Source organism: Vulpes vulpes, chromosome 16 (assembly GCF_048418805.1).
Source record: "Vulpes vulpes isolate BD-2025 chromosome 16, VulVul3, whole genome shotgun sequence".
NCBI classification, from domain to species: domain Eukaryota; kingdom Metazoa; phylum Chordata; class Mammalia; order Carnivora; family Canidae; genus Vulpes; species Vulpes vulpes.
Genome location: NC_132795.1, coordinates 15,789,060 through 16,075,034, shown reverse-complemented (window position 1 = coordinate 16,075,034; position 285,975 = coordinate 15,789,060). Strand labels below are relative to the sequence as shown.

At 39.5% G+C, this 285,975-nt stretch overlaps 1 protein-coding gene and 1 pseudogene across 6 annotated transcripts; both read left to right on the top strand.

Moving 5' to 3' along the window:
• The first annotated feature begins 19,034 nt into the window (after positions 1 to 19,034).
• LOC112922824 (tetraspanin-6 pseudogene) lies at positions 19,035 to 19,780 on the top strand (annotated as a pseudogene).
• An 82,625-nt stretch (positions 19,781 to 102,405) lies between these two features.
• Positions 102,406 to 271,811, top strand: ADAM23 (ADAM metallopeptidase domain 23). Of its 6 annotated transcripts, none has more exons than XM_072742145.1 (27): positions 102,406 to 102,737; positions 103,940 to 104,154; positions 146,151 to 146,227; positions 188,911 to 188,974; positions 199,340 to 199,422; positions 200,430 to 200,493; positions 204,704 to 204,776; positions 208,486 to 208,562; positions 210,386 to 210,451; positions 217,603 to 217,674; positions 219,682 to 219,845; positions 220,771 to 220,855; positions 221,806 to 221,896; positions 224,294 to 224,342; positions 226,466 to 226,565; positions 230,415 to 230,489; positions 231,204 to 231,293; positions 232,556 to 232,636; positions 238,794 to 238,844; positions 239,554 to 239,617; positions 241,297 to 241,402; positions 244,104 to 244,223; positions 246,467 to 246,635; positions 248,672 to 248,783; positions 256,624 to 256,714; positions 268,109 to 268,171; positions 268,584 to 271,811. In XM_072742145.1, the coding sequence occupies exons 1-26, from the start codon at positions 102,536 to 102,538 to the stop codon at positions 268,155 to 268,157; spliced, it is 2,490 nt and encodes an 829-aa protein (XP_072598246.1). In that variant the 5' UTR covers positions 102,406 to 102,535; the 3' UTR covers positions 268,158 to 268,171; positions 268,584 to 271,811. The 6 variants fall into 6 exon arrangements, with proteins under 6 accessions (XP_072598246.1, XP_072598247.1, XP_072598245.1 ...); XM_072742142.1 differs by lacking the exon at positions 256,624 to 256,714 and adding an exon at positions 261,012 to 261,102 and having other exon boundaries at positions 102,407 to 102,737; XM_072742146.1 differs by lacking the exon at positions 256,624 to 256,714.
• Positions 271,812 to 285,975: the final 14,164 nt, after the last annotated feature.

The following is a 285,975-nucleotide window of genomic DNA, read 5'->3' as shown; positions in this document are numbered from 1 at the left end:
ATCATACAATATGTGGTGTTTGTATCTGGCTTCTTTCATTTACTATAGTGTGTTTGAGGGTCATTCATGTTGTAGCATGTATCAGTATTTTGTTCCTTTTTATTGCTGAATAGTATTTATAATTAGTTTTTAATGAAGCTGGTAACAGAATGCTGGTCTCCTGATAAATATGATAAAAAGCTGTTAGGCTCGAGGCTAGCTGTTCCTTTATTACTCTCATACCTGTTACCCTTGATTATTATTACCCCATTTCCAAAACCAACTGGATATCTGCCTTTTTAAGTGCCCTTATCCCATACTTGAATGCTTTATACTTCCTCTGTCTTTGACTCTTAACTCCCTTTACTGCTCATCTTAGCATTCTTTTCACTGTGCTTTGTGAATTCTCATTTTCAGTATCAACACATTACCCTGTGTTCTCCATCTCTGCACAGTGGATTGCTTGAATGTAACCGAACTGAGAATCACATCCAAGTTAGCCGTTATCCTAATCTCCATGTGCTGTAGAGCCAGGAAGTGTTGGTGATGGTACTGGTCATGGTGAACATTTTTCTTTAAAGTTACTCTTCTCCATAACCCCAGTACACATCATCAAAGTCAACATTGATTGGTATGGTAGAACTCTCTACTCCACAGACCTCATTTGGATTTTGCAGATTGTTCCAAAATTTCCTCTAAAGGTCCGGGATTTGACCCAGGATCACACACTGTCATGACTGTTCAGTTTCCTTCTGTATGGAGCAGTTCCTCAGCCTTTCTTTGTATTTAATAACTTGACATTTTGAAGTGTACAAACCAGTTTCTTTGTGGAATGTCCCTCAGTTTGAGTTTGTCTGGTGTTTCTTTATAGTTAATGCTTTGGGGTGGGGTGGGGCAGAAATTCTGTGGACTTTTCAATGTATCATAACCGCAGCCATGTGATGTCAGTTTGAATAAAAGTGGTGATTGAAAATATCCAGTCTTTGTCTTTATCTTAGAGGAAAAAATGTTAACAATCTGAGATGGGGGCTGTCATAGTGAGTAAGTTATCAGCAGTTATATTTTTTCACGACTGAATTTGAGACAATTGTGACTGAAAATTTGGTTATATCTATCATCTAACTCATAGATTAGACAGTAGCTAATGTGTACACTAAACAAATATTAATTAAGCCCCTACTATGTGCTTGGTCCTCTGATGGGTGCTGAGGATCCAAGCATCAACCACACAAGCCTCTAGTTGCTCACTTTCATTAGCTGATATGAGTGAAAGAGAATTTCAGTAGTGATAAGATAATGAACATGCAGCATAATTCTTACACTTTCAAAAGATTGTCAATAAACCTCTATAGATAACACAGGATACTGCTATTTGGCATGGAAAAATTTCTCAGTTTTCTGCACTGAGGCCATTTGCAAGGCATTATCTGGAAAGATTGCTTTCCTGTGTTTGCATTACTATGAATAGTCTCCCCTCTGTTGGTTTGTTGCATCAAGATGAATTGTTACATAGGCTCCCTTAGTTATTTGTTTATCAGGGTACAGAAAAGACTTCCTAAGGACAAGTTGGCATATTCATCATACATTTAGTTTTTGAGTTGAGATATTGTCAGCTCTTTTGAACTGGAAAAACAGAGGGTTAATTAATTTTTTTTGGAGAGTTGTTATTACTGGTCACAGATAATGAATAAATGATACTATACCCATTGAGCTGAAATTATGAGGTGAATGACCACTTGAAAATTCAATCATTATCCACCATGATTATTTCACTGCACCAAATGGTGGTATCCTAGTAACTGACTATTACTGTAGTTTCACACAGGGTCCTTACATCTAGAATATATTTATTTAAGTGAGTGTTTGAGGTAGTATTGATGGCTCTATAGTCAGAGAAACCACTTGACCTTGATAGGTGATAATTTTTAGGTTTTCAAACTGGGTATACTACTTCACATATCTATAACCCAGCAGAACTACAAAGTTCCATTTTTCCTACAGAGAAAGAATCTCAAGTCAAATATGAAAAGTTGCATCATAGTGTTTGACAGTCTATTGAGAACGAAGTTACCCCAAATTGCCCAGCACAGTCAGTAGCAACTGCCAGGTAGCATTTGGAGCTAGGATATTTCTTCAGCTATGCTGAATGATTGTGTGAGACAGCAGAGCATGAGGATAGTTTTAAGGGGCAGGATAGAGGGACTGTGTGTGTGGGGAAGGTGGTAAAAAAAGTGGCAGAATGAAAACAAAGCTAAATTTTCGTATTACCTATAACCAAGTGGTCCCTTTAAACGTTGATGATAGTGGGCACCTGGGTGGCACAGTCGGTAAGGGGTCTGATTCTTGATTTTGGCTCAGGTCATGATCTCAGGGTTGTGAGATGGAGCCCCGTGTCTGGCTCTGTGCTCAGCATGGAGTTTGCTTGAGGTTCCCTCTCCTCTCCACCACTCTTCTGTCCCTTTAAAACAAAAAAATCTTCAAAGGAAAAAAAAAGCTGATGAAAGCATGGCCATTTTTAATATCTTTAAATCACCTTATTAAATGACCTAACGTTCATTTATTTATTAAAGATTTTATTTGTTTATTCATGAGAGCCACACAGAGAGGGGCAGAGATACAGGCAAAGGGAGAAGCAGGCTCCATGCAGGGAGCCCCATGTGGGACTCGATCCTGGAACTCCAGGATCAGGCCCTGGGCCAAAGGCAGGCGCTCAAACACTGAGTCACCCAGGGATTCCCCCTAACATTTTTTTTTTTTAAGATTGAATTTATTTATTAGAGAGCACGAGCTAGGCAGGAAGGAGCGGAAGGAGAGAGAGAAGCAGACTCCCTGCTGAGCAGGGAGCCAGACTCTAGGCTCGATCCCAGAACCCTGAGATCATGATCTGAGCCAAAGCCAGATGCTTAACTGATTGAGTCAGCCAGGCTCCCCTAAATGACTTAACATTTATTTATTTTTATTATATTTTATGTGACTTTTATTGAAATAGAATTCATATACCATAGAATTGACTCATTTAGAGTACAATTCAGTGGTTTTTAGGATATTTACAGTTGTGTAGCCATCACCACAATCCAATTTAGAACATTTTCATCAATGAAACCCCATGCACACCAGCAGTCAGTAAATTGCATTTGAAACCAGAAAGAAACTCCATACTTAACAGTTGCCCTCCACTCCTGCAACCTCCCTTTATCCCAGCCTCCCCGCAGTCACTAATCTACCTAATGTCTCTATGGATTTGCCTATTCTGGCCATTTTATAAAAACAGGATCAAAAGAAAAAAAAACAGGATCATATAGTATGTGGCCTATTTGTGACTGGCTTTTTTCATCTATGTTGTAGCATGACTTGGTACTTCGTTTCTTTTTATTGCCAAATAACGTCTCATTGTATGGATATATCCCATTTATTCATTCCTTCATCTGTTGATGGGTGCCAACCCTGATTCTTTTCTTTTTTTAAAAAGATTTTATTTATTTATTCATGAGAGACAGAGAGAGAGAGAGAGAGAGAGTGAGGGAGAGAGAGAGAGGTATAGCCAGAGGGAGAAGCAAGCTCCCTGCGGGGACTCTGATGCGGCACTCAATCCTATGACCCCGAGATCACGCCCTGAGCCAAAGGCAGACGCTTTAACCACTGAGCCACCCAGGCGTCCCCCAACCCTGATTCTTTTTTTTTTTTTAAAGAACACTGCTTTATTTATTTATGATAGTCACACACAGAGAGAGAGAGAGAGAGGCAGAGACACAGGCAGAGGGAGAAGCAGGCTCCACGCACCGGGAGCCTGACGTGGGATTCGATCCCGGGTCTCCAGGATGGCCCCTGGGCCAAAGGCAGGTGCCAAACCGCTGCGCCACCCACGGATCCCCCCCAACCCTGATTCTTAATGGCCGCTCTGGTGTCACCAACTCCAGGAGGCCTTCCTTACCTTGTCACAGAACAGTGAACATGTCTTTTCTCGACCATAACACTGTGAGGGCACTGTTATCCCTGCAACTTGGCAACTGGCCTAGCTTGGTGTCACCCCCCTCACACGCCCTCTTCAGCCGTCCCTTCTGGGTGAATTTTGCACATCTGTATGCCATCTATGTTATTATTTATATTGAGAGATTTTAAAATAAAGGAGAAAGTAAGAATACTTTATTATGTATTCTTAATAAAGCAACATCCATGTTGCTTTCATTAGATTACTAACATAGTGTTATATTTTCTTCAAGTTACTTTCTTTTTTACAAAAAAGAAATTGGAATTTTTATAATTTTTATTTCCTTTGATCATCAATTTTGGCCACATTCCTTCCTCTCTTCCCCTTTCTGGGGGAGAAAATTTTTAAGGAAAAGTGGCAAGAGGGGCACCAAGGTGTTTCAGTTGGTTAAGCGTCTGCCTTCGGCTCAGATCAGGATCCCAGAGACCTGGGATGGAGCCCCACATTGGGTTCCCTGCTCAGCAGGGTGCCTCCTTCTCCTTCTCCCTCTGTCCCTCCCCCCAGCTCATGTTCTCTTTTTCACTCTGCTCTCTCTCTCTCAAATAAATAAGAAAAAAAAAAAGTGGCAAGAATACTCCAAGTGATTACAGCAGTTGGCCTCATCTGCAGTTTCAGTTCCCCAAGTCAACCTGGGTCTGGAAGCCGGTGACCCACCTGCTGGTGAATCACCACAAGGTCAATAGTAGCCTAACTCAACTTGGCTACACTTCCGCCATTCACCACACTTCATCTCCTTAGGTAGGTGTTTTATCATCTCATATCAACTCAAGGGTGAGAACATTACAATAAGATATTTTGAAGAGACTACATTCACATAACTTTTATTACCGTCTTGTTAAATTGTTCTATTTTAGGGACACCTGGGTGGCTCAGGGGTTGAGCCTTTGGCTCAGGTTGTGATCCCAGGGTCCTGGGATTGAGTCCCCTGCACCAGGGTCCCCGCAGGGAGCTTGCTTCTCCCTCTGCCAGTCTCTCTCTCTCTCTCTTTCTCTCATTAATAAATAAATAAAATCTAAAAAAATCGTTCTATTTTATTACTAGTTACTGTTGTTAATTTCTTACTGTGCCTAATTTATAAATTAGACTTTATTATTGGTGTGTACGCAGAGGAAAAAACATAGTATATGTAGAGTTCAGTACTATCCATGGTTTCAGGCATCCTTGAGGGGTCTTGGAATGTATGCCCTGCAGATAAGGGGCAACTACTATATTTCAAGAAAACCATCTCTGAAGGCTTTTGAGCAAAAGCACAAAGCCCACACATAGGATGCCACAGAAGGGTCCCTTCAGAGCCCTTACTCTAATTCAGACAAACATGCCTCTATTTGGAGATAATTTCTTTCAGAGATAAAAAATGTATGGAATTCCTGTTAAATGAAAGATGTGGATGAGGATTATTTTGAAGAAAAATGGCCACTTCATTTTAGGTCTTAATCAGGATGACTAGCTTCTTCTCAGATAATGTTGATTATACTGTTTCCAAATGCTGTGGCTTAAATTACATGAATTTAAGCTCTCTAGAATAGGTAGGCATATTCTTTTTTCTACATCCTTTCCAATTATGAAGCAGCTAATTTTGCTTGCCATCGGTGAGACGATGGGCAAAAATTTCTTATGTGCAGGTATATTGTGGCAACAGATCTTTTGTTTAGCAGTCTAAGTCCTTAAACTACTTTTCGTACAGATTCAGTGAGTTAAATTACTCTACGGAAGAGCCATGAAGCCTGATACTCTTCCTCAACCCCTGTCCAATGGAAAAGCTTGTGACTGAGTTTTCAATATGTGACCTTTCTCTCAGACATACAGAAGGGTTTACATTATATAGTAGTTTGGGCTTAGCATTCATACCAAAGTGATTTTCCTTTCCTTCTGAACCCCAACAGAACTGGGTGGAACTTGTTCAGGAAATATTTGCTTGAGATGCAAGTGCATGATGATAACTGGAGGCACTGAGTGCTCGTCTGGGGGAAGGGAAGAGGGCTCAGTGTTTAAGCAGAGGCCACTCTGCCTGTGAATCACCCCAGCCTCTGAGTGAACATAATGACCCTGTGGTTGGGCTGGGGAGAATAACACAGCTGGTCCGGCTTCATCTCTGTCTCCTCACTTTCTTGGCCACCACATCCTAATACAACGTTGTATCAAATATTTACTCACAGCTTTTCCCACATTGGTTATCTCCACTCCTGTGGCCACTAACCTAGTCTTGAACTTCTTCATCTTATGCCTAATGTAGTCTAGAAGAGACCAGGGCCTCTGGAATAATAGCATGAAGACCTCTATAAATCTTCCCTTCCATAAAAACAGGGGAAATACTGAGAAAATATGTCAAAAATCAGCTTTTTCAGAACTCTGGAAATTAACCAAAGACTTGCATTAATATCAGGAATGTTCATGCAGGGAAAACTGCTGAACAGTGGGTTTCATGACATTTTAACTTATCCTGCTCCCATTACCCTTTTCCCAGCTGAACTGTGGTCTCATGAGACCAGGATGTGGCATAGTATATACTGAGCTCCTCAAAGGTCCTATCTCCAGAACATTGACCTTATTTGACCTGTCCTGCAGCTCCCTTGAAGAAAACCCATGAGGGAAGTGTGGGGTTTTTTGGTCCTAATTCAAGTTTAATCTGCAGAAGATCTCCTTCCTCTGGACTCTTGTTGAAAACAACCAGTGGCAATTGTTTAACATCCTAGCTAGGACATGAGTTGGGGCAAACAAGAGCCCGGCCCAAACTTAAAAGGCAGATCAGGGGAACAGGTATGTGTGGGAGGATTTGAAAAGCTCTGATATATTGCTGGGGTTCCAAAAGACCCTGCAAATGTACAGGCTGTGTGCATGCCTGGAAAAGTCCCCAAAGGGCCCCTAGTCTCTCACCTCTGGCTGGCTAGAGCTGGCTGGAGGCCCTGTGCAAGCAGAAGGTGACGGATAAAGGCCAAATTATAAACAGCCTGAGTGTCGAGGTCACGCCCCAACATACCTACACACAGAGCTTCTCACGAAAGGTTGCAGTTCTTACTGGTTCAAGGCATTTGAGGAAATCTCTAGCCAATCATTAGCTGGCCACTAAGCTAATCAGAGAATTCAGTGGCTGCACACTATAGAGAATATTTATAAAATTAGTCTCTACAGGAAGGTCATTAAAGGAACAAACAGCAGCTCCAACAACAATAAAACAGCAACAACAGACACTGGGGTGGGGGAAATCTGATTTCCAGAGTTGTCGTATTGTATTATCTAAAATGTCGACTTAAAAAAAAATTTTATGTAAGTAATCTCTACATCCGATATGGACCTTGAAGTTCCCCTCTCATTGAACCAGCCAGGCACCCCTAAAAATGTCCATTTTCAATAAAAAATTTTTATATAGTTGCAAAGAAACAGGAAAGCATGGCCCATACCCTGAAAAAAGAAAAAACACTCTTAGAAAACTATTCCTGAAGGGTCTGAATTTTGGACTTATATTTATAAGATAAATATAAACATGAATACATAGTATAAATACATAAATGTAAATAACTAAAGAAAACCATGTCTAAAGAACTAAAGTGTGAGAACAAGGCTTCACCACATAGAGAGTATCAATAAAGAGAAATTGGAAAAAAAACCCCAGAAGTTCTGGAGTTGAAAAGTTTTTTCAGAAAAATTTGTCTATAAAAAACATAAACATGTCCTCCTTACGAGGTAGGCTCCTTCAAGAAGGAATGGTTATCATGCACATTACATTTTTGTGTCTCTCAGTAGGTCTAGTATAATACCTGGTTTTCCTGCTTAGCACACATTATTTTTGACTATATTTATTGTGTGCCTGTCTTCCCATCAGCTTGGAGACTTCATGAGAATTGGGCCTTGTCTACTTTATTCTCTAGTATCTATCCCATATCTGATCTAATATCTGGCTTTTAGTAAGTTTTTAAAAAGTATATGTTAAATAAATAAATGACAAGGAGGGTGCCTGGGTGACTCACTCGATAAAGCGTCTGACTTCGGCTCAGGTCATGATCCCAGGGTCCTGGGATCCAGTCCCGTCTCAGGCTCCCTGCTCATCAGGGAGTCTGCTTCTTCCTCCTCCCTCCCTCTCCCTGTGCTCTCTCTCTCAAATAAATAAAATACATATTTTTAAAGATTTTATTTATTTATTTAACAGAGAGAGTGAGCGAGCACAACCAGGCAGAGCAGCAGGCAGAGGGAGAGAGAGAGAAACAGGCTCCCCACTGGGCAGAGCCCCTTGTGGGGCTGGATCCCAGGACCCTGGGATCAGCACCTGAGCTGAAGGCAGATGCTTAACTGACTGAGCCACTCAGGTGCTCCTAAATAAATAAAATCTTTTTTAAAAAAAGTTTAAAAATCAATTACAAGCAAACTAATGGATGGAAGGAGCTATCATTTGATGAGCATCTGCTACATGCTATGTACTGTGCTCGCTTTTTATATCTATGATCCAAATTAGTCTTTACAACCACTCCAGCATGGATGTCATTATGTCTACAATCCAGATTAATTTCCTTGTCTTCGAGGTAGTAAAGACCATTAGTAAAATTGGTTTGGTTTGCATATTATTTGCAGGCTAACCATCAGATGATCTCGAAGCCAGGAATTTCTGGGCCTCCCTGGTTCTCCCTACTGAGTATTGTTGGTTGGGTGTTTGGGTTCCTCCTACCCTTTGCAAATAAGCATCCACATAATTCCAGATGTTTGAGTCTTTACATACGATTCACAGTGATAGAATTCATGTGGGGCCTGTAGAGGAAGGATCCACATGGCACTCGGGCAACCTTGCACATACCAACGTAGGTCATGTCTGCAAAAGTTGGAGCTACAGCTCATCTGAATCTTAGTAGAATGCCTTATTATTCTCCCACAACATGAGAGGATGGAGGTCTGTGATGAGGTGGTCCAAGGCCATCAACCCTGAGTTCCTCATCGCCTTGGGGGCGCTGGTAAGGTATGGAGCTCTCTATTATGCTCCTTTGGAATACAGCTGCAGACTATACAACCACCTAGCCACAGTCTAGAATTAGCTCTGCAGCAATGGGACACCGCACGGTGTATTGCTGCAATCTTCTGTCTCCTATTATTTGGGGGTCATCTTCTTTGTTGTGTGGGACAAGGATGACAGGGAGCTGGAGTTTTGGCTACTCTTTGGCTGTCTGTGTAAGTTATAAGCCACCTAACTCTAAAAGGGGCTGGTGTGTTTTTAGCAGTTGAATCCGTCAGCTGGTGGTGGCCCTGGCCTTGCTTGCTACTGTGTTCTTGACAGGGCCCTGATCCCAGAGTGGCAGTCCTCTCGATGCAGACCTGTGGGCGCCTCTCCCTCATCTGGCTATGCCTTTCCCCCTCTGTGGAACTTAGCCGATAGGCTTTGAAGTCCAGATCCTGGTTGTTTCTCCTAGATTCCTTTTAATTTTTAAGACTTTGTGGGGTGGGGTCTGCGTCATTGTGTTTCGTTTTGTTTTCAATTTTGAAACTTGAGTAGAAGGAGATCCTAAGAACTGGAGAGGGGAAAATTTACTGAGACATATACACTTGGAGTGGCAGCCTGCTTTTTTTCCCCCTTATGACTGGCCTTGAAAAAAGATATAAATATACATATATATGTATCTATAATTAATAGCTTTAATTATTTATAAAGCATTTATTAAAATTCAAACACCTAGCATTGAGATTCTGGAAGGGTTAATCTCTTTGCAATTCCCACACAGCTTTAGACTTCTTATTATGCAGAAGAGGTTTTTTTTTTCCCCTTCCTTCCTTGAATTTCATTAAAAAATCCTTTCAAAAAAATCCTCTCTAATAACTTGATATTGTAGAATGCCAAGTGTGTGTGTGTGTGTGTGTGTGTGTGTGTGTGTGTGTGTAGTGTTCATACGTATGTTTTTTCTTAGGAGAGGTAGGGAAGAGAAAAAGACCTCCTAAATGAGAGAAAACTGAGACATAGAGAGGTGAGACCAATTATAATCAATCAATAAATGTTACAGGAACATTGTGTTCTTGAGCAGCTTTTCTGATGTGCCTATTTGGCATGTGTGCCTCCTGGTCAGAGGCTTCTGAGGACACCGGTGTCTGGGACTAGTTTTCCTTCAGGCTAGTGGCTAGAAAATACGAGGTACTTTAACCCCTTTCTCAGATGGAGGGCAGAGAGGGGGAGGGCTGTGGCCATTAAAAATATTCAGTTCTAGCGCTAACGACCTGAAAGTCATTTGAAAGATTTACTTACGGCTCTTCAAGTCAGAGAGGTTGACTGACTTTTCTTTACCAAAAATGAAAACAAAAACACAAGCGTAAGAAATTTAAGGTAGCAGATTAGATAAACTTATCTGTTTATTGTAGAACATTTTGAAGCTGAGAATAAGCAAACTGGGGAAATTAAAATGATTCATGATCCCATCATCCAGAAATAACACAGTTGGTATTTTGGTGTATGTGCTTGCAGATGCACATTTTATGGGATGATCCTATAACTAGTGCATGGAGTATTGTTTTGTAACCCGCTTTCTCTGACTACAGTATATGTTGTGAACATCTTTCCTTGCCCTATTTTCTTTTCTTTTTTTTTTTTTTTAATTAACTTTTATTGGTGTTCAATTTACCAACATACAGAAAAACACCCAGTGCTCATCCCGTCAAGTGTCCACCTCAGTGCCCGTCACCCATTCCCCTCCAACACCCGCCCTCCTCCCCTTCCACCACCCCTAGTTCGTTTCCCCGAGTTAGGAGTCTTTATGTTCTGTCTCCCTTCCTGATATTTCCCAACATTTCTTTTCCCTTCCTTTATATTCCCTTTCACTATTATTCATATTCCCCAAATGAATGAGAACATACACTGTTTGTCCTTCTCCGATTGACTTATTTCACTCAGCATAATACCCTCCAGTTCCATCCACGTTGAAGCAAATGGTGGGTATTTGTCGTTTCTAATCGCTGAGTAATATTCCATTGTATACATAAACCACATCTTCTTTATCCATTCATCTTTCGATGGACACCGAGGCTCCTTCCACAGTTTGGCTATTGTGGCCATTGCTGATAGAAACATCGGGGTGCAGGTGTCCCGACGTTTCATTGCATCTGAATCTTTGGGGTAAATCCCCAACAGTGCAATTGCTGGGTCGTAGGGCAGGTCTATTTTTAACTCTTTGAGGAACCTCCACACAGTTTTCCAGAGTGGCTGCACCAGTTCACATTCCCACCAACAGTGTAAGAGGGTTCCCTTTTCTCCGCATCCTCTCCAACATTTGTTGTTTCCTGCCTTGTTAATTTTCCCCATTCTCACTGGTGTGAGGTGGTATCTCATTGTGGTTTTGATTTGTATTTCCCTGATGGCAAGTGATGCGGAGCATTTTCTCATGTGCATGTTGGCCATGTCCATGTCTTCCTCTGTGAGATTTCTGTTCATGTCTTTTGCCCATTTCATGATTGGATTGTTTGTTTCTTTGGTGTTGAGTTTAATAAGTTCTTTATAGATTTTGGAAACTAGCCCTTTATCTGATATGTCATTTGCAAATATCTTCTCCCATTCTGTAGGTTGTCTTTTAGTTTTGTTGACTGTATCCTTTGCTGTGCAAAAGCTTCTTATCTTGATGAAGTCCCAATAGTTCATTTTTGCTTTTGTTTCTTTTGCCTTTGTGGATGTATCTTGCAAGAAGTTACTGTGGCCGAGTTCAAAAAGGGTGTGGCCTGTGTTCTCCTCTAGGATTTTGATGGAATCTTGTCTCACATTTAGATCTCTCATCCATTTTGAGTTTATCTTTGTGTATGGTGAAAGAGAGTGGTCCAGTTTCATTCTTCTGCATGTGGATGTCCAATTTTCCCAGCACCTATTTTCTATGACATCTTTCTTTTTCTTTTTTTTAAAAGATCTTATTTATTTATTCATGAGAATACACAGAGAGGAGAGAGAGAGAGGCAGAGACACAGGCAGAGGGAGAAACAGGCTCCATGCAGGGAGCCCGATGTGGGACTTGATCCCAGGTCTCCAGGATCACGCCCTGAGCTGTAGGCAGCCCGCTAGACCGCTGAGCCACCGGGGCTGCCTATGACATCTTTCTTAATGGCTATGCAGTATTCCATTGCATGGATAGCCAAATGTTTATGTAAATCGTTCTAGATTGTTATATATTAGGTTGTTTTCATTTTCATTTTATTTTTTAAAAATATTTTATTTATTTATTCATGAGACACACACACACACACACACACACACACACACACAGAGGCAGAGACACAGGCAGAGGGAGAAGCAGGCTCCATGCAGGGAGCCTGATGTGAGACTCGATCTTGGGACTCCAGGATCATGTCCTGGGCCCAAGGCAGATGCTCAACTGCTGAGCCACCCAGGCATCGCTATTAGGTTGTTTTCAGTTTATTTTTGCAAGTATAAAAACTGCAACTAATACTCCTGTGAAGAAAGCTTTTTGAATAGCCAAGATAATTTATTTGGGATAAACTCTTAAAAGTAGAAGTTGGAACAAAGCCTATGTGCATTTTTAATAAGTACTTTTTCTAATATAGACCAAATTAGATTTAAAATTAGTTTTTTGTTTTATTTTGTTTTTTTTTTACCAAAAAATGCAGCAGAGATTTTATATCTGATTCTTTCTTATATTGGTCCATAATAAAAAGCTCAGACTAACTTTTGGCTGTCATATTGTGAAGGGCAATTTCATTGGGGAAAAAAAACCAATATAGTATAGGTGTACATTTTTCTTTTTCTTTCTTTCTTCTTCTTTTTTTTTTTTTTTTTTGGTGTACAATTTTCCGGTGGTCTTTTTTTATTGTCTGTTTGCTCCATTCGAACATAAGTTCCAGGGGTGCCTGGGTGGCTCAGTTGGTTAAGCATCTGCCTTCAGCTCAGGTCATGACCTCAGGGACCTGGGATGGGGCCCATGTGAGACTCTCTGCTCAACAGGGAGTCTGCTTCTCCCTTTCCCTCTGCCCCTCCCCCGCCTTGTGCATTCTCTCTCTCTCTCTCTCTCTCTTTCTCGTTCTTTACCTCTCTCAAATAAATAAAATCTTAAAAAAAAAAAAAGAATGTAAGTTCCATGAAGAGAAGGAATCCTTTTTTCTGGTTTATTACTGCATTTCTAGGGCTTGTATCTAGCACAGAGTAGGTACTAAATAAATAATTGTTGAATGAATACATTAATGACTCAGGGCTTCTTATAGGAGTTGGGGCTAACAATAAAAATTGAAGTCATTAGTAAGTGTTTGAACTGCATGTGTTAAGAGGGGGCCCATTGGTGAGGCAGGAAATGTAAGTTAATTTTATTGTATTGACTGGTCAGAAAAACGTGATTAGTGATTATTATAAGTGTCAGCTCAGGTCCTCCAGGAAGAAACACTGGGATAGAGTTACAAATGCAAGAGACGTACAGTGAAACATCACTGTCAGGTCAAGAGCGCTGTGAAACACAAAGAGCAGGGAAGCCAGATTAGGCACAGAAAGCCTTCAGATCCAATGTATGTCTGATGCCTCTGAGAGGAGAGAGGGTGCAAAAGAGGATTGAGTGGGAGGAGCCCGAAGGTGCTGCAGATAGGGGCTGTCAGCCGGCTGCACCCCCAGCTGCGGGCCAGCAAGCTCGTCCTAAGGGGGTCCAGGTGATGCAGCTCCATGGTTACCCTGGGCCTCTCCTGAGCCGCGCAGGCCACTTCTCTACACACGCTGGGGGAGTGCTTCTCCAGGTGCATTGCACTTGCACCTTGACGGGCCATTTCACTGCTCCTGGAGGTTGGCTGCTTTTTGGATAGGATTGTATATGATACAACCATTGGATCCATGGTCATCGGCCCATTTCTCTCTTTGCAGTGAAGCAGTTTGGATGTGATGTCATGTGTGATTTCATGGCTGCAGGGGAGTCACACTAAGCCTTCAGATCATGGTTTTGGCAGGAACGAGGCAGGAAAAATACAACCTTTTACTTTATTTTTAATTTAATTTTTTAAGATTTTATTTATTTGTGTGTGTGACAGAGAGAGCACAAACGGGGGGAGGGTTAGAGGGAGAGGGAGACTCCCCGCTGAGCAGGAACCCCCCCCCCCCCCCGCCCCAATGTGGGGCTCAATCCCAGAATCCTGAGATCATGACTTGAGCCAAAGGCAGACTCTCAACTGACTGAGTCACCTGGGCACCCCTAACCTTTTAAGTGTCTTTTCCTGAGAGAATGAGTCACATTGGTCCTTTCAGGACATCAGAGGTCCGGAGTATCAACGTGCCACCGAGTGGCTAGCTGGTCCTCTCAAGAAACAGTGCCATATCATGGGGCCGGCATTGGTCTTTATTATTGGCAGGTTACAGTACCTAAATCAGCCTTGGTAAGTAGAAGGCCATGCTGCTAGGCCCCGTATGGCCGCCATCTCCGACATGCCCATCTTTCCAGTTCTCAAGTAACTGATGATGGAGGCTGGCTAACATCACCTGGCTTATCCATTTTATCTACCCCGTTGTTTATTGCCTCTCTGTGGTGGATGTTTCCTGATAGGTGTTAACGTGCAATGCAAACATCTTTACGCTTTGTGCCCCTCCTCATATATCCATTCACTGGCCTTTACTCCAGAACTCCTTGCTCCAAGCTTCCAGAATTTTCCTTGTAGGTCCTTAACTGGTCTCTCAGGCCATTTGTTACTGTCCACGATGGTCTCACTATATACTTCCCTTGGACCCTTTCTCCTTCTGCACAAAGTGAATGATCGGGTGGGTGTACAGTCAAAGCTCCAGCCACTGTAAAGATTTTTCTCTCACCACTGTCTTTCAAAGTCACCCCTGAATGGCACTGTACTGCAGCCTCCATTTATTTCCAGCTTTCACTCACATCCATTTTCAAACCAAGTGCAGGCTCCATCCTCCTGCTTCAGCTGGTCCTGGGAGGCTCTCCATATGACCAGAAGGTACAGACTAAAGGAGGAGCATTGGTGCAAATGGGGAAGGTAAGTGGGAACCCAGACTACTCCCTCATGCAGCTTCCACACACGCTGGTCCTGCTTCAACTTGATCCTGGCGTCCCTTTTTTCTCTTAAAAGGGCTTCTGCTGGGCAGTTGTGTGCCACTACCTGGCCTCTACTATTTCGGGGACCCATATCACCATTACCATTAAGGAACCGCTCTCTGTGACAGCCTGTCCCATAGTTAGGACTAATCTGCAGAGGAGGACTGGCATGGAATTTTGAGTGGTGTCAGTGCCCCTCTTACCACTGCATTTCTGATGGCCTTTGAGAGTGGCAGCCTTTGGTCTTCCCGTGGAATATGATCCTCTGATTGGTCTTTTGACCCTACATAATATATGCATCCCAGCAAGTCCAATTCCCTGAGCCTCTTAATTATTTTCTCCACTGTCTGCCATGGCAACTCATGCATTTCAAATTCACTTAGCACGGGCCATTACTTTCTTCGGAATTTTAAAGCTACCCTACCAGTGAGCTTGTCCTAGCCCTTCCAGTCCTTACCAGAGTGTGAACTCTTGTGTTCTGAGAGAGTGCCGCTACGTGAACTCCCGCTTGTACAGGAGTTGGTCAAGCGTACTCAAAATCCAATCCTCTAGTGTCTATGAACACATCCTAGCTAATCCTTGCAGATCATTTAGGGTGCAATCTCTTCTTCCCTTGTCATTTCCAGCATGTGCTCGGTTGTGTTATGCTGGCATTTTGCCCTTGTTATTGATTCGGCAGCCTGGTGAGGAGGAGGGGTGACCAGTTGTCTTGCAGGGGAGAGGTCTCTGTGCAATGTCTTTCTGCATAGAAGCAATGCTAACTCCAAATAGGGTCTCACAGAGGAAACGCTAACTCTAAATAGGAAACGCTAACTCTAAATAGTTTCTGCAGTCTCTGCAGGTTCAGGGAGTACACAGACCTCAAGTCTTTTGGAGGATACATCCCCATTCAATGTTTCAGCATTCCATATTTTCTGGCCAGAGCCTCAAACTTAGCATAACAGACTGACCTTGGCTCGGTATTCAATAGTCTTTGATGTTTGACTACCCTGATTTCGTTCCACAAGCTGTGTCTATTCTCTTACTACAGGAGATAAGACTCTTGGGATGCCTGGGTGGCTCAGTGGTCGAGTGTCTGCCTTCGGCTCAGGGCGCAATCCTGGGTACAGGGATCCAGTCCCACATCAGGCTCCCAGAGGGGAGCCTGCAACTGCCTTCAGTTTTTCATTATCTTTTCATGTCTCTTCATAATAACCATTCAATTCCATTTTCCTTGTATGCATTGTTCACTTCCAAGTTGCTATATCGCTGCACTGGCCAGAAAAGTCTTCACCACAACCATTTCCTGAATTACTACTGGCAAAAGTTTAGTGCCTAGACTGCCATCTTGTGCCATCTTGTGCCATCTTATACTATCAATGACACTAGGGCACGAGGTCATCATTTACAGCTGGGCGGTGAGTAACCTACTCCCGAAAGTCCATCTTGCTATCGGCTGCCTTGGACCACTCCTAGTATTAACTGAGTTTGGATCCTCTGGGAAGATAATTATCAAGCCTAAGCTGGCAATGCAACAGATTCATGGGAGTAACCTTGTGAAATAGAAAAAGGAGAGAAAACAGGAATAGGCAGGAAAGGAGAGAAAGAAGGAAGATGGATTAAGTAGGCAGAGCTAAATCTCAGCCAGCTCCATGAAGAGCTCTGGCATAAAGACAGCTAGTAGAGAGGTTCTATGTTGTGCAGATTACCAGCCCCTCGTATACCTGCCATGCTCAGTTATTGGCTTGGGGTGCTAGGAGAGTATGGCACATTCTGGAGGTGCTGTTGGCTAGTGGCACTCCTTATGCTGACTGGCAAGTTCTTTCTCAAAGGCAGATCCAGGTGGTGCACACCTATGGCTGCCATCCCACATCAACTATTTACATATAAACCAGGTGTGGTAGGTTGATAATTTTCCTCAAAGCTCTATCTACCACCCAATCCCTGGAACTTGTGAAACGCCTAATTCATAAAAAGGGTCTTTGCAGATTTGATTAAGGATCTTGAGATAAGATTATCAGGGTGGATCCTAAATGCCATCACTAGTGTCCTTATTAAAAGGAGTCAGAGGGAGACCACACATAGGCATGCATGCAAACACACACAGAGAAAGCAGTGTGTGAAGACAGAAATTGGGGTAATGTGGCCAAGGAGTGCCAGTAACCACCAGAGCTGGAGAAGAGGAGGGGCAGATTCTTTCCCAGAAGTTCCAGAGGGAGTGCAGCCCTCCTGACACCTTGATTTCAGACTTTTGGCCTCCAGCACCGTAAGAAAATAAATTTCTATTGTTTTAAGCCACAAGTTTGTGTTTGGTTGTTATAGCAGCCCTAGGATACAAATACATCAGGTTTATACTTTCTTTTAATGGTTTTAAAAATTGAGATATAATTCACATGCCATAAGATTCTCCCTTTAAAAATGTATAGTTGGGGCTCCTGGGTGGCTCAGTTGTTTAAACAGTCTGCCTTCAGCTCAAGTTATGGTCCCGGGGTCCTGGGATCGAGCCTCTCATTGGGCTCCCTGCTCAGTGGGAAGTCCACCTCTCTCTCTGCCCTTGCTTGTGCTCTCTCACTCACTCTGTCAAATAAATAAATCTTTAAAAAATGTATAACTGATTTTCTAGAATGGTAACAAAACTGTGCAAGCTTTACCACTAATTCCAGAATGTTTCATTGCCCCCAAAAGGAACCCATACCCGTTAGCAGCAACTCCTCATTTCCCCTTACCCCAGTCCTTGACAATCATCAATCTACTTTCTATCTCTGTGGATTTGCCTGTTTTGAACCTTGCAAATCGTTGCAATCATACAAATGTGGCCTTTTGGTCTTTCACTTATCAAAATGCTTTCAAGTTTCATCTATATTATAGCATGAATCAGTACCTTATTCCTTTTTTTTTTTTTAAGATTTTATTTATTTATTCATGAGAGACACACACAGAGAGAGGCACAGACACAGGCAGAGGGAGAAGCAGGCTCCATGCAGGGAGCCTGATGTGGGACTCGATCCCAGGTCTCCAGGATCAGGCCCTCGGCTGAAGGCGGTGCTAAACTGCTGAGCCACCTGGGCTGTCCCCTCATGCCTTTTTATGGCCAAATAACATTCCATTTGTTTTGAGATTTTAAAATTTTATTTGAGAGAGAGAGAGAGAGGAAGAGAAAGAGAAATAGAGAAAGAGAAGGGGAGAGAGAGAGAGAGAGACCGAGAATGAGCAGGAATGGGGAGGGGCAGAGGGAGAAGAAGCGGACTCCCCACTGAGCATGGAGTCAAAGGCGGGGGCTCGATTCCAGGACCCCAGGATCATGACCTGTGCCAAAATCAGACACTTAACCAATTGAGCCACCCAGGGTGTCCCAACACTCCATTCTCTGGCTCTACCCCATTTTATTTTCTATTCATCAGTGATGGACATGTGAGCATTATTTTTTGAAATAAAATTTCAATAGAATTTTTCCTATTATAACTTATGTTACCTAGATGTAAGTTTATTTTATTTTTTAAATTTTTATTTATTCATGAGAGACACAGAGAGAGAGGCAGAGACATTGGCAGAGGGACAAACAGGCTCCCCACAGGGAGCCCGATGTGGCTCTTGATCTTGGGACTCAGGGATCATGCTCTGGGCTGGAGGCAGATGCTCAACCACTGAGCCACCCCTAAATGTCAGTTTAAATCATCCTTCTTCTTAATATTTTGAGTAAATCCCAATTCTGGATTTGAGAATCTACACTATTTCTACAGATCCAGAAGCAAGGAGAGTGAGAAAGACTTATATTCTCAGTCACCTCTGGCTCCTGTGTCCTGCATTGATTGGATTCTTTCTCTTTGTCCTGAATACTGAGTTGGATGCTTCGTTGTCTGTATTAATGCGATGCCGGTGTTGGATTTGCCTTTTCCTCACTATCAGTTCTAACTTAGTTCCAAGCGACAAAAAGCAGACTTCAGCCTAAGCAAAATAGGACTTCAGCATCTTGAGCAGTGATTCTCAAACTTTTTGGACTCAGGACCTCTTTATACTCTTAAAAATTATTGAGGATCCCAAAGAGCTTTAGTTTACATAGGTTATATTGATTGAGATTTACTGCATTAGAAATTAAAACTGAGGCGGTGGGGCAGGGTCGTGGGCTAGTCATGGTGTCCCCATCTGGGAGGCTGCAGACCAAACCAGTCATTACTTGTTTCAAGAGCGCCCTCTTGATCTACACTTTCATCTTCTGGATCACTGGTGTAATCCTTCTGGCCGTTGGCATTTGGGACAAGATGAGCCTGGAGAATTATTTTTCCTTTTAAATAAGAAGGCCACCAATGTCCCCTTTGTGCTCATTGGCACTGGCACTGTCATCATGCTTTTGGGCACCTTTGGCTGTTTTGCTACCTGCCGAGCTTCTGCATGGATGCTAAAACTGTATGCCATGTTTCTGACTCTCATTTTTTTGGTTGAATTAGTCGCTGCCATTGTAGGATTTGTTTTCAGGCATGAGATTAGGAACAGCTTTAAGAATAATTATGAGAAAACTTTAAAGCAGTATAACTTATAGAAGCGATGCAGTAGACAAGATTCAAAATACGTTACATCGTGTGGTGTCACCGACTATTGAGATTGGAGGGATACTAATTATTACTCAGAAAAAGGATTTCCCAAGAGTTGCTGTAAACTTGAAAATTGTTCTCCACAGAGAGATGCAGATAAAGTAAACAATGAAAGTTGTTTTATAAAGGTGATGACCATTAAAGAGTCAGAAATGGGAATGGTTGTGGGAATTTCTTTTGGAGTTGCTTGCTTTCAGCTGGTTGGAATCCTTCTAGCCTACTGCCTCTCTCGCGCCATAACAAATAACCAGTATGAGATAGTGTAACCATCAAACCACAGGCTTACTATTGTCCAGCTTTAAGGACATTTACATTCCCCCCTGTAAGCTATGAAATTGCCTGGATGGAAGACTACCTAATACTACTTAGGATAGAGTAAAAAATTCCATCAATAATAGTCTGATTCAATCAAGACATTTGTGTAGGTCCACCTTTTGTCCTATTGATGTTAATCATTGAAACCCCTGTATGACTGTGAAACACTGGAAGAGCTAATAAATTATAAATGCAACAACAACAAAAAAGAAGTTAAAGCTAAGAAAATTTTAAAAATTTACATATAAATCCAATTTACATATATATCATATATACATATATATACATATATACATATACATGTATACATATATGTATACATATATACATAAATAAAATTTACATATAAATCCAACATATAAATCAAATTACTACCAGTTAAAATTAGCAAAGAATGATCTACCTGCTAACATAAACATGTTTTTGATGAAATATAACTGTATTTTCCCACATAAAAAAATAGTGATAAGAGTGGCATTGTTTTACAATTTTTCAAATCTTTTTTAGTGTTTGATTTAATAGAACACACTTAAATTTTCATGTCTCTGTCTGCATTCCATCTATGGCTCTGGTTGAATTATGAAGAAAATTTGCTCTCAGATATATAAATTGAAACAAAGAGGACTGTTTTACAGGACATTGTCCTGTAATCGTGAATATTTGTCTTTGAAATTACACTGACACATGACAAGTGGTAGTTTCTTAAAGATAGCTGCAGTGTGGAATCTAAAACCATCCCAATGATTTTCTTATGGTTTGCTACATTAAAATCCATTGATCGGTCTTGCACTTTGAATGGATCTTTTACCCATGTGTCATTTTGTAACATCAAGTGGAAAATACCATTTCACTGAGTTATGCAGATCTTCCAAATGTTGACACATTTCATTATGCAGTATCGAAAAATCACATTTGTTTATATTACTACCAGTTTCATCAGAAAGTCTTTAAATATTGGTAAGCTGTTAAGCTCACGGTGTTGGATACAGATTTCTAAAATTCTAATTTTCACTTGAAAGCTTGCATTTTATCACTGGCAACAATATTGTCAGTTGTTTTCCTTGAAGTTAAAGGCTCAGTTTATTTTCAGTAAAATGTCTGCCAAATACCCAAGTCTGAATAAGCATACTTTGCCTGTCAGTTGTTTTTTCAAATAAAATGGTAGCACATGAAAAAGCAGCCAGTCCAGTCTGCAAATTATCTGCTACAAATGCTCTTCCTGGAGAAAATTATTTCACTTTAATATACAGTAGTTCTTCTTTTTTTTAAAGAGTATTTTATTATTAAAATTTATTAGAGTATTTTATTATTAAAATTTTTTATAATGAAAAAATCTTTTTATTGAAGTAGAGTTGACAGTGTTAGTTTCAGGAATACAACATAGTGACTCCACATTTCTATACATTGTGTAATGCTCAGGATCCTAACTCTAGTTACCCTCTGTCACTAGGGAGAGTTGTTACAATATTATTGACTATGTTCCTTATGTTGTATTTTTCATCCCCATGACTTATTTATTTTATGCCTGGAATTTTGTACCCCTTAATTCCCTTCGCCTACTTCGTTGTCCATCCCCCACCCCAACCACCAGTTTGTTCTCAGCATCCTATAGTTCTTTATGTGTACTTCTCATTTCATTTTACAGAATATTTAAAAGACGTGTTCTCAACCATCCAGATTTAATAAAAATAATAATAATTCATCAAGAGCCCTCTGAAGAGAAATTGTCTGTTTTATTTTGTTTTGCTTTTTATTATTATTTTTTTTTCAGTAAGTGCATTTTGGTAAAAATAAAGTGGCTGCTAGCACAGTTTGGTACCACTATCATGATATGTATTTAGGTGCCAGTGGTTTCCTTCCCCTCCCCCGTTTTGTGTTATCAACAGAAATGTTAGCAAGGTGAGTCAAAATCCTCAGAGAATATCTTAATAATATTGTCAAATAGATTTTTTATCTCATCAGCCCCTGAAAATGTCTCCCAGATTTCCAGTGGTCCTCCAGTTGTGCTGCTGTTGCCCTAGCATAGCCTTCTCCCATATTCAACTCCTAGAGGTTTGAAGTGCTCATCGTCTTAGCCAAGGAGCCTGACAGTGGAGGTGAAAAGACTGTAAATCTCACAATTGTACATTAAGTTTGGGCAGAGACAAAGGAGTTTTGAAGTTTTGACCTGTTTAGTCAACCAACTATCTATTTATCATCTGGCTCATTTGGTTATATATTTCTATCATGTGGTTCCTATGGTTTATATTATAAGCTACTGCAGTGAAATTATTGATAAATTTTTAATAAATATTTTGTAGATGGTATGAAATAGATTGATGAGATAAAGGTAATTTTTTGCTTGGCAAATGAAGCTGTTCACTTCTATAGGCTCTAGAATAAAAAGTCTCTTATAAGAGGGGCCCTGGGTGGCTCAGTCGGTTAAACATCTCACTGTTGATTTCAGCTCAGGTCATGATCTCAGGGTGGTGAGCTCAAGCCCTGCATTGCACTCCATGGAGTGTGCAGCCTGCTTAAGATTCTCTCTCTCTCCCTCTGCCCCTCCCCTGCTTGGACATGCTCTCTCTCTCAAAAAAAAAAAAAAAAAGAAATGAAACAAAACAACTTGATTAAAAAAATCTCTTATAAGAACAAAAACAAGGGCAAAATCAACTTTGGTGTCTCATGTTTGCAAAATCCATTTTCATGTTCCAAATCTAATTATCATTACACCAGAATCTAAAAGCATGGCATTTCAATAGGAATTGTTTTTGTGAATTGCTGTTCAAAATGGATAACATTTACTGATAAGTAACTTCACAGAAGTTCCTGTATTTTTTTTAAGCATATGTTTCAATTTAGGCCAGTTTCAGTTTAAGCATCAACAAGATCAAAAAGCTGTTATGTGGGTGGGGAGTTCCACATAAAGATTTTTATTATGGTCATGAGAAGATATGAAAAGAGAATTTCAGTGTGTCTTCAAATGATATGAAAGGATGTGCTTTATTCTGGTAGTAGACAGTGGGGAAAAAAAAAAAGAAATTCACAGAAAATACTACCTTAAGGGAATTAAGATGTGATACGCAGTTGCCTTGAGAGAGAAATTGGAAGGTCTGACCAAAAACTGATAGACTCTCTTCTAGATAAAGGATTCTGTTCCTAAGAATTTAAAATCTCCTTGTCAGGGTGCTTGTCTGAAACAGTGACCTTCAAAATGTGATGCAGCTCATTCATTCCAACAACACTTTTTTTTTTTTTTAATTGAGGGCCTGTTGTATTTCAGTGTACTTGATCTGATGGAAAATTATGAATATGTGTTAAATCTGAGTGTTGGCATTAACCAAATGCTTCCCAATAGTTCAGCAATATAATAATCTGAGACAGAAAAATGGAAACATGGCATAAGGTTGAATGCATGTATCTAGTCCTCCACCCCCTATTTGTTTATTTTCATTCCGACTATCCTGCACTTTATCCTTTTGTTAGTTTTTCACCTCTAGAGTGGGTCTCAGGTGTAACCCATCTCCCTCCTTCCTGCTTCATTTATTTATTCAGCAAATATTTATTGGTCATTGCTTGTGTGCTAGGCTCTCTGCCAAGCCCTAAGGATACAACCATGGGCAAGGCAAACAGGTTCATTTGGCACTCGCAATCTAGTTGAGGACACAAAAATTAGACAAATAATTGCATAACTAATGACAGTTATGGTAAGCGTTACAAAGGAAAAATAAAAGGGCCATGAAAAAGGAAAAGTACAGCAGTAGAGATGACCTGGTCTTATACTCTGCATCGTGTGCAGTTCAGGCAGCCAGAGTCACCAGGATGATGACTAATTGTGCAAGCCGGAGGACATAAGTTAGGGTGACCAATGGCCTAGGTTTGCCTGGAACTGAGGGGTTTCCTGGGACATGGGACTGTTAGCGCTGGAACTAGGGAAGTCTGGATGACGAGATCACTGGAAGCTACCCCCGTCCCGGACATTTTCTATCCAGAGAAAGGCCATAGCCTCCCTTGGAACTGATGAACCTTAAGAAGTGCCTGGTAGTGATACAGAATTTCTCCTCCTTGCCATCTATAGGGGGTAAAATATAAAGGGACGGGTTGTAAAATGTATGAACCTGGTCACAGCAGGTGAGTCCTGAGGGCAGGTCTCTGCCACTGCAGAAGATTGTTCTGTGTGGCACTGGGGATTTTCAGTGGCCCCGAGCTCAGTAAGACTTCAATTACAGGGGGAGTTGTGGTTAAGTGGCTTTACTATGGTTACAGAGCTAGTTGAGAGAATAGGTGATGCGGGTCTGGTTTCCATGGAAACAGACTCTGAGCTGAAGATTCTGTTGCCGATGATTCATTAGAGCTTGCTCTTGGGAATGAGGAAGGCAGGGCAGAGAGAGGTGGAACAGTGATGCAGCTGGATCACAGGCGAGCCTTAGCCAGGAAAGTGGAAAGCTGGGGTGGACCTTGGGAGATGTATGGACTGGGGCAAGAGGTCTGGGCCCACCAGTCATTATATGTAGCTTGACTCTGGGAAGAAGCATAACCTTTTAGCTGAGGGCACTCCTCTTCATTCAACGGAGGCAGTGAGTGCTTAGTCCAGAAGCAGGAATCTGGGTGGCACACGGACAAGCATACCAGCCAGGCCTTTGGGTTTCAGTTCAGTGTTTCCATGATACCATGTGTCACCGCTTGTCAAGAATTGCCTGTAGACATCTTTAGGCTCTTGATTTACCATGTAATTAAATAAATTTCTTGGCTCCAGAAAGATGCTGATCAATAATGTAAAATCATACAGTTGTAAATAATGAATGAATCTGCAGATGCAAATGGGATATAATTATTGCATAGTGCTTTCACTGAAGAGATACTGATTATTTCAGGTGGAAGCTGATTTTGTTTGTTTGTTTGTGGTGGTCGTTTTTTTAAGTAGGCTTCATGCCCAGTTGTGGAGCCCAACACTGGGTTTGAACTCACAACCCTGAAATTAAGACCTGAGCTGATATCAAGAGTCGGACACTCAACTAACTGAGCCACCCAGGTACCCTGGTTTTTATTTTATTTTTAAAGATTTTGTTTATTTATTTGAGAGAGCACAACAGAGAGCAGAGAGCACAAGCAGAGAGGGGTGAGAGAAGAGGGGTGAGAGAAGAGGGGAGAAGAAGAGGGAGAGGGAGAAATAGGCTCCCTCCTGAGCAGGGAGCCCACCATGGGGTGCAATCCCTGGATCCGAGGTCATGACCTAAGCAGAAGGCAGTTGCTTACCTGACTGAGCCACCTAGGCGCCCCACCGTAGCTGATTTTTAAAATATAAACATGCCCATGAGCAAAGAGCCAGATGCCAGCATTTGACAAGACAAGATGTGGGGTGACAGTTCCTTCTGACCTGGCAAGTATTTTGTGGCCATCTAAGAAATTTCAACACAAAGCTAACAGGGGGAGTTGAGAAAATGTGTCTAAAAACATAATTTTTAATTATTCACATCAGTTCTTTTTTTGAGTAACATCTGTGAAGTCAAGGTTTACGATTTCAGTTGATTCAATTTGGGGCTTTTCTTAAATATCGATCTGGCCTTAAGTTAAAAAATAGTATATTTCATTATATAAGATTAGAACATTTAGAGTTGAGCCTATGATAAACAAAAGGTAGATAATTACTTCTCTGCCTCTAAACTGGATATGAGGAAATTGCAGAAGAGCCGCCATCAAACATAGCTGCACATTAGAATCGCTGGGGACGCATAAAATAAAACTTGAAGCGGGATCCCTGGGTGGCGCAGCGGTTTGGCGCCTGCCTTTGGCCCAGGGCGCGATCCTGGAGACCCGGGATCGAATCCCACGTCGGGCTCCCGGTGCATGGAGCCTGCTTCTCCCTCTGCCTATGTCTCTGCCCCTCTCTCTCACTGTGTGCCTATCATAAATAAAGAAAAATTAAAAAAAAATAAATAAAACTTGAAGCCTCACCCTGGATATTATGAATTAGAATCTTGATGCGGGCCGTATAGCTTGTGATTGGGCCAAGCTCTGAAAGTAATTCCTATGCAGCTTGCCAGGCACCAGGCTAGTGTTCTGATTTAGTTTTGGAAAGTGCTGGTGCAAAATACAGCTTCAGTTATAGGCCAGGTTTCGTTGGTGAAATGAAACTCTCTCTTGTGGTAAAATTTGCCATCGGAACCAGTTTTAAGTGTAGAGTTCAGGAGCATCAAGTATATTCATCCTGCACGGACACCAGCATCCCTCTCCAGGACTTTCTCATCCTCCCCAACCGAAATTTTGTACCCATTAAACGATGACTCTCCATTCTCTCCCACTAAAATGGCAACCACAATTTTATTTTCTGTCTCTGTGAATTTGGCTATTCTAGGTACTTCATATAACTGGAGGCAAATATTTGTCTTCTTGTGATTGGCTTGTTTCACTCAGTGTAATGCCTTCAAGCTTCATCCGTGCTGTAGCCGATGTCAGAATTTCTTCTCTTTAGAAGACTAAATAACTTTCCATCATATGTGTTTGCCACATTTTATTATTATTATTTTTTAAATGTTTATTTATTTTTGATAGTCACACACAGAGAGAGAGAGGCAGAGACACAGGCAGAGGGAGAAGCAGGCTCCATGCACCGGGAGCCCGACGTGGGATTCGATCCCGGGTCTCCAGGATCGTGCCCTGGGCCAAAGGCAGGCGCCAAACCGCTGCGCCACCCAGGGATCCCGCCACATTTTATTTTTATTTTAAGATATTTAACATTTATTTGAGAGAGAGAGAGCACGAATGAGGGGAGGAGCAGAGGGAGAGGGAGAAGTAGACTCCTTGCTGTGCAGGGAGCCTGATGCGGACCTGGATCCTAGGGCCCCGAGATCATGACCTGAGCTGAAATCAAGAGTCGGTCACTTAACTGACTATGCCACCCAGGCACTCCTAGCACATTTCAGATGGACGCTTCCATTTTTTGGCTCCTGTGAATAATGTTGCTTGAAAATGTACAAATATCTGTTTGAGTCCCTGCCTTCAGTTCTTTTGGGTCTGTACCCAGAGGTGGCATTGCTGTTTCACATGGTAATCCTATATTTAATTTTTTGAGGAACCACTGTAACATTTTTCACAGCAGTTGCATCATTTTACCTTCATACCCGCAATGGGCCAGGGTTCAGATTTTTCCCCATTCTCACTAGCGTGTTATTTTCTGTTGTTGCTTTTTGATAATAACCATCCTAATGGGTGTGAAGTGGTATCTCACTGTGTTTTGGTTTCTATTTTCCTAATGATTTGTGATGTAGGGCCTCTTTTTGTGTGCTTATTAGCCATTTGTATATCTTCTTTGGAGAAACATCTATTCAGGTCCTTTGCCCATCTTTTTCTAGCTTTATTGAAGTATGATTGACATATTAAAAATGTATCTAAGATCTACAACATGATGTTTTGAACTACATACTATTGTGAAATGCTCACCACAATCAAGTTGATGAACACATTTATCATTTGACATAGTGAACACTTTTTCCTTTTTGTGGTAAGAACACTCAAGATCTGCTCCACAGCAAATTTCAAGTATACATTACATTAACTCTATAGTCATCATGCTATAAATTCAATTCCTAGAACATTCCTCTTATAATTGAAACTTTGTACCCTTTGACCATTATCTCTCAATTACCTCCATCCCCCAGTCCCTGGCAACCACCATTTCACTCTCTGTTACTATGAGTCTGACTCTTTTGGATTCCACATATCAGTAAGATCATGCAGCATTTGTCTTTCTGTGTCTGGCTTATTTTACTTAACACAATGTCCTTGAGGCTCATCCATGTTGTAGCAAATGGCAGGTTCTTTCTTTTGCTTGGTTGAGTCTGTTATTGAAGTAACTCCTGAATTCTTCATTTCAGTCATTGTATTCTTCAGTTCTAAAATTTCTGGGTTTTTCTTTTGATGGTTCTGTTTCTTTGTCACACCTCCTTGTTCATGCATTCTTTCTTTTTTTTAAAAAAAGATTTTATTTATCTATTCATGAGAGACACAGAGAGAGTGGCAGAGAGATTAGCAGGCTCCCTGCAGGGGGTTCCCTGATGTGGGATTCAATCCCAGGACCCCAGAATCACAACCTGAGCCAAAGGCAGATGCTCAACCACTGAGCCACCCAGGCACCCTCCTGCATTGTTTCTTAATTTCATTCATTGTTTTTGTACACCAAGTTCGTTAAACATTTTTAAGATTATTCTGAATTCTATGTCGGTTCATAGATCTCGGCTTCTTCACAGCTAGTTATTTGAGCTTTGTTAATTCCTTTGATGGTGGTATGTTCACCTGATTTTTCGTGATCCTGGTAGCCATGCATTTGAGTAAGCAGTCCCCTCTCCCAGACTTTACAGGTTAGCTTTGGTAGAGATAGTCCTTCAGCAGTCTGCTTAGCTTGTGGTTTTGGACAGGTCAGCTGGGAGCATCCTTGGGCAGGTGGGGTCTATTTTTGGGTGAGGCCACTGCCCGAACTCTGAGGTGGAGGGTATGCTGCTGGCTGGGAATAGTTGGATAGGACTGCTGGCTTGGTTCCCTGCCCAAGTGCAACTGTAGGATGGGCTCTGAAGTTTCCTGGATTCTCTGATCAGGCTTTGTTGGGAGGAACTGGGCACTGGGTATAGGCGGGAATATGAATTAGCTCCATTGCCTCGATAGGGCAGCAGAATGGGCCCAACGCTGGTACAATTTGTTTTGGGATGGGAATATGCAGAACTGTGCACTGAGTGCCCTGACTAGACAAGGCCATTGGCTTTGCTCTGCAGATTGCCAGAGCTAGTTGCTGGGCTCTCTGCTCACGTGCCAGTATAAGTGGAGCTGTGGGATGGGTTACACAGCTTCTCCAGTGCTCTGGTTAGGTTTCCTGGTCAGATGGGGCTGAAGATGTATTCAGCAGCGGCAAGGCTATGAGTCAGTGTCCTTGCCTGGGCAAGGCCGCAGTACAGGTCCCCAGGCTGGCAGGGCTCATTGTTTGGGTTCAAATGGGGGTTGAACTATGCCCCAAGTCCCCTCTCCAGACAAGGCTAACAGCTTGGCCTGCAGAAGGGCAAACCCATTGGCTGGGCTCTCTGCTGAAATGCGGCTGGGCTGTCCAGCTTCCCAAGTGCTCTGGTCAGGCTTTCTGATATGCCAGGGCTGGGGGGAAGGTACCATCAACACTAGGGAGGGCTTAGAATGAGCTTCTCCACCTGAGCAGGGCAGCAGAACAGGATGTGAGAGGCCAGCAAGGTTTGCTGTTTGGGGGTATCAAATGAGGAACTACACACTGAGTACCCTGTCCAGGCGGGTTCTACTGACTTTCCTCTGCAGATGGGCCAAGCCACTGGTTGGGATTTCTATTTGGGTACTACCATGAGTAGGGACTCACTCTGCTAAGATCTGAGAGCTCGTTGCTGTAAGCCCTGTCCTACATCTCCATCACAACCTGATCTCCAGTAGTCAAGCCCTACAGATTTCCCCTCCTAAAGATCCACAGGAGGCAAGACTCAAGTGGGCCCCCTGGGGAGAAACCCACAATGCTGGGAGCTAGATACTCACTTCGGACTCTCTTTTTCCTACTGGGGAAACTGTAGGGCCAGGGGGCCTCTTGGTGTGGTGCTATGCCAGCCTGAGACAGGGGTAGTGTGGTCAGTGTTTAGCCACTCTTCTTACACCTTTGAGGCAATTCTCATGGTTTCTGCAGCCCAGGTGTGTGTCAGGCTCACCCCCAGTTCCTGGTATTTTCACAATGGTGTCTTGTCAATGGATAGTTGCTAGGTAGACTTCTTAGGGGACTGAAATCAGGAATGACCAATCTTGGTGACTGCATTTTTCATTGAATTCATAGGATTCTTTAGCCCCCAAATTCCTCTTGGGTACTTTTTCATGATTTCCATATCTGCTGAACTTTTCAGTTTGTTTATATATTATCTTCCTGTTTTTATTGAGTTCGTTATCTGTGTTTTCTTGTAGCTCACTGAGCTGCCTTAAAACAATTATTTTGAAATATTTGACAGGTGATTTGTAGATTTCCATTTTTTTAGAGTGAGTGACTGGAAAATTATTGTATTTCTTTGGTGGTGTCATGTGTCCTCAATGTTTTATGTTCCTTAAAATCTTGTGGTGCTGTCTTCATATTTGAAGAAGCATTACTGACTGGCTTGGCTTTGGGAGAGACAAATACCCTCACCAGTCAGCTTGCTTAGGGAATCTAAGGCTCTCTGAGACCTTTACTATGGCTGTGTCCACTCCATGTTTCTTGTTCCCTCTTTGGAGAGAATTCCTTTTTTTTTTTTTTTTAACTGTTTTTTTTTTTTTTAATTGGAGTTCAATTGCCAACATATAGCATAACACCCAGTGCTCAACCCATCAAGTGCCCCCCCTCAATGCCCGTCACCCAGTCACCCCAACCCCCCGCCCACCTCCTTTTCCAACACTCCTGTTCGTTTCCCAGAGTGAGGTGTCTCTCATGTTGTTACCCTCACTGATATTTCTTTGGGGAGAATTCCTAAGATTGTATGCTTTCTCTTACTCCCCCAGATCCTGGGGTTAGCCTGGGTGCTGAGAGCTTCTCATTTGTTTTCCATAGAGCAGTGCCCTTTACTGAAGTTTGTTTGCCTTCTCTTAACCCTGCAGGTTTGGCTGGTTTTCTGCATACGCTCACATGCCATCTATAAAAGCTCATTCTTGCTGTATCTGGGGGTGCACATGAGGAGCCAACCATGGCAGAGGGTGTGGGTGAGGTACTTGGAGTATGGAGAGTCTCCATGGGCCAGTTGAAAGGGTCTACAGGCAAAGCATTTCAAGTGGTTCATAGGCAGTCTTCTTGATGGAATCTATGAAGTGGTTTGTAGAATCCACATTCCTTTGATGAATTCGGAGCCCTGGTTGCTAGGCAACCAGCTTCTCCCATCCTTTCAGTTATGCTGATCACCTCAGTATTCTGGGTGGAGCAAGACAGAAGTGGGCCTTTTGGGTAGCATGCTGCATGGCTGGGAAGCTGGGTGCTTACTCACTTTTCCCTTTAGGAGAAATTGCAGATTGAGGGGGACTCCCTTGATATAAAGCTGTACTGCTTTGCAAGAGTGGTGACATGGTTAAGTGAACCTATTTTTCTTACCCTCTTTAACACATCCATTATTGGACTTTTTGCTCCAGTGGGGTGCTAAACTTCTCTGCTGGACTCCTAGATTCCCACAAAGGTACTCATATCTATGGGTGGTTGTCAAAATGAATGTTTTGTGGGGAGGTGATGATGGTAGAAAACTCCTATTCCACCTCTTGCTGATGTTACTTGATCCTTTGCCCATCTTAAAAATCAGTTATCTGTATGTTGGGTTGTAGGGGTTCTTTCTATGTTCTGGATATCAATCCTTTATCAGATATGAGATTTGTGATTTGTGAAGTTTTCTCTCATCTTGTGAGTTGCCTTCACTCTTTTGATAATGTCTTTTGATGTACAGAAGTTTGTAGTTTTTAAAAAGATTTCATTTATTTATTCATATGAGAGAGAGAGAGAGAGAGAGAGAGAGAGAGAGAGATCGGCAGAGGGAGAAGCAGGCTCCCTACAAGGAACCTGATGCAGGGCTTGATCCCAGGACTCTGGGGATCACAACTTGAGCCAAAGGCAGACGCTCAACCACCGAGCCACCCAGGCATCCCTGATGTACAGGGCTTTTATTTATTTTTATTTTTTAAAGGTTTTATTTATTTATTCATGAGAGACAGAGAGAGAGAGAAAGAGGCAGAGACACAGGCAGAGGGAGAAGCAGGCTCCATGCAGGGAGTCTGACGTGGGACTCGATTCCCGGTCACCAGGATCACACCCTGGGCTGCAGGCGGCGCTAAACCGCTGCGCCACCAGGGCTGCCCTCTACAGAACTTTTATTTATTTATTTTTTTTTTTTAAATTTTTTTTTTTATTTTTATTTATTTATGATAGTCACAGAGGGAGAGAGAGAGGCAGAGACACAGGCAGAGGGAGAAACAGGCTCCATGCACCGGGAGCCTGACGTGGGATTCGATCCCGGGTCTCCAGGATCGCGCCCCGGGCCAAAGGCAGGCGCCAAACCGCTGCGCCACCCAGGGATCCCTCTACAGAACTTTTAAAAGACGGAGTCCAACTGTCTGTTTTTTCTTTTGTTGCCTGTGCTTTTGGTATTATATCAAAAAAATAATTTCCAAGTCCAATGTCTTGAAGCTTTTCTTATGTGCTTTCTTCTAAGAGGTTTATAGTTTTAGTTCTTATGCATAATTAGGTCTTTAATTCATTTTGAGTTAGTCTTTTTATATGGTTTAAAGTAGGACTCCAACTTCACCTCTTTGTATGTAGGTATCCAGTTCTCCCAACATCATGCTGTTGAGAAGACGGTCTTTTCCCATTGAATGGTCTTAGCACCTTTTTTGAAAATCCTTTGATGAGATATGTTAAGGATTTATGTCTGAGCTTTATTTTATTCCATTGGTCTGTATGTCTGTTCTAATGCCAGTACCACACTGTTCTGATTACTGTAGTCTTGTAGTAAGTTTTGAAATCAGGAAATTTAAGATTTCCACCTCTGTTTTCTTTTCAAGATTGGTTTTGCTATTTGGAGCCCTTTGAGATTCCACATATGTCATTGAGTTTTAAACTTTTGCTTTTAAATATTTTTTAAAACTGGGGGCACCTAGCTGGCTCAGTTGGTAGAGCATGTGACTCTTGATCTTGGGATTAGAGCCCCATGTTAGGCATGGAGCCTACTTAAAAACAATAAATAAAAATAGAAATAACTTATAATCGAAGTATACTACATATAGAAAGTACATGAAATACAGATGAATTATCAAATTATCACAAAATAAACACCCAGGTAACAATCACTCGGTTCAAGAAATATAGCACGTTGCCAGCACACCGGAAACCTCCTTTTTGTCTCCATCCCCCACAACTGCCATTTCTTTTCTTTTCCGAAGGTAATGACTATCTTCTTGTCTTCTAATACTACAGTTTAGTTTTGTCTGTTTTGAACTTCATATTGGCGGAAATGTACAATAGGTACTCTTTATGTTTGACTACTTTTGCTCATCATTTGTGAGAGTTATCCATGTTTTTGCATGTAGTCATAGTTCCTTCATCTTCATTGCTATAAGACTTGATTATTCACAAGCACTTTTTAATCTCTAACTTTTAAGGGGACTCGGAATTTGTTGTACTTATATCTCTGAAAGAGCCACATGTTTGACAAGATGCATACTTTCTTGGCTTTGTAATTTGTAGATTAGCTAAATTCTGTAGACCTCACACATTTATAGAATTATCCCAGGCAGCTGGAAAGGCCTTAGCCATGCTCAAAGGAAGGATATCTAGGCAGGAAAGTTACAAAATGATCTTGTATGAACCAGATATAAGTACCAATGTTTGCATTTCTCCAGACACTGTCCAGAGTATGTTGCAATTTAACAGCAGAGTTGTAATAGTGAGGACTTAATTTAATGGCAGAGTTGTAATAGTGAGGATTTCATGTCAAGCTGTAATTTGAAAATTTGGAGGCAGATAGACCTTTCAGTATCTCTTAAATCACACCCATCATATGGGTAGGTGACTGCTAGTTTTGAATTTATGGAATGATTGGCTCCAAACCCGAAGAAGCAATGTCTTACTGAGCAAGTGCTTCTTATGAGGTACATCAAATTGAGCTCATATTGAAGAGTTCGTTGTCCTGAAGCAAAGCCAGTGAACTGGCATGTGAATAAAATTCTGCTCCACAGCCAGGGCCCACCAATCTCTGAACTAATCTCTCCTCCCCTCTCCTTTCTCTGTCCTCTCTCTTCCACTTGCTCCCACATCTGCTGGAACTATTTTCAGAATTCATTTTACAGGCCAACTCCTTTTGACATAACTGGCAGGTTGATTCATGTGACTGGTTAAATTAATCATGGGTTAGAAGTCTGTCATTATGGTATCACATTAGCACTATCATAACTCATATGTTGCCTTTTGAACTAATTTTCTTCCCCTTGTCCTCTGTTTAACATCTCATCTCCATTTTAAGTAAGAGGTCCTTGAAACTGTCTTTTCTGTCTTGTTCACTATGCTGGCTTAATTCGGTATCTTCATTGCTGAGCTAATTGGAGTTAGAATGTTATTTCTTCTACTTTGGAAGAGATATAAAGTGGCTGGAAAATGATTCAGAATTAAATAACATAAAAAAAGAGTTAAATAACATAGGTTCTACGGGAAACTACCTTATAGCAAACACAATTCTCATAATCATCTATTGGTCATATAAACTTTTCAGATCATGATAAGGTCATAGGTCTTTGGTGATCAAAGGAGCTGTTATAATTTATTTAAAGAGACCAACCTATTTCAGAGCATAGTAATATGGTCACATAGGAGAGGTTTTATAGTAGCTATTTAGCAGCTATCGTGCTTGTGGGAATAAAACACAATGAAAATATGATGAATATATAATGAGATTCTTCAAAGTGGGGCCTATGTTTGTTCACCTTTGAATACTTCGTACATTAGGATGTTTGCTAAATATATGGCTGATCTAATGGCATTTCCCTTATCTATCCTCTTTCATTTATCAGTTACCTGCATAGATTTAAGAGATATTGAAAAGTCTATTTGTCCCCAAAGTTGTGCCACCCCAGTTTGGCATGGTACCTGAAATTTTCACAGAAATAACCATTCAATTCCATTAAGTCATTTTCTGGAAGGTCTCTGGGAATATGCAGATGTTAGTACTTCTGCTTGGAAACTACTGCCTTTATCTGCCTAGTAAAATTGCACATTCTTCTTCGCACTCTCTCTCAAATAAATTAAAAATAAATAAATAAATAAATAAATAAATAAATAAATAAATAAAATCCTTTTTTAAATAAAGGGGGCTCCTGGGTGGCTCCGTTGGTTGGGCGTCTGACTCCTGATTTCCACTCAGGTCATGATCTTGGGGTTGTGAGATTGAGCACTGTGCCAGGCTCCATGCTCATCCAGGAGTCTGCTTGTGCCTCTTCTTCTGCTTCCCTTCCCCCTCAAATAAATAATTAAATAAAAATCTTTTAAAAATTACTCATTATTCTTGATGCTGCTCTCACTTTACCCCTTAAAAACGTCCCTATCTCCTTCCTCAGAAGGGGATATAGTACATTGTATATTTAACCAGATGGTGGCTGTTGCTGCCCCTGGTATGGCCTCCACCAACCTTGAAGCAGGATTTAATTATTCTTCACATATCCCCAAAGGATATCTATTCCATACAGACAAGAGATCTAACTCAGGATTTCATGGGTAGACTGAGGAACAGATTTACATATTTTAATTGTATTTCACATTTAACCGTCCACTAGGCATCTCTCTACAAGGTTCTCTTCTTGACTTCAACTAATGTGTCCTTCTGTCTCTATATTGGTTCATTCTTTTCTCTCCTGTTCTTCTTGCCCTCTTCTTTCTTCGTCTTTCTTTTAATCCTTCTCCCAGATCTAGTTGCCTATGGTTCTACTTTCTACTCTCTAGGTCTTTATTTCCTTCCAGAATACAGAGCATATTTGTTTGTTTCAGTTGCTCTAAAACTTTCAGAAATGTTCTCACTTTTTGCTCCAATTAACAAGTAACAGACTCTTAGTTACCCAATTGCACTGTCCTTAGAAGTCAAGGCATGATTTTAAATAAGTTTTTTCCCTGTTGCATTTGCAATATGTTAGAGCCCATATTGTAGTGAATTATTGTTGGTTATGTGTTTCTTCTTCCTCGCTGCTCAGGACTGTGGGAAGGAAGCATGCTTTCATTTGTAGTTTTAAGTCATCACAGTCTTACAATTTATCTTGTACATTGTGCAACCATTTATTGACTGTGGTCAGCTACAAATGCCCTGAATCAGTTTGGATTCAGCCGTGTGTAACTGATAAGCTCCAAATATCAGTGGCTTAAAAATACTCAAGAGTTTTATTCTTCCTTCATGTAGAAGTCTGGAGTAGGCATGCTAGGGCTAGTGCAGGGAAGTCTTAGACTTCAGGGTCCTAGGCTGCTTCCACCTTTCTACTTCATCATCCTAGTGCATGGCTTCTATCTTTCAGGTCACCTCATGAACAAGATGGCTGTCAGAGCTCCAGTCACCCTATTTTAGTTGCAAAGCCAAAGAGGGAAGCAAAGTGAAAAAGTAAATCAGAGGTTTATTTAAAGGAGTCTTCTACGACTCAGATTCTTTTGAAGTATTTTCCTAATAAACCCACTTACTTTTTGTATCTCATTGGTTGGAAATTAGTTATATGGCCATCCTATCTTCACGGAAGGCTGAGAAACGTGGTCTTTATTTTAGGCAGCTATGTGCTTAGCTGAAGATTGGAGTCTCTGCCAAAGAAGAAGCTAAGAATAGCTGTTCAGAATGCTACTAGCTGTCCCTGCCCCATCCTTCTGTACTGTCTTTTTGGTATTCCCTCTCACATGACCTGTCTGGGAAACATAGTGCTTGGGATAGCTTGGTGAGTAGAAAACCATATAATACACATAAGTCTTCAGATGCCACATGGAAACCAAAAACCAACTGAAGTCTGAGTCTTTTAAATAATGCTCCATCTCCTTCATGGGGACTTTTCTTGTCCTGTTCCTTCCTGCCTGTGATCACCCCATATGCCCCTGGTGCTTGATCTCTCCCCCTTTCTCAGTCTTACACTTGGCTTCTTGCTCTTCAAAGATATGCTTTGTTCTTCCACTGTTGGCCTGTCCTCAGCTCTCACTGTCTTACGTTCCCCACAGTTACTTTGAAATTAGCTCCTTGAAATCTTAGTTTTGGTGGTAGGGTTGAAGATGGGACACAGTGAGCAGAGTCATAACTGGGAATATTTTGTCTTTTCTTTCTGAGTTACTTCTACCATCGTTTCTGTCCTTGTTTTAATTTTTTTTTCCATGTTGTGTTTTCCTTAAGAGTCCCTCTTTATTCACTGAACTTGTCTTGAACTCTGCCCAAAAGCAGACTCAAGCATTTCCCTTGTCTTTTGTTATACTCAAATGAATGAATGATCTTCCTTTTACTTTCTAGCAGAAATTATTTATTTCAGACTGGTTGGTATTTTTTGCTTTCTCTTCCCTCATTTCTTTCTTTCTTTTTAAAAAATTTTTTTACTTATTTATTCATGAGATACAGAGAGAGAGAGAGAGAGAGAGAGAGAGAGAGAGAGGCAGAGACACAGGCAGAGGGAGAAGCAGGCTCCATGCAGGGAGCCCACCATGGGAGTTGATCCCGGGTCTCCAGATCAGGCCCTGGGCCAAAGGGGGCGCTAAACCACTGAGCCACCCAGGCTGCCCTTCCCTCATTTCTGATTCTCAAATAATCCCCCTAGCTTTTGGAATTTTTCCTACTTTTGTGGGCTCTTCCTACTTCCCCTTCCATTTGTGTCTATTCTTTCAATCAAATTCTTATCCAGCCCCTCAATTATAGCTCAGTAACAACTGAGCATTCTCTGCTGCTTCCCGGACTATGTCTTCCCACTTTGATCTCTTCCATCTTTGAATACTTATAGCATTCTGTTTCACATACTCATACAGTGTACCATTTTGTATTATTTTATAATATTTTTTGTATTGTTTTCATGAGCATAAGTCAGTTCCCCAACTATATTGTAAGATTTTAAAGAGTAGGCACTGTGTCATTCATTTATTCATTCATCTAAATTCTGTTTAGTATCTAAGGCAGTATTGGGAAGGTAGTTGGCATTATATGTTACCATGACAAATGAAGAGTGAATAACTGATATGAACACATCGAGTAGAGAGCAGAGAAACATTTCTGCTGTAGTGTCCTGTTGAGTTTCTGAAACAGTTGAAAAAGTTCATATGGAAACTCACTTGTCAGTAGCAGAACTTTTGAGACATAAGTGAACTGTATTCAGGATGCTAAGAAGTGGAAACTATAACTCCATTTACAATAGTGTTTTATATTCAATAACCAGACTAATTTTCAACTGTGCTTTTCAGAATTTAGTATATCCTTAGTGTTTTAAAAGGGAGATTCACAAGTTTTGAGAAGAATCCTCCCACTAACTTTAGATGTCGATCAGAGAGGTAAAAATTGTATACTTTCTCATAAAATATCCACTATTGTCAGACTATGATTTTCATGAGATAACTTAAATGAGCTTTAAGATATAGAACTATCAAATCTTAAATGAAAATTAAGACTCCTCACATTCACCTCAAGGTTGCCTCTGTCATGTTTCTGAATGCTCAGAAGTGCCATTGTTTGAAAAAAAAAATTAGTCAGAGTCTCACTTTCCCATCACAGAATACTCATAGAAAGTTCAAAATGTTTCAATGGGAATGGAAGAATGAGGAATAGTCTAGTAGAGAGTGATAATTGAAGAGGCTGGGTTAGAATTAAAAGATTCTTATTGAGTATAGCTCTATCCCAAGAATGAGCTATTAGCGACTTCTCAGAATGTTCCTGGATTCTTAAAAATTATCATTTCTCTTTGTTTTACATTTATTTTACATTTACCTCCACCAATCTGTTATCCTTAAAAAAAATGCCAGCTGCCTATTTCAAAAGTATGCTTTCATTTGTCACACTATCACTTTTTCCCTGCTCATAATATAAGACAACCAGTGAGTTTCCTGCTCAGATATCTTGGGCACTTTGATTATAAACAGGTTGGGAATGCAGTGAAGTATTCCTGAGAATAAGGGAGAAATGGAATCTGCATAATAATGGAAGAAATGTTATCATAACAAGCCACCAGCACTCTTCTATTCTCATAAAGATTCATTAGGGGTTTGGGGATTAATTGTCAAGATTGAGGGTTGGTGGGGAGGGAGGCACCACACAATGTCAAATAAAAGTCTTCCGATCCAACTCTTCAGGACATATGTTTTTGGTTCTTTAGTCAGATGATGCTTGAATGAATCATAAAGAAGGGCTATAATCCTGGTGATGAGATCACCCTTAGCCATCTTGTTAGGAATGGCAAAGGCAGTATCAGTAGCAATGGAAGAGAGTGGAGATGGTTGTAGAAGTTGTACCTGCTAGTTATGACTACACTGTGGTGGAGCAGAGAGCTGGTGGTACTGATGTTATAGAAGCAAGAGAGCTGCAATAGCCTCTCATTAGACAACACACTCCACCAGATTCCATCTTGCCAATGGGGAAGGTTAAGGACACATAAGAACCCTGTACATCTATTTGAGATGAGACACTCTGGGATCTCCTCTATTGGCCCAGAACTTCCAGAATGTTCCAGAATATTAAGAAATAAGACATCCATTATTTCCTCAGAATAACAAGACCAACAACAATGATCCTGATGATGAGAGTAGCCAATACACTGCTTATTGCTAATACACTCTGCTGGGCACCACATATGTATTGACTCATCCCTGCTGCTATTTCCCTTTCCTCTCAGCCCCCTGCCAAAGGCTCTTGTTGACCACTGCCTGTCCCTCAAGACCTGGGAGTAGGGGAGGACTGAGGATTGTGTGGAAAGTAGAGACCCATGATGGAGAACAAGCCTGTGGATTAGGTCTTTCTTCCTTTGAATCCATATTTTCTGCTAAATTTTGAAAATTGCTACAAAAACTATTTTATTCAATTTTTCTCTATGCTAAATTAGAAAGTAATTTTCATTTGGAATGGCATTTTTAGGTCCCAGTGGGGGGCAAGTAGGATAACAAAGCGGTGCTGGGCAGTTAAAGCTTGTATGACACATGATTTATGCATTGCTAGTTTTCCAGAAGAGCAACAGGGTTAGATGAAGTCCATAAAAGGAAGCAGACAAATTATGCTTCTAGGGCTATAGGTAGAGTTCTCAACAGTAGCTGACCATTTCTGCTTTTATTTCTGTCTCAGAAAAAACTTTTTTTTTTTTAAAGTGAAATTTTCCCCACAGGCTACTGGGTGATTATTCATTGCTATTTGGTTAAGTGTGACCCTTAGTATACTTTGGTAAGAAAAGTGATTTTTGTATTTCACAATTTTGACACAGTATAGGTCATTGCCTCCCTGGTATTTGATAGTCAGAATAATGGTCAAAAACCCTTATTTGTCAATGTAATAAAAATTCGATTTGGTATTAGAGGAAAGCCAGTTATGCTCTGTGGAAAATTAACTGAAGAAATTGATTGCTTTTTAAAAAAGATTTTATTTATTTATTTGTGAGGGGGAGAGAGTGTGTGTGAGCACGAGGGAGAGGAGGAGCAGAGGGAGAGGGAGAGGGACAAGCAAACTTCCCACTGAGCGGGGAGCCTGTGGTCCTGGGGCTCAATCCTAGGACCCTAAGATCATGACCTGAGCCAAAGTCAGATGCTTAACTGACTGAGCCACCCAGGTGCCCTAAAATTGATTATTTTCTTGAAGGTGTCTAACTCTCCATAGCTCTGATATATCCTTAAGTGAAACTGACAATTCTAAGGAGGTAGAGCAGATTCTGTAGCCGTAGGGGCAGAGCAAAAACAAGGTAGCTAGTTGTAAAAATAATTTCCAATTTTTATGAAAAGCATCACGTATACCAGAATCGATTTAGGCAGATACATAATAGATGGATAGATAGAGCAACATCTAAGATTTATCCTGAAGAAATGTTGCATGTTTTCCCCATAGACAGGCTTGATTTTTAAAAAAATCTTTAGGCAAAATTTTAGATGGGAAGGATAAGCCAAATTAGGTAAAGCTACATGAAATAAACATTCTTTCTTTTTGATGATCGCCATTGTTTTGATGATTTTTTTTATGATGATGATTATCCTTTTTGGTTGAAATTATTGCTGTAGTGGATAATCCACATGAAATAAACATTCTTTTTTTTTTGATGATCACTATTGTTTTGATGATTTTTTTTAATGATGATGATTATCCTTTTTGGTTGAAATTATTGCCAGAGTGGATAATTAGAGTTAATACACCCAAGATTCAAGGTTTAGATTATTAGTATACTTTGTGCATTTGAATTTAAAACACAAGTTTTAGTCACTTTAAAATAGAGATTTAAATTCTGGTTATTCGTAAGTGACAATTTAAAAAGATTCATAAATATTGCATTTCTTATTAAGTGAAAGGGAACTCTAGTGCTATAGCTACTATTTTTAGGTTCTAAAACGGTCTTCACGGAAATTTGTTCTAAGGCTGTAACGGACTATCGGAAAGATATTAAAGCTCTCTAGAGCAGGTGAAACAGCATGAAAATCAGAAGTCAGAGAGAGAGCATGGTTGATTTTTGCAATCAGAAACAAAATAAGGAACATTGAAACAAAATAAGGAACATTTGGTTTTTTTTTTTTTAAAGACAAAGGCTTGACTTTGAAAAAATACCTATTTGTATGCTTCTGGCTATTCTGATATCCATGGACATGATGTTTCTGCATAATGTGACTTTATGTGGACAAAAAACAGCCTCAAGGGGCCTCAGATGCTGCAGTTATTTCCAACCAAATATAGCAGACACTGTGTGATGCCTTGATTGTGGCACAGAGGGAGATATCCCTCCACGTTCCCTTCAACTGTGATGTATTCAAGGTGTTTTTAAGGTGACAAGGGACCTTGCTTCGTTCCTCGTTGTCTGGTGGGATGAGTCTCCTAATGAAACCTTCCCTCTAGTTTTTACCAGGCTCTTGTCATTTACTCTTGGGCTGCCAGTAGACCACCTAACTAGGTCTAGACATGAGCCTGACTTACCTTTATAAAATGGAGATCTGTCATTATAAAATGTCATTTCTGCATTGAAAAACCAGCCACATCCAGTCATACATTCCTGGTAAAGGTGTAAATTGGTGCACATCTTTTGGAAAAGTGTTTGCCAATATTTATTAAGAATTTTAAAACTAGGTACACTTAGGGGGCTCAGTCGGTGAAGCATCTGCCTTCAGCTCAGCTCAGGTCATGATCTCAGGGTCTTGGGATCAAGCCCCACATTATCATCATCATCATCATCATCATCATCATCATCATCATCATCAATCATCAGGATCCCTGCCAAGCCTGCTTCTCGTTCTCCCATTCCCCCTGCTTGTGTTCTCTGTCTGTCAAATAAATAAATAAATAAATTTTAAAAAGAATTTTATTTTTTTAAAAGATTTTATTTATTCATAAGAGACACAGAGAGAGGTAGAGACATAGGCAGAGGGAGAAGCAGGCTCCCTGCAGGGAGCCCGATGCGGGACTCAATCCCAGGACCCAGGGATCACGACCTGAGCCAAAGGAAGACACTGAACCACTGAGCCACCCAGGTGCCCCTAAAAAAGAATTTTAAAACTATATCTGTCTTTTTACTCAACAGTTTTGTTTCTTAGCATCCAACCTGCGCAAGATGCTTCACAAACAGAGATGTTTAATGCAGCATTTTTAAAAGATAATAGAAATTGGAAACAAACAATGTACGAATACATCAGGAAGGAGTTAAGTGGTCCAGCCAAGGAAATATTTTTTAGCAACTAAAAACACTTAATTGCATTATTTTATAGTATGGGAAAGTGCTCATGCAGTAATGCTCAGTAAACATATTAAAATCCCAAAACGTAAAATGCAGAGAAAATGTTGAAAGCTTCCCTTCCCTCCTCCCATCTCCACCATCCCGCCCTGAGGTGAGGTTCAGAAGTGGTCTCCCTGGGAGGGTAATAAACCTCATGCTGCCTTCGACTACTGCCAGAAGCTAGTCTTGGAAACGTGCTAAGAAAATGATTTGGTATAATAGAAAAGAAAGCAGCATTTCAATGCTTTGCTATTTCTTTGTGGAGCCAGATTGTGGCCATCAGGAGGCAAGTGGCTGAGATGCTTGAAAAACATGCAGAAGGGTTCCAGTGAAGCACCATCAGTCCTCTGGGAAGGGGTCGTATGCAGGGATGTAAGAAATTGGGTGAGAAGATTGATATCGCTTTGCATAATAAGGTAAAATATTATCTTCAATATATGTGAGGACCACGTTAACTCACAGTTAGGAAAATGTTTCTCTAAATCCCTAGTGCGAACTGAGACTGTATTCCATCTGAGAATTTTTCTTTGTCTCCGTGGGAGTGTATGTGTGTGTGTGTGTGTGTGTGTGTGTGTGTGTGTGTTTGCATTTGACTCATTTGGTTACCTGCTGAATCTATCAGGAAGGGAGAAGACATATTTTTACCTCACAATGGTAGAAGGACTCTTTCTAGCTTTTATGGACAATTATTCTAGCCCCAGAAACTCAGGCTAGTCACAGCCTAATGCAGGAAGGGGGTGGAAGGCAGGGGTGTGGTTCTGCACACAGATCCTTCGGTGGTGATGGCTCCCTGTCCTTGGACTATTGGAGCACTCACATCTGGTGCATGCTTCGCATTTTTTCTTTTGCTCTGCATTCCCTTCCATTACCTCTCATCTTCTGGAAAGCCTGGTATTCTCTTCCAGCCTTGTGTGGTACTATTGAGGGGAGATTAAGGGCACTCTGGGGCCCTTTCTACCTCACCCTTCTAATGAGGTCAGTGGCACAAATAGCACAGTCGTGGGAAAGATGCTAGGTGTGAGTTCCAGGCACTGGCAGGCAGAGGAACGGGCCATGGCCAGAGCAGAGCTGAGAATGGGGAAGTCGTACTCCCCACTAGGGACAGGGGGCTACCAAATACGTGCTCCAAAGAGCACTGAGACCATAAGCTTCTCCTCCACATAAACACAAGTTCCCCCTCGTCCACTGGAACCACCTGGGAGCTTTTGAAAGTCACCGCTACCTGGGCCCCACCTGAATTTCTGAGGGTGGGGTCCACGCATCAGTATTTTGTAAGAGCATTCTAGGTGACTGTGATGTGCAGCCAGGTTGAAACCACAACCTCATAGAAGGTGATCTGGAATGGGAGAGGTTGACCTTGTAGTAAATATACCCTATAAATCTCAACAGCAACATTAAAAAAAAAAAAACAAAACCTTGAGAGCATTAAGAAGCCTGGAAGGAAATACAGTCAATTGCCACGATGGTGATTATGTCCTTACAGTCCGCAAGCCCTGAATTAGCATACATTGAATTGTTGCTCCCAGGAGAAATACGTACTTCTATATACATCTCTCACCTAGATTATAATCTTAAATGCTAAAAGCAAGGGATCCCGGCCGATTGCATTTTATTTTACAAAAGAGAAAAGGCAAAGTTCAGAGGTGTCAAGTGACTTGCCTGAGACGGGTCCAGCAAGGGCGCCGGAGCCGAGTGAGATTCAAACCCGGTCCAGCGGACCCGAGCCGAGGCTCCTTGCACTGCACTATACTGCCCCCTACCGACCCCAGCCTCCGGTCCTCTCAGCACGAGAGCTGAAACCAGCAGAGCGCGGCTTTGTTCATCCTCGGTTGGAAACAAGTGCAGGTCCCGTGGGCCACTCAAAATGTCCACTGCTGTCTGTATTTCCACAAGTACTGATTTTGGAGCTACAAATAAATTTTAGGAAGTAGGTGAATATGCGAATAAGAATCTGCTAATGATGAAGATCAGCTATATAAATATTGACAGCAATTGTATTTAGATAGAATTTGGTGACATTTTCTTCCTCATTTCTCTATTTTTCTTTTCTTTTTTTATTGATTTATTTGTTTTTCATTTCTCTATTTTTCTAAAATTCCTTTAAGGTGTGTGTATTACTTTGATACGAAAAGAAAGTAATGATTTTTTTTAAAAATGTAAATGTATATGTAAAAAATATACTTTTATATGAAAAAATGTAAAAGTTTCATACTGTTATATGAAAAAAAAATGTAAGAAACAAACTAAAAATCTTTTCCATGGCATCAATCTGCTCATAGCCCCATTTCTTCTCAAAGGATGCCTTTGACACATTTACATCAGAATCACTGTACGTGCTAATTGAAAAGGTATGTTTCTGTTCCATCCCTTTCAAAACTACTAAAAGAGAATCTCCGAGGAACCCAAGAATCTACAACTGGCAAATTCCTCCAGATTACTCTTATGTATAACGATGTCAAAAAACATTTGCTATTTGCAGTCTCCAGAGAGTGAGGATGAAATAAAGGCATTTCAGATAAAGTGGCTGAAAGAAGTCACCACTCACAAACTGTTGCTGGAAGAACCACAGAAGGATACGCTTCATTGTAAGAAAGGAATTAAACCTAGAAGAAAGGATTGGGGTGCAAGATGCAATGGTGAGCAAAACAATTAGTAAGCATATGGTAAGTCTGAATTATTGTCTGTAGCAAACAAAACAAAATAAAAGGGGAGTGATTAGAATGAGGGGAAATTAAATTAAAATAAAAACCACAAAAATAAAATAAAATAAAAACCACCATAACATGGAAAAAGAGAATGTATGATTGGTGTTAAGCCATTCTGAAATCTTTGTAGAGTCTGAGAAAAGAAAGGAGATACTGATTAAACTTTTGCTGGAGGCAGATAATCACGACTTAAAGATAACTAATAAGAGAATAAAACTATATAATTTTGAAATCAGCAGGAAAAAAATTTAAACTGTGATAACCATATAAGAAAGGAAATAAAAAGAAACAAAGAAGCAAAGACAGGAGGAGAGAATGTTTCTAACAAAGAGAATGTGGGGGCAATGGAACAGAAGTGAAGACATTCTATTGTCAGATCTGAAATTTGATTTTACTCTACTTAAATGCTAATAGCTTAGTCTATTATGGATTCATGGATGTTGGCAGAAGACACAGATTCTTGGATAAGATACAAAAGACTCTATTACTCACAGCCTGGCAAGTAGCATAAGCGTCAATCAGCATGTTTGTGTCAGTTCCCTGGTTTCCCAAGCCCCGTGACAGTGACACAGGGCGCCCACATAGATGTTTGCATGCACAATAGGTTGTTACAGGAGAGGAACACTGAGCTGGGGAGCCTGTTCTTTTATAGCAAGCAGTAAGCAAGCCTGCTCTTTGTCCATGAGGGAAACATTGCCTCATCTCCAAAGGTTACTTGCTGCAGACACAACTCTGAGAAATGCTCCTGGTAAAGATTAGTCAGGGCTTTGCATTCTTGGTACACCCAGAAAGATATTTAGGAGCACAAGTGACCCATGGAGGAGGAGCTCTCAACACATATAAGTGAGAATCTGGGAGTGTATTGGTTTGTAGGACCATATGGTGTACTGGGTTGGAGGGGAGGAAGAGGAGTGGGGAAGGAGTGGGGGAGAAGTAAAATAATTAAAAGTGTCACTACTAGGGGCCTTTGTATGACCGCTGTAGCAAAAATGCTGAAGACTAGGTGGCTGAAATAGCAAACATTTACTTCTCAGAGTTCTGGAGGCTGGGAAGTCCAGGATCAAGGCACCAGCTGCACTTACATAGCATCTTAATAAAGAACATACATTTGTGGGAAAGTGTCAAGAAAAAGGAAAAGGATTGTGACATTTTCTAGTGGGTGGTAAATTGTAGGACGGTGAATATATGGAGAAAACTAATGGAAGATAAGCGTTATTTCAGCAAGGTTTTAGCAAGGTATGTAAGTTTCTCTGGTGCCATCTTTGGGCTGATAAAGAGTATAGAGTGGTCTCCAATGATTAGAAGAATGGTACTGCCCTCATGGTAGAGAGGGGGAGAACAGAGGGTTTTTTTTCTTTTTAAGACTTAAAAAATTTTTTTTAAAAGTATTCTCTATACCCAATGTGGTGCTCAAACTTATAATCCCAAGATTAAGAGACACATGCTCCTCCAACGGAGCACCCCCGGCAGACACCCCAAAGAAATTTTCTTGTGTTTGTTTCTTCTCAGTTGCTTTCAGCTCAAAATAATCCTTATGCCAGAGTGGCATATTTTGGGGGGTGTACTCTGAATCCCTTCAACCACTGTGTTCATGGATTATGTACATTTATTTATTTTGTAAAGATTTTTTTATTTTTGAGTAATCTCTACACCCAGTGGGGAGCTCAAACTGACAGCCCTGAAATCAAGAGTTGCTTGCTCTACCCACTGAGCCAGCCAGGCACCCCGTATTATGTACATTTAAAAACATACAGGAAAATAGACTGAAGAAAGATAAGATAAAACATTTAAATATATATTCAATATTAGTTGTGATATTTTCTTCCCATCTTGCACTGGATTGCTTTATGTACCTTTGGTACATATAACTCAATTCAGAGGCTACTGCAGTTTAGCACAGATACCTTTGGAAATGTATCCATGATATCATAATTTATTTTATATGATCTGCTTACCAGCAATTGGGCTTTCTTATCAAAAAATGCTGCAGTGAATATTCTTGGATACAAATCCTGGTTTAATTGTTTGACTATGTTTGTAAAGTGAATTTTTTGAAGTAGTAATGTTGAATCAAATGGTATATGCATTTTACATTTTGGTAGATGTCTTCAAATTGCCCTGCAAATAAGTACACTGATTCACACTCCAAATGATAGTCTATAAAAGTCTGCTTTAGCACACTATCTATAAAACTAGGTACCAATCTTTAAAATTTTGTCCAATTTGGGCACCTGAGTGGCTCAGTCAGTTAAGTATCTAGCCCTTGATCTCAGCTCAGATCTTGATCTCAGGGCGGTGAGTGCAAGCCCCACATTGGGCTCCATCCTGGGTGTGGAGCCTACTTAAAAAACAAAAAATAAAATTTTTGTCTGGTATAATAGGGTGAGGAATAATATAATGTAGTATATTAAAATAGCATTTAAAAATTGTAATTAAGTTCTAACACTTTAAATTGGATTTAAGCCACTGAATTGTGTGTTTATATCTTATGTTATCCCCCCCCCCCACTTTTGGGGACACACCTCTAGAAGCTCTGTGTAAACTAAGAAAATTAGCCCTTTGCCATGTATGCTATAAATATTTTCCCAAATTGTTTTTTGTTTGTTGAATTGTTTGTGACCATGCAGAAATGTTAAATTTTTTAAAATGTGATTAAATTAGTAACTTTTCTCTAGGATCTAGGATGGGAAGGTAAGACCTAGGGTCAATGGTGGTGGGGAGTTGGGGTTTAGAAATACCAGCAAAAGTGGGGCAAGTTAGTATAACCCTTGGGATAGTGAGGTCACATGTGGAATGTAAGGGCTCTGGAGCCAGCCTTTGTGGGTTCAAATCCCAGAACTAATATTTATAGAATGACTTGAGTCGGGCGGGGGGGGGGAGGTGATGAAATTTCCTGTGCCTTAGTTTCTTCATGTAGAAATTATTAGTATTTTATCTGAGGCTTAAATGAGCTGAGGCATTGGTACAGTGCCTGGCACACAGAGAGTGCTTCATAGAGAAGAAAGAAAGAGAATTTGGGGTGGGGTGTAGGAGAAATGGAAAGGAATAGACATGTTGAGAGACTTGTAGAATGTTGGTGAGGAGGATCAAGAGGAATGAATGGCCCTCTTTTCTGTGGTTAAAATCATGACCATATTAACGAAAACAGCAGTGGAACACAGTGCTGCTGTGACATGGAGGTGGAACAGAAGGACCCCAGAACCAGACAAATTGTTCCAAATTCCAGCTCTACCCTTCACTAGCTTTGTAACATTAAGCAAATCACCAAAGTGTGGAATAATTATTTTATCTATCTTCTAGACGAAGAAATGAAAAGTGAGCTAATATAAGTAAAGCATCTAGAATACTATTTGGCACAGAGTGTGTACTTAAAAATATTGGCCGTTATTATTATTATTAATATTTTTCTGCATTCACCAGGTGCTTTTTTAAAGCTGTCACCTTATTTGAGTTTTCTGAGATCCTTGTTCCTTTCAATAGGCATCCACCAATTGCTGAGATGTTTCTGATCTCATCAGGTCCTAAATATTGGGGCGGACTTAAGTGTACCCTTCCATATTCTGGATCTCGCTTATTCCTTGCTAAGCTAATAATATTCTGTGTTATTAATAGGCATTGATAACTTCATGTTATCCCTCTCAGATGACATTTGCATTTTAACAAGAATTTTCAAGGCCTTGACTCAAAGGAGTGAGTAATGTGGTTATTTTAGGTATCCTGGCAGAGAGAAACGGTCCTTGGGCTGGGAGAGCTCTCCTAAACTCTAAATTTATATCAAGCCAACAGCTGCCTACTCTGCACTCAGAATATGGTGTGGGGGTTGTATTGGTGATTGAGGAGTGATTTAAATCAATTAGCCAATATTTTTGCCAGGAACTGTGTTAGGTAATGTGGGGAAGAATATAAAGATAAATAATCCTTGTTTCAAGGAATTTATAATCTCGTTGAAGAGATCAAGATGTAGAAAAATGAAAAAGGCAGTTATTCTCATTGCCAAGGTCATACCACATATGAGAGTGTTGTCTACTGGTCATTATACTGGTATGAGGTCTTCAGGGCCACGTCAGACCAGGAGGAAGATTATTTGTAAAGCTGCTCATACGATTGTTTTATCAGAGCCAAAGCAAGAACAAGTGCTTAGAAATGGAGTTGGCTCTGCAGTCAGAATCACTGAAGGGGCAGATACTGCACTAAGTTATGCATCAGATGGAACATCAGGATGAACCATCGACAGAGACTGAGCCAGAGGCCAGGACTGGGGTGTAGGGCAGCCCTGGTGGCTTAGTGGTTTAGCACCACCTTCAGCCCAGGGCGTGATCCTGGAGACCGGGGATCGAGTCCCACGTCAGGCTCCCTGCATGGAGCCTGCTTCTCCCTCTGCCTGTGTCTCTGCCTCTCTCGGTGTGTCTGTCATGGATAAATAAATAAAATGTTAAAAAAAAAAGATCTTGTGCAGAAGTAGTGGTTTGGTGGAGGTTTCTCTGTTAAGACACTTAATCTGAGAAGGGTGAGAGGTAGCCAACCATGTGAAGATGGGAAGATGACCCAGACATAATGAACAGCAAGTGCAAAGGCCCTAGATGGTGAAGAGCCTCAAGATGGGTTGGAAAATGATCCATGGATGTAAGATGTTCCTTCCATTCTTATAGACAAGTGACATAATTTCAAGTATGATTAAGATTACTTATTAGAAATTTGCTGCATATTAACCAAGGCCCGGTCTAGGGAGAGGTAAGTGGGACATTCACCTCAGGTAAAAAGGGGGAAGCATCAAAAAACTCAGTGAATCAAAAGAAATCACATTTTAAAAATAAAAACTAATGTAAAAATCAACGATGAACAAAATATGAAAATTTTAAAGAAAGACAGAATCAGTATTACTGAGTTTTCTTTTTGCCGTATGCTCCAATGTGACTTGAACAGCCCTGGTATTAAGGATTGCTATTATCTGTGAACAGAGATAGTTTTACTCCTTCCTTTCTAATTTGGATACCTTTTCTTTTTCTTTCCTAATTGCTCTGGTCAGAGTTTTCAATACTATGTTGAATAGAAGTGGTGAAAGTAGGCATCCTTCCCTTGTTCCTGATCTTAGAGGAATAGGTTTTGGTATTTCACTATTGAGTATGATGTTTGCTGTGGATTTTCATATATAACTTTTATTACATTGAGGTAGTAGTCATCTTTTCCTAGTTTGTTTAATTTTATCATGAAAGCATGTTGAATTTTGTCAAATGCTTTTTTGTACCTGTTGAGATGATTCTGTGGTTTTTATTTCATTCTTTTAGTATGATGTATTACATTGACTGTTTTTTAAAAAGATTTTATTTATTTATTCATAAGAGACACACACACACAGAGAGGCAGAGACACAGGCAGAGAGAGAAGCAGGCTCCACACAGGGAGCCCGATATGGGACTTGATCCTGGGACTCCAGGACCACACCCTGGGCTGAAGGCAGGTGTTAAACCGCTGAGCCACCCAGGGATCCCTGGCATTAACAGGTTTTTATGTATTGAACTATCCTTGCATTCCAGCAATAAATCTCACTTGCATAATCATTTTAATATGCAGCTGAATTCAGTTTGCTAGTATTTTGTGGAAGATTTTTGCATAGATGTTCATAAGGGACATTTGTTCATAGTTTTCTTTTCTTACAGTGTCTTTGTCTGACTTTGGTACCAGGGTAATGCTAGCCTCATAGAATGAGTTAGAAATTATTCTTTCCTCTTCAACTTTTTGGTAATAGTTTGAGAATAATTGGTATTAGTTCTTTTTTTTAAAGATTTTATTTAGTAATTCATGAGAGATGCCCAGAGAGAGAAACAGAGACACAGGCAGAGGGAGAAGCAGGCTCCATGCAAGGAGCCTGATGTGGAACTAGATCCCTGAACTGGGATCACGCCCTGAGCTGAAGGCAGATCCTCAACTGCTGAGCCACCCAGGTGTCCTGGGATTAATTCTTTAATGTTTGGTAGAATTCATCAGTGAAATCATCTAGTCTTGGGCTTTTCTGGCTCAGGGATTTTCTTTGTCAGGAGATATTTTATTATTGATTCAGTCTCCTTACTAGATATAGATCTATCCAGATTTTCTGTTTCTTCATGATGTAGTCTTGGTATATTTGGTGTTTCCATTTCATTTAGGTTATCCAATTTGTTGGCTTACAATTGTTCATAATACTGTTTTAAAATCCTGTTTATGGGACACCTGGGTGGCTCAGTGGTTGAGTGTCTGCCTTCAGCCCAGGGTGTGATCCTGGAGTCCCGGGATCGAGTCCCACATTGGGCTCCCTGCATGGAGCCTGCTTCTCCCTCTGCCTGTGTCTCTGCCCCTCTCTGTGTGTCTCTCATGAATAAATAAATAAAATCTTAAAAAAAATAAAATCCTGTTTATTTCTATAGAATTGATAGTAATGTCTTCACTTTGATTTACATATTTAGTAATTTGGGTCTATTGTTTTCCTTCTTAGTGTCTCTAAAAGTTTGTGAATTTTGTTGACCTTTTTGAAGAGCCATCTTTGATTTAATTGATTTTGCCTATTATGTGCTTCCTATGCTGCTATCTTCCCAGAGTCCTCTATCCTTTTAAGGTTTACTAAAATTTATAATTCATTAAAGGAGATTATTGGAATGTCTGTAAAGTTTGGGAGGACTGATCTTTATGTTATTTTGAGTTGATAGTGGCTGTCTATTGTTATATTCATTTAATAAATATTTATCAAATATATGAAAAATCACCATTATTTTTTCCCTTTGTTAGATTTTGTATCTTGTATCATCATCTTGACTATTCTCAAATTCTTCTTCCCCTGGAAATGACGAATGGTTGGAGTAAATGGACTGTCATAAAGAATGCGAAGTGATTGAGAAGTGTCAGTATAGCATAATGACTGGATTGGTTTGGACGGGCCTTATGGTGGTTTAGTGTATAAAGATGGCATAGAGACTTACACTGCTGTTCAACTCATTTACCACTTGGGAGAAGGTGACGGGTCAGGGATCTGGCCAATAGGGCTGAGAGGTGGAGTGGAAACTCCCAGCCCAATTCTGTGGTGAATCTGAAGTCAGAGATGTAAATCAAGCTGAAAATATTTGTATAGGAGTTCTGAGACTCAGGGGGTCATTAGGCAAGCTCTGGGAAGAACCAGAGCTGAAAAGAGCTGGAGGGTTGCTAGGACAGCCAGTATTTGAAACAAGAATCATTATTTCTGTGATTTTACATCCTCTGGGTAGCAGTCAGAAGCTTTGATTAGGATGGGCGCTGTGACTATATTAAGAATAGATTCAGGGGTGCCTCAGTGGTTCAGTCAGTTGAATGTCCAACTCTTGGTTTTGGCTCAGGTCATGATCTCAGGTTTGTGAGATCAAGCCCTACATCAGGCTCTGTGTTCAGAGGAGAGTCTGTTGAGATTCTCCTTCTCCCTCTGCCCTTCCTTTCTCTCTCTCTCTCTCTCTCTCTCTCTCTCTCAAATAAATACATTTTAAAAAAGAGTAAAATCAGACAGTATCACTCAATCTCCTTCAAAACCATCTGAGCTATCATCTTCCCTCAGTATGTCTCTATGCCTTTGATCAATTGCACTTTGGAAGCCAAATTATTGCAATCAAGTTAGAAAAGGCAGGTAGAAAGGGCAGGTATATCTCTTTTCATTACCAATCTTACCACCTGATGGTTTGCTGCTGACTTTCTATTTTGTGGACTTCTGAACTACTTCCACTGGGTAATCAGAAATTCTAAGATATTCCCATAGAGGAAGACCTTGGATATTAGTTGTTCAACTTCCATGAGAAACAAGAGTGAGGAAAGACCATCCGTAACTCTGGTTAGCCTAGAAAGCCTGGGAGTTTGTTAGTTTTCTCCTGGAAACACAGCTGCAGTCCCTGTTCCCTTGATTCTGAACATTGTGCTGAGAGTGAGGCCACCTGTCCCTATATCTATATTTTTTTCTCAAAGAGCTGAGTGATTGCCTAGAACAGCTGTGGGTATTTGTGTTTTATTTTTATAAGCCCTAAGCAACTGAGTGAAAAGCAAAGCCAATTATGTCATTGAGCCTTTTAATATGTATGAACAGGATAGCAGAAAACTGAGTTAGCCATGGCAAATATAAGGTTTATATAGAAGAAGAAACACTGAATTTTAGTGAGGAATCAGTGAACAAAGAGACAAAATGTTTGCTTTTTGGGGGGAAAGACTATTTCTATTTTGTTTATGTTCATTTAGATAAATTATTTTTACATAAAGTTTCTTTAAATCCTGCAAACACTGAATTTATCAATGCAAGACTGCAGAGGAAGGGGTGGAGGACATGCTACATACCAGGCTAGCAAAGAGAGTTAGGTTTTTTATGTCCAGTAACCCCTACAGATTTGTCTGTTCTTTGGGCTGTTTAAAATAACTTTCTCTTTTTTTCTTTGAAGTCTATGGAGTTTAAATGTTACTGTAAAGTTCAACATCCACGCTGAAAACTTACTTGTGGCATCATAGCATTAAGTCAAGAATTTAGATAGCTGGAGCCAAATTTCTGGCATTCATATCAAATGCCAGAGAGCCTTTGGCCACTGGTTATCATCAGTCTTCAGGTCAGTGTAAGTGAGAAGGCAGTTTTATTTAGTATTGTGTAGCATCTTACTTGGAATTAAAAGTATCTTGGATCCTTGGATACACCATTACATTTTTAGTGGTAGTGGTGATGGTGAGTAGTGACATTTTGGGAAGTTAAATAAATAGAATTTCTAATCTTAATATGAAGACTCATAGATTCTTTCCACCCAACAAAATTGTCACAAAATTTGGGGCATTTTGCTCCCTTTTTTTTTCCTTCTTATTTTAAGGTGAACCCAGTTTCTGTCCCCAATTTGTTATGCTTTTCTCCTTTATTATGGAAATGCTGCTTAATTATTATCTTTAAAGTTTTGGAAAATACAGAAAAACTAAGAATAAGAAAAATCCTGTTCTGAAGGGCAAGGGTTGTTAGTATCTGTCTTAATCTTGGCCCAGGTGTGTGTATGCGTGTGTGTTTTCATACTTGAGACCATATTGTATGTACAATTTTGTATTCTTATAAAAGTTAACACTTTCATAAGTTTTCTCCAATTAAATAAATGTCCCTCCAATGATTAAATGTCCTGTAAAAAGTTCTACCCTTCCTCTTCTTCCCTTCCTTTCTCTTCTTTTAAAAATTTATTTATTTATTTATTTTTAAACATTTCAAAAAAGATTTTATTTATTTTTTTGAGAGAGAGACCAGATGAGAGAACACAAGCAGGGTGAGGGGCAGAGGGAGAGAGAGAGAGAGAGAGGAATAAGCACATTCTCCACTGAGCAGGGAGCCCGGCTGGGACTTGATTCCACGGCCCTGGGATCATGACCTTAGCCAAAGGCAGACACTTAACTGACTGAGCCACCCAGGCACCCCTCTTCCATTCTCTTCTTTAAAAAGTATTTGTTGGTTCACTTTTTTCTTTATTCTTTTTTCCTTTGCGAAAATGCTAAGGAAGTGTTTGCTTTTGGACAAGACAACATAATAGGGACTGACTTTTCCCTACAGCCTGCGGGGAGATGGCTATGTCAGTCTGAGGAGGCAGCAGCTAGTTTGTGGGCACAGTACCAAAGAAGATGAGCCTCATGGAAATAAAGCTCTAAACATCTGAAGAGCATCCCCTTTGAGTTTCATCTGAGGACTTAATAATATATACCTGTGAGGAAATGATTCAAGTTTTGGGAAAGAACTGCCTAGAAGGATTAGAAAGAAAATCACCTGGGTTTTGGTAGGGCTTGCAGGAGTTTCCATTCCCTATCAGCCACAGTGGATAGATCTCATGGCTTATGGAGTCAAATAGTGCACTTAGAAGGATATGCTGTGTGGCAGTGGAACAAAATTTGCCCTGAGTTAAAAGGTGTTTTGGTTTTACATAAAAAAGAGTAAAAGCAAGCCTCAATAGGATCAACCTGTTTTCAAGTTTATTCCAAGAACAAAGCTCAAGATTATTTGTGGAAATATGGAAAAAAGAAATCTAGCCCCTAACAAGGTCAAATTAACAAATGCAAGGCCCAATAAAAGTTACTAGATATTTGAAGAAGCACGAAAATATGAACTGTAATGGGAAAAAAACAATCAATAGATTCAGATCACACGAATTGTAGAATCAGTAGACAAGAACATAAGAACAGATATGGTAATTATATTTCATATGTTTAAAAAGGTAGATTAAAATATGAGTACATTAAGGAGAGACTTGAGAGATATTTTTAAAAACTCAGAGCAAAATTTTAAACATTAAGAATACAATATCTGAAATAAATATACTGGATGGAATTAACAGTATATGAATCACCAAAGAAGAAAAGATTTGTGAACTTAAAGAGCAATAAAGGTGCCTGGGTGGCTCAGTCAGTTAAGTGCCTGCCTTCAGCTTGCGTCATGGTCCCAGGGTCCTGAGATTGAGCCCCATGTCAGGTTCCCAACTTGGCAGGGAGCCTGTTTCTCCCTCTCCCCTCCACTTGTTCTCTCTCACTGTATCTTTCTCTTTTTCTCATAAATAAATAAATAAAATAAATAAATAAATAAATAAATTTTTTAAAAAGAAAAAGCATCAATAAAAACTATTTTTTTTAAAAGATTTTATTTATTTATTCATGATAGTCACACACACACACACACAGAGAGAGAGAGACAGGCAGAGGGAAAAGCAGGCTCCATGCAGGGAGCCCGACGTGGGACTCGATCCCCAGTCTCCAGGATCGCGCCCCAGGCCAAAGGCAGGCGCCAAACCGCTGCGCCACCCAGGGATCCCTAAAACCTACTTTAAAGATTGATATAGTCACAATGGAAAACAGTATGAACTTTCCTGAAAGTTAAAATTGGAGTTGCCACATGATTTAGCAATTCCACTTCTAGATATATATCTGAAGGAAATGAAATTATCTTGACATATCTGCACCCCCATGTCCATTGCAGCATTATTCACAATAACCATGATATAGAATCAACTTATGTATCCATTGACATATAAATGGAGGAAGAAGATGTGGCATAGGGGCACATGGTGTCTCAGTTGGTTGAGCATCTGACTCTTGGCTTTAGCTCAGGTCATGATATCAAGCCCCAAGTGGGGCTCTGCTCTCAGCAAGGAGTCTGTTTGTCCCATTCTCTCTCCCTCTGCCCCTCCCCCTGCATGCATGCATGCACGCATCCTCTCTCAAATAAATAGATAAATAAAATCTTAAAAAAAGAACATGTGGCATATATACACAGTGGAATATTATTTAACCATAAGAAGGAATCCTGCTAGTCACAACAACATGGATGGGCCTTGAGGACATTCTGCTATGTGAAATAAGTCAGACAGAAATACAAATACTGCATGATTTTGCTTATACATGGAACCCAAAAATGTTGAATTCATAGAAACAGAGAGTAAGATGGTGGTTGCCAGGGGTTGGGAGTTGGGAGAAATAGGGAGATGTTGGTCAAGGTATACAAACTTCCAGTTATAAGATGACTAAGTTCTGGGGATCCAATATTCAGCCCGGTGATGATGGTTAACAATGCTGTAATATATACTTGAAGGTTGCTGAGAGAGTTGACCTTAAATGTTTTCACCACGCATACAAAATTGGAATTATGTGAAGTGATGGAAGTATTAACTAACCTTATCGTAGTAATCATTGCAAGATGATAGAGGCTTCTGGGGGAGGGCAGGGCAGGATCTCAGGCAGGTCTGAAAATATCTTGAGAGGGCAAATGTCTTGCGAGGGCATTTTGCACATTTGTATTTATATAAAATCATCACCTTGTACACCTTAAGCTTTAAAAATATTATATGCCAATTATATCTTAATAAAATTAGATAAATACATGGGAAGACTAAAGGAGTCCCTTAGAGTAGAAAACCAATTACTAAATGTAGAAGAATAAATGGTATTAGAAAATCTTCATCTGGCAAAAATCAGTGTAACAATAAAATTAATGGTTTCAAAGCTAGTGGGTGAAAGTGAGGTGAAGACTTTGATTTTACATAGTGAAATGATCTTTCTGCCAAATATTATTGATTATGAAAAGGGGAAAGACATAGCTTTACAGTTTTAGAGACCTGATAAATACCGTCTTAACCAAGTGAAGTTAACACCCCTAGCAACAGGACTTTTGTAGAGATGGGATGGACCACCTACCCAAAATTGGTTCAGACATCGAGACTGTTGATCAAACACACACACACACACACACACACACACACACATACACACTCACACATACACACACCCTCCAAGATGATAGAGGCTTTTTGGGAAGAATAGGGCAGGACCCCAAGCATGTCTGAAAATGTCTTGAGAGAGCAAGGAGGGTGACTGATTTTGGCTTTTATTTTGTTTAATGGATGGGGTTCCTAGACATGGGCCAGGGATTGTGTGGTTTAAATTTCTCACCTGCACCAAAAGAGGGAGCATCTGAGCTATCATATGAGCGTGCTCAGCTGCGGGGCAGAAGAGAGAGGGATAGGACTTGAAAGCTGTGAGCAGTCAAACACGTAAAATGGAATTACATTTTTAAAGAAGACTTTATTTATTTATTTTATTGGTGGGAGGGAGATGCAAAGGGGGACGGGGCAGAGGGAGAGGGAGAGAATCTCAAGGAGCATGGTGCCCTACATGGGGCTCAGTCTCATGACCCTGAGATCAAGACCTGAGGTGAAATCAAGGGCTGGGTGCTTAACCGACTAAGACACCCAGATGCCCTTGAGTCACATTTTTTTATTCCAACCACCAGTAGATGCCATGTTCCACACAGGAAGTATAATGATAAGAATACCACATCTGTGATAATCTAGCAAAAATACACTGCCTGGGTCTAAACATGAGAAACATCAGACAAATCTGTAGAAAAGAGTTCATATAGAAGGCTTTAGAAAAGGCCTTTTCTTAGAAAGCCCTGCTTGTAAGATTGGCCCTTGGTTGGCCTCTGGGAACTTGGATTTCAGGAGTGTTCCCCCCACACTAACTGACAAGAGTAGCTCATTGTGCCTGAACTGTTTGTACAAAGAATGTGGTTTATGCTGAATACCTGCTCTCCTTCTAGGAGTCTGGGAATTTGTTAGGCAGAGGTGCCTGATGTGACCAGCATCCAGTAAAAACTTTCGGCACTGAGTTCCTAATAAGCTTCACATGTGTTATCACAAGTCATTGCTGGGGGAGTTAAATGTGTCCTATATATCTCCACTGGGAGAGGATTCTTGGAAGCTTGCACATGGCTTTCTCTGGACCTTGCCCATTTTGTGTTTTCTCTTCACTGATTTTGCTTTGTACCCTTCGGCTGTAATAAATCATAGGTGCAAGGAAGACGATATGCTGTGTCCTGTGATTTCTCCTAGCAAATCATCAAAACAGAGGGTGATCTTGGGGGACTCTGACACACACTTGCAAGAGATGCTATAAAATGATTGTCCTATAATCTTAAAAAGTGTCAGAGTAGAAAAAAAAATGTCAGAGTGATAGAAGTCAAGAAAGGCTTACCAATTGGGAACAATATGAGATCCTGGACTGGATCCTTCACTGGAAAGGGGTATTTCTGGGATAATTGGCCAAACCTGAATGGGGTCCCTGGGTAACGGGTATATAAGAGTTCTTTGTGTCAACCTTGAAACGTTTTGTTAAGTTTAGAACTGTTTTGAAATAATTTTTTTCAAAATTCTGAAAGCATATTTTTATTGGCTGCCTAATATACTACTTAATGACACTACCATAGTTTCCTTAGCCTGTTGGGTCCCAACCCTGAATGCAGGTGAGAATCACTTACAGGGCCTTAAAAAATATGCAAGCCCAGTTACATAAAAAATATACACCCCCAGAGATTTTGAATCAGTTGTTCTGATATGAGGCCTATGCATTGTAAAAATAGTTTCCCAAGTGATTCTCATGTGCAGCCAGAACTGACAACTACTAGACTAAGAAAACTAGGGTAGTAACCAGTCCCTTAAAATTGACCATGTAGTGGTTTCTATCCATTACTATTTCAGTATGAATCTTTAATTTTAAAAGATTTTATTTATGTATTTGTCAGAGACAGCACAAGCAGGGAGAGCAGCAGAGGGAGAAGGAGAAGTAGGCTCCACTGTTGAGCAGGGAGCCCAGCTCATGACCTGAGCCAAAGGCAGACAGATGCTCAACCGACTGAGCCACCCAGGTGCCCCCAGTGTGAATCTTTCTACATAAAGCTTTCTCCTAGCCACTTTTAAAAAAAAGATTTCATTTATTTATTCATGAGAGACACACAGAGAGAGGAAGAGACAGGCAGAGGGAGAAGAGGCTCCCTGTGGGGACCTGATGCAGGACTCAATCCTAAGACCCCGAGATGATGCTCTGAGCCAAGATGATGCTCAGGCTCCTCTGAGATCCATCCAGGTAGTCACCTATGCAGTTCCCTGCTGCCCTCCTCATGATTGGTCTCTTGAGTTGTTTTTCCTTCTTTCTTTCCACATACTTTACATTCTATGATCATAAAACCAAAAGCCAACCTGGACTCTGGGCTTCACCCTAGCACCTGCAACTCTCCGTCAGGTGATGCCTGACGGTGTAGCCCCTTTGGGCCTCTCTTTATTTCACGATACTGGATTCTGAGTAATTATTTCATCTCTCATCAGAGCGCACCATGCGGCAGCTTTATTTATTTGAGAGAGAACACGTGCAAGAGAACAAGTGTGGAGGGGTTGGGGGCAGAGGGAGAGGGAGAAACAGACTTCCCACTGAGCAGAGAGCCCTATGCCATGCGGGGTTCCACGTGGGGCTCCACCCCAGAGACACTGAGATCATGACCTGAGTCAAAGGCCGACACTTACCTGAAGGAGCATCTTAAACGTCTTTGTTAATATGAGAGGCAAAATGTTATCTTGTTTTAAATTTTATTTATTTGATTTCTTTAGAAGGTGAGGTATTTACGATTTTCTTGCCCTCTAGTGTTTCCTCCTTTAGAAATATTCTTCATAGAGTTTTATCTATTGGGGTAGTAGACTTTCTCTGATGGTTTTATGTAAGTGCTTTATCATAGTCATTGCAGTCTTCCCCTAGTTTGCCAGCTTGCCTTTTAATTTTGGGCATTCTACTCTTTCTGAAAGAACATTTTCTTGGGAATGAGAAAATATGCTGTCGCAGCAAGAAGAATTGCCAAATTCAAGGCTTGTTCTATATCTGGAAGGAGTTCCTAAGACAGAGGAGGAAGGAAACACTGCAAGCTTTGGCTAAGGGGCTCTGTGATTTTTGTTCTTGAGGTATTTTGGGGTGAGGAGCATGTATCAAGCCCTGTATGGTATATTTTGTTTTTAATCATAGGTGGGGACTACATTAGAGTAAAATGACATACACTAGATTTATTTTTCTCCTTGGTTGTAGAATATTCGGTAAGTCAGATACTAAATTAATTGCAGCACAGCCCTGAAAATAACAACTTGCTCAAAAAATGAGTTCACGTAAGAAGAGCTGAGTGGGTTGGCAAAAAAGAAATAGGAGTAAGCATATCGTACTGTTTATTACTGAGAAGAATATTCTGGGCTAACCCCAGCCATAATCACTGCAGTATTCAATGTTTCAGGACAAGAACTCATCACAAAGTGATGTTATTTCGGAAAATGCTATAAAAACACATCAAAAGAAGATAAATGGATTGCACACAGACCTGGGAAATCTGGGATTGCGTGCAAAAACATTCACCCCATCCAGGTTAGTGGACAGCTTCAGCCACGTGGGGGAGCTCCCATCTCACCTCCTTCACTCCTTACCCCACCCCCAAAGAGGTTGACCACAGACTTTGCGTTGGCCAGGCCCAAGAACACAGCTTAGGACGCCCAGCTAGGGCCTAGAAGTTTCTCTGCGCTGAAGGAAAAGTTACATGCAGCTCCTGCTGGTAGAATTTCTTCTCGGCTCCTCGTTTTGTAGGGTCTTGTCTCTTTGAATGGCTTTTTAGGAAAACCGGTTTCCCCACACAGCTGTGGTGACAAAGAGGGCTCTACTTAGGTGGGGGTGCCTGCTGACCCTGGAAGGTCTTGGGGGCAGTGGATGGTTTCTAGAAACTAGGAAAAATCTTTTCTTTCCTTCTTTGCTTTAATTGTGGTTGACTAGAATTGTCTTTCTCCGTTCGGAGCCAGACAGTGAGGATGACTGCAGGCCAAGCCACGTCCTCTGGTAATGGGACAGAACTGATGGCAGCAGGTTAGGAATTCATTTCAAGGGCGAAGAAATGCTCTTCTCACAACAGAGCTTCTCTGTAGAGAGCCTTGGTCTGATGGTGTCGGCATCTGTGGACAGGAGAGTGTATGCACAATCTAAACATTTTGTTTTCCTTTTTATGTTCCTATTCTCAGCTTGGTCTGAGATAAATCTTGGTAATGGCATGGAGATTGGAGCACTAGAAGTGTCTGATAAACCAGAGCTAAGAAATTCATCATTGAACAGATGAAGAGGGAAGAGGGCTTCTCTCTCTGTTACCTCCTCCCTCAGCCCCTCCTTCCCATCCTCTCTCCCTCTCTCCTTCTTTCCCTCCTTCCCTCCTTCCTGCCTTCCCTCTTTCCTTCCTTCCCTTTCTCCTTTTTGTTCATTCAACCTTCTTTTTCTTTTGGTGATGGTTCCATCTAAGATATACCAATAATTCCTTTTCCTACTTAAAATTAATTTTTAACTATATAAGTAATCCCTGAATGCTATATTCTCCTTCTAAAAACCCAGAAACCTACAGTGGAAGGTGCGGAGAAGGCCTCTTGTGGCACTGCTCCACTACCGGCTCCCACATCCACTCCCCTGTCCCCCCATGGTTGCAGACTACCAAAGGAAGGGCTGGCACCAGATTGCCTAGGCTCAAATTGAACTCTACCAATTAACCGACTGTGCCACTGTAGGCAAGTTACTTAGCCTGTCTGTGCCTAAGTTTCCTTATGTGGAAAGTGAAAATATTATTACTACTTACTCCATAGGGCAGTTTTAAGGGTTAAATGTAATAATATATGCAATACACTTAAATGGCATATCACACTTAGTAAATGTTTGCTGCTGTTATGCTGCTTCCAACTTCTCCCCAATTTCCAGTGATAACCACTATTATGAACTTTCCGAAAATCCTTTTAGTATCATTTGTGTTTGTGTGACAAAACGATATCATAGTATGTGTGATATTTTGCAACTTGCCTTTATCAATTAGCAATGATGTTTTGCGATTTATCCATGGTGACACAAATAGATCTAGTGTATTCTTTTTCTAAAAAAATTTTTTATATTTATTTTTTTGAAGTTTTTATTTCCATTCCAGTTAACATATGATACTATCTTAGCTCTAGTATATTCCTTTTGACTGCTACACAATGTGCTATTACGTATATATGATTTTTTTAGCTATTTTCTCATTGATGGACAGTTAAAATGTTTCTAATTTTTGTCTATGACAAATAGTGCTGCATGGAACCTTCACATAAGTGTCTGTGCCGTACTGTGCATATGTGCCAGAGTTTCTTCCAGCTAGAAATCTATATGTGGAACTGCTGGGGTGTAGGGTGGAATTAATTTACACTTCCTCTAGCAGTATTTGAGAGTACTCACTTCCTCAAAACCTTGCAAAAGCTCATTAATAAAATGAAACATTTCTGCCAATCTAATGGAGAGAAATAATATTTAAATGTTATTTAAATGTTCCATTTTATTAATGACATATTATTGTTTAAATTTGTATTTCTATGATTTCCAGTGAGACTGAGACTCTTCTCATACATATATTGGCCATTTGTATTTTTTCTTCTGTAAATCTTCTGTTCGTAATCTTATTTGCATTTCTGTCATATTGTTAGTCTTTTTCTTATTACTCCATAAAATAATCTTTTTAAAACTTTTTATTTTTTAAAAGATTTTATTTATTCATTTTTGAGAGAGAGAGAGAGAGAGCACAAGCACGAGTGAGGGGAAGGGCAGAGGGAGAAAACCTCTGAGCGGACTCCCTGCTGTTCATGGAGCCCTACACAGATTCAATCTCACAATTCGTGAGGTCATGACCTGAGCTGAAACTAAGGGGTGGGTGCCCAACCAACTGAACCACCCTGTAAAATAATCTTTTGTTAAGTATGTCAAAATACTTTTTCCTAATGAGTTTTGTTTATTTTTTAGCTTTGTTCATAGTCTTGGATCATTCAAACCTAATTTTGGGTGTAATCAAGTTGACCAGTCTTTTTTCATGTTTTTGTTTGTTAGTTTTTTTTATCATTTTACTTTATTTATTTATTTATTTATTTATTTATTTATTTATTTATTTATAAAGATTTTATTTATTTATTCATGAGAGACACACAGAGAGAGAGAGGCAGAGACACAGGGAGAGAGAGAAGCAGGCTCCATGCGGGGAGCCTGATGTGGGACTCGATCCCGGGTCTCCAGGATCATGCCTGGGGCTGAAGGTGGCGCTAAACCACTGAGCTGTCTGGGCTGCCCTCATTTTACTTTTAGCATCTTATTTAAGAAAGCCTCTGCCATAAATTTGTAAGGATGTCTGTGTATCTATGTATTTGTATCTGTATATACATATGTACATATATATATATTTTTTTCTTCACCCCAGTGGACTCTTTCTCTGCGGGATTATGTCATCTCCTGTGGCAGAGCATTTTGGTTCTAGAAACATGTTTGCTCAGAGGAAACACTGCCGACCAAGAAGGAGAAGGACTCAAACTCCAATGTTGGATCGGTAAAGGATTGCTTGAGCTTTGGAAGCAGCAGATCTGGAATGCGGAAAGGAACAGCACTAGCTTTAAAAATACATTTTTTGTCTTGAGATCAAGTGAAAAGAGAACATAACAGGAAGGATGCCATCGGTGGGACAAACAGTGTGAGCCCACATGTTGTAGAGGAGGAATGAGACCGATCTGGGAACAGTGCAAGTTTGGAAAGAAACATCTGACTCTACCTGAAGAAATATGGGTTGAGGGAAATGGAAACAGAACACAAGAGTAAAAAATTAGGTTGTGTTGCCACAGAAAAAGTGGTAGAGAAAGCAGTATTTCTGCTGGCCTGAAAGAAAGCTAGAAAACACATCAGAGGAGACACGTTGCTATTTTCTGCACCTCTGAAAGCTTGAGAAACGTCACCCATGGTAACTCCAGCTCAGTTACACACTGATGGAGGATTCTCTTGCTGGTACAAATATGGAGGCAGAAGGGAATCTAACCCAGGCTGTAGGGATGTTAAGACTCAAAACCCCATAGTCTAAATTAGTCATGTCTTTTTTTTTTTTTTCCATGTCTTTGGCATAGATGACATCATGGCTTCAACAAACCAACTGACCGACCAACCAACCAAACACATGGTATCTGGTGGGGGGAAAAGAAATAGAGATGAGCAAGAAATTGAGACTATGAGGAATATAAGCCCAGGAACACTCGTGCTTAGAGATGTCTCTTGTAAATGCACAAGCACCAGGATAAGAGAGCAGAAGCTGCACTCTTAGATTGGGTTCAAACTTAGTTCAGTATTTGAGCACTAGGTATATGGAAACAAGTGTGAAAACAAATTAAGGAATTTTTAAAATGCAGAATGAACACCAATGATAAAGAAAGGAACTTAGAGAGCTCTGGGAATTGGGGAGACTCTCAATGCAAATATCTAAATCATGCAAGAAGAGGGACAGTTTACAAGAGTGGTGAATTTTTCAATAAAATTTGGAGTTAGTATCACTATTAATCTCTTGATTGCTTTTTTAAAAGATTTTTATTTATTTATAATAGACATAGAGAGAGAGAGGCAGAGACACAGGAGGAGGGAGAAGCAGGCTCCATGCAGGGAGCCTGACGTGGCTCCAGGATAGCACCCTGGACCAAAGGCAGGTGCTAAACCGCTGAGCCACCCAGCGATGCCCTGATTGCTTTTTTTCTGAGTTTAAGGTCAGGGGGGTTGATGCAGATGAACTCTGAAAACCTGCATGGATTATCCTGGCAATGCTTCATTCTCTTTTTCTTTATACTGTTTTCCAGAGTGGCTACACCCGCTTGCATTCCCACCAACAGTGCAAGAGTGTTCCCCTTTCTCCACATCCTCACCAACATTTGTGATTTCCTGTCTTGTGAATTTTAGCTATTCTCACCGGTGTAAAGCAGTATCTCATTGTGGTTTTGATTTGTATTTCCCTGATGACAAGCGCTGTGGAGCATTTCTTTCTTTCTTTCTTTCTTTCTTTCTTTCTTTCTTTCTTTCTTTCTTTCTTTCTTTCTTTCTTCTTTCTTTCTTCTTTCTTTCTTTTTATGTGGAGCATTTTTTTCATGTGCTTGTTAGCCATGTGTAGATCTTCTTTAGAGAAATATCTGTTCATGTCTTCTGCCCATTTCTTGACTGGATTGTTTTGAGTCTTGAATTTGATAAGTTCTTTATAGATCTTGGATACTAGCCTTTATCTGATATATGTTTCATTTGCAAATATCTTCTCCCATTGTGTTCGTTGCCTTTTAGTTTTGTTGACTGTTTCCTTTGCTTTTTATCTTGATGAAGTCCCAATAGTTTATTATTGCTTTTGTTCCCTTGCCTTTATAGATGTGTCTTGCAAAAAGTTGCTGTGGCCAAGGTAAAAAAGTTTACTGCCTGTGTTCTCCTCTAGGATTTTGATGGATTCCTGTCTCACATTTAGATCTTTCATCCATTTAAAGTTTATCTTTGTGTGTGGTGTAAGAGAACGGCCCAGTTTCATTCTTCTGCACGTGGCTGTTCAATTTTCCCAACACCATTTGTTGAAGAGACTGTCTTTTTTCCATTGGATATTCTTTCCTGCTTTGTCAAAGATTAGTTGACCATAGAGTTGAGGGGCCATTTCTGAGTTCTCTCTTCCGTTCCATGGATCTATGTATCTGTTTTTGTGCCAGCACCATACTGTCTTGGTGATCATTATTCATTCCTCAGCTGACATGCCAATTGCCTTTGGTCAGACAATTTCTGTATGTATGTAAGCAGGGCTATCCTTAAGCAAAACTATGATGTTCTTTAATTTCTGACTCCTCATGCGCTGATTTATCTATACCTGTCTTTATTTTCTTTCCAGACTCCCCCATCAAGTGGTGCTCTAAGTGTATCCTTACAAATTTCCACCTCTGCTCCAAACTTAAAAGACATAGCAATGGGGAAAAAACCAGAAACTAAAACTGACACCCCAAATATCAAAACAAACAATAACTAAACATTTTCATGGGCCAGAAATGGAAACACTCACAGTAAGCTGGGATTGCAGCATCAGCCTGCTGGTCTAGAAATAGGCAGAGTTAGAAGTGCCTCTCCTGCAGGGGAATGAAAACCAAAGTGATCCACATGTGGTGGGGCATCAGGGCAAGTATCACTGTGTAAAAGCAAAGGCTAGGTGGGCCTTCCCTGACCAGGAAAGGAAGTTGAGACAGCTCTGATCACTGCTTGAAGCTGTGGTTTTATAAAGCTGAATCCCTGCAGGGGACAGGAGGAAGTAGAGCAAGCCCAGCAGCAGGACTTGTTTGGCTTAGTAACTAGATCTAAAATAGCCCCATCATTCTGTGTTTGGAGCTGTTCCTCTAGTGTAAGATCTGGGTGGTAGATCTCCCTAGGGCTGAGTGAAAGCAACTGCAAAGCTTATAGATAGACAGCAATGATCACAGAAAGAGGAAACAAGGCTAAACACCAGCAATAACAATAAAGACCAACCCTACCTAACATTAGCCTACCAACCCCAAGTATAAATTCACTTTTAGAAAAGCTACTGCTGAAAAAGAGTCAACAAAATAATAAATCAGATGGATTCATTTCTAATGAAATGCAAAATAATAGAAACATACCAAATGATTTAAAAAATTATGCTCCAAATCTTCAAAGGGATAAAGAACATGAAATTACAAAATGGATGTAGGCAGATATGAGTAAAGAACTGATGGACTACAGACAAAAAAACAATAGGAAGAGTGAGGGGTGCCTGGCTGGCTCAATGGGTAAAGCATGCAATTCCTGATCTTGGAGTTGTGAGTTCAAGCCCCATGTTGGGTATAGAACTTACTTAAAAAAAATTGTGAGAGTGAAAATAAATTAATGAAGTAAAAACACTTAGTAAACACCATATTGGACACAGTAAAAGGGCACTTTAGTGGCTGGAGCTGAGTAATATTCCAAGTAATATTACGTTTTCCCTTTTCTGCTGACCATCTTGTCCAGGAAAGTACTTGTTAGACTGATCTCTGTTTCTTAGCTTTCTCACTCTGTGTTTTTTTCTACATAACTTGTTTTCTTCTATGACTTCAATTTTCTCCTATAGCTGAAAGACATGAAAATAGTCGCAAGAATAATTGTACAATTATGTGTAACTGCAAACACAGCAGATGACACACGGACCACTATAACTTTCATTATTGAATAGTTTGCTAGAATAGTAAAGCTGTTATTTAGCCAATATAAATGTTCCACTTGCCACAAATTGGCTTCTGAAGTCTCCCCAGCCTTTCTGCAACAGGCATTATGATGAATAAATGGCAGAGGTTCCATGTGTTCATATGACATATGAGTCATATAGAATTATTCTGATAAGCTTACCTTCTCTTTACCAGTATGTTCCCTTCATAAAATTGATTTTGATTTTGAAAATTGCCTATAAGATTTAGGTCTTAACTGACAGGAAGGTTTTATATACATTTACTTTGAGGACACTTGATTTTCAGATTTAAGTTAAGGAAGCAGACTCAACTTCAAAGGGTTAAATTTACTGAACAATCCAGGAAGCAACTTCAAGTAGGACAGGTCTTAGCTATTTATGGAACCATGAATATGCTTGGAGTTAAAAAGGAATTTGGTTAGGGGATAGAGTTTTATATCAGATGGAATGAATAGCAGTTCTTGGAACTACTAGACTGTAACCAATAGTCTGAGGACTAGAACTGGGAATGTTTGGGAGATGCTTCTTGTTGCCTTCCCAATCTCTCTAAAATTCCTCCTTATTTTCTAGCAGAACCCTGATTTTGTTCAGGGTGGCAATGTGCTCAGCCTTAAGCAAGAAGGATTCCCAGGTGAGATCCATGGTCTAGGAAGCCAGTTGTGACAATTTTATTCTCTACTTTCCCAGCTTCCCCTACCCCTCCTTAAAGTGGCCATGTGACCCAGTTCTAGCAAAAAAGATGTAGACAGAAGTCTACTAGGAAGAAGAGAGATATAATTAGTGCTGCTCTTACCTCTTTCCTCCTGCCTTAAAATTGATGTTTGAGAATGGGGCAACTAGCTTATGACCATAAAGGAAAGACCAAGAGAATTGTAGAAAGACTAGCCCTGACATCATGAAGCTGGATAAATGCCAGCACTAGCTTTACCATTTTGTTAAGTCAGAAAAATAAGTTTTTACCAATGTACTTTAAACCATATATAGTTCTCACTAATATATGAGGAAATAAAATAGGTAGTTCTTTGAATCTGTATTTTGGAAGACTAAAATGACTAGATCGATTCTAGGCTGGAATACAAAAAGTACGTATTAACTCACCTGCTCTAGATAAGAACACATGCTCATAGAAAAGAGAATAGGAAACATTTCCCTCATAACTATGAGTGGATGTGTCAATAAGTATAAACACTGAACCCTGATGGGAAGTAGATTGATTTAAGTGATTTTTTAAAATGTTCAAACCACTATATTCTACAGAAAAGGGTTTTTCAGGGTGGGAGGTGTATATCACCATTAGAGGGTTAGACTGAGTGTGAGGGTCTTGGTGCCATCTACCTAGCCATGTACTACTATTGTCTACTGGTTTACTTATTATTTTTATTTTGAAATAATTCAAGCTTACGGAAATGTTGCAAGATTAGTACAAAGAACTCCAATATACCCTTTTCATGGGCTCATTAATTGCTTTATCATTCTTTTTATATTGAAAGATAGATACACATGTAAATTTTTCTCTAAACTATTTGAGAATAAATTGTGGACCTGATGTTCCTTTACCCCTAAATTGTTCAGTTTGTATTTCAAAAGAATATGGAGAATATGGTTCTCTTATATAACCATAGTACAGTTATCAAAATCAAGAGATAACACTGATAAAATATTATTATCTAATCTACAGACTTTATTCTCATTTTGGCAATTGTTCCAATAATGTGATAGATGGACAGACAAATAGATATATAGATCTTTCTTTTGGTCCACAATCAATTCAAGATTGCATATTGTATTTAGTTGTCATGAACTTGCTAATTTTATAATTAAACATGTCATGTGCCCATTTTCTTCACTATACGTAGCAACTATAAAATAAGAAATGCCATGTTGAATCATACACACTGTCTGTGTAGTTCATTATGTTGGGACTTAATGGAGATGATTTTAAGAGTATGGATATTATCTTTAATGTAAGTTTTTAAGCTGCACTGAAGTTTTAGACATATGTAGTTGAAAGAGTCGAATAATTCCCCAGGTTTCCTATGAAAGAATAGCAGCCCCTACCCCAACTTTATCTTCTCCATTTCTTCTTCCTCAGAAGCAAATATGTTAAACTATTTCATGTGATTCTTTTGATATTTACCTTCATATATACAAATAACATGCTTATATTACTACTTTTTAAAAGGAAGTTATACATAATCTATTGTTTTCCTGCTATAGAAGACACTATAGCAGATGAGAACACATCCTTATATCTGACTTTCCAATATAGTCATATTGTAATTTTGGTTAGGTGAATATTTAGAGTTTATTATTATTTATATTATTATTTTATATGATTATATTGTTATAAAATATTATTGATAGCTGGTGTCATATGATGACTTTTCCTTTCCTACCCAAATTTTCTTTCTTTGGAGTTTTTACTTTTTTATCTGTGCTTATATATATATATGTATGTATTTTATTATATATAAATAGTATATAATAAATATATAATTAGAGAGATATATGTATATATATCTCACTAATTCAAGGCCAAGTTTCTCCAGTTGTCTAAGTATCTTTTTAGTGTATTCAGATGTTTAGGTCTTTTATCAATTCACCTTCTTGACAAAAATCTCTCCTGGAGCTCCCTGACCTTCTTGTATCTGGACTGGTTGCTCCTCTCCATCTGGGAACCATTGTCATTCAGGCATCTTTCTTTATCCTCATTCTGAGCATTCTCATACCTTTTCTTCTTTGTTGCACCCCCCACTTCCTATATTCTGTGTCTTTCTCTTTCTTTTTCACTCTAACAGTTTTCTTATACTGTCAATTTTTGAGCCTTTTGGCAGTTCAAGTGTTTAGATTGAATCATGCCTTTGCTGTTTCCACTGCTGCCTTTTGACTCAGGTTTCCTGGTTCTCATTTTCAAAGACAAGAGCTATGACACATGCTGCATCATGGATGCACTTTAAGGACATCTTTCTGAGGGAAATTAGCTGGTCACAAAGGACGAATACCATATGATTCTATTTATATGAGATACCCAGAGTAATCAACTTCATAGATAATTTACAGAAAGTAAAATTGTGGTTGCCAAGGACTAAAAGTAGGGTAATGGGAAGTCGTTGTTTAATAGGCCCAGAGTTTCAGTTCTACAAGAAGAGTTCTCGATTGTAGTGAAGCAGTGGAGCAATGTGAATGTTCTTTTTGCCTCTGAATTGTACACTTAAAAACAGTTAAGGTGGAGTAAGATAACAGAATAGGAAGTCCTTTATCCTCTTTCCCACCATGGACACACCAGTTCAAAAACAAAACATGGATCAGTTTCCTTTGTGAGAGGTTCCAGAAACCAGTTGAGAAGATCCTACCACCAAGGTGAGAGCAAAACCAGCTGCATGAAAGCTGGCAGGAGAACTTGCAGTTCTGTTTTGCTTTTATCCTCTCTGGTACAGTGCCACAGAATAGGGAGGAAACACCCAGATCCCAGCTTCTTTCTGAGGAGGGAAAGAAAGGATCAAATTCATGTCCAGTGTTTGACTTTATTGACCATGTTCTAGTTTATTCTTTGCCTAAATCTGAATGGTGATAGGAAAAGATCCCAGGTTGGGAGTTGTTAAAAACAAAGGCAGTGGTTTGGACTAACACATAAGCACTTGCCATAGCCTTTCTTCTTGTCTCAGTGCTGCATTAATGGGTCAGAAATCCCCAATGCCAGCTTCTCCCTGGGGAGGGAAAGGGTTGGATTGCACATCCAAGGTTTCAGTTTTTCTGGAGGCTTAAATAGAAGACTTATGTCTGTCTCATCTGTTTCAGAACATTGATAGGCCTGGCATATGCTTGACTCCTGTGACACATAAGGAATAAAGACAAAGGCTTGGATTAGCTCACAGTCACCCACTAGAGCTCTTCCCCAGGCACAAAGCAGAGTAATCAGAAGAAAAATTCCAAATACCAGCTTCTCTCTGGGGAAAGAGTGAACAAATGGCCAATAATAAGTCTTAACCCATTGATAATTACTTTAAATGTAAATGGACTAAATTCCATCACCAAAAGCATATTAGTAGCTGAATGGATAAAAAAATGAGGTCTAATGCGGATGGTCCCTGACTTACAATTGTTCAACTTATGATTTTTTTTTTTGCTTTATGATGGTGTAAAGCAATACACATTTAGTAGAAACTATACTTTGAATTTTAAATTGATCTTTTCCCAGGCTAATGATATATGATATGATATGCTCTCATAATGCTGGGCAGTGGCAGTAAGCTGCAGCTCCTAGTCAGCACAAGATCACAAGGGTAAATAACTGATATACTTACAATCATTCTGTATCTATAAAAACATAATGTTTTTCATTTTTGGTACAGTATTCAATAAATTACATGGGATATTCAATACTTTGTTATAAAATAGGCTTTGTGTTAGATGATTTTGCCCAACTATAGGCTAATTCAAGTGTTTTGGGCATGTTTAAGGTAGGAAAGGCGAAGCTATCATGTTCAGTAGGTTAGGTGTATTAAATGCATTTTTGATTTATGTTAATGGTAATCAAAAAAGAGCAAGAGTGGTCATATTTATATCAGACAAAATAGATTTTAAGTCAAAACTGTCACAAGAGTGAAGGACATTATGTAATAATAAAAGGGTCAATTCACCAAGAAGATGCAACAACTATACACACACCACCTACCCAACATCAGACCACCTAAATTCGAGGGTATAGCCACTCCTATGTTTATTGCAGCATTATTTACAAGAGCCGGATTACAGAAGTAACCCAAGTGTCTATTGATAGATGAATGGATAAAGATGTGGGAGATATATATATATGATATATATATGAATATTATTCAGCCATAAAAAAGAATGAAATCTTGCCATTTGTAACAACATGGATGGACCTAGAGGGTATAATGCTAAATGAAATAAGTCAGTCAGAGAGAGACAAACACTATATGATTTCACTCAAATGTGGAATTTAAGAAACAAATCAAACAAAGAAAAAAAAAGAGACAAAAAAACCTTTGGACTCTTAAGTATAAAGAACAAACTGGTATTTATCAGAGGGGAGGTGGGAGGGGGGATGAGTGAATTAGATGACTTATGACAAGACTGAGTAGTGTGTAGAATTGTCGAATCACTATATTTTTGACCTGAAACTAATATAACACTGTATGATATATATATATATAATATTTATGTAAATAATATATAATCTTCTAAACAAAACTAAGTTAAATCTGCAACAGAAGTGGAAAATGTGTTTGCACAGGGGCAGTGGGGGTAGAAAGAAGAGCTTGAAAGTAATACAATTATAAAGTAAATTTAAAATAAATTTAAAATTTAAATAAATTTTAAAATACAACAAAATGACAAGTTACATAGATTAATTATGTAAATGAATACATTTTTATTTCACATTGTTCTGAAGATTCTGGCTAATGTAATTAAACAAGAGAAATAAATCAGAAAGGAAAATAAAGCCAAAAATTAATGGCTTAAAATAGCAACCATTTTATTATCTCTCATTGCTCTGTGTTGACTAGGAATACCCGATGGTGTTTGCAGTCTTCTTTCATGGCTGCAGTCAGATGCTTACTGGAGTCCTTGGACAGCAAGGCCTCTCTCTCTGTCCATGTAGTTTCAGAATTCTCATCTCCACATCACCTCCATTTAGTCTTTCCAGTAGGGTAGCTTAGACTTCTGATATTGTGGGGTTCTGGACTCCCCAAACTAAAGAAGTTTCAAGAAGGAGGAAGCATACGCAGCTGATCTTCAAGAAGATGTAGGGTTCTGGACTCCCCAAACTAAAGAAGTTTCAAGAAGGAGGAAGCATACGCAGCTGATCTTCCTAAAGGCTTGAAGTGGTTCTGGGACACTCCTGGCACATTTTGTTGGAAATCTGGAGTCAGTGTAGAAGGAGACAATGCAAAGGCGTGAATACCATGAGGTATGCACTTTGGGAGCCTAGCTACCACACAGTATGTGTGGCTAGATATTTGCTTTTGGAAGACAAGCAAAAGTGAGGTAATATTCCTTAAGGATAGACATGGTTGCATTAGAGATTTCATTCTAGTTTAGGTGGAAACCTCCCTGTGTGTGAGTGTGTGTGTGTGTGTGTGTGTGTAGACATTTGAATATTTGAAAATGCATTCACTTATTGCCTAAAGACAAATTATTCAGAGAATATATATACTTTGCTAAGTGAAGTGATATGGGGGATAATGTGACATACTAGGTTAGAAGCCAAGGAATTCCTCACCTGAACCAGGTATTGTTGCAATACAATAGTGTGACTTTGGACAAGTCCAAATTTCTCTGGCTCTTCCTTTCCTCATCTGTAAGAACCCAACAGTGTTTGAAATGCTAGGACTCTAAACACCTATTCTAGAACATTTTTAAAAAGATTTTATTTATTTATTCATGAGAGACACACAGAGAGAGGCAGAGACATAGGCAGGGAGAGGCAGGCTCCATGCAAGGGGCCCAATGTGGGACTCGATCCTGGGACTCTGGGATCACACCCCAAGATGAAGGCAGATGCTCAACTGCTGAGCCACCCAGGTGTCCCTGATTCTAGAACTTTAATCATCTGATCACTCTAATACTACTCTCAAGACTAAGCTGAAATATTTGTCATGCTCTCTCAAAACCTAAGTCATGACCTATGTAGAATGATATAAAGTTTTCAGATTTTTTTTTAAACATTTTATTTATTTATACATGAGACACACACACACACACACACACACACACACACACAGAGGCAGAGACATAGGCAGAGAGAGAAGCAGGCTCCATGCAGGGAGCCCAACGTGGGACTCAATCCCTGGGTCTCCAGGATCACACCCAAGGTTGAAGGCGGCGCTAAACTGCTGAGCTACCCGGGCTTCCCTAAAGTTCTCAGATTTATAGCAGACGGATTATGCAAAAAGTCTTAAATGTTTAACCACATTTATCGAAAAAGTAAATTGCTAAATTAGACCATAATTCAAATTATTTAGCAATGAGCTGAAAACATCAAATTTGTCATTTTTTAGTTTCTGGATATAAAACATAGGTGAATGTCTCTAAATATATATGCCTATTTCAATAATTATGTAAATATATGTAACCATGTCTGTTTTAGTTGGGATAGGCTAACTGTTAAATAATCCTAGCATTTTTGTGGCTTAATATAATACAAATGTAGTTTTTGCTGATCCAATATGGATGTTCAATATGGCCACATAATCCTGGGAAGCTCTTTTCTTTCAGTTCTTTTCTATCTTGTTTCTTCACTTTTCTTTATGTCCTTAAGAACTTCTCCATTCACTTGAGAAGTGAGATGAAAGAGGGAAAGTTGTATGTGGGAGGATTTTATGGTCCAGCTCCAGGAGTGTTCATTGCTTCTGAGTGCATCTGATTGGCTAGAACTCAATCACATGGCTGCCCATTGCTGTAGGGGAGGCTGGGAAGTGTAAATTAGCTGTGTGCCCAGAAAGGAGAGCCATTAGATATTGGTGAGCAACTAGTATGCTATGCCACCATGTCCTTTTTCCTATTTGTGTTTTACTTCACAGGCCTTTGACATTCATTTATCTTTATTTATGTCCCCCTTTTCACTTTATTATTAGAGATACATAAGTAGAAGGAATAGAGAGGATTGGATAGGTTTCTGAGGATTCCTTTCCCTATCAATGAACCCTTGTGTATATGGTAAAGAGGGTGGGGTTTTGGCCTAAGGGTTAGATGCTGGGAAGGAGGCTTCTTGGTAAATACTTTCTCTGATGCACAAAATGCTCCACTAGAAAAAAGAAGTTTTGGATTAAAACAGATAATTCATTATCACCTGAAGTCCTGCTTTATAGTAATTCCTTTAATTCCCAGCACATTAAAATCCAAAGTGATTGTGATTGGCAAGTTATAGTTTGAAGAACAGAAGAAATAAATTTCATTTTTCAAATAATTTTGCATCTTGCTAGCTCCCTCAGCTCCTTTCTGTTTTCACCCCCAAATAACCAGTCATTAGAACCATGGAACTGCTCATTTCCTAGCCCACTAGAGATAGTATTGGCTAGTACATTGAGAACTAAACTTCCCAGTGCTCACACTGTCAGATTTATGAAAGATTTATGAAGAAAGACATTCTAGTAACGGGGCAAAATTCACTTCCAAGGAGGAAATCTCAGCCGTATTGCTAGTTCATGTCAACACAGATCAGTGGAAAGATAGACTCCCTCACCATATGCTAAGGCCATGTCTTTTTTTGGTTAACACTCCACATCTGTCACTAGGATAAGTGAATCTTAGTAACGACGTGTTGAAGGTGAAAAAAAACAATAAAAAAACATTGTATTTCAATTGTGTTTCCATCTGTTATACAGTAACTTGGTTCTAAAAATGCTTTACTTTTTTTTTTTTAATGCTTTAAATTTAAAATTGACTTAGCTGGAGTTGTTTGGGATGGAGAGAGAAGTCACTATCTGTAATAGTGCAGAAAATGTCAAAGTTTAACGCTGTTCTCAAGTCTAACAATGACTGCAGACTAGATTATGAAAATGGAATTGAATAGGGTCTTTTTCAACCTTACAATGAGTCTGTTTTAGTCTCACTGATGTTTTTGCCAAAGATTTTTTTCCTTGCATGCTAATTAGATCCTCCTCCTAAGTTATACTTAATCTTCTACTTTGAAAATTCTACCAACTATCACCTAATGGTTAAATTTAGAATAAAAATTAAGGAATTATATTGCTGTTATCAACATAAAGTTAATATATTTCCATTGTGCAAAACTGGAAAATGCAAAAAAGTAGAAAGGAGAATAATTGCCCTAATCTTATTACTCAGAGACAACCACATTTATTATCTTGGAGTTTTCTTTTCTAAGTATAGATACACTTTTTACAAATTTAAGCAGTTGTAATCATACTGTTCGTCTTGATTTTTTGCTTAGTATTATAAGCATTTTTCATCTCACTATAGATTCCAAAAACTCGATTTTTACCAAAATACTTTTGATTATAAAAATATATCAGTATTATTATAGAATATACATAAAGAGAATAAAACAAAAATTTCCCATAATTCCATCCACCAGTAGTTATTTGGCCCTCTCTTTTTGAATATTGATTTGTATATATATTTAAAATGATTGAAATTTTAAGTCATATGGTACAGTATTCTGTTTCTATTACCTAATAATGCAATATAAGCATTTTCCTATGTCATTAAAACTCTTTGTAGATTGTTTTAAGTTTTATAAAATTCCACAATATGGTAATTTATTTAATCAGTGCCTTGTACAAAAAAAATGCTATGATGAGTAACTTTGAATATAAAATTTTGTTTGTATTTTTGAAATTTCTTTAGGAGAGATTTATAAAAGTCCAGGATTTGAAAATATTAAGACAAATAGTTCACATTTCCACACCTCTTTGCATTTCTATTAGCAATGAATGTGTGCTTGCCTCAAACTGTTGCCTGCATTTTCTATCTATCATCTATCTATCTATCTATCTATCTATCTATCTATCTATCATCTATCTATCTATCTCTAAGAGACAGAAAGAGAGAGCGTGGGTAGGGAAGGGCAGAGAGAGAGGGAGAGACAGAGAATTCCAAACAGGCTTCATGCTCAGTGTGGAGCCTGATGTGGGGCTCAATCTCACAACCCTGATGTTATGACCTGAGTTGAAATCAAGAGTTGAATGCTTAACCAACTGAGCCACTCAGGCACCCCTGTTGCCTGCATTTTAATACTAAAAAAAGGATGTCAGTGATAGATGAGAACCAATTCCAGGTCCCTCTGATCAAGCTAATTCTGAATGGTCAGTACAGTATCCTGGGGGCCATTTGAATCTTGCACCCTCCATTCTATGGTGTTAGGAGGAGTCTCCATGCTCATGTATATCATTCTGTAACATTTTTGAGTGCTGTGGCCCTCTGCTAGATTCTGAGGATATAGAGATAAATAAGCCACAATCTCTGAACTTAAGGGAGGACTTCCCAACTGATATTTTAAAATATATAGTGCTAAGATACTGAGCCTCTTAGCCTTTGAGATACCTAGGTGGTGTCTGAGGTGACTAAAACCATTGGAATGGTCACTAGCAAACATCAGATTTTTCTCTTTATTTCTGTGTGTGATACAAGTATTATTAAATATTGTTTTTAATGTAGGCCTGAATGTGACTAACGTTGGGAAACACTGCCTCCCAGTTGCCTTGATCTTTCTAGATCTTTGTCTTCCTTAGAACTTCAGAGTCATGGGCAGGAGCAAATATTTTGTGAGTCAACCAGTCTTTCTTCATTGACCCCATCATACATACACTCCATGATGCTGATGGTGGGGCATGCTCACATTCTCTGTGACCTACAATATAATTGGTAAAATTCAATATTCCCTATTGGGGGCTGAACCAAGCTCTTTGCAAGATCTCTCTTTCTTGAAAGTTTAGGCAGAATTTAGGTGAGACTCTTCATGACAGTGGAAAAATCACATTTTCAGAGATCTTTAAGAACTTTCCTTTAATCACATGTGTTTCTGATATCACCATGTAATAGCAGTAAATATTTTCTAATAAATTTCCACAACATGCAGGCAAAGCATCTGGGTAGAAGCAGCTTCACAGTTCCCGGGTGCTCCTAGATTTAACAAGCACCCAATAAAAACAAAGGAGCAGACTGCTGAGATATGTACAGTTTAGTCTTGGTTAAATTCAATGGAAAATTCTCAGTCCTAATCTTCCTTTTTCTATCAAGCATTGGCACAATTGAGCATCCCTTCCTTCTTGAAACATGACTTTTACTTGACTTCCAGGCACCACACTTCTCTTGTATCTCACAAGCTGATCCTCTTAGCCTTCTTGCACATCTTTCCCTACTCTTATGGTTGAGGTGCTCCCAAGGTCAGTCCTCGGTTTCTCTATCTCCACTCATTTCCTTGGTGATCTCATGTAGTGAGATGATCTCACAGCTGTAATACCACCTGCATTACAACTCCTAACTTTATCTTTCCTCCATGAATTCCACTGTCATATATCCACTGTTGCTTATTATAGTGGGAAAGGCTACGTGGAAGGCATTAGAGCTTTTATCTAGGAAATTAGTAAACCAAAACCAATATTACATTCCTGAAGGGAATGTGGAGATTAGTGTCACTATCAAGGACCTGAAAGATGTAGGGGTGATGATTCCCATCAAATACTCATTCAACTCTCCTATTTGACCTGTTCGGAGGACAGAGGGATCCTGGAGCAAAACAGTGGATCATCATAAGCTTAACCAAGTGGTGGCTCCAACTGCAACTGCTGTACCCGCTATGATTTCATGGCTTGGGCAAATGAACACATCACCTCTTACCTGGTATGTAGCTATTGACCTGGCAAATGACTTTTCTCCATCCCTATCCATAAGGTCCATAATTTGCACTAAAGAAATGAAATGAAATGAAATGAAATGAAATGAAATGAAAGCCACAGTGTATTTTTCTATGCATCTACCAGAACATCTAAAATAAAAAAAAATTGCTCTAAGAGTTGCAATCATGGGATGGGATGAAGCCTCATATTTGCATAACAAGCTTCCTAGGAAGGACCACTTTGCTTTCAGTTGGCAAGACCAGCAATATACCTTCACTATCCTACCTCAAGGGTATATCAACTCTCCAGCCCTGTGCCATAATTTAGTTTGTAGGGATCTTGAACTCACCTTTCCCTCCCACAGAATATCATACTGGTGCATTACATTGATGACATTATACTCGTTGGACCTGGTGAGCAGGACGTAGCAACTACTTTAGACTTATTGCTAGGATGTGTGCATATCAGAGGTTGGGAAATAAATCCAGCTAAAATCCAGGGGCCTCTACCTCAGTGAAATTTGTAAGGGGTCCAGAGATATGGGGTGTGTATTCATTATTCTTTTACAGTGAAGGATTTGTTGTTGGCCTTTTCTTTAACCAAAAAAGAGGCACAGCACCCAGTTGACCTTTTTGGCTTTTGGAGGCAACATATTCCTCACTTGAATATGCTACTCTGGCCCATTTACTTAGTGGCTCAAAAAGCTGCTAATTTTTGAGTGGGGTCCAGAACAAGGTAAAACTCTCCAAATCCAGGCTGCTGTGCAAGCTGCTCTGGCACTTGGGCCATATGATCCTATATGTCCAATGGTACTAGAGGTGTCACAAGTAGATAAGGATGCTTTCTGGAGTCTTTGTTGTTCCCCTATAGGTGAATTGCACAGGCACTTAAAATTTTGGAGCAAAATCCTATTATCTTCTGCAGGTAATTACTTCTCTTTTGAGACAACCTGCTACTGAGCCTTAGCAGAGACTGAAGACTTAACTATGGGAAACTAAGTTTACTTGCATACTGGCCTACCCATCATGAACTAGGTGTTATTTCCCACTAAGCTATAAAATTGGGTTTGCATAGCAATACTCCATTACCAAATGAGAGTAGTATATATGTGATTGGGCTTGAGTAGGCCCCAAAGGCACAGGTAAGTTACATGAAGAATGTGGCCTAAATGCCCACGATCTTTCTGGAGTGGACCCTCATTCTGGATATGGATTTGCCTTCCCGTATGCAATGCTTCTGTCAAAACCACCATCCGTGGACTTGCAGAATGCCTACCCGGTAGCATGATATTCCACACACATTGTTTAGATTAGGAAACTCACTTTATGGCAGAAGAAGTGTGGCAATGGTCTATGCTCATGCGATTCATTGGTCTTACAGAGTTCCCCACCATTCTGTAGCAGTTGGTTTGATAGAATGGTGGAATGGCCTTATGAAGACTTTGTTACAGTGCCAGCTAGGTTGCAATATCTTGCAACCTGGGGCAAGGTTCTGCAGGAGGCTCTATATGCTCTGAATCAGTATCTAATATACGGTGCTGTTTCTTCCAAAGCCAGAAATAGTGGGTCCAGGAAACAAGGGATGGAAATAGGAGTGACATCAGTCACTATTATCCATAGAAAATTACTGGCAAAAGTTTGCTTCCTGTTCCCATGACCTTATTGTCTGCTTACCTAGAGGTCTTAGTTCCAAAGTGAGAAAAGCTACAATCATGAGACATACCAGTAACTCCATTGAATTGGAAGTTAAGATTGTTGTTCAGCACTTTGAACTACTCATGCCTCTGAATCAACAGGCAAAGAAGGGAGTTAATGTGCTGGCTGGGATAAATGACCCTGACTACCAAAGGAAAATTGGACTACTACTCCACAATGAAGGTAAGGAGTATGTCTGGAATGCAGGAGATCCCTTAGAGTGTGTCTCTTTTTTTCTTTCCAGCTTTATTGAGATAATTGACATATAACATTGTGTAAGTTCAAGTTGTACAATGTGATAATTTGATATATGTATATATTGTGAATTGACTAGCACAGTAAGATTAGTTAATACCTCCATCACCTCACAGTTATTTTTTATGATTTACTCTTAGGAACTTTCAAATATATAGTACAGTATTGTTAACCACAGTCACTGTGATGTACATTAGATCCCTGAACTTAATCATCTTACAACCAGAGCTTTGTACCCTTTGACCAACACCTCTCCATTTCCTCCAACCTCAGCCCTTGGCAATTACCATTCTACTTTCTATTTCTGAGTTCAATATTTTTAGGTTCCAGATAAGTGAAATTATACAATATTTGTCTTTCTCTGCCTGACTTCTTTCTCTTAGCATAACATCCTCAAGGTCCATCCATGTTGTGAATGGCAGGGTCTCCTTCTTCATTATGGTTGAATAGTATTCTATACCATGTTTTCTTTATCCATTTATGTGTCAGTGGATAGTTAGGTTGCTTTAATGGCTTGGCTACTTTGAATAATGCTACAATGAATATGGAGGTGCAGGTATCTCTTCAAGATAGTGATTTCATTTCCTTCAGATATATACGTGGAAGTAGGGTTGCTGGTCATATGGTAAATCCAACTTTAGTTTTTTTTGGAAACCCCATACTGTTTTTCATTGTAGCTGTATCAGTTTACATTCTTTCTAAGAGTGTACAAGGGTTCCAATTTTTCCACATCTTCACCGACACTTGTTATTGTTTGTTGGTTTATTAGGTTCTTTATGCTGGGCATGGAGTGGGACTTGAACCCGTGGCTTGAGTTCAAGACCTGAACTGAGACCACGAGTTGGACACTCAACTGAGCTACTCAGGAGCCCCTTCTTGTTTTTTGTTTTCCTGTTTTTTTTTTTTTTTTGTAATAGACATTCTAATAGGTGTGAAGCAATATCTTATTTATTTGCATTTTCCTGATGATGAGCATTAGTGATGTGGATTAGTGAACACAACAAAGATGTGTTGAACATCTTTTTATGTACCTCTTGGTCATCATGACCTGAGTTGAAATCAAGAGTCAGATGCTTAACTGACCTGAGCCATTCAGGCGCCCCCAAATCCTGTTTTAAAAATCTTGTTTAGGGTCTACTATTAACTAGTGAGTTTGGGGCAAGTTACTTAAATATTCTGGGACTCACATTTCCTATTCCTAATACATGATGATATTGAACCAAAATGTTCTCCTCCAATGTTTTTTTTGGTTGCAGTGATCTGTGGCATTTCAGAATCTTCTGCGGTGAGAAAGAACTTGGTATATTGTATTTTTCAGAGTCCCCAATAAATAGCTCTCCAGTTCTCTAAACAGGTTCTGTACAAATTGAAAGAAAGTTGGAGGGCAAAACATCTCTCTATTACTGATGGAGGGCTTCTATTCTCTGTCAGTAGCTCAATCCCAGTAGAAGAAAGACGAGTTAATCTGAGCATACCAAATTTAGTCTTTTCGAATTTGCTTACCAGATAGATCTCTCTGTACCTCAAGGGTAGAGACAGTAAAGGGATAGGGAGAAGCTAGGAGTAGAATGCAATAGACTTCCATTCCCTTAGAAAGTAGCATCAGAAAGAAAAAAAAAAGAAAGTAGCATCAGGAATGGAAAAATAATTTCTCACTAACAATATGTTAGAGCAGAAGGTGCAAACTGGGAAATTAAAATAGGTAACCATGTGTCAGATCACAGAGGTACTTGAAACCAAAGACTATAGGGAGTCTGTGCAGGTACTTGAGAAGGAGTAAGATGAAAACAAAACAAAATCTAAAGAAAAACATAGCAGTGATAAATTTAAAAAAAGATAATTTGGAGAACAAACAGGGGTTGGATGGATAAGAAAAAGAAAGAGGTAATAAAGGCTTAGGCATTTTGGTTTTGAAGGACATATTTCAAGAACAGAAAGGAGATACAAGGAGCAGGGTTATTCTGTCTTGATCCAGAGGACAGAGTTAGTATAATCTGGGTAAGAAGTCTTGCCAAGATGGTCTTTGGTTGAGTTTAAGAAAGAGCTGAGCTTCCAATTCCCCTTGAAAAATTGGAAGATCTAGGAGCAATGGGCCCATTTACCTTAAAACCACAGTTAGAGCTGTGCAGGAGTTGTTCCATGTAGACAAGGCATGTGTTTTTCTTTCTGCCACGGTCCCCACCACTTCTAATTGCACAGTACCCCCACTTTTTCCATTGCCTGCCTGGTCTCTACATGCGTTTGGCTTTTTTTTAACCCTTGTTTTTACCTTGTTGAAATCTCTGTGAAGGAGGATGAATTTAATGACTTTTGACCCCACCTGATTCAATAATTTTGACCATTTTTGTCTAACTTTATCTCATTTTAAATATGACCAGCTTCTGTCGGTGGTGTGCTATTTTCATTATCTAAATTTTCATTATTCCGGTAATATTTCTTTTTGCTTTGGGACAACCATGAGAGCTTTTCATCTGCAATAAGCAAAAAATGGCCAACAGAATCTGCAGATTCCCAGGCAAAATGGGCATGGGGCATTGCTTCTTCTCCTTCCCAGTACTCTCTCACTGAGAATAAGGCTCCCTTGTTCTGGGTGCATTCTTTCTAGTCATTGCTTAACAAAATCTCATAGTACCCTACATGGTTCTGGTTGGCCTATTGGACTGTATAGCATGGTTTAATTTCTGAGAAGTGATTCCAAGGCCAAGACAGAAGGCTTATATACTTCACTGTCTGCCTAAGGAGTACTGATCCCAAATGAGTAGATAAGTGAGGACATGATTATAGAGAAGCTGGGAAGAGATGCAAAGTTAGTGAGGGGACAGAAGCAATGGGAAGCAGGATGGCCAAAGAGGTGGTGACAGGGCAGGGACAGAGCAAAGTGTGGGCACATGGCAGAGTGGATGAACTTTCTCAGGTAGAGATTATAATGATTGTTGTTACTTTTATGTATCATTGGTACTGGACTGGAGGTGGGTTCCTTTTGTGTTTACCTCACCTGGTTGGTTGAGCATGGCTTGTATTTCATTTCTTTATAGTGATTGACAACCAATAAAATAGATTAACATTTGATATGATGATGAAGGGAAAGGAAACCCTGGTTACTAAGGAATGTGTATATTTATAATAATAAAACCACTATAATATGACATGTATACGCAGTCCTTTACCCCATAGGGTGGCTGTTCACTCACAAACATTGCCCAGTTTTTGGGAATAATTCCAGAAAATGAAATAGAATACATGTTTTTGGATATCACCAAACTACAACTCATGATTTTTCCTAAGGTTCATGCAACAATAAAGCATCATTTTCTTCCATAAGTATTAAATATCAGAAGCATAAGCCAAATCTGTTACTTTGCTATAATAATTAATATAAATCATCATTTAATTTTTTTTAAATTAATTAATTAATTAATTAATTTTTTTTAAAATTAATTTTTATTGGTGTTCAATTTACCAACATACAGAAAAACACCCAGTGCTCATCCCGTCAAGTCTCCACCTCAGTGCCCGTCACCCATTCCCCTCCAACACCCGCCCTCCTCCCCTTCCACCACCCTTAGTTCGTTTCCCTGAGTTAGGAGTCTTTATGTTCTGTCTCCCTTCCTGATATTTCCCAACATTTCTTTTCCCTTCCTTTATATTCCCTTTCACTATTATTTATATTCCCCAAATGAATGAGAACATACACTGTTTGTCCTTCTCCGATTGACTTATTTCACTCAGCATAATACCCTCCAGTTCCATCCACGTAGAAGCAAATGGTGGGTATTTGTTGTTTCTAATTGCTGAGTAATATTCCATTGTATACATAAACCACATATTCTTTATCCATTCATCTTTCGATGGACATCGAGGCTCCTTCCACAGTTTGGCTATTGCGGCCATTGCTGATAGAAACATCGGGGTGCAGGTGTTCCGACGTTTCATTGCATCAATGGAACAGAATAGAGAACCCAGAAGTGGACCCTGAAATGTATGGTCAACTAATATTTGATAAAGGAGGAAAGACTATCCATTGGAAGAAAGTCAGTCTCTTCAATAAATGGTGCTGGGAAAATTGGACATCCACATGCAGAAGAATGAAACTGGACCACTCTCTGTCACCATACATAAAGATAAACTCAAAATGGATGAGAGATCTAAATGTGAGACAAGAGTCCATCAAAATCATAGAAGAGAACACAGGCAACACCCTTTTTGAGCTCGGCCACAGTAACTTCTTGCAAGATACATCCACAAAGGCAAAATAAACAAAAGCAAAAATGAACTATTGGGACTTCATCAAGATAAGAAGCTTTTGCACAGCAAAGGATACAGTCAACAAAACTAAAAGACAACCTACAGAATGGGAGAAGAGATTTGCAAATGACATATCAGATAAAGGGCTAGTTTCCAAAATCTATAAAGAACTTATTAAACTCAACACCAAAGAAGCAAACAATCCAATCATGAAATGGGCAAAAGACATGAAGAGAAATCTCACAGAGGAAGACATAGACATGGCCAACATGCACATGAGAAAATGCTCTGCATCACTTGCCATCAGGGAAATACAAATCAAAACCACAATGAGATACCACCTCACACCAGTGAGAATGGGGAAAATTAACAAGACAGGAAACCACAAATGTTGGAGAGGATGTGGAGAAAGGGGAACCCTCTTACACTGTTGGTGGGAATGTGAACTGGTGCAGCCACTCTGGAAAACTGTGTGGAGGTTCCTCAAAGAGTTAAAAATAGACCTGCCCTACGACCCAGGAATTGCACTGTTGGGGATTTACCCCAAAGATTCAGATGCAAATCATCATTTAATTAAGTGTAAATTCCAAAATATGATAATTGACAAGTTTGCAGTACGTTAGAGCCTACAAGTGTTTTCACATATACTACTTTTGAAATTCCTCATAAGGCTGAGATATGACCTTTGATCCTTCAGTGTTGAATAATATGTTCTGCCACTGCACAGTACTGCCATTTGCTGTTCTCAGCAGCTCCTGATTTTTGCTAAAGTGCATATTCTAGTAACCCTTCAGCAAGGCAAATCACAACCAAATGGAATGTGTATCCCCAAAAGAATAATGAGGGTTGCCTTCTTGAATTAGACCATGAAATATCTTGGTCAACAAATCAAAGATTAACTACCAGTATTTATCTTTAAAAAATAATAAAAATGAAAAAAAATAAATAAAAAAATAAAAAATAATAAAAATGGAAATGAACGTGTATGCATTTTGATTATACAGGGCTGAGATACACCGTAGAGTTGATTTAAAGACCAGAACAATCCTAGTTCTACTGTATTATAGATATGCCCCATCTAAAGCAAACACATTGGGTAAAGTAGCCATCAGTAACGTGCAAGATAGCCCTACGTATTTCATGTAACAGAGTACAAAATATTCAGTGATAGGGTTTTAAATTCTACATTGCAACCAACCTTTAAGAAACTACCACTTGTGTAGTTTTAGTTTATCTTTGACACATCTTTGATACAAAGATGAATGAGGCATACTTATACTAAAAAATTATTCATTATTTATCTGACATTCACATTTACTGGGTGTCTTGTATTTTCTCTTTGCTACATCTGACAATGCAAGCCAGAATGGCCAGGCATTTATTTATTTATTTCTTTGCTTATTATTAAGTTCTTATTTTAATTCCAGCATAGTCAACATACAATGTTATTATAGTTTCAGGTGTATAATATGGTCATTCTAACAATTCTATACCTTACTCAATGCTCATCATAAATGTATTCTTAATCCCCATCACCTATTTCACCCATTTCCTCCACCCTCCTCCCTCTGGTAACCATCAATTTGTCCCCTATCGTTAAAAGTCTGTTTATTGATTTCTCTCTCTTTTTTTACTTTGCTCCTTTGTTTTGTTTCTTAAATTCCACATATGAGTGAAATCATATGGTATTTGCCTTTCTGTGACTGATTTATTTCATTTAGTATTACATTCTCTAGCTCCATCCATGTTGTTGCAAATGACAAGATTTCATTCTTTTTGATGGTTGAATAATATTCCATTGTGTACATATACCATATCTTCTTTATCCATTCATCTGTTGATGGACTCTTGAGCTGCTTTCATAGTTTGGCTATTTTAAATAATACTACAATAAACAGGGGTGCATGTATCCCTTTGAATTAATGATTTTATATTTTTGGGGTAAATACACAGTAGTGTGATTGCTGGATTGTAGGGTATTTCTATTTTTAGATTTTTGAGAGACTTCCATACTCTTTTCCACAATGGCTGCACCAGTTTACATTCCTGCTAACAGTGCATGAGCATTCCTTTCTCTCCACATCCTCGCCAACACTTACTGTTTTTTGTGTTTTTGATTTTAGCTGTTCTGACAAGTGTGAGGTTATGTCATTGTGGTTTTGATTTGCATTTCCCTGATGATGAGTGATGTTTTCTTTTTTTTTTTTTAAGTTTTTATTTATTTATTTATGAGAGACACAGGCAGAGGGAGAAGCAGGCTTCATGCAGGGAGCCTGACATGGGACTCGATCCTGGTTCTCCAGAATCAGGCCCTGGGCTAAAGGCGGCACTAAACTGTTGAGCCACCCGGGCTGCCCGATGATGAGTGATGTTGTGCATCTTTTTTATGTGTCTGTTGGTCATATGTATGTCTTCTATGGAGAAATGTCTGTTCATGTCTTCTGCCCATTTTTTAATTGGATTATTTGGTTTTTGGGTGTTGAGTTGCATCAGTTCTTTATATTTTGGATACTAGCCCTTTATCAGTTATGTCATTTGAAATATCTTCTCCCATTCAGTAGGTTGCCTTTTAGTTTTGTTGGCTACCTTTTTCACTGTGTAGAAGCTTTTTATTTTGATAGTTTATTTTTCCTTTTATTATCCTTGCCTCAGGAGACATATCCAGAAAGAAGTTTCTATGGCTAATGTCAGAAAAATTGCTGCCTGTGCTCTCTTATAGGATTTTTATTGTTTAAGGTCTCAATACATTTTGAATTTATTTTTGTAATTGTGTAAGAAAGTGGTCCAGTTTCATTCTTTTACATGTAGCTGTCCAGTTTTCCCAACATCATTTTTTGAAGAGACTCCTTTTTTTCCAATTGTATTTTCTTGCCTCCTTGTTGAAATTAATTGGCCATGTAATTGTGGGTTTATTTCTGAGTTTTCTATTCTGTTCTATTGATCTATGTGTTTATTTTTGTGTCAGTATCATACTGTTTTGCTTACTACAGCTTTTTTTTTAAAATACAACTTTATAATATAACTTGAAGTCTTGAAGTCTGGAATTGTGATGCTTCGAGTTTTGTTTTTCTCTTTGGATTGCTTTCACTATTTAGGGTCTTTTGTGGTTCCATACAAATTTAGGATTGTTTGTTCTAGTTCTGTGAAAAACAGTGTTGGTATTTTGATATGGATTGCATTGAATGTGTGGATTACTTTGGGTAGTATAGACATTTTTACAATATTTTTTCTTCCAATCCATGAGCATGGAATGCCTTCCCATTTCTTTGTGTTGTCTTCAATTTCTTTCATCAATGTTTTTTAGTTTTCAGAGTACAGATCTTTCATCTCTTTGGTTAAGCTTATTCCTTTATTTTATTATTTTTGGTGCAATTATAAATGGGATTGTTTTCTCAACTCCTCTTTCTGTTGCTTCATTATTAGTATATAGAAATGCCACAGGGGATCCCTGGGTGGCGCAGCGGTTTAGCGCCTGCCTTTGGCCCAGGGCGCGATCCTGGAGACCCGGGATGGAGTCCCACATCGGGCTCCCGGTGCATGCAGCCTGCTTCTCCCTCTGCCTGTGTCTCTGCCTCTCTCTCTCTCTGTGTGACTATCATAAATAAATAAAAATTAAAAAAAAAAAGAAATGCCACAGATTTCTGTAGGGTTGATTTTGTATCCTGTGACTTTACTGAATTTCTGTACCAGTTCTTGTAGTTTTTTGGTGGAGTCTTTAGGGTTTTCTATATATAATATTATATTTGCAAATAGTGAAAGTTTTACTTCTTTTTTACCAATTTGGATACCTTTTATTTCTTTTTGTTTTCTGATTGCTGTTGCTAGGACTTACAGTACTATATTGAATAAAAGTGGTAAGAGTGGGCATCCTTGTCTTGTTCCTGACCTTGGGGGAGAAGTTCTGTTTCCCTATTAGGTATGATGTTGGCTGTGGGTTTTTCATATAAAACTTTTTTTATGTTAAGGTATATTCCCTCTAATCCTATTTTGTTGAGGGTTTTTATCATGAGTGGATGTTGTATTTTGTCTGATGTTTTTTCTGAATCTATTGAAATGATCATATGGTTTTTATCCTTTCTCTTATTGGTGTGATGTATCACACTGATTGATTTGTGAGTATCCAACCACCCTTGCATCCTGAAAATAATCCTATTTGATTGTGGTGAATGATTTTTTAAAGTATTATTGGATTTGGTTTGCTGGTATTCTGTTGAGAATTTTTGCCTCTATGTTCATCAGGAATATTGGCCTGTAGTATTCATTTTTGTGGTGTCTTTATCTGGTTTTGGTATCAGGGTAATCCTGGTCTCATGGAATGAATTTGGAATGTTTTCCTCCTCATCTACTTTTTTGGAATAGTTTGAGAAGAATAAGTATTAACTCTTCTTTAAATGTTTAGTAGAGTTTGCCTGTAAAGACATCTGATCCTGCACTTTTATTTGTTGAGAGTTTTTGATTATGGATTTAATTTCATTGTGATAATTTTCTTTTTCCTCATGTTTTAGTTTTGGTAGGTTGTATGTTTCTAGGAATGTATCCATTTCTTATAGGTTGTCTAATTTGTTTGTATATAATTTGTCATAATATTCTTTTATAATTGTTTGTATTTCTGTAATGTTGGTTGTTATTCCTCCTCTTTCATAGTGATTTTGTTTATTTGAGTCCTTCTTATTTTCGAAATGGTCAGGCCTTTCCAGCTCTCCCTCAACCAATCAAATGTTGATCACTCATGGAATAGTGTGATTGTGGACGCCCTTGGGAGTGATAAAACTCTCTGCCACTGAAGCAATCCCTAAATGTACTGACATCTGAGGGTATTTTCTGACACCACTTGCAACAGGTAGGGCAACAAGTGGCAAGCAAGAATTAAGAGGAATTTTGGGCATCCCAGTTTCATATCAATTATACAATCTTTTTGCTATTTTTGTTTTTTGTTTTTAAAGTAAGTTATAGGGATGCCTGGATGGCTCAGCAGTTAAACATCTGCCTTTGGCTTAGGGCATGATCCTGGAGTCCTGGGATCAAGTGCCACATTGGACTTCCTGCATGGAGCCTGCTTCTCCCTCTGCTTATGTTTCTGCCTCTCTCTTTCTGTGTCTCTCATGAATAAATAAATAAAATCTTTACAAAAAATAAAGTAAATTATATGCTTAACAAGGGCCTTGAACTCATGACCCTAAGGTCAAGAATTGCACACGCTACCAATCGAGCCAACCAGGTGCTCCTATTTTTGTTGTTTTTAGTATTTCCCTATAGTAGCCAGATATAATAGAAAATCATTTAGTACTACAATTAAAGTGGAAATTATTTTTTTTCCAGAACCAGCCTCTGTAATATTCAAATTCTGCATACAAAAGTGAACACATAAGAATGGGCAATGCTCATTTCCTTCATTGTTGTCTGTTTATCAGTAAGGACCAGGGGGACTGCACATCTGTTTTTTTCCAAGATATTTCTGGTTTATGCCTCCTCTCTTGGCTTAAATATTAATAGCACCTGTTTCACTTTCAAAAATTTCTCAGTTTGGAAAATAAATTTTCTTTTCTCCTTAAGATTTTCATAGTGCTTCTCACTGCAAATGGGCACTATCCTCAACTTCATTACAATGGGAAACAAAAATAGCTGACCTTTATATCCCCCATAGAGGGACTCACTTTCTTTTTCTAGTTCCAATTTAAGAGAAGTACCTACAAGGCAAGGAAGTACCCTCTCTCCACTCCTTTTCAACATTGTACTGGAAGTTGTAGCTAATGCAATAACACAAGAAAAGGAAATAAAAGGTATACAGATAGGAAAGGAAGAAGTTAAATAGTATTTGTTCACAAATGATATGATCATCTATGTAGAAAATAAAAAAGCATCAACAAAACATCCTGGAAATAATAAGCAGATACAGCAAAGATGCAGGACACAAGGTTAATATACAAAAGTCAACTGCTTTCCTACAGACTAGTAATAAAGAAGTAGAATTTGAAATTAAATCACAATACCATTTAAAAAATTTTTAAAACATATTCTTTATTTATTCATAAGAGACACACAGAGAGAGAGAGAGAGAGGCAGAGACACAGGCAGAGGGAGAAGCAGTCTCCATGCAAGGAGCCTGATGCAGAACTCGATCCCCGGACTCCAGGATCATGCCCTGGGCTGAAGGCAGGCGCTAAACCGCTGAGCCACCCAGGGATCCCCACACAATACTATTTATATTAACACCTCTGAAAGTAAAATACTTACATATAAATCTAACAAAATATACAAGATCTATATGAGGGAAACTACAAAACCCTGATGAACAAAAAAGAAAAAAAGAGATATTTCTTGTTTATGGATAGGAAGACTTAATATTGGCAAGATGTTAATTCTTTCCAACTTGATCTATAGATTCAGTGTAATCCCAATCAAAATCTCAGCAGGTTATTATGTGGATATTGACAAAGGTACAATCCAAGAAAGAAATAATTGATAAGCTGGACTTCATTAAAATTAAAAATGTATGTCCTGCAGAAAATAATATCTAGAGGAGAAAAAGACAAGGCACAGATGGAAGAAAATATTTTTAAAAGACACATTTGATAAAGGACTGTTATCCCAAATATACAAAGAATGCTTAAAACTCAACAATAAGAAAACAAGCAACTGAAATTAAAAATGGACCAAAGACCTGAACAAACATCTCACCAAAGGGGATATACAGATGGAGATAAGTGTATGAAAAGTGAGATACCACTACACACCCATTAGAATGGCCAAAATCTACAACACTGATAGCACCAAATGTTGTTGAGGATGTGGCACAGGAGCTCTCATACTGCTGGTGGGAATGCAAAATGGAACATTCACTTTGGAAGACATTTTGGTGGTTTCTTACAAAACGAAACATATTTTTACTATATGATCCAGCAAACATGCTTCCTGATATTTATCTAAAGGAATTGAAAACTTATGTTTACACAAAAACCTGCACACAGATGTTTATAGCAGCTTTATTCATAATTGCCAGAACCTAGAAGCAACTTAGATGTACTTCAGTAGGATAAATAAACTGTGGTTTATTAATAAACTGTATGTTTTAGACAATGGAATATTACACAACGCTAAAAGTAAATGAGTTAGCAAGCTATGAAAAAACATGAAGGAACTATAAAATGCATACTAATAAGTGAAAGAAGCCCATCTGAAAAGGATACATAATATAGGAGTTTAACTATATGTCATTTTGGAAAAGGAAAAAGTATGGAGATAGTAAAAAGTTCAGTAGTTTCCCAGAGTTGGGGCAAGAAGGGGTCAATAGGAAAAGCACAGAGGATTTTTAGGGCAGTGAAAAAACTCTGTATGATACCATAATGATAGATATATGTCACACATTTGTCCATAGCCATAGAATGTACAACAACCAAGAGTGATAGTTATGTAGATTATGGACTTTTGGTGATTATGTGTCTATATAGGTTCATCAATTGTAACAAATGTACCTCTGGAAAGGGATGTGATATTGGAGGAGGCTATGCATATGTAGGGACAGGGAGTATATGGGAAATTTCTGTACCTTTCCCTCAATTTTGCTACAAACCTTAAGCTACTGTAAAAAGTCTTAATAAAAAAAGTCTCAAGTAAGGACTTGATTGGCCATAGTGAGCCAATCAAGTGTACCTAGAAGGTGAAACACTGTGAGTGGTCTATCTGAGGTCATGTACCTGATTCTAAATGAACAAGATATGGCTGGATTGGGAGAGGAACTTGGGGAGCAAGTTTGTGAAGTGTAAACAGAATCATGGGGACCAGTTTCTCTGAAAAATTTCAGAAGTAGGGAGATATTTGAGCAAGGAACATTCCCTAAGAGAGGCCCACTACAAATTAATTTAACACTGTATGGTGCTATTTCTTATTCGCACAAATTTATTTCTCAAATTTCAGATGCTACCCCTTCATGAAAATATTTTAGGATTTGGATGGTTATGTTCACCTTATCTACACTGCTCATGATTTTAAAGTCTTTGAAAATATCCTCTCTCCTTCTTTATCTTGCCAGATGGTATGGTTCTTACCTTTTTTTAGGTGTTTTCACCTAGCAGCAGCTTGGTCACTTAAAATGCTTTTGTCTAGATCACATTTAATTCCTTTTTAGGGTTCGTACATCATAGTTTGCTGTAATTTTGATCATCAATATACTGTTGTTATTTTTAGATAGAATTGTTTTATTCAGGGGACAGTCAACAAGCCCCTCACATGCATTAAGTTTTTACATGCACAAAGATGAAGGCTTTGGTACCGAAACCGAAGACCCTTGTGTACTCAAGAATCTTCACAGCTTATATTGGACAGATTTTCTTTTTAGGAATGAGGGAAAATTCTCCCATTTTTGAGCCATTCTTTTATGTCAATTCTACAAAATTGCATGTAACTTTATAAATATTTTTAAAAGGTATAGTTTTGTAAATATTTAATATTCTGCTAATTTGATTTTGAATTGTAAATGTCTGTTTCCCACATTGGAGTTGAAGGAGTTTGTGTGAGTGTGTGTGTGCGTGCATGTGGGTGTTATTGCCAGCTATAATTTGGATAGTATTTCATGTGTGTAGTGATGTTTGAAGATGGGATGTATAGCTATTTAGATATATAAATAGTTTAGATTACTTATTCCAAAACTTACTTGTTGATAATAAAATTCTTTTATTAGTTTTTTGGCCATGTCACACAACCTCAGGAAATTTGTTTATAGTTTATCTCGGTTTGCCCAAATATTTTCTTACATGGAAGAGCTTAATGTTTTCTGCAGGATAGGGCATTTCAGTGTGCAATCTACCTCTCACATAATTTATCAGAATAGCAAACAAAAAATCTTAAAATTTGTCTCTGGAGAGTCCTTGAGTTTCTCTTTTCCTTCTGGAGAAGTGACTCTGCCTATCATTTGTTCTCTGTCTTTAACCATGTCTGTATCCATGACATGAATAGTCTAATGCCATGATAAACTAACAGATAATCCAGTTAGCTTGCTTTTAATTTACTTGCTGCAGTATAGTAAACGACAAAAGGTGAGCAAAAGCATGTTATATGATCTAAGGAGCTCTATAAATGTTAGCTGCTCCTTTTTGCCTTAGAATAACAGAATAAAAATATATAATGACTACTGATCAAGGTTTAAGCTTTCATAGTATGTCTTTAGAAATATTAACATGTTAATATATGGGCAAATTCTAATATGTTTCATAGGGAAGATTAATAAATATTGCTAATTATAATATTGATCAGATTAAACTAAATCTAATGGGTGGTTATGTGGTTAATTTAAAATTTGGAAAAAATTAAATCCTCTAATAAGTGAGGATCTTGGCCCTCTCTTGTGAAGTGGTAATTGGGTTTTGTTTTGGAATTTGCAGATAATTGTATGGAATGTCTATATTCAGAAATCTCTAATGTGGAGTTAGGAACATAATTCAGAACAGTTTCATTGTTGGATCAATATGTCAGCGGTATTAAACAGACAAAATAAAGTTTAAAATTGTATTTATAGTCAAGTCAAGATTTAAAAATATTATAGATCCTTTTAAGAAGTTGTTTCAGGTTTTTTGTTTTTGGTCAGTGGTCAAATAGATTATGTGGTATCGAATTTCTCAGCTCCAGTTTTAAGCAAATTAATTGTTAATTAAATGCAGAATAGGTAGAGGATTGAATTTTAGTAACATTTTTGGTGAAATTTTTTTGGTGAATTTTAGTAATTCAGTAATAATTTTGGTGAATTGATAGATTGATAGTGTTGGTGGATCACTATGGTGTGTGGTTGGCAGTTTCTGCTTTGGAGTCAGGCAAACAGGACTCCTGACCCAGCTCTGCTTCCTAATAGTCACATGACTGCAGACAAGGGAGTCTCAGTTTTCTCATCAATCAAAATGGGGGTAATAATTGTACTTCCTTCACAGAATTGCATGAAATTAAATGAGATCATCCAGATAAAGCTCTTAACTCAGTATCTGGCACATAGTAGGTGCTGTAGAAATAATTCTTGTTCTTCCTCCTTCTCCTTATTTTGTTTTTATTCTTTCCTTTGTCCTTTTCTGTTTTTCACCAAATTTCGGACTATCTAAAACAGGATTAAAGAAGCTGCAGTTATTGAATTCTGAAGGTATACTGCAGGTAGTTCAAGAAATACACTAGATGAGAAAATTACCCTTTGGAAATATTTAAGACATGAAAGACAGGAGAAGTAAGAGAACAATAGATACTTTATTTGGATGGATTACCTCCAGGGATGAGTGGGACTGCCCCCCCCCCCCCCCCCCCCCAGTATTTTTCGTTCACATTGGGCTACTTCCATGCTGCAGCATGAGGGTCTTTTATGCAGCCAAACTATGGAACTGGGTTTAGAGGGACTGATCATATTGGAATCCTGACATCATAGCTACAACCTTTTGTCTTTACAAAGCAATGCCATGTGGGACATCAGAAATGGATTACATTATAGAGTGACCAGGATTTTTGCAAGTCAATTTTTTTTTTAAAACAAACCATGTACAAAGCATGACGGAAAGTACTGGAAAACCTGAAGAAAGGAAAACTGAATCCAGTCCCAACTCTGCCACAGATTGATGTGGCCTTGGACAAAAGTTTATTTTTTATTTTTATTTATTTATTTTTTAAATGTTTTTACGTTTATTTTTATTTTTTTTTAAGATTTATTTATGATAGACACAGAGAGAGAGAGGCAGAGACACAGGCAGAGGGAGAAGCAGGCTCCATGCCGGGAGCCCGACGTGGGACTCGATCCCGGGACTCCAGGATCGTGCCCTGGGCCAAAGGCAGGTGCCAAACCGCTGAGCCACCCAGGGATCCCTGGACAAAAAGTTTAAACTCTGCTCCTTTACTTCTAAAATTATACAATCATAATGTTGAATTCCTAGATGATCTCAAGGGTAAATTCTGGCTCAAATATTTTCTAATTCTATATTAGATCCTGTGGCAATTACACTAATTTTTTGTATCTCTCCTGGTTCAAGGTTACCTTGTGAAAAGAGCAGACATAGGGAAAAAGATCTTGGGTATAGAACAAGACTTGATATTAGGGTTCTGATTCCAGGTCTGATGTGATTTTGGGAAATCCCTTGACCTGGTGCATTTTAACCCTGGCTGCATATTCAACCAATCTGGGAAGATTTTAAAGACACTGATGCTGGATCCCACTCTTGAAGATTCTAAATAGTCAGGCAATGATAAGTCGTTAAAACTCTCTGGGTAACTTGGATGTGCAGCCAGGATGGAGAATCATGGCAAAACCAGTAAGTCTTAGTGTCCTCACATCTAAGATGGAGCTTCTAAAAAAATAATAGTAATTGCCCTCTCTGTGTCACAGAATTGAGGATCAAATAAAATAAAACAGATAAAAGCACTTTGTGATGTGTAAATGCACAGTAATTATTAAAGCAGACATTATTAAAGGACTTAGGTATTGTTATTATGCAAATGTTAGGGATTATCATTGGTGTATTAATTCTGCTGCTGGAGTTCTAACCTTTTCAGATAAAATTCGCTTGCTGTCTCTAAAAGTAGTTGAGGTTTCCGCCCACCTGCCCAATTAGTATGTGGCAATTTCCTTCTAGTGTTGCTCTGTGCCACAGTGAGGGTTTAATGATTATGTGTTGACTCAGATTATTCTTAATAAACACAATTCTTCCAGGTTTCGCATAGCGTATCTCAACACCACAGATCATGGGGACATGCTTGTTTATCCCTTTGTGCTGCAGCTTGTAAATGCTCCAAACTGTGGGGTAAACTAGCCTAGTGTTTCCGTGGTGGGAAAAAAATGAAACTGTTTTTCAAATGCATCCTACTCTGCCAGCAAGTCCTGATTATCCTTCATTTAGCATCATATCTGTTAGGAACTTAATTTTCGGTTTTAACAGTGGTTACCTGTCTTTAGATTTGTTCATGCATTGACAGTTTGATACATTTTTGTCTGGTCAAATATTCCACTAGAAATGCCTGTGGCCATTGCAGTTTTGGTAATACTTTCTTCCCCTCTCCCCCCAGGACTGTTGGAACAAGTCACATCTTGACTTCTGAGATTGTCCCACTGTGGCCTCTCCTTCAGAATGACCACAGGTATATTTAACATAGACTTGCAGACTTATTTTTCATGAATTTGAAGGTCGCCTGAGGCGTTGGGCGTGGCCCTGTGTCTGGAGAACCTACATGCTGCTTCATAGCCTCCTTGGGACTTGGGGAATCCAGGCAGATCACTGATGGTGACAGGCTCCGGGAAAGGCTGCCACTGCGTGTGTTACTCCGTCTTCTGACCTGTCATGGCTGTAGCATTTATTCAGCATCTCCTTGCTCCCCAGAAAATACAGCTTGGCAAAACAAGAGAACAATCTGGGATCTTTCGGTATCTGTAATTTTTTTGGAAAATGATTTCTGGCATTCGCCTCCATTGTGTAAGTCTAGGAATCATCTCTAAACAGAGGCATGCTCCTTTCCTTAGGAACCCCTTCAAACAATGCATGTGTATTAAGAATTAAACAACTGCATTGTTAATGAAATGAAGAGCTAAATTTCAATGAAGAGGTGGCTTTTTGGGAGTTAGAACCATGTCTGTTATTGCACATGTTTTTCTGCTCACAAGCGTACAAGATAATGCAGTTGATGAAAAATGTTAAGCTTAAGATAGATATTTATACACACATGTAGTTAAAAATGGTAGGTTGACAAACCGGGGCTGCATGCTTTTTACATTTTTAAAGGGTTGTAAAAAAAAAGAGAGAATATGCGTCAGAGACCATATGGCACACAGGGCCTAAAATATTTACTATCTGGCCCTTTATAGAAAATGTTTGCTGACCCTTGAACCATGTGGAAAGCACCAGTAATAGATCTCACTCTTTTTTTTTTCACTTTCCCCAAGAAGCACATTGTCTTCTTTCCTTGGTGATATTCATTTCTACTTGTAAAGTCAGTGTTCACAGCCATTCTAAAAAGAGAAGGAGAAACCTTCCAGAGCCGAATCTGTCCCAGGATCTGCCCGCAGCCAGCTCTGTGGAGTCAGAGCCCTTCCACCCCCAGCCCGTGTTCGCGCTGTTGCTTCACCCGCAGATGGCCCCTCAGCGTCTGCTTCCACCAGTCTGCTGCGTGCCTTCTTCGACCTTGGCTTTTTGGCCACATGATTATTCCATTTTAATTGCTCTTGTGAATCTGCTCTATTACATTGCCCCCCCCCAACAGTTTTCGCCCTCCAAAGCCCCTCTTCTGTGACCCCTTTGTCTGCCTTCTCCCCTAGAGTCTCAGGCCTTTAAAGACAGATGCTTTCCAAATCTAATATTTCTACCCCTATCTTTTTTTTTTCTTTAAGATTTTATTTATCTATTTGAGAGAGAGAAAGAAAGAGAGAGAGCTAGCACTGGGGAGAGGAAGAAGCAGCCTCCTACCTGGCAGGGAACCAGGGGTGGGGCTTGATCTCAGGACCCAGGGATCATGACCTGAGCCAGGCAGATGGTTAACCTGCTGAGCCCCTAAGTGCCCCCTACCCTGTGCAGGTCAGTTTTCTCACTGGTTACAAAATGGGTCCAGTTCTCCCTGCAACAGACTGTAGCAGAGAGGACTTCTGGTGTCTTCCAGAACCAGACCAGCAGAACCATGTTAGTGAGCAGTATGGCTACTCTGTTGGGGCACTGGTCACACGCACCCTTATTTGTGTTCACTTGGTGTCCACGTCACCTAGTGTAATTTCTTTCCCATGGACCTTCTGGCCTCTTGCCTTCACTTAAAACTGTGACAATTTCTCATGTCTGCCATGTTGACCAGGCCACTCCAATGGTCCCTGATGCCTGTGGGATCCAGCACACATATCTAACCAGAGCTATCACAGCCCTCAAGCATCGGGTACATACTTTTCGATATCCTAGTCCAGCTTGCTGAATCCTTCCCTCTCCTGCCTGTGGCTATCCTTCTACTCAAAACACATTGATCAAATGTTGATTCCATTCCAGGTACTATATCGTAGGCACTGGGAATCAGGGATGACCAAGATGCAGCCTAGTTCAGTAATTTTTTTTTTTTTGACAGGGGAAAGATGGTATGCACAAACATGAATATAGAGCAAAGCAGCAGGTGGTGATTGACAAAGTTATTAAATATCAGGAGAGCACAGAAAATATTTGGAACTAAGCTGTATAACCATAAATATTCCAAATTACTTAATAGACTATTACAAAATCTGACAAATCATCCACTTAAAGAACATTAAATTCTGTTTTTAACTTTCCCTTAAAAATATGGTTTAAGGTTCAAACTTCTGGTAAATTTTTCTGAGTGATTTACTCCTTCTCTAACTCATGATCTCATTTGCTGATACACTATCTTGCCTCCAGCCATGTCTGTAAACATTAAAGTTCTACAAATAAATGCAGTCTTTTGATTATAGTGCAAAAGACAACATTCTGCTTTGTAAACACTCCTGCTTCTTATTGGAAACTGGAAGGAGTCCTCATGCTATTCCCCAAGTGCACAGAATGCATGGTGGCTTAAACTGAAGCGTGTTAGTTGGTCCAGGTTGATAAATAGCTTTATTCATTAGAATAGGCTTTGAGACGGGATCACTCAATTACAATAGGGTCTTTTCAAATAACTGCATCTCAGCATCTTTCCCCCTTTCATTTCCTTCTTTCTTCTCATTCCTTGTACACCTCCCTTTCTCCAGCCCTTTTTCAAGATTATATCATTATATCAGATATAAGTTGGGAAAACCTAACCAGGGCATGCTTGTCTTGAGACACCCCCAAGAATGCTGACCTACAAGTAGGAACTACAGGGGGATGGGAGTGTTTACCAGCTTGCTCCAGTGGGACTCCTGCTATAGCGCATCACAGACTTTTTGTTTATTCATTCATGCTATGCTTTCTGAGAGCCTTCTCTGGGCCACAAACACTATGCTAAGGACACAACATTGAGTCAAAGAGAACATTATTGCTTCCCCTGCTTGGGGGAAGTAGCATCAGTTACAAGTTTACATTAATAAATGTATGATAATTAATATTGTAGCTCTGATACAGAGAGGAGGAGCTAATGTTAGTGTTTAACCCCCTATCAGCTCTGTGATCTTTGATTTCTGTATGTGTGTCTGCCTTTCTTCCTCTCTCCTGCTATCTCTCTTCCCCTCTCCTTCTGTCTTCCTTCTTTGTTAAGTCGGGATTGTTGGGGTGGAAAAAATTTTCTGTATGCTTTAAAGGTTCTTCTGGCTGGTCAAAAGTTAAATTGACATGAGACATTAAAAGAGAAAAATTAATTTCATACATACAAGAACTCCACATACATGAAAATTCTTTTTTTTTAAAATATTTATTTATTTATTTATGATAGTCACAGAGAGAGAGAGGGGGGCAGAGACATAGGCAGAGGGAGAAGCAGGCTCCATGCACCGGGAGCCCCACGTGGGATTCGATCCCGGGTCTCCAGGATCGCACCCTGGGCCAAAGGCAGGCGCCAAACCGCTGAGCCACCCAGGGATCCCCCATACATGAATATTCTAAAGACCGAAAGGTAAAATGAGATATATCTGCTCTCCTGAGCTAAGGAACGGGATAGGTGCTGGGGGCTTCGGAGGGGAGGACGGCAATTCACAGGGCAGTAAGAATAAGAGCTGATGATTGGTAATTAGATATTTGCACTGCCCTACAGAGGGTCATTCAGAAAAAAGTTATCCCTGGTAATAACTCATTCTGGGAAAGACCACCAATTTAAATTCTTTTAGGTAGTTAAGGGAGGGGCAAAGTTTTCTCTTGAGTCCACAGGGTTTCCAACATAGTCACATGGCACATTTTGGGAAGAATTGTACTGAACGTCTTTGGGGCAGAGAATAAGGCTAACATCACTGAGCCCTGTCATCACTGTGGTGCTTTATACTCTTATTTTTCCTTTTAATTGAGGAATTCTGGATCTCCCACAGTAGGTGTTATAATCTCCATTTTATTTATTTATTTATTTATTTATTTATTTTAATTTTATTTATTTATGATAGGCACACAGTGAGAGAGAGAGAGAAGCAGAGGCATAGGCAGAGGGAGAGGGAGAAGCAGGCTCCATGCACCGGGAGCCCGATGTGGGATTCGATCCCGGGTCTCCAGGATCACGCCCCGGGCCAAAGGCAGGCGCCAAACCGCTGCGCCACCCAGGGATCCCTATAATCTCCATTTTAAATACAAATAACGGAGTAAGATAACGGTGTTATTACTTGTTCTCATTGGATGGGTGAATAAACGAATGCTTGCATTGTGGGAACTTGGGAACAGAAATATGTCACAGGCCCTAATTTGAAACCAGCCGTCGGATTTAGTGGCTGCTAACCTACCTAACTCAGGGATTCTCCATTTACTTTTTTTTATTTTTATTTTATTTTTTATTAAAGAGCAGCAAGAGAAAAATCTCCCCCTTTCTTTTCAGAAGTCAGGACTAGATCTCAAAATTTCAAATGTGTCCCCTCCAGTGCATGCCCGCCCACGTGGTTGAAAAACGATGGTTTTGCCCAACTAGATGCCACACGCTTAGCTTCTAATCTCGCATTTCTTGCTCCCAGATTTCCCAGATCTTCCCCAATACACCCAGTTATGCTTTCTGAAGTGTCGAGCCAACATTTTCTGGTTTCTTCGGCTTTCCGCAAAGCCCCGGGGCCTGGGCACTGGGGCCAGAGGCCGGGGTGGAGCCCCCCAGCTCCGGGGCTCCCCGCGCCCGCCTGCAGCCCCCGCTCCCCTCGCGGGGAGGGAGGGCGCCAAGCAGGAGGAGCCGCGCTATTTTTACCTCCTTGGCCGCAATCCTTTACATTTATTTGGAGAGAGGAAATAAACAGAGGATTAGGGAGGAAATGCTTGGCCTCGGTGTCTCCCGGGGAAAGAGGGGGTCGGAATAGGACGAAGGGAAATTTGGAAGATTTGGGCTGGAGGACGAGGCAGGTGCATCTCTCTGGGTGCTTCTTTTCTCCCGGTAACCGTGGTCTCTGGCCTGGAGACCCCGTCACGATTCTTTCCTCCCCTCCGGCTAACGATCCCCGGCTGCCGGCCTTCGCGCTCTCTGCGCCCCCCGAAGGCGCCGCCGTCACCCCCGAGGCCGCCCGGGGATGCTGCATCACTCCGCGGCCCCCCGCCCCCCGCCCCCTGCCTCCGCGGCGACGCATGCGCAGTGCGCCCCGCGCCGGGCACCAGCCACAGCGTCGGGATCGGCGTCGGCGGCAGCATCAGGACCCGCGGGCGCGCTCTCGAGGGCGGGCCCCCCCGCCGCGCGCCCCCGCGCCCCGCGCCCCGCGCCCCGCGCCCCGCGCCCCGCGCCCCGCGCCCCGCACCCCCGCGCCGCGCGCTCGCCCGCGCCGTCTCAGCAGCCTCAGCCCCGGCGGCAGCCCCCGCAGCTGCTGGAGCGGCCGCGCCCGCCGCAGGGAGGGAGGAGCATCTGGGGCGGCTCCAAGTTGGCGGAGCCGCCGGGACCCCCGGACTCCTCCGCGGCCGCCCGGGAGGGGCGGAGAGGCGAGCCGGGGAGGGGGAGCCGCCCGGCCGCGGTGCCGCGCCCCGAGCCCCGGCCCCTGCCCGGCCCCTGCCCTGCCCGGCCCGGCCCCTGCCCCTGCCCGCGGCCGCACCATGCGCGCCCCGCCGGCGTGATCGGCCCCGCCCGCAGCCTCCCCGCAGCCTCCCCGGCGCTCTCGCCGGCCACACCGAGCGGCGCCCGGGAGCTATGAGCCATGAAGCCGCCCGGCAGCAGCTCCCGGCGGCCGCCCCGCGCGGGCTCCAGCCGTCCCCGCGCCTCCCGCGGCCCCCGCGGCGGCCCCGCCGGCCCGGTGCCCGCCCGCGCGCCGCGCTGCCGCCTGCTCCTCGTCCTTCTCCTGCTGCCTCCACTCGCCACCTCGTCGCGGCCCCGCGCCTGGCGGGCGGCTGCGCCCAGCGGTGGGTATGGCCCCGGTGCCCTTCGCGTTGCCTGCCCGCCGGGCCCGGGAGGAGAGCGAAGGGCGCGCGGGTCCGTGCGCCCCGGACACGTCCCGGGCTCGGCCTCTGCCGGCCGCCCCGCCGCCTCTCCAGCTCTCCCTCCCGAGCCCCCGTGCGCCCCCGTTCACTTTCTGAAGTCCATTTCTGTTGCATTCACGAAAAACCCCATCCCAGCGACTCGGTTCCACTGGGAGGTATTTAGTGGATGCGGGGACCCTCAGCCATCCCTGCAACTTGGCGGAGGGGAAACCGGCGGCCGGTAAATGCAGACAGGAGCAAGTTGCTTCTTGGGTGGAGAGGCTGAATGCGAATGCGGGAGGGTGTAATAATAATAATAATAATAATTAATAATAATAATAATAATAGGGGTAACGTGTTGTTTCCTCAAAGCGCCTACTGGGTTTATTCGGTGCTGTTGGAATTAGGATGGGGGAGGGCAACTCGGGAGGTAGAAACCTTGGGTTCGTGATTCTCAAAATGCCAGTCATGATAACGAACAATTAAGATAATACGATATTCAATACATAGATGATGGGAAATCGGTGGAAAGGGAAAGCTGGCCCTGGCAGAAAAATAAAAGGAATTGGAAAGCTGCCAGCATCTGCTTGCCTCTATGGCAAAGGATTTTTGCTCATCTCAAAAGTTTAAAGCAAAAGGAATTGCCTGTTTTGTTTAATGAATCAATTAACAGCCCCTGTCCATGCATTCAGCACTCAAGTTCTCTTCGGAGCGTTCTTAGCTCTCAGCTGGGATACTCCTAGTCAGAGTCCCATTGAGCTTCTGCAGACTCAAGAGAAGGGGTGGACATGAGGGTCGGAACCTCTGAGCATGTTCCCTGAATGTCTTCCCTCAAGTCCATGCCGCCCCCCCCCCACCCCTACTCCCCATCCTTAGAAGTATGTATTTGAGACTGGTTAGAAATGTTCATGTAAAGCACAAATAATAATAAATAGTACATTATTGTATAAGCCTCATGGGCTGTTAACCAACTCAGGCCGTTTCGTTGTTGCGATAACTTGCTTTGCTGTGTCTCTACTTCTTACTTGCTTACGAATAGAAAACTTTGTTTTTGCAATTAATGGGAACACACATAGTACTTTTGTATTTATGGGGTATATGTGTGTATTTGTGTATCTTTGTGCACCCCTCTCCCCCACCCCCAGCTCCGCATTGGAATGAAACTGCAGAAAAAAATTGGGGAGCCCTGGCAGATGAAGACAACACATCACAACAGAATAGCAGTAATATCAGTTACAGCAATGCGTTGCAGAAAGAAATCACACTGCCTTCAAGACTCATATACTACATCAACCAAGACTCGGAAAGCCCTTACCATGTTCTTGACACAAAGACAAGACACCAGCAAAAACACAACAAGGTAGGCAAGGTGGGTCTGGGTATGCAGAGGTGGCTGCCTTGAGGAGTTTTCCTTTGCTTTGATTTTCTGCCAGAATCTGATCTCACAAATTTTACTGCAGCACTTTATTAGGAAATCAATTAATATTATGATAGAGGAGAAATTGGAGGAAGTAAACCTGAGATCTCCTGAGATAGGACTGCTGTTTGGGTTTTTTTTTCTCTCTGACTCTCATGTGGAATCGGCATTTTCTTACGGCTTTTTAAATTCTGAAATGTGGTCCGTCCGTCTCTCAGGTGCATTGAGCACTGAGCAGGAGTTAAGTGAGCATGTTGATGGTCCTGACTTCTATCTTGGAGGCTTTATATAAGGGTGCAGTGTTCTACCTCCCGTGATGAAAACTGCTTTCCAGCTGCACACAGAAGATGGCTATAAGAGGGTATTTGCAGATTCCCTATCCATCCTTCACGTAGAAATTGAGGGTTAAAATTTAATTTTAAGTTTCTCGCAATGATCAATAGGAAAGAATACTTTTTGTCTGAAGTATTTTCAGTAGGCAAACAATTTGACATTTTAAAAGATTACGGCGACTATAAACAAACTGTTTATATAATATAGGGTCCAGTTTGGGCCAGCATAGTCTTTCAAGACTTTATCTACATTCATTGCAAGTGGTTGCTTTACTTTCAATTTGGTTCAGAAAGTGGCACTGATTTTTGAAAAGGCATTCAATAGAAGATAAAGGGGCTTAATGTTCGAAGAGTTGGAAGGATCTTTTCTTCTTGCTTACTGTTCTTTATTTGAGTTAGTAATATTTTGGATGCCAGGCAGATTTACACAGTGGGTCAGTCATCAGTACCTCTGTTCTTTATCATGAGCAAAGAATAGAGTCTGTATGTCAAGTATTTTACTCCGGACTATAGCTGTTCAATGGAGAAAAGTAGTCACTGTCTAACATCTAGAATTTAAGAACTATATCTGTGGTTTATATCATTGTTTTTATTAGTTTTCTAAACTGTAGGTAAATGGTAATGGTATTTATTCCTGTTTTACAAACAGGGAGTTAGAAATTTAAGGCTTTTGGGGGATAGCTAATATAAACTTCAAACTAATACAAACAGCTAATATAAACTTCAAGAAGCCTGAACACTTCATTTTTATTATTTTTTTACAAGTCAGTTTGCTGAGAAAATGCTTCCTTTGTATTGAATATTATTGGAGCAGCTAATTTTGTTTTACAGTGTTATGAAGTGGCTGTTACCCACTTTGACTGAGACGAGTAGGACTCTGTTCTCGCAGCCCTGTGACATCTGCTCCTATGTAACTTCATGAGTTGACTCCTGGATCCTGTCAGCCCATTTATCTTGTTGATAGGAGGAGTGGGTGGTGACTTCAAGGAAGAAGAATCCAAGGCCCTCTTGATTAATGCATTGGGACCCCTTTTATGGCTTTCCTAATTAACGAGACCTTCTACGGTTGAGTGGCAGGTTCTCAAACTCCAGTGCCTTTGGATAGGGGGCTGGAGGAATAAAAACAAAACCAAACCAAACCAAACCAAAAACTACCTTAAAGCCTATTTCAATTTTAGTATATGTGCTGTGCCAAAGTGAGCACCCTTAAAGCTATTTCAAAGAATACTGAAACCCTCTGGAGCTGAGACTTAAAAAAAAATTCAGTGGAATATTTTTATAACTCAAATTTTGGAGGCAATGGCCGATGCCTGTCTTCTGGTCTGATGTTATGTGGTTGTTTTGTTGGATGGGACATGGTTTGACTGCTCTATGTCTTAATTTTTATAATAAGGTTTGTTAAACCTTCTCCTGCCACTCATGTAGGCTTCTTACTATGGAACAGAAACTCACAGTTGGAATGATTCTTCTCCATTTCCACCCTCCATGGTGGTGGTGGGTGTACTCTTACTTTAGAAAAAAAAATCCTTACACAGAAATTATATTTGAGAGCATTTTTCTCCTTTTTGTATTAGTTTAATTGAACAAACATTTGTTGCCCATCTCTCCTGGGCAAAGGAGTATGTTAAGGATTCAGAGATAAGAGATAAGGAGTACAAGGATGAACAAGACATGGTCTGTCCTCCAGGAGACACAGAAATGAGATAAGCAAGGTTCTAAAAAGTGTCCTACACAGGTGTAAACTGTGTCTTGTATTGTGGATTCCCTGGAACTTCCCTTTGTGTTCTATAATTTCCCTTTTATTTCTGTTTTCTTTTTTTAGATTTTTAATTTATTTATGCATGAGAGACATAGAGAGAGAGAGAGAGAGGCAGAGACACAGGCAGAGGGAGAAGCAGGCTCTATGCAGGGAGGCTGATGTGGGACTCTATCCCGGGTCTTCAGGATCAGGCCCTGGGCCAAAGGTGGCACTAAACCGCTGAGCCACCAGGGCTGCCCCCTTTTATTTCTGTTTTTAACCATCTCTTGAACTAGTTGACAAAAAGTGTGCCATATGTTTTCTGCTGTATCTTAGGATGACTTGCCTAATAATAGTGATGAGAGATACTTGTCATTTTAGCTGCTTTACAAATGTTTCAGTAAGAGAAAACCTATAGAATTTCATCATTCTTGCTCTTATAAAAGAGGTTTTGATTTTAATATCTATGTGTTAGGTACCTTTTTTTCTCTCCTGATTTCATTGCACTCAAGCACATTTTAATGAATGCCTTAGAAATGCTGAATCACTGTGCCATTCTCATGGATCCTTAGATTGGGGGTAGAGGTGGAGAGGGAAGTTCCCAGATATAGGTTGCAAGGCAGGGCTTTGTATCTATTTCATAAATATTCAGTGTTGATCAGTCCTTATTACCTTACAACTATAAAAGTGAAAATGCTATTAACTCTTTCAAAATTTGTAAGTAAAAACAGACTGTGCAAAACACCTCGTTAATGCCAGTGTTCCTGAAAACCTGGAAGTTCTCTTTGTCAGAGATTGCTTAGGATCGGATCCTTTTTATCTCCAGATAGGGTGATGTATAACTTATCGTCCAAACTGCCATTTTTGAGAGTGACTGTGAGCATGCTTAATAATCTTGCTAGGATAATAAGCATAGACTGAGATGGTCCAGAGTAGATGGGGACCTGTGGCCACCTCAGATCTAAACGATTATGCTCCTTGAGTTTTGGTGCTTATCCCAATTCAAGTTTCTTCACAGACCCAGTTTTATTTTTCTGATGAATTATTGTAAATTTTTTCTTACTTCCTAAGAAGTCAGTTTACCGCCTTGTAGAAGTATCAGGATATGAAATGGAAAAATTTAGTTTTGTTTTGTTACCAACACTTGTCTTTTTTTATGTGTGGAGACTTTTACAAGCAAAAATGGAAATTTATGGTTACTAAACAGAAGCATTTTATGAACCACTAATGGCATATATTAATGAAATGGGCCATACATTTAAAAAGAGAAATAATTTAGATTTATTCATTCACATTCATTCATTCATTCTGAGATAATCCTATGAGGTCTCTTCCTAAGAAAGTAATGAACCTGTAGGGGAGGAAAAATAATTTTCCTTCTACCGTTCTAAATTCTTGGCTGAGTCACATCCTCTAATAAAAGACGGTTCAACAGGATGGAAACAAATGGAAATTTTATACCATGTGTACATCTTATATATATGGGAGAGACCCAGGAAAACTGAGTATGTCTCCAGAATGGCCCAAGTCACTACTTTAGATAACATCTCCGGCTAAAGATGAAAGATGTTGGGGTGGAAGGTGGGGATCCAGTTGTGGGAAGCTGTCAGAAAAAGCACAGTAAGCAATGGTAAGGTAAATCTTTGCCTTCTTAATTGATGAGAGTTCCTAGACATTTCGAATCATTGTCTTCCTGATAGAGAGAAAGATAGAGAGAGAGAGAGAGACCCTTACAGATGGAAATTTCTTATAAAATGTAAATGACTCTTACAGAAGGACTTCTACTCCGATTTTCAGAACTTCTCCTGTGTCTGCTGTTTCTTAGAAATAATCAGCCTAAAATAATCCTTTTGCCAAAGAAGCATATTTTAAGATGGTATATTCTCTCCCCCTCAAACCTTTTCCTGAAACTTCCCTTTAGTCAAAAATTACTTGCTCTGGATCCTACTCCTTTAGGATTCTTTTCTCTTCCTGTTGGGAAGGGATGGAAGAGGTACGCTCTGCCTAGCAGGGGATCTAAGAAAGAGGAGAGTCATCTCTTTTATTTTTTGTTGGCCTGCACACGGCTCAGTCTTTTGTGACCTTCCCTACTGTGATGGGGAGCCAGAGCTGTGTATGGAAATAAGAATGTGCACATTATAACCTGCTGAATGAGGGGGTACAAATCACCTGCTTAGGGGTCGGCAGGTAGCTCCCCCAGCACCTGAGCGGTCCTCCATCCCAGGTCGTGGGTGAGCAGGAGTTAGAGAGCAGAGTAGCAAGCACCTATTGCTTATGAGGTGGTTGAGGCCAAGGTTACTAGCTTTTTGAGGTCTTAACTCCCAAGTGGTTATTTTAAAGATGTTTGTTTATTTATTTATTTCAAAAAATTAATTTATTTATTTTAGAAAGAGAGAGAGAGAGAGTGTGGGGGGCAGAGGGAGAGGGACAGAGAAGCTTAAGCAGACTTCTTGATGAGCACAGAGCCAACTTGGGGCTCGATCTCCTGACCCTGACATCATGACCTGAACTGAAACCAAGAGTGGGACGCCCAACCAACTGAGCCACTGAGAGGCCATGAATGATTTTTATTAAGTAATCTCTATACCCAATGGGGGGGCTTGAATTCACAACCTCTAGATCGAGTCATATGCTCCACTGACTGAGCTAATTGGGCACCCCCTGAGTGGTTATTTTAAAGGGTGCTCTGGGAAAAGCAAAACAGGAACTTAGCATGGGAATCCTAAAATCAAGTTCCTGAAGAAACGTCCAGACTCTGGGTGTGAGCAAGGTTATTATGCTGTACAATGCCTGGGTAGCAACTCAGAAACAACAAAAAAAGTTGTTGTTCTCATCACAATTGACTCTATGATGCTTAGGTATTAATCTTTAGGGAAAATTCTAGGCACTGGCAGGATTGTGGATAGTAAGGGCCATTGGCAGAGTTTTGGTCACCTAGCACATGAGGCATGTGAGAAAAGCAAAAATGCCAGTCAGCCATATCAGTAGACAAATGAAAGGTTGAAATCCTGTCCGTAACCATTCCCTTCTTTTGTTGAGATCCAGCCAAGATAATAAAGCCCTTGGATAAGGTGAAGCTAGTTGTTTGGTTACAAGCCTGGGTGAGGTTTTGAAACACTTGTACCTGTTGGGCCATCTTTCCTAAGTTTCTCTGACTACGTCCAGAATTATTAATATACATGCAGCAGGTGATGCCCTTTATAGCGCATATACCTCCTTCCTCAGCCAGTACGTAATCTGAAGCTGAATGGTTATCTGAAACCATCTCTGCTAAAGATCATGGTTTTTTATCTTTATAAATTTTTTTTAAATTTATTTATGACAAACATAGAAAGAGAGAGAGGCAGAGACACAGGCAGAGGGAGAAGCAGGCCCCACACAGGGAGCCTGATGTGGGACTTGATCCCGGGTCTCCAGGATCACACCCTGGGCCACTGGGGCTGCCCAGATCATGTTGTTATTACATTAAGAGTAGGCTTTGGTGCAGCAGTCCAGTGTATTCCACCAGGGTGGCTGACAGAGTGGTGTTTGCCTTAATGATTTGCTCTTGGGTGCCTAATGCAGCAGCGCCTTGCCCAGCCCCTGTGGGGGGTGGTTCCAGGCCTGTGCCCAACATAATGGGGGTGAACGCTGCACACTTTTGATGTCAGGGAGGCAGAAAGACAGGTTGAGGGTTCAATTCAGTGACTTGTAGGGGTGGTCTCAGGGACACTGAAGTGCACTGACATAGACAGGATATCCCAGGGGCCAGAAAGGACACAAATGTGTTGGATGTTGAGGGAAGGAGAAGTGCACATATGGAGAACCATGTATGTGTGACATGGCCTCAGGGTACTGGACCCACAGTGGACATCAAGTGCTTGATGAAGGAACCCAAACTAAGTTGAGGTTTCCCCTGAATGGCTGGGCCTTGAGGCCTAAGACCATGGGGATTGTGCTCCTGGGGACAAAGTGTACTTAGTATTTATCTATGTAGTGTCGATACCTGGGCAGATACGGAGTATGTAAAGGGTGCATGTGGGCTCCTGCCACATGCCACATACCGTCTTGCAAAGGGTCCTGTGTGGGAGTAGTTGAGCACCACAGAGAGCTGTGGGATAAGCTTCAGGGACCAGTAAAGTGCCTTCTGTTGGGCAAATGCGGACAGAGTCAGTCAAGCAGCTGGGTAGACCACTAACTCGGGAAATAGCCTTATGTTGAGTCCAGTAACATGCCTAGCAGTTCCAGAAGCCCCTCAAAATGAGCTTTGGTTTCTGTCCATTGTATAAAAATAATAAGACTATTGGAGGGCTTGAACGGGAGCTCTGCGTGGTGGCTATGGGTAAGGGTCCCCTACAGAGAGGTGACCTTGTAACTGTGGTCCTTCCAGAGGGTGTAGAGGGAGATGCTGTGGTGGTGGCAGGATCTGAAGCCAGGAAGAGGTCCTCTCAATGGAAATTGAACTCATGGACTCCCAGGGTGACGCATAGTGTGGGCCAGTCTAATGGGTGTGGTGAGGGCAAGCATCTGAATGAAGTGTTTAAAGAGACCCTCATAGGTGGTGAGATGGACACATACGTTGGCCTTCCAAAGCTCAAAGGCACAGTAGGGAATAACTTGGCAGCCAGAGTGCCACCTCACACTTGAGCAGCGAGCATTGCGATAAGCAAGGGGTTCTGGGGCAGACACACAATTAAGTGCAAAACGTCACTTAAGGGGGTGATCAGCAGGGAATTTAGATAAACAGGCATTCGGTTCAGCAACCAAGTCCCAGGCAGTGCTTGCCCTCATCAGCTGCTGTGTCTTCCTGGATTTCATCTGTACTACAATGGAAGCTTGCAGAACAGTGTTTGGGATGAGGTTGTAGGTTTGAGCGTTGTCATCTCCAGCATTGTCACAGGTGGAGGAGCCATCTCAGAGAAGGGTGGCTCTCTCAGGTAGTTACCCAGGAGGGGAACTGAAGGGTCAAGGGGTCTAAGAAGGTTGCATAGATTTGGGGTGCCCAAATTAAGGTTTGCTTGAACTGTCGGGGACATTTACTCAGCAAATCACAAATTCTCAGTAAATTTTGGGAGTCCTTCAGGTGTACCTTGAAAATAATTAGGCAGTACTGTTCATCCATGAATCCTAAGGGTTGGAGGGGCACCTGGGTGGTGCACTCAGTTAAGCATCTGACTCGGTTTTGGCTCAGGTTGTGATCTCAGGGTGGTGAGATCCAGCCCTGGGTCAAGCTCTGTGCTCAGTGTGAAGTCTGTTTTTTTTCTCTCCTTCTACCCCTCCCACTTGTGCGTGTGCTCTCTCTCTCTTTTTCTCTCATTCTCTCAGTCAATCAGTCAATCTTTTAAAAAAAAATAGCAAGACTTTAAGGCACTTGTGTAGCTTGGTTTAAAGAAAATTTAGTTATATGCTCCTAACAATTTAGCATTTGGCCCTATATTACTAGAGACGGGTCTGAACTTCATAAGCCTATCAGCCAATTAGGTTTGAAATTGGGGTAATGTAATGATCAGTGCTCAGAGAGAGATCAGGATGTCAGTGAACATGTAAGCAGGGCTGGTGGCCTTTATGCTAGCGTCCATACCAGGTGGCTTTGGGGTACAGCCCCTCTAAGTCTGACTTTCAACTCTTGCTCTCTGCCCCCACTGGGGTGCAGTTGTGGGCAAGTGCTTTATGGTCCAGCGACTTTCTAGTGTTGCTTCTCTAGGTTGAGGAGAAGCCCTGTGACCCAGATGGCACACAAGGCACAGAGTAAGGCCAGCAGCAGTAAGCATCTGTATATAGTTGTGCGCCTGCCCACTGACTGCCCCATAGTGAGATTTATTATGGGGCTGTTGTGGGTCAACAGTTCATTGGGAGCCTCCTCCAGAGTGGGGTAGGTCCAAGTGGTGTAATTGTATCGCCATGCTGTCATCTTCTGACGTTGCTGGTGTCAACCAGCCTGAGTACCTCTTCCCCTTTTAGAGAGCTCCACACTATCCCTTTTGTGGGTCCTGGTGCAATTATTTCCACCTCCTTTGGGGAGGTATGGTTGGGAGAAATGAGCCATCCACTAAAGCCACTATACATTGGAATTTCAGGTAGAATTTGCATATCAAGCAGGTAGGTGTGCTCCAGGAGCAGCACGGTGGGTCTGTGTTTTTCTAATGGGTCTGGACTAACTATGACTAGGGGGTCATAGCTAACCATTTGTCCCTGGTTGGGCTGCCAATGAGTATTCAAAGGTGAGATGATTAACACTTTAAATCTGTAAAGGGACTCAAAACGGTTGGGGAAAAGGTAGATAATATTGTCCTGTAAGGGGAAGGCATCAGATTCCTCTATGATAACAATCAGGCAGCATGTAACTTAAGGAGCAACCTGAGAGATGAAGGTACCACGGGATGCCCTGTAGGAGAGCCCAGTGCTAGCCCAGCACTGTGATACAAGGGCGGTAAGGTGAGGTCCTTGATCTGAGTCAGTGATGTCTGCAGGGCCGAATGGGGACAGATGTACTTAGAAAAGACAAATTACCTGCTCTGTAGAGGTGTTTCTGGAGGGTGTAGCAAGCAATAGGCCAGTAAGAGGATCCATGCATGTCATTGTGAAGTGGTTGGTGCCCACTGACAGAGGAAGTGGCCCTATGAAATCAACCTGCCAGAGGCTAAGAGGGCGGTTCCCTCATGACAGGAAGCATGACAGGACAGTGTCCAGTGTTTGGTTTGGGAGCATAATTTGCGAGTCAGATCAAGCAGAATGCCCTGTGGTGGGCCCAGGTCACTGAGGCAGCAGCTCTCTCATGACCTGAAGAGATGTGGGACCATTTGGCCAGAGGATAAGGAGCATGCACGTCATGACTAAGAAAGGTCAGAAAGGCAGAGCCAAGGATGGATCAATGCTTGTGTGCGTAGGGGAGAGGAGGGCTGTAGTTTGGTGGTGGGTAGAGCTGGAGTAGTCTTTAGTAAAGAATCGGTGGCTCAGAGCTCCAACTGGGGGTGACCTGGATTTGCACTGGGGCTTCCTCTTTCAGTTCAAGACAGTCTCTGGTATCCTTTGAGGGTGTTGAGAGGTGGGTAACCTTAACTGTAACTAGTGTCTGGCCAACTTCACATTGGGGCAGCTCAAATGGGGTGGCCTTGAATGGAAAAGTTGTCTGGCTGCCATTGGCCTTCTATCCTGTTAGCAACCTCCCATGAGTCAGTAAAAATATGGGCTGAAGCTTGTCATGGGCAGTGGTGCTCTGCACAGCCATTTGTCCTGCTGTAAGCTCAGTGAGCTGAGCTGACCCATCTGGCCATCTTTGACAAGCATGGTGCTGCTTGATAAGCATGGTGGCAGGATGGTAGGCTGCTGCGCTCCAGGGGGCTCCACTGGGGGTGGTAGTGGTGCTGCCATCAGGGAAATATACAGACTCCCCTTCTCATTCCATCAGCTCTTCCGGGGTCTCCCCCAGGTTGCTAGAGACTTAGGCAATGAAGACACTATCCACTTCTTCAAGGTCCATGGGCAGGGGATTGAGGACTGGGGAAGCTGCATCCTCCTGCAGTTTGGAAAGACCTGTCACATCAGGTTTAGCCTGTTCCCGAAGGTACCATTCCCATTTTTTTTTAAAGATTTTATTTATTTATTCATGACACAGAGAGAGAGATAAAGTGAGAGAGAGAGAGAGAGAGAGGGGCAGAGACATAGGCAGAGAGAGAAGCAGGCTCCATGCAGGAAGCTTGATGTGGGACTTGATCCCAGGACTCTGGGATCATGCCCTGAGTGAAAGGCAGATGCTTAACCGCTGAGCCACTCAGGCGTCCCAGTACCATTCCCATTTTAGCAGAGAGGCATTTGTAGCTGTGTGAGCCACTGTTGGGCGGTGTCCCTTGTCCATGGCCTAATGGTAAGGTGTGTACACAGAGTGGGTTCCATTACCACGAAGGTGTCTGTTTCTAACAAAGCCAATAAATGACCAGAATTTGATGTTCTAAGGGAATGTCGTGGGCAGCTGTGGAGGGCAGCTGTATGGTGCAGAAGCCTATACGGCAGCCAGGAGGAGCCATGTTCAGTCCACAGTAGACTCTGAGATGCATAGTCCATGGTGGCCAGTGGGCTCCAGTGTCAATGAGAGCAGTAAAATGTTGTCTATTATCCGTGTCACGATGGATAATTGGAGAAGTCACCAGAGGAGGGATAAGTTCAGGGAACTGCTGGGTGCGTTGGCAACCCCTCTCAGAGATGAGAACGTGGGATCCCGGATCCTGCTACTGGGGCTGGAGTGCTCTGAGAGATGATGGCATTTTTCCTTGGTGGAGTTTGGCGGGGGGGGGGGGGGGGGGGGGCAGCTGGCAGTACCTCGAAGTGTCCTCAGTGCCTGAGCAAAGGCTTGTACCTTGTTTTTGGACTGTCCAGAGAGTAAGTCATTAGGGATCTTTGATCTCTGGAGAGATTAAGTCTTTAGGGCCCCGTGATTGCCGATACAATGAGGCCTTTCTTGGTCATCTCCAGAGGGAGGGAGCAAGGGGACACTTGTCAGTGGGAACTGAAGAGGGAACCAGAAACCGCCAAATTCCCAAGGGCCCCTTCTTTGGGTTCCTGACTAAGGGGGCAGTGGATTCCATTCATCCTTACCAGCAAACAAGATTGGGGCTTCAGGAACACTCTTTCATGTCTAGCTACAACACTGATGCAGTCTAAAGTCTGTTGTTGTACCATGTCTAACATTTCTATGAATTGTAACAGCATGGCCTTATAATTAAGGGGAGTGCCCTTGAAGAAGAACTTAGATCGGCCCCAAAGGCATGTCCTCTGGGTTGGAAATGGTCAGGGGGTCTGTGGGAGCATAATGCTCAGCAGAATGATATTCCCATCGAACCATCCCGATTTTACATAAGAAGAGGTGCGCTTTATTTAGTTGTCCACTCACAGTGAGCCCAAACTCAGTAATAATGCGACAGCCTGTTGGGCCCAGTGCCAGGCCGTCAGCATCCAAGCCGGGAGAGACAGAGTGTCTTTCCCCTTATCCTTATGGGCTCTGAAGGTGCGGGTGGCCTCTTCCTCAGGGCCTATCCCCTTTTGTATTTCTTTTGTGTCTCCTCTCCTGGTGGCTTGATGCACTTTGGAGTGTCCTTGCTGTGGTGACAACTCTGGGGGCTCCTTTAAGTGTCTCTAATAAAATGGGCCCTTAATATCTTGAGGGTTTTTAAAAAGATTTTATTTATCTGAGAGAGAGAGAGAGAGAGAGAGAGAAAACGAGAGTGCACAAACCGGGGGAGCAGTAGAGGGAGAGGGAGAAGCGGGCTCTCTGAGTAGGGAACCCAATGAGGGACTTGATCCCAGAACCCTGGGATCATGACCTGAGCTGAAGGCAGATGCTTAACCAACTGAGCCACCCAGTGCCCCTATCTTGGGATTTTAAAACAAATTATGAATTTTGGGGTCTTTGACCAGTCAGTCTAGCCAAATGGTGCATCTTAGCTAGTGTAAGCAAAAACTTGAAGCCAATTCCAAAGACTGTGAGAGCCAATCAGTGCCCTTCTTCCCCTCCCTTTGGAGGGGAAGCCCTACCATCCTTTGGATATTTTTCTAGGACGTTACATTTGTATCATGGTATATAGCTAGGTGTCTGTTTTTCATTTATGCTGATTGTCACTGGATGTTTTGGTATGAACGGGTAGTAGCAGGGGACACCTGGGACAGAGGTTGTCTCTTTCCTCGCTCATAAGCTGCTACCTCCTTTCCTGGGTGTCCCAATCAACTTCCAAGGGTTTGGGGTCTTCCTCCACTAGTATAATACTAGCCAGTGCATTTGGGAAAGCCCTCAAGCTCCAAGAACGTAACATTAGTGATTAGGCATGTTGGTTTGCCACTGTGCTAAGTGAAGCCTAAACCATTGGATCAGGGGTCTTTCAAGCATCTGGTAGTGTTTTGATCTCCTCTGGGAACTTGGGAAGAGCTGGTACCATGTGCTTGGGGGCCCTGATTTTATTGAGAATTTGTTTTGCTCACCAGGGCAGGGGTGGGACTTCTGGTATCCTGTGGAGTTGGGGGACAGTCTGTGACAGCAGCAAGGAATGCAGCAACATACGAGAAGCTTGCCTTGGCAACGTTGGCCCACCCGGGTGCCATGATGCCTGTGGTAGAGTTGTCATGAGATAGGGCTGGTTCCCAGAGCTCAGCACCTGGTGCTAATCCCTGATGTAGTGGCCCAGCAGCCTGCCTCTCCTTTAGACCCTGATCTAGGGGAATTCTCCTTGGTTCCCAGGACCCGAGAGCTGGAATCCCTGGTTCCTGCTGATGGGAAAGAGGGAGAGCCCTACCATCCTTAGTTATCTCGGCTTGGCTCAATGCTGGAACTTTTGCATTTGCATTATAGCCAATCATCTCCAGACTAGACACCCTTGCAGGTCTTGTTTGGAGACTCTTGGGAAACCTTCCCACCTTCAGACTGAGTCCTACTTGTTGGTCTGTGCAGAGGGGTGTGACCTTTCACAGCACTGACGATTTCGGGTGGGGATTCGAGGCAATACCTGGCGGGAGCAGTACACAGGGACACAAAACGAGACCACAGACCACAGCAAGCAGTGGCTCCTTCTTGAGAAACTGAGAAGTCCAGGAGGGAAATTAGTAAGCCAAACCTCTGGCGTTGTTTGGGGGTACAAATTGTCCACAATCCCATCCTCATTGCCAATTGGAAATCCTAGGCTCAAGCTCTTACCTAAATGTTCCAGACTCTGGGTGTGACCAGGGTTATCACACTGTAAAATGCCTAACTTCAGTTCAGAAAGCAAAACTTGTTTTCTTCATCAGATCTACTCCCCACCACCCCAGACTGAAGGGAGAGAAGAGAAATGTTTAAATGAATTTAGATCATGATGATTATTGCATCCTACTTGACTTCAGACTAAGGCTGGTTTCGTGTTTCCTGGTCACCCAGAAGCCAGCGGCTCCCTGGTCTTGGTGTGGGGCAGCCGGAAGAGTTACAGGGCCCTTTCTCGGAATTGATAGAGGTGGTGATTCTAAGGTTATATGATAATACAAACTTTTATATTGGCCTCAACATTCTCTCTAGGTTTTCCAGGTGGTCCGAAGCAGTCATTACAAAATCGTAGCGTATAGAATTTGGGCTTGTAATGGTTTTGCTTGTAATGCCTCTTATATAGTGGGTTGTCAGTAAATAGCTGTTGAATGAATTGATGATTGAACACTCATATGATAGAAAGAGTACCATGCTTTCTGTGAAATTTTGTGTTATAATCAAATTGACATTCAAAAGAACCTCAAGTTACTGTTGAGAATTTTTGGCACAGTGACAGATCAGTAGGAGAGATGATTTTGATCTTGAGTTTTTAGTGTTGCAGAAATCACACTGTATGTTTACATTACCTAAAATAGTAAAAATAGCTGTAGCAACGGTTCTTAGATCATCCCTACACTGTCATCCACTATTAATCATTAATGTGGATAATCAAGAGCTGACCACGTGATAGCCTTTTTATTGCCATGGGTCAATTCTCTGAGGTGAGTCCACCCATATAGTTTCCGATAAATCAGATTTATGTCTGTTAGACATTAGTTCTGCTTGGTTCAGCAAACAGTTACTGAATGCCTGTTTTGGATCAGGCACTGTGCTAGATTCTGAGAAAAGTGGTGGAGGGTATTATGGAGTCCCTACCCTTGTTCATAATTGAATGGGCATCAGGAACAAGGCAATTGGTGGTGTGTGTTTCATGTCCGTGCAGTTGGTAGTTGAAAGAACAAAAATCTGTGGGTACCCAGGAAAGTCAAAGAAAACTTCATGGAGGAATAAACAATTGAGCTGACCCTGAGGAGCAGTTAGGAGGTAAGTTTTTGGGAGTTGGAGAGAGGGTGGAGGGTGAAGGAGGTGAAGGAGGTCTACAGAGTCAGCAGGCAAAGGCTCTGGCCTGCTGAGAGGCTATAGGGGGTTTGTGTGGTCAGTGTGAGAAGGGGAAAGCCAAGGGTGGGAAATTTAAAAGAATTGGCAATGAGTGTTAAATTTGTAGTCAATTAAGAAGAAAAAAACACTAGGGGCCCCTGGGTGGCTCAGTCAGTTAGGTGTCTGACTCTTGGTTTCAACTCAGGTCATGATCTCAGGGTTGTGAGATCGAGCCCCACATTGGGCTCTGCACTGAACGCGGAGCCTGCTTAAGATTCTCTCTCTCTCCCACTCCCTATGCCCCTCCAACCCACTCACGCACTCAAAAAAATAAAAATAAATAAACTAATTCCTCTAGAAACCCAGTAATGTACATGTTTACGGATGTGGCAGTTGAGATTTATAGTTAGTGTCTTCAGAAAGGACAAACAGCTAGTCAGTGGCAGACAGAGCCAGGATTTAAAGCCAGTCTTATTCTTTGCAAAGCCCCTGTGGCAGGGAGAATAAGGTCTGTGGGAGTGGTGGCGGCGAGTGTGCAAGGCTGTGCAGAGTGCGAAGAGCTTAGGGGTTTGGATATTCTGTATTGGATGGTGAAGGCCCGAGAAGCCGATGGAGTGTCGGTTCTGTGGCTCCTCGGGGAACTCACCTTCTCTTACCTCGTGGGAGGGACAGACCATACGCACAGCAAGAACAGCACCAGCGGCAGGGACACAACGGTGCCCGGCGCTGACAAGTGCTTGAGATGCAATAGTGTATATGCTAGAGGACGGTGAGTGTGGGGATGCCCTTGAGGAATGGGAAGACCAGGCCCATCGCCTTGGCTGGGAGTAACCCAGCCACCGTGACTCTACCGGGGTGTGGGGGCAGCACCCACTGTTGACTTCAGTCCCCCCCACCCCTCGCTGGCCGCACCCCCAGCCTTCTTTGTTTCTGTTCCCTGCCTGGCTCCCAGAGGTGTTTCCTTGACTCTTCTGTCCCGTGAAGCCGGGACCCTAGCTGGTCACTGCACCCTGCTCCAGGTGGCCACTGTGCGCTGCAGTGGGCTGCGCCGAGATGAGCATCCGAGGTCTTGCAGGGCTGGACTCCTCCCTGCTGACTGTGTAACTGCTAGTGTCCATCTGTCTCACTTGTCCTCAGCTTCTGTTGGCAGACTGGGCCCCTGTCCCACTCTCTGGAGCCAGTCAGGAATGAGCCCAGGGCCGTGCAGCTGTCCGCTGCACTTGCCCAGGCGTGTGGCATCACCCAGTCCGAGAGTCGGGTCAGCCAGGAGGAGAGCTGCGCATGGGCCTTCCGCATTTTCCTCGGTGGCACAGCCGCCTTTCTAGCCATCTGACAGTGAACCTGGGGTGGGGGGGCATCTTTGACTCTTTTCTCTACTTCATCTTCTGTCTATGAATAGTCACTTATTAAGTCTTGACGTTTCTTCCTTGAATACGTTCCTCCTCCTCTCCCTGCATTGTGCTCTTGTCATTACCTCTTGTCTCTCTGTCAGTCCATCAGTCCCCGGGCTGGCAGATGAATCTTGGAAGGCTGACTTCATCCCAGGACTCCCCTTATCCGTGTGCATCAAGTGGGATTTCAGCTCAGTGAATTTTACTTGTGGGGTGAAGGAGAGCATTCTGGGGAAGAGCTGCCGCTCTCTTCTGTGTCCTGTGTCCACATTTGCTGTTCTGCAGGCCTTTGGCATCTTTCCAGGCCTGTTTATCCAAAGGTCAGCCCATGGCAGGAGGTAGTTTTGTCTGGATGATTCCACTCATATCTGTCCAGACTCTAGGGCTAGTTAGGGGAAATCCCTGTCCTCAGTGGCAACAACCGAAACTCAGTAATGTGTTCTCAGGCTTTTGTTTCAGGTTCAAGTACTGACAAATTCCTGTTTTAGGAGATTGTGTCTTCTCCATCTTTAAGATCTGAGTAATTAATTGTTCCTAGAGTATAAGTTTTTCTGAATAAAAATGTTTTATTCCCCTCCAAAATGTACATAGTCATAAGGCCTTATTCACACAAAGTATTCAATTCACAAGTGACGTGGGTGCCCTTTAACCTTATGAAAGACTCATTCATTCACATAATTCATTTATTCAAAATCCACTTGGCATCTGAATTTTGTAGTTTTACAAAGGAGGCTTTGTGTTTAGAATTTATATAAATTTGGTACAATTTTAATCAAAGCGATTGCTAGGGACTCTATTTTAAAAAGGGTGGATCCAGTTACCGTGGTTTATTCAGAACAATGAGAAGTTAAAAACAATCATGTTCATTCATAGCAAATTAGGATACAGTTTTTGCTTTTTATAGAGTAGCATGAAAGGTGCATACTCCGTCACAGGGCACCCATTCCAGGGCAGAGCCAAACCTGTGAATTGGCTTGATGCTCCAAATAAGTTTTTTTCTTTATGTGGATGCCTCCTCTGGCTAAAGAGTAGACTGACTACTTTCCTCATCTGGAACAGTATAAATTAATGAATTCAAGGTCTACTTTCAGTTGTGTTGTGAAAGATATTTATTTGTTAACAAGATCTCACAACACTAAATGTTCTCTATTTAAAAATGAAAAAGATGGAAATCCAAACAAATCTCCTCTGCTGATAGACACTAATTATAGAGTTAAGTTCAAAGAAACCAATGAACAGAAGTATAAACAGGACCCTATAACTAAAGACTATGTTGTTCTTTTTAAATTTTTATTTATTTATTTTTTTAGAGAGAGAGAGCATGTGCGTGCTGGAGGGGGTGCGGGCAAGGCAGAGGGAGAGAGAGAATCTTAAGTGGGCTTCATGCCCAGCGCTGAGCCCCACATGGGGCTCAATCACACAACCCTGAGCCAAAATCAAGAGTCTGATGCTTGACCGACTGAGCCACCCAGGTGCCCCGTATTGCTCTTTAATTTTGATCTGTTGCTATAGAGTTGAGGACATTCACTTCTTTCTTATCTACATGGCGTGTTCACTGAGGGAATCATCTCAGCACATTTTTAACCCTAGGTAGTTAGTGGGAACACGATAATCACATGCTCCTGGACCACTTCCTTCTGCCCTCAGTGGGGCTAAAGATTAATTTTAGAAGTCAAATCTAAGTGCACCTAGAGGCGTATCATAAACAATATTCCAAGGCCATGAATAAATTGATTTTTGAGCTTTGCAGATGGGCTCCATTAATAATATAAATCAATCAACACTTAGGGGAGTCCCTCATCTACCATGTGTCTTCTTGCTCTTTACTGTTTCAGCTAAGTAGAATGCATTAAATGAACTTGCAGCTCATTCTGAAATACACTGGTAATAGCAAAGATAATATATTGCCTTTGTAGTGAATCTAAACAGTTTTATCAAGGTACTTTCATATCTATAATTTCATGTGTTCCTCACAGCAATGAAGCAGATTTTATTATTAGTGATTATTATTTCTGTGTTCTAGATGAGAAAACCAAGTCCAGAAAAATCAGGTCAGTTGCTCCAGGTCTTGGGAATTGTTGGCATGACCAGAATGACCTGGACTTCCAGTCACACCACATCTGTGGGTTGAATAGGGAGGTTTCTGTCCCTTTTAGAAAACTTTCCTCTCCTTGAAAAAGCTCTATGAACTCATTACACCATAGTATACAATCACACACACTCTGGCCTTCTTCTGTTAACCAGCTGGGTTTTTTCTCTCCAACCCCCACCCCCCACGCCTCAATGAGTACAGCAGATAAATAATCTTGTTTAAAATCCTGACATTTTTTTAGTGTTTTGTTTACCTGCTTGCTTTCTCTTGTTATTCTTCCTTAACTTTCTTTTTTTGTCTATCAGATTTCCTTCTTCCTTGTCAACTGAACCAAGGGCATTCATGTTTGGTGTTCCCAAATGATAAGTTAGACATTTGGCCATTCTAGAAAAGTTTAACTTTTTTGGAAAAAATGTTCTCTAACACAGGTGTCAGCAGCCTGAAGAAATGGGTCCTTGAAGCAAGCTGAATTAAATAAGAACTGGTTCATTTACCCTCTATTTTTTACTAACACCCAATTTAAACTTTTTGTCAGCATGTGATAACCAGTGTTCCTACACAGACATGATGTTATTTCAGTGCAAAGCAGGGAAATTGGCACCTTAATGATACAGTGTAGGCATTTATTTGTGGGACAAATATGATTTGTGCTAGGCTGTTTAGAATGGCAGGTATTCTTTGATTTTCTTTACTAACTCGTTGGTAACACAGTGGAGGAAGAATGGTTGGGGAGTCAAGGGTCACATCTGCTCATGCCAGGTACTCTGGAGCTCCAATTTTCTAGGTTTGCATAGGGCCCGGCCTATAAGGGAGGACTCTGTGATGTTACCCATTAATGACTAAGTGCAGGCATAGGGAATCCAAGCTATGAACTGCTCTTTTGTGAATAAAGGGTTGTTTTACTCAAAAAAGAAGGTTGGCTTAGAAGTAACTATGAGGGCATTTGTGGGGAAGGGTGATGCTCAGGGTCTCCCTGGTTTTACGGCTGCAGATGCCCTTGACTGAGTCACCACCTATGAGAGTGGCATACTTATGCAGAAGGAAGTACTCAAAGACGGGGTGTGGTGTCTTAGGGCTACAATCCTCAAAGCCAGGGTGAGGCAGTAGCATGTCAGCATGATGTTTGTAGTCTGGGGGGACAGAGGAGTAGTCTTCCCTAATCCCTTGTGAACAACCAGGGCTCTCTGAGGTAGGCTTAGAATCAGGCATTTGGTTGTAAAGTGAACTGTTTTCCTTGTGGAGCTAATTACCAAGGTGGGTATGGTGTGGCGCCAAATACTATAAATAGCATGGATTTGTATGATAATTTCCCTGAGGAATGTCCCAATTAGATAAACACCTACATACTTCTTCTTCTCCCCACTCTTCAAGTCCCCAAACAAAACCAAACCCAAGAAATACTTTCATCCATGATTGATAATTCTCTGGCTTTGGGATGAAATGTAGCAATTATAAAACCATGACAAGTGGAATAGTATATAGACCTCCCAACCAGAAACATTTAACAGGTGGAAATATCAGAAATCCAATTCTGTTTTTTGTTTCTGTTTGATGCTGGGCTATTACTAAACATACTATGACCAGGAAGTAAACTTTTGGGCTTTGCACCTTAACTGCCTTTAACCAAGAAGAGTTCACATACTGATTCCCTTTCTCTTACAAATTATGGCTAAAAACATGGAACCATTTTAACCATTTTAGGTGTATATTTCTGTGGCATTAAGTAAATTCACATTATTGTGCACCCACACAGCCATCCATCTCCATATTTTTCATCTTCTTCAGCTGTAGCTCTGTCCTCATTTCATACTAATTCCCCACTCTCTCCTTTTCCCTAGCCACTGGCAACTACCATTCTATTTTTCCCCCTCTGTGAATTTGACTATCTCAAGTACCTTATATAAGTAATATTATACAGTATTTGTTCTTTTGTGACTGGCTTATTTCATTAAACATAATGTCTTCAAGGCTCACCCATGTACCATACATCAAAATTTCCTTCTTTCTTAAGGCTGGATAATATTCCTTTGTATGTATATACCACATTTTATTTATCCCTTTATCTGTTGATGGATACTTGGAATGTCCTACCTTTTGGCTATTGTGAATGACGCTGCTATGAACATGGATGTACAGATACCTTTTTGAGTCCCTGCTTTCAGTTCTTTTGGGTTTACACCAAGAAGTGGAGTTGCTGGAGCTTATGGTAATTCTATTTTTTAATTTTTTGAGGAATCACCATAACATGTTCCACAGCAGCTGCGTTGTTTTATAGTCCTACCAGAATGTGCAAGGTTCCAATTTTTTCATATCTGTGTCAACACTTATTTCCTTTTAGTTTGTTCCTTGTTGACATCAGCCATTTTAATCTAATGGGTATAAAGGGGTATCTTATAGTGGTTTTTATTGGCATTTTTCTTAAGATTAATGATGTTGAGCACTTTTTCATTTGCTTATTGGCTATTTTATATCTTTGAAGAAATATCTGTTCAGTCCTTTGCCCATTTTTTAGTTGGGTTGTTTGTTTTGTTGTTGTTGAGTTGCAGGAGTTATTTATATATTCTGGATATCAATTTCTTATCAGATATATTTTCTCTTATTCCATGAGTTGAGCTTTCTGTTGATAGTATAGTTGAATGCACATAAGTTTTTAATTTTAATGAAGTTCAGATTATTTTGTTGTTGATTTGCTTTTGGTGTTTTATCCAAGAAATCATTGCAAAATTCAATGTCATTAAGCTTTTCTCCTATATTTTCTTCTAAGAGTTTTATAGTTTTAGCTCTTACATTTAGGCCTTTCACACATTTTTAGTTAATTTTTGCATATGGAGTAAGATAAAGATCAACCTTCATTTCTTATATGTGGATATCTAGTTTTCCCATCACCATTTGCTGGAAAGACTGTCCTTTCCCCATTGAATGGTCTTGGCACCATTGTCAAAAACTGTTTGATCATATGTGTGAGTATTTATTTCTGGGCTCTTTAGGGCTTTGGTCTATATGTCTGTCTTTATGTTAGTACCACACTATTTTTGATGACTGTAACTTGATGGTAAGTTTTGAAATCAGGAGGTATGGGGCCTCTCGCTTTTTTCTTTTTCAAGATTGTTTTGGCTATTTAGGGTCCTCTGAGATTCCATATGAATTTTAAGATGGATTTTCCAATTTCTGCAAAAAAAATTGGGATTAAAAAATACTGTATTTAAATTCAACTTGCCAACAATAGTATAACACCCAGTGCTCATTATTGGGAGTTTGATAGAGATTGCACTGAATCTGTAGATTGCTTTGGGTCACATTGACATATTGATAATATTGAGTATTCCATGAAAAGAGGATGTTTTTCTATTTATTTGTGTTTTATTTACTTCTTTCATCAGTGCTTTGTAGTTTTAAATTTTTTTAAAAAGATTTTATTTATGTATATGACAGAGAGAGAGTGCTCACAAGCAGAGGGCTGGCAGAGGGAGAGGGAGAAGCAGGCTCCGTGTTGAGCAGGGAGCCTGATGTGGGGCTGGATCCCAGGATCCTGAGAGCATGACCTGAGCTGAAGACAGATGCTTAATTGACTGAGCCACCCAGGTGCCCCAGTGCTTTGTAGTTTTCAGTGTTCAAATTTTTCACCTCCTTGGTTAAGTTTGTTCCTAAGTATTTATTCTTTTTTTTGATGCTATTGTAAATGGAGCTGTTTTCTTAATATCCTTAAAGGATTTTGCATTGCTCATGTTTAAAAATGGAGCTAATTTTTGCCTGTTGATTTTGTATCCTGCAACTTTGCTGAATTCATTTACTAGTTTTAATAGTGTGTGTGTGTGTGTGTGTGTGTGTGTGTGTGTGTGTGTGTGTATGGACGTGTGACATCTCTAGGGTTTCTCTGAATTCTGCAATTCTGGCATGTTGGAAGGTGAGTTGTCCAATGTGGATTCATTATTTGGAAGTGAGAACAGCAGCTGGCTCCAGAAGTAGTTGGTATGAGGTGTTTCCAGGAGAAAAGAGTTTTTGAAAAATAGAGTCAGAGAAGAGCCTAAAGAATAATGTTCTAGGGGCACCTGGGTGGCTCAGTCAGTTAGCATCTGCCTTCAACTTGGGTCAGAATGCTAGGGTCTTGGAATCAAGCCCCATGTTGAGATATCTGCTCAGGAGGGAGCCTGCTTCTCCCTCTTCCTCTGCCTATCGCTCCCCCTTCTTGTGCTCTCTTTCCCTCTCTTTCTTTCTGTCAAATAAATAAATAAAATCTCAAAAAGAAGAAGAAGAAGAAGAAGAAGAAGAAGAAGAAGAAGAAGAAGAAGAAGAATGTTCCAGAGAGATGCTGCTGATGGGATCATAGTGCCCCCTGATTTATCACCAGGAAATGGTGGAGGTTTCTGGTGGGGGAATTCTGAAGAGCAGTCTGAGAAATCAGAGGGAAAAGAATATGACAGTAGGTGAAAAACTGATGACAGATTTGCATATATAAACATGCACACCTTCACTTATAAAATTAGTGTAAATATCTGTGAAAAATTAGTAGTTACTCTGCTCTATTTGCATGATTTAAGAATTCAGGGTTCATAAAATAATAAAATGAAGACGAGAAGTCTCTCTCCCAACACTCCCCAAAGGCTGCTAAATTTTTATTTTTAGTTCTTTTAACGTTGAATAATTTATCTCTGCCCTATTTTTAGACCCATCAACCTAAGATATTATCTTTTGTCTGCTTGCTATGTATGAAATATGAAGAATATATCACACTATGTTATGTTTCTTCCTTTCTTTTCTTTACTTCTTCATTTTTATTTCTTACATATTTTTAATTTTCTGATAGTTTTAGCAGGAATTTTATAGTTAAGATGGACTGAGAGGGGGTGCTTAGGGTTAGAATTAGTGGTAAGTTGCTTTCTTCTGCCTCTGGAGAGACCCAGGAAGGACAGTGGAAACACAAGTGCCCCCCTTCAGTGAGTTGCTGGGAGCTCTTGCTCAGCCTTGGAAGGTTGATGGGGAAGGAGGGAGAAAGATTTTGTGGAGGAAAAAATTCCATATTTCCTCCTGCATTATTTTTTAAAAGTGAGGAGGGGCCAGAGGATGAAGAGCCTATTAAGATTTTGTTCTGGTTATAGTCGGAGGCCACTGATGAATTTTGTTTTTATTTTATTTTATTATTTTTATTTTAATATTTTATTTATTTATTAATGAGAGACACAGAGAGAGAGGCAGAGACATAGGTAGAGGGAGAAGCAGGCTCCCTGCAGGGAGCCCGATGCAGGACTGGATCCCAGGATCCCAATATCCCAGGATCACGACCTGAGCCAAAGGCAGATGCTCAATCACTGAGCCACCCAGGCAACCCACCACTGATGAATTTTAAAGAAATAACGCTCTCTGATTTGTATTTAAAAAAAAAAATTATTCTGGCTGCATTGTAGACAGTGAGCTCTAGAGGGGCAAGAGTAGCAGCAAGGAGATGTCACAGTTGCCCAGGGAAGAGTTTATGAGGCCAGCCCTAGGGTGGTAGCAGAGGAACTACTGGGAAATAGTTGGTTTGGGATGTACGTTAGAAGTAGAGCTTCCAGGTTGTTGATTTGAGGGTGGGTGGCCAAGAAAAAGGGAGGAGTTGTGGTAGACAGAATAATGGCCCACCAAAGATGTCCACATCCTAATCCCCAGAACCGGTGAATATGTTACCTCACACAGTAAAAGGTGGCTCTGATCACCAAATTCCAATGTGTGGAGGCGTTCCCCATACCCACAAGCAATTCTCAGGACACCAGCAATTCTGACACTGTGTACCTTGAGATAGCATCAGATCCCACAGACTGAAGGGTCAGTCCTACAAGACTGCTCCCCATCCCCTGCTTTAGACATCTGTTGCAACCCCAGGTTACCACCTGTACTTCCAATTTTAAATAAGATGTTCCCACAACCCCTCTAGGTTTGATGAATTTGCTAGAGTAGTTCCCAGAACTTCTAGAAACATTTTACTTACTAGATTATGAGTGTATTATAAAAGGATGTAACTTAGGAACAGCCAGATGGAAGAGATGTCTAGGGCAAGGTATGGGGAAAGAATACGAAGTTTCTTGCCCTCTTGGAGCAGGCCACTCTCCGCAAATCTTTACGTGTTCACCAAACTGAAAACTCTGAAAACTCTCTGAACCTCTCCTTTTGGGTTTTTATTGAGGCGTTATTACACAGGTATGATTGATGGAATCATTAGTTATTGGTGAGTGATTCAACCTCCAGTCGCTCTGTCTTCCCAAGAGGTCAAGGAGTGGGGCCTAATTTCCAACCCTCTATTCATGGTTGGTTCCCCTGGCAACCAGCCCCCATCCTTAGGTGCTTTCTAAAAGTCACCTCATTAATACAAACCTAGTTGTGGTAGAAAGGAGTCTGTCATGAATAACAAGACATCATTGCACCTTTATGGCTCTGAAGTGATTTCAAGGACTGAGGACCAGAGACCAAATATTATGACAAATGGTGCTCCTATTGCTCTTCTCTCAGGAAGTTCCAAGGTTTTTGGAGCTGTGAGCCAGGAAGTGTAGATGAAGACCAAATATATATGAGAAATGTCTTTTGGTTGTCTAAATGACTAAATATATATGTTTGTTATAAATCATAATATTGCATGTGGGAAAAGAGACTTTATAGGTGGTGACTAAGTTAAGGATCTTGAAACCCGAAGGTCATCCTGGAATATCTGGGTGGGCCCAATGTAATCCGAAGAGTCCTAGGAGCAGTCAGAAAGGAGATGTCATGATGGAAGCAGAGGTTGGAACCACGTGAGGAAAGATCCAGAAGTCAAGGAAAACAGCCTCTAGGAGCTGCACAAAGTAAAGAAACAGATTTTCCCCTTGAGCCTCCAGAAGGAACCAGCCCTCCTGACATTTAAACTTTAGACTCTAGACTTTGATTTTGAACTTCGGACCTCTAGAAGTATAAGATAAAAATTTGTATTGTAAAACACAGTCACAAAACTGCAGAAATTTGTTATAGCAATAATAGGGAATTAGTACAGAAATCAAGAATGGCTGTAGGGCTTTTTTTGTGGGGAGAAGTGTTAACAATTTTCCAACAGGGGAAGGGCTGGGGAGGGAAGTTGAAAAGAAGGCTAAGAGAAAACTGAATGTGCTCCCTTCAAGTGGACTATTGGTCATCTAAATGGATAGGTTGATGAGCAAATTGGCCATGGTCTCAGGGACAGGTCAGGATGAGGTGGAAATGTGGGAACCACCAGGATATAAATGGTATTTAGAGAACTGGGGTTTTATGCCCGCAGAGAAAGCATATTACATTAATCATGGCAAGACAGCTTAGTGACTTCTAAACGGAAGCTGCATACTGACTTATTCCCCCTCATTTCTTGCTGTTTAAATTACAGTTGTTTTCTTTTGAGTCACCAAATGACATTTCAAAAGATAATAAGAAGCTGCCACTTTAGGAGGGAAAAAAAAAAAAAAGCAACACTAAGCATCCTTTTAGAAGATCAGTTTTCTGGCCTGTGTAGATAGTTGCAGTATTTCTTCATTATTTTTGGAAGAATACAAGTGAGCTCATTTAACAGATTTAAACCTGTCGTTTAATCTGGGGGGATTTCTGTGGTATAAATTTTTAGAATTTATTTCTTATTTGTTAGATAACATTTAACTTTTGAAAGAACCAAATTCCCCTTTTCTGTTGGTATCAGCTGCTTGCTGCTGTTTTCTTTTAAGGGCTCTGGTGACAGCTGAAAATGAACTCTGAAATCAAGGTTAAATTTTGTATAAAGGCAACGCATCTAGAGGAATCTCTGTAAATTCATGTATTTCCTGAACATATAGATCAAGAGTTCTCAACCAGGGGCAGTTTTGCTCTCCCTAGGGGATATTTGGCAATATCTGAGGATAGTTTTGGTTGTCATACTGGGGATGGGATGCTACTGGCATCTAGTGGGTAGAGGCCAGGATGCTGCCAAACATCTGGCAGTGCACAGATGCATGCAGCCTAAAATATCGATAGTGCTGAGGTTGCGAAACCATGTTCTAGAACTTTTGTAAACCTATGGATTAGGAAAATGGGAACAATTTTCTTTCTGTCCTTTAACATACAGACTTTCCTACATAAATCTAGTTGTACGCTGAGACTTTATCTTTTGCGGCCCTGACATAAGTACTACAGCATTCTTGAAGACTCTATAGTTTCTATTTTATGTGAGAAACTAGCTAATTTAGTGTTAACGGGAGTGGAAAGCAGAAAGAAAAAAAATTTGCTTGAAGTCTTAATTTAAATGGCTCTTTTCTTTCTTGGCTAAGATAAACCAGTGTTAAATGTTATAATCTTATATTTATGGAAAGATTTTCATATTCTATGAGATGTTTTCATTTTGGACTATTTGTCAAGTATCCCTAACATCATGCCCTCTCTAGTCACGACTAATTAGATAGTTATTTGCTTATTTTAGGTAAAAAAAATCATCTAAAATAACTATAATTGAAATCAAATGAAATGTTAAAAATTGCTTTATCTCTTTCTTATTCTTTGGGACTATTGAAATAAAAACATTGTGATTTAAAAAAATATTGAAGAAAAATTTCCTTCCTGTCATTTGCTAACTTAAGTAGCAGCCCAAGGAACAGATGTAGGCATAAGATTTATACAATACTCTAGAGTGGTCTCATTTCTAAATTTTGCAATATAAACTTTAATTACCAAATTGGTTAGAGACTCAGAGAAACAGACATTATTTAGTAGGGTGTAGGATATACCTTAATTTCTTTTTTCTAAAGACTTTTTTTTTTTTAAGATTTATTTATTCATGAGAGACACAGAGAGAGAGACAGAGACACAGGCAGAGGGAGAAGCAGGCTCCATGCAGGGAGCCCGACATGGGACTCGATCCCGGGTCTCCAGGGTCATGCCCTGGGCTGAAGGCGGCGCTAAACCACTGAGCCACCTGGGCTGCCCTATACCTTAATTTCTGTGACTTAAGATCAGGCCCCTAAGACGGTAGATAACAGTTAGCAAATTAAAATCAGTAAGTGTGTATCTTTAAAAATTTCTAAAATGAGGTGTAATAACAATGTATACCTAAAAGCAGTGACACATTTGAAATATTAAAAACGTTAAGATAGAATGACTTCTAGAATATGGAAATTATTTCGTGGGAAATCAAAGATCAGCATTGTGTTGTTTCTTTTTTTTTTATATTTTAAATATTTTATTTATTTCCTCATGAGAGACTCGGAGAGGCAGAGACACAGGCAGGGGGAAAAGCAGGCTGCCTGCGAGGAGCCTGATGCAGGACTTGGTCCCAGGATCCTGGGATTCACAACCTGAGGCAAAGGCAGATGCTCAATCATTGAGCCACCCAGGTGCTCCATCGTGTTGTTTCTTAAGAGTACTTAATGTGTATATATATATATATACACACACATATATATAATATATAATGTATATATATAATGTATATATATATATATAATGTGTGTATATATATATATTATATATATATATGGCTTTGTGCGTGCAATTTATGTGGTTTGTTAGGGAACTACCCTCCTCATCTGCTGATCATTCTTTTATAATTTTAGCACATACATACAAGACATATAAAAAAATGATGCTCTTGGACTTGAATTCTTTTGAGGGAGTTGTTTTAATTGAAAATGTTATTTTAAAACCCAGTGAGTGGGTTGCTTTGTACTGATTTCTACAGTTCCCCCAACCCCAAGTTATCTTAGTTTTCTCATTTAAGCCCTTGCTATTTCAGACAGTAAGTTATCTGCTGAATTATACACTCTTCACTAGTTCTTTTACTGGAATATGTGTTTTGTATCCCCAATATCCATTCACTTATTCACTCATTCATTCAATGCTTAATCATTCACTCACCCATTTATTACTTCTTAATTCACTTAATCACTCAGTGAACATGAATTGAAGGATCTGTCTTTGTGCCTTGTGTCTAACTGCCTACTCCGCATCTCCACTTGCATGTGTATGCTGCATATCAAACTTAGTGGTCCCACACGGAAGTCTTGGATTCTCACTACCACCTACTCCTTCTGCGGTCCTCATGTCGATACATTGCTTGCATCTTCTGGTTACTCAGGCCAAAAATCCTGGGGTTTTCCCTCTCCTGTATTTTGTCGTCCCTTCTAACCCGTATCTCATCCGTAAGCAACTGCTGTTGACTTTGCTTTCACTGCATACCCAGAATATGACCACTTCCTGTCAGTTCCACTGCTACTCCCAAGTCCAATCCACCATCACCTTCTGCCTGGACTATTGCAATGGCCTCTTCACTAGACCCTCTGCTTTTTCCCTTGCCCCTCCAACCCTCATCCTTTAGGCTGCTGTCAACACAATAGTCAGAGTGAACTTCGAAAAACAGAAAGGAGATCATGTCACTTAGCTTAAAATTCTCAGTGACTTCTTATTTCATTAAAAGTAAAAGGCAAAGTTCTGAACAGTGGCCTTTAAGGCCCTACACAATTGACCCCTCATTGTTTCTCTTACTCATTGCCTGTGATACTCTCCTTGAGTTACTCTCCTTGACCCAAGTTGGCCTATTCTTCAACATAGCTGAAATGCTCCTGCCTCAGGACATTTGCAACTAGATGTTTCCTCTGCCTAGAGTTCTCTTTCTGCAGCTATACTTGTGGCTTTTTCCTTCACCTCCCAAACTTTGCTCAGATATCACCTTTTCATTATCATCCTTTGTCCCTCCCCTACTTAATATTTTCACCTCTCCATACTATACAGCTCCTAAATTTCTTTTTTTTTTTAAGATTTTATTTATTTATTCATGAGAGACACACACACACACACAGAGGCAGAGACATAGGCAGAGGGAGAAACAGGCTCCCTGCAAGAAGCCCGATGTGGGGCTCGATCCCAGGACTCTGAGACCACAACCTGAGCCAAAGGCAGATCCTCAACTACTCAACCACCCAGGTGCCCCACAGCTCTCAAATTTCTGCATCTCTTGCCTCCTTTATTCTTTTTGCCTACTTGTTAAATTTATTCCTAGATATTTTATTCATTTGGATGCAATTGTAAATGGAATTATTTCCTTAATTTCTTTTTCTACTACTTTTTTATTAGTGTATAGAAATGCAACAGATTTCTTTTTTTTATGGTGAAAAAATTTATATTTAGATTTATAGCCAGCTGGACTCAGTTTAGATGATCCCAATTTTTTTTGGCAACATCCAAAGCATCATAGTCAGGAGCCAGTCGAACATATGCTTTCTTCTCTCCATCAGGCCTGGTCAAAGTGTTGACCTTGGCCACATCAGTGTCATAGAGCTTCTTCACAACCTGTTTGATGTGGTGCTATTGCCCTTGACATCCACAATGAACACATGTGTTGTTGTCATCTGTTTTCTTCATGGCTGACTCAGTAGTCAGGGGGAACTTGATGATGGCATAGTGATCAAGCTTGTTTCTCCTGGGGGCACTCTTTCGAGGATATTTGGGCTGCCTTTGGAGACGCAGGATCTTGGGTCATCGGAATGCAGGTGACGTACGGATCTTCTTTTTTTGTGTGTGTCTGTGCATGCCTTTCAGCATTGCTTTCTTAGCTTTCAGAGCCTTTGCTTTGGCATTGGCTTTGAGAGGGGCAGGGGCTTCCTTCTTCACCTTCGGCACCATCTTCGTGAAAGGGAATGCAACAGATTTCTGTATATTAATTTTGTATGCTGGAACTTAATTGAATTCATTTATTACTACTAATAGTTTGTTGTTGTTTTTTATAGAATCTTTAGGGTTTCCTATAGTATCATATATCATCTGCAAATAGTGATAGTTTTACTTCTTCCTTACCAATTTGGATGCCTTTTATTTCTCTTTCCTGTTTGATTGCTGTGTGGGTAGGACTTCCAGTACTATGTTGAATAAAATTGGCAAAAGTAAATGTCTTGTTCCTGATCTTAGAGGGAAAGCTCTCAGTTTTTCACAATTTAGTATGATGTTTGCTGTGAGTTTTTCATGTATGGCCTTTATTGTGTTGAAGTATGTTTCCTCAAGACCTACTTTGTTGGGAGTTTTTTTAATCATTAATGGATATTGAATCTTGTCAAATGCTTTTTCTGCATCTGTTGAAATGATCATATGGTTTTTGACCTTTTTGTTAATGTGGTGCATCATATTGATTGATTTTTGGAATATTGAACTATCCTTGCATCCCTGGAATAAATCCTCCCTGATTGTGGTGAGTGATCATTTTAATGTACTATTGAATTTAGCATGCTAATATTTTGTTGAGGATTTCTGCATCTGTGTTCATCAGAAATATTGACCTGTAGTTTTCTTTTTTGGTCGTGTTTTGGTCTGGTTTTGCCCTCAGAATAAGTCTAGTTTTATACAATGAATTTGGAAATTTTCCCTCCTCTTCTATTTTTCGGAATAGTTTGAGAAATATAGGCATCAACTCTTCTTTAAATGTTTGGTAGAATTCACATGTGAATTCATGTGGTCCTGGACTTTTGTTTGTTGGGAAGTTTTTTGTTTTTTTGTTTTTTTTTGTTTTGTTTTTTTTTTTTTTTTTGTTGGGAAGTTTTTGATTACTGATTCAATTTTATTATTAGTCATTGCTCCATTCAAGTTTTCTGTTTCTTCTGGATTCAGTTTGGGAAGATCGTATATTTCTAGGAATTTACCTATTTTTTCTAGGTTGTCCAATTGATTGGCATATACTTTTTTATAGTAGTCTTTTATAATTTGTATTTCCATGATGTCATTTGTTATTTCTCTTCCTTCATTTCTGATTTTGAGACCTCTCTTCTTCTTGATGAATCTGGCTAAAGGTTTCATTTTTGTTTATTGTTTAAACAAAGCTGCTCTAGGTTTCATTATCTTTTCCATTATTTTTTTTTTAGTCTCTGTCTCATAAATTTCTGCTCTAATCTTTTTTTTTTTAAGTTGGCTCTGTGCCCAATGCAGGGCTTGAACTCACAACCTGAGATTGAGAGTCACATGCTCTACTGACTGAGCCAGCCAGGTGCCCGTCTGCTCTGATCTTTGTTATTTCCTTTCTTCTACTAACTTTAGGCTTTGTTTCTTTTTTTTAATAGTTCCTTTAGGTGCAAGGTGAGATTGTTTATTTGAGATTTTTCTTGCTTCTTGAGGTAGACCTGAATCACTGTAAATTTCTCTTTTAGAACTGCTTTTGTTGTGTCCCAAAGATTGGACAGTTGTGTTTTCATTTTCATTTGTCTCCATGTATTTTTTAAACTTTTTATTTGATTTCTTCATTGACCCATTGGTTTTTAGTAGTATGTTGTTTAGCCTCCATGTGTTTGTGTTTTTCCAGTTTTATTCTTATAATTGATTTCTAGTTTTAGACTGTTATGGTTGGAGAAGATGCTTGATATGATTTGAGTTCTTAAACTTGTGGAGATTTGTTCTGTGACCTAACATGTGATCTATTCTGGAGAATGTTCGATGTGCACTTGAAAAGAATATGTATTCTTCTGTTTTTGGATTGAACATTCAGTATATATCTGTTGTCCATCTGGTCTAATGTGTTGTTCAAAGCCATTGTTTCCTTGTTGATCTTCTGTCTGGATGATCTATCTGTTGATATAAGTGGGATGTTAAAATCCCTTACTTTTGTTGTATTACTGTCAATTTCTCCCTTTTTACCTGGGGATATATTTTTTTAAATTTTTATTTATGATAGTCACAGAGAGAGAGAGAGAGAGAGAGAGAGAGGCAGAGACACAGGCAGAGGGAGAAGCAGGCTCCATGCACTGGGAGCCCGATGTGGGATTTGATCCCAGGTCTCCAGGATTGTTCCCTGGGCCAAAGGCAGGTGCCAAACCGCTGCGCCACCCAGGGATCCCTTACCTGGGGAATTTATCATCATCTAAGTTGCTTTAAATTTATTTGTTGATGGTATTACTCACCACTGCCCCCCCCCAACACATACTAAAATTCAGACTCCAAAAAACCAGGGTTTCTGCTTGAAATATGGTAGACATAGTAATTATTTGTTGAATCAGTAAATTATTTCATATATAATGTAGATACTAATGAAGTAGCATGTGATCAGAGGCACTAGATATACTCCAAAGTACTACTTTTATTTTTATGTCTTCAAGATTCTATCTAATTCTGGGTTCTTATTTGGAAATTAAAATGGAGTTTTAATGAACCTAAAACATTCTGTAGACATGGTAAGATCTATTATTTGCTTATCAAAATGGGCATGATATTCTGTGCTGAATGGTTGGCATTTTGCAGAATTCTATGAAAGATGAATATTAGAGAAAAATGTGTAACACACTTATACCTGTTTTGAGTAAAATTGTAATGCAAGACAACTGCGAGTCTGGGAAAAGGTCTTAATAGTGTTACTTATGAAGTGTAATGGCACCTGCATGTTTGTAAATTGGGAAAGTCCATCTGTGGATTGGCCCCTAATTTGAAAGTTACTCTTACCATCCACTAGGGCAGAATGCACCCCTTCCATGGCCATAACTAAGGTCAGAATTCAGAGGAAAGAATAGAACCAGACACAACTGAGAACCAGCAAACATAGAATGCTCTCTAATCCATAAATGTAGATGTAGTTGGGTCCCTGTAGACAAAAGGAGGATCCACCCAGTAACATAAAACTTGTGACACATATCTTGCACAGAGTAGTTAGGGAAAACAAAGACCTCTTAGGAATACTATCGTCACATAGCTATGTATTTCTGATAAATTCATAAATGTAGCCTGAGAAATTTCTTCAAATAGAAATAATAGTGTTGGTAGAGAGATCTCAACACAAATCAGCTCTGAGCAAGAACAGTATGAGACCCGCCAGTGAGGATCAATAGAATCAAGATATCTCAAGAGACCAGAGATCTGGCCTGGACAGGTCTGTTTAGCTTCCCTTGGTTATACATTTTCAGAGTTTCTTAGTGAAGAAAACTGGAAATTAATATTTGAATTATATCATTTGTGAGTTGCTGGATATAACAGTGCTCAAGTGAACTGTGTAATTATTCTCTCATAATTTTCATTTTGTATTTCAGACTCATTCATTATTAACTAATCCTTAGGTGGTCATCATAAAGATCCAAGTTAAAATTTTTTCTTTTGCTCTGGATAGATATTTGAGCTCACTGGGTTCCTGTAGCCAGGATTCCAAGGACCAGAGTGAACAGACAAGGAAAATAGAGCTCCTCATGGAGTGCTGCCTTACAGAAGCATTTTTTCTTTCAGGATAGTATTAACATTACATAAACAAATTAAAAAAATCTGTCATGTAATGAGTCACAGACATTCAGCATAGAGCTTGGTGTTGTTTGTTTTTTAAAACTTATACCCTATTTCTATTCTTTTATTTAAATTATTTAGTAGGTGTTCAATAATTCCGGCTAGAAGACAAAATATGTTCTCACTTTTTGACAAAGAGTGTTAGGAGAGAGAGGGATTGTGCGGTTTGGTGATGTGGGAATTGATGAAGAAAAGAAGGTGAATCACACCTCAGCTACTAGATTAATGCATCAGATTAAATGTTACTATTCAAGAAGGCAGCAGAAAGAAACGGTTTCCATGGTAACTGTTGTCATAGTTGTATTTTACTCGTCTTTCAGAAAATATATGAAAGCTAAATAATATAGCTGTAGTGATACTTTTAATGATTTGCCCATTTTCAAGTAGCAAGAGCTCTGGAGGCCTATGATTTCATCTCTCTCTCGAGTTGGCACAATCACCTTAATATCCAGCAAATATTAATCACTAGGGGTAAATGTATGGGAGACAATTCATAGAAATGTCCAAAGATGCTTTGTCACTGAAAGTATATTTTTCTAGAGTTCTCCTGGGTTACTAAATGATCTTAGTGTGGCTCTTTAGGGCTAAAAGGAACCCCCCCACCCCCCGTCCCTAATATTATTTGCTTCTCTTCTTTGGCTGGTGAAGAGGAATTTTAAAAATAAATTTTTAGTGCAACTAACTCATGATTTATTCACTGGGATATGTTTGGATTATCAATGCCCATTTTTCCTCTTTCTCTTCAGGATCTGTCTTTTGTCTGTATCAGACTTTGAGAGCGCTTCAAACTGAGTGAGGCGTAGGTAAGAAGAGGAAAGAAGGTGAAACTGGATTCTCTTTAAAACATTATGTAGGGGCACCTGGGTGACTCAGTTGGTTAAGCGTCTGCCTTCAGCTCAGGTCATGATCCTAGGGTCCTGGGATAGAGCCCCACGTAGGGCTCCCTGCTCAGTGGAGGAGTCTGCTTCCCTCTCTGCCTGACTACCTCCGCACCCCCAGCTTGTGCTCTCTCTTTCAAATAAATAAATAAATAAATTTAAAATAAATAAATAAATATTTTTTAAGAAACTGGTTTATTTAGCAGATCACTCTCGGAAAAGATTTGGTCAGATATTTAAACTCAACATGCTATCCTTTTTTTCTGTATCATCAGATTGGATAATTGAATGTTGGCTTGATTTCCTTCAGAATTGAAGTTCTATCTTTCTTGGCTAGGTTGGCTCAGAGAACAAGGTCAAACAATGACCTGCCTCCGTCGCTGGGAGATTCTGATCTGTCTGTGGTCTGTGAGAACGGTGTTCTTTGTTGCTGTTTTGGTGTTGTTTCTATAATATCCATCAAGGTTGGGACTCCAGCTTCCTAGTGTAAGGCTAAAATATAGATTGTTTAACAAAATACACTAGTATTTTTTGGACTTGTATGTGTTCACATGACTTATTGATCTCGTGAAATGCTTTATTTTCTAACAAACTGCTGTGTTTTAATTCTTTTGTGTGTGTGTGTGTGTGTGCGTGTGTGTGTGTTTTAATTCTGACCACAATTCAGACTGCAGTTTAATGTTCTAGGATGGGAGTCATCCCATGTTTTACTTTAAAAGCGTGTTTCTTGGGATCCCTGGGTGGCGCAGCGGTTTGGCGCCTGCCTTTGGCCCAGGGCGCGATCCTGGAGACCCGGGATCGAATCCCATATCAGGCTCCCGGTGCATGGAGCCTGCTTCTCCCTCCGCCTGTGTCTCTGCGTCTCTCTCTCTCTCTGTGACTATCATAAAAAAAAAAAAAAAAAAAAAAAAGCGTGTTTCTTAAGTCTCTGTTTGTTAGCAAACACTTAGAAACACTTTGAAATTTCATCCTATTAAGTCGATTTAGGGCTATCTGAATTCTAGCTATCTTTATTTTTATTTTTTTAAAAGATTTTATTTATTTATTCATGAGAGACATAGAGAGAGAGAGAGGTGGAGACATAGGTAAAGAGAGAAGCAGGCTCCATGCAGGGAGCCCGATGTGGGACTCAATCCTAGATCATGCCCTGAGCCAAAGGCAGACGCTCAACCGCTGAGCCACCCAGACGTCTTTGAATTCTAGCTATCTTTAAATGCCGAGAAAGACTTCTCCAGGAAGCTTTTCTCAGCCTTCTGTAGCCTGCAGCATTTTGACCCTTTACATTTAAATGCGCTTTTACCTGTACCATACACTTGTTAACATTAGATTAATCATGCTTAAGTTGTATGTGGCATCTTTACAAATAATATTCTTTCTTATTATTTGATCGAAGTATTATGTTTCTTGCTCTTTGTGGCTTCTCATCTCATTCTCCTTACTCCATTATAAACTTTGATATAAATACTAATTCTTCTTGATCTTTATATCTGCCTCATTATCTCATGTAAGGTTGGGGTTCAATGCAGATTTGTTAATGGATTGACCAGTACTCCTGTGAATTGGAACATGCTAGAAGGAAACACGATGGTATTCTCTCCCACAAGCTACCTATTTAAATGTATCTTGGGAAGAATTTTCAGCAAATTACCTTAATTTGCAAAATTGCCTTCATGTAACATTTACAGCTATTCCACATCTCAGGAAAATGATTCATATTATTTTAAAGACATGACAACTTACAGACCAAGGAGAAAAAAAAAAGTAAAGACATGACAACTTGAACAAAGTCAGAGCATAATGCCTAACGGTAATTAGCAATAAAAAATATAAAATTTGCAAATTTTGCAGAGTATAAATGCACATTGGATTTTGTAGAAGGTGGCCAGCTATACTGGGAGGGAGATTTTAAGGTAGGGCTGACTGCTAACCCTTCTAAAGCATTAATATAGTTTTCTTCTTCTTTTTTCCCCTTTCTCCTCCTATTTTGCCCCCTTCTTCCTAAATTACTGAGCTCTCTCTATATGGCCAAACTTTTCTAGGAACTTTCTGTTACATTATTATATAATTTAATCTTCATCCTCGTCCTTTGGGAAGCTATTGTTATTTATATTTTAGTGACCAAAAACACTGAAGTTTGGAGTGCTAAGGGCTTTTAGCATGAACTTGGCACTTTTTCTCACTGAACTGAAGCAGTACTTCATATTTTTTCCTTGATGTATGACTTTGAACAAAAGATCATTTAACTTCTGTGTGCCCTCTAAAAATGTTTTTCTTCTATAAAAGGACAATCAAAACATCTGTCTACTACTAACTTAACTGCACAGGGCGCCATATTATTCTGATTGGTTGAGAGAATTAAAACACAAGAAATATAAGGCTTTATTTATTTATTTATTGGGGGGGTGCATGAGCAGGGGGATGGGCAGAGGGAGGCAGAGAGAATCCCAAGTAGGCTGTATGCTCAGCCCAGAGCCTGATGTGGGACTCGACCTCATGAGCCCGAGATCATGACCAGAGCCAAAATCAAGATTTGGATGCTCAACCAACTGAGCCACCCAGTTGTCCCTAGGGCCTAATTATTTTTATTATATATAAAAGTCTCAATCATATTGGTGATCATCATTGTGCAAACTTAGGATAAGGGATTGGAGCCAGATTGTAATTAGAAATGGTCGATTGATGTTTCTTTTTGGACTTTCAAATTTCCAAGGTGTATTTACATATTTTTACATTGTACAGGAAAAAAGATCCACAAGGTAGATTTCTGTGTTTCTTTAACTGTGTGTGGGATAGACCCAGATTAGCTATTTACAGAATAGCCTGTATGATCTGAAGAAAGGGATGTATTTTCCTCAACTTTATTCCAGTTTAAACTTGTTAGTTTATTTCTATTGGAACTTAGTGATTCAGGTCACTGGATTCTGGGTCTCCTGTGACATAGAAAGAGGAGAGAACCACTCTATATAACCAAGTTGATGGTTGTAGTGTAGTGTAGCTTCTTCCTTCAACAACTCAATCCCTTAGAGCAAAGCAGGCTCCTTCTAGGATATGATTAGCTGTTCTCTTTCTTCTTAGTTGGTGAATTTCCAAATCCATCTTCTCGGAAACAACATAAAATGTCCTGAACCTCAAAAGAAAGTGGTGTTTGAGATTCTGTGAACTTTCCCCAGTATATTTGAAGAGAAAGGAGTAGAAACTCTTGGAAAGTCTATCGAAAAATCAAGAGTAGGGGGAAAAAATCATAAGCAAAAAGATAAGGGAAAATATTTCCTGAGAAGGTTATGGATTACACATACAGATGCAGGCATATACTCATTATAAATAAAATATTTTAATGAACATAGAATGAACAATATTATAGCATTAAGGGAATAAAAATAAGAAAAAAAATTACCTACAATCTCACTGATAATTAGCTATTTAGCTGTTTTACTTTTTCCACGATTCTTTCCAGTAGAAAAAACAGTTTATTAAGCCTGGGTTCTAACTCTAGTTACAGCATTTTGATCTTTCTAGCACCTTCTTTCCTAGAAGCCCTCAACCCTCTTCTTTAGGAAGTGGAGCTGGAATCATCTCACCAGTGTCTGCTTGGGCCTGCTTCTTACTCTTCAGGGGCTCAGCACTCTATTTGTAAAGCATTTCCTTGTTTTATTCATATGCCACTCCAGATATGTTTTCTTCCTTAGTTAAGTGAGCATGTCCCTAAGTAAACTGAAAAACTCTTAAAAGCAGGAAAACTTCTCCCAAATTTTCTTCTGTTTCCCAAACCATGTACATTATAGAGCATACTGAAGTACATTACTTGCTCAGAGGATGTTATGATTGATAATGTTCATACCTTAATTCAAGTTGCTCACTTTACCAAATTATGGCACTCAGTTTCATAATATTTTCTGAATTCTGGGCAAGTGTAAACTTTCCACTTCCTATATTTAGTTTCAGTTATGAGTGCACTCTGTAGAACACACAAATCCTTGCCAAGTAGTAAAGAATACTGATTGAACACTCATTATGTGTGAGGTATTTTTGCTTGAAAACATATGTACTCTGGAAATGCCCGATTTCTATTTTCCATAAGGAGAGACAGTCATATTTTTCTCTTGTCTTTGTGTCCATGTTAATGTTAATTGTTCTAGAATAGAAGTCCCAAGAAAATGTAGCTGTGTCTCTTCAGCTTATGTGATGCACATGATTGCTCAATATCATAACATTGCTTGATGGTAAAATGCAAAGCCAGTCTTCACCGGGGGACCTGACAGTCTTCTAAAGTTATTTAATAAGATACCATTAGGTGCTATCTCCTAAAAGGAAAAAATAACCTAGGAAAACAAAAGCACATTGTTAAATGTGTAAATTGTTCTTCAGTGAAGGAGGTTTGTGTATATAATTGAGTTTAGTTGTTTTTGTTTATAGAGCTCCTGTAATTTCCCTGTGCCAGATTCTGAGTCAAAAGAGAAATATCAAGGTGCTTAGGCAACAGCTGTTCTCAGCCCTTCAGGGTGGTAATTCTGAGCCGGGGGCTGTGCTTATTCTTGTCATGAAATGATGCTCTTTGACTGTAAAACCCCGCATTCTTCCCGCAGTGTTATTACAGTGACTGTCCTTGTCAAAACAAGGGTTAGTCATCAAGTCTGTTTAACAGATATCCCAAAAGAGAAAATAACCCATTATGACCATATGTGTGGTTCGTGAACTTTTGTCTGAAGTACTCCTAGGATCCAACTGTGTGTTACTGAACACATTTCTAAACCTCACTGTACGATTCCTTCTCTGTAAAAGAAGAGCAATCTTTGAGGTAGTCTTTGTATTTTCAGAGGTTTCAGTGATCCTGGTTGGTTAGTCATCTCTAAAATGTTTAATAAACTAAGTGATATGGCTGTGTGTTATGGAGCTTGCTACTCATCTTGGCCATTCTTTTAACTATTTTGGTCGTTTGGAAGAAGTTAGTTAATACAAAGTAAAAACAAAGAATATCCAAAAATGCAATTTGGAAAACAATAATGATGAGGACTCATTTTACCTGATTTGAAAATATTTAAATTTGATGATTACCAAAACTGCATATTATTTTGTTAAATAAGACACGATCAATTAATATGGAAGGAATGGCAGAGATTCCAGAAGTTAAAAGCTACTTTAATCATGTCTAAGAGCAGAAATAACAAAATGGTAGAGAAAAGTAGCATTTGTCAAGCATTTATTTTGATATAGAGAATAATCTATACTCTGTACAATTTGTGAATGTGTAGCAATGGAAAGAGAAAACAGAACATAAGAAAAATGACAGTTGGCAAATTGAACACCAATAAAAAATAAATTTATTATTAAAAAAAAAGAAAAATGACACATGCCAATGTATTGAATGAAATTCCTTAACGTGGATACAAATATATCAGATGAATATACCAATTCTATTTGATGTATGTGCAAGGGAGATGAATGCTTGAGGAAGTCTTCAATCATTTTATAGGAAAACGTGCTGCCTCTTTGCATTAAAATAAGCTAAAATGTTAAAATAAAACATTCTTACTGATAAAGGTACTACAATCAGATTTTTTCTTTCTCCATGGCGTAACAAGGATGCTGTGGATGGCATTTTGATTGTTTGAGCTGTTGTGGAGAGTAATTTGTTTTAGTCATAACATTACTGATGGTGACGGTGACAGTGGTGATGCTAGGGTATGTGCCAGTCACTGTGCTGAGTAAGTGGGGGCACATTTGAAGAAAGCTTGCTATCTTGGACACGTGTATGTCTGTGTGATCAGACATGTCATTGAGCACATCACACAAAACCCACCTTTTCAGATCCAGTGTTGGACATTTTCCCCAAAAGCTGTTTTCTTTATAGGCCATATTAATTTTCAAAACATTTAAGAAGGCTTTTTTTCTATATTCATTTTTAAATCTATTTTTGCAAATGTTTTCCCCCATGCCCTGAATGTCTTCTCTTCTCCTGGCAGGTGGATTCTTAGTCATCTTTTGGGATTTCGTTCAGATTGCGCCTTGTCAATGAAGTCTTGGTTCCTGTGGCCCCTTAGGCCCACTGAGGTTGGCAGCTTTCCCTGCTTCCCTGAAGACCACAGCTCCCTGGAGGGCAGGGGCTGTGCACACAGTGGGACTTAACACCCTGGTGTGGAGTGAATGAATTAAAAAAAAAAAAGGAAAACCCCAATATTAATGTTATTTACCAGCTCCTTCGTTCAATTTTATTCAATTGAATCTTGTCACATTGGCTCACTATAAACTTATTTAATGACAATCAAATTGTGTAACTCCCAACAAGTCTAGAATATGAGGTAGGAGGTTACTATCTGCTACTTTATTGTCCAGCAGGCTTTTGTTGGGGTTTGTATTTGTCTCATTGCTTATTTGCTGTTTGCTTATTTGGTTACTATCAGGCTCTTTTTAGTGTTTATAAAGTTGCTCAAGGAGGTACATTTATCACCTTTTTAAGACCAGGGTGGCATTAATGAACTCTTCTTTGCTGTTTAATATTCTTAATAGAAAATACGCCTAAGGGCCTATCTTCTTCCTCAAGAAGTTAATTTTTTTTTTTTGTAAACTTTTGGGATCCAGAAATGAAAAAAATTCCCCTTATATAAATTATTCATCAAAATCTTCATTCAAAAGTTAAGACTTCGGGCAGCCCCGGTGGTGCAGTGATTTGGCGCTGCCTGCAGCCCAGGGTGTGATCCTGGAGACCCAGGATCGAGTCCCTCATCAGGCTCCTTGCATGGAACCTGCTTCTCCCTCTGCCTGTGTCTCTGCCTCTCTCTCTCTCTGTATGTGTCTCTCATGAATAAATAAATAAAATCTTAAAAAAAAAACAAAAATTAAGACTTCAAGACAAAGAATGAATTTAGATTAAAGAGTTTATGATATCTGTGTCAGAAGATGGAGATCCTGCTGCAAGTGACTGAGACCTCATTTAACAAGACAGAGATTTCTTTCTCTGTCATGTAGTTGTTTGGATGCAGGAGGCACAGATCAAGTATGATGACCCAATTCTACATGGTTGTTTGGGGTTTGGTGTGGTGTGCCAAGGTGTCAGGTATTCGGGCTCCTTCTTTCTCATGACTTTGTATTTAACATTTAATATTTGTTAATTTTCTTTTTATTATATGTTTTGATTATTGTAGTGATTATCCAATCAGCAGTCCTGCTTGAGTGGAAGTAGAAGTCATGGTTTATAGTATTTTATGGGTTTTGCATGGCAAGATAGTCTTGACAATAAATATTTGGTTTGAAAGTTCATGTTTTTGAAGGAAGAGTCATTAATCTACTACTGTTTGCAATACTCTTGTGATATGGGTTGTCCGGGATGGGATGAGAAGCGAGTATACATCATGGTGCAGGATAGGAACAGATGGAGTGCTCCTGGAGCCCCGAGGACAGAGTTTATTTCAAAATGCGTACTTCATGGGAAGTAATACAGTTGGGCTGCCCTTGAAGGATGAGTTGGGGAGGATGAAGGCAAAGAAGAACATAGGTGGTATTGTGAGGAGAGTGGGAGTGGAAAGTACCAGGGCAGGAGGATGCGGTGTCTGGTTGCCATGCAGGGACCACTTCACAGATGACTTGTGACACCACTGTGCCTTAGGGATGAAGTCCACAGGAAGGGTGTTTGTGAGCAGGGAAGAAAAGTGAGTGTGTGTGGTTTTTTTCCTGATAGAGAAATAAAAGCGAATTTTATCTTGGGTCATACTTTAACAAAACTGCATCGATTTTTAACTTATATTTTTCAAGGTACTTCTGTGAACTAAACTAATCTTTATTATTATTTTTTTCTAAACTAATCTTTAACACCTAGTACATATGACTTATGTTTAGATGAGATTACCTTTGTATTTTGAGTTAAGGCACAATAACGACAGTATTTGTAAATGTATGACTTTTAAAGGGGGACAGAAACTGAGTATTCACAAGGGGCATGGTTCTAAGTGCTTTCTGAAGGTAAAAGGTTGTGCTTTTGAATTTTACTGCCACAATCTGCTGATACACCATTTAGAGAAAGTTCCAATTTCTGATGAAGAGCAGAGCACGGACATGATTTTTCACTTAGGTGTGCAGAAAGAATTGGTTAGCTTTGTGCACAAAATAGGCTGAAATCAAGCCTTAATTAGTCAGACTTTTGCATAATTCATCATAGTCACTTTGAAAGTCCAGCTGAATATGCTCTTGATTTTTATCACAATGGGTTCATTTTAAAGGACTGATTGTCTTTTATTAGTTCCTTGCTACACAGATATTTGCATTTTCCAAGTGAAGCCATGACAATGCACCTAGTATCTTTTTAAAGAAATGGATTGTTACATAAGGATCCCAAAAGAAGTGCGTCAATCCATGAAACTGTTTTTCTTATTTAATATCATTGATATCAATATGATTAATCGGCTTTAAAGACAAGAAAGTAAGCTAAGGTTCTTTCTGTCTCTTTGAATCCATAGGCTGTTCATCTGGCCCAGGCAAGCTTCCAGATTGAAGCCTTTGGCTCCAAATTCATTCTTGACCTCACACTGAACAAGTAAGTATTTAGTTTTGATTCTGTAAGGAGCAAATACAATAAAATTTTACTTCATGATGATGGCTTAGTCAAAATAGTGTCTTTGTTGAAGCAATGGATATTTTCTAGCTGATTATGTCATATTGCACTTAAAGAAAAATATAAAAATCTGAAGTTAATTCTGGCTCTTTTTCTTTTCCTGAAAGAAAAGGCATTTAACATTTAACATGTTAATATCTCAAAACGGCACTTAGATATTATGATTGTAAATGGAATAAATATTTGAAGTAATGCTGGTTAATTAAATGTTAACCATAATCATTACTATATGTAGGAAGCATGATCAATTGCTGACTCAAGTATAATTAGACTCCAGTCTAGAAATTTCTTCCATTTTACTTTTCATTATGCAATTCGGATGGCTTCTATACGAAGAACAAAGAAAATGATAACTTGCAATAACAATTTTGAGAAGGTTCTTTGCTTTATAATTTCCTCTAATACAGTTTTTTAGAGATTTGGTCCCAATGAAAATTTATCCAGTTTTTCTCTGACATACGTTTATGTTGATACTTAAATGCTGTTTCCTAAGTTGGAACCAGTTATACAGATATCTTTGTACAAAGCATGAACAAAAGCTATTTACTTAAGCAGGGTTCTTCAGTCTCCAATGGAGTTAGCAGTGAGCCTTTATTTCATGAAAGAAATTTCCTGTATGGTTTTCTCTAGCTGAGGGAGCTCCAGTCAGTATTTTAAATTCTTAACAATATTTTGTCCGGGACTGCATCTTTGCCAGAAAAATACCACATAATGCTATCAGACACTAAAATGTAGGTGACCACAGTCAATATCTGAGAAATTGCAAAGGAATATAAAGAACAACTATTAAATTTCTTGTACGCCAAATTCTGTGAGCTCTGCAGAAAAAAAAAATGCAGAGTCAGCTTGGGTGCTCCTTACTCAAGTGTTGTTGCAGCTTTAAGTCAGAATGAATCAGCAGAACTCAGAATTTCCTGTGGTAAAGGTGTTCGTAGGTTTTCCTCTGTGAGCCTGCTGAGCATTGGTTGAGTGCCTACTCCCCCTTGCTGTGTCAGCACTGAACCTGCCCAAGAGATTTGTCTTGCCGAATCTTGGACTATGTTGAGTAGCAAGGCCTTGGCTAATTTTAGTTTAAGGTTCTCTATTCCTTTGACTCTTGCTGCAATGGAGACTGTCATTCAGTCTGAAGGGTGGTGATGGCAACTAACATCACCATGTGTTTTGAACGTGAAGACATCATGGCCACAACAAAGCCCCCCAGTCACATCACTGAGGAAGGTACACCTGGGATGTCTATTAGATGTAGAGGTCAGAAAACACTTCAGAACATTATTTACCACTAGTATTTAACTTGTGGAAGAATCAAGTTGGGCAGCTCCTCTGAGGGGCCTTGCCTTGAGGAGCTTATAGTCTAGTCAGGAAATGTTGATAGATAAATATATGATTTAGAAGGGTGTGAGATTTTACTACTAGAGATAAACATGGGGGGCTATGGGAGCACCAAAGAGGCAGTTCTGCAGGCAGGAGTGTAAAGAGTCATCCTGGAAATAGTGACAGTTGAGTTAAATCTTCATGAGGAGGAGGAGTGTTGGGGAAATGGAGACTTGTGGCTCCACAAAGGAAAGAGTGCGTGCTCAGGAGACAGGCACAGGTTTCTGTGTAGCATGTTAATGGAAGCCTGAGATTTTTGTTGAATTTCATGGTAAATTATAAGGTTGAGGAAAAGGGACGTGAGTCAGGATAGGTAGGCCCAGGGACAGCTCAACTCATGGAAGATCTTGTACATTATGCTTAAGAGCTTGGGCATTATACCCTGGAGCCTGAAAAATGAAATAAGGGGAATAAACAGAAGTTCTCTTCTCAGAAAGTGCTAAGATACATGGAGAGGGAATGCTCTCAAGAAATCATCAGTTGATAAAAATCATCAGGATTGCTTTGATGTGGATGGCAAGGCAGAAAGACGAGTTAAAGTGGACAGGTGTCTTGATTGAATAGCTAGGTGGAAGGTTGTATCCAGCTGAAACAGGCAGCACAGGGAATGACTGGCTAAATGGTGAAGAGAAAAGGATGTGAAATCAGAATTGATTTGAGGGGTTTGGGACATCCATGGGGCCATGTCTAGGAGATAGGTAGGCAGTTGGTGATTGTAGAGCATTGTTTTCATATAATGTTAATGACAAGCATGCTGTGAATGAGATTGCTCAGAGAGGATAGATAGAACACGAACGTAAGCTGGGAAGATGGTTAAGAGTTGAGAAGAGGTATAGGAACCCAAGAAGAGACAGAGTGAGTGTTCAAAGAAAGGGGGAAAATCAGGAGAATGATTAAATTGAGATTTTCAGAATAGAAAGATGTGATTTATAGCCTCACATGTAAAAGTATTTAGTGAGATTAGGAGCCAGGATTGCCTTTTGTATTTATCCATTAAGTTCCTGGCAGAAGCCAGGTCATAGCAGGCTGGGAGTGACTTAAGGGAAGTGATGTGGAGACAGCAGGTGTGCCCTGAGGAGGTTTGGGTAAGAGGAAGAGAGGAGGATGATAGTGGCCAGAAGAAGACACCGGGGCCTGGGCTGGTAGGTGTAACATAGCAAGTTGACAGGCTGAACGATGGAGCTGGAAAGAGCAAGAGGTAATGATACAGAAGAGACAGGAGATAATTTATGGAGCCAGATCTGAACGAAGACAAAAAGGCATGAGACCAACAGCACAAAGGGCAGAATGTAGTTTTGAACCATGGGGGACAGTTCATTCCCAACCTCTGGGGGTGTGCAAGCAGAGATTGGTTTCCAGCTGAAGGGATGGCATTTACAAAGTGCCTCTTGAGATTTCCTTCTTGAGGACAGCATTATCTACCATAGGGATGGGATGGACAGGGAGGCTGGGTTGGGGCTTGAGGAAAATGATGAAAATTTAGGCTAATTGCTGGGAGGAATGGATGAGGAAGCTTACCAAGGTCATGTTGAAGAATGTATGAGCAACCTTCATCAGAGATCGTGTGTTACATGTCAGTCTTTGAGTCATTCTTCTTCATGGTGTTTTTTTCTTTCTTTCTTTTTTTAACCTGGGGTTCTCCATCACTGTGGCATGTGAGGGAAGGAAAGGAGGCAGATTGTAGTGTGGATCAGGGTTCAGGTTTTCTGGGGATAGCACAGGGGAAGAAGAGTGGAGGCACAGCTCTTAGAATACGGGGGAATGACGTGGGTTGTTAATTGTTGGGATCCGGGCTGGGCAGGAAGGGAGATGAGGTCAGGTGGAGGCTTAGGGACTGAACTGAGAGAAAGTGGAGGTCTCTGCAGTGGGAGGAAGGTATAAGAGCTGTCTGTACTCGTGCCATATCTCCCTTGTGCAGAGTCTTGCACCTTCTGAGCTCAGGATGAGTGTGTGATACCGGTATGACCTCGAGAAGGGGGAATTGTATAAGAGTATGATCTGTGTGGGCAGAGGGTACATCTCTAGTTTAAGTGACTTTCAATGGCTGGAGTTAACTGGAAAAGTCTGATTCATGTTAGAATAAACTAAGGAGAATTTTTTGATCATTCATGGAGGAGCTGAAAGAGGTTTTGAGGAAAGAAGAATCTCATTTCCACCATGGAGTGGCCAAACTACTAACAACAATTTAAAATTGTTGGAGAAGGCCACCTGGGTGGCTCAGCCGTTGAGTGCCTTTGGCTCAGGTCATGATCCCAGGGCCCTGAGATTGAGTCCCACATCAGGCTCCTTGCAAGGAGCCTGCTTCTCCTCCATGTCTCTCATGAATAAATAAATAAAATCTTTAAAAAAATTGTTGGAGAATGGGAAAGGGAAAAGATACATGGGAAGTATGTGGGCTCGGTGAAGGAATGAAAGCATACAGATGTCAACATAAACTAATCAAAGCGGTGGCCATAGAATCTAAGTGGTTAAGGAGATCACCAGAACTGGGCTGCCAGTTTGTGAAGACTACCCTGAAGTGGGTTCCTGAGAGGAAAGTCTTTGACTCTATGCTTTTATAGGTTGGACAAGTGAGGCCTTGGCTTGCTGAGGCATTTTATGGCAGAGATGTATGTTTTATTGGTTTGTTCAGCAAATGTTGAGCAACCATCCATTGTATCCAGTGGTGCTGATGCTGCTGGGAATAGGACGGGCAGGGTCCCTGCCTCCTGCCATGGAGCTTCGTTCACTGCACATGCAGGTGGCCAACATGATTTGGATGTCAAGTAAGCCAGAACGTCTGTCACAGAAGTCAGAGGAGGGACACTGAGCTGAAACCTGATCATCAAAGATGAGCCACCACCAAAGCTAGAAAGCTGAGGACAGTAGGGACGGTAAGTGCAGTGAGGGTAGGTTGAAGAGATAAGGTCGGAGAGGAAGCCATGTAGCCAGATCATGAAGGGCCATCATCCATGGAGACATGTTTGGTGGAAGCCAGTGAAGGGCTGTAAGCATGGATGTTACACCAGTGGATTCACATTTTATTTAGCCCCCCCAAAATCCTAGCTGTGGTCTCAGAGTCTGTGGTCATTTTCCTTTTAGGATACTCTTTTCAATTTTGTTTTGTTTTTCTTCTAGAATAACCATTTTTCTTCTAGAATAACTGTTTTTCTAAGTTCAGAATGTTTAAAAAGTTTTATTAGATTAACAATGCTTAATGTGTATTGATCCCTGGAAATCCTGGGGTGTCCAATAATTGTCTCCTTCATATTTGTGACTGGAATTATGCCAAAGCCCATATTACCTACCATTAAATTTTCTGGTGTCTTCAGCAAATGTTTTAGGGAGTAAGAGTAATCAGAGCTACATAATGGTTTAGAGCACAGGTTCTGGAATCAAAGAGACCTGGGTTTGAATCTGGAGGGGCTGCCATTTACTAGCTACATGTCCTTGGGCAAGATTTTTCTTTTTAATAACAGCTTGAATAACTCCTATGCCACAAAATTCACTCCTTTAAAGTGTACCATTCAGTGGGTTTTGTTATATTCACAGACTTGTGTAATTACATCACCGTCTAATTCCAGAACATTTTTGTTGCTCCACAAAGAGACCCTGGACATTTCCCTTGCGCCTCTTCCCCAAGCCCTTGGCAACCATTCATCTACTTTTGTCTGTGTGGATTTGCTGTTCTGGACATTTCATATGAATGGATTCATACAACCTGTAGCCTTTTGTGACTGGCCTCTTTTACTTAGCATAATGTTTTCAAGGTTCATCTATCTTGTATTAAACAGTATGCCATTGTGGGGCACCTGGATGGCTCAGTTGGTCCAGCATCTGACTAGATTTTCGCTCGAGTCATGATCTTGAGGTTGTGGGATCGAGCCCCACATCAGCTCTGCACTGGGTGTGGAGGTTGCTTAAGATTCTCTCTCTTTCTGCCCTTTCCCCTGCACTTTGCACATGTGCTCTCTCTTTTGCTCTCAAAAAAAAAATAAATAAAAAGAAGGACGTTCCTAAAAATAAAGAATAAATAATATGCTATTTTATGGATATATTCTTAACTTCTTAAGCTGCAGGGTGTTGTAAGGATAAAATGAGATCATGTGTGGTACCTATACATGTCTGCTAATTGGGAAGGGTGTTTTCAATGCTGTGGACTCAATTGTGTCTCTCTAAAATTCCTATATTGAAGTCTTTTTTTTTCTTCCTATATTGAAGTCTTAACCCCCAACATGACTGTATTTGCAATTAGAGCCTATAAGGAGGTAATTAGGTTAAATGAAGTCATAGGGTGGATCCCTGATCTGATAGGATTAGTGTTCTTATAAGGAGAGACGCCAGAGAGCTCTCTCTCTTCTGTGTTTGTGTGTGTGTGTATTGGGGGACTCAGCATTGAAGAAAAGAGTCATTAATTTCACCAAGCTTCTGATCTGATGAGAACAGCACAAGTCTACTTCTGTTTCAGTCAGTACTTTTTCTGACTTCATAAATGAGAAGAGGGTGGTATACCATAAGATCTTTTCCCTGCTGAAAGGAGACTGAAGAAAAAATTAGAGACAGTAGGGCCTGAGGTTGGTACGCTGATGATAATGAGCACGGTTGGGCAGCACCTGACATTCACTGGGCCATAATCGGGGTATTAATAGAGTTGCTTTATCTAAAATGAGAGAACTAGGCTTTGAGAGCTTCTCACACTAACACATCTATTTCTGGGCAAGGTGGGGAATCCCTTGGTGTTTCTAGATTCCACTCAGCAGTCAGAACAAATATTCAAGTACTTGTTATGGTAGCTGTTCTGCTTGGAACTGGGAAAGTAGACACTGAGTCAGTCTACCTCTCTGTGCTTGCGGGAAAGCCCTTTAGTTCAAGGCTCTAGCCACATTCTCCAATGTCACTTATTAGGAAAATTGTATTTGGGGGCTAAAGTTTGTCCTATATAGTCCCATCCTTTCATTTACATACTCTGTTGGCTAGAACATGGAGTGGTAACTAGCCCCCCAACAAAGGTTAAGCCTTCTCTATCCTCCAACAAACCCTATGAGAAGACATTGCCAGACCTGGATCATATTGAGATTTAGCCTTATACAAAAGTAGTGGTGACACTTGACATGGGGCCACCAGGAAACTCAGAAAAGGAAAATCAGTGTAGCATACCCCATTGAGAGAAGTACACAGACCTCAACTACAGTACTCTTCTATGCAGAGTTCATTGCATGGACTCGCAGTGATGTTTCCCTTCACCCAGGGATGGGATTTGAGGTGTGTATTGATGAGTATGTGCAGAATGATGGGTGGTGGGGTAGTACAAGGATGCAGATGATTGAAGTGGTCTTAGTGTCACCACATGGAAAGGAATGCATTCAAAGAAGTGGTAAGTAAGTGTAAAGGCATGATGAGAAAGTCAAAGTAATGCATTCAGTAAGGTAGTTCTGGATTTAGGAAAAGTCTTTGTTCTGATTTTTTTTTTTTAATTTGGGAATCAAGGGTGTTTGATTTAAGATGAATATCTAGAAAATGCTGATTGAAGAAATACATGCACACAGTAATTTGCTCATTAAAAGTAGTTTATGCAATGCTTTTGAAAGAAGAAAACAGCCACACTGATGTAGTTTCAGTTAGGTTAAATAAAGAGCCTGACTTTTGTGCTGATTATTATGGTTAATTTATTCTTCATTCAGTCAACAAACATTTATTGAGATCTTGTTTGCATAAGATACTGTGCTGAGCGACCCATGGAATTCAGAGCTGTGTAAAAGAATTCTCCTTTCAGGAACCCACAGTAGGAAAAATGAGATTAAAACATATACAAATAGTATTAAAACATGAGAGGAAGTGAGACCTTGGTGCTGAGGGGAGGTTTTATGAGGAAGGTGGGATTTGATATTCATTTTAAGGATGCTGTTTTGGCTTTGCTGCCTTGGTAGCAGACCCTGAGGCAAGCATTCCAGGAAATAGCTTCAGGAGATGAGGAAGTGAGAAGTGGAAGAGAAGGGAGCTGAGAAAACAGCTGATTTCCCACTCAGGTTCATTTGGTGGATTCTTCTCCAGAATGTCATCTAACTGAGGGGTGAGGAAGCTGTTTTGTCCACCGACTACCAATCTGTTGTTGTTGGTTGAGGGCTGTTTCTGGGGGCAGTAACTCTTAAGTACTTATAGTGCTTCTCTTAGGTAGAGAAAATGCTCTGAGGTCAGGAGTCTAGGTCTTCCCAGTCAGCTGCCTGCAGTGTTGAAGGGCTGCTGAGGGCCCATGGCAGGGTGGGGGGCAGGGCAGAGTCAGTTACAAAAGCACACTTTCCACTTGGGAGAATGTGGGAAGGAGAAAAGTGCATTGCACACAGGGAAGTGGAGGAGCGAGGGTGTGGGAGCAGGAAAGCATCAGATTCCTGTTGGGAGTGAGGACTGGTGAACCCCTTCACTTGAAGAAGCTGAAACTATCAAGGAACAGGTGGAAGGTGAACTGCCTGTTTGGTTTCATTGGATTCTAAGTGGGAAATTTAGTCTCAGCTCTGCAGATTTGGAGATTTGAACTTAAATTTGGTTTGTAAGAAGGAACATAGAAGAGATAAGCCTCCTGCCCCATTTTCTTTTTAGAAGTGAAGAGGACCAGGATTTAGGAGCTGTGGCTGGAGAAGAGTGTGAGGCAGATGTCTGTCTTCTAGCCCAAGACTGAGCTGTTGCTGTCTTCCATCTTGTAGGGCTTCTGAACCAAGATAGGCTGGCCAAATGTCCCAGTGCACACCCCTCACTTCCATCCTACTTTCTACCAGTTGGCCCTAACTCATAGGCTAAATGCTCTTTGTCCTGACTTCTGAGGTCTGCAGAAAGAAGGCTTTCTAGAACAGTAGCAATGATAGTGATGGACCCTCTGCTAAGCCCTTTACCTATTTTCTCCTATTTAAATACCTTTAGAACCCTGTGAGGAAGATGTGATAATCTCCATTTTACAGCTGAGCAGCCTGAGGCCTAGTAAGATTTAGTCACGCTGGGATTCAGCATGTGTTGTCAGTCTGGAGTCTTACTTTGTGTCTGCAGGATCACAGGACTGGGCTGTCAAATTATAAGTGAGCTGGGCATAATGCTAATGATTGCTCATCTGTTCACATTAAGTAGGAAAAAAGAAATGAACTATTTTAGCCAATTTTTAACAATATAAAGAAAACCCAGAAGTCCCCAGTAGGATTTAAAATAATCTTGTTTGTATAGCAGACCATCTGTTGTGGGCTGAACTCTGTCCCTACAAAATTCATATGTTGAAGTCCTAACCCCTAGTACTTTAGAATGTAGCCATATTTGGAGAAAAGGACTTTATTCTTTTTAAAAGATTTTATTTATTTAAGAAAGAGAGAGCACATGCACATGAGCTGGGGAAGGGGCAGAGGGACATCAGACTCCCTACTGGACAGGGAGCCTGATGCGGGATTCAATCCCAGGACCCTGACATCATGACCTGAGCCAAAATTAGACGTTTAACCAACTGAGCCACACAAGTGCTCCTGGAGAAAAGGACTGTAAAGAGGTACTTGAATTAAAATGAAGTCTTTAAGGTGGTCCCTCACCCAATATGAAGAGGAAATTTGGACACAGAACTAAGTGTGCACAGAGGAAAGACCATGTGAGGACACAGTGAGAAGGTGGGCATCTGCAAGCCACGGAGCGAGACCTCAGAGGAAGACCTGCACACCCCTTGATCTTGGACTTCCAACCTCCAAGACTAGGAGGAAATCAGTTTCTGTTGTTTCAGTCACCAGGCTGTGGTACTTTGCTATGGTAGCCCTAGCAAATTAGTACACATCCTAATTCATTTATTGTACTGATTGCAGTGGGACATTCAGCATTAGCTGCTACTTATTAATTGGTAGATGTTTCCTAGCTAATATTCCTACTATAACTTCCAAATGCTGTTTTGAAGAGGTTATGGTCTCTTTTGCATTTATGTACCTTAGGAAGGGTTAAACTATTTTGGCAGCTTTGAAAACATTTCTGTGATGGTAAGGAATCTTAAGAGGTAGAGGTCCCCAAAGTTGCCATAAGTATTGATTGCCACTGTGTCACGTGCAATATGATGTAGATAAATATTGATTTTCTTATGTCCTAGAGGCCCTGCAATATTCTAAGGTTCCCATTTCTGTCAGGGATGAACTGCTGTGGGGTTTCCTCTCCTGAAGGCGTCTTTTCCTATCTCAGTCTAAACATTTTGTTTCTATAGTCCTGGGTGGCTCTACTTTTTGCCATATTTTCTCTGATGAGGTGAGTACCTATCAGGTCTCCCTTGGGCATTTCTGGTTGTAGAGGTAACTCTATATTGCACTGGATGCTTTGGATATTATCACTATCATTTGCTTTTGATGACTTATCTTTATGCTGGTAGATCAAGTCCAAAAACTCTTGAAAATGTGTAATAAAGTAAGTATTGCCTATATATTAATAAGTTCTAGTTCTAGTTTTTAGGGAGTGTATCTGACCTAATTTCAAAATAGTTTGAGAATGACTTTCACAACCAAACATAGTAATAGCAGAAACATTAAAAACAAAGTCCCAATTAAACCATTGGTATTTACATACTGATTCTTTATTTCCATAGTTAGATGAGCTGTGTATGACTCTTGGGTGGTAAAGGACAGTGGAAGTTTGCCCTCTGATTTTAGTAATTATGAGATTTCCTTATCCCATCCCTCTTGCCTGTTGACAATAATTGTTTCGGATGATGGTTTCAAGGGAAATTAAACACCAGGCTGAGGAGATCAGGAGGGCAGAGGTGCTAGATTTAGACTCTAAGTTCCAAGAGATAAGACTGTGAAGGGATTCCTATGTAGGAATCTGTGACCATAGCTTCTAGCACACAGAGTAAAAAAGAAAGTCATCTAAGAATTTCTAGCAAAATCAAAGGGATCTAATTGTCAGTGGGATCACATTGTATTGTTACTTAATCTAGGAAATAGAAGACATATCTAGTGAATCAAGAAACCATGTCTTTGGTGATGGATTAAAAAAAGATCCTTCGCAGGTATCTACCCTAATGCACAATGTGGGCAAATAAAACTTGAACTTGATTCATTCTTTGGACCACTTCTTGGTCTTTTAAAATTTTAAATGTTTCTTAAGTAGGCTCTACACCCAATGTAGGGCTTGAACTCATGAGTCTGAGATCAGGAATCGCATGCTCTACTGCTTCAGCCAGTCAGGAGCCCCCACTTCTTGGTCTTTTGAAGACAGATAAATTTGTAAAAATTGCAGCAGAAGTTAATCTTGACAAAAGATTGGAAAGCATAGAGGATTAGATGATATTAGGCATCTGAGATGAGTTAATTATGGTAGTTATTGAATTTAGATCTTACTTTTCTGACAGGTGAGAAAAGCCACATCCTGGAGTGTATAATTACCATTATCTGATAAAAGAAGTTTATCTGTCTGTCTGGAGACATAAATGTTTTCCTTTCACAGGGAACATCCCTTTGGCTCTGATGTTATCAGGATGTTAGGTAGCATAATGGTCTGCAACCACGGTTTTGTGAATGATCAGAAATGTTTCACTTAAATGGACATTTCCTGTTGAACTCTGTATTAGCCAAGTGCATGAAGTTCTTTGCATCCTCAGTAGATTGATCAATAGATTTCCATGGATTGAAACCTTTTATTTATTTATTTGGATTGAAACCTTTTATAAGCCATTCCGAGCACTTCTTATTTCAGAAATGTTTATTTAGTACTTGCTAAGTGCCAGACACTGTTGAAGCCACCAGAGATAAATCCTTCCCTCATGAAGCTTACAGAACAATGGAGGAGAAAGAAATCTACAACCATTTAAATGACAGTCTGAGATGTGCCATGGTGGGGGAAAGAAAAGATGCTTTTATCACATGTTAGGAGAGGTGGAAGTGGATGGGAAGCTAAATATCTAAGCTCAGATCTAAGACTTAAGAGTTGACCAGACACACGTTTGAGAGTTAGAATGTGAGCGCCTGAAAGGAAGCCAAGAGAGGTGAGGCATGGAGTGAGAGAAAGGCAGGCTTGGAGAAATTAGCAAAACCACACAGCTAGTAAGTGACAGAGTCAGGATCAGAGCTCAGGAGTGCCCACTGTCACAGCCTTGGAGAGTTGAGACACTTCAGTGATGAAGGAATCCCACTGAAGTTATGTTTGAAAAGCTCTACAAAGGTGAACCTCGGATGAATAAATTGTGTATCACTTGCCCTTTACATCTTGCTCTGTGTTCAGTACTACTATACCTTGTATAAATCTAGCTTTAAACAATAATTTATTAAAATTTCCTCTTATTACTGTATAGATTTATATAAAGTAAGAGCTTGACATCAGATAAAAGGGCTCCTTAAGATTCTCGGCCATCATCAGCTGCCAATAAGAAGTAGGTTATTTCTAGAACCATCGTTTTTGGTGATTCATAGACTAGAATCATCATTTAGTCATTCTCCCTAACTCTTGAAAATCAATTGTTGGGATGCCTGGGTGGCTCAGTGTTTGGGCGTCTGCCTTTGGCTCAGGGGGTGGTCCTGGGGTTTTGGACTGAGTCCTCCATGGGCTCCCCTCAAGGGGCCTGCTTCTCCCTCTACCTATCCTCTGCCTCTCTCTCTGTGTCTTTCATGAATAAATAAATAAAATCTTAAAAAGAAGAAAATCAGTTGTAATATTGGAATTCCCAGTATTAAAATCCTAGCTATTGTTTATAAAAGTGATCTCTTTGGACAGTCAGCTCTAATTCATCTACCATAATGTTGCCCATGTGCTTTGTGTTTCAGTTATGTTTCAAAACAAACCAGTCCATATAGGCTTTTCCATAAGACCATTTCTGCAGTAGTTTCAAGTCCTTATTTCAATTAAGATAAGTTGTAAATGAAAAATATATTTATCTTTCTTACAGGAATGTTTCTCAAATAAAAGGCAGAAAATCTCTAACACATTGTAAAGTGCACATTTCATTTCTTCCTCCTTTATTTTGGACCAAATGACTTCATGCATGCAATAAATCAGACTAACTATGTGACAGGAAGATCTTATAGCATAAGGACAAGACTATGTCTTCTAAATCCCTACCATTTCCTAGAGACTTAATTGCGTCTGGGGCTCTTCCTCATTACTGTTAGTTTTTATTCATTAAGTACTGACTGACATGCTACTTGACCCTAAGGAGATGCTTTGCTCTTTAAAACTATTCAGATGGTGGTAAAGGGTTTCTTTATGTGACTACTAGCACTTGGCCGCCCTCTCTGGGTCCCTCAGCACTATGCTACATTTTGAGGAAACAAAGGAAAATAAGATGCAACTTCTTTAAGGGGCCCATAATTTAGAGTGGGATTAGGGAAAGCTACACAGAAGAAGGCTGAACTTAATTTTGAAGGACGAATAATTCAAGAATGAGTAGACAATACTTTTGGTTGGGGTATGGGGTAGTTAACTCTTTTGAGCACTCATTTTTTTCTTGTTGGTGAGTCAGTATTCCATAGGGAATGTTCTTTACTGGATACATACAGTGAATGGGCTGTTGATACAGGTGGTTATTTTGCATTTTTTTCTCTCTAGTATCTCTACTTGATACAACTTTATAGCCAGGAGTAGTTTTATGAGCTGTAAAAATGAAGTGCTGTTATTTTACCGAGGTTAAAAATGCATATGTGCCCTTTTCCCTCTGGGAGGTGTAGTTAACCCTGTTCCCAATGTGATCACTAATGTACTCATAACTGAATGTAAGCATTTAGTGACAGTGCTGCTTTGAGAAGTAAGTAATTTATCTGTCTTTTCATCCAGCTTTGAATACCTGGGCTCTTTGTGTCCTTTCGATTTGGTGAACTGTAAAAAAGAAATGAACAAACTGCAAGACATTATTAGATTTTTTTTTTTTTTTTTTGGAATAAAAGCAGTTTGAGACAGGGTTTTCAGGTCTGTGGATTAAAGATGCAATTGTTCCAGCACCCCATACCATCACACAACGCCTATATTTCATTTTCCTTGTTTTGACTTTGATAGCTCTCCTCAAGACATGCTGTATGGAAGTACTCTTTATGATGAAAAACTGCATAACTTGTATAAAAAGTTATTTTTTTGTGTGTTTTATATGCAGAAAATTCTTTTCTTCCTATAAGGCCCATTATAGAAAGCTTGCTTAATGCCTGGTTATATTGAGTGGGAGATTTATTTATTTTTAAATAGAAGATGTTTTCCTAATATCTGAAGAAAGCATGGTCCAAATTATCTTTTTGAGAGTTGGATTTAATTATAGAGTATTTTCTATTCTGGTAATCTTCAGAGCCTAAAGTCAAGATATAAATGTCCTTTTGATTCTTAAACTCCTCATATGAGTGAAATCATATGATATTTATCTTTCTCTGACTTGTTTTACTTAGCATAATACACTCTAGCTCTATCCACATTGTTGTAAATGGCAAGATTTCATTCTTTTTATGGCTGAGTAATATTCCATTGTGTGTGTGTGTGTGTGTGTGTGCACATCACACAACTTCTTCATCCATTCATCAGTCAATGGACAGAGGGAAAAAAAGAGAGAGAAAGAGAGGCAAACAGTAAAACAGACTCTTAATTATGGAGAAATAGACTGAGGGTTGATGGAAGGAGGTGGGTGGGTGATGGGCATTAAAGGAGGGCACTTGTTGTGATGAGCACTGGGTGTTATATGCAAGTACGAATCACTAAATTCTACTCCTGAAACTAGTATTACACTATATGTTAACTAGAATTTAAGTAAAAACTTGAAACAAATACAAAAATGCAGTAAATGTCCTTTTGAAAGGTCTTGTTTTTTGTATTAAAGGAGACAGAGTTAGATGAGCTTTCTGCCTTGACTGACTTGGCTAATATGTGCTACTTTTCAGTCTCCACTTTGAAATTGGAGGATATACAAAAGCTGTAGTTGTGAAATTACAAAGGTTGAATGAAAACGATTACAGGTGTATTTGTATATTTGGTTCCTGTTTCCAAGAGCAACTCACAGCTTCTCCTTGAACTTCCTTTGAGTCATGGGATATTGGACTTAGATGCATTGAGAGTCATGCAGTCCAACTCACTAGCTGATTTTCACATCCTTTCTTACCCCACTGACTTGTTTTCTGGTGTGTTCCAGAATACCTCCAAGTCTGGTAGCTGATTCTTAAACTGTGGCTGCCTGATGAAGCCCTTTTCTTCTATCTCTCTATCAACTTTTACCTCTTGGTTTCATATTTTGCACTTAAAAGCCTCTCAGTCGTAGAGACTGAATATTAGTCTACTTCATTCAATTATCAGCAGTTTCTAGAAATTGGTCATGGGATTGCTATTGTCCCTTCAAAATAGCCAAGATTCTGCTCGTAGGTGTTCCCCTAGAGTATGAAATAAGAATACAGATCATTTTTCAAGAAGAAAAATTGGAAAGTTATAAAAAGAATTTTTCTAAGACTTGAAAAGTATTATTTTTTTAAGCATGTAAGAAGTTATTTATAGTTTTTCCCTGCCAGTGCTCAGTACTATTAAACAGCGGGAGCCTTTTGCAGTCTAAAAAAATGGTATTTTGAAGTCTGGAAGAACTTTTTACAAGGTGAAAGCAATCTCAGGATGAGTTTTGCCAGATTTTTCTGTGTGTTTTACAGATGAGCTGAACTTAATACAGTCTATTGAGAGAACAGTTAATAACTAACTACCCATTAGTGGATATAAAATCCAACGTGTTAAGTATAATTTAGCTTTTTTTTCTAAAATTGCTTTGAAATATGTTAAAACAGTTTAGTATTCTGGTTAAAATTGAAATGCAGTAACTTAAAAATATTTTTAGTGTCTTCTTTGGAGACAGTGTGAGGCTACTTCAAAAATCAACTTTGATGCTCTAACTTAATTGGTATCTTTTTTGATTGTATTGGGGAGAATAATACAAAAACATACTGACTTCTTTTGCTTTATTCTGGAGAGTGAGCATGGTGCATAGAAAAATGATCTTTTACCATTGATATGAAATGTCATACTTTTTTTGAATTTTTTTTAAAATTTTTATTTATTTATGATAGTCACACAGAGAGAGAGAGAGGCAGAGACACAGGCAGAGGGAGAAACAGGCTCCATGCACCGGGAGCCGACGTGGGATTCGATCCCGGGTCTCCAGGATCGTGCCCTGGGCCAAAGGCAGGCGCCAAACCGCTGCGCCACCCAGGGATCCCTGTCATACTTCTTTTGAAAAAAAGATTTTATTTATTTATTTGAGAGGGAGAGATAGCAACCAAGGCAATGAGAAAGTGTGAGCAAGGAGGAGAGAGAGAAGCAGACTCCTGGCTGAGCAGGGAGCCTGACATGAGGCTCTATTCCAGGACTCTGGGACCATGACCTGAGCCAAAGGCAAACATTGAGCCACCCAGATGGCCCTGAAATGTCATACTTTTGTATTTTCTTTTATTGTCATTATTTCTGTGTTTTCGTTTATAATTTTAAGTTGGCACCACACTCAGCATGGAGCCCCAGTTCAGGGCTCAAACTCATGACCCTGAGATCAAGAGTCGGATGCTTAACTGACTGAGCCACCCAGATGCCCCGAAGTTTATATTTTTAAATTACAGTGTAATTAACGTACAGTATTATATTAGTTTTGGAAGTACAATATAATGATACAACAATTCTATATATTATTCAGTGCTCAACATGCTAAGTGTACTCTTAACAAAAGCAAATGGGAGAAGATGTTTGTGTAATGATATATCCAAGAAGGGGTTAATTTCCAAAATATATAAAGAACATACTTTTGTATTTATTATTTTATATTATTAATTATTATTATTATTATTTTATTATTATATTTATTATTTTACTATTTTTATATTATTTTATATTATTTTTTATATTTTTTATTATTACTCTTTTAAGTAGATCCCATGCCCAGCATGGAGCACAATGCAGGGCTTGAATTCATGATCCGGAGACCAGACCCAAGCTGAGATCAAGAGTCAGATGTATAAATGACTGAGCCATCCAGGCACCTCTATATTTGTTATTCTTAAGACATTTAGCATCCAAATCTGATTGAATATCTTTTTCTTTTAAATTTTTGATTTTTAAAAAAGATTTTATTTATTTATTTGAGAGAGAGACAGAGATAGCAACAGAGATAGCACAGGCTGGGGAGGAGAGAGAGAAACAGACTCCCCGCTGAGCTGGCAGCCTTACCCAGGACTCCATCCCAGGACTCCAGGATCATGACTTGAGCTGAAGGCAGATGCCCAACCGACTGAGCCGTCCAGGCGCCCCAATATTTTCTTTTTATATGCACACAGCAAGCACCTTGTGTTTAAGGTTGTGCCCTTCGAATTGGCTAAGTTTCTGGCCATTTGTTTTCCTCCAAAACAGGCCAACTTCTGATGAATTCATGTAAAAACTTTTCATAAATAACTAGTGATTTTCTCCTGTGTTATCTGTGAGCCAGCAAAAACATTTCCTCTGTTTATGAATTAAATATTTTTTGAATGCATGTGTTCTTTTCAATAACATGCTGTTTACTGAGTCTTTACTATCTATGTACAACACATATTAGTGGTAATCAGTACTTTCCATTGACTTTGAAGAGTAGTAGAAAAGAAGTCAAGCACTCATAAATAGCATGTTTTGGTGATTGACCAATATCCTTTTAATTTTCACGTAACTTCAGGTGTGGAGGGTTGCTGCACACAAACATCCAGACCATTAATCATCTTTCTTATTCATGGCACACTAAATCATTGGCCTGGAAAAGGCCCAGGCTTATAGAATGTTTTCATTCTTGTCCATCTCCAGTCTCCTTATTCTTCCCACCCCTATCCTAATGAGGCAGTCATCCCAAAGGGTTTTACATGGTCTTTTATTCGTACATGTTCTTATAAGATATTACGGTTTTGTGGGCATTTTATTTTATTTTATAAATAGTGTTACACTGCAGATCTCTACTCAACATTGTTTAAAAATCCATGCCTGTGGGGGCATGTGGGTGGCTCAGTGGTTGAGTCTGCTTTTGACTCAGGTCGTGATCCCAGAAGCCTACTCCTCCTTCTGCCCATGTCTCTGCCTCTCTCTGTGTGTCTCTCATGAATAAATAAGTAAAATCTTAAAAAAAAAATCTATGCCTGTAACTGCATATATCTCTTCCATCCTATGTAACTTTTGGAGAATATCTTAGGTAGGGTATCTAACACTCTTCCATTTCCCCATGGGAAGAAATCTAGATTTCCTTCAGGTTTTTATAACCATAAGCCATAGTGTAATGGACCTATGGACATCGCCTGTGTAAGAATTTTTCAAAGGCATATACCCAGGAGCAGGATTGCTGGGTCATAGGGCAAGTTTATACATAATCTGATGTAGTGCTGCAGGATTGCCCTGCAGAAAGTCTGCAAAACTCTACTCTTTAGCAAAACATAATGCTTCAGCAAAGCATAAGAGTAGAGTGTTTAAATCCCATTCATTGGTAGGATGAGCCGAGTGTTTTTTTTCCTCTCTAAGCATGGTTATTTTCTGTATGTTGGGAAGCTATTGCTTATTTTTATTGGTTAATGATTTCAGAAATATAATATTAAACCTTATAAAGTGAAGCAGCATCTCCTTTGTATAAATCAGTTCCCTTGGGATTGCATTAGTTTGGTCAGGCTGCACATGAGCCTTAGGGTAATGAAAATGAAAAGTTTGCTCTTCTAGTGCACTGTGTTGCATCATGGTGTTAATTTGAAAAGTTTGCATACTTACAAAGAATTGGATTCATATTTATTTATATTTATTTTAAAGATTTATTTATTTATTTCAGAGAGAGAGTGAGAGCGTGCACACATGCAAGTGAGCAGGGGTGGGGTGGGGTGGGGAGGAGGAGGAGGGAGAGTATCTTGAGCAGACGCCCCACTGAGCATGGAGCCCCACTTGGGGCTCAGTCTCACGACCCTGAGATCATGACTTGAGCTGCAGTCAAGGGTCGGTCACTCAACTGACTGAGCCACCCAGGTGTCCCTGGATTCATACTTATGTAAAGCTAGGTATCATATCATATGTCAGGAGAGCCTTTGGTAACTGTGGAACGAGAAGAAAAGTTTGTACAGTAAGAGGTGAGAATACTAAGAGGGAGGAAGAGATACATGGCCCATCAGCACCCAGAACATCACTGGACGTAAAGTAGAGGCAAGGTCAGAATTTGTGTAATGGGCGAGTAAATAATGTGTCATGGTGGAAAGTATGCTAAACTTAGGTCGTAGCTAAATGTTTTATGGCATTCTGATTCTGCCACTTGGGGAAAGAATGGCACTACTCTGAGCCTCAGTTTACCAAACGGGCCGTATGGGGGAGACTGGCAATGCAACAGACCCGTAACAGGCCCCTAGTTCCTTCAACAAAGTGCACTTCCTACTTCCAGACTCTTCATAATCTCTTGCCCAATGTTCTGTCATAAATTGATTCTGGTCTTGGCTGGTGTAAGGATTTCTAGAGTCTCTTATTTTCTATTTTTCTCTTCATGGAAGCACTTGATTGAAAACTGGAGTAAGGTTCTGTTTACAAACCACTCAATGATAACTGCTTTATTTACACAATTGTGTGTGCTCAAACTATATACATTTTGACCTATCTTTTCTCATCACCTAAAACCTATAAAGGACTATTTTTAAAGGTCTGATTTTTTTTTAAAGATTTTATTTATTTGTTCATGAGACACATGCACACAGGGGCAGAGACATAGGCAGAGAGAGAACAGGCTCCAAGTGGGGAGCCTGATGCGGGTCTTGATCCCAGGACTCCAGGCTCATGACCTGAGCCAAAGGCAGATGCTCAACCACGGAGCAACCCAGGCGCCCTAAAAGCCTGATATTGTATAACTTCAGAAGTATAAGATTGCTGATGCATGGATTGCTTCACATTAAGAGAGTTTTGAAGAGAACTATAGTTTATTTCTTGAAATGTTAAACTTAAAAAAAATGAGTTATTTTTGAAAGAATCCTTCCAAAATGGATAAAGTATTTTTCTTCGATAGAATATATATCAGATGTGATTTCTTTGATAGGTTATATATTAGATGTAATTTCACTTTTCGTTTTAATATACAAGATTGCTGTTTGCTTGCTTGACCAGCAGTGTGATAAGCTTCGTGGCTGTTTTCGTGCTGTGGGCTGTAATTTTGACTCGCAGTGAACCTGCTGTGTCATCCCAGCTCTTTTGGTTTTTAATATGTTAGAGCCAGAATAATAGATAACCAAAATTATTAGCATTTTAGGTAACTCAAGAGTTAATAATGTTGAATAAAGACATGAAGTCTTCTCTAGCCAAGTGTAAGAGATACCCTGCCTTTAGAATAATGATTTCAAAGACTCGGGGAGTCTTTTGCCTTGTGTCCTGGATGCTGGCCACTTTCCAGGTGGTCAAGAGGATCAGGAATCTGAGGTCTGGAAAATAAGGGGTATTATTTTACTTTATAACAGAATAACTTTAGAAACATAGCTATCAGTTTGATATGTACTTTGTCATTTATAGAGTCATAGAGTTTGCACCAAATTTTACCATTTACACTGAAGAAGAGCCTCTAATTTAGTAATAGATTCTTTTGCCCAAGGTGACTCTGGTACGTTTTGTGTCCAAGAACCTAGAATTTCTAGCTCATAGCTCTTTTCTGTTCCCATTATGGAGTATATTGCCTGGAGGGCTCTTATGTATGTGACTGTAGATTATGTGCTTGGAATTATTAAACTGTACACTCTGTAATCAATCTTTTATGCTATTTATTTATTTTTAAAGATTTTATTTATTTAGAGAGAGCGTGCACAGGGGAGGGTCAGAGGGGGAGACAGAACCTCAAGCAGGCTCTGCACTGAGCTCCATCCCACAGCCTTGAGATCAGGACCTGGACTGAAATCAAGAGTTGGAGACTTAACAGACTGAGCCACCCAGGTGTCCCTGTAATAGATTATTTAAATAGTAAAGTTCCGGGACAACCAGGTAGCTCAGTGGTTGAGAGTCTGCCTTTGGCTTAGATCGTGATCCTGGGGTTCTGGGATTGAGTCCTGCACCTGGCTCCCCAAGGGAGCCTGCTTCTCCTTCTGCCTATGTTTCTTCCTCTCTTTCTCTGTCTCTCATGAATAAATAATACAATCTTTAAAAAAAGTAGTAAAGTTCAAATAGAAGGAAAAGTGAGTGTATCAGAAATTTTTGTCTTTTTTTAAAAATTTTTATTTATGATAGTCACAGAGAGAGAGAGAGAGGCAGAGACACAGGCAGAGGGAGAAGCAGGCTCCATGCACCAGGAGCCCGATGTGGGATTCGATCCTGGGTCTCCAGGATCGCGCCCTGGGCCAAAGGCAGGTGCCAAACCGCTGCGCCACCCAGGGATCCCAGTGTATCAGAAATTTGATGAGGATTCCAGGACAGAGAATGTAGATTTCAAGGTATTAAACACCAGACTTGATTCCCGTAAGATTTTCTCTCCTGACTTGGTAGAGCCAAGTGGTTTGCAGAGCAAGAAGGGCTATCAAACCTGCCACCTCTTAAATTTGCAGGTGGGTAGATTTACCATTATAGGCTTCTAACAACAATGGTTTAGACCTGGTTTTCACTTCCAGAACTATCAGCAAAAGGATAAAAATTTTCACTCAGACAGACTAAGTTAGCAAGACCTGGGATTCAGGCAAAAATGACAGTAATAATTGACTTACTGAGAACTTCCAGTGGGGGGTCGCAGTTCAAAGTGCCTTATGTGAACAGACTCATTTAATCCTCCCTACCACCCAGGAGATGATGAACCCAGATAATGAAACCAAGGCACAGAGAATTCGATCTTCCATGTTAAGATCACACGTCTAGCCTGGGATCGAATCAACATACGAGCTCTAGAGCTGCATGGTTTCCTAAAAGAGGCAGCCTCATCTAACTGTAAGGAAATCCAGGTTTCCATCCAGCTTTTCCTCTCCTTGAGAGAGTTTGGTATCTCCGGGGCAGCTCAGATTCACATTGATTCCTAGAGGGTCTAACCTCAATTCAGTTGGGTGTTGACATAAAGTGGGTCATCACGTTAGGAAGAGTTAGACTTAGAAGTTTCGAGTTCTCTCACAAGACTGCATCATTTCTTTTCCCCTAATTACCCATGTCTCTCAGAGGCCACGGGGCTCCTTGGAATGCTTTATCAAGGCTTTAGATAAACCATGCCTTATTTTTCATTACTACAGTCTCTATAAACAAAAGGCAGTCTCTATGTTCCTAGTTATTCCTTGTCGTTTTTGAGCAAGTTTTTCAGAGGAAAGGGCTTATGGGAAGGAATGAGATACCACAAGCTGACTTTGGAGAAGGCAGGATGATGAGGGGAATAAAAAAAGGGAACAGGGTGGGGATGGGAGCAGTAGTAACTTTAGCTAAAAAGTAAAATGAGGTGGTCTTAAGTCTCTGTTCTCAAGATTGGCAAGTAGTTGGTGTTTTTGCTAGGAAGAGGAGAACCTCAATTTAGGAGTCTTTCTCCAGGGCTTTTCCGTCGGCTTACCATATCAGCCATCATGCACCTTAATATTCCTATGTTTCCACTCTTCTGGCCTTCACTCTTTTAGATTTTTCCTCAATTCTAGCTTGACATCCATATTTGCATGTCCAGGTGAACAGGATACCTTCATTTGAATTTTACCTCCTACAGTTGCAGATTCAATCTTTTTATTTTTACGAGTGTTTGCTGTTGGAAGGATAAAGCCTTCCATGCTTTCTAATGAACTGGAAAAATTTTAATTTTTCTGTTGCTGACAAGACAGTTATTTCCTTAACAGGGGCATAGCTTTGACGCTTAGCTTTGTCTAAGTGGAATGAGAAATATTTTGTTTTCTAGTTAACCATACTTGTATTTTGACACTGAACAGTAGGCATTTGCCTAAATTAATGATTGGGTAAACTTAGAAGTAGAAATGAAAGAGAGTGGGCTGACTGAAATGATTTTCAAAAATGAAAGAAAGTGTTCAGAGAATCTGAGAAACACTGGGATTGTACATTATCTTGCAATAAAAGGAGATTCATATCTATTTAAGGACTTTTGCTTTTCAACATTGACATAGTTAGAAATAAATGCAGGGCTTTTTTTTTTTTAACAGTAAGAAAGTATAGTGAAAGTTTTGACAGTTGATAAAGTCATGATATCCTAGGTGACAAATGGCAGTCGGATCCTTGCCTGATGGGATTTATTGTATGGAGTTTTACCAGAGGCTTCATTCGAAAGTATGCTTTCTTTGGGGGATTTTGTCGGAATGTCCAGTGTTGTGTATTTTCAAGTCATAATTTTATGCTTGTGTTTGCTCTCACTGATATAAAAATGTAGTTTGTAGGTATCTTTAAGCTTTGCAGGAGTGTCCTTTTTTTCATGACAGTCTTTATGCAAGCCCTTAGTATCTAGGCTGGGAACAGACGATGATTATACAGCACAGATCTATAGGGCAATGATCGCTGTGCTGCCTGCTGGGACTTCCTTCACTTCTAGGTCTGTTTTCCAATGGAGAAAAAGGTATGAAGAGAATGGGGAAGAAGAGATAAAAAGGGAGCTTTCCTCCTTTTTTTTCTCATTGCCTAGTTCATTTTAAATTACTTCCCCAATAGTGTTTAGAAAAGTAACGGGCTCAGTAAAGTCCCCTGCTTTTCAGGTATCACTTACAAAAGTAGATGTTAGCTGGCAGTTAGCACCTACCAAGTTTCATGTACATTTGAGTAATAAAGATCTTTTCTTATTTCTGAGAAGTCAGCAACAACATAAGACTTGTAACAAAGTATCTTAGTAGCTCATTGGATCATTCTCTCAGCTCTTCTCTCTGAGTCTTATTGATTTCCATCCAAAAGCAGAAGTTCATTAGAGTGGCAGCTTGCCATGACAAAGTAGTGGATATCCCCAGTTACTTCTTCATCCTCAAGACTGAAGTTACAGACCTGTCGTTACTGAACCATCATATAAAAAGCAGCTAATGAAAGTGTTTAGTCTCCTTTTAAATGCCAGAAATCTTAATAATTCTGAGGCATAGAAGAATAGCTGTGACCTCGAAAGCAATTTTCCAAAAGAAAAATTTTATTGTTTTTGTAAAAATGACACTGCTTATTATAACATTTAAAATCAGTACAAAGAAGTAAAAAGGAAAAAGTTAAAATTATCATTCTGAAGCCGCCATTATTAATATTTGTAAACTTAATTCAGAGAATTCTTTTTTTTTTTTTTTAAAGATTTATTTATTTATTTATGAGAGAGAGAGAGAGAGACAGAGAGAGAGAGAGAGAGGCAGAGACACAGGAGGGAGAAGCAGGCTCCATGCCAGGAGCCCGACGCGGGACTTGATCCCGGGATTCCAGGATCACGCCCTGGGCCAAAGGCAGGCACCAAATCGCTGAGCCACCCAGGGATCCCCAATTCAGAGAATTCTTTATGCATACAAATGGAAGGCTTGATAGATTGTTTACAAAAAATAGATTATTCTATAATGATATCCTAAACATAAATGATTAAATTTAACCAAATTGGAATTTAATAAATATTAAAGTTAGCAAAAGAAAAAGGAGTAAAATGAAAGAAGGATGATGATGGAGGTCAGATGTCTATTTCTTTGTGACAAAATGTTACTTGCTGAACAATGAAGGACATTGTTTAAAGTGTTAAAGAAAATGGATGTTTCAACTAGATTGTATACTAGAATGAAGAAGAAATTAACATATTTATACTTCTTCCACTTTCTTCCTTAACAGTTTTGGTATTCTTTTTACATTGTCAAGGTTTATAACATCTGTATTTTGTTCAATCCTTAAAATTCCCATAACTTAAACTTAAGGGGTTCAGTGCCCAACTTGAGTCCTTTCACCATGGCTTCTCCATTCCTCCTGAATTATTTGTATTTTGCCTGATTGGAATTAACTGAAAAGTATGTTAATCAAGATAGATTTGTGAGTGTTGTAGTTCATGAATTCTTGAATGAGCAAAAGTGTTTATTACCATTATACTTGAAGAGTAACTTGGATGGATATAAAATTTTTGGAGCATACTTCCCCCAGGACTTTATGGAGTTAGCCCCACTCTCTGGACATTGAGAATTGTTGTGGATGAGTCAGAAGCAATCACATTTTCTCTTTAGAGAGATCGCTTATTCTGGCTTAATGTGATTATTTGATTTTTCCATATTAGTAGCTTCCCCAAGATTAATAACACTAGTATTAATGGTGCTTTATAAAGTTTTCCAGGAACATGGTTCGTTTGTTTGAGCTGCAAATTCAAGGCTTTCTTTGATTTTAGGAAGTTTATGTTTCATTTTTGTCTATTTTTTTCCTTCCATGTGTTTTATTCTCTTCTTCAGGAATAACAACAATGTGTATAGGTGATCTTCTGTATCTGTCATCTTTATATCATTCTATTATTATTATTATTATTAAGATTTTATTTATTTACCTGAGGGAGAGAGAGAGAGAGAGCTCAAGCAGAGGGAACTGCAGAAGGAGAGGGAGAGACTGACTCCTTGCTGACCAGGTACCAGATGTGGGGCTTGATCACTCCCAGGATCATGACCTGAGCTGAAGGCAGACATTTAATGGATTGAGCCACCCAGGTGCCCCAATATATGATTTTATTATTGATTTCTGATTTATTATTGATTTTTCTCTTTTTCTTTCCAACTTGATTGGCATCTTTAGAACACTTATTTTTTATTTCACTTTTTGCCTCCTCAGTTTGCTAGCTTCCTTTTTATCTTATTCTATTCTTTGATGATGTTTCTTTGAGCTCCTTTTAAAAAAGAGGTCATGTCTATAATTTCTTTGAGGTCATAGAGAAGTATTTATCTGAGCATTTCCTCTGCTTCCTTGTGATGTATATCCTTCATCTTCCCTGGCTTTGGTCCTTTCCTTCTTTCTTTTCTTCTTTAGGAGTTATGCTCTAGTCCTCTATTCTTTTCTCTTTGGTTATGATGACCCCATGCCCTCTGGGAATAGCTGTTTGCTAAAGCCTAGTGCCAGAGGAGAGGGAGTAGCAGCAGGGAGGGAGCAGGGAGTCAGGGTCCCATAGCCTGTTTATGTTTGTTGACCTATTCACTCTTCACAGTCTGTTCCTCTCCTTGGCAGAGGCTATCTTACTGGGGGAGGCGGGGTCGGTGGAACTCCTTGTAGAGCTCCTGGGAGCTCCATGTGCTGAGCAGAAGTTTGCCCTGCTATCTTCCATCATCTCCTTTATTTCACATCCGAAAAGTCCTTTGGTCAGTTCAGATTCTGAGGAGATACATTTTGGCTCAGGGTTTTCAGTATTCAGCTTCACAGTTTTTGGTAGCTTGAAATTAAGACTGTTTCTCTTTGTAGGGCATGTGGAATAGTTTTTTTTCCTCTATTTTTTTTTTTTTTATTCTTCTGTTGTATATGAAGAGTTTATAATCTGGGACATGGAAAAAAACCAGTGACAAGCTTAAGACAGAAAGTGAGAGGGAGGGAAACATTTTCAGTTCTTGGAAGTATGTTGACCATTACACATTTCTCTTCATTTCTCTTAGGTCTTGTTATTGTGGCAACAGCCTTGGATTTGTAGAATGGATGAGTAGGTAACAATGAGGATCTCTTGACTAGGAGCCTTCACTGAGTTATCCAACACTAGGTGGAGATGACTGGGGTTGGGCTGTTTGGATCATTGCTTCAGTGACATTTGTGGTGATATTTGGGCAATTCTAGAATATCATGCAATGCCTAGAATGCAGATAAAAGAGCTAAAGAAAACTGATATCCATGTACTTGTTATCTGAAGTTATGGGATTTAAAAAAACTTAGAATCATTTTTCATTTCTAAAACAAGCTGTTTAATATCTCCTTAAAGAATAAGCAAACTAAAATAACTTTTTAGTTAGGAATTATAGGATGATCAGGCGTAAGACACAGAGAAAGGAAAAAGCAGGGTGCCTGGGTGGCTCAGTCGGTTAGGCATCTGCCTTTGGCTGAAGTCATGATCCCAGGATTGCTTCTCCCTCTGCCCCTCACCCCACTCATGCTCTCTCTCTCTCAAATAAAGAAATAAAATCTTTAAAAAAGGGAAAAAGCCTCATTATACTATTACTTCACTCATCCTTTCTGATTTTGGATTGTAATTTAGTGTGCATATTCAAATTATTAGTCATTTCAAAAATATCTTCTGGTTGTAGATATTATTAGTCATCCAAAAAGGCTAAGCGTCATTACATGGCCTCAGGATTTTAAAAATTGTGCATAAAAATAGAGCAATTTATAATAATGATCTATTTTCCTTGATGAAAAAGTAAGAACCCTGAAAAAGATTTAATCTTGTTGGGCAAAAAATGTCAAACTTTGATATACTCTGACACTGGTCTTGCTTTTCCTCAGATCCACTGTTGGTGTTATCGCTCTTGAAGTCCACCTTCCTGGGTGCAAATAAATTTCTTAAACAATAGGAGAAGGTCAAGTGAAAAAGGGATTTGGAGTTCAGAAATTCATTGTGAATTCAGAAATATATTTTAAAATAATTATCAAAACAGCCGAGATTGATTCTTCTATCCATGATAGTTTTGGTGATTGAAAACCAGTATTTGTTTAAAAAAAACAATTTAAGTTTCTAGATTATTCCAGTGAAGGGCATGGGATGGTGTCGCTTATCATGTTCTTTTGAAACCAGTTATCAGCCGTGGCAGCTCCCTGTGGGGTCTACTTTACCTTGTGCCACACATACCCTTCTCTGTCCTTATGTAGCTTCACAGAAAATCAGTGCGTGGGAGCGTTTTGTTTGTCCTATGCCTTTAATCTTCTGTTTAATTAGCTGTCTAGTTTGAGAGTTAAATATTTTGGTAATAAAGTCATCAATAGTTCAAATCCTGTCTGGTCTATTACTGTTTGTTATATTTTGGAACTTTTCTTTTCCATACTTTGGCGTTCTCCAAGAACTTCTTTTCCCTTTCTAAGTTTTACTCTTTTAATAGAAATGGACTCCTACACCAACACTGGAGTATAAAAATGGCCTAATAAGCCTGCTATTTTTAGGGAAGGAGAAAGTTGCCTTTTGTTCTCTCTGTGCTTTTCACTTCCTACTTGTTCTTTAGACGTTTTTCCCCTCTGGTCTTAGTTGTGAGAGCTTTCTAATTCCAGATGCCTTTTCCTTGGTCATTTCTGGCTCCATTTGTCTCATATTTGAAAATTTTAATGTCAGAATTAAATTGGGCTTTTCTGTTTCTATTATTGACAGGTATTTTGGATTCCTTTCCTTCTAATTTATTAAAATTATGAAATATTATATGTAAAAGAGTGGAAACGTGTTTTTATAGTTTAAAGAGTAATAGTTAAATAGACATTCATATATACTTACCGTGCGGGTTGAGAAACAGAACATTACTGTTGTCTTAGGAGCTCCCTGTGTGCTTTTTCCCCAACACATTTCTTCCACCCCTGCTTTCCCCCCAGGTAACTTCTCATCCTGAAGTTTGTGTAGGAGATTTGGGAGTTGTTTTTTGTTTGTTTGTTTGTTTGTTTGTTTGTTTCCACAAAGCAACACCAAAGACAAACCCAGCAAAATGGTAACAACAGAATTTTCAGAAGAAAATGTGGATGCATGTTTATTCCTTGCATTTCATAACAAAAGAAAGCTGTGTAGATTGTAAGGAGGATTAATACCGAAAGGGTTCAGCTGTTCATGCTGACTTACTGAAATTAGAATTAGTGTAAAATGAAGATTTCAAAAGTATACAATGAAAATATTCAGTAGACTGACATCCACCATATCTTTCTCTGATGTTCTAGGGAACTATTAGAAATTTCCTACATTGGTTTCTCAGTTTGAGAGCTCATGACTTCTCTTTACCTCTTTGACTCCTGATCCTTGAGGATACATACTAGTAGCATTTCCATGTCTTAACAATTTGTTATAGAGAGCCCATGAAGAAATTATGCATGTGCGCGCATGCGCGCATGCACACACATACGTTCCTTTCATAGAGCTCCAGGTACAGGTTGAAATAGTAAAGAGGCCTGCCCTTAGAGTAATTTTGCTATCACATCTATTCTCATCTTCCTTCCTTCCTTCCTTCCTTCCTTCCTTCCTTCCTTCCTTCCTTCCTTCCTTCCTTCCTTATTTCTTTCTTTCTTCTTTCTTCTTTCTCTCTTTTTTTAAGAGAGAAAGAGAGAGAGAGAAGCTGGGAGGGGGGCAGAGATAGGATATTAAGCAGGCTCCACGACCAGCACAGAGCCTGACTTAGGGCTTCATCTCAGCACCCTGAGATCATGACTTGAGCTGAAATCAAGAGTCCAACACTTAACCAGTTGAGTCACCCAGGCACCCCTTCCTTCTTTCAGCCGTACATTTCCACTCTTCATGGGCAGGCTGCCTGGTTTGGCTTTCAATTTTATGGATACTTACTTAAAGAAGAGACAGTAAGTAGCCTGAGTCTCAGTTTTCTTGCTGCCATATATTGTCTCAGGCCTCGCCTTCCTTACCTGGGGCTGAGCTCTGCTGGTGGGACCCTCAAGTTCCTGTGGATTCCTCACGCTGGAATGTGATGTGACATCTTGTCTTTTGTTTCTTCTGAGCTTCCTGGCTTGTGGACTCATCAACAACAGAATTTTGTTAGGATACCTCTTCTGTGTAGGTGACAATACCAAAAACTGTGGATACAGTATGGAACCTGCCATTTCTATGGGATGGTAGTTTGGAGAGTCTCCTTTGCTTATCTGGTGTTCACGTACTGGTGTGATCTCTAGACTCCATGCATTTCAACTCCTAAATATTCTCTTGGCTGAGTTTTGACTCTATCAGACTACTAGCTTCTGGATTTTTCTCTGAATGTTGTCCACTCCATTTTCTATCCCTATTGTGAGTTACCAAACTTGGATGTGAATCTGTTCACTTAGGATCTTTCTCCTTCCTTATCATTTCCAACTCATGATTCTAGAACTTACTGTTGGTACTTAGTGAATTTGCTACTATGGATCACATAGTTAATTGTTAGACTTTTCACCAGGGTTCTAAAAATGTCTGGTTTTAAGATTAAACTAAAAATAGTTTCTCTGAAAGGACCTAAATAGCATAGTTTCTCCTTTTTTCTGTGTCAGTCTCTCTGGGATTTGGCTGCTTCTAGAATCTTGTAAAGGTTTTGCTTTTGATCCAAACATTGAGAGGCACTTTAATTGTGAATGTGGATAAGATTGTCTACCTGGACTTAACATTTTAAGACAACTTAATGAAAGTTGTCTGGCTAGAGAAAAAAGCTGTTTATAAAATTGTCTTAAAATTCTGTTGTTTTAGATACGTGGTATTCTTCTTTTCTCTACCACCACCTATTTTATTTTAGCACTGACACATTATATACATTAAAACAGAAGGAGTGTGTCTGCCTATAAATTATTTTTTTAAGATTTTATTTATTCATGAGAGACACACAGAGTGAGGCAGAGACATAGGCAGAGGGAGAAGCAGGCTCCTTGCTGGGAGCCTGATGTGGAACTCAATCCCAGGACCCCAGGATCACACGCTGAGCCAAAGGGAGACGCTCAACCACTGAGCGACCCAGGAGCCGTTGCCTATAAATTATTTAAAGTGACTTTTAAGATATACATTTAGAGAATTAAATGGTGATAGTTAATAATTTGAGTAGCTTTTAGGAGATAAAAATTCAATTTTAGGGCTATGCAAGATGTCCAGGCTATATAGTTAGACTGCAATAGATTACTCATCTGTAATCACTATTTTATACGTGTCCTTCAAAGTGACATGAAATGCCATCACATTTGCTTATCAAAAGCTATGTAAGCAGGATAAATACTTATTTTTCCCTGTTATCTTTGGTTTTCGGTATTTTTGCAATAAAGCACGTTAGTATGACTTTAAATTTTTGAGTTATTTTTAGTTACAATCAAGTGATGGTTTTGTAATTGTTATCTGATTTTTAACACACCACTTAAATAGGTTGGTGTTAACACAGATATAACTTAAGCAATTCTTAAATATTAGCTCTTAGGTTAGTTTCTCTTTTATTCATTATTAATCTAATCTGTAGAGAAACTTATCACTTAGCATCTTGAAAACTGAGATGTTTGTTCCTTTTTGGTTGAGGTATACAGAAATGTAGAATTAGGGAAAAAAAAAACCATAAAGAGGCTTTTTACATATGCATGGGATACAGAACTTTTCTTTTAGCACCACTCTTGAAAATGCTGGCCGAAGTTATCCCAGTACACAGCAGTTGATTATTTCATAAAATGTGTACCAAATAGATGAGAAGTGTGCATTAACAAGCCCCAGCTCCCAGGTTAGCTCAGGTATATTTTTAGGGTAGGAGATGATGGTAGTCATACTCACTTTCACTATTTTAAACTTGGAAGTGTCCTTAGGGATCCTATAACCCAACATTCTTGTTTTTTGTAAGAAAACTTACACAATATAGTTTCATAATATTATTGTTCCACAATATTAGGGACTTCTCCAAGGTCTCAGAGACAGTGTCAGAGTCAGGCTAGGAATCGGATCCCTGCATGCCTCTTAACCCATTCATTCATTAATTGATGTAAATTCCTTCTACCAGCAAATACATCTGGGTGTTATTTAGTTCAGGCATTCTTTTTTAACTGAGGATATTACCATGAACAAAGTGAAAAAGGTCAGGTTAAGCACTCTAAAGAGCTACACCGAATCTGAAAGCCCATACCAGTTAGAAGGAATCCCCTTTCCACAGAAGCCACAAACGAATGGTTTTTCTGATAAATTATATACTCTTCAAAGGTCTGTTACCTTGCTATTACGTTGATATGGTACATAATTTGGAAGCATGAAAAATTCTCTGGCTAGAGCAATTGATTTCGGAACTCATGATTTTTGTTTAACAATCAGAGGCCTAGGGAACCCTGGGTGGCGCAGTGGTTTAGCGCCTGCCTTTGGCCCAGGGCGCGATCCTGGAGACCCGGGATCGAATCCCACGTCGGGCTCCCGGTGCATGGAGCCTGCTTCTCCCTCTGCCTGTGTCTCTGCCTCTCTCTCTCTCTCTCACTGTGTGCCTATCATAAATAAATAAAATAAAAAATTAAAAAAAAAATCAGAGGCCTAGTGGATCATTTTTCCTTAAGATTTTTTTTAAAATGTGTTCATGAGAGACACAGAGAGGGAGAGGCAGAGACATAGGCAGACAGAGAAGCACATTCCCTGCGGGGAGCCCCACTGAGGGACTCAATCCCAGGACCCTGGGACCATGACCTGAACCAAAGGCAGACAACCACAGAGCCACCCAGGCACCTAGTGGATCATTTGTTGATGCTGTGAAGTATGGGATGAATTTGAAGATCATTTTTCTAAGTGGTAATTTAAAAAATGGGTGTTATTTTAATAGTAATTTTGTACTTGCTTGAAGAAGCCCTTAAGAAGTTCTCGTTTTCCTCCTGGTCTTCTTGTTGCTATCTGTGTTCTTGTGTGCCAGCTTAGTTTGCTGTTACTGCAGAAGCATGTTTCTCGTTGCTGCATTGTGACAGTTGCTTGCACACATGTGCTATTTAGGAAGGCCTGGGCTTATCATCTCTAAACGTCCCCGTTCTATGTAGGAAGCGTCCCGCGATCACCTATAGAATGTTGCTCTCCTGCTTCATGCAGAGCAACCTAGGATGACCATTTCCGATCCCTTTCCTTTATCGCGCTGTGCAGTCCTGCCTGTCAGTCTGTCCCGCAGGGCTTGCTCGGTGGCATTGGGGCTCAGGTTAGCCAGCAGACACTGTCCAGCCTCAGGTTGGCTGGCACCAGTGAGACAAAGGGTTAGGCTCCTCCCGGGGAGGACAGCGCCCAGGAGATCGCCGTGGCCCGTCTACAGAACTCTTACTCTCCCTGAATTATTAAAAGAATGTAAAATTGCAGAGTTCACACTGGCACTTGCATAGCAGATGCTAGGACAAGTATCTGTGATTTACAGTAAAACCATTTGAAGGAATGGAAACGGTTAGGTAAAAATTCCATCGTCTCGGCTGATGCTCTGTCCCGCCTCTGTTTTATTTGTTTCTCCTCCGTCTTCAGCCAGTAATTGAATGAGTGAAGGAAAGTTAAGGCCACCGGTTTTCACCTGCTGACGGCCTTGCCTTCGCCTTTCCGCTGGTCTCTTGCTGTTCTCTCCTGCTGCTAACATTAATTACTTTGCAGATGGCTCTAATTGGCCCAGTTAGAGAACCTCCTCTGCGCAGCCCTCCCCGGCCCTCCAGACTTTGCGGCTTCCGAGGAGCCAGGGTGCGCCTCGTGCTTTCCGCTGCCGCACACCCGAGTCTGGCTTTCCCAGTCTGAGGTCCTGACCCCGACGTGCCCTTCTTTTCCCAGGTTACAGCTCCGTGCTGAGCCCCGTGTCCTGCCAGGGCCCCGATCTGCCTTTTTCACAGCCCTGCCCCCTGGGACGGATGCCCTGGCCCAGCTGGACTTGGAGCTGCCCCCTGGATAGGCCTCCCTGGCTGCGCCCGGTCCCCCTGGCTGTATCACCCACTCTTTCCCGCCTATGGTTCCCTATTTTGTCACAAATCTGACCGTATTTTGTCATAAATCTGCTTAGGCCTTGCTTTCTTCTTGAAAAAATTCCTGATCGTCTTAGTTGAAATGAGTTTTCCTCTCTGGGGGCAACCTGATGCTTTATTATTCATACCAGGTGACCTGTGGCCTTGCCTTGTTTTAGGTAGGAGATTATAAACACCTCGACGGTATGGACTGTGTTTCTCCTTGGGTCCTCACCCACTCCCTCCAGCTTCAACAACCTCCAGGTGTTCAGGGAGCGGTGGGAGGACCGAGTTGAGGGGACAGAGAGACAATCCGGCCACTGCTCCCCACATGGTTGCTGGTGTCTGTGATTCCCTTCCTGTCCCGAACCTGGTCGGTAAATAAACCCCCATTCCCCACTTTCTTTTAAAAAATATCATATGGGGATCCCTGGGTGGCGCAGCGGTTTGGCGCCTGCCTTTGACCCAGGGCGCGATCCTGGAGACCCGGGATCGAATCCCACGTCGGGCTCCCGGTGCATGGAGCCTGTTTCTCCCTCTGCCTGTGTCTCTGCCTCTCTCTCTCTCTCTCTGTGACTATCATAAATAAATAAAAATTTTAAAAAAATTAAAAAATATCATATGTGTTGTGGCTCATTTTAGAAGCTAATATATATTCATTGTAAAAACTTTAGGAATTAATGGGTGAGCCAAAGAAAGAAAAGAAAAACCAATGACGGTTCCACAGAAAACAATAGCTCACTGTTATGTTTGAGTGTGTATCTTTGCAGATTTTCTCCTTTCTGTATTGTAAACATACTTTAAAAAGGTTACCAAACATAATATTCTCTTGTTTGCTTTTTTCACTGAACAACGTTGTAAATATCTTTCCTATTGTCTGTAAAACCACATATAAGTAAACCAGCTCATACCTACATCGTCTTCAGAGAATCATGGGTGTATATGTGTGAGTGCTCTTGTCTGGTTATTTCTTCAGGATACCTTTAAAAAGTAGCACTTAGGAGATTATAAAAATTTATGGATTTAAAGGGTGAGTATGTTTTTAGGACTTTGATAGCTCTTGCCAAATTGTCCCCAGCAAGGCGCACTAATACACATTCCCAACAGTAATGCGTGGAGTGCTCGTTTTTTCTAACTCTTGCCAGCTCTGGCTGTTAATACTCATTTTTACTTTCTAAACCGATGGGAAAAATTGGTCTCTTATGGTCGTTTTAATTTACAAGTCCTTTATTACTAGTGCAATTGTGCATTTGTATATAATTGAGGACCATTAGTATTTCTCGTTTTCTTTTTCCCCCCGTGAACGGCATTTTGCACATTCTGTTTCATTAATTGCCTGCCCACATCCTTTGCCCATTTTCTATTGAATTGTTTATCTGTTTTTACTTGGTTTTAATTTTGGCTCCTTATGTTAAGGATTGCAACCTTTGTTTTTCATATATTTTGCAGATTTCTTTTTTTTTTTTTTTTTAGCTTTTCTTGAAATGTTGTTTATGGTATTTTTTAACTCATGGAAGTCTGAACATTTTTATGCAGTCTTATTTGTTGTGCTTTATAATTTATGGATTTAATATTGTGCTTAAAAAGGCCTCTCCTTCCTAACACTCAGCTGTATTTTTATAGCATATTTATAGCTTTATTTTCAAAAATATAAATCTGTAATGCAAATATTTTTAGTTTGGTATAAGACATGATTAGAGGTCTTTCCCCAAATATTAAGTTGCTTGTCCCATACATATTTATTCTTTAATCTCTCTCTTTTTTTTTTACCAATTTAAAATGCCATTATTTTTATATATAAAGTTTTTGATATGAACTTGAATTTCTTTCTGGGCTTTCTGTTCTCTCCTTTGAGCCATTTGTCTCATCAGGTCACTGCTGTGTAGCTTGGTTATTACAATAGTAATATAAATATAATACTAATATCCTATTGTAACTCTTAAGAAAAATGTTTAGGTAGTCATAAACATTTGGTCTTTAAGATGAACTTTGGAATAATTTTGTTGAGTTATAAAAATTTACTGGATCTTGCTTGGAAGTAACATTAAAGTTATAGAGTGTGCATCTATGCATCTGTACATACATGTTTATATATCTACATATATAACACATACATGGAATTCATTTCTGTTTTTGTCATTGTTGGTAGGAACTTTTCTCCTAGACTACTACTAGGTGGTTTTTGGTGATGCACATAAAAATGTATTTTGTTTTTGCATATTTATCTTGTAACCAGCTATCTTATTTAATGCTTACTATTTCTGACAAATTTTTCCATTGGTTTCCTTTTTATTCTCTTGACCATTTCATTCATACTTGGAAAGAATGAAACACTGTGTAAACATATGTGCAGTTTTTCTGATAAACTGAAAAATGGAAGAAGCAGGGAGTTCTCCTAGGACGTGGCAAGAATTGGTTTTGGAGGAGAGCTGTCTGACCTGCACAAAGTTCAGGAAGGCAAGGTGGATAACAGGTCCATACCCACTCTTTACAATTTCACTGTGTGTGATGCCAAGTTTAATAGCTGTAAAAAGAAATGTTGGGCAAGTCAGAAGAGAACCCGCATTGGCAATATTCAACACACTGTAATATTCATTATTAGCTTTAAAGTTGTGTATCAGAACATTTCAGTTATGTGCAATTGTGTTCAAGAGGTATGCTGTTTTTATTTGGACTCCATTTCCCCTATGTTTAAAAAATATATATATTTTAAAGGTTTTATTTATTTATTCACAAGAGACACAAAGAGAGAGAGGCAGAGACATAGGCAGAGGGAGGAGAAGCAGGCTCCATGCAGGGAGCCCGATGTGGGACTCAGTCCCGGGACTCCAGGATCATGTCCTGAGCTGAAGGCAGATGCTCAGCCGCTGAGCCACCCAGGTGTCCCTAAAAATCTTTTTTGTTTCATGATCTGTGGGGTAAAATCAGATATGTGAGAATACCTGACACTCTGTTATGGGGGAATCTTGGAATTTCTGGCATATACTTACTTGCAGAGATATTAGCAGCTGCAGCTCGGAATGGGTTCGCCACTTCGTGTGGTCTGAGTTCAAAGACAAGAAGGAAAAATTAAACATCTTTCATTTTTATTTAATTAAAGATGTCTATTGGTGCTACTTCCTCCGAAGGGAACTCTTAATTGGCTACTCTCCTTGGCTCATCAAGCCAGCCTGGATGGTGGTCCTCAGCTTTCACATCTCCTCGAGTTCATTCCTCCTTTCTCTCCTCGCTCCTCCTTTGTCTATTTCCCTCCCTATTAACTTGCAGCCCTGCCTGGGTTCCCTGTTACATTAGGCTAGGGTGTTCTGAACTGGATTATGGTGCACAGGGCCATCACCTATGAGATGCAAGAGCGCCTCCGCATTAAAATTTTGGCCGCCACCTCTTATGTGATTTAGGAAATCATTAAATTCCTGTTGTGACCCTCAAAGAGGTTTACACCCCTCCATCCTGCTTCTGCTAGGAGTGTTCTCCACCTGCAGCTCTCCTTCTATGAAATATGCCCACATTCCCAGCCCTTGCCTAGCAGGCTGTCTTTGTTTGATTTAACACAAAGCTTCTTTTCAATCTGTAATTACTTTTACCCACTTAACATATCATTTCTACTCTTTTAAATTCCAACCTCTTCATGCCTACAATCCTTTAGCACAGCTTTAAAGTCTTATTGTATTGTTTACACTCAAAGGATTATATATTTTCTAGCTGAAACACTTTTGGTATAAAAATTATTTTAGGTGGGATGATTAATTTTTTCCTAAACCCTAAGAAAAGTGGCTGTTGAAAAATCATTTGACTTCTAAGCCTATTGTTTCCAAAAAAGGAAAGCAACATAAGGACAGAGGATAATTATAAGGGTACAAACTTATGCTTCTATGAATGTACTGAGTTTAAATTCTGTGTCTCTCTTCATTACAAGTTATAGTAATTATTTGATGAATTAAAAATATGTATGTGCATGAAAGGAAAAAAGAGAAGCTTCTAGTGTAAAAAGGGAACAGGCATGGTGCTTCATTGTACAGCGCTATTATGCTCAAAGCCCCATGAAGTTGTGAATCTCCATAGTGACCAGCGTTTGTTATTAAATGAATGAATGAGACCTGGTGGAGAGGGCAGCAGGGGACTTCTTGAGTGTATCTGTCAAGGGCCACTGGGCATGATCAGGGCTTCCAATATTGAGAAGCTAAACCCTGTCAAACAGAAGATTATCAGATGGGTGAATATACATTATGAAAGTGGAAATTAGTGGCAGTCTTGTTTTTCTAGACACAATTTAATTTTTAACTCTTTGTTTACATAAATGTTTACTCTGTTCCCATCCCAATTTTGAACACATATGGAAATATCTTATGGGTTCTACTACTGAGGACTGAATTAAAATATTTGTGCTACCATTCATTTAAGAATGAAGACATCATGTGATAAGCATAGCTGGTCAAGACCTGACAAGTCCATAGTGAATGTGGATTTAGAGCTTTTTGGCTTCCACATCTCTGACTGCTGACTCCTCTCCCACTATCTCTCTGGATGTTTTGCACTTAAAGAGAGAACCTAAGGGGACTACCCAAGATTGTCCTAAAACAGTGGCCGTATAAACATAATCACAGAGGCCAAAAGCAACTGGAGAAGGAGACATACTCAGACTGCTTGCTTAGTAGCATCTCAGCTTTAGGGTATTTTTTTCATTTCATAGACTAACCTGACCTTCCTTATAGAACTTATGTATGTACCTTAAATTTGACTTTGAGGTGGGGTAACCATGTGTCCCAGACCTTGGTTTCCATCTCTTGTCCTGTCTCTTATTAATGTGCCTCTTTTCACTGCCCAAAATGGCCTGATTTGGATGATAAATTATATGACCATCCAGATGGTAAGCGTTGGTGCTTGCTACTATTCTTGACTTTTCCCTGGCTCCGCTGGTGAAGGAATGCTCTGTTGGCCTTTAGGTCCTGTTAGAAAAGCTCATTTTGTTCCCACAATTTTTTAATCAGAGGTATAAATTCTGAGGGCTCAACATATTAATTTCAGTGAATGTAAATTGCAGAACTGGACTTCTAGAGACTGGTAGTTTGACTTTTTTTTTTAATAAAGAAGTAAATGACTTTTAACTCATGTAGACCAGATGATTTCCTTGTGGTCTAGCCTTTGTCTTCCCTAGCATTTTTCCTCATAGCCCAAGGCCCTGACCTTTACTTTATCTCTTTCTGAACAATTCAATTTGCTCGATTAACCTTTCATGACAGCGTTATCCAAAAGAAAGCATTATATTCTTTCTTTAGAGTAAGGGATTCAAATTTTTTCCCAAAAAACCTAGGAGTCATCCACTCTTTTTGGTTAATAAGATTTTTAGGCACAAGGGATTCCTGGTAAGTAACTTATCGCCAGTGATTAAGCTCCTTGGCTTCTTCATAATGAGCCTCCCTATAGTGAAAGATATAAACCTTTGGAAGTTTTGACCACTTGGCTTTTCATGTGCTTACTTTCATTAGAAACATAAATCTCAAACTTAAGGACTCCAACAAATATATTTACATAGGAAAAATTTCCCCGAGGCATATTTCTCTCTTTGTGTGAATTTCCAATGCTTAGATATTGTAGCAGTTTTCTTTGTATATTGCTGTATTTGCTGATGATTCTGAAATTCTTTGAACATTAAATTTCTAAATTTTTCTTTGTGATAAATCTTGGCATTAGTATAGTTGAAACCATGTTTCTGTAACAAAGATAAAATCTGAGATTTAACACTATAAAATTTTATCTTTTATTTTTATTTATTTTTTAAAGATTTTTTTTTTATTTATTGATGAGAGACACAGAGAGAGAGAGAGAAAGAGAGAGGCAGAGACACAGGCAGAGGGAGAAGCAGGCTCCATGCAGGGAGTCCGATGTGGGACTCGATCCTGGGACTCCAGGATCACGCCCTGGGCTGAAGGCAGGCGCTAAACCAATGAGCCACCCAGGGATCCCCTATCTCTTACCTATATTATGGTCCAATACAAGTTGAGTGGCTCTCCTCAGAAGCTCTTATCCAGATCATGATGTAGGAACTAGGTTGCATCTATCTTGTAGCCATGTCATCTGGGGCACGTGGCTTCCAGAGTTGCCATGGAAGAGAGAACTTGGAGAATCATGCATGGAGTGTAATGGCCACACTAGAAGGGTGAACATTACTATCCTCTGTATCTTATGAGCCATAATTCAATCTCTTGGCCTTAACCTCACTGCTGGGAGAAGCATTGAAGCATAGGTTTACTGTGCTAGGAAGCAAAAAATGAAATGAGATATAGTGGCTACATCACATCATTTCTACCACAGCTCCTTTCATTGGTTTGATTCTTGGCTCACTTGTCATGTTTTAATAGTCTTGCCATTCTCCTGCTCTTAGACTTCAGCATCTTCAGGGTGCTTAGCCTGGCCCTTCATATTTGAGTAAAATCACATTCAGCCTGACTCTAGAATTCATGTTCTTCTCAATACCACAGTGGTATAGATTCACCATTAAAGTGCAGAGTGAGGAAGTTCAAGAGAATTTCCTTACTCTGGTTCTTCCACTCTTTCCCACCTTGCTTTGAACTTGCATCCTACAGTTATCCCTTTACTTCCAAGGATCACCCCTCTTTCACCAGATAACTGGCATGAGAGGCATTGTGGTAGCCATGTCATAGCTTTTCTGTAGCTTTAAGAATTAGAAAAAGTTTGGTTATTTCAGCTGGGCATTCCCCAGCTCCCTTTTATCAGTTCTCACAAGAGATTAAGTACCAATTGGCTGATCAACAAAGCAACTTGACCATTTATGCTTGGGACCACACTTGCCAGATAGGGCAGCATTGGCATGTCAGAACAATCCGTTTCCAACAGGAAATTCTACTGGGGCAACTAGTAGAAGCAGAAGTGGGGGGAAGGCTTGAAGAGCATCTGCAAGCAGAGACTGCCAGACAACTCCTTCTTAGGCAAACGGAGATGGAGATTACCTGCTTCTTCCCCACTGGGTGGGGCCAGAGACACACCACCACATAATTAACTATTCATTTCTTCTTTCCAGCGTTACTTGTTCGTCACTGAAAGATCTGACTTCAAATGACTTTAAGAACATTATAATTAATTAGTTTACATTTTGTTGTTAATTCACTTTCAGGGAGATTACAAATGTTTGCTCACTTGGCCAGTATTGATTAAAGGCCTACTATGCGTTAGGGATTATGCCACGTATTGGGATGTTGTGGTGAGCAACAGAAACAGTGTTAAGGGAGAGAGTGCCATGGTCAGACTGGAGGAAAGGATGGAGCAAATGGTGAGGTGATGCTTTTTATAGGAGGTAGAGGGTGGAATGGTGTGATGACAGGAGCATACAGTGTTATGTCCAGCTCAGTGTCTGTCACAGACTCCTGTAAAAGTCACTGTTTTCCTTCTTTAAGACTCCCAAACGCAGGAGATATTAGAAATAGTCATGTCCATGGTCGGGGGGAGAAGGAGGGAAAGCCCTTTAAAAGGGGTAAATAAGATAATTAAAGTGACCTTTATCAGATTTGACAATTAATAGTTAGAATGCTATTATATGCCCTTGTCATCACAAGCAAATAAATTTGTTTTTAACTCTTAGACATGCTCCAGTAATCCCGTGGTTGAGAACTTTGAAAATAATGAATTACCTGTAGAGAAAGGTAATTAGAAGATAGCTAGTGAAACATCTCTCTGCCTTGGTGTTGTAGAAGCATTCCTCAGAGAAATGTTACCATCAACAGCCCTGTTTATGTATATTCACCGTGCTAATAGCTGACTTAATTAACTAGAAATGAAAGAAGTTTCTGCACCCTGTCAGGTATTTCCAAGTACATAGAGTTAAGAATTGTCATTACTTTGACTATTTCTTAGCTTGTTAAAAGGGAACGAATAGACGTACCATAATTTGTTTTCAAATGTAGAACATCAGTAGATACACATTTGATTAATAATTTCAATAGAAGTTGTCTAAGGCGCCAGCATCTGCCTTATTTCTGTGTTGTAAAGGCACACATGGGTCTCTCCCTCTACGGACTGGCTCTGAGCTGCCTCCAGCCTTCTTCACCCTGGCATGTTAGACCTGGGTCAGATGCAGCTCTCAAAATGATGCAAAATCATTTGAAGTATATATTTCTTTTAAAGAAGTAGTGTCAAAATTTCCTAATAAGAAAACCTACACTTAGGCAGAACTAGAGAAAATAGAATGTCAGAGTAGGAAGGGACCTGAGGATTCATCTGCTCCAGCCCTTTTGCAGAAGAGGAAATGGAGGCCTAAATTTAGGGCATGCATCTGGCTCATATATAGAAGAACCTACTTTTTGTCCTCCACTTACCCTTAGGATGAAATGAGTTAACCTCTTTCTGGTCCCTAGCACAGTGCCTAGGACCTAGTGAGTGTTCAGCACATGTGACCTATTGTTTGTCATCAATATTTCTAGTGGTAGAGCCTGAAGAGGAACCCAGATGTCCTAATAGTGGCTCTCTCTGAGACTTGTATTTTGTATTCCCTACATTGTATACGGAGAAGAGTGTTTGTGGAGAAGTTGAATTAAAATAAAAACATTGGGGATGCTTGAGTGGCTCAGTGGTTGAGCCTCTGCCTTCAGCTCAGGGCATGATCCCAGAGTCCTCAGATCGAGTCCTGCATCAGGCTCCCCACAAGGAGTCTGCTTCTCCCTCTGCCTATGTCTCTCCCTCTCTCTGTGTCTCTCATGAATAAATAAAATCTTTAAAAAAAATTAGTGGCAGCCTCATTGCTCATTGCTGAGCATGGACTTGGTGCTGAGTTCTGGGCTAATAAGCATTGTGTGTATCTAACCTCCAAAATCCCATGAGATTCATACTCTCTATTGCCTTCGTTTGACTCAAGTAAAGTCTGAGTTGGGTAACTGGCCTGTGGTCACAGCAGTAATAAGGGACTGGGCTAGGCTTACGGCCTACTTTGTCTGATTCAAAGTCTTTACTGTTGACTGTTATTTTATTCCAGGGGTTGGCCAACTATGGCCCACGGGCCAAATCAAGCACACTTGTTTTTGTACAGTCCTCAAGCTAAAAATGTTTTTTACATTTTTAAGTGGTTAAAAAAAATTAAAGAAGAAAGAATTTCATGACATGTGAAGATTCATGAAATTCAAATTTCAGTGTCCATAAATGTAGTCTTACTGGAACATAGCTATACTCATTTGTTTATATTGCCCGTGTCTGGTTTTGTGCTACCTCAGTAGAGCTGAGTAGTCGTGACAGAGACCACATGCCTTGAAAAGCCTAAGATATTTACTATCTGGCCTTTACTCTATACTTCTCAGTGATTATATATTGAGATTCCAGTTATTTAGAGCATAATTGTAGGCTTTTTGTAGGGTCTGTATCCTCCTGTTACCTGCTTTTTCTCTTTTTTCCATGTTAATTAACCTATCACTCAAATGATGCTTAGTGTCTAAATTTTGTATCTTTACTTAATTCTGCTCTGTTATACAATTTATCCTTCCAAAGGACCCATTCTGACAGCATGTTCTGATTGTTTCACTCCACTCTTCTTAAGGCATCATTTCTACTCTGATTCTTGAGTACAGTTTATCACTTATGCCCCCATTTTTTAAATAGCTGATCCCTATATAAACTCAGTATAAACTGAGTTCATCCTTATAGTATCTATATGTTGTCTTTTTAAGAGGGTGAGAAATAATTTGTTGCTGGATGCCATTCGAAGCTTTTGATGAGAACATGTTCATAACCATGGACTGTGTTTCTTTGTGGTCTACCGGCCTTCTGCAGCAGCCATCTACTGAGCTGATTATCTTTAAACCTCTAAGCGTCTTAGATGGAGAAATCACTCTATTTTCTTTTCCTTGTAGTGGTTTGCTGTCTTCTGATTATGTGGAGATCCATTACGAAAATGGGAAGCCACAGCACTCTAAGGTACAGTTAAGAACATTTGGAAATCCTGTAGCATAAACATACGTGCTCATAGAATTATTCATTGCATGCTGCATTGTTTTGAAGTTTCTCAATAAGATTATCTGTTCTCTTGTACAACAGTGCTATTTTTAAATTTGAAATAAGTTTAGAAGAAACTTACTAAAACATACAAATGTTTGAGATAACATTAGAGATTTTGTATATTTGGACCAATAAAGAAATGTTTATTGTTTTGGTTTTAGATATAGCATCTTCTGTAAATGAATGATATAAAGAGCTATCCAGTTCCATAGCAATACTTTCAAGTAGTAGATCACCAGCTTGTGGTCACAGTGTGTGACCAGACTAGAATGGCTGTTTTGTCCAAGTGACTTTGGTGCCTGAGAGGGGCAGAGGAGAGGTGGGGGAAGGGAGATTCAGGGAACAGTGTCCTTCTTAATCTTCCTAAGAGTTCTGGGAGATGGGTATTATTATTATTTCTGTTATGCAAAGGAAGGAAGAAATTGAGGCAGAGAGAGGGCAAATAAACGTACGCAAGGCCATCATACATTGTAATAGGTAATTGGGTACTCAGTCTCATTTAGTTGGAGATGAACTATTCTCTTAACAGAGTGTCAATAAGGAGAAAGTGGGTTTAGATGAAAATGAGATTATTTGTATGTAAGGAAGCCAGTGATCTCCACCAGTTGGGATGAAAATCCTTGGAATGGCTACATTCAGATACTCTGATATGTAGGAAGCCCACAGAGTGCCACTGAGCCTAAGTAGTGTCCATGGAGCAGATACCATGGGCATAGGAGAGGAAACGGGGAAGCAAAACACAATGGGAAACATTGGGCTCTTTTTTCTATAAAAATTTTATTTATTTATTCACAAGAGACACAGAAAGAGAGGCAGAGACAGAGGCAGAGGGAGAAGCAGGCTCCCTGTGGGGAGCCTGATGTGGGGCTCGATCCCAGGACCCTGGGATCACAACCTGAGCCAAGGCAGACACTCAATCACTGAGCCACCCAGGCATCTCTGGATTTTTTTTTTTTCCCTACATCGCTAATGAGTATTGGCACAGAAGTGGGCCTTTTATAGGTGGGCTTGCTGGGTTGTGTAGCACAAAGAACATGTTTTTTTCAGTGCGATAGCTTCTCGCCAGGTATTTATGGGTGGCCTTAATTGTAAATACCGCCTGGGGGGGGTATGGAGTTTCCCAGGAATTATAACTGTCCAATTAACTGTGGGCACATCTGTAATTCACTGGGTGTTTTAAACCTTTGAATTTTGTGCCACAGATTAAGAACTCCCTGTTATTATCCTTACTATCCTGTCAGTTCTTGCCTTAGGCTGCATCAGGGGGGTTGTTGAATCTCTTGAAAAGTTGATGCTGTGGAAGGCGAGCAGAAATGCTAAATCAAGCACGGGAACAGTGCTTTCTGGCATTCGTACAAACCAAAGCTTCCGTCAGCTATGCCAGTGCCCCGAGCGCTGCGGATGCTGAATCATGAGTCTGGAGTAGAGGAGACGGCTTGGGAACTTTATAGACTCAGCAAAGGAGCCACCTTTGCAGGCCACAGTAACCTGAGTCAAACTTCTCACTAACAGGTTCAGTCAGTTTTCCTTTTTCTTTCTTTCTTTCTTTCTTTCTTTCTTTCTTTCTTTCTTTCTTTCTTTCTTTCTTTCTTTCTTTCTTTCTTTCTTTCTCTTTTTTTTTCTTTTTAAGAAGCAGAAGAACTAATTGGCCTCCAGAGGTCATTTGAGGTCCCAAAAGGAGGCCTGATTAATCAGACACATCAGAGCTCGTATCAGTTGCAACTAGAATTTAAAACAAAGGGTATTGCAACTCTGGCAAAGCAAGTGTTTGTTGCAGTTTGTTTTTATGTTCCTTACTATTCTCTTATGTTCCTTACTATCCTCCCATTTTCCAAATAGATCATCTACCCAGACTTACTTGCATCATATGTGATGAATTAATGGTTAACAGTCTGTTTTTTATGTGTCTGTATTTGTATATACACCCCCTAAAACCAAGATGACATGGTGCACACGAACTTGAAGCAGCATTTTTTAACCTTATAACATTATGAACATTTTAGCATGTATTAAATAAGCTTCTAAATTTTTATTTCTAAAAATGCATAATATTCTTTCCTATAATTTATTTTTTATTTTTTACTTATTTATGTTTTAAAGATTTTTACTTATTTATTCATTAGAGACACAGGGACAGAGGCAGAGACACAGGCAGAGGGAGGAGAAGTAGGCTTCCTGTGGGGAGCCCGATGTGGGACTTGATCCCAGGACCCAAGCATCACAACCTGAGTGGAAGACAGACACTCAACCACTGAGCTACCCAGGTGCCCCTCTTACAATTTATTTTAAAATCCCATAGCAATAGAAATTTAGATTGCTTTCAGTCTTTTACTATACAAATAATAGTAAGGAAAGGGCTGATACATTTTTTAAAAGATTTTATTTATTTATTTATTTATTTATTTATTTATTTATTTATTTATGAGAGAGAGAGAGAGAGGAGAGAGTACAGAGGGAGAAGCAGAAAGAGACTATGTGGAGCTGATGTGGGACTCGATCTTACGACCCTGAGATCATGAGCTGAGCTGAAACCAAGAGTAGGACTCCAACCACCTGAGCCACCTAGGTGCGCCTCCTGAAACATTTTGAATACATCTTTAATAATTGCTTAAGGATTAATTCTGAGAATGGGATTTTCTAGGTCAAAGCCTTTTCCTTAAAGGCTTTTGGTTCCTACTGATAGTTTTTCTTTCTGAAAGTTTGTTTAGATCCACATTCCCTCTACCATTACATACATATTTTTTAAAACTTTTTTTTTAACTTCACACTGCTTTCCACGTTAGGAAAATCTTTGTACAGAGTACCAGTGAAGGAAATTAACATGTAAGGATGGTGAGATTAATTAAACTTATTTCACCTAGTGTGCAACTTTTCTTCCAAAGATTTCATACTGTTTAGACAAAAGTGCATGCACACACACTCTGTTATTCACTAGAGATGAAAAGGATTACTCCTAGCCTATTTTGCTTTGACCTTAAGTATAAGTATGGACATTTAAAATATCCTGCAAATGAGTTCAATCAGAATGATGAATCCACACTTTGAAGAAGCTTGTCTAGCTTTTCCCACCTCACCACCACCTAACCCTTCCCTAGCTAGTTCCCACTTCTTAACCAATAGAGGACAATGTCTTAGGTTTTTATTTTAATTGGATGAAAGTGGGTTAAAAAGACATTTTTTTTTTCCGGGGAGCCTGGGTAGGTCAGTTGGTTGCGCTTCTGCCTTTGGCTCTGGTCATGATTCCAGGGTCCTGGGATGGAGCCCAGTGCCCTGCTCAATGGGGAGCCTGCTTCTCTCCCTCTCTCTCTCTGCCCCTCCCCCTGCTTGTGCTCGCTCTGCCAAATAAAATCTTTTTTTTTTTTTTTAAAGGACTTTTTTTCCTTGTGAAGCAAAGATAGGAACTGGAGAGGTCAACAATTAAGTAATCAATATAAAATAGGTACCAGGCATCAGTCAATGAATATGGAAGAATTTTGCTCTGCATTCGACAGAACAATCACTTTGGTTAGAGTTCCTAACCACACAGTGCTTTGCGCACAGTATATGATAAAACAAATTCGATTTGTTCATCGACTTTGTTGATGAAACTATTAAAACTGAGTTAATTTTTAGTATTCTTGTAAAAGAATTATGTATAGTTATGATAGTATAAGAGTACTTTTTAACTGTAAAATAGTTCTATTAAGTCCCTTTTAGGCGAACCAATACCTTTGAGTGCTTACTAATACCTCAGTTTCAATTCTGCCTGTGAAAGGAAGTATCAACTTGACAGCAGCCGAGAGGGAACAGATAGATGCTGTGCTCCCATCTCCACTTCCCTTTATTACTCTTTATCATCATTATTGGGTGGGGAATATGTCCTTTCCTAGCTCTGTTTTCTCACCCCGGCCTCTTCCTGTTGCCTTGCTCACTCCTGCTCTGGGAAGGAAGAGCCACTTAACTGATGGGAAGGAGTTGGGTATGTCAGCATAGTTCTTAATCCCTTCTTTTGTGGGTCTCACCTCCCTGCAGGAAGAGGTGCAATCTCTATCCTCTTCCACACTCTCAGTTGCACAGTAGCAGCCGTGTGTGTGTGTGTGTGTGTGTGTGTGTGTGTGTGTGTGTGTGTTGGGGGGGGGGGGTTGTTGTTCCATGTTGTCTATCCCTGGGTGGGTAAATGTAGCAAACTCAGGGCTGCAGCATTAGCAGGCCCACTGGATTCTCAGCTAATCCTCTCCTCCCGCATACCACTATCAGAAATGGAGGTACCCCTTGGATCTGTTTCGGTCCTGGATCACTTGTATGGATACCACTCCACACGCTCCAAGATACCTATAATCTGAATGCTGGACAGTAGTAAGTGCTGAGGAAGATGTGGAGAACTAGAACCCTCACATACTTCTGGTAGGAATGTAAAATGGTGTGCTGCTTTGGAAAACAGGTTGGCGATTCCTCAAAAAGTTAAGCATAGAGTTACCTTAGGGCCCAGGTGTTCCCTCCTGGTAGATATCTAAGTGAACTAAAAACATATGTTTAAGCAAAAACTTGTACGTAGATGTTCACAGCAGCATTATTCGTAATCAAAAAGTGGAAACAACCCAAATGGCCATCAGTCGATGAATAAATAAGCTGTGCTACATCCACACAAGCGAATATTAATCAGTCATAACAAGTAAGGAAGTACTAATGCATGGTACAACATGGATGAATCTTGTAAACATTATGCTAAGTCAAAGAAGTCAGTCACAAAGGACCATATATTGTATGATTCCATTTTTAAAAAATGTCCAGAATGGGCAAATCCATGAAGACCAAAAGTAGGGTATGGTTGCCAGGGGCTGGGGGTAAGGAGGAGTAGGAAGTGACTGCTCATGGGTGCAGGGTTTCCTCTTGAGGTGGTGGACGTATTCTGGAATTAGTGGTGATGGTACAGGACAACTCTGTGCGTGTACTAAAAACCACCGAATTGCACCCTTTACAAGGGTGAATTTTATGGCTTGTTGCTTATATCTTAAAGTAAAAAGAGACCCTCAGGTGGGGAATGGGGGTTTATTTACCCACCTTCTCAACAAACGTGAATCCTTTGCACCTCTCCGACTGATCTTGTCACTCAGGCTCATGAATAAGTCATTTGTATTCATTAAACAGATACTGATTCAGCTTCTTGTGATCTAGTCCCTGTTCCAGGTACTGGCTGTATATCAGTGAACCAAGCAGATAAAAATCCCTGCCTTGGTTCTTTGCTTTATCACTATAATCACATCACCCTCCTGGAAGTTTTTGTACTTTTTTTTTATTATTATTATTCGAGTCATCACCACAGCTCAGTTCAAGCTCACTTCTTCCGTGAAGTGTTCTTGGCAGGGATTTGCTGTTGGAGGAAATGGCCTCTGTGGGCATAGCTCCTGGCTGGGAAATGGAAAAAAAAAAAAATCATGAGAGCAGACAACACTGGTTCGTCACAAAGCTATTTTAAGTTTGAATAGGATAATTTTGTATGAACTATTAAAAATTTATGTAGCATTGGTACAGCTAAACTGTTCTAATACTTGAACATTTTTCTCCTATTGAGTTTAATGAAGATAAATAATTAAATGGTATTGGGGTCGCAAGTTCCCTGAATCTCTGAAATATTTTTTTCATTTCTTTATGCTGCAGTATTCAAATTCAAGTCTATGTGCCCGGTTAAAGATATCTTTTTCTCTTTTGCTGCCAGCCCACTGATGTGTTAAATAGATTAATAGACCCTGATGATTGAAAAGTGTGAATTTAAGGATATGTGTGTAGAATAATCACTTGCACATTATGTCCTATTTTATTATTATATTCAGAAGCTGGATTTTTTACATTTTTATATTAAAAATATACATGTTGGTGAGCTTAGGCCCATGTAGTTTTTTTTCCAAATGTTTATCCAGATGTTTAGGAGTTTATGAGAGTTTATCTTTTAAAAAGATTTATTTATTTATTTGAGAGAGAGAGAGAGAGAGAGCAGGGGCAGAGGGAGAGAGAATTTCAGGCAGACTCCCGGCCGAGTGTAGAGCCTGACTCAAGGATCCATCTCCCGACCCTGAGGTCACTATCCTGAGATCACGACCTGAGTGGAAACTGCCCACTGCATCGCCCAGCACCCCTAGAGTTTATGGGGGTCTCTTTATGATGAAGATAATAAGAACTGGCTGATTGAACTTTATTGAGGAGTAGATGAAATCATTAAACAGAGACACTAAGGTAGGGCAGTTTTAAAATAAATTAAATAAAAACAATAGGTTCTATTTTCCAATAGGTTGTATTTAAAGTGAGTAGAAAGAAAGAATCAGACTATTTCTGTCATTTGATTGATAATACCAGGGAATCACCTAGGTTTTCCTCTTTAGGTGGTTAGCATTGGACTCACAGAGCTGTTTTCTGGTGAGGAAGTGTTTTCAAAGATGCACATTTGGTCAGTGTCCCATTATTAGCAGGTGTGGCCTGGTGGTTCTGAGTGGCCTTCTGAGCTTGGCAACCTTGTGGAGCAAAGTTGCCATTATTTGAGCATTATCTGGCTTGTGGAGTGTTCAGATGTGTGGAAGTGGTAGGTTGGGGAGCATACTTACTAGGATTTTTAAGTTCCTTTGACTAGCCAATAACTTCTACTTATCAGAAGCTCTATTTTAAAAAATGTAAATAACTCACTGACAGTTTTGAAACGAAAAGTGATGATGCCTGTGTGGACACACATAGACTTGTGTCATGCACTGGATGAGCCCATTGTGTTCTCCTGCCTGCTACTTGCCTAGTCACAGATCTGTGATGAGCTCGTAGGTATTGTCTCGAAGAGGCTGGCCAGTGCTGTAGAACTGTCCGAGTCCTTCCCAACTGGAGAAACACTAACTGGGAAGCCTGAAAACGTGTCATTCAGTTTGGATTTTACTTTCTTTAATAGGGCCTTTTAGCATTTTGTCACTGTCTCCCAATCTGTACATGGAGATAGTAGTTACTATGAGACGGTGAGTGAATGCTCAAGATGGTTAGATCCTTGGGTGGAAGGCAACCCCAGAGCTGACTCTCCAACGTGACCACTCATGAAGCCTTCTGGGAGTGGCCCCTATCCCTTGGACCCCTCCCATTATCCTTGTTACCCAAGAGGGAATGCCTCTTTTCAACTATGATTTATTTAATATGAAATACTTTGAAAGGTTACTTTGCAATGGTATTTATAAAATGTTGCATACATCTGGAGAGTTACCAGATAGTATTTTTATGCTAATGCTTTCTTAAAAACTTGTTATAATTTTAGTAATAAGAAACTCAGAAAATCCTTTAATACTATCAGATACTAATATTAAATTAGAGCCTGCTGAATTGCTCATAGTGCTTAATATAACTACACAGTCTAGATATCCCAGCTTCCTTATGATAATAAATGTCAGGGATTGCATGTTACCTTGAGTCTTATTTACGGTTTAGAGAATATGGTGATTTACCTTCAAATATACAGAGAACTGAAACAATTCCTTCAGATAATATCCTACCTTAATTAAAACAACTAACAATGACTTTTACACGGAGAGACCATCAATCTTCAGTTTCTAATACGAATTAAAATAAAATCTAAGAAAGGAGATGGAGATATTTTCTAGCAAAAAGAAGAATATTTTTAGGAAAATCTGGAAAACATAGCTTTTCTTAGAAAGGTCAAGGAAATATGACAGTGTTTGCTATGCACTTCTAATAATCACCTGACTTAAGAGAGCCTCTTGGTGTGATACAAAGTGCTAAGTAACCAGTTTGATGGAATTTGCAGTTACCTATGGTTGTTTTTAGAATCATGTGAAGAGTGAAATTTAACTGCAGAATATTGACCTGGATTCACAAATTGCTGAGATGCATGATACCATTTGTCCTTATAAGGTCCAGTGTTGAATATGCAAATAAAACTTGTCATATTGCATACAAATCAATATTTATGTTAAAGGTTGCCTTTTGAGAGCCAAACCCCATACAAAAGCAAACTTTTACAAAATATTAACAATTTGATTATAATACCAAATTGAGACAACCAGCACTGGAAATGTGTATTATAGTTTCTAAGGGGAAGCAAACTGAGTTGGTTGAGGAGTGGTCATTTGATATTTGGATAGACACTTCTATCACTGTAAATAATCTCTTAGGCTATTGTAATACAGTGTAATGAACACTGATCAAAATGACTGTAAATCATCAATGAAAAGTATGTTCAATATATTATATTTAAGAAAACAAATAGGATGCTCTGGTTCAACAGTGTGGATTCAGTGCTTATATTTATCTCTGTTCCCTCCCAACAACCTAGTCAAATACCAGTTAAAGAATAAAAAACGATATAAACCTACAAGGACAAAGGCAAGAGAAGAAAAGACTGCAGACAAGAGGTATCTGTAAACTTTTAGGAGATAGAAAGCAAATGGAAGAGGGGTAACTGTCAGGTTTGAGTTTTTCCTGTTCTGTTAAGTTCCATTAGGGGAAAACCAAGAAGCAAGCCAATTGAAGATCCAGGAATTGAAAGCACATGAAAACAGAGAGGCTGGTTGAAAGTCTACAAGAGGGTACTTAAATCCCTGATGTACTCCATACCCCATATAACCAGGCAGCCGTCCCTTCTCTGCACTGATAGAAGAGTTCTGTTTATAGAGAAAAATGGAAAGGAGTGAATTATCAGAGAAATAATAAAAGTTTCCTAGAACTGAAGTGCATGCATTTTCTTGATTAAAAGGTTTGACCAAGTGTTTAGCACAGTGAATAAGCAAGGCACGTCTTGAGATTTCATGAAAATGGAGATGAATAAAACTCTCTAAAGTTGTCTTGAAAGGGGAAAATTATATTTTATAAAAATTATCAAGGGGTGCTGGGTGGCTCAGTCAGTTAAGCATCTGCCTTCAGCTCATGTCATGATCCTAGGGTCGTGGGATCGAGTCCCGCACTGGGCTCCTAGTTCTGTGGGAAGTCTGCTTCTCCCTCTCCCTCTGCCTGCCATTCCTCCTGCTTGTGCCTTTCTCTCTGTCAAATCAATCAATCAGTCAATCTTTAAAATATTATCTGACATTAAATAGCATCTAATTCTCAGCAGCAACATTAGAAGCTGTGCAAAATGTTGTTGAAATGCCGAGAGAAAATAATTTCCAATCTAGAATTCTCTACCGACCCAAATGGTTGATCTAGTTTGAAGATAGAAAGAGAAAGTTTTGTTTGTGCAGGTTCTCACCAAATTTATCTTCCATGATCACTTTTTCAAGGAAGCACCAGAAGATGTGTACCTTCAAAAAAGGGGAGAGTGAGATCATGAATGGAGAAGACATGGGGTCTAGGGTTCTGCATAGAAGGAAGCAGAAGAGTTCCCAGGATAGCCCTAAACAGAACTCCTGGTTGGTGGCTCTATGTCAGGCCTAGTGGGAGGCTGAAGGGGGACAAAGGGGCTGTCTCCAGGAGTAAAATGGATGTGATAAATTACCTGTTATGTTTAACTAGGATGTAGAGTATAAATATTCCTCTCAGAAATACATAGATAACAACAGAAGAAATAGATAAAAGTTAAAAAACAATAGCAATGGAGATAGGGAGAGAGGGAAAAAGTAACTGCTGTGTTCTTTCTAAAGATTTATTTATTTGAGAGAGAGAGAGAAAGAAGGCACATGTGTGTGTGGGCAGGGGAGGGGTAGAAGGAGACGGAGAGAATCCTCAAGCAGACTCCCTGCTGAGCATGGAGCCCATGGCAGGGCTCGATCTCATGACCCTGAGATCATAACCTGAGCAACAATCAGGAGTTGGGCGCTCAATGAATTGGGCCACCCAGGCACTCCTGTGTTTTTACAATAGGCCTTGTAATTACTACTTGACTCTGAAAATTAAGTTCATTTAATACTTCTAAGAAAATTTTAAACTAGTTTTAAAAGGTAGGAAAGCAAACAATAAGATTTTATGTAGTTTTCTGTCAAATGCAATTATTAACAGCACCTTTGGGGTCTCTAATCAATGAGAGAGTAGGCCTTATTCCATAGTCATATCTGGTAAGTATCTACTCCTTTGCATGTTTAAGAAAGGTATGTAAGTTGTACCAGTTGTGTTGGTGTGGTATTCCTGTTAATAGCTTTTTCTCCTTCATTAAATTTAATAATATGACATCATTATAGAAAAGCTGAAAAATTGCCTAGTGCCCTTTGAGATTTCATGTCAACCAGGAGGACTTTGCGGGACCATCTCTGCAATCCCTTTTGGCTTATAGAAGTATCTGTAAGAGTGAATGATAGGAAGCATGGCTAATCAATGAAACCTTCCTCTGTGTTGTAGGGCGGAGAGCACTGTTACTACCACGGAAGCATCCGAGGTGTCAAGGACTCCAGGGCAGCTCTGTCGACCTGCAATGGACTTCAGTACGTGCGAGTCGTAGTGGGAGGGTGAACTTGCTTTCATCCATTCACTGTTTCTGTCTTTTCACAGATGCTTGTTGTAGTGACTCTTCTGTGCCAGTCGCACGTTAAGAACTGGATACGGAGTGATGAATAAGGAGGGCATAGTCTCTGTTCTCTTAACAGAGTTTGCAAGAGATTCAGAGATTAAACAAGTGATTACATAGGTTAATCTTTGATTGCCATTGTGGTAGGAACTGTGAAGGGGAGGGTCAGGGACTTATGGGGTGACCAAACCTAGTCTAGGAAGGTTTCCCAGAGGTATATGTCAGAGGACATAGCAGGCAGGTGCTGTTGGCCAGGTGAGGATGGGAGGCCAGAGAGAGGAGTTCATACATCGACTTGAAGGCAGGCTCTAGAAAAATTTCTCTAAGCACCTTTTGGACCCAAATAGTAATACTTGATGTAAAGGTGTAGCTGTGGGCCTGTGATGAAAAAGGATCTTGAAAATCTTAATCTTCCTATATCTCTCAAAATGATATGCAACATAGAGTCATACTGCTTAATGGAAATTCACAATTTGCAGCCATAAATATGCTTCTGTTCACCTCTTCAGAATCAGATGGTTTTAAATTACTCTATTGCACAAAGCACCTGCTTTTTCCTAGATGATACCAGATTTGCGTAAGAAAAAAAATGTACTAGATGTACATTGTCTTGGAATTATATTGTGACATACTGGAACTGTATGAATAGCCCTGTACCAGATTAATCCTCTAATCTTTCCATTTTGTTTCAAAAATGTATTATAACATTTCTAACTTATATGCTTGTGGTATATACACTTTTAACACCTTTGGTAGCCTGTCTGCTGTCTAGTACAGTTCTGAGACCACAGACAGGTGTATGAATTAGATTTGGGGCAGCATAAAGATGTTTGTTCAGATATACTGTTCATTTTTAAAGATGCACTGTGAAGCTCATTTGCTGTTTTTGTTAATTTTCTCCTCGTGTGGTTTCTTGTCTTGCAGTGGTATGTTTGAAGATAATACCTTTGTATATATGATAGAACCACTGGAGCTGATTCACGATGAAGTAAGTCTGTGATCTCAGTTTCCTGATGGCGTTATATTCTTTTAGCATCTTTGCCTTTGAGCCATAAAGAACAGAACGTGAATGTCAATGTACGTTGATAGGTAGCACCTTATTTCAAACATAGAATGACACCATGAATTTTGAAGTTTAAATCACATGTCCCAGGTGTGTTGAGAAGCTGGTGCTGGTGTTTTGAATTTAGAAATATGCAGATTATGACCTGCTGAATTTGGGAACACAGGCCACCTACACGGGCTCAGCAGGTGGCTCCGAGCTCCCACTCTGGGGAGATGAAACCCATGGTTGTTTTGAGTGGAGGTGCAGTTTCAATATACTCACCCAGGGCAAGTAAAGTCACGGGATTTACTACATACAGATCCCAGTATCTGGGAGGGGAGCAGTAAGCCAGAGGAAGAGCGGTCCTCCACCCCAGGTCATGAGAGAGCAGGAGATAGCAGGTACCAGGCACCTATTGCTTGAAAGGTGGTTGGAATGCAAGTCCCTGACTTTAGCAGGCTTAATTCTAAGTGGTTATTTTAAAAGGTGCCCTGGGAAAATCGAAGTGGGAACTTAGCATGAGAATTCTAAACTCAAGTTCTTATGGAAATGTCCAGACTCTGGGTGTGAGCAAGGTTATCAGGCTGTAAAATGCCTAGGCAGCAGCTCAGAAAAACAGAAGTTGTTTTTCTCATCACACCAGGCCACACACCAGTAAGGGATGATAAGAGGCAACAAACCTAGGTTTTTGGAAGTGAAGGCAGTTCTTTCCAGCCTATAGAGCAGAGAGGACATTCTGTTTTGTACTGACCACCTTCTTTTCCTTTATTTTATTTTATTTTATTTTATTTTATTTTATTTTATTTTATTTTATTTTATTTTATTTTATTTTAATGCAGCTAGCTAATATAAAGTACACACTTGGTTTCAGATAGAGTGTGCAATGATTTATCAGTTGCGTTAAACACCCAGTACTTTTAATCTCACCTCTTCTTTAGAGAATTGTATAACTATAATATACTTAACTTTTAAAAGAATCTCCAGTGGGGAAATTTGTAGTTGAACTATGATTATATTAGATAGCATTTAATTTCCTTTAGATAGGGAAGAAAATAATGTTTAGAATCGTGCATGGGGCAGCAACCTGGATGAGAAACCATAAGGGCATTATGCTAAGTGAAATCAGTCAAATGGAGAAAGACAAATACTATATAATCTTGCTTATGTGTGCAATCTAAAAGTACTGAACTCAGAAACAGAGAACAGGTTAGTGGTTACGAGAAGCCAGTGGGGGAAATGTGAAGGTGGTCAAAAGGTACAAACTTCCAGTTATAAGATAAATGAATTCTGGGGTGTAATGTACAACTTGGTGACTATAATATCTTTGTATATTTGGAAGTTGCAAGGACAATAGATCTTAAAAGCCCTCATCACAAGGAAAAGTTGTCTTTGAGCTGTGATGGATGTTAACTACACTTATTGTGGAGATTATTTTCAGTATATACATACATCAGATCATTATATTTATGCCTTAAACTTATACAAGATTACATGTCAATTATATCTCAATAAAATTGGACAGAAAAAGGAATCATATACTCTCATGGTGTTGCTCACTAATGGAATGAAAACAAATCTGAAATTTGATCTATATTCGTTAGGTATTGTAATGGGGGCTTATGACCCACTGGGCACTATTTTAGGTGCTGGGGATAAAATGGTGAATAAGATAGACATTGAGCGTGAGCTTCCTGGAGCTTACAGTCTACAGGGGAAGACAGGGGTATACAGGTTGAGTAAATAATTACATACTGTGTGTTTTAGATAGTGATATGGCCTAAGGAAAAAGAAGTGAAGCCAAGGAGGTAGAGTTAAAGCTTCAGGGTAACTATCCATGGAAGAGCCAAATGAGATGGTACTTTTGAAGGAGGACTTTCAAGAAATTAGGGAGCTGAAAGGACATTATAGGAGAAGAGCACATGCAAAGGCCCTGAGGCAAGTTCCTAGTGTGTCATAGGAACTCTGAGGAGCTCAGTTGGATTGGAGAGGAGTGGACAAAGGGGAGAATGGTAGGAGATGAAGGCACTGGAGGGTGTCAGTAGGGAAGTCACATCAGTGAAAAGGACTGCTAATGCGAAAATAATATTTCGAGAGTGATCGAGTCAGAATATTACAATCGTTTGATGTGGAGCAGAAAACATTTTTTTATCTTTAGAGGTTTTATCTGTAGATGAAATAAGTTTTGAAATAGGCTCTAGCCATTTAGGCTATTGATAATTGCAGTTGAATAACATTTTTTTTGTGGCAATGTATATTCAAACATGATGTGAATTTCAAATTTGAGACAACAATGTCATTACATTTTGAATGTTTAAAGTTTGCTTAAACCTGTATCATTTTTCAATTATTAAATATAAAAATTACTGGATAACAAAGACAACTACCCCTAGATAAAGGCATTTTGACTAATTAAAATGTTTTCCCCCTACTCTCGTGGTAGGTAAATAACTTGTACACAGCCAGATTATTTGACTCGGTCAGCAGAATAGTCAACTTTGATATCTTGCATTGATTAATGGCTCTGTTACACTAAAAAATAAAAAAAACAAAAGAACCCAAAGAACAAAACAAAAAAACCCCAAAATAACAACTCCCTAAGCTTCAGGTTTCTAAATATGTAAAATAAGATGATTTTTCAATGCATCCCCAATAGAGCAGTTTTGTAGGTTTGATGAATAAACAAAGGTATGTGACTATGTTTAATAAACTGTTGAAGAGATTTATAAATACCAACTATTATTGTCATAGTATTTAGAGCGTCGGTTTTACATTGTTATACCCATGATCATATTCTTCAGGGGCTGATTGTTCCATGCCTACTGCCTTTTCTCTTTTGCTTTCTTCCTTACTCCCCACCTTTTGTTCATGAAACAGTCTGTCTTCTTCACTGTGGGAGAGGGAAAGGAACAGTGCTTAAAGTTTTAAATTAGTCAGTTTAAAAAATTCTGTTGCTAATCCAGTTGTGAGTTTCATTGCTCTGAGTATCATTTCACCTGTTACCAGAATTAAGAATTTACTGAACTTGAATTTAGATTGTTTGATGTTTAGTTTATTATTGCTGGTTTTAGTATGCTTTAGTATGCTTGACTTATTAGTCAAGTAACATGGATGGGATATTTCTAATAAGAATTCATGTTATCTCTCAAGTAGTGAAGAGCAAAACTCTTAATTATTGTGAGTCTCATATGTAATCTATTTAGAATACTCTTTTTATAACTATTTTTCTGCCCATGAAACTAATACATTGTAGGATATTTGGAAAAGCAAAATAAGCAAATACTTACCTACATGGTAATTATCCATGATCCCATTCTGGAGAAAGAATTTCTCTTCACCTTTCAGTATACACACTTTCAGTTTTTCAATGATGTGGTCTCACATATTTTTAAAATAAATTGAATCATTATTCTGTAATAGGATTTTAGCTCAATAATGGATCTCTCTGAGCCACAATATTTTTGTTTGTAAAATAAAGATAAAATATGCATTATATAGAGTTCTTGTGAAGATTAAATCAGGTAACATGTACATTAACAGTGTCTGGCACATATTTTGCACTCAATAATGGAAGCTGATGGTAATAGTACTGGAAATAAGATATTTCTAAAAGTGTGGTTTCTAGGAGAAAGGATATGAATATTTTCAAGGTCGTTGATAGACATTGCTAAATTTCTCTTTGAACTATGCTCCCAATTTATTCCTATCAGCAGAGCATGAGAGTGCTTTTTACCTTGCAACCATAATTAACTACAGTTATCATAATTTTAAAACCTTTGTCAACTTGACGGCAAAAATTGGTATATCTTTTTTTTTAATTTGCATTTTGAAGGAGTATTTAAGCATTCATCTTTTTTAATATGTTCATTCACTGTTTGTTTCTTTCTTGTGAATTTCCTATTCATGGCTTTGAAGAAAGCTGAGGTTTCAGAGAAGCTAATGAAACTGTGCTTTTATCTACACTGGGGCAATTGAATGGTGCTCTGTTTTTTTGAATTAAAGTTTCAATAAGATATACTTTTTATTTTTGATAGCGAAAACATTAGCATATAAATGTTCCCATTTTAAGAAGGATATTGGAGAAAGTTCTAACACTGTTCCAGAGAAGCTTAATCGCATCTTGCTTTTTAATTGTCTACAATTGTTTTTGTTTCAGAAAAGCACAGGTCGACCACATATAATCCAGAAAAGCTTGGCAGGACAATATTCTAAGCAAATGAAGAATCTCAGTAAGTTTTAATTAAGGTAGCCATTTAATCTTATGTAATAGGAGGTTTGCCTCGATGAAACTGGGTGCAGACGCAGGCTTACTGGGCAGTAGAAATGCTCTGTGGTAAGTAGTGTGGGTGGGCAGGGGAATAGATTGTGACTGGTGTGTAATGAGGCACAGATAGTCATTGCCGATGGAAATGGTGACATATGAAGCCCAGGGGTAAACCTCTGTTAGGAACCAGACAGTGTGGCTAAATTTAATGGTGATTTGTAATGAGGCTCATCCTTAAATTTCCCTGGCAGTTTACTGATTTTTTGACAGTTTATATTGTCTCTCTCTTATGCTCTGGTCCCAAGGCATCTTAAGCATGCTGATGTTGACAAAAGCTTCTTTTGGATTATTGGGTTATGTGATATTACTTCTGTATATTAATGCCAAAAGCCTTTAATAATTTATGCAAAATCTTATGCCATACATTATTTTTAAATCTCAAATGAATTTAGCACACTGAAATGCTCTTAAATTTTCAGATATTGAGGGTCAGGTGATTGTAGGTCAAATATGCATATTCCAATGAATCTTGAATGGCCTGTTACATTTTGATGATGTTGAAGAAAATGATATTTGAATTATAAAGTATAATTTGTGCATTACAAATAGAATTCGATTTGTGACCATGAGAATGTGAAATGTTTAGTGACTGGCGTACGTTTTTCACCTTGGTTTATTTTGATTTTGAGGTGATGTGTGCTATTAATGCTGCTATTTCTCCACGTAGTATTTTTATTTTATTTTTTTTCATCATGATAAGTATATTCTTTAATCCCCATAACCTTTCTTACTCATTCCCTCCTCCCATCTCCCTTCTGGTAGACATCAGCTTGTTTACTATAGTTGAGTTTCCTGGTTTGTCCCTTTCTTTTTTTCCTTTGTTAATTTGTTTTGTTTCTTAAATTCCACTTATGAGTGAGATCTCATAGTATTTGTTTTTCTCTAACTTATTTTGGTTAGTATTATACTCTCTAGCTCCATCCCTGTTGTTGCAAATGGCAAAATTTCGTTCTTTTTTATGGCTGAGTAATATGCCAGTGTGTGTGTGTGTGTGTGTGTGTGTGTGTGTGTGTGGGGACACCACATCTTCTTTATCCTTTCATCTATTGATGGACATTTGGGCTGCTTCCATAGTTTGGGTATTTTAAATAATGCTGCAATAAACATAGGGTGCATGTATCCCTTTGAATTAGTGTTTTTATATTTTTTGGGTAAATACCTAGTAGTGTGATTGCTGGATTGTAGGGTAGTTCTGTTTTTAACATTTTGAGGAACCACGTACCATTTGCCAGAGTGGCTGCACCAGCTTGTATTTCCCACCAACAGTGCAAGAGGGTTTCTCTTTCTCCACATCCTCGCCAACACTTGTTGTTTCTTGTGTTTTAGATTTTTTCCATTCTGACAGGTGTGAGGCGATTATCTCGTTGTAGTTTTGATTTGTATTTCCTTGATGAAGAATGATATTTATCATCTTTTCATGTGTGTGTGTTGGGCATCTAGATGTCTTCTTTGGAGAAATGTTTGTTCATATCTTCTGTCCGTTTTTTTACATCTTTTTTTGGAGAGAGAGTGCATACAGGAGGGAAGGGGCAGAGAGAGGGAGAGAAAGAAGCCCAAGCCATCTCCATGCCCACCCTGTAGTGCAATATAGGCCTTGATCCCATGACCCCATGACCCTGAGATCATGACCTGAGCCAAAATCAAAAGCTGGACACTTAACCGACTGAGCCACCAGGCGCCCCTCTTCTGTTCATTTTTTAATTGGATTATTTGGGTTTTGGGTGTTGAGTTGTATCAGTTCTTTATATATTTTGGATACTAGTTCTATATTGGATATGTTATTTGCAAATACCTTCTATTCAGTAGGTTGCCTTTAAGTTTTGGTGATGGTTTGCTGTGCAAAAACATTTTATTTTGAGAGAGTTCCATTAGTTTATTTTTTATTTTGTTTCCCTTGCCTCAGAAGACATATCTAGAAAAATGTTGCTATGGCTGATGTCAGAGAAATTACTGCCTGTGCTCTCTTCAAGGATGTTTATGGTTTTAGGCCTCACATTTAGGTTTTTAACCCATTTTGAGTTTATTTTTGTGTGTGATGAAATAAAGTAGTCCCATTTCATTCTTTTGTGTGAAGCTGTTGTTGAAGAGATTTTCTTTTTTTCCATTTTATATTCATTCCTCCTTTGTTGAAGATTAATTCACCATGTAATTGTGGATTGATTTCTGGTTTTCTCTCCTGTTCTATTGATCTCTGTGTCTGTTTTTATGCCAGTACCATACTGTTTTAATTACTACCACTTTGTAATATAACTTGAAATCTGGAATTGTGATAGCTCGAGTTTTGTTTTTCTTTTTTCTGGATTGCTTTGGCTATTTGAGGTCTTTGTGGTTCCATACAAATTTTAAGATTAGTTGTTTCTATTTCTGAGAAAAATGCATTGGTATTTTAATAGGGATTGCAGTAAATCTGTAGATTACTTTGGGTAACCATATTTGTTCTTTCAACCCATGAGCATGGAATGTCTTTCTATTTCTTAGCATCATCTTGCATTTCTTTCATCAGAGTTTTGTAGTTTTCAGAGTACAGGTTTTCCACCTCTTTGGTTAAGTTTATTCCTAGATATTTTATTGTTTTTGGTGCAATTGTAAATGGGATTGTTTTCCTAATTTCACTTTCTGCTGCTTCATTATTAGTATAGAAGAAGGCAACAGATTCCTGTACATTGATAGTGTATCCTGTGACTTTATTGAAGTCATTTATCGGTTCTAGTAGTTTTTTGGTGGAGTCTTTTGGGTTTTATATATATAGTATTATGTCATTTGCAGATGGTGAGAGTTTTACTGCTTCCTTACCAAAATGGATACCTTTTATTTCTTTTTGTTGTCTGATTGTTGTGGCTAGGACTTCCAGCACTATGTTGAATAAAAGTGGTGAGAGTGAACATCCTTGTCCTGTTCCTGACCTTAGGAGAAAAGCTCTGTTTTTCAACATTGAGTATTATATTGGCTGTGGGTTTTTCATATATGGCCTTTATCGTGTTGAGGTTGTCTCTCTAGACCTGGCTTTGCAGAGAATTTTTATCATGAATAGATGCTGTAGTTTGTCAGATGCTTTCCCTGCATCTATTGAAATGATCATGTGGTTTTTATGCTTTCTCCTACTGATGTGATGCATCATGTTGACTGTTTTGTGACTATTGAAACATACTGGGGTTCTGGAAAGAAATCCCACATGACTGTGGTGTATGATTTTTTTAATGTATTATTGGATTCAGTTTGCTAATATTTTGTTGAGGATTTTTGCTTCTACGTTCATCAGGAATATTGGTCTATAGTCTTTATCTGATTTTGGTATCAGGGTTATACTGGTCTCATAGAATGAATTTAGAACTTTTCTTTCCTCTTCTTTTTTTGGTAATAGATTGAGAAGAATAGGTATTACCTCTTCTTTAAATGTTTGGTAGAATTCACCTGTAAACCATTTGGTTCTGAATTTTAATTTTGGGGAGAGTTTTTTGATTTCTGATTAAATTTCAATGCTGGTAATTGGTCTGTTCAAATTTTCTGTTTCTTCCTGCTTTAGTTTTGGTACTTTCATACAATATTTTAAAAACATAATGCCATTGCACTATAGTCAGGTATACATTTTTGTATTTCTTTCTCTTTTAACACAGGTCTGGAAAGCAATGACCAGTGGCCCTTTCTGTCTGAATTACAGTGGTTGAAAAGGAGAAGGAAGAGAGCAGTGAATGTGAGTGTGGCATTGAATCACAGATGGGGCCACTTCACTCAATTAAATTGTATGCCTGAAATCACACAGTATCTTAGTTTATCTAAAACAGTTTAGATTTGGGCAACTTCCTCTTGCAAACCAAAACAACAAACCAAATTCCTCCTGTGGTTTGAGTCTTATAGGCATATTGCTTTTAATTCAGCTTTTTCTATTTGATGTAAACTGGTTACAGTGTCCCTTGAACTCTGATGTCATATGAGGAATGTATTGTTTTAGCTTTATACTCAAAACATTTTCTTATGAAGATGGCAGTGCATTTTTTTTTAATTAAAACTATAGCAGACTTTTTTATATGACTTATATAACATCATATGAAACATTTTTGTTAACAAAAAAAGTAAGGGGAAGTGTTAGGTTTTAAAATGTTGGCTAATGATGCTTATTTGTATTTCTTTCGAATTTAAAGCTCTGCTGTACCAGAATTTGAAGCTAGATATATTTTTTCTGAGGATCTATTTGACCATTAGTATCATGACAGTTACTAAATAAGAATCATGTAATTATATAATCAACAACTGTAGTATAGCTCCCATGTATTGATAAATGTATAGGAGCTTTGTAACTGAAATTATGTTCCTAGTCTTTTTCATAATAGATTAGAAAGCTGTAATGATGGGGACTGTTTCGTAATTACATGGTGAATGCTATGTAACCGAGAATTAATTCCACAGCATATAGATTACATGGTAATTTACTAGATAACTTAATGAGTAATTATACTGAAAATTGCACATTTTAGATAATGTTTTGCTGAATGTATTTTTTGGTGAAAAAAATTAGACTACCAGTCATCAGAAACTTAGTTACAGGTTAAATCGTCCTCTCTTTTTTGAGCCTATCTTCATATTGTGATTATGGTTACAAATTTTGTTTCTCTACTTAGAGTTTTTTTTCTTACTCTTGAAGATGTGGTTGGTAATAATAAGTTTTATATAGGCCTCTGACACTTCACTACAGTCCACTCTTATCAAATGTAAACTGATCAAGGACCTAGTACATAAGGAAAAGAGTCATCATTATTGATTTTTCAGTTTCAAAAAAAGTCCAAATGAAAACTAAAATGTTTGGCACTTGCTCTTAAAATTATGTAGTAACAATGAAAATTTAGAAGAATTTAGAAAATAGTAATTATCAATGTTTGTTCCTTTGAGAAGTTGTGTGGTTAAGATTTAGTACATTATTATTAGTTTCACTCCTTTGAGTTAATGTTTCTTTTGACTATATTGATAGCTGTTCCACATGTACTGTACTATTCTTATTAAATGAGTTTTAATTAGATTTCCTTTGAAGTTTTAAGTAGATAAGAATCTTTTTTTATCATATTTTAGTGCCAAAGAAATTGATATTTATTTATTTTGGCAGAATTATACTGTACATTTTTCTCTAGAATATTTTTACATGTGAAAATAACATGTGCTGGAGGCACCTGGCTGGCTCGGTTGGTAGAACATGTGACTCTTGATCTTCGGGTCATGAGTTTGAGCCCCATGTTGGGTGTAGAGATTACTTAAAAATGAAAAAAAAATCAATTAAAAAATAACATGGGCTTTTCTCTATCTTGATGAGTATTTTAATGATAATTAAATATAATTCTTTTCTGAATACTTGAGTATTTATCCACACTTTACAATCACTTTCTTTGATTTTGCTGACCAAGTTTCTTCCAGGGTGTTTATAATGTAGGCAGCAAAGATTTCTTTTGAAATAGTCGATCTACAAGTTAGTAGTGAGCATCAGAGATGTATCCACCACCATTCTGACTAAATTTTTATTTTCCACAGCCATCTCGTGGTGTGTTTGAAGAAATGAAATATTTGGAACTTATGATTGTAAATGATCACAAAACGGTAAGAATATAAAGAATCAGTGAGTTTTAGACCTGACAGCTTGCCTAAGGAAGAATACATTTCACTTTATACTTAATCATTATTTATTACTTATTAGGGTCAATATATTTAGATGCTTTATTTCTTTGAAATTATTGAATGACTTGATTTATTTCATGGTGTTGGGAAACATTGGGCTTTATAGTATTTTCACAACTCTAAACTTTCTTTTTAATTAGTGGCTTTAATGAATGGATTTAACTGTTCGTTTGACATCTTTTACATACCTTTCTTTAAAATTCTTATTTTAAATAAATAAATAAATAAATAAATAAATAAATAAAATTCTTATTTTCTACTTTTTTCATCTACGTATTTGGGCACTACTTTCCAATTTTATTCCATCTTTGTTCTGAGAACATTGTTTTTTTCTTCCTAATTATGACTTGTGGCAGATATAATTATGGGAAGTAAAGATGCATAATAAAGGCATATCCAAAGAGACTATACTTGATGATTTATCTTCTTTAAATTTTGGAAAGATGAGTAATACTGTGTTACTTATATTAAAGTAAACTGTGATTTAATGGGTCATCTCAGTAACATTTAAGAGACATGAAAAATAATTATTGCCTCCATTTGCCCTTCTTGAAAATAGAGTATAAACCTTTTCTTTCTTTTTTATTCTCAAAGATTTCATTTATTTATTTGAGAGGGAGAGAGAGTGAGCACGAGTCAGGGAGAGGGGCAGAGGGAAAAGGAGAAGCAGGCTCCCTGCCTGACATGGGGCTCCATCCCAGGACTCCAGGAATCATGACTGGAGCTGAAGACAGATGCTCTACCAACTCAACCACCCAGGCGCCCGGAGTAGAAAATTTCTTAACCATGTTTTACTTAATCATGTCTCTTATAGATTGCCTGAAGCCTAGAGCTTTCTAAAAAGTCTTGTCCAGTAGGCTGTTTGCTAGTATAACCAACACTTGGGGTATGCTTAAATGTGAAACATCTAGCTCTCTGGGAAAAAGCCTTGATTTATAATGTTTGCTGATACCTGTGGTGTAGATACTCCCATTGTGGCTGCTTTCAGGTTACTGAAGTGAGGTCACTAAATGAGGAGTTGGGAAAAGTTGCATCCAGTGGACTCCTGTGAACCATTGGGAGCGGTCTCACGCACCCCATTGCTACACTTTTCAGACTGTGTTAGGCTAGTTGTACTTCTTGTTGTAATTATATAATTTAAGAAATTGTATAAACCAAGACAAAGAGTAGTTGTTTTTATGAAAACTGAATTACATTTCTGGAAAGATGAAAATCTTTTAAGAAATACTTGAAAGTCAGATATGGGTGAAAAACTTATAAAAGATTACAACAAAAATTCAGATTGATTTGCATATATCATTAAGCCCTTGTTTTGCTTTAAGGAGACAAAATTAGATTAATAGATGATAGGATAAGATTAGTAGAATTACTCAGAAAAGGCCTTGAAACCATATATTTAAAAATATGGTGACTTAATTTTTTTTACTTCTTTTATCTTTATACTTTTATTTGACTCTGTATATTAGCAGACATTTTCGATTAATTGCCAAGTATTGGTTCAGTTATGTTGAGTATTATTCAGTAGGATACCTGCTAATTTTATATGCAGATTTATTTTATTTTCCAGGGGCTTTTAAATATATTGCTTGACATATTGTTAGAAGAAACAGTGGAGAAGTCCTCTCTGGTAGGAAAGAAAACCAAATGTGTAGACAACCATTTTAGATAATGAAGGCTAAACTAGGAGTTTCAGAAGGACACTAATTTGCTTGAAACCCCAAGATAATTTTTTCATCTGAAGTATTTTTGTTGACTGGGGCATTGAAGTTTTTTTGTAGCTGATTCTCAGTCCTTAGCATTGTGGCATATTGAGAAACCATGGCTTTAGACACTTATGCTTTTTCTCATATCCATTATACAGATACTTTTAAGGTAGTGGAAGGAATAATTATGATACATGCAATGCCTTTAAATTCACAAAATACATTCACATGGAGCTGGGAATGGATAGAACACTTTTCCAGCCCATGACTTGCATCTCCACGACTCCTATTCCACCATACTCTAGTAGGAATGTACATAATGGTATCAATCAGAGTAAATGTCAGTAACTGTACAAATAGGAAAAGATAATTTTTTTAAAAATATTGAATACTTTAAATTTATTTCTTAATCCTTTTAAATGCATAATAAAATAGCACCCTCCCACTTAAAATATCATTTTCATATAAGGAAATTTTCTGCACATTATACCATATATTCTGTGATAAAGTTACCTTCTTTATGTTACCAAATTTGTTAATGGTAAACCTTGGTAATTATACTATTATTATTATTATTATTATTATTAAAATTGAATGAGAACTAGTTCTTATATGTTCATCTATCTTTGAAACTAGAAAAACAGAACTGTAATTTGCACTGATAAACTTGGAAGGAATACATAGTAAAAATGTAAAAAAAGAGAAAGCTTTATTTTTGAGCAGTAATAATACCTAATATGGAAAGAAATCACATAAAATGATTTCTACTATTTAAATAAATATTACATCTGGGCTAATAGGACAAAATATTCCTTTTGTTTTGAGACCAGGTTATATTCTAGTTCCAAATAAGTGTGTCTTTTTATAAGGATTTTTTTCTTTTGAGAGGCGAGAAAAAAGTTCTTTTAAGGTGTGCTTTATATGAAATTACGAAAATGAAGATTGTTTTTGCATTTGATTGCTACAAAGGAGTAAACCAGAACATGGATCAGAGTACTGAAACTCCCATTTTGAAAGTAAAACTAAACTAGAATAATTAACACCTGTTTTTTTAATACCTTGAAGATTTACTATTGGTTTTAGAATGATCATCCTTGAAATGACTCATCATGCCATCTTTGTGCTAGATGAGGCGGCACAGTTGTTTTGATAACTGTCATCAAGCTCTAATTTTAATTTTTTTCAAAAGGCAAATTTCTTTAAGGGTTGTAATTGTTCAGGAAGGAAAAATAAATTTGGCACTTTAAATGTAAATTATTTTCAGTGATCACAAAATGTGAAAGTAAGTTTTATCATAAATGGAGATTGCACATTTTTCTTTGTATGAAAAATTATTTCTCATTCATGCAGGAAATAGAAACATTTTGCCTACATTCACATTCAAGCTAATCTCTTTAATTCAGAGTAACCCAATATTGGCTCCCTAAAAAAGGCAGACACCTTATTTTGAGGAAGCATCGTGTTATCAGTGGCTTTCAATTAGGAAAGGAAAATCCCTCAATTTTGTAGACAGCATCTTGGTAGCTGGCTGGTGGAACCTAATTTGTGAGCCAATTATAGCCTTGATAAGGGTCTGCAAACATTTCTTTGAGCCACTTGAACTTGAGCTAAATATAAATATGAAAAGCCTATTCTAATAGAAAATTGGTTGAAATATTTTAAAGTGCATGAAAAAAGTTTCGCTTACATTTTTGCTGTATCCTTACATATTCATCAGAGAGTACAAGTATGTTATAACTCAAATATTTTTCAATTTGAACCCTATTTAAAAACTGCTATACTTTATAAGCACGGGAACAAACTCTGAGTTCTCATCAAGAATTGTGATTTATTCGGAATATACATAAACTATTTTATAAGAATTGTTAACTGGAAAAGTTTATCTCCTATCTCAACCCAGAGGAGGCCATTGAATTCCAGCTGTGTGACCTTGGATGACTTCTTTGTCCTCTTTGAACCTCACTGTCCACATTCTAGAATGGGGCTAATAAAACCCACCTCACAGACTTGTGAGGAGCAAATATTTGTTGTAGGAGAGACACTTATAGATCCTAGTAAATCCTAGCTGCTCAAGTAAGTGGAACTTCAAGTGAACAAATCTTGTGGGTATTGCTAGTTGTCCTCTTTTGTGCTTTCTCAGCAGCGGTGGACACGGGTGATTATGCTCCCCTATTTGAAACATTTTCTTCATCTTTTTGTTTCTGTGATGCAACAGCTCTCCTCACTGGCTGTCCCTTCCTAGTTTTGCGCCTCTGATTTCTAGAATTAGGGGAATGCTCATAGCTTGGCTTTGATCTATCTTTTCTTTCTATAGCACTCCCCAACTTGACCACTTCCAGTCTCAATCTTTAAATAATACCATGACTTTAAGGACATCTGGGTGGCTCAGTCGGTTAAGCATGTGACTCTTGGTTTCGGCTTGGGTCATGATCTCAGGATTGTGAGATCGAGCCCCACGTTGGGCTCCAAGTTCAGTGGGAAGTCTGCTGGAGATTCTGTTCTCTCTCCCTTGGCCTCTGCCCCTCCCCTCCTCAAAATAAATAAATACAATCTTAAAAAATATATATCATAATTTCAATTTCATCACCCTCTACTTTATGCCTCTAGCCTCCTGAGTCAGTACTTAACATATCCAACTGTCTACTTGCATTCTGGCTTCAGTATTGAATAATGTGTAACATTTCTAAATCAGAACTTTTGATTCCCTAAATCCTAAGCTTCTCTTCACCTAGTCTTTCTCATTATTTTATTTTTTTAAGATTTATTTATTTATTCATGAAAGAGAGATAGAGGCAAAGACAGAGGCAGAGGGAGAAGCAGGCTCCCTGCAGGGAACCCGATGTGGGACTCGATCCAGATTCCAGAATCATGCCCTGAGCCGAAGGCAGATGCTCAATCGCTGAGCCACCCAGCGTCCCTCTTTCTCATTATTTTAAATGGCACCACTATTCCCCCAGCTGTGCTAGTTCAACCTGGGAGTCATCTTTTATTATTCTCTTTCTTCACCTTCCACATCCTATACCTCACCAAGTCCTGGGATCCCTACCTTCGTAGTGTGTCCACTCACTTCTGCAGATGTCCAGCCTTCATTATCTTTTACCTGGATTCTTGCTTCCATGTTTGACCCTCTCTATTCACTTACCCCACACCAGAGGGAACTTTCTTTAAAGGAAGTAAGAAATGTGGAAATTATGAAATATGAAAAAAGTGAAAAGCATCACGTTTTGATAGACTTCAAAAAAGACCTAATTTTATTAATTTTGTAAACGTGTATTTCATGTTTTCCCATAATCATTATACTACAAAAAGAAGCCTCAAAAGTGGACAAATTAATGTTCAGAAGCAAAATTAAGTTAATTGTATTAGATATATAAGACCACCACCTTAGAATAGGTATCAGTTAATATTTTTCCTTTCTTTTTATGATGTGTGCTTCTGAATGTCGAGACTTTTACCCTTTTCATCACCCCAAAGGGACTTAAGGTTGAGACTTTTGCTTTTACTTTAAAAGATATCTTAGAAATTTTTTAATGTGTGGAATTTGCTGGACAACTTAAAATGCTTATCTACAACAACTTCTTTATGCTAGGTTTGAAAACTCTGTTAAAGTGCCTTAAGATTTTTAGATTAATCTGATATTTTTGGGCCAGTTACATGCACCAATTGATGTTTACTATAAAAGAACACAAGAAGACAGTTTAGATCAGATTATGATACATGGTGGCAGCAATAACATCAAGTCTGAGTCCATTCAGGCTGCTATAACAAAACACTGCAGACGGTGTCTTTTGAGTAATAGAAATTTATTTCTCACCATATAAGGGCTGATAAGCCCAAGATCATGGTGCCAGCATGGTTGTGTTCTGGTGAGGACCTGCTTCCCAATTCATAGCCAGCACCTGCTGTGCTCCACTTTATCTAGTAGAAGGGGCAAGGGAGTTCTCTGGACTTTCCTTTGAGGCACTAGTCCGATTCATTAGGGCTCCACCTCATGACCAAAGCATTTCCCAAAGGTCCCACCTCCTAAACCATCATTTTGGGAGTTAAGATTTCAACATAGGAATTTGGGGGGATACAAGCATTCACACTATAGCCAGTGTTATCAGTTGTAAATGGTGATAAATTAGTGAATGCTATCAATAACAGTACTAATTTATTGCTCCTTTTTCATGGGTTGTCAGTGCATAAAGCATTACAAAAAATAAATATCAAGTATGTAAACATGAAGACACATTATTCGTTTAAAAAAAACATAGTACCCAGGGTGAAGAGAATGAAATGAAGGGAGCCTGACAAACTTATAATGTGAAAGTGGGCAAAGGAGGGAAAAAAGGAATTTCAGGAGTTTCCAGTGTAGGAACATTTTTAATCTTTATGAAAAATTGTAATTTTAATAATTATGATTAAAAGTAGATTTTGAAGATTTATGGTGCAAATCTGATTTGGTAGTTTTGAGTATATTTTCCTTTTTCCTCAGTAGATGGTGTGATCCCCCTGTCATAGACTTCAGTTTTCTTTTTTTGTTTGTCTTTTTAAAAGATTTTATTTATTTATTCATGAGAGACACAGAGAGAGAGGCAGAGGGGGAGAATCAGGCTGAGGGAGACGCTTCCCCACTGAGCCACCCAGGTGCCCCTAGACTTCAGTTTTCAAATGTCCTCTCAAAGATATACTCTGCAGTATTCTTTGTTAAAACTTTAGCCCTCCAAGGTGTTGTTATAGAATTGTTCTATTAACTTATTTTTATTTATTTTCTTAAATAATCATAAATAACCATAAACCATCTTAAACTATACATGTACTTCATTTTTCCTTCTTGTCCCTCCTTTGTTCTGACATGGAACAGGTCAAAAGCAAAAGGCTTCATTTGATGGAGGCATTCTTCTGAGAGAATATACTTAGATGTCTAAAATATGCATTCTATGTCATAGACAGTATCTAAAGCGCTGCCTACAAAATTTTCTTGATCTGTATCTGATCTTGAGTTTCAAGGGAGAAGCGTGTCCAGTTGGTACTACATTTCTTGGCTTAGCCTTTACAAAGGTAAACTGTAAAGGTGGTTTCGGTGAAAACAGAGATTGCCTTTGTAGACATTAAGACTGAATTAACAATTTCTCAGGTGTAAAGCTTCTCATACAGATGTCTATAGGTTCTTGCCATACTTGGAGGTGGTACAGGTGTTTTAAATGGAGTTTTGCTTCCTAACAGAAATCAAGTAGAACACCACCATATCCAACATGGCTCAAGTTAAATTGTCTATTTTTAATCCCCATTTGTACTATTGCTGTGAGGTGTCTGCTTTTACTGAATTGTGAAATTTACCACTAAGTTATGATTTGGTAGTGACTGATTTATCCTTTTCCCCTCCAGTATAAGAAGTATCGCTCTTCTCATGCACACACCAATAACTTTGCAAAGTCCGTGGTCAACCTTGTGGATTCTGTAAGTATCCCAGTTTTCTTGAACCTATTTTTCCAAGACAGTATGTTTATATATTTGTTATTTCCTTATTACTTTAATTCTTCCTTGGGCAAAAGTAAAAATGCCATACTTAAGATCATCTGGCTGAATAATTATTCTAAGTGATACCTAGACCTCTTTGTCTAGAAGGGCAAAAACACTAGAGAAAATTATCTGCTAAAAAGAGCGTCAATTACACTTTGCAAATGAGACTCTGTTAATGATAACCAGTTGAGCCTATTGTCTTAAATATATTGCAAGAGAGCTAATTGAGGTGGAGTAGGTTTGGAGAATATAGGAAATACAAGGGTTTTTTTTTTTTTTTTTTTAAAAACTTCAAATTTATTTTCTTAGTGGTAAATGCTTCAGATTTTATTTCTGGATGACAGAATTAAGTGCAGTCCTCAAAATAAAACTTTTTGAAACAGTAAAATATGTATCTCCTTACAAAGACTTCTAACTCTATAAATCGTTCATATCGGTATTTTCCCCCCCTCTCATTTTGTAAATTACAGAGAATAATGGTTAATATTTTCTTCCTTTTTCCTGCTCTAGGTAGAATTCCACAGATGTGAATATTATTTATGTTCCAATACATAGTTCAATTTGGTTAGTCGTAGATTAAATATAACATACTACTTTGTATTCTAATGTAAAGTGCTATTTTGTTCAATTAAATCTATTTTTATCTGATATTTATTGTATGTTCCCTCTTAATTGGGAAAAAAAAACTTTTTATGAATTGCCAACTATCTAAATGATACTTATTTTCTCCAAAGAACTGCCTTCTTTTCTGTCTTTGAAACAGTCCCCCAAACCTTTGATCACTCACAACATATGATAGCTGTAGGCACAGCTGAATAAAGGTATAATACAGGTGGATGGACACAGTGTATCATATAGAGTTAGGACTGAAATTCTGAAAGCCAGTTTACACCTGGTTTATTAATCTTCTGTAATTTCAGCTCTTGTCAGCAGTCATCTCAGAGGAAAACTGAAGGGAATATGGAAAAAAGAATATTAAACACACTTTTTTTTGTTGCCAAAGCTGTTGACTTGGTAGCATCTCTGTGTCCGTCATTCCACTATGGCTGAATAGAGCCACATCTTGCAAAGTGGAATTTTTATTTTGGGTGATCATATAAGGTTCTGAAGCCAACCAACTAATTTTTAAAAGACATCATATTTAACTCGCTTGTTATAAAATCATTATAGCTTCAGATTGACTTAGGGACGATGATATTCCCTTTCTTTGATGTATTCAAAGATCATCCATTATTTTCTGAATTAGCTTGAAAATAGGACAAAATGACAGCAGTCTTTAAAGTTGCTTAATTGTGTAAAATGTTTAGCTTTTGGAGAGAAAGAGAACAGAAAGATGCAATTGAAATATTGCGAGTGATGCCACCCTGTGGTTAGGGGGAAGTGGGTGATAGGAATGTGCTGTGTTCCTCTTTTAGCCAGCTCTTGATTCCCCCACAGTGTTATTTAACGTGTCCTGTCACAGGGCCTCCAAGGGCAAGCCAGCCATGTTGCTGGTGATTGTCCAAGGATTTAGTGATCCGTTCCAGTCCTGCAGGAATGACTGGTCATACTGCACTTAACTCAGAGCCAGTAGGTCAGGCTCCAAACCTGTTACCTCCTGTGAGGTTTGGAAGAGTGATTTTACTAAATCCTGTTTTGAATTTATGTCCAGACTTTAGAATCTTGACATCCCTACTGTCCATCCCCTAGTGAGATACCTGACCAATAAATGTGCTGCTTTGGGATTGAAATAGTGTAGGAGAGGCTGAGTTGTGTGATTATTCTTTCTTCCTTTCTTTTTGCTCTTGAAAATGAGAAAGGGAAGATGATTCTTTATGATGAGCTAATCGTGACCTCATGTTCTCCTCTCACCTCCCCTCCTGTCCTTCCACTGACTCTGAATCACTGATTGTGCATGTTTGACCCAGTGTTTCCTCCTGCACCTGTCCTGTTGTATACCCTCAGATTTACAAGGAGCAGCTCAATACCAGGGTTGTCCTGGTGGCTGTAGAGACCTGGACTGAGAAGGATCATATCGAGATCACCACCAACCCTGTGCAGATGCTTCATGAATTTTCCAAATACCGACAGCGTATCAAACAACATGCTGATGCTGTGCACCTCATCTCGTATGTACCTGCGGTCTATGTGTTGACATTTATCTTTATCCCCTTAATTATATCTGTTAAGTTACACGTCAGTGTGTTGATCTTGAATTGAGTCCTCTCTCTGGTTATCTCAGTAGCAGGGAGGTAAGTTGTCTGGTGCTGGGATGGTAGTTCCGTGGTAGTAAGATTTACCTTCAGAGCACATTCTTACTTTCACACTTTCCATCCTCCAGGTCAACTCATAATTCAAGGTGGCTGCTGGTGCACCAGCCTTTATGATAGGCATCAGGAATACAGGCAGGGAGGAGTGCAAAAGAGCCCTCCTTCCGCTGAGTGAGCTCCTTTAAAGCAGATATTCTGAAAGCTTGCACATATCCATTTTACCAACAAATCATTTCCTGGCTCTTGGGCACATGCTGCACGTAGCTGCAAGAGAGGCCAGGAAATACAGTCTTTTGAGGTGAACCATTGAATAAAATTGAGATTTTTATCATTAAAGGAAAGGATGACCAAGCTTTCTTTCGATATAATCAGTGGTTTCCTTCTCTGCTCATGGAAAAGCTGTTTTTAGACAGTTCTCCAAGGTTCTATTCTGGAATCAGACCAACCAGAGTCCTCTTTCCTTGTCTCTCACCTTAGCTCTTTGCTTCTTTTTCTCTCAGTCTAATCAGCAATATATACTAATTTATACATTTATAGTTTATAATAATCAACCAGTGCTTAGTAGATGCTCAATTAATGTTGCTCAACTGAGATTGCTTCACATCACACAAATTTCAAGATATTTATGACCACATAAATCTAAAGGTGTTTAAAATGTAGTTTTTGATTTCTTGAGGGAGGATGGATTTTGGCGTTCGGTGTAGAAGAGTGAGTAAACCTGTCTTGGGAGAGTTCATGTGATGGTCACTACATTGGTTTTCTGATAGCACTTACTTTTCTTTAGGCGTGTGACATTCCACTATAAGAGAAGCAGTCTGAGTTACTTTGGAGGTGTCTGTTCTCGCACAAGGGGAGTTGGTGTGAATGAGGTAAATTTGATCAGTTTTCTTAAAGTAGAGCTTTATCTTTGCATCTGACCTCTTTCTTCCTTGTGGCCTAGTTTATATCTTTCTCAGGTTTGTTTAAAATGACAGTGACATTGAGAATAAGGTATGAGTGACTTATATTAGTAAATAGAAACCAAAGTGGCTTTTGGTGTTCAAAAAGAGGTATTGCTTCATTTCATAATGATAGTTTTTCGTGTTTATCAGGTAAATGCATGCCAAAGAGTGGTCCAGAGATTTTTTCACCTCTATAGATAAATTTTTATAAACTTATTATTCCTTTCCTGATAATTTTAATCTATAATGCTCTCCCATGCATGTTAGATTTAACTCATTTAAATCAAAGAGTTTAGGATTATATTTAATCAGTATCTTTGTTTTCTCTCTGTGTACATTTTTTATCTTTATGCCTCCTACTTATCTCTCTGTAGAATTCATTGGAACAAATATTTCCTTAGTCTCATTGTTTGGATTCCAGTACCTTCCTTTATATCAAGGAAATCCTTACACCAGTTGGCAACAGCATCCAAAAAGCTGAACCAACTATCTCTAAACCCTGACTGATGCCAGAATGTATTATAAGGTTATCCCCATAGCCATCATCATTCAGTCAAGACCTCTCTTGGCATATTTGTAGTAAGTTGAATTTATTCTTGGTTTGGTGTGAGTTGAATCAGGGCATAGCCTTTTATGGCTTGTGTTTTATGTTTCCATGTGAGAGCATCAAGTTCTGAGAGATGCCACATAGTAAGAGAGGCTTTCTGCTTTTTGGGCCCAGCTACAAGAAAGAAGTGATAAGGAGCATATGCCATCTTTGGATGCTGTGAGGCTCTACTTAGGGAACTGAGATGATATGTAATGTTGATCAAGAAATAATAACTAGCTTTGTGCACTCTCTCAAATGTCTCCCACACACTTTCAACTCTGAAAAACAGTATGGTCTTCCAATGGCAGTGGCACAAGTATTATCGCAAAGCCTGGCTCAAAACCTTGGAATCCAATGGGAACCTTCTAGCCGAAAGCCAAGTATGTACATTGACCTTCTTATTCACTCTCATGTGCCATTCTGTCTGTATACTGCATGTCCAGTCAATAAATAAATTTTTTCATTCCTAACTCATTATAGTTTAATTGTAATATACCTTCTTCCTCTTAAAAGATTATCAAGTGAGCAATTTAAGGTAATTCTTAATCTGTTTGGGTAGTAGATATTTCCCCTTAAAAATTCATAAAATCATACTCATTTTCTCAGAGCAGGAGTAGCTCTTTCTCACATCGCAGAGTGTTGAGGTTTGGCAGGGGATGAATACTCACCCTCTGGATTCTAAGCAGTGGAATGTAGACACTAGGTGCCAATAAAGTTCCGTTGTGGAGTTAGTAATAGTATAGCTGAATCAGGAAATAGCTTAGGTCTAGTGTCAAAAGGAGCTCCAACTCTAATTAAACTTCCCCACCTACCTACCTCTAACTGAACTCACCCACGTGGTCCCATCAGAAAGGTTCAAGAATAAGCCTCCCTCCAGGCGGCCCTTCCCTAGGGCCCTTTAAGCCTGGAAGCAGGTGGTAGAGGATAGCCCTCTAGTGGGCAGGCAGTGCCAGGAGGGAGTCCAAACAGGGCCTCAGATCCCATCCAGTGGAAAAATGCATCCAGTGACCACTGGTGTCACTCTCTTCATTAATCAGAGGAGGGGAAGATGGAAAGATAGGGCTGAGCTTCCAGTGGCAAAGTATCCAAGGCCCACAATGGTTTTAGGAGTCCATGAAAAATTTCAATTTCTTTAAAAAAAATCAGAGTAAAATCCAACTTGGATTATATTCCTCTTTAGACTAACAAACTAGTAAAATACAATTTCAAGTACTTTTTTTTTTTTTTTTTTTTTTTTTTTTTGTGACATGAGGCAAAAGTTCCTAGGACCCACAAAAGTCATACGATCTTGTGGAAAGGAAGACTGTGGTATTCCTTCAAATTATTCTAAGTGAAAGTCTGCTCCCCTCTGTGAAAATATCAGATGCCAAAAGTAAAGGTCTCCCTGCCCACCTCAGCAACCCAAGGAAGAAAAGGACAAAATTCTTCTGTAACTTTATCCTACGTTTTATGCCTTTTTGACTACTATCAAATAATTGTCTGTCATTAATGCATAGTGTTATGGAAACTTGAAACAAAATACGTATCCAGGGTCTTCTCGATTCTCTTTATGGGCATATTAATTCATCACTTTATGGGTATATGAAGTCTGGTGGCATTTAGCAAATATCCACAAACTTTCGTTTATTAATATCTTGCTCAGGGTATTTGCTTTCCCAAGGAAACACATAATACACTTTAAAGGAGGTATTTTGGGTTTCAGCAGCTGGGATAGATGGCTTGAAAATCAGAGGAGAGTAGGGCCAGATTTCTGACCTTGTTTGAGAACCCTGGGGCCAGGGAGAGGCCAGTGCTGGGGTCCGCTGAGGGATGTTACTGAATTGGGTGAGGGGGTGGGGTGAGAAGTAGTGGTTCAGGCCCAATGCCTGGAGTAGTTCCTTCCTAAAATGTTTTAGTCCTTTATGAATTGTTTGTTTAGGTAGATAGTTCATTAGTTCTGAACTTTGACTTTGAAAAAATCCATTCAGAAGTCCCTCTTTTAAAAATCTTTGTCTATGATAGGAAAGAGAATAGGAAAAAATAAATGGAAAGCATAGCCCATCACAACATCAATATGTCAGTCTCTGGCATCTATGTTGAGTTTGTGATTGTTGTTTAGTTTAAATGACTATTTGTGCTTTTATTTTAGAATGTTCTCTTTTCCTAAAACTTTTAGCGGAGGGTCCTTCACATCTCTGGCTGAACCTCACTGGGATTCTAGCAAATGGGATTCTCTCCTGTAACCTCCAGGGTGCTCTGTTGGGGAAGTTTCAGTGGTGACTCATTACATCTGTGCAATAGAGCTTTACAGCTCACTGAGTGCACACCTGAGCTTATCTTGTGTGAACCCCCGGAACCACTGAGAGATAGGCAGAGAGGCTGTTCCCCATTTTCCAGGTGGGAATATGGGAGACCCAAGAAATACTAAGTCACTTGCCTGCAGGACTCTCACTGGGTAGAACTTGGACTAGAACTCAGGCTTTTTGTTTCTAGACCAGGCTACTTTCCATTACACATTGGAAATAGGAACTTTATTGAGTTTTCTGAGTCACAAATATGAAGGGAGGGATAGTTTTATTTCTTGTCAGCTGTTGTCTTAGGAAATAACCTATACTTCTGGAAAAGATATAAAGAAAATTTGATTTAATGGAAATAGTTTTTGTTTGGTGGGATTTTACATTCTGTATCTACAAGACACAGAATTGATAAATAAGGAATTATCTCCAGAGTTGCAATGCAAATGAAAGATGTGACTTTTGTTGTTTCTCTTTTCTTCTTTTATTGTTTCATTGGTCTAGAGTGTGACTGCACAGAATCCTGGGGTGGCTGCATCATGGAGGAAACAGGGTAAATTTTCATTTTACCTGCATTTGATATAGGCCTTTCACTGACATTGCTGCATATAATTAGATGCAGAGTCTCTCAGGTACTGGTCTTGTAGGCTCAGCACTCAGTATAAATTCAGTCATTAAATATCTGATATTTTAAAAATGAAAGGACTAATTCACCTTATATTTTCATTTTTTAGTTAAAGTTGTTGATAAGAGAGTAAAATATAATAACAACTTCTACTTCTGTTAACCTTTAAAGAAAGCACATTATTAAATGCTTCTAAGTTTAGTAGATACATTAATTTTTTAGTGCACTTAGAATAAGAGCCAGTTGTCTGCCTGAAGCAGTCCGTGAAAATCAATTTAGTCGTCAATTTATATTTTAAAGAAGTCACGAATAGCCATGTTTGCTGTAGGAAAAATTGTACCGTACTGTTTATATAATCAATACAGCATTTTTTTAAAGACAGATTTATTGTGTCTAAATTAGGTATCTTCTATTGATAGACATTTGAACATTTCTCACCTATCTCCTCTCTTCTTATGAGGATGCTTTGAGAACAGAGCCACTGCCCTGGAGCTGCTGTTGCATCTGTGAGCCAAGGCCTGGAAACATTGCCCCCGGCCCCTGCCCCCATGGGAGCCATTCACCGAAGGGTCCCTAAGCTAGAGCCCACTCCTACTAGATGGAAGAGGTTTTCCCACCCATGTGTCTCTCCTGCTTCTTGTGCCTATGCCAGATATCTGTTCAACACATCACCCATTTCTGGTCCTCCCCCTATTCTGAGGAGCCCCAGAAGCCAGAAGCCCTGACCTACTAGTATAACGAGTCCCTTCCTACTCCTCTACCAGGAGTCCTGCTCGTGGGGAAAAGGGGAGCGTGAGCGTGAGGGTTTGCAGAGACACTCAACCATTCTGCTGGCTGCTTTAAAACATATGTTTCTAGAAATGTGGTTTAAACATGAAACTGTTAGCGTGCATGCTCCCCTTGTTTTTGTACCATAATTTACTAACATTATGGCTTAAACAACATTTTTGAGAACTACAATATAGTAGGAAGGTAACACCATTTATAGTATTGCTTCTCTAGGGAGGCACCGTCTGTCTTCTAAACTCCCAGTTTTTAAATGAATTTTTGGACTGACCGCCCAGAAGATATAATAAAACTATTTAAAGTTTACATATATTTTCTCGAGTATGCATTTCCACATAGTTCCTTTAGGAGATTACTGTCAACGATGGCAAAAACTTTTCCTACTTCCATATACTACCCTCATGCATCAGGATACAAAAAACTTTTAGATTACATCCTAGAATAAGTGGCCTGTCACTCTCAAATCAAGTACTATGATAAACACACCAAAGGAATCAGTATGTATGATTCAGTTTAACCTCGACCATGTGTATAACATCTTCCTGTGTACTGACATAGAGATAGTTTGATTAATTGAATCGCAAACAGGCTCATACTATATTCCTAAGTCATGAGTATGTTTGAAGTTGAGCATAAAAATTAGAATTACCTAATTCTAATCAGAAGGAACTTAAGCCTAATTCTGTTTTTACTGTGTGTATATGGGCAAAAAGCAGATATCCACATATCCGTGTACATATTTGTGTCTGTGTATAAAAACAGTATAATACTTCTCTTTAGATTTCCTTGTTTGCCTCAGTGGTGTTGCTGATGCCTGCATTATATAATCTTTAATAGATTATCACAATTCCTTCCTCTAAGTAGAATCTAGTAGGTTCCCATGCATCTTTTATTCAGGACAGAGGCCAAAAAGTGCTTGCCTTTACTGAGACTGAGCAAATAAAAATGACCACATTTTAAAATGTAGCCTAGGTGAAGAAGTTTTGTGATAAGCTCTCCAAAACGCTTCCAAGCCCAGGCACAGAAGGGCTTGGCTGCTGAGGAGGTGATAACCTGGCTCCCAATCTGTGGTTTTCTTAGACTATTTTTATAAGTTCTACCACACATACTTATTTGGCAATTTGAACATAAATGCCTTGTCAAAATTTGTGTGGAATCATCTAGATCCAGAGTGAACATTTTGTTCTAATTCAAGGGTTTTAATTTTCTTCTCTGATGACTGCTTTTGGTAAATTATTTACATAATTGATTCTTTATTTTCTCAGGGTGTCCCATTCCCGAAAGTTCTCAAAGTGCAGCATTTTGGAATATAGAGACTTTTTACAAAGAGGGGGTGGAGCCTGTCTTTTCAACAGGCCGACAAAGGTTAGTAACTCAGAAAGTGTAATTATTTCTCTGGTTCTTCTTCTTCCTTTTTTTTTTTTTCTTGCTTTTGAGAAATGTGTTTGATGTACATAACATTTATGAAAGCAACAACCTTCGTGATCATATCCACCTCCGATCTGCTCAGGATCTAGTCACAAATCTATTATGGGAAAAGACTTAAAAGTCATTCTTGCATTTTATCTTTGTGAAATGTTGAAAAGTAGCTCTGTGCCTTAATAAAACTAGTTGCAAAAAGGCATATTTATTTACAATAGAACACTGCCAAATGTCAGATACTTATCTTAGAAAATAGGTTTTTCTGGGATCCCTGGGTGGCGCAGCGGTTTAGAGCCTGCCTTTGACCCAGGGCGCGATCCTGGAGACCCTCGTCGGGCTCCCGGTGCATGGGGCCTGCTTCTCCCTCTGCCTATGTCTCTGCCTCTCTCTCTCTCTCACTGTGTGCCTATCATAAAAAAAAAAAAAAAAAAAAAAAAAAAGAAAATAGGTTTTTCTTTGGTGGGGGGTTGTCAGATTAATATTTATTATAAAAGCCATTATCATGTTGAAATCTGGTCCTGCTTAAATGAATGATAAAATCATGGTTTTGCTACTGTGAATCTGATTTTTCAGCGCTAGCTGTACCCCTCCCACTTTGTCCTCTAAACAAAGAAACAAATGCCCTTCAATTAAAACATCTTTGAAATTTACACGTTAGGATTTTCATCCTGCTGCTTAGAGATTGTGAGTTAGATTAAGGGATATTGCTTCAACCCATTTCTCTGACAAAAATTCCATATTCCACTGACATCTCTTTAAGGGTATAACTAATTCCCAGGCTTTTTTTTTTTTTAAAGATTTTATTTATTTATGCATGAGTGACACACACACACACACAGAGAGGCAGAGACACAGGCAGAGGGAGAAACAGGCTCCATGCAGGGAGCCCGATGCAGGACTCGATCCCGGACTCCAGGATCACGCCCTGGGCTGAAGGCAGGCGCTAAACCTTTGAGCCACCCAGGGATCCCCAATTCCTTGGCTTTTTAAAAAATTTTTTTGAGTGGTCTATTCCCCTAGACAGGAACTATTATGAATATCGGCTAGCCAAAAAATAGCCCAAGTTATTTATGGATCTCATAAATACATATGTGTATTTATTATTTGTTATATAGTCTCTTTGTGTGGGAAGGTCCATGATGTCAACTGGCATTTCATCAGAATTCATATATACAGCGTCACAATCCTTATCCATCATTCCTTAATTCAGAAAGGTCTGAAAATTGAAAGTGTTTTTTATGAGTTTGCAGAAAACACGTCGGGCAGTAAAACTTCTCCTGGACTGAAAACTTTTATTATCCTTCATTGTGTAAATATTCATAAGTATTACTGCAGAAATATAAATGTTTTTGATTAGAGGGTGTGCACCAGGCCCCTCGGGGCTATTACATAGAACATGGTAAATGCATCATACTTTTCTAAAATCTAGCAAAGCCAGAATTTTCAAATTCACTGGCCACAAAGCTTTTGCATAAGGGACTGTGGACCTCTAGTAGCATGTTTGAAAATGAATCACTCAACAGGCAAAAAGACAGGATTGCTGCTCATTAGCAGATGGTATAGAGATTCTAACATTACACATTTCATATTTCTTTTGAAAATACTACTTCATAAATCAAATATAGTCCATTTGCTATACAAAATGTTTAATGCTCTATGAATTGAAAGAACAGTGAAATCATACTAACTTAAAAAAAAAATCAGTGACTGGTGTGGATAACTAACAGAATAATTTACTCCTCTCCTCATCATTAAGTGATACTCCTGTAGTCAAGGGACTGTAGTTTGATGCCTGACATCTCTATAAAATCTCAATGAGTCTGCAGAAAAAGAAACAGGAATTTTAAGGTGACCTTGCACCATCAAATTCAACCGCCTGCCTTTCATGGCATTGATCTCAGTGCAACAGAAATCTGAAAACTTCAAAGTGTTCAAAATGGGAGAGATGAGTAGTAATGAATCAATGTGAACTGCTGGCATTTATGAATTAAAGTGTACGTGATTGATTTTTACCTGCCTTGCGTCTCACCAGTCAATTATAATATAGCATCTTGCCTGGGAGCACAGCACTCAGTCCTCAGGTTTCTAGTGTGTGTGGAAGGGTCCATCATTAGATTTCTGCAATTGCCTGTGAGTAGAAAGAAAATTATTCCAGTAGCTCAGAAACCAAATGAAAATAGCCCTATATCTTCAGTTTTAAAAGTTAGTAAATACGGATTTATTTTTTTCAGCTACATGGTAGAATGATTTTTTTTTAAAGGAAGCCCCCGTGGATTCCAGTGGAATAGTTTATATGTATGTATCAAAGAACTGACCTTTTCCAAGTGCTTTTTTAGTCAATGAATGTATGCATGCACGGTTTACATGGTTTTTTCACATTACTTGCCTGCCTTGTCTCTGTGCTGTGGGACTCTCCCCACCTGCTGTGTTTTCCACCTGGTTTGTGATAGAGGCCTGCCGCAGGATGGAAGGAGGGTCCTAAGAATGAGATCTAGCATTTGGCTCCATGTGAGGCCTAATAGGAAGTGCTAGCCATGGTCCAGTCTGAACTTGCCATTTCCATTTCCTCCTGACTGCTGATGAAATACCACAGAGATGAGGACTGTTGATGTTACTTGTGGGACTTTCCTATGGAGGAATGAAAAACTTTCTTGCTTTGAGTAAGAGTTTTCCCTTCCTCGATGTGGAGGGAGAATCAGGTCTTCCTCAGATGGGCTTGGAGGGCAACCCTTCTCTTGGGGTGTGTATGCTGGAGGAGGAGTCTCTCTTGCCCTCTCATACTCCTGGCTTTGAGTGTTTTGGTTGGAATGTGCTGTTCCAGTCTTCATCCAAGTGTGATAGACACACACAGGGAGATCTTGCTCCAGCTGACAGAAAATGGGAATGTTTCTCATGAACACTCACTGCCTCCACAATTGTTTGCAATATAGTTTGTCTGGCAAACTATAGCACTAGTCAAGTGGATTATTCTAGAAATTTGACTCTTCCATTGCTCCAGGAATGATCGAGAGATTTCTATACATCGGTGCATATGTCTGCACAATTATTTATTTATTTTTTAAAGGTTTTATTTATTCATGAGACACACAGAGAGAAGGAGGCAGAGACATAGGCAGAGGGAGAAGCAGGCTATCTGCAGGGAGCCTGATGCAGGACTCGATCCCACAACCCCGGGATCACGACCTGAGCCAAAGGCAGACGCTCAACCACTGAGCCGCCCAGGTGCCCCGTCTGCACATTTATTTAATATGCTTTAGACAGTGCAGATTTCCTTTCAATGAGAGTGGTGGGCATGGATTCCCAGCAGCACCTTTTCTAAGCTTATTTGCTTTTTCTTGATTGTATATATTACATTCAGCTCTGACCGAAACATTTTTATCTTTTTGACAATTTTTGTTTTCTCAGCTACCTTGAGATAAGTCAGTAAATTAGATATCCGTTAGTCTTAGCAATTGCATCTTTGCCCCATTAGCAAGTATGATAAATGATCTATTCGTTTTGACAGCTAATTTCCATTAATAAGTAATTCTAATGGTAGAGGTCATCTCTGGAGCCCACCTCCAGAGAATCCTCCAAGAAATATTACCCCATTTGGAATACATTTTTAGAAGTGTTATTAATAAGTGAACAGTGCTACCCACACAGATATCATCTGTAAGATGCCGTCACAGCAAATCACAGAAGAATATCACATGATAGCTGATTATAGGGCCATGTATGTGGCCTGATTGGTGTGTTGGTTTTCTGTGATAAATTAAAATGTTTTTCCTTTGTCTTCCTAACCTCTTTCAGCTATTTGAACCCACAGAATGTGGAAATGGATATGTGGAGGCTGGGGAGGAATGTGACTGTGGTTTATTACATGTGGTAAGTATAAGAGATCTTTCCTACCTTCAAACCAGCTCCTTCCCAGAGCAAACAAGAATAGTGAGAAGCCTACACTGTCCTTCCCTTGGTCTTACTGCTTTTCTTTCTCATCTCTCTCATCAATGCCTAATCCCAGCTCAGACATGTTAGAGATAATCAAGTTCTTATGGCCCTGTTTGAAAAAATACCTAATGGGTTCTTCTAATCAAATCTCCTACCTCCTAAAAATCCATAGCTCATATCCATCCCATTCAGATTATACCAAATCACGAAATATTCTTTCCATGGTGTGTATTATTTTTGTCTTTATAAAACTAGATAGTCTTGGGGCACCTGGCTGGCTCAGTTGGTAGAGCATGCAACTCTTGATCTCAGGATTGTGAGTTCGAGCCCCATGTTGGATGTAGAGATTACTTAAAAATAAAATATTTTTTAAAAACCCCAAATGAGATAGGGTCTTAAGAAAGAGCTAACGGAAGGTGATGTACCTGCTAAGAAATAAGCTCACTTTTTGGGAGAGAAGCCCTTTCACAGAAGATCATACTTTGCTGAAAAATATCGCAGGAAGGAATTTTATCATTGTTTAAAGTGACTACTTCCTGAAATGCTTGCTAGTTATTGTGCAAGTCTCCTCTTGTGGATTATACATAAGTCACATGTAGAGAGAGGGTTGAATGACCAGCCTCACTTACTCACGTGGAATGTCTCCCCTAGGAATGCTATGGATTATGCTGTAAGAAGTGCTCTCTGTCCAACGGGGCCCACTGCAGCGACGGGCCCTGCTGTAACAGTACCTCATGTCTTGTGAGTCACCCGACACTTCTGTCTTTCCTTTTCGAGGACGTATTAGCTAAATATCTCACGGTGTACATAGAGGAGTTGTAGATCTGGCCACACATTTGTTGATTGATGTGTCCCTTGCAGTTTTGTAGAATCCATAAAGCTACCTAAATTCTGTAGGTCAAAACATTTACCTTTGCTATGGTTCAGTATCAACTATCCTGTCCTTCCAACCTTGAGAGTTGCCCTGCTAATGAAGATGAAAACCACATTAGATGGTTGAAAGGATGGTTGAATAGAAGAGGGACAATCCTGGGGTCTTTTAAAATAATATGGCCTACTTATAACATTTTTCTTTACATTTATTACAATGTATATGTACATTTATTTTGGACCTAATTTATTTTTGGACCATGAACATAAAACCTAGTGCTCACATTTTTATGTGTGGTTTTTAAAAAAATCTCCTGTAAAGGCAAGAAAGCAAGATAAGGAAATAATATTCATCTATTTGCTTATATGTGTATATATAGAGCTAATGCATGTGGACACAGTTAACTTCCATCTGTAGAACCTCCAATTTTTGAAAAGCCATTTTTAAAATATTCCTTTTTCTCATTTGCTGACCCTCTAATGTTGCTTCTAACTATAAAGTAAAATGATTTTATTATTTTATTCAATGCCAAGAGGTCTTATGGTATTTTAAGAAATTCTAGCTTGGTTGCCTTATGTTCCCCACCAGATTATAAGTTGCTTGACATCATTGGTCTCTTTCCTTCATCTTTTACCCACCCCTTCAATGTGATTGGTGTCACTGAAAGGAGTTCATATGAATTCACTGCACTTTGATTGTGTATATTTAGCTAAAGCAAGATTAACATTAAGATTATCATGAACAAGCTAACAGATACAATTAGTGAAGCTTGGGTGTGTATATCAATCTTCAGAGAGATCTTAAATGTTCATATTTTAGTGATTTGCTCTTTTGTTTTAAACCATAATACTGTATCTTCTTTACATAATTGCTGTTACCTTGTTTTCCAGAAGTAATACTCTGAGACCATGGGTTTTAAAATCTGAACATTTAATGCCTTGCTTAATGATGCATATTTACTACACAGAGTGGTATCTGGGCCTTGTCTCTATTCTGCAGCTAACTTGCTAATTCATAAAAAGAGTTTGGTGATGGTTATGAGAGAGTATCCAAATTATTGGTGAATATAACAATGCTAACTATTGGAAATATTAATTAACACAAGTTCTTAATATTGAATTTTGATTTGCAGTTTCAGCCACGAGGATATGAATGTCGGGATGCTGTGAATGGGTGTGATATTACTGAATATTGTACTGGAGACTCTGGCCAGGTATGACAAACCAAGTTTTTAAAAAATACATTTGACTTGCAAATATTGTACACATTGGAAAGCGTTCAGTTGGGCTACATATGGAAATATGATTTGGTTTCTTTGTTTTTTGTTTTACTTCACTTTGTTTTCTAGTAATTTCTGGATCTCCACCATGCCTTGATTTTAGGAACATTTGTTGTGTTTCCTGGACCTAAATCTCTTTCTTCTTTCAAATTTCTCCTTCATAATTAGTTCCCATTATATGGTTTCTCCCCAATGAATTTATGTTCCTTTCAGTCCCCACATCTAAAATTGTATGTTCACACTGATGAAGAATTAATGTACTATTTTCAAACATTTTTAAGCCACAGGGCACTTTCTTTTAAGAAAAAATTTGTTAGATGCCTGCTGTAGAAAGTAGAGAACAAGTAGCGCTGCTCTGATTGAAGAGGGAGCGGGAGCAGGTGTCCCCCTCTCAGTTCTGGTCTCCAACTGTTTCCCATTTACATTTTCCTGGCATCATGGTCCATATGGTTTGGCGTGGTCTTCTTCACATTAAAAATTATTGTAACATTATAATTAATGTTGCCTACTAGCATTCCTTCTTTGTACAATTTTTTATGTTTAAAAAATTTATATCACATTATTTTAAGTCTTTATTTTTCATTCAAATGAACATTCATTGAGCACCTGCTGTGTGTCAGCACTAAAAAAAACAAGTTTTGTTTTAAACCATACTACTGTATATTCTTTACATAACTGCCATTACCTTGTTTTCCAAAAGTAATACTCTGAGACTGTGGGTCTTAAAATCTGAACAATTTAATACCTTGGTTAATGATTCATGTTTACTACAGAGAGTGGTATCTGGGCCTTGTCTCTATTCTGCAACCATCTTGCTAATAAAAAGAGTTTGGTAAATGTTGGGATATAGTAGGGAATAGGATAGGCAAGTTCTTGCACTTATGGAACTTACATTCTGCTGGGTGGAGAAATAAGTGAACAAAAATATCCAAGAGTGGTATGTGCTAAGGTAAAATAAGGTGAGATGTGAGGTGGGGGGCTTTAGGTGGGGTGGTCAGGTGTATTTTCCTGAAGAAGCTGGCATTTAAGTAGAAGGGTAAATAAGGAGGAGCTAGTCAGGAAACAGCTAGTAAGGAAGCTTGGCTTAAGAAATGGAATGAAAGCAGGGATTACCAGAGAGTAGTAGAAAAAAATCAAGAGTAAATCAGGTATTAGGGCAATTAGGGAATAGGTAAGGATTTTGGATTTTATTCTACTTTTATTTTTGCACTGACATTACTTCAAAACATTGTTCAAAAACATTTTCCTGTATTAATCCACAGTCTTTATAAATACCCTTTTTACAATTGCATGAGAGTCTATCATATGGATTTATGAGTTGACTTGTGACTTCTTATCCAGTGGTGGATATTTAGGTTGTTGACAGTTTTTCATTATTGTAATTAGTATGGCAGTGAACACCTGTATGCATCTTTAAGAATGTTTGTTATTCAGGATTCGCTCCTTAGGATAAATTGCCCAGAAATGAATTTATCTACTGCTGGATATTATGGTTTCCATGGGGCTCCCAATAAATAGAGTACAGTGGGAGGTCAAAATACCATTTTTTAAAATACCATTTTTCATATTGAAAATGGCCACGTTGAAAGCCGTAACTTCATATGAGAGCTAAATGAGCCTCTTAATAGATCCCAGATTCAGGCTGTAGGAACAGGTTATTGACAAAAGTGGGTCTGGAGTGACTTCTTGCAAAAATGGCTGTTGTCTTGTGTGTCTTGGAGGAGCAGTGATGATAGTCTAATGCACATGAGTAGGCAGGAAATGAGTGGCAACAGCAGCCGAAGGGCCAGTATTTCTTCCCGAGTTTGTCAATCAATCAGTCACTCTACTTGCCCTCAGGGGAAGCGAGTATAGGAGCAGAGTAACTGGAGTAGCACTCTGTGCTCTTCACTGGAAAAAAGCAAAACAAAACAAGAAGAGAGGGACACAAAAGTGTCTAACTAACTTTTTTGAAAGTTCTTGATGTATATTATCTGAGATTCAATTCAGAGGGACCTTTCTAAGGATGTGATGCAGAGAAATAGTGTTCAGGCTATTCTTTATTGATTTTTATGCATATCTGTTTCTTCCATTTAGATATGTAAATTGGTTTCTTTGCAATTTTCCTAGAATATAGTGAAAGGGTGTAAGAATTGTGGGTTCTATGTTTTGTGCCAAGTTTTATGTTTTGTGACAATCCTGACATACTGTTTCCATGAGTTATATTTTTAGTTCTGTAGAATACTACTATTCTTACACCCATCATATATAGTTTGGGTTCTATGTGTTCAGCTCTTTTCAAAGTACAGTTTTTTCACTTTTCAGCCTTTAATTCCTTTTTTTTGTTTGTTTGTTTTTATAAATTTATTTTTTATTGGTGTTCAATTTGCCAACATATAGAATAACACCCAGTGCTCATCCCATCAAGTGCCCCCCTCATTGCCCGTCACCCAGTTACCCACCCCCCCGCCCACCTCCCCTTCTACCACCCTTAGTTCATTTCCCAGAGTTAGGAGTCTTTCATGTTCTGTCTCCCTTTCTGGTATTTCCCACTCATTTTTTCTCCTTTCCCCTTTATTCCCTTTCACTGTTTTTTATAGTCCCCAAATGAATGAGACCATATAGTGTTTGTCCTTCTCCAATTGACTTATTTCACTCAGCATAATACCCTCCAGTTCCATCCACGTTGGAGCAAATGGTGGGTATTTGTTTTTAATGTCAGCCTTTAATTCCTGAATTGCCATAGAATTTACTGGAAGTAAGGCTTTTATAATGAGGGCTCTATGTTCAACTTAATATTCTATTGTCTAAATTTTTTAAATGTTCTTTTTTTAAAGAGAGAGAGAGGGAGCGAGAGCAAGCAGGGGGAGAGAGAGAGACAAACAGACTTCACACTGAGTCTGAGCCCGATGCGAGGCTCAGTTTTGGGACCCCAAGATCATGACCTGAGCCAAAATTGAGAGTTAGAGGCTTAACTGACTGAGCCACTCAGACACCCTAAAACATTCCTTTTGCTTTATGTATGTAAGGTGAAAATTGTACAGTTAAATTAATTTCTCAGTAGAGAATTAAAATATTAGAATAGCATGTTCTTTTAGCAATAATTTCCTTATATGACCAGAATCCTCCTGACATAGATAATGGGAGTAGAGGGAATTAAGATCCCCCAGAATTCTTCTGTTTTGTAACAGGCATTGAGCTTTGAATTTAATGGATACTGATTATGATTAGGATCTCTGAGAACCTCTGCATCTCTGAGAATCAGTGTCATTGGCAACATTCTGACTTTGTCTTGTTCCTCATGTCTTTGCTAAATTTTGAGATTATCATTTACTGATGCCTCTGAGCTACTTTGTAAATTCAGTTTCTCACAGAATAAACAATACTTGTGCAACTGAGAGAAATCCTTGGCAAACAATACTGGATGATATAATAAAAAAGTATTTTTGAAAGATGTGGGAAATGTTTCTTGTTAGCACTAAAAAATATGTCATCTATATGGGTGATATAACACAATTTAAAATAAGCACATTTAAATGCTACTGCACTGTTGAAGTCCTGCCTCGTGTGAACCTTCCTGCACAGCATGAAAGTGGGGGCTGGAATGGTATTTAGAGACTGAATCCAGAGCTCTAGTCACATGCAGAATAAAGTCCGCAGATTTATGGTCCTTTTGTTTTCAGTGTCCCCAGACGATGTAAGACATTCCATAATTTCCCATGTTAAACGTTTCAGTGATCAGCAATTTGCTTTCATTAGCCTAAAAACTAAAAATAAATTGATTAGAAATCTTGCGTGTAGCTGTAACAGTTTACAGTAGGGGCTTTTTTTTTTTTTAATTATTGAAGAGCTCTACAAAATTTTTTTTTTTTCTACAAAATTTTTTTAATTGAAACATCACAAAAGTCAACTATCATATAATTTTAGACCCTGATAGACCCATTCTAGTAGCAACATTTCTTTTGCATTTTTGTCTGGTGTGATTGTATTCGTCTTGGAGTAAGTGAATAATTAATGTTAGTTGATTAATAAGATAATGACTGCATTTTCAGTGGATTTGGATAGATGAAAGAGTCCACTTGGATCTCTGTTTCTGTGCCTTTGGCCCACTGTGGCAGGTTTTAAAAAGGAACTGATAATTATGTCCTTTAAGTAGTCACCATCAGATTGATTGAAAAGCTGTGGCAAATGAAAGCTTATATGAAAGTCAGTTATTCTTTAGAAAGATGTAAGACGAAAGCATTTTATCTAAAAGTGTTCCTTTGTAAGTTAGTGCTTCTTAGTAATTGCAAATTCTAAATTAGTTCTATTACCTTTCTGTAGTGAACTTGATAAACAGCTTGATATGTGCAGAGTAACTTTTTTAAAAAGATTTTATTTATTTATTTGAGAGAAAGCACAGAGGGAGAGGGAAAAGGAGACTGACCTCGATCCCAGGACCCTGAGATCACGACCTGAGACAAAGGCAGATGCTTAACCAACAGAGCCCCTCCGCCCAGGCACCCAGAACAGAGTAACTTAATTGTGTCTGAATGGGTCATTCATTTTTTCATCCAGTTGGCCGATAGTAACTGAGCACCTACTCAATAATAATGGAGCCCAGTTTTGTTCTCGATGCTAGGGAGGCAGCAAGGAACAGCACATACTATCCCTGCCTGCATGGAGCTCACATTGGGGTGGGGACAATACACAAATAAGTAACATAGATGAATATGAGATGTTAAATCTTATGGAGAAAAAAAAAACAGGAAATAGAGAATGCCAACATGGGGAGGATTACAGTTTTTGAAAGCAAACCATGCAGAAATCTGGGGGGGAGGGGGAGATTGAAGGAAGAGCAAAGGCAAGAGGCTGTGGCATAGAAGCAAGCCTGGCACGTTCACAGAGCATCGGATCAGTGATGGCAGAGTAGCAAAGAGACCAGAGAGAGGATGGAGATGGGGGGATGGCAAAGTGCATATCACGTTGAACTTTTAAGTCCCTCAAGTATGTTGGGAAGTCATCAGGCAGAGGAGCAACATGATGTGGTTTATGATTTTAAAAGGACGCTCCAGTAGCTGTATAGACTAGGGTGCAAACGGGGCAATCAGTTGGAGGCTGTTGCATAATACAGGTGAGACAGGATGGTGGATTGGACTGGGGGTTAGCAGTGGAGAAGGAGAAAAGTCATCAGATTGTGACTATATTTTGAAAGTAGACCTAGTAGGATTTGTTGATGGACTGGAAGGAGGGTGTGAGAGAAAGAGAAACAGAGGATGACTTCATGGTTTGGGGCCTGGCCAGTTGGGAAAGCAGAACTGTCCTATCCTGAGAGCTGAAGACTGCGGGGAGACCCTGGTGCCTATTGCTGTGTTTCTCACTCATTTACCTGTATATTGCTTTTTTCTTTGCATATTTGTTTTGAACACTGTACTAGCTCCTCTGACTTGTACTGTCTTCAGCTCTCTCAAATATGGCCAATAAAATGCATAGAGAGTAAATATTTTAATTCATTTAGAGTAACTTTCTGATAAAATGAAGTGTACTTTTAAACAATGACTTGATAAATAGACCTGGAAAAAGCAATAACCATCCCGTCACGATTGTTCTAGTAACACGTCTGTAGTCAGAGAGGTCAGAGATGTAATGGAGATGCAGCACTCACACTGAGTTGAAAGAGTATTTCTTCTTTTTCAGTAATGTGGCCTCTAGGTGAGCATCACGGGTGTCGAATGCAGATTTGACATTTCACAGGGCTGAGAGAGGTCTCGTGGGTTAGTTCCTGAATGTTCCCCGCCTGCATAACAAGCTGATTCATGCCCTTCGTTGTCCATTTTGATTCCTTCTACTTTTAACTCTGTAGGCAAGTGAATATGTAAGTTCTGATTCTAGTCCACCTCATGGAAGCCAGAGAAATAAAAAGAAGTACTCACCGCATGGATGAATTTATTATGTTTACCAGTAATAGAAGAATTAGTTTGGATAACCTACTGAAGGGGTTACTCATGTTTTTCTAGACATTCCCAATTATATATTCACCATGCTTGCTTTTTTTTTTTGCATTTTTATATATTGTACACATAATCTGAAGGTACTTATGTTGAATGTTAACTAAATACATTGTATTTTTCAGTGCCCACCAAACCTTCATAAACAAGATGGTTATGCATGCAATCAAAATCAGGTATGCTGGGCTATGAGTTTTAAGTATAATTTTAAAAGGATTAGTTTAGGAGGTTTTTTTTCCCCCTTTCTGATGAATATAACTTTGAAGAGAAATTGCAACTCAAAGAACAATAAATTATCGCAGTGGACGGCTAATTCAGTGTTGCTGCACAGCATATCAAATACTAAATATAGTATTATATTTAGCCCTGGTGACAAATTGTCCAGATTGAGGGCAAGGAAAAAAATATAATGACTAAAGAATTAGGAATCCAATTTATCGAGTTGTGATCATCTTTCAGTAATGTCAGCCTATTATGGGAAAATATGAGTGTTATAATGTGCTATAATAGGTGATAATGTGGTTTTTTCTTTTCTGAAGCCATGTTATGATGTAGCACTCATACCCAAAAGGAGCTAAAAATCATTTTGGAATGGCCCAAGGAAGTGTACCTACTTTTGTTTTTCATAAAATTTAAAATTTCCGATTACTTTTGACTTAAAAGAGCTGTACTGTGTGGTCTGTTGTGAGTTTTAGAATTTAACTGTCGGTGGTGCCTCCCTTACGATGGATGTTTGGGATTTTTATTTTCACTGTGAAAATACTGGGGTATGGCATTGAAAAAAAATCAACTTACCTAAAACAGCAAAAGGAGACCATGCAGTCCAAACCTGAGGGAAATGAAAGTGGCTGCGTGGGCCCTTCTGATGTGTTTCTCTGTCCCCAGGGCCGCTGTTATAATGGGGAGTGCAAGACCCGGGACAACCAGTGTCAGCATGTCTGGGGCACGAGTAAGTCATGTTTTCCTGCTTGGTGATTGCATGTGGGTTTCTCTGCACATTACCCTGCTCTGCCAGTCTTGCTGAAGACAGGTTCAGCGTGGAGTGATGTTTTTATTTTATTTTAAGATTTATTTATTTATTTTAGAGTGGAAGTAGGGAGGGGCTGAGGGAGAGGGAGAGTCTCAAGCAGACTCTCTGAGTGTGGAACCTGACGCAGAGCTCAATCTCATGACCCTGAGACCATGACCTGAGCTGAAACCAAGAGTCACATGCTCAACTGACTATGCCACCCAGGCGCCCCCGGAGTGATGTTTTTTTAAAAAAAATCTAGGAAAGGGTGAGAAAAGAGAGAACTGTGAATCACAGTCACAAAACCCCAGAAAATGGTTGTTCAAGCTGGGGACTTGTCATCAGAACCAAGCCATGTCCCTCAGTGATGTGGCTATCAGAGAAGAGATGTCAAAGATTGGGTTCAGTGTGGCAGTCATGTTCAATATCCAGCCACTTGTGTGATTCACTATGTACCTTGGATTTTACCATTACCCCTCAGGTTAGTCTTCTGTTCCTTTACCCCAGTGAAGTACCAGACTTATTTCTTAAATTCTGTAATTTTATCATCTCAGTTTTGAAGGGAAGAAATGAGGTCCTTCCAGAGGTGTAGACCCAGAGATTTGGGTACATGGTCCTGGCTCTCAGTATATGCCCTAAATGTTAATGCACATACTCTTTTTTTTTTTTTAAGATTTTAAAAAATTTTATTTATTTGAGAGTGAGTGAGCTAGCTTGAGCCGGGGGGCGGGGGGAGTGGTGCAGGGAAAGGAAGACTCCCAGCTAAGCGGGGAGTCCATCTAGGACCCCAGGATCATGACCCAAACCAAAGGCAGATGCTTAACTGACTGAGCCCCCCCCCCCCCTGCCAGGCACCCCGAGGCCCAGACTCTCTTCCTGACATTGACTGTGCCTGTCCTGTGAACCTCAGTTCTTTGGGCCAGACAATAGCAGAGAGATGGGTCTGTCTTACTGGCTGAAACTGGGTCACCCCCAGAGAAAAATAAAGCCCACAGAAGGAGAACAGAGCCCCTGCAGGAGTATTTCAGTGTTTGGCAAAATATCATTTAACTGAATGATTTATTTTCAGTGCTTCAGTTTTGACAGAGAATAGATGATAGAGGCATATTGTCTTTTAAAAGGCTTAAATACCAAAACCCAAGTGTTGACATAAAATCTTAATTGCCTAAGATTTTTATAATATCTTTTAATACTAGGGTAAAACAAGCCTACAGATCTTTCTTAGTTTTCCATGTGCTACTTCCCTAATTCCTGCCGATGGCCATTCCTCTCTTCCTCCCTCAAACCCACCAAGCACTGGGAGTCCGTTTGTTTCTCAAGTTAAAAACAGCAGCTTGCTAGAACTGTCCTGGAGTAGCTTGCAAGAGCCAAGTGTTAAATTTTGAGGAATTTCAGAAGCCTGTGGCCATCACATTGGTAGCTTGAGATTAGCCCTGTGTTATACCAGAGACATTTACATGATGGCATTTACACCAGGGAAATTGGCATATGCCAGAGTCAGGATTTTTTTTTTTTTTTTTTCCTGGAGAACCTGTTGTTAAACATTTACCTGCACGCTGCTGGTTGTGCATAACCAAAACAACTAAAACAAATCCTCTTCTCTTGTTCATCTCCAAAAGAGGCTTCCGGGTCTGACAAGTTCTGTTACGAGAAGCTGAACACAGAAGGCACGGAGAAGGGAAACTGTGGGAGGGACGGAGATCGCTGGATCCAGTGCAGCAAACAGTAAGTGGTCAGCTTTGGGGGCAGGATGAGTGATCGGAAGCCCTGGTTCAGATGTGAGTTGAGCACGAAAGAAATGTTACTGAGTTTTAATAGATATTCAGCTGTTTAAAATTTTACAGTATGTATTTTAAAAGTACATCAGTATATATAGAAGCAAATGGCTTTGGACTAAGTTGCTCACCATGACGTAGACTCACAACGTTTATGTAAAATTCAGAACATTTCTCACATGTTGTATTTTACTTGATGCTTGTTTTGAAAAGACACTTTGCTGAGGTAGTACGAAATGCCTATGCATGTACTAGTATATCTAGTATCTAGATCTACAAGCAAAATATGTAGAGTGTATATATTTTAGGGATAATTCAAAGTGAAGTAATATATATTTTTGATTGTTCCATGAGCGCAACACCATTCAATTCAATTAAACATCTAATGTCTATATCAGATATTTTCCCTCTTCCAAAAGCATCTAGTTAGTGCATTCCAGAGGCATCTTTATTCAGGAAATGAGATATTTTCAGAGTACATCAGTAATACTTTGCCTGGATTAGTCAAGGAAAGTGAAAATTGTGATTTAATAGTTTATTAAGGTTAACTCAATGACATGGATCTATGGAACTATCAGGTTATGGGCCAAATTTCCTTCATTATGCTTCCATGACAATGAAGATTCTTCCAATTATGAAGCAGAGCAAGAATTTAAAGAAGTGTTATTTTTCTAGTTAATGATCTCTCTGTGTACTTCATGAAACTTTGCTATTCCCTGTAGTCTTTGATGGTGGATGAGGCCTTACAAGGCAACAAATCTTTGACTGTAATTTCTTTAAAATTAAACCAAAATAATAGAACAGAACTTCCCATCTGATGTCTCACAAGTGAGGCATAGATGTTCCAAAATATTGCTCTTCTTTCTGAGGTGCCAGAGAGTAGAAGGAAGTAGAGCCTAAAGTCATAAAAATCCATGTGGTTAGACACCTCGATTTCATTAGCTTCATTCATTAGTTTAATGTCCTAGACAAACCTGGGCATTTCTGTGTGTTCTTTGTAACTTCAAAAAGTTTGGGAGGCATTGGATTGGGTCATTGTAGAAGATAGCTTTTGAATATCTAGTAACAGAATATCCAACCACCGATGAGTTAAAGAAAATTAATGCATGTTTTCTGAAACGTTTAAAAAATGGGAAATATGACATATAAGCAGAAAAGTGAATAACACACAAATATACAATTTGCCAAATAATTATTACGTGAACTACCATGTCAAGAAATAGATCAAGAAATAGGACTTGCAGCATCCCAGAAAATGTATCCTTCCCCGCAGGGTGCCCTCATCTTGCTCCTGGAGGTATTATCATCGGGACTTCTGTGACAATTACTTTCTTGCCTTTTAGAGTTTGGATGCTTTGGTTTTCATCCCTAAATACATCCCAGTGTATTTTGCCTCACACTTTGGCATAAAGTTGGGGACTCATACTTCATGTATTATTTTGTATTTTGCCTCTTAAGTTCAGCATTTTAAGCATCTTCCATGATGTGTGTCACTGTTCATATTTATCGTTCATCTGTTTTATTTTAACTCGTATTCATACTCACAGATGATGATGTAGTTCTCCACTCTGTGTTAGAGGGCATTTAGGTCGTTTCCATGTTTTGGCTGTTTGGACCCAGGTTGCCATGGGTATTCCTGTACATGTAACAGTGCACATTTGTATACATTTTTCTAAGGTTTATACCCAAAAGAAAAATTGCTAGGTCAGAGGGTATGTATATTTTCAGTGTTACCAGATGATGGGATAGTTTTCTAAAATGGTTGTAGTAGTAAACCCAACCATCAGTAATATGCATATGAGAATTTGGTTGACCCACATACTGAATCAGCACTTGTTATTATCAGACTTTTTACTTTTATCCATTCTGGTGGGTATAATGCTAATTTATTGTGTTTTTAATTTGCATTTTCCTGATTACCAGTGGAATTTAGTACATTTTCATCATTTATTGGACATGGATTTCCTCCTCCCCTCTTTTTTGATGTGCCATTTCAATTCCTTGCCCTTTTTAAAGGGGGAGTTAGTTCACTGTTTATTTAATAGAGAGGCAGGAGGTAGCTGCCCTCATGAGGGCTGAGTCATTTAATAGTGTTGCTAAAGAACCAGCCAATTTCTCTCTCTCTGCTCTGGAATGCTTAGCATGTTGAGTGCTTCCTTCTGCTGGTGAGCTCACTATGGCAAGGTGGATGCCAGGGCCGCACATTCAAAGGCAGGCAATGTGGGAGTCTGAACAAAAGGTCTTTTCCCTGTCTGGCTCTAACCTCTTATCCAGAAAGCAACATTCTCCCCAGCAACTTTCTAGCGGGCTTTTCCTCGCATCTCAACACCCAGGGGCCACTTTTAGTTCTACTAGGGCAGGACAGTGGGATGGGTAGGAAAGTGAGTACGGGGGTCGGAGATGCCATTACTAGCTTAGACACCAGTCATGATCTATCTTGCAAGCTGGTTGCTACCCAAACAAAACTGTGACCCTGTTAGCAAGGAAGGATGGGGGTCATAGCCAACCAACAATGTCTGAATATGTGTTTTTATTTAGGATGGAGGAAAATATTTTCAATTATTGGATATGTGTGGACTGAATACTTTTGATTATGTGGAGCTTGATTCCTCCTGTCCTGTTTTGTTTTTGTTTTTATTTAACATGCTCAGTGATGTGTTCTGTGGGTTTTTACTCTGTACCAATCTTACTCGAGCTCCACGAATTGGTCAACTTCAGGGTGAGATCATCCCAACTTCCTTCTACCATCAAGGCCGAGTGATTGACTGCAGGTAATATATTAAATGTTTGAAAACCTAATGAATCACAAGAATTACAAATTCAGAAAAATCAAGGGAAATTTTTCTGTTCACAGGAGGAGTGTTGACTTTGATTTTATGATCACTTTTCATGTTCAGAGTTATTTAAAAAAAACAAAGTTGTATGTTGATTTGCAAATTACATTCACTCAAAAACTGGACCACTTAGTGGTAGAGGGACAGTCTTTGTAATTATAATCATCAAGCAGACTTACAGTATCCATGATTAAAGCTTTGAGCATTGGAATAGGTCACTATCTGAACACTATGTGTGTTTTATTTTTTTATGACAAGAAAGTTTAAGCTGTACTTCATGTAACATATTTCTAGTTTAGAAGATGGTTTAATAAATAGTCACCCGCATATAGAATATATTTACTAGAATATTGTTTATACTATAGGCAAACATTTTTGATATTCAGTTTTGAGTACAAGGCATGTTTTTAAAGCCAGGGAGTCATATTATATTCCAAATAAGTATTGTTCCTTTCAAAGTAGTCTTAATTCCAAGATGCTGTCCTTTCATTCAAATGGTTCTGTTGTTGCCCAAAACACTTCTGGAATTCCCCTACAGAATTGCCTTTAGCATCTGCAGACTTTTATTGTACTATGCTTAGAGCAGCCAGCCTTCATCTTATGTGAGTGAATATAAGATTTGGAAACATACAAAAAATTTTTTGCACAAAATTTAGGAAATTGAGTAAACAAACTGAATAATGTTCTCTTAGTCAAATGATTTCTGTTTTTTTTCTTTAAAAAGAATTATTTCAAGCAGACTCCCCACTGAGCTCAATTGTTGGGTTTGATCTCACCACCCATGAGATCATGACCCAAGCTGAAACCAAGAGTTTGACACTTGATCGACTAAGCCACCCACACGCCCTTTTTTTCTTTTAAATTGTTCTGAAGAGGGATCCCTGGGTGGCTCAGCGGTTTGGCGCCTGCCTTTGGCCCAGGGCACTATCGTGGAGACCTGGGATCGAATCCCATGTTGGGCTCCCGGTGCATGGAGCCTGCTTCTCCCTCTGCCTAGGTCTCTGCCTCTCTCTCTCTCTCTGTGACTATCATAAATAAATAAAATTAAAAAAAAATAAAAATAAAAAAATAAATTGTTCTGAAGAAAATTCTAACCGGTCTTAGATGATAAGTGTCCCCCTCAGGCCCAGTTTTTTTTTTTTTTTTTGAGAACATTTGCCCTTTAATTTGCATTTAAAATCAGTTTCTTTAAATATTTTAATTACAAGTTCTGAATAGTGAAGACAGAGTAGATGCTGCAGGCACTCAGTATCAGCTCCCAACCCCCTCCTCCCCCACGCCTTGCTTCCTTCCAGGCGCCTTGGAGGGGCACCTGTGTGGCTCAGTTGGCTAAGTGTCTGCCTTTGCCTCAGGTCATGATCCCAGGGTTTTGGGATCAGGCCTCATGTTGGGCTTCCTGCTTAGCGGGGAGTCTGCTTTTCCCTTTCCCTCTGCCTGCCACTCATCTCTCTAGTGCTCTCTCTCTCTCTCTCTCTCAAATAAATAAATAAAATCTTAAAAAAAATCCTTCCTGGAATAAAATTGCAGTCTTCAAGTATAGTTACTTAGATGCACATTCATTGAACATAAATTTTCACACATCTTTTAATATGACAGCCTTATTAAATTATACATTCTAAACTAGTATATTTAGCCAGATACCCTATTAGTAATTATAACATTGATTATTACTCAAATCCAAGTTGTCCCTAACTTTGAAATTTTAGAAGTAAATAAATATAGGGAGGAATTGGTTTGTTTTCTCAACCATGAACAATCCAATTCTCTAAAGCAATCATAATAATTTTCAAAATGTTTTCATTTGCTAATTTGCTCAGCATCTGCCTTTTTGTACCATGACGCACCTGAGAGCCTTGGAGAGCTCATATTAAGCTTGCTTCCTTTATTCTTAGATGAACACCTCTCCCTTAGTCTTTATGTTGTTCTTGAAAACAAGCGAAGATTTAGAATACACTTTGTGCAAATGACATTTTTTTCCTGATGGCATGCAGTGTAATAATGACAATAAAAGGTATTTCCTGTCAATGTGCTCTTTTATTAAGGAGAAGTGGGGAAAGGGGAAAGGAAGGGATAAGTGGAGAAATGCCTCTTTAGTTTCATAAAGACCAAGCCTCCTTCATGTTGACTTTCTATTTCTAACTATGCTGCTAATAGTTGTATGAATATTTTTCTCCTTTTAGTGGTGCTCATGTGATTTTAGATGATGATACAGATGTGGGCTATGTAGAAGATGGAACGCCATGTGGTCCATCCATGATGTGTTTAGATCGGAAGTGCCTACAGATTCAGGCCCTAAATATGAGTAGCTGCCCACTTGATTCCAAGGGTAAAGTCTGTTCAGGCCATGGGGTAAGTAGGCATCTGTGTTCTGGTTCAAACTTTTATTGTCTGGCACCCTCAAAGTTCACAGCGGTCAGATTTCCATTCCAACCATTCATTCTCCTTTTGTGAGTGTTGCCAGTATCTGTGCCCTAAGATGCTTTCCTTAGTATGCTTATCTGCTAAGGATAATACCCATATGTATTAATATGGTTTTATTTTGTTGTTTCTCTTATCACTGGCTGTTTGTATTCACCACGTATCTATAGCTTGACATCTGAAGAATTGGAAGAAAATCGATATGGTTCCTAATAGAGCTGTCGACCCCACGTGAACTACTTTGTGCCATTCAAAATAACTTTAGTCCTCTCAGAAATTCCCCTTTAGCTAGTCAGCATGTAAACTGAATATCTGCATGTGCCAGATCGCATAGACTAGAAGTTGGACCACTGGTATAATTCACATGTTTAAAGTTGTATGGTTATGCGCAGACCATTGCCAGCTCAAGAGAAGATGCCTTCTCTACTCACACATGCACGGATTTGTAATTCTATGGACTACATTTGTAGTTGAATGAAATACATTTGTAGTTCTCTGAAAAGTGTTTGGGCAGACACTTCCTGGCAAAACTAGGCTTAATATCTAGAAACAAGTTTTAATAATTATTTAAATTGGTTTAGTAAAAGAAAGATCTTTCAAAATGTATACAGACTTTAGAAATGGAAAAAAAAAGAGACATGAAGAAATTGAGAGTGATGATATAAAAGGAGATGCTGGAATGAAGGTGATAATAATTCAAAATATAGATATAGAGTAGATATAGAGATAGAGTAAATGTAGAGTAGAACAAGGTAGAGAGGCCTAAGAAGGACGTGCCCAGTGACTACTTAGCATTTCGGGTTTGGTTGAATCCTAGGCTCACAGGGGAGGCAGTACAGCTTAGGGATTTAGAGCATGGATTTGGAGGCTAGATAGAGCCACCGGTAGGAGTCCTGGCTCTGCTTCTTGTTCTCTCGGTGACTTCGGGTAAGTCACTTACCCTCCCACAGCCACCAGAGTGCTAGTGTGAGGATCAAATTAGATGCTTTACATAAAACACTCAGCAAAGGTGCCTAGCACGTAGTAAGTGCGCAATAATCGCTATGTTAAAATAAAAGCACCAGAGAGATATTTCAGTCGTTGCCCTGAACACATCAAAACTTAATGCTTAGAAAGGCTCTTCATTCTCTACTCTCTCTCCCACTTTTTCATCCTGTTAAATAAAAGGTCAAATTCAGCCTCATTAATCGTAATCGTGATACTATAACATTTCAGATTAAAAAGCTTCTTACAGAAATAAGCTTCTATTCAATTTATCATCCCTAATGATCGGTCTCTGAATGTATCTCACAGGTGAATAAGAGCTTCAACACCTCTGTCTCTAGTTTGCAGATGGTTGTTTATTTCATCTAAATTATAAGCCCATTCTAGCATGCTGCTTGGTCTCCAGGACCAGCAAAAGGAGACAAAGAGCATGCGAGGAGGGTCTTCAGCCTGGCTGACAGAGAGGAGTGATCCCAGGGCAGGCAGGGGAGGTGGGGGGGGGGGTGTTCATTTGGCTGAGATAGTGCCACCAAACAAATGTGATGTTGGACATGGTGAGGTAAAACAGTACATTGATGATTTATGTCTTCTGGCCTTTCACCTCTGGCCTCGCCACTGGAGCCCAGTATCTATTAATTTCTTGAATTAAGCATATGTTTCTAAAGTATGTTCCTAGAAACAACTACTTTTGAAAAAACTACATCATCAGACATTTGTGCAGGTAAATAATATCAACATAATTAATATTTAATGAAACATCTTCTTCTTTTAAATGGGTCTCTCTTTAATTAACAAGAAAAACACTATTCAACAATTTAATATAGACACTGTCTCCCGTTGTCCACCGTGGGAGACTTAAAGAATTCAAAAACAGTTTTTAAAAGCTTCTGCCCTGCCCCATGGCTCTTTCACATTTATCACTATTATTCAGAAAAGCACAATCCCAGTGACAATGTCCCATCTCTGTTCTTTGTTCTTCACAGGTGTGTAGTAATGAAGCTACCTGCATCTGTGATTTCACCTGGGCAGGGACTGACTGCAGTATCCGGGATCCAGTTAGGAACCTTCACCCGCCCAAGGATGAAGGACCCAAGGGTTTGTGTGATTTCAGTTTCAATTCATCACATACTGAATTTGTTGGTACTCTTCCAGTGGTGCCAGTATAACAACTTAATAGGTTTGAAAGGAGACACATCAGAAGATTTTTTTTTTTTGGCCTTTCAAATATATAGTTCATGTTACTGCAGAATGAAGGATTCTAGAATGACGTCTTGAGAGGAAAAATGTGTGAATTTCCCCTTAGTTTAGAACTGAGATTAAGAAGAAGTAAATATACCAATTTCCTTCCTTCCTGATTCCTTTCTTTAGTTTAAACCTTTTTTTCATAATCACATATGTTAATCATTTTACAGTTTGTCTACACTATGCCAGTTTTCTAATAGATACAGTTTTTTTGGCCGATGTGAGACTCTAGTCATTCTTCAGTATTTGAGTCCCTCTAGAGGGAGATTGCAGTCTTCTTATTCTGATTAAACATGCTTTTGATTAGGCAGAAGTTGAAAATCTTCACAGAATGTTAATTCTTTAAGAGAACACAAAAGGCCTGGACTTTGTCTTAAACAGCCATCAGAAGGAGAGAAATTAGAATTTTATTTTTGTTTTTTTAAAAAGATTTTATTTATTTATTGAGAGAGAGAGCAAGGGGAATGGTGGAGGGAGAGAGAGAGAGAACTTCAAGCAGACTCCACGTTGAGCACAGAGCCCAATGCAGTGCTTCATCCCACGACCCTGAGATCGTGACCTGAGCCGAAATCAAGAGTCAGATGCTCAACCAACTGAGTCAGCCAGGCGCCCCTAGAATTTTAAAATTAAGAGGCGTCTCAGTGACCATCTGGAACCACCCTCACTTTGCAGATGAGAATACACAGGCCTTGAAGTCAGGTGACATCCTATAAAGTTACCCAGGTAATTAGAGACAGTGCTAGGACCAGGCCCATTGCCTCCCATTACATTGTGTCATAATGTAGTCTTTGTCATCATGAACATGGTAATCACTTTCTCATTATTCCCCTCATTCCCAAGCCCTCATGTTTTGCAAAGATCTAAAGAAGTCATCAGTTGTAATAGGCTTACTACAGCATCTATCTAGCATTATACCTGAGAAACCAGAGTTATTAGAACAAAGGATGAATCCCAGTGACATCATACACCAGGTTCTTCTTTTTCATGGTACCACTAATGGTGTTTTATAAATAACTATCATGATTTTTTTTCCAGCAGGTAGGGAAAAAAATGCACCTAGAAACAGTGTCATTTTGATCTGCTTAGTTTTGCATGAAAGCTCATTTAAACTCTGAACTTCAGCATTGTCCATATGGGTAAATACAACTTCAAAAGTGTATGAAACTCCATGGTCCCCAATTCCTGAAGAGATGTAGCGGGTCTGGGTGCATGTGTAATGTTCAGTAATAGTGGGTGTGCTAAACACTCTTCGTGCATTTGCTGAAAATGCCCATGATGCTAAAATTCTATAAGAATCATAGTCACACCCTCGCAGTCTATTTCTGTTCTCCTTTTTATATTTGTAAAAAGGAACCAATTCCACTTTCACATTTAGTCTTTAGTTACCTTAAAACTGGAACAAAAAATTCTTGGATCCGCCTTCAGAAGTTGGATTTAGAGTGGATTTAAAGCTCCCACAAGGGAAACAGACATTCACACTTTCCAAATTTTCTCTCCATGGCATGTCTGATTCTCCTAAAGGTCTAGATGCTGTTTCCTCAAGCAATGCATAAAGATGCCTGAAAAGATGAGCAGAGCTCCATTGCCTAAGACTCTGTCCTTTTTTTTTTTTTTATGATAGTCGCACAGAGAGAGAGAGAGAGAGAGAGAGGCAGAGACACAGGCAGAGGGAGAAGCAGGCTTCATGCACTGGGAGCCTGATGTGGGATTCGATCCTGGGTCTCCAGGACCACGCCCTGGGCCAAAGGCAGGCGCTAAACTGCTGCGCCACCCAGGGATCCCTCTGTCCTTTTTCATTAGGTGGAGTGGGGATTTATCAGGTGTCTGGATCTGTCTGTTCCCCAATTCCTCACCCACCCATGCCTAGAAAGCTTAGATGGAGGCGTAAACAGCCGCATTCTGGAGAAGAGATTCATGGCTGCCTTCCGTTTTGTTTTCCTTTTCCCTGTGATTCTATTCTATACTATCTTTTAAAAATAACTTTTATGACCATTCAAGTAATACATGTTTATTGTAGAGAATTTTGAAAATACAGAAAAAGATTAAAAAGGAAATAAAAATCACCCTTAATTCCACAACTCAGAGGTAATCAATATACACATTCTGGTGTGTTTCTTTTCTGTTGCACATTTTCTTTTTTCATTATTAATGAAGACAATGGAATCACTAAAGTAAAGGCACCCACTGGTTCCAGAATTGTTAAAATCCTCATGACTCTGATAATCTTGATTAAGTTGAAAAAAGCCATTAATTACTACAAATGAAGAGCAGTTATTATAAATTATTAGATTTCTAGAAAAGCCACGCAATTTTAGTATGACTAAATAATAGCTCTGTCTATAATGGTTGTTAATATCTTTTCAGCCTCTATAGAAAAATCTGTTAATACACAAGTAAAATGAGAAACAACGGAAATCAAAATTTTAACACCTCATAGTGAGTTTTATGATTTTATTTTTTATATTTTGGTTAAAAGAAATTGGTAAGAGGGAAGCTATGTATTTTATCTCTCATTTTATCCATAGAAAATATTTATTGACCATCTACTAGCTAAAGAGCAGCATATCCTTGGCATACTTCAGGTCCTCAATAAATATTACAGACTTTCCCATTGGGAACATGTGAAGGAAATAAGATGGTGCATGTTAGTACTGTTTTTCAGTTTATCAGTAATGGTTTGTTGTATTGCTTTGTTGAAGAGTAGCTGGTCATGAACTCCAAATATTGAAACAGTGTGTACTTTCTTGACTGTAGGTCCAGCAGCTAGTTAGGTGCCGTAGATTTTCTCTGATTACCATATATTCTTTCTCATGATTGAATTAGTTTGGTTGGCACTTGCCTTGTGGATCACAGTGGTGCTTCTCAAATGCTTGTCATAAAACGGGCAACACCCAAGTGATCTGGCCTGTCTAGCCATAGATGACTTTTTTGTATAGATACAGTGACAAGATATTTAAAAAATATTTAGTTTTATTTTCTTGTCATGGAGGAAAAACATTCAAAAAGCAATCTGAAAATAGTCTTCTGTATTACTAACAAAGGCATGAAAGATAAATTTGTATCCAGCTGCAGGCCTCTGGATCAAAACCTAAATTAGTAAAAATCAAGGCAAACTCTGTGGCTTTGCTTCAGTTGATTTGGGGGCACCAGAAATTAGCCACTGTGTTTCAGGTATTTTAAAAGTAAGTGTCTGGAAGAATAAAAATTCAACATCTCCATCTGAGTAGGAACCAAAAAAACCCAAAAAAACAAAAAACAAAAACACACACACACGTAAAAATGTTGCCATTGAAGTCACTCTGCACCTGTCTACCCACAGTTTAAAGCATACTGGTTTATTTGCTCCGACTTCTCAAGCCAAAATTATTAAAAGACAGGAAATAGCATTTCAAAGCAAAAACCATGTGAGCAGGGATTTTTCTAAAAAAGGATTTTCTATTACATATTACTTCACTCATGTTCTCCACATTGACATTTATTTCACATATGAGGACTCTTCTGGTCCTTCTCCCAACATGTGTCCACTGAATTCAGAGAAATTATTTTGGTTTGTCCTAACGGGGTAGGATAAGTTTGTACCCTTTAAAAGGCCTAGAACTCCCACCTGCTGCAGGGAGAGCCAGTAGAAGTACTGGTAATTTTTGACAATTCATGGACATCTTTGATTGGTGCTTATTATGCAGTACAGTGGAATTTTTCTCACTGGATGGTTTGCATCGCCATTACTGGAGGGAAGAGAAGAACATATCACATGTTTCCATTGATAAGGAAGGACAGAGGCCTTCCTGGGAGCTTTGCTCAGACCCTTTCATTATGTCCATAGTCATCAAATCAGAGATAGAAGGGCCTTGGTGGTCATTCAGTCCAGACCTGCTGTTCTACAGATGAGAAGACTATTTAATTATTAGAGTTAACAGCTAGGTAGGGACAAAGCCAAGAATAAAACATAGATCACCTGATCTTGAGCCTAATGCTCTGTTACTGTGCACTGCCTTATTTAAAGCTGAGTATTAAGTTATTCTGCTGGTTCTCATAGCGCAGTAATAAGTAGAAAGGGTGAAACAGTAACCCTGTTGTGATTAAGCTGGTTAGCTGATCCATTACCTGTCGAGGGAGTTTTATATTATTAGCATTTAGCACTTTGAAAACAATAATTTCTAAGTCTTAATACCGTGAGGAGTATTATTTAGTGTTTACATTTACTGTTTGCATATATCTTGTTGATAACTTCCTTTGTGAGTACACAAATCTTTGATTTTGTAGTTCAGATGACTACAGATGAGGAATTATGATTATCATATATGATTATGCTCATGTATAATTATGTATCACCTATGTATTTTTCTCATTAATAATGGCCTCATCAATAACTGAAGGATTTACCAGGTTTTAATATTTTAGTAACTGAATTGATTTTGTTTGAGTTCAGAAAAACTCCAGGATATTTTCATTGACAATGTAAACTGTCTGAAATAATACACTTATATGAAATAATTTTTCATCTTCTTAGACATTTCGCCCAATGTATCTGAAAATGAACTTATTTTTTAATTTCATGGAAAGGAGTAAGGAGATCTGATTGTCTAACATTGAAATATGGAGCTAGAAAACATGTTTGTCATGCCAATGTTATATTCTAAATTATAAAGAGTATATTTAGTATTTATTTCTAATCTTAAATTTTAGTGAAATCATAAATCCCTACAGAAGGGATTTGGCTTATAAGAGTACAGATGATGGCTTTGATGCTTCCAGTCTTTGAATTATTAAGGGATACAGGATGATAACCCTTTTGGCTCATTAGAATCACTTAGATGAAATAAATGCACCTTTTTTTTCCCAGAAACTCTCAAAAGTAAGAAAAAAAAACCCCATTGCTCAGTTTCAAAAGCACAATTTCACACTATTGGAAGCATGACTTGTCTGTGGGAGAATTCTACTAATAAAGTAGAAAGTCTTACGAAAAGGAGGAAAGTTATAGTTTGTATCTTAATAGTACAAGTTTATTTAAAAATGTGCCTTTACATGTGATACTAGATAGCAGGTAACCCAAACTAAAAACAGTGATAATAATAAACCAAAAGACAACAGAAATTGGTGAGAAAACAAAAATGAAGACATACCAGTAGGTAATAAAGAATTTCCACAGACAAGTTATAACGCAAAGGTAAGTACGTTAAAGAGTTAGGGAAGAAAGTTGAGTCCCCCATAGCGGGATTGTGTTATTAGCTAGAGTCCTTACGAGTTCCATCTCCAGGTTTGGTGGGACGCGGAGATAAAAAAGGTATGTCATCATGTGCCTGGCATAGTTCCTGGAACAAAAAAAGACATTTAATAAATAACGAATGAACAAGTGAACGAGTGAATGAATGAACAGATACAGTTGCATCACTAATCAATTAGTACAGGAGTAAAACGACAGCATAGGCCCCCAAAATACAAGGTGGGGTTGGGGGGTGTTTTTTTCTTTTTTTAAATAAGATAAATCCTTTGTAGCTGCAAGGAGCAGCTGAACCTTCCGTTTTCAAATTTGTCCCCTGCAAAAATCCACCCACTTGTGAGCCAGTTGATTAATTCATGTCAGTTTAAAAGCGAGGCTGAATCACGACCTTCTGGAAGAGATAACCCTCTTCAGTACCATGATAGAGCCAAGTGTATTTCACATATGTTGTCAGTGTACGAGAGTTGAAGACAGCGAGAGGGAAGGAGGGAGGGTGAACAAGGAGGATGGAGGATACTTTTGAAAAAGCTCTTTTCGCACTTAATTTATCTCTCGTTGGTATTAAGAGTGGTTATCAGTTAAGAATTTGAAGATAATTATTCTTGCTCAGAAGAGATTATAGGCTGTATTTGTTTACCTGGAATGCATATTTGAAGCATCTACAGAAATGCCTTGCTCTTCTGTTTGATTTTTAAAACCCACATGACAGATTGCCTAATTCTCTTGATTGTACAGTGAGAAATTACATCTACAGCAAACACAAAAGCCTCTTTAAATTGCCATTTTATTCATTCATGCAGTTATAGTTTTTAAAAATTAACAAGTATTCATGTAGCACCACATCTTACCAGTGTGTGTGTGTGTGTGTGTGTGTGTGTGTGTGTGTCCTACAATTTAGCACTCTAAAACATTGTAGCTTATATAAAAATTGGATGGGTAATAGGACTTTCATGCATTTTGGCTCTGAGGGCCAAACCTAAATCTTAAGGGAAAAAAATTACAAAATACTATATCCTGGTTAATTTAGTATTCTGAAGGCAATGATTTTTCTAAGATCTTTAAAAAAATGTGTATTTCTATCTATAATACCTTTCATTCCAGGATTTGCCTTCACAGTTCGGAAATCTGAGATATAGTTCAGGTTATTTTGGATTATAATGTATTGTTCTATTTGGAAAACATCATCACCATCTTATATGTTGGCCTTCTTTCCATTCTCCTCAACGTCCTCAGTAGACTTTCTCTGTTTTCTGTTGTATTTCACATTTTTTTTTCTTTTTAAGAACAACTCAGGTTGTACCTTTCTAATGATAAAGCTAGACTCTTACTCATATTGTTTGCCCTGTGATGAAATGAAGTACAGCTGCTCACCAGGGTTGGAGATCCGAGGTTCTCTCTCTTCTTTCAGAGAGGAGTTAGACAAAAAAGGTCAATGACCCCAATATTGAGCTTTAAACAGTTGTGAGTTCAAATTGTGGTTCTTTGTTTTGCTTCATTGCCTCACAGCACACATTGTGTGTGATGCAGCCTTATCAAAGTCAGTCTCTCTTTTCATTAGTAAAGTGATTTGAAGCCAGTACTTTCGATTCACATGGGAATGAGGTAAAGTGTGTATGTGTCCACACGCTTGCACTCACACACTCAATCTTAATCTGCCTTTCTGCTTCAATGTTAACCTTCACCTTGCCTGTGTGGAGAGCAACTTGAGGACCTCTGCTCAGCGCAGGCCCTTTTTGCAAGATCCGAAAGCTCTGCATGGAGGAGGTGATGTGCAAGCGTGGAGTATCTCCACTCAGTAATCTACTGCTGGCTGGTCCCACGCCTCCTGGCGACCCTAACTTTTTCTCGGCGAGTAGTTTATGGACTCAAACTGTAAACAAACAAACAAAAAAGCCCTCAATGCCCAAATACTGTGACAGAAACCCAAACATTGCGGAGTTACGTGAAATACACTCTTACAGGTGAAAATACACTTAATCTTAAAGATAGTCTTTTAAATTTGTAAGGACTCTCACAAAATTAGATAATAAATTCTGAATTTTAAAAACATGTAGCCTCTTAGGCATATTTTACAGTTTGAGAAGTTTATAAAGTATACTAATGGCTTGTTACTTTGTAATTGAAACCCAGACTTGCTGTTAGGCAGTTTAAATGATATTTTAATTCCAATTCATTCCTTGTAGGAACTCTAACTCAAATTAGATTATATATGGGTTCAACAGCATTTATAAGAGACGATGTTTTTAAGAAGGGTTTGTGGAGTTTGCAGTTAAATTATCCTCAAAATTATACAAATTATCCTCAAGTATTCTCAGTGTGTATGTAAACCTTCATTTCAAATCTTAAAGGAGAGATGTCAGTACTTAACTGACTTCCAGAGCATTTCCTGAAAAGGTTATTTTGTGTGTGAGCAAAATCGGTGTGTGATTAATGTCCTTTATTAAAAAAGATCTCCGTTTTCCCTCCGCACAGTGAACATGGCCACAAGCAGACTAATAGGTGCTGTGGCAGGCACCATTCTGGCCCTGGGGGTGATTTTTGGAGGCACAGGGTGGGGAATAGAGTAAGCATCTCTGTGAGTTTCAGAGTGTTTCTGTTTGGTTCCCGATGTGTGATGAGCTGACCCTTGTACCTGACCCCTACTGTGTGTTGTCTCGTCAACGTGTTTCCCATGCTAGTGCAACTTGTGGTGTGACTTGGATGTGTTTGTGTCGTGTGGTCTTCTCGTGCAGTGAAGAACCTTCTCCTGTCTGGAACAATGTGGGGCATAAAATAATATTGGGGTGCTTATGATGTCTTCACAATTAAGACAATGGTCCAAAAGCTCCCATTGCTCCTCTACTTATTTTAAAGATCTTATTTATTTATTTCAGAGAGAGAGCCAGAGAGCACAAGAGGGGATGGGGTGGGGTGGGGGAGGAGCAGAGGGAGAGGGAGAACCAGACTCTCCCCCGAGCAGGGAGCCCTACTCGGGACTCAGTCCCCAGCGGGGATCAGGACCTGAGCTGAAGGCAGACGCTTAACCGACTGAGCCACCCAGGCGCCCCGCTCCTCTCCTTATAGAAGTAATTTTAAGATACACACCTTTTGTTATTTTTTATTGGCAAAAATGCTTTTATATGAGTGTTTGCTTAGGATTCTTATAATGAATACAATCTTTACTAGTCAAATAGATCCACATATCCAACTAGGGATTATCAATAGTTGTAGCTTCTTTTTACGCTAATTGGAATGATAGTCACTAATATTTTTTTCCACTTATTTAGAGTGATGAGGGAGGCTTTGGCTTAATTTTTTTTTGTAAAGAAGATATGTAGGGTATTGCCTTCATTTTTTTCCACTTAAAATAGATAATTCAAATCAGAAGTTTACATAAATATTTGGGACCAAAGAAGAAGAAAGAGATATTTATCCAAACCTGCAAAACCTTCCGTGAATAGTTGCAAATTATCTGGTTGGCTTTGTCTTAAAAATAGCCAGTGCATAAATAAGTAACTTGTGCATCACTTGCCTGTTGATCTCTCAGAGAACTCTAAGGTCTTCTGGCGCCTTTATTGAGATTGCTCTGAACTGGATCCACATCCTCAGAATAGCTGTCAGTTCTCTATGGGATGTTGCTTTCATGAAGTTCCTAATCTTTAGGCTAAAAGAGCGATTTTTCCCTCTGTCTCTAATTACTAGGGACATTTACAAATGACAGAAATACCCCTTCACGTGCTGTCTCTATATAAGGGGGTGGTGGTAACACTTCATAGTGGCCCAGGGGTGAAGTACTAGTATCTTGAGGAATCACTGGACAAAACTGTGGGCATGTTGATCCTATTACACACATTCTCAACCGGACCAAACTGTGGGCATGTTGATCCTATTACACACATTCTTCCTTAGTCCCAGTAAGTACAGCCCCTGGGTGCTCTTCCATCCTGGGCCTGGGAGACCCAGGCACTGACACAGCAGGAAGAGGGGCCCAGGCTCATAGGTCCCACTCTGGGCTGAAGATTATCTGAGCCTTCTCTCCCCTGCTTGGAAGGACTTTGACTTGACTTGCACCTGCTCACTCACAGCCCATCGGTAGGGACCGTGAAGTTCATTAACTCAGGGCAGCTGGAAAGGATATTTTGTTTCCCTTTACATGTTAGAAAATAAAGTATTATTGTAGAGGTAACATCTTTAGAGAAAATAAAACTCTGTCCTATAAAAATTTCACCTTGGATCTGCTGCCTGGATGATATATATAGAAGTAACATTTCTTTTCCAGGGGGAAATTTTACATAGATATTTATGTGAAATTCCTCCTTGAAGAAGGATAGTTTTCTAAAAAAAAAAAAAAAAAAAAAAAAAAAATCATTCCAATGTTTTTTAGATTATTTACTGACCGTAATTGTGATGTGCTGCAGTGTACCGACTCAGGAAGGAGTTTTAATAATTTTCCCTTTGAGCCTTAGAGATAGGCAAGCCCCAGGGCATTCGTTGTAAAGCATGGTCCTTGTTACCAGCATGTTTTCCTCCTCCCTTCCAGTCTTGTTGGTTTGTGCCTATTTCTGGTTGTGACAGGTAAGTCCATATACGTGTATTTTTTTCTTAAAATAGATTTGTTACTTATTATTCTGGGTTTCTGCACTGTTTTTGTTAGCTGACTGTTTTCCTGCAAATTCTAAATTGTACCATAATTGCTAAATCATAAACATGGTTTTTAAAAAATCCACAATAGTACAATATAGATTGTTTTAACACCTCCTGGCTTAGCTGATAGTGATAGTTCACTTAGTCACTAAGGATTCTATGGACAGAAGGTTTGGGGTTTTTTTGGGGGGGGTGGGGAATGGGGACTTTATTTCTGCTCCTTAGTTTATAATTGTAAATCAGGAATCATTTCTCATGAATTATGTATTGATTCTAATCCCAGCCTGTTTTCTGAGCTAGTAAAGTGCAAACCATGCCTAAAGCAGAATATACATGGAAATAGAAATGTTTTCTCAACGTTTGTTTCAAAATGTGTTTCCCTATTAAAGTACGGGAAGGAAATACATATAAATGGGATGTTTCATTAGAGTAGGGGTTAGCAGACTTTTTTTAAAGGGCCAGAAGATAAATAGTTTTGGCTTTGCAGGCCACAGGATGTTTGTCACAACCTTAGGACTTTGCTGTCTTAGTACAAAAGTAACAGTAAACAATATGAAAACCTATCAGTGTGGCTGTCATCCAATGAAATTGCTTTGCAAAAACAGGAAGTGGGACCACATTTGGCCAATGGGCTATAGTTTGCTGACCCTTGATTTTTAGCATAAGCTTTTGAGACAGTCAAATCTGTGTTCACATCTTGCCTCTATAACTACGTTCTAGAAGTAGAACGCTTCTTCTTCTATTAGACAGGGATAGTCATAACTCCTACTTTGTATGGTTTTTGTGAGGATCCAATGAGAGAATACTTGTCACATGCTTAAAACCACACCTGGCATGTAGTACGTGCTCAGTGTAGAGACACTAACCTGGTTATATTGCTCTCTTACTACTATGTATTATCATTCGTGCGTTCCTGAAGGACACTGAGATGTGTGTTCTATAGGACCTCAGTGGTTAGTCTTAAGAACATGTCACAAGCCCAAGAGCCTGAAGAGACCACATCCCCAAACCCCCACTGCATCTGTCCCCCACCTTTCTACTCACCCTCACAAGCACTGGGTGGTCTCTAAGTAAAAACCTGTGATGCACACAATTTTAGTGCTGCTCAAACTGGCATCCATTTATGTACACAGTTGAGGGCACTGATGTGAGCAGAAAAGAGAATTTTTTTACACAGAAATGAATATATATACACCAAGTTGAGGATTTTAGGGGAAATACCAAAATTGGTCTTGTGACTTCTGGTACAGGATACTCAGGACTGGAAGGTTTCTGCTGTTTGGGGCACTGTACCTATGTACTAGCATCCTTAAGGATGGGATATTCAAAATAATCCTGCACTAAAGTTAAGGTTGCTTACCTTGAAAAATCAAGAGCTACAGCATTTCCCTCTGTGAGTGGAGAGGATGTGCTGTCCTGTGAATCGACTCTGACTCCAACTATTGATGCAAACTCCACCTGTGTCTTCTAGCTTGCTGTCCTCTCCGCTCCCTTTTGAAAGTATATCTCCAAGCCTCAAATTGCAAATGGGAACTTGAAAGATAATCTCAATTGAACTTGCCGAATCTTTTTTCCGTTTCCACAAAATTGCCTAAATAAGTTTTATGCTTCCTACCTATCTTGCCTTTGGAACCACCTGCCGTTGTTTCAACACTGTATGGATCCATACAGTGAAGAAATGCATCTCTGAGAGCAAGGCTTCAAAGTCAGATCTTTATTCAGAACCTCCTTCTGACTTTTAAATGGGGTCTGTTTCCAAGTGGGGGATAAAACAAAAATGTAGCATTCAGACAACTTGGTGTGCTGCCTGAGAGAGCACTTTATTAGACTATTTTTCCCTCTTTTCCTGCCCTCATTTGCCAGTCAGGTCTAGCTAATTCTAATGCACCTGGGTTCTTGATATGCTCTTTTGCTTGTTTGATTCATGATGTTGGGAAGGAGAAGAAAGATGTGCCAGCAGGTGGGGCACATTTGCTTCAAAATCTGTGGAAGGTGAATTTAAAGGAACTTAATTGTCAGCAGTGCAGAAGCTTTAGATGTAGAGGCATTCCTTTCCAAGCAGTAGCTCTCCGTTGCATCGGCAGTGCAAATTAAGTGAAGTAAATAAAGGCGATTTAAGTGCTTAGCGACGTTTCAATGCAGGGTATTTACTTCCTGAAACCACTTAACTGCCTTTCCCTCGTGGTAACGACAGTAGTTGGCTCATATGACTTTCTTCCCATGATCCTTTGTCACAGGTCCTAGTGCCACCAATCTCATAATAGGCTCCATCGCTGGGGCCATCCTGGTAGCAGCTATTGTCCTTGGGGGCACAGGATGGGGATTTAAGTAAGCAACGCCGCATGTCTTCTTCTCAGTGGCTCTGGCACTTCTCTTTTCTGCTTACATAACCAGGTTTTGAGTTCCTGCTACAAGATTTCAAGCTTTACCAGGAAACTGCTGAAAGTAAATTTTTTTTATTCAGAAATGGGTTAGGAAAGAAGAACCATGGAACCACAAACGTTCTGTCTGGGCTAGTGGGTAAAACAGAAAGTGTAGATGGAATTTGCATCTCCAGCTGAAGATGAACAAAGTAGAGGTTCTCCAGTGGAAGACACTCCAGCTTTCAGCAGCAAGCATTCTGAGATAGTGTTTTTCATACACAATAATCAGGAAACTTCGTGGTCAGGAAATGAGTGGATATAAATCACTTGTATCTGTTTAAAACTGGTTTATATTTCACTGATATGTTGAAATTTTCACAACCTAAGGAACCGCTTGTTCATTATTTTTTCATACATAACACAGTATATGTAGCATTGTGATTTGAAAAGCTTCATTATTTGATAAAAAATAGATTTAAGAAATTTTATTCATTCCCTAACCAACTGAATCGGTTTCACATTGAAATTTGAAGTCTGTGGCTTTGTGATACTTAAATTTATTTTCTAATTAACTGCAAATTAACTGGTATGTGTCCAAAGTGACCTTTCAGTTCGGATTATGCATTGATCATTGAACTAAGTTTGTTTAAATAGACATGGCAGATAGTCACAAATAAACCTTAATGATGATCAAAATTTGTAAAGCTAATTTATAAAGTTTAGATGTTTTCAGACCTCAGATTCATTGGATAATTGCTTTTTATATCTTTTCATACTGTGGTGGCTTGATTATTAACATCTGTAGATGAGACTTCCTGTGCCAAATATTCCCTGAGAAAAGTTAAGTTCCAACCAGATCTGTCAAAATGTGCTTAAATGGGAAATAAGACCGTTACCTAAAATCAAAACCCACTATGCCTCCATCTGGTTTACTCAACAGAGGCAGTTTTTTACTTGAATTATCTGAATAATTGCATTATGAACCTTATTCTATTTTACATTTTGAATCCTGAAATCAAAATATTGAAACCAGATAAAAAAAATATTATTAGAAAGGGATTACGAAGGGAAGACAAAACACATGATGACTTAATACATTCAACATTTTCTGCTAATTTTGTTATCATATTAAGATTTAATGAGTAAGCCTACAAGTTGCTGAGCGGCTCAACTTGGAAAGTTGTTATCAAATGGTACTTCCTTTCTACAGAGAGATTTGTAAACTTGAACCTGTTGGCTGAAACAGTACTTTTGGCATCATCGTGTTTTCAAAAACACACACAAAGTGGGCAACTCAAATTTGAATTTCTCATCGTGGTATCAACAAAACATTGCCCTGATAATGAGTCACTCATGGTACCTTACCTAACAACAAAAACAACAACAACAACATCCATATATAATTTTGTTGTTGTTGTTGTTATTGTTTGGTTTGGCCAGCCTTAATTCAAGCAAAAGTTTTTTCTTAGGTGCCATCTTACTGTTAAAAAAAAAAGCCATTGCACTTATAGTAGTCCCATGATCTGTTATTATTTTATAATGCTCCGTTGAACTTTTTCATAAATATGCTTTGAGAAAAATAAATTTGGCTTGTGCTCAAGCTTATGCCTTTTTGGCATCAGGAAGCCTCAGTTTCAAGGACTGGAAAACAGTCCTGTGCATCTTTGCTATCTGGCCACACACAAAGCCAAATGTACCATCTCAGCTTTTGGAGTCAAGAGCACTATTCTGTAGCAGGACCTCAAAACAGTGGCCTGGCCTAGCGCACAGCTTGAATTGCATGTTTCTTTGGGGAAAAATGGAAAAGCCTTTATCACTGTGTATATAAGTGGATTAGGCCCTGTGCAGGTTATTTATATCTAAGAGAGATGTTTAATCATCAGAAGAACAGAGAAAAGGAAGGGGAGATGGACACCTAGTGAGGTGAGAAACAGCCTCCACTGAGCACCGAGGGGGGAACCGCTGTGCAGACAAGTGTACTGCTGCCCTAACCCAATGCCCCTTCCCGTGCCCTATGACCCTAAAAATTTCTGTAAAGGAAAACATTGTAGGGTGGCACACAGTAATGTGAAGTATCTTTAAGCCTTAGACAAAAAAATGAGGATGATTCTTAGAGGCTGGAATTCAAACTTGGAGGAGCCACTGCTCTTCGAGGTGGCTCTTGGTGGCTGACTCTTCAGATCTGAAGATCTGAATTTGCTTTAGATTTTAATAGTAGCCATGTGGTTTACATTAAATGTTAAATATAACTACCTCTACTTTGCAAGGAAAGGCTTTGGGTGCCAAATGGTGCAGTTTAGGTTTTCCTACCACTTGGGCAATTTGGGAGATTTGTCTAGAAGGTATTTGCTAATTGAACTGAAAGTCTGAGTTTTTCATGGAACTCAAAGTAAATACAAAAGAGTCATTTAGGATCAGAAGTTGAAAATCGTTTATAAAAGAGATTGCTTTAAATATTTTTATTGGAAATCCTTCCTGAAATTGTGTTTTACTAGATGTGAAAAGCAAAGCCAGTAGCAAAGTTGCCTGAGTAATTTGAGGGTAACTGAACTTTCAGGCTAAAGGAAACATTATTTAAAAAAAAAATAAAGGAAACTCCAGGGAAGCATCGCTTTTTCCTGAAGTCACATTACTTGAGGTGGGACACCGTGAGCAATTTAAATGTGGAAGAAGTGTCAACCGTACATGACCTGTTCAAGTATAGATAAGAAAACAGCTATGCTCTGACCCCTGACAACATCTGCCATTCTCTATAGTTTATTTCTTAAGCCATATTTCCTCTGAAATAGGTGGTAAAAAGCATGAATCTATGTGAGTGTGCATGCATGTGTGAAAGTGTGCACCTTTGTGCGAATAAATGATAATGAAATTTTGTCAAGATAACTGTGATTTAAAAAAACAATGTAAGTGTAGATGACATCTTTCTAGCAGAATAATAGTCTGCAAGCTTTGCTTCATGCAAAGACTTCCATAGCTTCGTTGTAAAACTCCTGAAAAGAGAAAAAATGCTACTTGGCAGGTTATTTTCTTTCACATATTCTGATATGTGGGGTACTGTGTGGTAACTTCAATTAATTCCATACCTCAGAAGTAGTTGGTTTATGGATTCCCAGTCTTTGGAGTGTTAGTACTTTTCTCTGAGAAATCCTGTGAATAATGAAGGTAGGTTCTTGGCACATCAATTTGTCTAGCGTTTCCCCTGTATCTGCATCTACTTACATGCCCACCGCCCCCATGTTCCCTTTCCTCTCCATCACCCACACACGTACAGTAAAGCTGTGGACTGTGCTGCAGAGTGTTGCAAACCTTGGTCCTGGTTGACTCATGAAGACTCATAACCTCTGTTCAGTTTTGAATAGTAATACTACTTGATTCGATTTTTAGGGCTGTTGCTTAGACATTAGAAAAATCAAGTAGATGAAAGGCCGTTTTAGTAGCATCTCCTCTAAATCTTAGAAAAGGTAACAAATATATGGAAAGAGGATTTCATGGTTCCATTTAAAAGTGAACAGAATTTCTGTTACCACCTTGGACATGGCTTTTGATCTGACATTACCTAAATTTGAATACAGGCATTAGATATGAGCAATACAGTTATGACGTGCATATGAAGTATGTGAACACCGCGAGTGATGGTGGTCAGAAAGAGAAATTCTAGGTGATAATAGGAAAAAAACTTGAAGGTAACAGTGATATAGACTGTTGACTAGATTTGAGGGTGAGTCTTAAGCTCTTCCAACCATATTACCGTGCTTCAGACTCTGGAGCCCTATCACCATGTCCCACTTCCTATCGCTTGCTGTCTCAATGTAATTTCATGCCAGTAGTGGTCATACTGGCCTGGAAGAGCTGCTCTGGACATTAAAAGTGTTACTTTGATAAGTCTGTATAGTAACCATGATTTCCTCTCTATGAGAAGTTACTGGGGGTACAGATTCTTATTGAGCCCGCTTTTGATTGTAAGCTATTCTGTTTGGCCTGTGTTCCATTTCATAGGACAAACCAAAGAAAAGATAAAACAAAAGGTACTCGCATAAATGAGATGTAAAGGATCATATCTTGGTTTATCACAGGAAGATTGGATTTTTGAGTATCAAGTTGGATGAAATTTGTAAGGAATTTAATATTGCTAATTATATTTTCTCAAAAGAGCAAATGTCTTTTGTTTTTGATTTTGTAGAGTTAGGAAATAGAATCAATTTTAGCTAGTCTTTCTGGGAGGAAAACCAGGCTCCTGCTCATCTGAATTCCATGACCATATCCCAGTGGGGAACAAGGAGCCTAATTCCCTTAAATCCTGCAATTCCTGGGTTAGACACTTTTTCACTCAGACCTAGCAGGCTGGTCTTGTGGGATTCCTTCCTGCTAGGAAGACCCTGACTCAGACCTCTGGGGAAATGAATGCAGTCACAGGTGGCCTAGGAAGGTTCCCTAGGAGGGATTGAGTGAAGGGTTCTTGGTGGGTCGTGATGACTCACTGTGGAAGGATGTGAAGGTAATAGCCATCGATGAATACATACCCTTGAAAAAACTAAAGGCTTTACAAACTAGAGATGGCTGCTGTTAACCGGAAAAACTTTAACTTTGTATAGATGTACATGTGTGTAATATATATTGTAGACAAGAGTATAGGTTTTCAGACATCATAAAGATTGATGAAAACTGGGTCAATGGAGGGCATATGGATTAGCTAATATCGAATAATGATCCAGAAATACCTTACACGTTATGATGACAAAGTTCATTGCCTTCCCATTCCTAGTGAGCAGAGGGGGTTCAGATGAAACACTTGTGGAAGGAAGGCAGCAAACATCTACCTGTGATGGTTGTGCTTTCACACCGAAATGGAACGAAAAGACTTTTTCCACATAGGGAATTCTCGATAGATGGTGGGTTCTCCGAACTCACCATAGTAGTTTTGCAATTTATACGTGAGAGAGCTGTCGCAGTCAGCCTGCCATAGGAGGGTCCCTCTCTGTCCTCATCACAGGCCCCTGCCTTCCTCCTGCTGGAACATCTGTGGGGGAAAGATTGTGCCCTGTTGGTATTTGGAGTCCATTTTCCCGTAGAAATACATGATTCTACAGGGTGATGTGTCCTCCTGGTCTGACCTGGGAACCCATTCACCCTGTAGACTATATCCTCCTTAAAATAATGCAATCTAAACTTCAAACACTGATTTTTAAAAGGAGCACAAACTTTTGGACCCTGGAGGTTGACTGGATGCCAGGCTGAAATAGAAATTCCTATCTCCATTTAAAAATGAACTGGATTGCAGTTAAGACCTTGGACATGGCTGTTGATCTGCCATCCGCTGAATTCGAATAAGGGAATTTAGATGTGGGCAAGGTTGTCATTTACATGCCCAGCGCTAACTGGCTTGATCTTTATATTCGTTTTAATTGAGGGGACATTAGCTTCCCATTTGTCTTCAATTCCAGCAACAGATAGCTAAGTTGGTTGGAGCCCCTGGTCCTTCAGAGTCATTTGGCCGGGTCAGGCAGTCTTCATTTTTCCCCACCTGACTCATGGGTAGAGTTGTTCCTTCTAAATCTACCTCTACGGGCTGTGAGTGTGGGAAGCAGGCACAGGTCCTGTGCTCCCAAGCAAAGGAACTCTGAGCCACTTGCATTATGGGGCATGTCCCTTTTGGTCTCGGAGCAGCAGCAATACCCACTTTCAAGAATAACTGACTCAAAAGAGGATTGTCGGAGGTGACAGGGAATGGGGGGATAAAGGAAGCAGCTCTGTTGCTGTAGTGTTTGTGGCAGTGGATTACCTGCCAGGTCGGCAAACCACAGGCTTAGGCATATCAATGAAGACATTTTCATGAAAACCTTTAAAAGGAAAGGGAGATTTTCTTTAAAGATTTTTTTTTAATTTGTCATTTCAAAAAAGGGAGTATCAAAGTGGTCACCTCGGGACAAATGAGAACTTGGCGGGATGCCTTTATGCGTATTTTGAGCTTCAATATTGTGTTTATTTTGACTTACATGGTGGGGAGGAGGAACACGCTGGAATTTTTTGGCACGGAGGCCTGAAAGGATATTGAGCTGGCCCTGAGCGGGCAGGGGAGAGCGGGATCTCGGGGACAACTGGTGCTCCAGTCTTGCATGACGCCTCGGTGGCCAGCAGCGTTGCACCCGCCCAGTGCGCAGACTCAATGCATGAGCCCCCCCTGCTTGATGCCCCACATGAAGCCAGACCATGGGGAGGTTGCAACCACCTTGTGTTGTTGCCTTGTAGTGTCTTGCTGGTTCTTTCCTTTCCTCTTTTTAAACATAGGAGCCACTTTTTAGGAGACTGGACACTGCGAGCAAGGCATTTTAACTGGCTTATTTCCACTAAGCTTACTGCTGCATTTGCTTAACTAACCCGAGCCTGTGTCCATTCTCCTTTGAGTGTACTGTCTTACTGTGCACTCTGGTTTTCAACTGCTTGGATATGAAGAATGCTTGTTCCATGGTGGGGTAAGAGCTCACACACCCAAGGCAGCAAGATAACTGAGTAGAACAAGGCTCTCTGCCCTCTTGGCAAAGGCCGACTGACTGATACAGCATTCTCAAGTCCTGGAAGGAAGCAGCAAGGAGCCCTTCAGAGTTTTGCGTAGTTCCCCTAATAGCCCTCCAGAATGTAGGAAGAGCCCTTCCTGTCATGTTCATCTGGTTAAAATTAGCCGTATCATTTACTGCTGAAATAAGAGACAAATTGGGCTGCGGAGGCTTCCAGTGATTTAAAATGAGCAACTCGAAGCTCCTTTTGGTCTTACAAATGGATGTACTCTAGTGGAGATGTTGTAAAGACATTCAAAAGCATGAGCTGTTCTGTGTTGCCAGTTATTTTGGGAAGTCTGCCTCTGTGTGAGTTGATTACTTTGCTCTGGAACTAGCGTTGTCATTATCATCACCCTCCTCTCCTCGCGATCTGATTAATATTGTGGATTTTTCCCTCCCTGCCTGCATCTCTGGAAGAAATGTCAAGAAGAGGAGGTTCGACCCCACTCAGCAAGGCCCCATCTGACTCCGCGGCACTGGGTGAGCGGTGCCTCGTGCTGTTGGATCCTGGGTGTGACATACTCACAGCACTGTTGCCAGAAGTGTTGAGTCTGTAACCAAGACCACTGGGTGATAATGACCACAGAGCTGAAGTTGGGGGATGGGGATGGGCTAAAAGGAAACTGTCCTTCTGGGAAATAATTTCAAAGAACCCCTCTCACCACCTGTCAATAAAAGGGGATAAAAGACAATATTATAAAAGAACTATTTCAGAATCTTTTTTTTCTAACTAAAGGAAGAAGGAACAATAACAAAAAATGAAGTGCAATAAAAGAACCATTAAAAAATAGCAAATGATTTTTTTTCTTTTCTCAGCCTGCTGGCACTTAATATCTTCTAAATGATTTGGCATGATTTTTTTTTTTCTTTTCCTACCAATGACACACTCCAGTGGCATGAAGATCTAATTTTCGAAAGGGTAAAATCTGCATGGCATATATACACCAAGCAGCTAGCAAGCCAATCCGCAGCAAAACTTGCAACTGAATTCCTAAGGTGAGGATGAGCGGTGAACACATGGAGGCTGCCTGGCCCTCACCCCCGAGCCTAGACTGGGGCACGAGAGACTCCACGGACCCCTGCTCTCCTTGAGTCACTTTCCCATCGTGTGTTTTCCTGGACCAAGCATCCTTTGGAAATGGGAACTGGAATTTGAACAATGATGCTATTGTATAGTTCTTTTATAAATGTAAATATGGAAATAAGAGATTTTGACACATCATTTTCACTTGTCTGTACTGAAATATTTTTCTTGTAAAGGTTCTCTGTAGATTTGAGTTTATTGTTTGCTCCCCATCTTTTGGGTTCTTTTTGCTGTTTTCTCTCTCTCTCTCTCTCTCTCTCTCTCTCTCTCTCTCTTCTCTGGTAACATGTTGTTCAGTGATTTGGGGGCTTGCTTAAAAAAGACAGATGTAGCCATAGATGCAGGGAGTTTGGACACAAAACAGGTGCAATTTAAAAAGGAAATACCTGAATGAAATGCTTAAAACCAAAAATAAGCAAAAGTGGGGGGGTGGGGGGCCTGGTGGGACACAAACAACTAAATAACCCATATTAAAAACACAAAAATTATGTAAATGCAAATATATGTACTAACAAGTCTAAAAATTTTTTGATGTTATTATAAATGTATGTATATAATGTAAGAAAGTAGACACCCTCTCGAATTAATCACAGAAGTGCCAAGCTCATGATTTTGGTTTTTGGTTTTGACAGTTTTCTTTCCCTGTCTTCAATGTGAAAGGAGGATAAACTTAAAGCCTTAAATTAAAAAAAAAAAATAACTTTTAAATGTTAAAAACTTGGGGAAAAAGTTAAGCTTTCCATTTTATTTGTATCTATTATTGTCAACATTTTGTTCATGTTTCATCTTCCTGCCTCAAAATATATTTGGTAGAACCCCACTGGCAAACCAGTAATGGACACCGAAGCAGCAGTTGCCTTCTTGCGAGTGTTGCCTTCGTAGGCTTTAAGTCTGTGTGTTGTGTTTCCAACAAATCTCGTTGGTCCCACAGTGTGGTGTGTGGAATGTTCTAGATTGTGATGGGATTCTACTGTCCACAAAATCATGATCTTCTCTTGCCTTCAGGCAGATGTGCAGATGTAATCTGGGTTCCCAAGTCCCTTCGAGTTTCCTTCACTGGCATCGATTTCTTCTTCCATTTATGATCAAGATAGCTTCCATTCAAGTGTTAAGTATATACATTAATAAATTTGGTCCTGACTTGGTTTTGAATGTAGAACCTAGTACGTGAGTCCTTCAGTGAGCACCCATTTATAGAGAGGAGCTTTCCCGAAGGCCCCCAGAAATCCCACACTTCTCCAACATCCTCTTTTCAGGAACAGAACACGCAATCCTGCTGTTCACCTCATGACCACCGAATGAGTTGCTAGATTTAGCTTTAGGTCCCTTTTCAGCAAGAGTCATGACACCAGTCTCACAATTTTTGCTTTGATTTTGGAAAGGATTATGTGCTAAAAATGTACTGCTTAAAACCGTGAGGTTATTTCCAGGTGTATTTAATCATGGAAGTATCACAATCATAGAGCAGAAACCTCAATTTCGGTATGCCCCAGTAGATCATAACCTAACCTCTTAATCCTGTTACTGCTTTCTGAGTACTAGGTGCTACCCAGGTCTGCAGTCTTTCTCTAGAACTAGCTGTATATTTATATTGGAAAAACAGGGCTATCTACAGGGTTTATCAGCCTTATTCTTGGCTCCATAAGACACAGGTTGTAACCCTTCGCCTAGTGGTGATGGTTCTTTCAACCCAGTGGAAACTCAGATTACTTGGCATCTCTTCCTATCACTGTATTGTTTATGTCCTTGTTGTTGGATCCTACTCACTAGCGGACTCCAAGCTGTTACTGAGTACACCATATACATTTCACTGCTCTTCCAGAGGCACCACGGTGACTTAACAAAAACAAAACCATGACGGTTACAAAACAAGTTAAATCTCTATTATTAACTTTTGAGCATTTCACAAACAACATTGTAAGTGTGCGATGTTACGTTTTAAATCAGACCACAGTGGTCCCCAAATATGTACATAATGGCAAATGTCAGTGTAACTTTTTGTTACACTGGCAGTTTCATAGGTAACCAGACCTATGTTCCAATGTTAAATTATCTGTGTGTATATGTAAAATACACAAGCTTTAAGCTATGTGTGTATGAATAGGAAAGAAAGGTAATGCAACCATACCAACCGTAAACAATGGATTATAATTATTGTTGGTGGTATTGGGTTATGTCGTTTCGAACTCTTTGCTGTATTTTCTCTTGCACATGCCATTCATTTGCGGATTTTCATGGTGAGAATAGTCCTTTTTATTAATTTGAGCTCATACAAGCGTATCACCGTCCTAATGTTACCCAACAAGAGTTAGCGTTAAGTGATGACGAGTTCCCATTTCATCCGCTATTCTTTGCTGCATTAATTAACGACACCTGGATGAGGAGGTGTGCGCTAACTTCATTGCTCACCTGGGACACTGCATGAGCCCACTGAATTAGTGCTACTCCTATTAGCTAAATGAGCAGTACACATAGGTGCATGTTATGAAACATGAATCACGTAGAGCCGTGGAGTTTTACCAAGTAGTATGTTTTTTGTTTTCATTTTCGTTTTTACTATGCAAAGATGGGAAATGCACAAACTTTTCAAAGACTCTAGTGTCCGAAGAACTTTACAAACAATACTTGAACCTTTCTTTAAAGACATCCCATCATATTTTACGGTCATTGTTGCTTCCACTGTTAATTTTCATCTCCAGATGGTTTGTAATTTTTTAAGTGTACAACCTGAAGTTTTGTTTGAAGTTAATAAATTCATTCATAATCTCGCTGGCTGCCTAGGAATGGAGATTCAGTAGTCATTGTATGCACTGTATGCGTCAAGTGTGTATAAAATCTTTGTTAACGTAGAATGTTGTCACTTTAAACTTTGATCATTTTTTCTCAGGCCCCCTTTTTTGTGTTATCTTGTGTTGTTGATTAAATGGCCATGTGCCTGATTTCAAGAGTTTTAGCACGGGCTTCTCAATCAAAGGCTCACTGAAAATTTAAGCAGTCAATGGAGCAAAATAAAATCTCTGATGAATGATAAACATATTCCTGATTAGAATTCAGTTTCATTGAATTTATTGAATGTATTCTTATAAATCGGGGTGGGGGGGAATCCACCTTAGGATCATATCATTATCAATTCTTTTTTCTTTAGTATCTCTCTCCTGAATCTAAAGGGGATGGCTAGTAATAATATCCACACTTTTGACCTGGTACCAAATTTGCAATCAAGCTCTAAAGAAAATAGAAGTATTTGGTTTTATTGAAAACATTCAAAGGAAGAAAATACCTCACACCATGGTGACATGGAATTGGTCACCAAATAATATTCCTTCTCTACAAATATCTTTTGGTCTGTGTCCTCCATCCTTGGTTTGGCCTCAGCAGACACAGATAACTCACATACATCTGCCACACTGAGAGGGAGAGAGGCTGATCTGATCACATCCTTCCTCTGTGAAAAGTTTGCAGGGGTTCCTCATCGCCTATAGAATGAGGTTCAAGCTTAATAGTGTGACTGAAACTTCTGCCTGCCTCGCATAGCCTCAACTTTGTTTATTTTTCTAGCCATCAGCGGCTTAGCCTCTCCATCCCCTTCCTTAAGATCCCCCTCCAAGAACCTCTTCTACCCAAGTTGAATCATCTCATGGAAATTTTATGTCTGTTCACCATAACTCATTTGTTTCTATGTCATTTCACTTAATGAAAGGAATATAGAAACATTTTAAAATAACACAAATATCATACTTTAAACCAGAAAGCATGTAGAGTATCATTTAAGTTTGACTTAAAATGAATTACCTTATTTTTTTTATATGTTTTCCTTTAAGTCATTCCGTTTTTGAGGTTGATATTGAGATGGGTTCCATCCATGCTACCTTGGTTACTGACTGAGAAAGGTGGTCTGAAGCCAGAAAGTCCTAGACACACAACAGCAGCCCTTGAGTTAAAACTTTGATATGAATAATTAAGTAGAAAATCCATGTGCTCACAATGGAGTTTTTTTTTAAGGTTTTATTTATTTGAGAGAGCATGAGTGTGGGGGGGGAGCAGGCAGAAGGAGAGGGAGAAGCAGACAGCATGAGCAAAGAGCCCAACAACATGAAGCTCCATCCCAGGACCTCGGGATCATGACCTGAGTGGAAGGCAGATGCTTAACCTACTGAGCCACCAGGTGCCCCTCACAATGGAATTCTTAAGTCACTTTTGAAATTTAAGATAGGCATCCCTTAGGTTAATGTGCAAGGGACTTCTGTTTATCAATTTACTCATTCAACAAATATTTATTAAGCCTCTATACCAGGAGCTCCTTGTGGAAGTTGAAGGAACAAAATGAAATTCTTGATCTAAAGTTGCTCACAATTTATCAGAGAGATACACCCAATAAATGTGACAGCCAACATCATGAATGGGAGAGATAAGTGATGGGGGGTAGGTGGGAGAGAGATACAGGAAGGCTTCCCAAAAGAAGTGAGTTTTGAACCATCTCGAGAGATGGCAAGACTACACTAGTCTAATAAAGTGGGAAGCAGTCTCAAGGCACAGGAAGCAATGTGCCAAGACCCGGGAAGAGCTGCTCAGACCTTTGGTTAAGGAATGGGAAGTATCCATGTTTCCTTCCATCCTTTCTCCTCCCTCCTTCCTTCCTTTTCCTTCTACCTTTCACAAACACTTGAGCTATAAAAACCCTACCCTGTTGTGCCAGGTCTCAGGGACACAGCGATGAGCTCTTGATCTTGGAAATAAGATACAACATGTAAATGCAATGTGATAAGTGCTCTCGCAGACATAAGTATTCCGTACTTTAGAGGAAGAGAAGAGGGAGACTTCTGCTTCCCTGGAGATCAGAAAGAGCTCCACAGGGAAGGGGGCAGTTGAGAAAAAAGCTGTGCCGTTGGACCTAATGCCATGATAACTAACTGCTGTTAACCAGGACTCATCTGGGTTGGTCAAAGTACACTCATAAATACTTTGAAGATGAACAACCTGTAATGTTGTATCTAACTTTCAGATATCTGAACTCTTTTAGCTTGTGTGGGGATTATGATTATAAGACTCTCCACCAGAACCTTGTGTTCCTTAAATACTTTTCCACTGATGTGTCCATCCTGGCTCAGTCTTAAGTGTTTGGGGCTGTCAGTAATGACAACGAGGGCTTTTTGACCTGACCTATGAACATCTAGTATTTTCTTCCCATAATGATCCTTGGCTAATTTCAGTCGGGAGTGAGGGGGTAGGTAAAGTAAATGCTTTTTTTAAAGTAAATTTATTTTGTATTGGTGTTCAATTTGCCAACATACAGAATAACACCCAGTGCTCATGCCATCAAGTGCCCCCCCTCAGTGCTCAGTGCCCGTCACCCAGTCACCCCCAACCCCACCCACCTCTCTTTCTACCACCCCTAGTTCGTTTCCCAGAGTTAGGAGTCAAAAATGAGTGGGAAATATCAGAAAGGGAGACAGAACATGAGAGACTCCTAACTCTGAGAAAAGTAAATGCTTTTTAAGCATCATTTAGTAAGTCCTTCAATTAATGAAAGGTCAAAATCATTTTCCGAGTGGAATTGCCCTTCCGGTCTACTAAAGTTGATGCTGATCTGTCTTTTATGCCTTGGGGAAAGTTACCATCCCTTGAGCTTTTCTGAAACCTGTTAGCAGGTCTGGCTTCTTGACTAGAACAAGTTCTTGGCCATGGACATGACTTCTGGAGAGAAAGCAAATGCCATGATCCCTCATTACCTGAAAATAGTTGTCCTGCTGGGATCTGCCCATGCTCCTTTGGCAGCTGATTGGTACACACACACTTGCCCTGGTGTGGCTGTAAAGACTGCACTTGTGACCCCACAGAGTCCACCCTTATGACAACATTTATCTGACTGTGATGATCATTGAAAGCCTAATTAGCTGAGTAAATCGATTGGTCCTACAAAAACAAGGCAAAACAAAGCAATGCAAAACAAAACAAAACAAAACAAAACAAAAATCTTCATCCTGACCGATCAGGAGTATTTCAAGGGTTCTTCAGATCTCTTTGGAGCTTTAAATAGCTTCCTGTCTTCAGGGGGTAAATGAGCTTGCAGCAGAGCTCCTTGCTTCTTCAGGCCCAGGCTTCAAGATGAAGACACAAAGAGGTAACTTGAATTGGAAATAATACCAGAAAAAAAAAAAAAAAGGAAATAATACCAGAGATGTCTCGAGTCTGCAGCAACAGACACAACATTATGGGGCCTTTGTAAATCTCATAGAGATAGTGAATGGACTGTATGAAGTAGGTTTTCCTATGTAGGTGAAATGGCTATAAAACAAGGATGGCACATTACCAAAATGAGCAGAACAGTGTAGTATAGGAGACAAGAGGGGAGGGGAAACTGAGCTGGGTGGGACAGCACACACCCCGTTTACACTCAGCTCCAGCCAATTGTCATCAGGTGGAAAATTGGTTCCTTTATTGCCCTTTCCATTTATTTTTCCAGAGGAACCAGAAATCCAGATTTGTATACAAAATTTCCTATTTTTTTTAATGGTGCAGCTAATTCATATTTTAAAAACACCAAGTGGGTCAAGGTGGGACAGATAGAACATTTCTTCGTGTAGGATCGAGGCTTTTGGCCCCTACTATGTAATTCTGTATGCATTAGTAAGACATTTTCATGTGTGACCCCCTGAAATTAACCAGTAGCTACAGTGGGGACACAGACGGGCCTTGCTCCCAGTCAGGGATGCAGGTTCCCAAGTGAAGAGTCAGGCAGGTGCTCACATGAGTTGCCACTTACAACGCTGACTTCCTGTTGTTTTGTGTGGATGAGGGAGGCACAGCCACCTGAAAGCAGCCTGCTCAAAGGTGCTTCCTTTTGGTGGTGTTTTGTGTGCTAGGCTTATTCGGATGTGCTGGTTTTGTGAGCAAGAACTGCTAATGCACTGGCAAATAGGCTTTTCCTCGATGCTCATTACTCAGTGCTCCATGAGGCTTTGTCTCAGGGCTTGCTAAGGCAGCTTTGTGGCTGCCTGGATCCTAAGCCATGTCTGCCATCTGTTAGAGAGAGTGCAGTGGTCGATGGATTATGAATGTCTGCTACCCAGCAACCAGAAGTACCTGACTAGAGCCATACAAATCTTAAGCCGGTCTTTCAGTCTTTGACTCTTCAAAACCAATTGGATATGAGGGTGAATCAGCCAACCCAGCTAATCCAGAGGTTCTATGTAATTTTCCAAATCCGGAGAAATAAGAAAAAGGTTTTTGAGTAAAGACATGCAGCAGCTGAAAAATTCAGCAGGAAGGAAAAACTTAAATTTGTTTGAGTCATTATGAAAATCTACATGTCTATTGGGCAGAAAAATTGGAAAACAAAAATTTAGAGAAAATTGAAATAACTATAATCTAATCAGCAAGATATAACCCCCATCAATATTTTTGTTAATTTCTTCAATCTTTCTTTTGTTTGCTCTCACCACTACAGAATCAGTCCACAAAGATAGGCAACAAGTGGGTCTCTCTGAGGATCTGTTTCGTTCTTCTGCTCATGTGCGCATGTGCGCATGCACTGTGTACCATGTTCTAGAAGTGTTCTCGTGGCTCCAGAAAAGGATGAGAGAGTCACATTATTAGGGCAAAGTAGTACTTTCTAATCTCTTGGCCTTGGCTCAGCCTGTTTCTTCTGCTGGAAAGACTTCTCCTTCCTGCTACAGCCCCAGTCAAATTCCTATGCACCCCTTGGTGCCACCCCAAATATTACTTTCCTCATGAAGTCTTTCCCGGTCCTTCCACTGCTTTCTAGGTATGCACAAAGATGGGCGTTCCAGTTAGTGATGGATCTGGAATGAAACCCTAGGCACTTTAAGCTTCAGAGTCTGTGGTCTAACCACATCATTTTATTGCCCCTCATCTATCCCCATTTTATAGTTAAAAAAAAAAAAAACCCTCAACCTTGAAGCAATTTAACCCCTTCCTTAAGATCACCATTCTAATTAGTGGCAAGGCCAGACTCAGGACACAGGCAGTCCAGTTCCAGATCTTTTTTTGAACCCAGGAGAGATTAGAATATAGCACTTATAACACAAGAAAATGAGCGGGAGGGTGTTGACAGTAGATCCTTAGAGAGAATCCCTTGCTGCCTACCTTTATGTTCCTCACTGCCACCACTGGGGGACAGGGAGTGTCCCAATTCAGAGAACATGTTTGGTAAAATGTTCCCTTTCTAAATGTAAATGTTGGCTTTTTGTTAAAATGAGAATGGGAGAGAGATGGGATAGCCACAGGACTGAAGGAAGAGCCTGAAAATTTATTCCTCTGGCACAGCACCTAAGGGGGAATATGTAAACCAATTTCAAGTATGTGTAAGGCATTGAATGGAAGAAGAAAGGGGATTTTTCTGTTTCCTGTGATGAGTAAAACAATTTTCTGCTACAAAACTGGTGAGTGAAAGATTACAGGAATGCCACATTCAATCCTCTATGAAAAATAACTCCATCGAGTCAACAAGTAATATGAACATCTACTAATAAAAGACCTTTGGCTAATATGGTGGATCAGGAATTCTGAGACTCAGATGTTGCTCTGCAGGATGTCACAGTTTAGTAGAGGAGCTGAGAAATAAGGAAAGAATGACCATTTATGATGAAAGTGTCACACTAGGTAAAGGAAATACAGCTAAACTATGGAAGATCAGCAGAGGAAAATGCTACTTCCTGTCACAGAGGTGAAGGAAGGAGGTCAACAAACATCTGAAGGTAAGGTAACATTTGAAGTGGTATCGGAACAATTGGTGCACTATGGACATATGGAAATGGGGAGGAAAGTGTTACAGCTTGAGTTAGAGAGGATGTACAACGTCAGTTAAAATAACAAAGATCAGGAACGCCTGGGTGGCTCAGTGGTTGAGCGTCTGCCCTCTGCTCAGGACGTGATCCCAGAGTCCTGTGATGGAGTCCAGCATCTGGGTCCCCACAGGAGCCTGCGTCACCCTCTGCCTATGTCTCTGCCTCTCTCTCAGTGTCTCTTGTGAATAATAAATAAAATCTTTTGAAAAATAACAAAGGCCAAAATACCAGTGGTTTAAAAAGATGGAAGTTTTAATTTTTTCTTCCATGAACAGTCCACAGCTGGTATGGGAACTCCACATATCCTCCATCTTCCTGCTGTGAAATCCTTAGTACACAGCTTCTGCTCCAAGGGACAAATTCTCTGTGCAGGGTCCACCACGCTGCCCACCTTCCAGGAAGCAAGAATCAAGACGGAGATGTGGAAGGACTGCCAGTTCCTCTGGATACCAATCTGGTAGTTGCATATATCACTTTTTATCATCAGCACTGGTTAGAACTTAGTCACATAATCACACCTAGTTGCAGAGGAGACTAGAGAATGTAACGGGTGGGGCATATTATTACTAAAGAAACAGGTTAGAGAGGAACAGGGAAAGACAGCTAGCAGTTTGCCATGGAGCTTATAGGAAAGTGACCATGGGGAATCAATTGTGAGGGTGGATGGGAATCCCTGGGTGGGTACGTGATGCACTGCTTGGATCTACTTCGAGGAATGAGGGGAGTAGAAAGGATGTATTCCTTTGTCTGCTGGGAGTGCCACCAGAAGATGGGCATCAGTTGTTGGCCCTTTTGGGGGTTGCCTCTACTGTGGCCCTTGTTGAAATGGGCCACATCCAGTGGTGGATCAATGTGGGATTATCAAGGCCCAGTCCTCAGGTTCCAACTCAGGACAGTTCTCAGGGCCAGACCAGCTCCAAAACCTCCTCCTCTATTTCCCTGCAAGGAAACTCATCTCTTCTGCCCAATCTTACTTCCTTCCCTCCCTAGTAAACAGCTTGTCCCTGTTCTCTGCCTCAGAGTCTGTGTTCCAGGGAACCTCATCTGGAACATTCACCAAGCAGCTTGGTTTCATCAGAGCATAGAGTATAAAGAAAGCAAGGGAGTGAGGAATGACCTGTAGCCTTGGGTTTTAAAGTTATAGATTCCGAGCTGTGTTGTGTGGACTTGATTCTTCAGGCAGTTGAAAGCAGTTTCTGAGGATCAGAGTAACGGAAACTGTCTGGCAGTAGGATATAAGATGGATGGTGGGTAAGAGCTCCAGGAGGTGGTATCCAACCTTAGGTTAGGATGCTAGGCCCATACCACAGATCCAGGATAATGAGGAATTGAAATAGGGCTCTGGCAAGGCAAACAGGAGTGGAAGGGACAGATCACACAGGCGGGATCAACAGAAGTGGGCAGCTGCTTGTGGGAAACAAAAGATGAAAGGTAAAAAGACAGAGGCCAGATCTGATATCTAGTAGTTGGGATGATGTGGACAGCCTGGAGGAAATCCTGATTTAGGGGTCAAAGATGTATCCCATTGCGGATCTATTGGATTTGAGGGGCCTGACAGAAATTAGGTGAAGATGTCCAGAATGTTATTGAAATGAAGATATAGAACATGTTGGAGGGGTTAGGATGGAAATATTTACTGGAGAACCATCTTTAGATGTCATATTTTAAGCCATAAAACTAGAGGCAAATTCTTGAAGAGGTACCACAGAAAGGGATGGGGACAGAGCAAGGGAGACAAACAGCTGATGAGACTGGGTGAAAATAAATGTAGCAGAGGAAGATTATTTCCATGAGATTGGCACTATGTACTAGTGCCAATGATATTGATTGGCAGTGGAACTGAATTCTCTTGATCCCAAGAACAGAACTTAGCAAAAAAGGGTGAATCCAGTCTTCCTGCTGTCGCCATGATTCCAACCGATTGAAATCAATAATGGCTTTCCATAAAGGGCAACATTCCACTTCCCCAAGCCCTGGGAGCTTCACTAGGATATATTTTAATTTTTTTTTAGGAAAACTGGGATGTCCAAACTTGAAGATGCCTTTGACAGTATCTCTGTGTAGCAAAAGAAGGAATTTTTAAAAATCCTTTTATTTCCATTACTATAACTGTAATTACACTTTCTTTAGCCCAAAACTGAAATTATGAACATTTGGCATTCCAGGAACAAGAGATGAGAATGACACTCCTTTACTTATTAGAAGCCAAATATTGATTTATCCGCAGAGTGGTTTTTATTAATAACACCATGGCGGCTCTCCACAGAAAAGTATTACTCCTGGGCCACAATGATTTAAGTGCAGACAAGTGGTATAAGGTGGATCGCAACAAAGTTGGTAATTGTTCTTGAGTCTCCCAATTACATTCTAAGTACCGCACAACGGAGAGGAAAGATGCTTAAGACATTTTATCAGGCATTTTGAGAAATGTGATTTGAACAAAAGAAATAAAAGAAGGCAATCCAAGTAGAGAGTCATGGTTACGGGTAATCAAAATGGTTCTATATCTCACTGAGTTCTCAGAAAGTTGTATAACCTCTCCTTTCCTGGTGATGTAATGCCTGGGGGCACATTTCATTAGCTATGGCTACAAAAGAAGTAATAAATTTTTCTTTATTAAAGTTAAAATAACTCTGAGAAGGCCTTGTACTCAAATATTTATATGAGACCAAACACTCAGATGAAAGGAAGAAAAATGTAGTCAATTCAGTCCATTTTGGCTTTGTTCTCAGGATATATATATACCGAGTAGGGTAGCTGTCCATATAAAATAAAAAGCCTTTTGCTTTTTACAGATGAATGAATTACAGATGAATGTCCCTAGAAGAAGTCCTTTGACTATCAAAGTTTGTACAATTTCCAGTTAGTTACCCGGAAAGGCAAGCAATTCATATATCCACATTTCACATATCACTTATATTAGTGGACTATTACAAATATTTTATAACATAGATCATCTCTTTGTTTGGCTGACTTTCTCTTTGGCTATAACATAGATCATCTCTTTGTTTGGTAAAACCTTATTCTGAAGGTTAAATGGCTCTGAAATTAGTTTGGTTGGAACACTTTGTGTATATTTACTTTTATTATAGTAAAAGAGAAAGATAAATTTTGAATTCCTTGCGCAAAAAGTGATCGATATCTAAAACTGAGTTCCTTGCACAAAATGTGATTGATGGCTAAAAATAGTGTTGACGTCTTGCTTTTGAAACAAGGTATTTTTTCCCATCACAGGAAAATTAAAGCCTGGATGCACCCCTAACAGAACAGTCCTAACCCCTCATAATACTCTTCTCCACCATCTAGATTTTATGAGAGCCTAAGAATGCCTCCGCTTCCCTATTCAGCGTGAGAGAGGCTGTTCTATAGGATGTGTTATGGGGCTACCTAACTCTTGTTCTGGAAACCATTTTAGGAAAAGGGAGAAGAGTGGTGTCAGCAATCTACTGGGATCATGGTTCTGGACAGAAAATGGTTGAACTATGGTGATTTAGAAATGAGGTGAGTCATATTTGTAAGTATGACTTTTCAAAAATGGCCAGAGGGACGGAGCATGAATCTATTAGCATATCACCATGGCTTTAACTTTATTTGTTGTTTCAATTTCCTCCTCTATTTTATTGTATTTTTATGTCTGAAACATTTACATCTGAGGCAGATAAAGAAGAGGTTCAATAGTCTTTATTTTGAGGGAGAGGGACAGAGGGAGGAGGAGAAAGAGAATCTTAAGCAGGCTCTACCCCCAGCACAGAGTCTGACTTGGGGCCAGATCTCACAGCCCTGAGATCATGACCTGAGCTAAAATCAAGAGGCGGACTGTACCACCCCTGCACCCCAGTTCAATAGTGTTTACCAACACTATAACCAGCAGCTCATCAGAGTGTTTCAAAAGTTGCCAGGCATTTGAGGAGATGTTTAATACAAATGTCTCTGATATGTAGGTTGTTGCCTGCCTGACATCTTTCTGGTCTTGAAGTAAATCAATGCAATAGTTGTTTGATAGATCTTCTGGAAAATTCTCTTACTCATGTTACCTAGTTAGCAAGAGGTATTGAATTTTTAAAAAGCTCAAGAAATTTGTTCCAAAAACAAATTTTTCAGCTGGAGATGACAAGCTATTTAGACTTCAAATGTAGGGGCACCTGTGTGGCTCAGGTCATGATCCCGGGGTCCTGGGATCAGGTCCCACATCTGGCTCCCTGCAGGGAGCCTACTTCTCGCTCTGCCTATGTCTCTGCCTCTCTCTGTGTGTTTCTCATGAATATATAAATGAAATCTTTAAAAGAAAAAAAATATCAAATGTAGATATCATGTTTGAGAGCAGAGGTGGTCAATTTTCTGATAGCAACTCTGGATCAGGTTTACAAATTGAAAATAATCACAAACGTATACACAGGAATTGGTAAATTTCTTACTAAGATTTAATTAATGCCTTGGCTGATGTCATACTTTTGTTAGAGTTTAGAAGTTTTCTGCATAAGTACTAGTTCAAAACCATGTATTAGGGCAGCCCAGGTGGCTCAACAGTTTAGCACCGCCTTTAGCCCAAGGCATGATCCTGGAGACCTGGGATCGAGTCCTACGTCGGGCTCCCTGCATGGAGCCTGCTTCTCCCTCTACCTGTCTCTGCCTCTCTCTCTCTCTGTGTCTTCCATGAATAAATAAATAAAATCTTAAAAAAAATGACCATGTATTAATGGGTGTCACAAGGTGTCAGTTAGGTATGAAACTTCATCTGAATAGGGAATCCTAAGTTGGGATGAATGTGGGCATACATACAAACATCTATATATACATATATATTTGAATATGTAACATGCTTTTCCAAATCTGTGCCTATTTAAATTATGCATAAATTTAAATTCCCTTAGAATATAACCCTCAGATATGTCAGAGGCATAGGGCCTGTTGAAAAAAACTTACTCTTCTTCAGGAGCTGCTGGTCATTAAAGAAGGGGTGGCTTTCCTATCATATGCAAGGTTTCCCAGGAAGAGGTAGGGGAAGGGTTAAAAAGAAGCCTGACTACAGAGTGGCTGGCTGGTGAAGGGGCATATGCTCTCCACATATCTCAATAGGTTTCAGTAGTTTCACATATGTGTACCTAATGACACTTGAATTTGGTTGATACTAGTCAATTTTACAAGCATAAGGGCTGTCATTTTGTTCCAATGAGTACCAAATACAATCTCAAAGCTTCCAAGGATTGAAGGTCTTAAAAATTGAGAGGACTGAAGTCACTTGTGTATTAAAGCCGTGTTTTTTTCCTCAATATCTACGATAATAGATGATTTTATTTCCTTCATTTCATGCTTGCTCTTAAATTATCTTGTTTATTTGTTTACTTAAATTTGTTTGCTCCAGTAGAATTGAATTTCCACAAAAGCAAAGATTCTGCTTATCCTGTTCATTGATATACGTCCCCCATGCCCATAACAGTGAATGGCACCTGTGTGTGTGTGTGTGTGTGTGTGTGTGTGTGTATAATATTGAACAAGTGACTTGCTTTGGTTTGGGCATATGTGTTAGTATATTTTAATACCTTGTCCTTTGCCTCATCTACTGTGTTCTCCATTAGCTTCTGGATTTATGAGTGGTTTAAAGCATAGCTTGATGACCTCTCATTGCACCCAGTAGAGAACATGCTTTGAAACAGCAAGTATGTGGTCATCTCAGCAAATTCTTTTCTGCTCAGGAAGATGCTGTGGATGGGCCCTCACATTTCGTTGTCCTGACCTCACTCGGAGAAGGAGCACAGGGATGGGACTGGTGGTCAAAGAGAATAGAATGTGGTCATTCCAAGAGGGACTAAATTTGAGGGCAGGGTGTGATGTTTCTGGTTTCCCACCTTGTTTTACTAGCACTGGTTAAATGACTAGGTGTTCCAAAAGAAGACATCCTAAATAACCAAGAAATTCTATTTTAGGTTAATGAAGTTTTACTTCATTTGTTTTATATGAGGAAGAAAGAACAATAGCTTAATAGAGTCTGTATCTTAAAGACCTTCCTTAGCTGATATGGACTTAAAACATTTTTTTAATAGAAATAGAAATAATCAGAACCAATTCTTTTTTTTTTTTTTAAGATTTTATTTATTTATTCTTGAGAAATAGAAGGAGAGACAGAGCCAGAGACACAGGCAGAGGGAGAAGCAGGCTCCATGCACCGGGAGCCCGACGTGGGACTCGATCCCGGGTCTCCAGGATCGCGCCCTGGGCCAAAGGCAGGCGCCAAACCGCTGCACCACCCAGGGATCCCAGAACCAATTCTTGATATACTCTGACAGTAACTAACACTGTGTGAAACTCATCCATCTTGTTCATTGAACTCCTCCTTCCTAATGTAATTACTACTTTGATTCCTATGATAGTAATTTCATTGCCATTTGAAACACATAGTCATATTATTTTACATATTCTTAATAAATCTGCTGTTTGGTTTTAGTTGTCTTAACTTTATAAAAAGGGTACTGACATCTAGTATATAACCTTTTGGGACTTATGTTGTCCTTTTCAATATTATATTTATAAAACCATCCATGGTGTTCCAACTAGATGTACTTCATTCATCTTAACTACTGTGAAGTAGTCTATTGAGTGAATATACCACAATTTATTCCCTACTCTTTGGACATTTGAGTTGTTTCTGGGTACTTGCTATGAATAGTGTCTCCTGTGAACATTCTTATACATATTTATTAGTGTACAAGTGTAAGCTTTTCTCTGGTGTTTACATTGAGAAGTGTACACTTTTCACAGGCTATAGAAATGCTTAACTCCTTTCTACAATGATTATACCACTTCTAATTCTTAATTTCAATAATTTTCTAAACTTCAGAATTTCTAGACATTTATTTAATCAATGGATTATTGCCACAAGTTATAGATAAAAACTGGTAAAGCAAAAAAAGAATTTTGGGATTATCTAATTGGACCCAGATAATTTACAGAAAACATTAATGCATGGGACAATTGAAATGCTTCTCTCAGAGTCCTAGAAGCAAGGGGCTCTCAGATACATCCCCAAGTAGTTTATGCAACCATCACTGCATTCTTATTAGCATCTTCTATTTCTCAAATTTGAAATGTTTGGTGAATAATAATAAAACTTCCATTTGTAACATGAGATATAGATAAGATCTTCCATAAGATAAGGAAGTTAAGACCTAAGAAAATAAAAGATAAGCAGCAAAAGATAACCCAATTTAGAGTTAAGGTTGCATAGTTTTCCATTCGTTCATGTTGCCTTGTAGGGCTGACTTTGTTGATTGCTTCCCCAAAAGCTGTTCCCAACTCCCTGGACAAAGTACTTTACCCCCTTCCACTGGAGCTCTTTCTTCCAGACTTACCTGCCTCTACAAATGACCGTGCGACCTAAGTGTAGCCCATGAATTTAAGTCTAAGTCCATTGATGAGGGTTTTAAAAATGTTTTCATTTTCTTGATTAAAAATTAACAGAGGTGGCTGGGTTGGAACAATCCTTCTACCGACTTCCTGCCTTGAATGTAGATGTGAATCCTGGAGCTGTGGTGGCTCAGCTGAGAGTCCAAGGAAAGGTTAAGGGAATCAGAAATGTAGGGCCTGATATTTTTGGCCACTAAACTAATATCAGCACCCACATGTCTCCAGACTTCTTATTAGGTAAGAAAAAAAAATCCCTTTTTATTTAAGCTGGTATAGTCAGGTTTTCTGTTACTTGTAGTTAAATGCATTTCTAGCTAATACAACATGTTACAAAAATGATCTCAAACTAGATTTAGAATATTTCTCATTTTCCAATGGCTGAAAATTAAAATCTTGTCATTGAATTGGAGATGTTTTTTTTTCCCCCTCAGGGAAAATGATTTTGTACTTTAATGCCTAGCATATACTTTTAGATTATAGTCTTTCAATTGAAAACTTCATTTCAGAGGATGTATTCATAATCATATCAAAGTAATAACTCCATTCAGCAAAAGCATGATAAAAAAATGTGGGCACTGAAGAGAGGGAAAAAAACTAAATTGGCTGATTGACATTTTAATTTCTTTGTCCAGGCATAAGAAAGAAATGCAAAGTTGATTAATGACATCCACTACTCCAGTCTCAGGTTCAAACTGAGACTATTCTCATAAATAAATTCAACCCACATTGATTAAGAAGTTATTATGTGTGTATTGGGCTCTGAAGCTGAGAGTAAGTAGTCAGACATGATTTCCATTCTGAAGGAATGATTGGGTAAAAGTAGGAAGGTGAGGAGAACCAGATAAGCATGTATATCAGGTAAAGTACAGTAAGCACATAATGAAAGTATGAATAAAATTGTGGCGGAATAAAGTATGAAGATATCTGGTGCGGAGAAAAACTAACTCCCATAGAGATGCATGAGTCCAGGAAAAGTTCCTCATCCTACGCGC

Coding starts and splice junctions, on each gene's coding strand:
- ADAM23 (XM_072742145.1), top strand. CDS start 102,536: ATGAAGCCGCCCGGCAGCAGCTCCCGGCGGCCGCCCCGCGCGGGCTCC. Junction 200,494..204,703: donor TGGAGCTGATTCACGATGAA/GTAAGTCTGTGA, acceptor TTTTTGTTTCAG/AAAAGCACAGGTCGACCACA. Junction 239,618..241,296: donor TCAGCATGTCTGGGGCACGA/GTAAGTCATGTT, acceptor CATCTCCAAAAG/AGGCTTCCGGGTCTGACAAG.